This window comes from Mustela erminea, chromosome 17 (assembly GCF_009829155.1).
Source record: "Mustela erminea isolate mMusErm1 chromosome 17, mMusErm1.Pri, whole genome shotgun sequence".
Classification (NCBI taxonomy): domain Eukaryota; kingdom Metazoa; phylum Chordata; class Mammalia; order Carnivora; family Mustelidae; genus Mustela; species Mustela erminea.
This window is the reverse complement of record NC_045630.1, coordinates 67,606,114-67,863,897: the sequence shown is the minus strand read 5'-3', so window position 1 is coordinate 67,863,897 and position 257,784 is coordinate 67,606,114. Positions and strand designations below refer to the sequence as shown.

Genomic DNA, 257,784 nt, shown 5'->3' with positions numbered 1-257,784 from the left:
GCACCATAATCTAGAGACAAGGTGTCAATCTCTGCATCTAGGGCTGGCTTTCCCTTCAAACCAGCTTTTCTAGCACAAAGCAGAGGGCTTAGCCCATGGATGTGCTCTTCTCCTGTCCTGTCCTGGTTTATGCCCATCTTTGGAAGCTGAGTGGAAAAAGTTCCCTGTGGTAATGAAATCAAGTCATTCTTAGGACCAGTATATGATGGACAATGGTTTAGCAGTAAGACCCCCAGTTTTCCCAGCCCCCAAGCCTCTCCCACCTAGTTATTAAGCACCACTGTGTTTCAAGAGCTATCCAGCACTAGACTCTGGGAATACTCAACTATATCCACTGACAATGCTCCTGCTGCTCCCCCCAAGGTAGTTTTCCTTCCACAACTACACATTTTCACTTCTCTGTAATATTCAGGTCACTCTGCATAAAGATTGGTTCATTACAGACCTCTCTGTTTAGTCCTGTTTTTCTTCACCTACTTATTATTGTTTTCAGGAGAGAGTTCGGAGCAGCCTGAGTGCTAGGGGAATATGAGGGGTGCAGGGAACACACCCATGAATGGAGGAGTTGGCGCTCCATGGGACATGGTCCCATGGCTGTGTCAGCGTGTGGAGGCAGCTGTGAGAGAGGAAAGTACATGACACTTTGGGAACACAGTGGAGGAAATAGTTACTTCTACTTGGGGTTAATCAGGGACTTTACAGAAGTGATGACATTTGAGCGGGAAGTGAAGGGTGAGTGGCCTGGGGATTTGGAGAAGGAAAAGCTTGGCTCTGAGGATGGAGATCAATAAAATGGCGTCATCCATCTCAGAGATGAAGGCTGGTCTGGAAGGGCTGGTCTCAGCCTGCTTGGTGGTCAGGTGTCAGGGATACCAGTGTCTTAAAGTACACATACCTAGTAGTGCAATTGCTGGGTCATTGCAATGGTAGCTCTATTTTTAACATCTTGAGGAACCACTGTTTTCAAGGGTTACTGTGCTAGCTTGCATTCCCACCGACAGGGTAAGAGGGGTTCCCTTTCTCCACATCCTCACTATCATTTGTTGTTTTCTGTCTTGTTAATTTTAGCCATTCTAACAGGTGTAAGGTGGTATCTCATTGTAGTTTTGATTTGTATTTCCCTGATGGCTAATGATTTGAACACTTTTTCATGTGTCCATTAGCCATTTGTATGTCTTCTTTGGAGAAGTGTCTGTTCATGTCTTCTGTTCATTTTTTGACGGGGGTTATTTGTTTTTTGGGTGTTGAGTTTGAGAAGTTCTTTATAGTTCTTTGATATCAGCCCTTTATCTGAAGTGTCATTTGTAAATATCTTTTCCCATTCTATGGGTTGCCTCTTTGTTTTGTTGACTATTTCCTTTGTTGTGCAGAAGATTTTTATCTTGATGAAGTCCCAAAAGTTCAGTTTCACTTTTGTTTCCCTTGTTTAGGGACGTGTCTTGAAAGAAGTTGCTCTGGTGGATGTTGAAGAGGTTAGTGCCTATGTTCTCCTCTGGGATGTTGATGGATTCCTTATTACATTGAGGTCTTTCATCCATTTTGAGTTTATCTTTGTGTATGGTGTAAGGGAATGATCCAGTATCATTCTTCTATATGTGGTTGTTTAATTTTCCCAGCACCACTTATTGAAGAGACTTGTCTTTTTTCCATCGGATATTTTTTCCTGATTTGTCAAAGATTAGTTGACCAAAGAGTTGAGGGTCCATTTCTGGAGTCTTTATTCTGTTCCATTGGTCTATGTGTCTGTTTTTGTGCCAATACCATGCTGTCTTGGTGATCATAGCTTTGTAATATAACTTGAAGTCATATCTGTATCCAAGGATACAGATGTAGTGAAAAAAAAAGGGGGGGGGGACACACACCTCAATGTTCATAGCAGCAATGTCTACAATAGCCAAAGTGTGGAAGGAGCTGAGATGCCCTTCAGCAGATAAATGGATAAAGAAGATGTGGTCCATGCAGACAATGGAATATTACTGAACCATCAGAAAGGATGAATAGCCACCATTTCCATTGACATGGATGGAACTGGAGGGGATTATGTGAAGTGACATAAGTCAAGCAAAGAAAGTCAATTTTCATATAGTTTCACTCATATGTGGGACATAAGCAATAACACAGAGGACCATAGGGGAAGGGAGGGAAATCTGAAGGGGGAGAAATCAGAGAGTTAGACAGACCATGAGGGACTATGGGCCCTGGGAAACAAACTGAGGGTTTCAGAGGGGAGGAGGGTGGGGGGGAGCAACAGGGCGATGGGTATTAAGGATGGCATGATGTTTTGAGGTGTTATGGTGAACACTGGGTGTTTTACCTAATTAATGAATCATTGAACACTACATCAGAAACCAATGATGTACTGTATGGTGGCTAACTTTAACTAACTAACTAAATACATAAATAAAGGTACACATAGTAAAGGGTCTATTACAAATAGGTTTTAAAGACTAATTCCTTACACCTTCACTCTCCGTATTCTGAAATGATGCAGTAACAGACTCAGAATGCAGAAGAGACTCAAAACACCAGCTTTCCTGTTGATGGGTCTTGGTTAGATTGTGACTAGGATCCCAGATCCTGTGCATTTACGTTCAGCTACAGAAGTCAGACTCACCCTACTGAGTTTGCACTTGGAGGAGAAAGGACTCCCTGTGGCCCTTGGCCCACCAAGCAGCAGGGAGATCCAGCCTCCAGGTTCAGATTTATGTCTCCCACCCCTGGGAAAACGATGAAAGAAAAGGAAGAAAAAATAAAGACAAAAGCTTTCTCACCAATATGATATTTTACCACCAAAGTCAGGAGTGTGAAGCTCGGAAGGGAGAGAGCATTACCCCAAAGGCATAGGGAGCCACAGCGGGATGTGACCACAGGGAGCTCGAGTTCCGACTGCAGCTTCAAGGGGAGCTTGAGGTCTGGCCCCAGGGAGGCTGGAGAAGAAACCATGTCCGGAGGAGCCAGTGAGGACTGTTGGGGTTGGGGTGAGGGCTGTCAGACCTAGTTAATGGTAGAATCCATAAGAAGACTTTGCTCTTTGGATATGAACATGAGGGTAATTAGTGGTTTCAGGTCATTCTCAGATTTCTAGAAGAGAAAAATGTGACAGAATACAGGTAAATGACAGCAACCACAGGTGGCAAGTAGGGGACTGGATGTCACGGGCACAGTGTCTGGGGGTGTCATGGGGGATACAGTCTACTGGGGAGCCAGAGAGGCAAGATTGGACAGGGGTCTCTGAAGAGTGGTGTAAGGTGAAACTATCATGGAGAAGAAGGGGACATAGGTAAGGGCGATCAGTGTGACTGTTTTCAGCAGGGGGCTGGAAACCCACCTGTGTGAGGGGCACCATAAACCTGGCCATGATGCCCGCTCCAGCTCCAGTCACAGGGTCGGGATGAGATGTGGGCCTCACAGATCTGGATTTGGAGGCTCTTAAGGAAAGCTGGGTGGTGATCAAGCTAGGGTGCAGGCCTGGAAAGCAAACTAAGGGGCCTGTGAGACACGAGGAGGCCAGGAAATGGGCTGAGGAAAAGTGAGAAGAGAAATGAGCCACGGGAAAAGGGATGTCACGAAGGAAGGACAGAGATGGGAAAGTTTGGGAGATTTGGAGATTAAGGTTTTAGAGGAGAAGCACTTCTGGACAGCAACAAGGCCCAGGTCAGGGGACTGGGAGGAAGCACAGGTGAGAGTTTCAGGAGGGGGAGTTTGGGGGATTGAGAAAAGGCTATCAGTAAGAGGCTTGTCCAGACAGGGAGATGGGTTGGGGTGTGAGGAGTGGGGAAGCCCAAGGCTGTGTGAGAGTGGATCGTTGTCTGGAGGACGGTGATCCATGACGTACATCAGAGCACAGAAGATGCTCTCTGGGGAACTCTGTTGAGGGATGAGCTACCTGTTTCGCTGTTTTAGTGCCAAGGTGAAGCCCGTCCATAAGTAATGAGTATGCCAATTATGAGTGATCTCCTTGAGAGCAGGAAACTACCTGCATTGTCCCCCCCTCATATTTCCAGAGCTTGGCAGGCAATAAATGATTGTTGACTCTGTGAATGAGTGAATGACTACTGGCAGCCAGAGAACATCACTGAGTCTTTAGAACCATGAGAAACATCATGTCTTTCCCACTATGCCCACATTGCCTTGTATGGCCTAGGGGATAAAGGTCATGGGGTCTCCAGGAGGAAAAACTGACAGGAAATAAGTAATTTGTCCATGTGGGATTTGCATAATCAAAGGAAAATCTGAAACTCTAACTGGATACCAAGTCTACAGGAGTCTACCACCATAATGATGGCTACGTTATTTCTCCAGGAGACTCATTGCAGTCACTCTTTGGGAGACAAGGCTTTAATGTGCACCTATCTTACATAGGTCTGGCACTGGGACAGGGGGGGCAGAGCCCACAGGGAGAGTCACTGGGGTGTACTTTCTGGGTGGAGAAAGCAAGAACTAGTATTCTGAGGTGGTTGCCAGAATGACTAGGTTGCTCTTGGGTTGGTTTTCCAAAAGTAATTGATCTAGGACACAGGTTTCTGGTGGGTTTGGCCACTCCTCCGTGTATAACTGTCAACACCTGTTAACTAGTGCTGCTGATCTCCTTCTGCTCTTCTCGTATGTTTCTCTGCCCCCCTCCCCCTATAGTGTCCAGGACTGAGAAGGAACTCAAAACGAGGAATACATCTGAGACTTGGGGTTGAGGGGGTGTAAGCACAGTCTTCAGTCATTTAGAGTAAAATCGTTCTGTGAGATTCCTGAAGAGATAAGAAGAACTATATGTGGAAAGTATAGGAAAATATTTGTTTGCAATTCATCATGGAAAAAAATCTAAAGACAGAATAGATCATCCCAGAGAACATGAGCTGTCCACAATCATAGGTATTTAGTCACATGGCCTATCAATATTAATGTTTGTTGATCATTACTAATGATTTTTTTTTTTTTGTCCCCAAGTCTCAGGACTACAAAAACATTCTCATCAGTGTCAGGAAAAAGTTCCTAAAAACTTCTTTGAAAACAAACAACAACCTGTGAGTCTGGGGGCCAGTGTGCGTGCTGAGGGGCGGGCAGGACACCGGCGCTGTAGCCCCCCCACAGGAGAACAGAGAAGCCATAGAGTCCTCTCATTCTTCAGGCACCTGAAATGAGGAATCCCAGAGAGAGGAGGACAGGGGGTGGTGGTCAGAAGACTGTGGCCCACAGAGAGGAAACCTTGTAAACCTAGATGCCACCCGCCTCCCCTGTATCCTGCCTGGCTGTCCATGTCCTGCTGGCAAGACAACAGCCCCAGGCTGTCCTGATGTCTCTGGTGTGCTCTGCCTAGAATGTGGGCCCATGCTCTTCTCCACTTGCCCAGAACCATCCTTACAAAGAGGCATCACAGTGCAGAGGCTCAGAACATGTGCTTGGGGGGCACGTGGACCTCAGTATGCTGTTAGCGCTTCAGATCTTCCTTTGATCATGCAAACCCCACATGGACAGAATACTTACTTCCCACCAGTTTTTCCTCCTGGAGACCCCATGGCCCCTATCCCCCAGCCTGTACAAGGTAATGTGGATGTAACAGGCAAGAGACAGTACTCCTGAGTGTGCTAATGTACCTGGTCAATAACTCTGCGACCTCCGGCAAGATACTTTGGCCCTTTGCAAGTAGCTTTCTTTTCTTTCTTTTTTTTTTTTTTTTTAAAGATTTTATTATTTATTTGACAGACAGAGATCACAAGTAGGCAGAGAGGCAGGCAAGAGAGAAGGGGAAGCAGGCTCCCTGCGGAGCAGAGAGCCTGATGCGGTGCTCGATTCCAGGACTCTAGGATCATGACCTGAGCCGAAGGCAGAGGCTTTAACCCACTGAGCCACCCAGGCGCCCCTGCAAGTAGCTTTCTTGATAAGGATTTAGACCTTCTTTTATTTATTTATTTATTTATTTATTTATTTATTTGCTAGAGTGATTCATTTTCGTTTCTGCCTTTTATTGAATAAATATTTAATTTAATCTTGCTTAATCCACTTTCGAGTTCCTCTTTTAAATGGGAAATTAAAAATGACAGCAAAGCAAGTAGTTTATGGGGTTACACCTCAGAGAAACACCCATCAGGGAAGGCCAGTTTGCCTCCTAGTGCTAAGAAGCCCTCATTAGCTCCTCTGACCCAAAGCTCATATCTTGAACATCCCTGATCCTAAACCTAGTTCCTGTGAAAGATGGACATTCCCATGTTAAAAAGCCCTTATTCTGGTAATGTAAGAATAAATATTGCAACACAGGGCCAGGAGAAGAGGGTAGGAAGATCAGTCTGATGGCCCAGCCTTGGACTGGGAAGTGTCCCAGGGGTTACCATCCTGCCTCACCCCAGAGGACATAATCTTATTGGCGAAATGAGCAGTCTGGAACAAGTGACACGCACAGTCTGCTGTGCTTCCTACTCAATTGTGGGAATGCTGTACTGTAAAATTCCAATTCTTCCTCACCCAGAAGGTGACAATCTTCATTAATTTGTGTAACCAAGAGGAACTATTTCTGTTCTGTCCAGCCCAGATGTCTCTTCTCCAGAGTCTCTGGATCCTCTTCTGAGTGTCCACACCATCCAATTCCATGGGATCTGGGTGGGGTGTCTGTTTCCCTTATTTTCTTGTTCTTTATTATTTTCTGGAGCACATCACCCATTCCCCAAAACAGTGGGAATGGAATGTGGAAATGACAATAATCTGAGGGTAGGCTGAGGGCGCACAGAAGGAGAAAGCAGACCAGGAGGAACAGACTGTGGACATTCTCTGTCACTGCTCTCTCAATGCCCTTGAAGCTGGTAACAAACTTTTAATCAAAAATCTTATTAAGTTAACTAGAAACATTCACTGATTATGTCCTGTGTATAGGCATGTCTGAGACTCTAAAAGGAGGAGGACAGGAGTCAGTGATGGGTTCAAGACAATTATTTACATAAAGACATAAATGCCGTATTAAAAGACAGTATACCTTGAATGCTACTGTGTAAGAGTAATATTTCTAGAATAACATTTTAAATTCATAGCTCTAGCATATTCTTGTAACTATTAGAGTATTTGTCCTTTCCCTTTGGTTAAGTAATTAATTAATATTTTGACTAAGAACTCTTTATAATCATTAATAATCACTAAAATAATATAAATTATAATTCATAATAGATTAATTAATATTTTAAACAGTTAATTTAATACTAACTCTTGATACCTAAAAATATCAGTAAGTGTGGATAATAAGGAAGTTGGCTAAAAACTCTCACTGTATAAATGGAGAAAATTCTACATAGATGTATATTAATGCAGGTACAGAGTGATACATAGGCACAGACACATACACATATCTTATACCTGTAAAGGTAGAACCAAGAATCACCTCATGTGAGACTGAGAAGAAACACAATAGGAAGAATTAAAATGTTTAACTGGAACTTACTTGATTTTATTTTTTGTTGTATGAGAGTACTGTAAATCCTCTAACTTCTTTCATAGCTCCCCTACAAAATCATTAGTAGTGCCTCTTTTGCTCATAAATCTGATTTTTCATAGGGTCACATTATAGGCAGAGGCCCTAAGGCTTGGATACATGAATGCTAGACCATCTGTTCAGGACATGTTCAAAGACTGAAACCAGTGGACTGGAGTTTGTAATCAACTGTGAAGGTGCTGCAGGCCAGCTTGACTTAAAATCCTTTTTGAGCATCACCAAGATGGCAACATAGGAGGCTCCTGAATTTCCCTCCTCCCATGGACACAGCAAGTATACAACTCTATGTGGATGGATTCCCTCTGAGAGAAATTCAGAAACATCAGTGGCTCCCACACATTATGCAATTCAGAAAATACCCACACTAATATGGATAGAAGAAGCTGAGACACAGTCACCACAAACCCCTCCCGTGGCACAGCACCCACATTCAAGGGGGAACCTCCAACTTCCAGCTTCTCCCTGAGGAGGAAAGGGTTTGGACTAGACATCTAGCACTTCAAATGTTATGGCTTCCACCCAAGGGGTGTGCATCCAAATCAATGAGCTCTGAGAGCCAACAGGGCCATAATTCACAAGACCCACAGGACCATAGTAAACAAAGAAGCAGTTGCTAATTTGGTACACTAGCACGTTCTGCAGCTGTCTCCTCCCACCACCGGTTCTGTGCAGGAGCCTCCTGCCTCCCCAATAAACAAAATCCAGGACCAGACAGCTTTAGAGGTGGACTCTACTAGACATTTAAGGAAGAGTTAATACCTATTCTTCTCAAACTATTTCAAAAAATAGAAGAAGGAAAGCTTTCAAATATATTCAATGAAGCCAGCATTACTCTGATACCAAAACCAGACAAAGACACTACCAAGAAAAGAAAAGTACAGGTAAATATTCCTGATGAACATAGATACCAAAGTCCTTAAAGAAAAAAATAAGCAAAACAAATTCAACAATACATTAAAAGGATCATTCACCACCATCAAGCGGAATTTATTCCAGGAATACAAGGATGGCTCAATATCAGCAAACCCAACAAGAGGATACACCACATTAATAAAATGAAGGATAAAAACCATATGATCATCTCAATAGATGCAGAAAAGCATTTGACAAAATTCAGCATCTGCTCACAAAGCTATCAACATCATAAAAACTATCAACAAAGTGGGTTTAAAAGGAATATACCTCAACACAATAAAGGCCATTTATGATAAACCCTTAGCTTACATCATCCTTAATGGTAAAAAAAATGAAAAATTTTCCTCTAAAATCAGGAACAAAACAAGGATGTCCACGCTCACCACTTTTATTCAACATAGTTCTGGAAATCCCACAGTCTTATAGAGCAATTAGGCAAGAAAAAGAAAAAAGAAGTCATCCAAATTGGAAAGGAAGAAGTAAAACTGTCACACTATTTGGAGATGTTATAATTCCATATATAGAGAAACTTAAATACGCCAGCAAAGGGGCACCTGGGTAGCTCAGTGTTTTAAGCCTCTGCCTTCAGCTCAGGTCATGGTCTCAGGGTCCTGGGATCGAGACCCGCATCAGGCTCTCTGCTCGGTGGGGAGCCTGCTTCCCCCTCTCTCTCTGCCTGCCTCTCTGCCTACTTGTGACCTCTCTCTCTCTGTCAAATAAATAAATAATCTTTAAAAAAAAATACGCCAGCAAAAAAACAAAAACAAACAACAACAACAACAAAAGCATATAACAACAAAACTATAACTGAATACAGTAAAGTTGCAAGTTATAAAATTAATATACAGAAATCTGCTGTTTCCATACACTAATAACAAAGTAGAAAATTTAAGAAAACATTTAAGAAAATGTTTTTCTTAAATTTTTCTTAAATTTTTCTTAAATTTAAGAAATTTTAAGAAAATTTAAGAAAATATTTCCATTTACAACTGCACCAAAAACAAAACAACAAAACACCCTAGGAATAAATTTTACTAAGAAGGTGAAAGACTTAGACTCTGAACATGATAAGACACTGAAGAAAGAAACTGAAGAAGATATGAACAAATGAAAAGACAAGAACAAACAAAGCAATCGGTAGATTGAATGCGATCCTTATCAAAATACCAATAGTACTTTTCACAGAACAGCAATGAAGAATCCTAAAATCTGTATGGAACCACAAAAGAGCCTAAAGAGCCAAAGCAATCTTGAAAAAGAAAAGCAAAACCGGAGGTATCACAATTCCAGATTTCAAGTAGTATTACAAAGCTGTAGTAATCAAAACAGTATTGTACCGGCACAAAAATAAACACGTAGATCAATGGAACAGAGCAGAGCCCAAGAATAAGCACATGCATGTATAGTCAGTTAATTTTCATCAAAGGTGCCAAGAATACACAACAGGGAAAAAACAGTCTCTTAAATGGTGTTGGGAAAACTGGACAGCCAAAGGCAAAAGCATGAAGCAGGATGCCGGTCCTACACTCTACAAGAGTAAACTCAAAGTGGATGAAAGATTCGAATGCAAGACCTGAAGTCACAGAACTCCTAGAAGAAAACATACTGGGTAAGCTCCTTGATATTGATGGCTTCTCACCTCTGATCTGTGTCAGAAGTAAATATTCTCCAGCTAACTCTACTTTCACCCAGGTTTGGGTTTCCCTGACCTCGCCGCCCACCCCTCTCCCTCATCTAGATAACTTCTTATCGACAGCCTCTTCTTAATCCCATTCACTCCCAGCTTTGGAAACTCCCACCTACAACTGTGTTCTCACTGAATTCCCTAGAGCAGATATTGAGTATCATAAGTCATGACATTACTGAATTCCAATGGATTAGATCTCTGCTTTCTCTCATTACTGAATTCCAATGGATTAGATCTCTGCTTTCTCTCAATACCCATTCTGGCAATGTGGCACTTGCAAAAAATATAGAAATTCAGAAGACTTGAACAGTAACACAAACCTTATTGACCATCTCTGGAGTTGGTGACCAGAGTGGATAAGATGTGATGGATATTGCAACACAGAGCACATGTAAAACTTTCCTTGAAATTCCACCTTAGAGATCACTCTTGAAAATTTATCGTAGCATCTTCTTACCCAAACTCGTTCAGTTGTTTCACCGATCTTCAGTTTTCTGATTTCACGGTAGACTTCTTATCCCAATTTCCTAATTCTCTTTGTCCCTCCTCTTACCTTCCAGAGCTCTCTTCTGTATCTTACCTTTGGATGCTTCCAAATCCCCTTTCTTCATTAGAAAAAACTTAGAAGCTCCGACTTCAGTTCCAGAAGCTGGTGTGTAAGATATGCTGATTACAGGAACGCATGGGTGGCTCATTTGGCTAAGCATCCAACACTTGATCTCAGCTCAGGTTTTGATCTCACGGTCATTAGTTCAAACCCTGTGGTGGACTTTACCCTGGGCACACAGCCAACATTTTTTTTTCCTTTAAAAATTTTTAAAAAAAATTTTTATTAACATATAATGTATTATTAGCCTCAGGAGTACAGGTCTGTGAATCACCAGGTTTACACACTTCACAGCACTCATCATAGCACATACCTTGCCCAGTGTCCATAACCCCACCACACTCTCCCTACCATCCTCCTCCTGGCCACCCTCAGTTTGTTTTGTGAGATTAAGAGCCTCTTATGGTTTGTTGGAGCCAACATTTAAAAAAGGAAAAAGATCTTTGGGGCGCCTGGGTGGCTCAGTGGGTTAAGCCTCTGCCTTTAGCTCAGGTCATGATCTCAGGATCCTGGATCGAGCCCCGCATCGGGCTCTCTGCTCAGCAGGGAGCCTGTTCCCCACCCCCACCCCCGGCCTGCCTCTCTGCCTACTTGTGATCTCTGTCTCTCTCAAATAAATAAATAAATAATCTTAAAAAAAAAAAAAACATAAAAAAGGAAAAAGATCTTTAAAAATAAAAGATATGCTAGGGGGGTGGGGTTATGGACATTGGGGAGGGTATGTGCTATGGTGAGTGCTGTGAAGTGTGTAAACCTGGAGATTCACAGACCTGTACCCCTGGGGATAAAAATATATTATATGTTTATAAAAAATAAAAAATTAAAAAAATAAAATAAAAGCTATGCTGATAACAATCAATGCTATACAAATATCTATGCCTGCTGTCCTCTTGCTACCTAGCACTATGAAGAGGTTTTGGAATACAAATAATTAAAGCCTACCTACTGGCAATGACACATGATGGCGACCTGATGAGGAAAGGGTCATAGGCTCAAGCCAGGCTTGAAAAATTTATCAAGATGTGATTTGCATCTGGGGACAGCGAGTAGCAAGACAAACATATTTATAGGGTGTGGATAGAAGTCTTTACTGTCATGGAGACTACAAAACAGAGATCAACTCAGTTTTCAGTTTTGAAGAAAATAACCCTAGATGTCTGTCACCTCAGGTGTTTGACATACATAATCAGTCCCCCATGCCATAAAGCCTAGGTGGTCGGCAGGTGTGGCAAAGGCAGGTGTGTCCACCAAAGAGTCTATCCCCTGCTTGTCTAGTAACAGTAGGGGGCAGTGATGTAACAGATGAACACCAGTTTCCTTCCGGCTCCTTTGCAGGTAGGAGTGGCCATGTGGTTGCATTCCAGGTGATAGTGTGTAGACAGAAGCTGTTTAGAATAACCCTCAACAGGGATGAGGCTAACCCAACATGGAAGCCTTGCTGTTCTTTGTCCTACTTCCCATAGGAATATTGTGGCTGCAATCTTGAGGAGACAGCCTTTAGGATGGAAACCATGTGCTAAGAAAAACAGAAAAGAAAGCTGGGAAGAGCCCAGGACAATGAAAAGGACAAAAGTGTCAAATTCAGTAGGAGGAAGAGAACACCGTGGGTGAAAGGTGAAACCTGAAGTGGAAGGGACCCTGCGTGACTGATCGGACTTTGTGACCCTCTTTGTGAAGATTCCATTTTTGTAGGAATAGACGTTTTTCAAGTGAAGTGAAAACAAATTGCTAACACTGTAAAGCCACCATCATTCAGGTTTCCATAACTAGCAATTAATCAAATTCCTAATATTTAGCAACTTCAAATTACATCAAAATGCTAAAATTGTTTTTTCATGAATCAGGGGATTTAGCTCAGTTAAAAAAAAAAAAGAAGTAAGAATTGATATGGCAAAATAAAGAAAATGCATATTTTTAATATTTCTCTACTATGTTGAGAAATCATTGTATATTTGGTATTTTGAATATTTGTAATTTTAAGATAATTTGGATATTTAAGTCCCTAGTAAATTAACCACGAGAGTGCCACTTTTAAAATGTGTAATCAGTAATTGATATAGAATTGTGTGAGGTGTTTTGAGGAAAAAAAGTCAATATTTATTTGAGCTCTAGTATGTGTTTGGCACATAATTCTCTAAAATTTTTTCTAATTAAGAAAGAAGAATTTTCATTATATTCTAAGGAAAGAACTCCAAATATTTTAAATTACTGGCATTTTTTTCTTGAAAACAACACCTTTTCCTAATATTCCATGGGTTAAATCTGATAATCTTGAAGTGATGCCTCATACTGTGTTGTTTCTCTCCTCATTATAGTCCTCAATTTCCTTCCATTTAATAATGTACACAAGCTCTCATTTTTCTGTCTGATAATATAAAAATAGAATCCATAGGATCACCTAATTCAATTCAGAGCATAAAGAGTATCTCTGCATTTATAAGCGTGGCCAGTGATGTGCAATCAGCAGCCCCGTTACCAGACACATGAAACACCAGGCAGCGGGGACTCTAGAGAACCAAGTGTCCTAAATAAGTGCGTCAGAGTTCTAAACCTTTGACAGGAAACTTCTTTTGAGTAAACACAGGGCAAGCATTATAAGCGGCAGCATGGGATCCTGCCAGCCCATCTTGATGATACTCTGTATACTTCCCAAACTATTCATTTAGAGAAATGATAATGCCCCATCTTTTTTCTTGGGTGATCGATTAAATCAACCAGACCACTTAATGATGGAGGAGGAATTTGCCCCATAGGATGGTGGCTTTAAGTTGAAAGTTGTAAGAGAATGGTACTGTTTGTAAACACTGCAGAGAGCATAATAGGCATCATATTTCTAAGTGTAATTTATTTGATTTGTGATTACTTAAGTACATGAAAAAATTTATTAGTCAGACAGTTTACTGGGACTTACATATATAAGCACAGTTGGAAGTGTGTAGAAAATTTAATTAGGCTCTAATCCTCCCTTTAAAAATATATGATAAACTTTCATTAGCAAAAACTTGTCTTGTTTTTTGCTTTTTTAGTTTTTGTTGATGTTGTTACCAAATACATTAACAGTATTTAACCACAAGTATCTGCAAGGTCTTTTATGTGTCCTCAATCCGCCTTCAAATACACTCCAAAACTCACGTTGGATCATACTGATCTAATATAATCTTCTTGGATTATATTGATCCATACAACTGAGCAGCACAAACAAGGGATTTCCCACAGAGGGCAAGGATGAGGCAGAGACTGAATACTTAACACTTTAGCTTTAGTCTCTGCCAAGTTTTTACTCAGGGAAATTATTGTGATCATTTATCAAGGTTTAAAACATTTAATTCTCTCAGGGTCCCTTCAACTTCAAAGCTCATCCTTGTCCTTGGTGTTACCTTGATCTGACTGGTTACTCATGGATGCTCTCTGCCACTCTTCAGGTTGGTATTCTCTGGTTGAGCCCAATTGTTGGCCAAAATTTGGTCTAGGGGCCCTTATATTTGGGAGTTTGTAACAGTCCTGATGGGAAATACATTAAGAGGACTAGCTGGCTGCTGTGTTGTGGGTGTCTGACTCTGCTTGCCTCTTGAAGAGTGAGGAAGAGGGTCAGTCTTCCAATCCTGGTGCCACCAGATGTCGCTTTTCTCTGATCTTTGCTAGGGTCCCCTTCCCTTCCCACATCCTGGGAACTCCCTCTTTGTTACCAAGTATGTGACACTCATGGGGGACTTTGTGGGCATCAAGTAGAACTTGCAGAGCCTCACTTAATCCCTAATATATCTTTACCTCCCAGGTTGCTCAACCTGGAAGGTTGGGGAAGCAGGGAGGGATCTTACAATAGCTCAGGTTCTATCTCTACCATCTCCCCACCATGAATTTCTTTTGTTGCTGGCAGCTCATGGCCTGGAACTGTGGTTTGAAACTTGTTTGATGGTGCACACAAGGGCCACACAGTCCCCCAGGAGGCCCTGTTTTACATGACAGGACGAGTGAAAGGCTACCCAAAACATTTCTCTTTCTAGGAAAGACTCTAATTAGAAAATTGTATTTTGTGGGGGAGTAGGCAAGATGGCTGAAGAGTAGGCGGTCTCATTTCATCTGGTCCCTCTAATTTAGCTAGGTAACTGTTAAACCATTCTGAACACCCATGAATTCAGCATGAGATATAAGAAAAGGAAATATCTGAAACTCTACAAGTAGAAAAGCAACCCCTTTCTGCAAGATAGGAGACACAGAAGTGAATCTGACAGGAGATGTCAGAAGATAAACAGAGGGGAGAGGTAACCTCCATAAGCTAGCTACTGGAAAGTGATATATCCCTGGAGGGCAAATCTTAACCCTTAGAAATCTGCTCCAGTGAGAAACATCCCTGCCTGAAAGGGGCTGAGGGGGATGAAATGCACAGAATTCTGGATGGGTCAGTGTGGTCTCAGGATCCCAGGAATCACAGAAATGATGGGGATGCCTGAACGGGTAGAGGTTCCAAGCAGTGGAACAGGGAAACTAGTTTACAGTCAATGAGCACAGGAGGGGCTCTCAGCTCAGTTAGCCATAAACGATGAGCTGGGCTGGATTAGGTGACTGCTCACTGCCTGGGCACCTTGCAACATCTGGAATGCAGGGACAATCCACCATTACCCATGACCCAGCAATAGCTCTTAGGGGAGTGACCTGTAAAAGACACTCCTGAGTGACATGCAGCAATCCCCCTTAAGAAGCAGAGCGGGTACAGACACCATATTTCTCATGATTCATTTATCTTTCAGTCTAAAATTTTTCATTTCTTTTTTTTCTTTTTACCCCTTCCAACTAGTTTCTTATTTTAACAGCTCTTTGTTTTTGAGTTGCTTTTTAACTTTTATTTTTTACATCTACATTTATAGATATATGCTTCATCTTTGGCATTTTTTAATCTACCCAGTTTTATTTTTATATATACATAAGTTATGCTTTCTTTGCAATTTTGGGATTTACTGTCTTCTAACACAGAGACCAAAATACACTCAAGAACAAGTGGATCACCCTGTTTTCTCCACCTTGTCAGATATATTCTCTTCTCCCCCCTCCCTTTTTGCTTTATTTTGTTTCCATTTACTTTTCCATTTTGGTATCTGACTGCTTCAGATTTGTCTAGTGTGTATTTTGCTTGGGTCATGCTTGATATTTTTGATTCTGCTCATTTGCTCACCCTTTATTCTCTGGGCGATGAGATGACTAGAAGGAGGAATTCACAACAAAAGAAAGAACCAGAATTAATGTTCCCTGCTACAGATCTAATCAATATGGATATAAGTAAGATGTTGGAGATGGAATTCAGGATAACAATTATAAAGTTAATAGAAGGGCTTGAAAAAGCAAAGAAGACACTAGAGAATTTCTTAGGGCAGAAATGAGGTCTAATCAGGCAAAAAAAAATGTTATAACTGAGGCAGTCTAAATTAGATGTTCTAATAGGATGAATGAGGAAGTAGAGGGAGTAAGTGATCTAGTAGACACACTGATGGAAAGGAAGGAAGTTGAGGAAAAGAGAGAAAAACAACTAATAGCCTATGAAGAGAGGCTTCCTGAAATTAACGATGCCGTGAAATATGCCAATGTCAGAATTATTTGGGTGCCTGAGGGTGAAGAGAGAGAGAGAGAGAAGGCCAGAAAGTATATTTGAGCAAATAATAGCTGAAAACTTCCCTTATCTGAGGAAGGAAACAAGCATTCATGTCCAAGAGCTAGAGCAGAACCTTCCCAAAATTAATAAAAATAATTTAACAACCTGTTATATAATAAGGAAGCTTGAAAATTTTTGAGAAAAAGAGAGAATCCTTGGAGCAACTTGACACAAAAGCCTCCTTCCCTACAGTGGAAGGAACATCGGACAAACATCAGACTTATCGATAGAGAACTGTCATGCCAGAAAGGGCTGGCATGATATATTCAGGGTACTAAATGAGATGAACACGCAGCCAAGAATGCTTTATACAGCAAGGCTGTCATTTAGAATGGAAGGAGAGACAAAGAGCTTCCAGGACAATGGAAACTGAAACAATATGTGACCACCAAGCCAGCCCTGCAAGAAATATTAAGGGAGATCTTGTAAGTAAAGAGAGAGACCAAGAATAACATGGACCAGAAAGAAAGAGAGACAATCTACAGAAACAGGGACTTTACAGGCAACACAATGGCACTAAATACATATCTTTAAATATTTACTTGGAATGTGAATGGACTAAATGTTCCAATCAAAAGACACAAGCTATCAGATTGGATAAAAAAGCAACACCCATCCATATGCTATCTATAGGAGACTCATTTTAGACCCAAAGACACTTCCAGAGTGAAAGTCAAGGGCTGGAAAACAATTTACCACACTCATGTGCCTCAAAAGAAAGCTGGGGCAACAATCTTCTTATTAGACAAATTAGATTTTAAACCAAAGACTGTAGTAAGAGATGAAGAGGGACACAATATCATACTAAAGGGGTCTATCCAACAAGATGATCTAAGCATTGTAAATATTTATGCCCCTAGTATGGGAGCAGCCAATTATATAAACCAATTAATAACTAAAGTGAAGAAAGACATTGATAACAATACACTAATAGTAGGGGATCACAATGCCCCACTCGCAGGAATAGACAGATTATCTAAGCAGAAGATCAACAAAAAAATGGGGCTTTGAATAACACACTGGATAAAATGGACTTCACAGATACGTACACAACATTCCATCTTAAATCAACAGAATATTCATCTTTCTCGACTGCACATGGAAGTTTCTCCAGAATAGATCACATACTGAGTCACAAATCAGGTTTCAACAGAGACCGAAAGACTGGGATTTTTCCCTGCACACTTTCAGACTGCCATGCTGTGAAACTTGAACTCAATTACAAGAGGAAATTTGAAAGTAACCCAGTTAGAAGTTAAGCATATCCTACTAAAGAATGAATGGGTTAACCAGGAAATAGAACAAGAATTCTAAGAATTCATGGAAACTAAAACACATCTGTTCAAACCCTTTGGGATACAGCAAAAATGGTCCTAAGAGGGAAGCACATTGCAAAGCTTCCTTCAAAAAATTAGAAAAATCTCAAATACACAAGATAACCTTACACCTAAAGGAGCTGGAGAAAGAACAGCAAATGAAGCCTAGACCAAGCAGGAGAAGAGAAATAAGAAAGATTAGAAAGGAAAAAAATGAAATTGAATCCAGAAGAACAGTAGAACAGATCAATGAAACTAGCTGGCACTTCAAAAGAATTATTAAGATCAATAAACCTCTGGTTAGACTTATTCAAATGAAAAGAGAAAAGACCCAAATTAATAAAATCATGAATGAAAGAGGAGACATCATGATCAATACCAAGAACTACATACAATTTTAGTAACATACTATGAGCAAATATATGTCAAGAAATTGTGCAATCTGGGAGAAATGGATGCATTCCTGGAAATTCATAAACTATCAAAACTGAAACTGGAAAAAAATAGAAAATCTGAACAGACCAATAACCAGTGAGGAAATTAAATCAGTAATCAAAAGCCTCTCAAAAAGCAAGGGTCCAAGACCTGATTGCTTTCCAGGGGTAATCTACCAAACATTTAAAGAAGAAATAATACCTACTACTAAAGTAATAGTACCTACTACTACTACCTACAACTAAATCTACTGAACTCTTTCAAAAAATAAAAATTGAAAGAAAACTTCCAAACCCATTCTATGAGAACAGCATTACCTTGATCCCCAAAGCAGGCAAAGTCCCCTCAAAAAGGATAATTACAGACCAACACCTCTGATGAACATGGATGCCAAAATATTCATCAAGACACTAGCCAATAGGATCCAACACTACTATAGAAGGATTATTCACCAAGACCAGATGGGATTTATTCTGGGGATGGAAGGGTGTGGTTCAACATTCGCACATCAATCAATGTGATAGATTACGTCAATAAAAGAAAAGACTAGAATCCTATAATGCTCTCCACTGAAGCAGAAAAAGCATTTGACAAAATATTACATCCTTTCTTGATTAAAACTCTTCTAAGTGTAGAGATAGAGGGAACATATCTCAGTATCATAAAAGCCAGCTATGAAAATCCCACAGTGAATATCATTCTCAAAGGGAATAAGCTGAGAGGTTTTCCCCTAAGGTCAGAACGCAATAGGGATCCTACTCTCACCACTATCATTCAACCAGTACTAGAAGTCCTACTCTCAGCAATCAGACAACAAAAAGAAATAAAGGACATTCAAATTGGAAAAGAAGAGGTCAAGCACTCACTCTTCTCAGATGACATGATTCTTTACGTGGAAAACCCAAAAGACTCCACCCCAAAATACAGCAGCAGCTCAGCAACATGGTAGGATACAAAATCAATGCACAGAAATTGGTTGCATTTCCATATACTAAACATGAGACTGAAGAAGGAGAAATTAAGAACTCATCCCATTTATAATTGCACCAAAAACCATAAGATACCTAAGAATAAACCTCACCAAAGAGGTAAAGTATCTGTACTCTAAAACTATAGAACACTCATGAAAGAAATTAAGGAAGACACAAAGAGATGGAAAAATATTCTGTGCTCATGGATTGGAAGAATAAACATTGTTATAATGTCTATGCTACCCAGTGCAATCTATACCTTCAATGCTATCCCAATCAAAATACCAATGGCGTTTTTCAAGAGCTGGAACAAATAATCCTAAAATTTATATGCAAAAAGACACTGTATAGCCAGAGGAATGTTAAAAAAGAAAACCAAAGCTGGTGGCATCACAATACCTGACTTCAAACTGTATTACAAAGCTGTTGTCATCAAGACAGTATGCTACTGGCACAAGAACAGAAACATAGATCAATGGAACAGACTAGAGAGTCCAGAAATGGACCCTCAAATCCATTGTCAACGAATCTTCAACAAAGCAGGAAAGAACAACTAACAGAAAAAAAAGACCATCTCTTCAATAAATGCTGCTGGGAAAATCAGACAGCCACATGCAGAAGAATAAAACTGGACCCATTCTCTTACACCACACACAAAAATAAACTAAAAATGGATGAAAGACCTAAATGTGAGACAAGAAATCCTAGAGAGAACACAGGCAGCAACCTCTTCAACCCAGTCACAGTAACATCTTGCTAGACATGTTTCCGAAGTCAAGGGAAAGAAAAGCAAAAATGAACTTTGGGAACTTCATCAAGATAAACAGCTTCTGCACAGCAAAGGAAACCGTCAACAGAATCAAAAGACAACCTACTGAATGGGAGAAGATATTTGAAAATGGCATTTCAGATAAAGGGTTGGTATACAAGATCTACAAAGCATGTGCCAACTCAACACCCTAAAAATAAATAATCCAGTCAAGAAATGGGCAGAAGATATGAAGAGACATTTCTCAGGGAAGACATACAAATGTCTACAAACACAGGTAAAAATGCTCTACATCACTTGCCATCAGGGAAATACAAATCAAAAGCACAATGAGATACCAACTCACGCCATTTAGAATGGCTAAAATTAATAAGACAGGAAGCAACAAATGTTGGTGAGGATGTGGAGAAAGAAAACTCCTCTTGCCCTGTGGGTGGGAATGCAAGCTGGTAGAGTCACCTCGAAAACAGAATGGAGGTTCCTTCAGAAGTTAAAAATAGAGCTACCCTATGGCCCAGCAATTGCACTACTGGGTATTTACAGACAGAGTGGAATGAAGGGGTACTTGCACCCCATGTTCATAGCAACAATGTCCAAAATACCAACCTGGGGAAGGAGCTGAGATGTCCTTCAACAGATGAATGAATAAAGAAGAAGTGGTCCATATATACGAATGAATATTCCTCCGCCATCAGAAAGGATGAATACCTACCATTTTCATCGACATGGATGGAACTGGAGGGGATTATGCTAAGTGAAATACGTCAAGCAGAGGATGACAAGTATCAGATGGTTTCACTCCTATGTGGAATATAAGAAACAGTGCAGACGACCATAGGGGAAGAGATGGAAAACTGAATGGGAAGAGATCAGAGAGGGAGACAGCCATGAGGGACCCTTGACCCTGGGGAACAAGCTGAAGGTTGCAGGGGGGAGTGGGGGAGATGGGTTAACCGGGTGATGGGCATTAAGGAGGGCACATGACGTGATGAGCCCTGGTTGTTATGCTTCACTGATAAGTTGTTGAATACTACATCTGAAACTGATGGTATACTGTGTGCTGGCTCACTGAATTTAAATTTTTAAAAAAGGAAATTCTTATTTCTTTGGAAGCTGAGTCAAAAAGCCAAGTCTGACCTTTGGAAGAGCCACTTTAGACTTCATATGAATCAACTCACTTAACATCATAGCTCTGGTTCCCCATCTGATACACCCAGGGGTCAAAACTGTTATTTCCCCATTGAGCATTATTAATATCACAGTGTTCTCTGCAATATCCTTCTTTTTTTAAATCTTACCCTCATTTTATCGGTATACTGAAGTAGTATCTTCCAGTTTTATAGAATGTCATGCTGATATAACTCAAAAGATAAGATTAAATACAACTTAGCTTTGTCTTTATTTTTTCAATTTAATTTAACTTTTTCAGTGAATATCCTTGCCAATTTGAGTGGGTATTTCGAAGATCATTATAACTTGAAAAGGATATATTCCTTTTTTGTTTTTACCACAGGCCAGAGACTATGCAGTCATGGTGAAGGTTATCATTTTCCTAACTATATGTAAAAAGAAGTTGCATCCAAAATACAAAGCCAAATTTTCTCAATATTTCATTTTGACAAACTTTTCCCATAAAATTGCACTCAGCATAGCATCTGTTACTTCTAAAACTTGACCAGATATGTCTCCCAATGCTGGTTCCCCTGGCTCTCCTCTCTCTTCATCTCTTCTGTCTCTAACCTTCTCTTTGTTTTTGTTCAGAGAATTTTCTTCCATAGATACCTCTGCGCCTTCTCTCTATAAATCAGTCCCTCTGCTCTGGGCTTCTCCATTCCGATCTCTCTGTCAGTGCTGGATGCTGAGCAGAGCAGGCTGTGAATTACTTAGGCAGAGGAACAAGAGGGAGGCATGTATATTTATATTTCAGTATTTTCTTAGGCAATGCAGTTACATTAGCAAAAATACACATAAAGGATACATTGCCATAATAGTAGGTCTTTTGGAAACAAGTATATTGCTAGTAGCGTTGAAAAATGGTAGTTTCTCAGAAAAATAATTTCACACTATGTGGAAAGATCTGTTCAAAGTCTTTGTGGTTCAGTAATCCCATTTTAGAAATATTCCCCCCAAGAGAAAAGTAAATGTCAAAATACACAAAGCTGTTTGAAGCAGTGCTCGGATAAGTGAGGTAACAGAGGATGTCATAAATACCCAATCTGATTCCAGTCAAAATCATGATCAAAGCTGCGTGTAGAGAAGGCAGTTCCAGGATTTGAACAATAAAGTGCTCACTCTGGGAAATGCAGGCACACAAGATTCAACTGATGAGAGAAGGAAGCGGCCCCAGACCAATTCATCCCAACAAGAGTTGCCATTCAAAAGAATTATTTGTGGATTCGCTTTGATAAGGCTTGGTAGCTCCCAATGCCCAAGGAGCAGCCTAGAGCATCACCAGGTGACAGTGAGTGAGCTGTCACCTTGGAAACTCTAACAAGATGGTAAGTGAAGAACCAGGATTGACTCTCTCAATATTTTAAAATATTAAATATTTTATCCATTTATTTTGAGAGAGAGCGAGAGAGAGAGAGCGAGCACACAAGCAGGGAGCCCCATGTGGGCCTAAGTCCCAGGATGCTGAGATCATGATGTGAGTCGAAGGAAGACACTTAATCAACTGAACCACCAGGCACCCAAACCAGGAGTGACTCTCAATGGTTCTCCACCATTTTCCTCTGTAAAACTTTTAAAGGGGATCATATGCACCAGTTGGCACAGAAGGTCACAAGATCTAGAAAAGCTTTTCTCAATTACTTGGATGCACAAAGGTTGGTAGTAGGTGGAGGGTGAAAAGAAAGACAGAGTAAATTATTCTCCTTGAGCTTCTGAGACCTGTGCCAGCAGAGACTTCCCCTTTCTCCCCAGATTCTGTACAAAGCTGTTGATACACACTGTCAGGTCTTTCGCACACCTTGCTTCGTCCTAGAGAATCCCTGCCCTGCACTAGGACCAGCAGTTAGGGATGCACGTGTGTGTGCCACTGACACAATCTGCAGAGAGGATGCTGGTACAAGACAAATGTAGAAAGAAAGTGAACTTCTAGTCAATGCTTCCTGAAGTACTTCCTGTCATGTTATTTTGGTGACAATATGGTATGAATCGGAAGGGATCTGAAGGCTCAAGTGGGGCTGCTGCAGCAGGAAATGGCAGTCCAGGGTTTCCAGCAACCACAGGCACCACACCCACCCACCAAGGGCCTAGGGGATCAGTACCTCATCTGGACCAGTAGCCACAGTGTAGCAGGACATGGGAGTGTCTGTTTTGGGAGACACGGTCAAGATCTACTGCAGTTGGAGTGACTTAGCTTGAGCCCTTCCCTCTGTCTGTGTCCCACTAATACTGCAGTGGTTGGATGAGACCCAGTAGAGCAGGTGGGAAGAGTAGAGAAATGCTCCATCCCTCCTCGCTCTCAGGAACCCCGGGTGGTCTGACAGTTCATTGCTCTTGAGAATTAACTGAGATTTATGTGTTCAGTTATGATACTAATAAAGCTGAGTTACTAATTCTAAAACACACACAGATGGCGGTTAGTATATACCAACGCTGATGTTTGGGGAAAGTCCTGGACGCTCCCTGAGCTGAGCTCTTCCCTCCCCAGTGATAATTGTAACTGCTTTCCTATGCCCACCTTACAGGAGTTTTGCGGACCCAACACTTTCAGTGATGTGAATGATGCTTTTGTACATGTGAAGTGCTGGATACATGCTGCGTTTTTCATGAGTGAGACAACCATCCCCTCAGAAGGGATTTCCAGCCTGAAGGTACAATCCACAACTGTAACTGAATAATAAGGAGAACAACTGTGTAATATTTTTTAAAAGATTTTATTAATTTATTCAACAGACAGAGGTCACAAGTAGGCAAAGAGGCAGGCAGAGAGACAGGAGGAAGCAGGGTCCCCACGAAGCAGAGAGCCCAATGCAGGACTTGATCTCAGGATCCTGGAATCATGACCTGAGCTGAAGGCAGAGGCTTTACCCCACTGAGCCTCCCAGGTGCCCCAATTGTGTAGTATTTTTGATAATCATTCTTCCATATTGCTTATTGCTTATTGTTATATTACTCAGAAGGACTTCAACCACACTTGTGGACCACCCACTCCCTGGATGGGGTGCTGAGCTGGGAGAGGGGAGGCCACATTCCCTAACAGAGCCAAGGGGCATGCTGTAGTGTTCTTCTCCTTTGAAAGAGTGGTTCTCTTCCTAAGATAAAACTTGTTTTCAACGTCTAGATTAATTGACACAGGTCAATAGTAGGTATTTTTAAAGATTTATTTACTTATTTACTAGAGAGAGTGAGCGCATGCAAATGGGGGAGGGGCTGAGACAGAGAAAGAAAGAGAACCTCAGGCAGACTCCCCACTGAGTTGGAGCCCGACATGGGACTCCATCCCAGGACCCAGAGATCATGACCTTGACCAAACAGAGTTGGCGCTCAACTGACTGAGCCACCGAGGAGCCCCAATATTGGTTTTTAAATAGTAATTTCTTTATAAACATGTAGTATGATCCTACTGTAACACTATTTGTAATCTCTCTTTTTAAAAGATTTTATTTATATATTTGAGAGAGAGAGAGCAAGTGCATGGGTGGGGGGAGGGGCAGAGCAAGAGGGACAAGCAGACTCTGCTGGGCAAGGATCCTGATCCCTGGACTCCAAGATCATGCCTTGAGCTGTGGTCAGACACTTGACCTACTGAGCCACCCAGATGGTCCTAGAATCTCTTTTTGTTTACTTAGCTACACAGCATGTATCTCTCTGTATATAAAAAATTATGTATCAATTTCAGATGGAACTACACATTATTCTACTTTGTGAATATGCAATAAGTAATTTAACCACTCCCCTAAAATGGAGTGACTTGTTTTCAGCATAATTAATACACCAGTAATGAACTTTCTCTTACAGTCACCACCTTAGCTTGATCTACTTCGCATATTTTGATTCGTGGTTGAATGAAGGACTTAGAGGTAGTTTAGATGTATTAAGCGAGGAACTCTTACAGAGCCTGAATTTAGCATCAAACATTTAGTCAGTATTTGTCCATGATGGGGAAGCAGTGCTAATGGCCTGTGGTTTCTGTCCCTGAACGACAGCCTAAAAGGAAGTTTGGTGACCCTGAACGACAGCCTAAAAGGAAGTTTGGTGACCCTGAGCCAAGAGCAAGCCTGGGTTAATGACCACTAGGACCACCTCCCATTCTAGTAAAGAGGGAAGAAGTAGAGGGGCCACAGTGCCCCCAGCTTCCCCCATCACACAACCTGTCGTAGCTCAGGATTATCCTTCTATTTTCTCAGAAATGCAGAAGTTGGGTGCTAGTTCTGGACCCAGCCATTTGCTTCCTGTGGGGAGAGAAAAGGAACTGATTTCTCCAGTGCTTCTGGACATCTGGGGATTTAGTCCGATGCCCTCTGCATGTGCCATACTGTCTTCTGCTGCCCCTTTCTATGAACTGTCCTCTCTTCTCTCGAGGCACAGACCCTCCCCCTAACCCCCTGCATGGGAAGGAAAACAGGCATCCTGTGAGGGACCATCTGAAGCAGCACGGAGTTTGACAGATATTGTTGGGTCATCCCTTTCCAAGCCAGTGCAGTAAGAGATATGACTCATTCTTTCCACTAACACTTACTGACCTTGTCCCTGGAGCAGGCACCATTGGACATGGGTAATGTCATGGTAAACACAAGGTAAAGCCTTTGACCTCATGGAGTTTACATTCTGGTGGGGGAAAAACAAGACAAATAAAATACATGGTGTTTCATATATTGATAAATGCTGTTTTACAAAGAAGGTGAAGGAGATGAGGAAAGAGCTGCTTTGTTGGGTGAGCTGGCAAGGCAAGGCCTCAGTGATTGGGTGGCATGGGATCAGATGAAGGGATGAACCATGCTGCTGGCTGGGGGTGGGGGGGGTAATCAAAGCAGAAGGAATAGCCAGTGCAAAGGCCCTGAGGCAGGGGAGTGCTGAGCATTTCCTAGGAATGCAAAGAAAGCTATGGTGATTGATTGGCAGCATGAGGGGAAGCAATGGGAGACAAAGACAGAAAGTGTATCTGGGAGCCAGACGCCATAGCCAGAATCTTATAGCCATCATGAGCACCCAGACTTTTACTTTAACGGGACATGGAAAGTCACTTGGGCCAGTTTTGAGGATTTCATTCATGCTCAGCTGACTGTGTGTCAGTTCAGAGCAGGATAAGGAACGTCCTTGTACTGCGGTTCTAATAAGCCCTTTGACAGTATGAATCAAGAGCCTTGAAAGGGTTAAAGCCAACTATTAGTAACAAAATAGAATAAAAGATGCCATTTGTAAACAGAAAAAAAAAAAGTGAGGTTGAGGTACCTCACTTATTCACCTCACAATAAGCCAAGTAAAACATTGCACAACTTAGACATTTTCAAACTCTAATGAATGAGATAACTGAAGACTTCAATAACACTGCAATGCGAACCCTGTTCTCAGACTCTGAGTACTGTAAATGTTTACATATTTATTGTTCATGAATGCTATTTATGTAATTATTTGTTAATTATTTATGTCTATAAGTTTGATATAGTTTTTGCTAAAATGCAAAATTCTGTTTTTGGTCTTTTTAACCAGATAAGCTCATTTTATTTATTTTTTAAAAAATTTTTTAATTAGTCAGAGAGAGAGGGAGAGTGAGCACAAGCAGACAGAGTGGCAGGCAGAGGCGGAGGGCGAAGCAGGCTCCCTGCTGAGCAAGGAGCCCAATGTGGGACTCCATCCCAGGACGCTGGGATCATGACCTGAGCCAAAGGCAGCCACTTAACCAACTGAGCCACCTAGGCGTCCCAAGATAAGCTCATTTTAAAGCTCACATGAGGAAATGAGCCTAGGGTAATAAGGACGATAGAGAAATTTTGAAAGAACACTAGAGGGTACAAGCTCCATGGTATCTGAAATTGTATTTTAAAACCATGAGAATCACAAAGCTGAGGGAAAAAATGAAATCCATGGAAATCAATCCACAATACGAGTTGGAGACTCCAGCACCCCACTCTGAGCAACTGATAGAGCAAAGGCGGATATGGAACCACTGGACACACCATCGAGCACCGGGACGAAGTGACGTTCCCAGGTCCCTCCACCCAACAGCAGCCTGTGCCATCTTTCCGAGTGTGCACGGAACATTCCCCATGACAGACTATTTCCAGACTCTTTCCTGGATGATGAATCAAAACTTAACAAGAATAAAATAGCTGAAGTCACACAGAACATGTTTTCCAATCATAATGTAATAAAACTAGAAATGAATTTTCAGAGAAGAAACAATAAAATCTATACATTCAAAGCAATTCTTATCAAGATACCATCAACTTTTTTTCACAGAGCTGGAGCAAACAATCCTAAAATTTCTATGGAACCAGAAAGGAATTGAATCACTAGGGGAACGTTGAAAAAGAAAACCAAAGCTGGTGGCATCACAATACCTGACTTCAAGCTATATTGCAAAGCTGTTGTCATCAAGACAGTATGGTACTGGCACAAGAACAGACACATAGATCAATGGAACAGACTAGAGAGCCCAGAAATGGACCCTCAACTCTATTGTCAACTAATCTTCAACAAAGCAGGAAAGAACAACCAATGGAAAAAAAAGACCATCTCTTCAATAAATGGTGCTGGGAAAATCAGACAGCCACATGCAGAAGAATAAAACTGGACCATTCTCTTACACCATATTCAAAGAGAAACTCAGAATGGTTGAAAAATTAAATGTGAGACAGGAATCCATCAAAATCTAGAGGAGAACACAGGCGGCAACGTCTTCATCCTTGCTGCAGAAACTTCTTGCTAGACACGTCTCTAAAAACAAGGGAAACAAAACCAAAAATAATCTATTGGGACTTCATCAAGATAAACAGCTTCTTCACAGCAAAGGAAACAGTCAACTGAACCAAAAGACATCCTACTGAATGGGAGAAGATATTTGAAAGTGGCATTTCAGATAAAGGGCTGGTATCCAAGATCTACAAAGCATGTGCCAACTCAACACCCTAAAAATAAATAATCCAGTCAAGAAATGGGCAGAAGACATGAAGAGACATTTCTCAGGGAAGACATACAAATGGCCAACAAACACAGGTAAAGATGCTCCACATCACTTGCCATCAGGGAAATACAAATCAAAAGCCCAATGAGATACCACCTCATGCCATATAGAATGGCTAAAATTAACAAGACAGGAAGCAACAAATATTGGTGAGGATGTGGAGAAAGGGAACCCCTCTTGCCCTGTGGGTGGGAATGCAAGCTGGTAGAGTCACCTCGAAAATAGTATAGAGGTTCCTTCAGAAGTTAAAAAGAGCTACACTATGGCCCAGCAATTGCACTACTGGGTATTTACCCCAAAGATACAGGGGTACTTGCACCCCGTGCTCATGCAACAATGTCCACAATAGCCAACCTGGGGAAGGAGCTGAGATGTCCTTCAACAGATGGATGGATAGAGAGGGTGTGGTCCATATATACAAAGGCATATTCCTCCGCCATCAGAAAGGATGAATACCCACCATTTTCATCGACACGGATGGAACTGGAGGGGATTATGCTAAGTGAAATACGTCAAGCAGAGGATGACAAGTGTCAGATGGTTTCACTCCTATGTGGAATATAAGGAATAGGACAGAAGACCGTAGGGAAAGGGAGAGAAAACTGAATGGGAAGAAACCAGAGAGGGAGACAAACCATGAGGAACTCTTGACTCCAGGAAACAAACTAAGGTTGCAGACGGAGTGGTGGGTGCAGGGGTGAGCGACTGGGTGATGGGCACTAAGGAGGGCAGGTGATGTGATGAGCACGCGGTGTTACGTGCAACTAGTGAATCACTGAACCTTATACCAAAAACTAATGCTGTACTGTATGTTGGCTAATTGAATTTAAATTAGAAAATGAATAAACTAGAAAAAAAAAAGCAAAATATATTTCAAACAAGTGGAAATCAAGACCCAACCTCATAAAGAGCATCTATGGGAACTCGAGAGGTCCCACCATACTTAACAGTGAGGTACCAAGTATTTCTTCCCTAAGATTAAGAACAAAACAAAGATAATCTGTTCTCAGCACTCTCGTTCAATAAGACAGGATGTTATAACCACTACAATAGGACAAGAGCAATAAAAAGGCACACGAATGAGGGGGAAGAAATAAAACTGCCTGTATCTGTAGGTGGCATGATTGTCTATACAAGAACCCCCTAAGAATCCACCAAAAACAAACAAAGAAAAAACCCTTCCTAGAAATAAAACGTGAGCTCTATCCAGTCGAGGGATTCAAGACTGACACACAAAAATCAACCGTATTTCTGCATACTGACAGCAAACAAGTGGAAATAAAAATAAGGCACATGCTATTTATAATACCCTCAAAGAGAAGTGAAAGGCTTAGATATTAATCCAACAAAATTAGGTGCACCATCTGCATGCTAAAAATTACAAGACGCAAAGGAAAGGAATCCAAGAAGACCCACGTACTTGGAGAGACATATTGTGTTTGTGGATTCGGAGACTCAGTAGTACACATTCCATTCCTCCTACACTGATCTGTAAGTTTAACAAAATTGCTATCAGAATCTCAGCAAGCTTTCCGTAGACATAAACAAGCTTACCCTAAACGTACGTGCAGAGGGAAAGTCTGTAGAATAGGCAAAACAGTTTTGGAAAAGAATAGAGCGGCCACGATCTTTCTCCCCAGTGTTAGGAGTTACTGAGTAGCTACAGTAAGCAAGACTGCGCAGTGTTGTCAGAGGAACAGACACAAAGACCAGCGGAACAGAATAAAGAACGCAGACAGAGAACCACACAAATATATCCAGTTAACATCTGATAAAGGGGCAAAAACCAGCTAATAGGGAAAAGTAGCGTTTTTGAAACAAATGGCATTGGCACATTGGGTATTTATAGGCAAAACCAAAACCAAAAGAGAACTCCCAACCCACGTCACCTGCCTCATACAGAAATTACTGGAGACGGACCATGGACTTAAATATAAAAGGTATAGCTATAAACCTTCTACAAAAGAAGGACAAACTCTTCAGGGCCTCCTCCTAAGCAAGGATGTATTAGATTAAAGACTAAAAAAACATTCATGAGAAGGAAAATGGATAAATCAGACCTCATAAAAAGTTAAAACATTTGCTTTGCAGAGACCCCTGTTAGGTAAGATGGCCCCATAAGACTGAAGGGTAACAGTTTGGCTTCCCCAGTTTGGCTATGGTGGACATTGCTGCTGTGAACACAGGGGTGCAAGTGCCCCTGCATCCTCCTAACATCCAAGCTATGGGTTGGGAGAACATATTTTCAAACCACATAGCCAACAATTTACTGGTACCTAGGCCCTGTTTTTTAAAGACATCAAAGCTAAGCATTAGAAAAACTGAAGACCTGATGTAAGACAGAAGACATCCAACAGAGAGGACACACACAGGGCAAGGGAGCCCAGGACCAGAGCACAACACCAGCTACTGGAGAAAAACCGACAAAACCAGTGAGCTGTCCCAACACACCAGCCAGAATGGCCACAAGCGAAGTCCAAGTCTGGCACTCCGTGCTGCTGCTGACGTGGAGGGCGAGGTCCCTTGGACACACCCAGGGACGAGAAACAGCAGGTCCACGTCAGAGAATAACTCAGCAGATTTAAAAAGTGTATATTAAAAATTGACTTACCGTACAACCCGGCACTTACACTCGTGGGCAGAGAAATGAAGACTTACTTTTTAACAGAAACTTGTACATAAATGCTTACAGCAGCTTTATTCATAATAACCCAAACTTGAAAACTACCCAAACGTCCTTCCACAATTGAGTGGTTCAGGAAAGTGTGCTGCATTCTATGATTAAAAAAAAAGGGACAGACGATTGATGCAGGCAAAAACTTGGAGGATCCCCAAGGAGTTGGGCCGAACAAAAAAATGCCAGCCCCAAAAGGGTATGCGCCTTGTAATTCCATTTGTATAACACCTTGTTCAATGGCATAGTCGTACAGGTAGAGACCAGGTGAATGGCAGCTTAGGACTGGGGAGGCGTGTGGAGGGCTGGACAGTGTAGTGGGGACAGCTAAGTACCTTCGTTGTTGCAATAATTACAGGAAGTCGCACACGTGATTAAATTGCACTTTAAATTGCACAGCCACACACAGGGACACATACCCACAGTAAATCAAATAAATGCATGACAGCTCGTAAACTCTGAAGAAGTTCTAGGACCGCACCAGTCCCAGTGTCCTGAGTTCGGCAAGTCCCACAGTAACGGAAGACGTTAGTGTTGTTGGAGACCGATGGTAAAGACAGTATAGAGGATCCTCAACATCCTAGAAATAGAACCAGTCTTGGGAATATATCCAAAGGAAATGAAAACACAGACTGGAAAGGATGTCCACGCCCCGAGTTTACTGCAGCATCGGTCACAGTAGCCAAGACACGGAAGCAGCATGGGTGCACATGGCTTTCTGCGTGGATGAAGACGGCTGTGTGCATACAGACCGTAGTGCTCAGCCATAAAGAACACAGGACAAGCAAAGAGAACAATAAAACAAGGAAATCTTGCTATTTTGGACCCCATGGACGGACATGGAGAGCATGATATTAAGCAAAGTAAGTCAGACAGAGAAAGAGCGATACTGTATGATCTCACAGAATCTGTGCTTGGAATCCGAGAGAACCCAACTCGCACAGACTCCTCGACTCTTCGCCCTGGTCAGAGCGTGCCCTCTGGGTGTTGCCCGCCACCTTTTACTTTGACAGTCTCTGGACAGGCCTCTAAGCGCACCAGAGTGGAGGCGAGGGTCGGGGAGGCCGTGGTGCTCCATCCCCTGAGACCTCAGAATCCGGCCACGGAAGGGAGTGTGCTCAGATTCATGACAAGGAAGGTGGAAATGGTAGGAGCCCCGTTTTCAACGCCACAGCTTTCTGGAACTCCGCCACCACCTTTGCCCGTGGCCTGCGGGTCCTGGGGCAGAGATGCTCCCGTGTGCCGTCTGAGTTGACCTTGTGTCTTGTTGTGCCGGGGCCTGAATTGGCAGGGCCCTGGGGACTTCCTCACACAGATGTGGGCTGGGTTTCCAACCACCAGCTGGTTCCCAGGCAGCAGCCCCTTGCTGACAGGAACCCCTTTTCCTCCTCGGGAGCAGGTGATGGCGGTGGACATCAGCTTCAATCCTTCAGCTCCGCCTTCACATCTCTACTCTTGCAATGGGGGCTTCAAGATCCCACATCCCAAAATGGCCTCCTTTTCTTGGTCAATACCCACCTGACACACCACTTCTGGAATCTGACCAGAGCTTTTGTGCTTGTCCGTAGCCCTTCCTGATCATCTCAGTCCTGGAGAGACAGGAACTCCTGTGGCATCAGAACTTTGAGGGTTTAAGATATTATTATAAATGGGACCCTCTCACAGTCCCCGACCATACCCTGGCTCTCCCCACACTCACTTTAGACTAATGGCCAGACCCAGAATATAGCCAGGAGATGATGCTCCTCGTGGCCATCATCTACTGGCCAAATGTACCACAGACTCCAGGCTGACCCTTCACAGGCTGTGCTGGATCTTGAAACACGAACATCACCCCCCAAAGAAAAAGGAGAAAAGAGGATTTTGAAAATATTTCTATGTCAGCATCAGTCACCTGGGTTAGTAGAAGGCAGGAGAACATTGTCGGGACGACACATCAGACAGGAAGTCTGCCACCCAGAGACTTTCCCTGCCCAAGTTCCCAAGAGCCCAAGAGGGGGGTTATTTCCTATTTAACTGGATCTGCTCCAGAGTCCCTCTGCTGCAGCGGGCATGACGGACCTCCAGATAAGGCCACTGTCAAGGCAAGGTACCCATTGCCTCCGTGACTCCTCCTATTCTTCTGGTAATCTCCTCCACCTGGGACATGGAGGTGAGAGGGTAGAAGTTCACGAAATTTCTGGAAGGGCTGCAAGATTTAAAGTTTGAGAAGTCCCACCTGTGCTAATCTCAGAACCTCCATCCCCTAGTGTGGACAGCTTCATGGGTTCCCCTTCTCTTAGTTCTTGTGAGCCTCCGGGTAAGATGGCTCCCTAAGACAGAAGCCTATCAGATGCCTGCCTCAATGACCGTTGTCTGTCCAGCCCCTTTTGCCAAACGCTACAGGGATGAGCTCTCCCAGGTCTGCAGATTGTAGCTGTTCTGAGGACACCTTAGTCCCTACCCCTGCCATCTGCTCATTCTCCTGGGTCTGGGTGAGATTTTGCTCACCCGACCTGGAAAGCCCTAAACTCAGAGGGACCAGATATTTACAGGAAAAAAAGGATAAATGTGGAGCTGAAGAACATTGCAAGAATGCCTTTTCTCCAGGAAGTCCCCCTTTCCCCACTGGGTGTCTTCTCCCGAAGGGAGGGATGGATGCCGCAGACAAGGGGAACCTGCTCTGAAATTGTAAGACGGCCTCTGCTCTCTGGTCTGGAGGACCAACTGGGAAGAGCACCGCAGACTCTCTCACAGCTCAAACTGCAGCGGAATCAATGAGGAGACGGGCTAGCTCTCATCAAAAAACTGCTCAAAAAAAAGCAAATTGTCTCCATTAGAAGCTTTTATTTATTTTCTTTTATTAAAAGCTTTTAAAAGAAAGTTCTATTTTCAGGATTCTGTCCTTTGAAAATATGTAATTGTCCATCTTTATGCTGCCGAGCCTTTGTGATGCCCAGCGGTGGACTCGTGGCTCTTGTCTGATGTTCCTGGATTATTTCTGCAAATTTTGAATCTCCCGATTTATCTGAAAAGCCCTTCTCCCTTTGTGTGTTTGTGTGTCTGGGGGACATAAAGTGACTATACACTGTAGCAAGATCCCAAGGAGCATGTAATAACAACCAGCCGTCCAACTTGCTACCCATCTCTTGCTTAGCTGTCACCACTTGCTGTTAAATCCTTGGTTCATGGTTGGAAGGTTCCAGGGACCTCATTTCTTCCCTGCCTCTGATTCTGCCGTTCTCCCTGCCCCGTCTTTGTCACACAGTCTTGTTCCTTCTCCGACATTGCTTTGACTTAACCACTTTCTTCTCTTTTTCTTGCTGATTAGAGGTTTTCCCAGAACATGAACGTGCCCACACTTCGAGAGGGTGAAGCATCAGAAAGGTTGTAAAATAGCATGCATATGAATGCGTGTGGTGTGACCTTTTGGTGGCCTCCATTCTCCCACACAGTCAAGGAGGCAGGCCCGGAGTCTGGTCCCTCAGATGCTGATGCTGCCCCTCCAGCTTCCCACTCCCCAGAGACTCCAGATATAGATCAGCAGAGAGATAAGCTCTGGGTCTCTCCAAGTCCTGTGTGCGCTCCGTGTTCTCAGAGCAGACTGACTTAGGGAAAAGATGTCATGAAGGTCTACAGCTGCATTAAAAAGCTACCTTTGGAAATTGCTAGCAAGGAGGTCTTCGTTTGTCTTGTTTATTATTTTTTTTCAGTATTGTTCCCTGGTGTTGCTGACTGGAGATGATGCAGATGTTCTGTGTGTTCTAAGTATCTTCTTAATCTTATCCCACTGATGGCCTTGGGTGGAAATGGGCAGATTCCAATATGGAGAGAGAGGATTTTTGCTGGAAGGAGCTTCTAATGCTGGTGTAACCTTTTCTCCCCCACTGAGGACTCTGCTAGTCCCTCACGCACACCCCAGATGCATCTCCGCCCTCTCTGCTGCTCTGTGCCCTGGGGGCATGACCCCTGCAGCTGGCATCAGCCCACCTCTTAGGCTTCTGCGCAGGCCCCAGACACAGGAAGATCGAGGTCAGGCCTTTCTACCTCCTTCATGTCCCGTCTCTGGCAATAGCCGTGTCCCTTCCTGTCACAGACCCACCTGCAACCCCGTGGCCTCATCTCACTGGGCTTTTCCAGTGGTTCCTCCTGGTGCCTAATCCTGGCTTCACAGCCCATGGGGAGAGACTGTGCTCCAGGACTGAGTGGCCCCTCAGCCGCCCGTCACTGTCCTTGGGATAGCGCCTCGCCTCCAGGCACATGCTGCTGTGGCCAGTGCTTCTGGTCCTCGGTGAGTGGGGTGCCGGAGCAGGGCTGGGGTGCGGCTGCGGCAGAACCACCGGTGCCCGGGCATCGCAGAGCCTGCTCCTGAGCACCTGTGTCTCCGGGCGGATGAGTGGGGAAGGGCCCACCTTCTAGCTGAGCACCAGGAGGTACCACGCAGGCCAGTACTGGGCAGAGCAGGTTCCCAGGAGGACAAAGGACTCTGCATCTCTTTTGCAAAGACTCATGCCCTTCGCTCTGTTTAAAACATTCATTTCGGTGTTGATCTCTTGGAAAATTGGAACAGTTCTTAACAGGACATCAGAGGAATGTTCTGTTAGGGTAAACTCTATTTGCAGCCCGCTGAAATCCTGCTCTGTCCCAGCCCCACGCCCACACCAGCCGCCACGTCTGGGGCTGATGCCTTTCTTTCCTCGACTTACCCTGTGGAGTGGCTTCGAGTCCCGCCAGCTGTAGATCAGCCCGTGGCTCCTGCTGCTACGCCCAACCTTTGCGCACGGGCACAAAGGCAGAGCGGGGCCTGACCCTTGCGCACGGGCACAACGGCAGAGCCGGGTCAAGAATAGGCAAGGACGGGAAACAGCACACACGGGAGGTGAGCGGACGCCTCGTTTCCTCCCGGGCTCTGCCTGGCCTCTGTGTCGCCAGCAGACGGACGATCTGTTTCCAGCGCGAGTCAGTCTTCACCGGAGAAGTTGTAAGAGGGGCAGAGACGGCATGGAGCTTCTGTGCAATAACCGCTCGGGGAGGACATCTGCGAAGTGTTTGGGTCTTGAGCCGTCGGTTCCAGGGGAGGCTGTTTGTGAGTGAGGGAAGGAAGGAGACAGACCAGGCGGAAGGAAAACCAGTAGACGAGCGTGGGGAGGAGATGCGGGGCAGAGGGAAGAAGGCACGGGTGGGAAGGGGGCAGAGAGGCCGGGTGGGGAGGGGGTGGAGGGTTTAGAAAGCGTGCAGGCCCTGACCGGCGGTGAGGTCTGCCTCTTCCCTTGCAGCGGCTCTGCACGCCCAGTCTGCTGAGTCACCCTCTCTCTGCTCTCTCCAGTCTCTGGGAGGCCCACTCTGTAGGCCAGGCAGGGGCCGCAAGTCTGGCCTCTCGGCTGGGACGGTGGGGACGGGGGCCAGGACTGGGGTGGGGCGAGTGGGGGCTGGACTCCACTGGGCAGGAGCAGTCCGGTGTCCCTAGTCTCTGCGCTGCTATCTGCCTGCCGAATGGGCTACACCCTGGACCCCGTCAAGGCAATGGATTCCTTTCTCCTTGCTGTTGAGCCCTAGGACCCGAAGAAAGGTGCCCGGGAAGGGCAAGCGAACCGTTCGCAGTTACTGTTGAGTAAACATTCTGCACATGTCCTGGGCCCGGCCCCCAGCAGCACCAGAGGCCCCGGTGGGAGACACACTGACCACAGAGGGGCAACTGGACGCTAGGGAGAGGCTGTGCCTGACACAGGGCCGTCCCCTGAATGTCCCCTCGGACTGCAAACGAACCACGCCTAACGTGTCTTCTATTATTAGACAAAGTTACACTTTCCCTGTAACTCCTCCTTGGAAGACGTGTTCACCCTCCTGCACGGTGGGGAGGTGGAGGGCATCCGTACATACCCGATGATTGTGTATTCGATGATACAAACTGTATCGCGTCTGCGGTGATTTGAAGCAAGAGTGTTCTCTGGCTCCGCCTCGTAGGACCCGGGGAGGTGCGTGCGTGGGGACTGTGCCTGGTTCTGGGGAGCGTCTGTCAGTCACACGTCGAAGTCCAGGCTCCGCTCCCAAGTGTCTCGCAGCCGGATCCCGCTTCCAGACCCCGGAAGCTCCAGAGCCCCCTCTCACCCAGCCTCTAGCTCTGTCATTACCAGCAGCTCCGTCACCCGTGTCCTTCTTCCTCAAACGCTCCTTAATCAAACTGGTTTCATCTCTGTCATCATCACTGAAAACCGTGCCCAAGCTCCATGTGGAGGAAGAAAACTTTGGGCCTCCAGGAGGGCTTAAGACGTGTCTCTTTTTGTCAGTGCTTCTGACCCACCGCCTCGCCCGCCTCCTGGTCCCGCGGTGAGACTCTCAAGCGGCCGAGCGGTCTCTGAGCTTCTTAAGAGCAAAAATTCTGCGCCTGCGCCCTCAACGTGTCAGACAGACAGGGATCCCTGGAGGGAAATACTGCGAGTGTTGCAACGCATGTGCAAGAACAGAAAATGCAAAAGATGAGAAAATGTCTCATAGAATGTGGGAGTCCCCTCTCTTTACGGGTCCCACTTGTCCCACTTTGGAGATTGGACCCAGGGCCCCCGCGAGGGTGGTCTGACTTCTGAGGCAGCTCCCTGAGGCCAGGACGCCGTCCCTCTCCCGTAAACTCACAGCCACAGGGCAGAGCCCGCAGACAAAACACACACTCCCGGCCTCCTTTCTTTCTCCGTGCAATTCCTCCATGTCCAGCCCTGCTCCTCTTTCCACCGACGGGGGACGCACAGGCCAAGGTCAGCCCTGGGATTAGACTTTTTATCAGAATGGCAAACGTGTCTGCAAGCCAGCCCTAGGAGTACGGTTCTAAATTGGTACTTGAACAAATACAAATTGATTTATAAGTATATAAATTGAATTTCTAGCTCAGTGGTCGGCTGAAATATTTCCCTCTAAAGCCCGCGGCGGCAGGGCTGGCCCTTTCCTCTGCACAGACTTCCAGCTCCGACGTCCAGCCCGTCCCCCTATGGGTTTCCTGCCCTTGCTGGGGCAGAGGCAAACACCAAGCCACCCTGAGCTCTGGGGACCGCTGTCCTCCAAGGGGAGGCACGGACCTGAGCAAGCAGAGAAGCCCACCCCTTCTTACAGGGGCCGTCCAGCAAAGGATTCTCAGAAGCCTCTGGAAAAGGCATTCGGGATGGGCTCATTCCAGAGACTGACACGCCAGCCCCGGGGCTAGTGTCCCGACGGCTGGACTGTTTCATCAGGGAGAAGACAAGAGGAAGGTCTTTGAATTGTACCCACTGGGCTGAGCCTCCGAGGAAGGAGAGACGCAGAGGAAGCTGATCCTGACTGTCACAGGGACAGGAGGTCACCTTGAGTGGATACAGAGATCTAACTACTGTTTAAAAATCAGTATTTGGTCCAGAAATGGGATTGAAACTTTTTAAATAGACATGACACTCACAGGATCATGGGAGACGCACGATGTCGGGAAGGGCTCCAGGGGATCTGGGCTGTGTGTGCGTGTATGTGCGTGTGCGTGTGTGTGCGTGTGTGTGCGCGTGTGTGTGTGTGCGTGTGCGTGCGTGTGTGTGCATGTGTGTGCGTGTGTGTGCGTCACCCTTCCCCCACACGAGCGGGAGTCGGGCCTGCGGCCAGGGCCAGGGGTGCGGCTGGCCCTGCCGGCGTCTGGCGTCTTTTGCAGACCAGCTGAGCACTGACCTGCCCCACGATGTCTACGAAGGAGACGAGGTCGTGGTGCGGTGCTCTGGGGTGAGCGGCAGCATGACAGGGGAGGTGATGTACTACAAGGATGAGTCTCTGCCGGCCACTCACTACCACGCCTCAGGCTACACCACCCCAAACGCGAGCCCCAGTGACAGCGGCTCCTAGTCCCGTGAGGTCCGCCAGCTGGTCTTCTACAGATTGACGACGGAGAGGACGAGGTCTGTATGGCTCACGGTCCGCGGTGAGGCTTCGCTGTTCTAGGGCCTATGAGGTGGGAACCAGGGTGTGGGGCAGGGGACATTACCCAGGGAGGGGACGGCGGTGGTGGCTGTGTGACCTTGAGTCCGTGTCTGTGTGTCCTGTTCGGTGGGGCTGAGGAGACAGGGCACTTCCCGCAGGACCCGCAGCCTCCGCGACAGCTGCTCTGTCCCGTCTCTCCCTCCAGAGCTGTTTCCGGCTCCCACGCTGACCGTCAGGCCCTCGCAGCCCACCGAGGGGAGCTCAGTGACCCTGTCCTGTGACACCCAGCTTCCCCGGGACAGGTCGGGGACGCAGCTTCGCGCCTCCTTCTTCAGGGATGAACACACCCTGAGATCGCACGGAAACGCATCGGAGTTTCGGATCTCGGCCATATGGAGGGAGGGCCGGGATTCTACTGGTGTGAGGTGGCCACGGCGTCCCACAGCGTCTTGAAGCTGAGTCCTCGGTCCCACGGGCTTGTGCCGAGTGAGCCCAGGGGCGGGCTGCCGGCGGGGTCCTGGGTCACACGGAGAGGAGCAGGGCTCCCTGGAGACGCCAGCTGTGCCTCCCCTGTCCCTGCGGGCGTGGTGGGTACAGGGTCTCAGGGACTGCCCTGGACTCTGCTGTCAGTGGCCACGGGGGCCCGGTCTCCCTGGCCCTGCTCTCCTGGTCTGCAAAGCGACCATCGTAAGCTCTCCTGGAGCACCTTGTGTTACGCTCCGAGGTAAATAATGGTGGCGTCTGTCTGTAGGGAGCTGCCCCAGCCGCGAACACCCTGCCCTGGGAGAGCCCGGGGTGGGGGGCAACAGCAGCAATGGCAGGAAGAGCCCCCAGCCCCGAAAAGCACTCCCGAATGCCAGGCCTGATGGGCTGCTGGGCTCGGTTCCAGGAATCCCAGGACAGGGAGGACTTGCAGGAGGTGTTCCAAGCGCAGGCCTTGCTCCGAGCAGGTCTGGGGGCCCCGCGGAGCCCTGGGGAATCTATAATGTGGTTCATCAGTGTCCCCATGACACACACCCGGGGACTGAAAGCCCAGAGCAGCCACGTGACCTGCCCGGGGTCACCCAGCTGGAACAGGAACGCAGGCACACCGCGCCAGCGTCCGCCCCTGCCCCACGCCGTGTGGGGGACAGCAGTGCTGCCGACGGCTGCCGGGTGCCGGACCCTGAGACAGCCGCAGGATGGGCCTCTCCCTTCATCACCAGCAGAGCTCTGTCAGGCTGGGACGGGGCTCCACACTCCTTCTTGGAGGAAACGTGGGGTCGGACAGCTGCACTGACCCGCTGAGATCACGTGGTGAGTAAGCGGCAGAGCCAGCCCGTGCTCCTCCTGCCGTGCCCTTTCCTGATGTCCCCCTCTCCCGCTGTCCCCCTGTCCCGCTGTCCCCCTGTCCCGCTGTCCTGCCGTCTCCCTGTCCCTCTGTCTCCCTGTGCCACTGTCCTGTGGTCCCCCTCTCCCGCCGTCCCAGTGCCTTGGGAATGAGGGAGAAGCAAGGTCACTATGGCCTGTCATTATCAAGGGCTGGTGAGTGTGAAGGAAGAGTGGGGCCACAGTTTAGGGTGTGGGGTCTCAGGTGTCCTGCTGCAGGGGCCGCAGCGTGAACCCTCCTCACCAAACACTCTTCTGCTTACACTTGGCTTCCAGCAGTGCCACCGCCTGGGTGCCCAGCAGGGGACGTTACCTCCACCCCAGGCCCTCACCTGCCCTCACCTGTCCTCTCGTGATCACGCAGGTGTCCCAGTGTCTGCCGTGCTCCTGGAGACCCTGCCCCAGGGAACGCGGGGCCCGCAGGGGACAGGAGCCCTGCACGCACACAGCCCGCGGAAAGTGGGAGGTTCAACTCGCCTCTTCAGTACTCAGGAAACTGTGGAAAAACCGTGAACAAACAGACTCAGGGATCCAAACCTTTAGCAGGCTTATGTCACTCGGTCTCTGTAATGATGCTCTATTCACTGACGAGGAAATGGGCTTTAGATCCGGTAACTTTCCCATGTCACTTGGCCACTGGGCGCCCAGGGGGATCTGGAGGCCAGGGTCAGGAAGCAGAGCGGTGGTCACGGGATGTGTCCCCTCTAACGCATCACTGTGGAGACGTGCATGGCGGCGGTCCTGCTCTGGGAAGTCATCGGGTTCCTGCCGAGTCCTTCTTAGTCACCGGGTCCTCGTGGGCAGAAGTGACCCGACTGTCTGGTTTCGGCGTTCGGGAGAGGTTAGCCACAGAGGCGTGATTTCAGAAGCTCTGCATGGTCACCGTGCTCTCTGGCAGTTTTGTTTTCAACTGTTTTGCGTTGGACTCACCTACTGCTGGAGACGGGTCTAAAACCAGCAGCAGGGACTTCCCGAGCCTGGGAGATCTTGACCCCAGTGTCAGATGTGCTTTCCTACAAGTCTTTCCCAATTTTCTACCCTTCGTTAAAATAATCTGGATGGTTTCACCCCACGAGATGGGCGCTTTGTCTAGATCTTCAAAATCATCACATGCTGTCGGCCAGACTGCCTCCAGGTTCGTGAGATCGCGTCCCCTTACTTCTGATACGTTTGCACTACTTCCTTCCTGATGGGACCGGCCCACGAGGGTCTATGTAATGGCTCTTTTTCAAGACTCGGGGGCACTTTTGTGACTCAGCTCTATTGGGTTCTGGTTTTCTGGTTCCTTCAGGTCTGGTTCATCTTCTCCCCCACCTTCCGCATACCCCCCTCCTGGGGGCTTTAGGCTTATTTCATGTTGCTCCTTTGCTAAGTTCTCAAGGAAATAATTATTTACTCCCCTTTATTTGCATGTCGTAAATGCATCTAAAACATATGTTTCTTCCGAGTACTTCTTTCATCACCCCTTACAAGTGTTGATGTCTAACATTTTCACTTAATTTCTAAAGTATGTGGAATACGGGTTTTCATTTCTCTTATAACTCGGGACTTACAACAACGAATAGATTTCATTTTTATCCTTTAGTTCATTAATTTCTCAATAGATTTCTTCTTTGTCCTCGTGGTTAAACTTGATTGAACAACAGGGGTTGCACGACATTTACTTTGGGGAACTAAGAATGTCTTCACAGCTTAACACACAGTTGTCATTTTTGTGGATGTTATATACAGAATTTGACTTTATTTTATGTATTTATGTATTTATTTATTTGAGAGAGAGAGCAAGGAGGGGGAGGCACAGAGGGAGAGAGTGAACCCTCAGGCAGATCCCCACTGAGCACAGCGTCCGGCCCGGGGTTCGATCCCATCACTCCAAGACCACGACCTGAGCCGAAACCAAGAGTCAGATGCTTACCCGACCGAACCACCCGGGCGTTTCTCTATGCGGAATTTGAGAAGAACATGAATGTTCTGTCTGGGATATACAAAGTTCGCTGCTTATTTTTCTACTGGATGAAGCCTGTTATGACGTCCGTCCTCACGGCGCCTTACATACGCTGTCTTTTCAGTCTGTGAGTCTCTGAGAATCTCGTTCACACGGTACCTGTAATTCCCCAGGTTTACTGATCCTGCAGGGCCTCCGCTGTGAGTCTGGTAACCGGCCGTGTCAGATGGGCACTTGGGTTGCAAAGGATAGAGACGCTATACAGACGGGCTTGGGCCAGAAAAACCACGAGGGCCGCAGGCAAGAGAGTGGGGACCGGATGCGGCCCAGTGCGGGGCTGGCTCCTACGGCCCCCGCCTTTGCCTCCCCTCTTCCGGTCCTGTCTCTCCATCGTTTTTGTCCTCAGAGGGGGCTGCTCCCTGACAGCGCTGGGTTCCATGCTTCCTCTCTGCAAACCCTCCAGAGAAGGCCTCCTTACAGGCCGCTCCAGTTTGGAAAAACAAGCAAAGACATGGGCAGAATGTGGGTTAACCTTGTGGCCGGTTCGTCCTCCGCCGCAGAAGGAGCGGGCTTGGGGTGGGTGAGGACCCCCGCGGGGCGTGAAGCTGCTCTCAGAAGAACTGGGGCAGCTCAGCCACCGGAGTACTGGCGTCCCCAGGCTCCCTCTGTAGGGAAGACCTAGTTCTAGCCTTCTCTCTGTTTTTCCAAGACCTTTCTGAGCTCTGGAGAATCAAACACAAACCCCTGTGTCCTACCTTCCGTGATCTTCAGAATGCTCAGAATGCTCTTCCCAGGGGTCTGTAGGCGGGGGCTGCCCTTGGAAGATGCACCCCCACGTCAGCAAGCCCCCCCCAACCCGCACCAAACAGCCTCTCCCGTTTGCCTCCTGCATTTCTGATGTGCTCCAGCCCCGCGTTTGCAGAGCCTCCGCCCAGAATCCGCTTGGCAAATGGCGCCCACCGCTGCGGAGGGTGGGTGGAGGGGAACGGGCGGCGGCTGGGGGCACCGTGTGTGACGGCGGCTGGGACATGCGGATGTGGCCGTGCTGTGCCGGGAGCTGGGCTGCGGAGCGGCCATCACACCCCCGCAGGCGCGCTGTGTTGGCGGGCGAGGACCCGCCCGTGCTCATGCAGGCGGCCCTGAGCGCGGGCGGGAGGCGGCCGTGGCTGAGTGTGAGCAGGTGGAGACCTTCCACTGCGACCACAGCGGGGCCGCGGGGGCCTCGTGTGAAGGTGCGTGAGAGCCGGGCCTGGGCTGGGAACGGGCCATCCGGCCCTGAGACCCTCCTCTCCACTGTCCGCGCCAGCTCCGGCCACCCCACGGTCCGCCGCAGCCGCCCCTCCTTCCCGGCCCCTCACCCGCTCTCCGTGGGATCGTGGTCAGGCCGTAGGGGAGGCTAGTCCGGGTCACATGGGCTCTCCCGTGCGTTCCGTTGTTAGCCCGGATCTGCCGTCTGGAGACCGAACTCGGATGCTTCATGGCTGTGAGTCGGGGCGCCGTACTGGGACAGGGTCATGAGGGTCTGACACTTGCGATCACTCAGAATGTCAGCGTGTGAGAGACTTCAGCCCGGCCACACGGCCCATACTGCTCTGTGATCCCGTCGCGGGTTCGGAGGCCTCTCCCCAAACAACTCTGCTCCTCAGAATCAGTCCCGGAGTCGGAGGCCTGCCGGCTGGGGCTGAGCCGGGTGCTGTTTCCGACCCGGGATTCCAATGGGACACGGGCCTGGGGAGGCCGGAGGGGAGTCGGAAAGACTCTGGGGCCATCGAGGAAACCAGGCCACAATCCGTCAAGGACAGAGCTCCCTGAGGTTAAAGAAAGCTGGGTGCTGAGCCCAAAACCTCCACAGAGCTTGTGACTAGGTGGAGGCTGGAGGACCACTCGCCCAGTCCCAGCCCCCACTCTGCTGGAGCAGCCCAACCCCTCGTCCGGGAGTCGGGGAGCAGGGAGCCCTGTGGGGGGAAGTCTCAGGAGCAGTGACTGAGGCCCAGCGCCAGGAGCGTGGGAAGGCCTGTGGCTCATTCAGGGACATGGCGTCAGCACTGGGCATGGGAGGGATCCAGGATTTGGGGTCAGCTGTGTGGGGCTTCAGGCATGCCCCACCCCCACTCACCAGCCATACCCGTAGCAAACTTCTCTGACACTTGCTATCGCTCAGCATTAGGACCAGCATTAGGACCATCAAACTCTCACCCCTCGTGCAGACCGTCTTGCCGGAAGGAGTCCCGGGCATGTCCAGACGGCGTATTTGGGACGGTCTTTCCTGGAGGGGGTTCTGGGGCTCGGGCTGGCCTTCTTCCTTCCCCTGGGCCTCACTTCTCGGGGGAGACCCCCTGACCTGCCTGGACAACCTCTCCTCAGATCACCCCCTCCTTACCACCTTTTTACTTTTCTCTGCAGCATTCTTGCCTCATTTATTCTTGAAGACTGGCAGGTTTTTTCCCTTTGGGCCTCAGCGCTGGATGACCCAAACCCTGCACCAGTGGCCCCCAAGGCCACTCAGCAAGACTCCAAAGCACCACCTACACTAGGGACTCCACCCGACCTGCATTCGAGGCGGAACCAAACTTGGTGACACCCTGGCCCAGACGCCAGGTTTTCCAGCATCCTCCCAAAGATCTTTGGGAATCACAGTCTCCTTGGAGAGACGTGGCGGCTCCCGAGGACAGAACAACAAGGAATGAATGGAGACGGGCCCTACCTCTGCTAGAAATGTGGGACTTTTCTTTCTATTCTTTTTTTTTTTTTATCTTTTTTTTTTTTTTTAAAGATTGATTTATTTTAGAGAGAAAGAAAGAGCAAGTGGGGAAAGGGATGCAGTAAAGGGAGAGAATCTCAAGCAGATTCCGTGCTGACCAAGGAGCCCGATGCGGGGCTCACTCTCACGACCCTGAGATCATGACTTGAGAGTCAGACACAACCGACTGGGCCAACCAGGCACCCCATCCTTTCCATTCTAAGCATCCTGGGAAGGAACTAGCTTTTAAAAGTTTTCTTCTTGAAACACTTTCTCAAGTTACAAATATAAAACACATTGACCGAAAAAGAAAAGAAAAATCAGCAGGATTCTAATATTTGGAAGCAACTGCTGTTAATATGCTGATTCTTCTAAAGCATTTTTATGAATATATGAATATATTTGAGTGACGTACACTTCTGAGTTTACTGTACTGTAAACTACACATCACGATACTGCTTATTAAATTGAACATTGCCGTGTTAACAGACATTTTATACACGTGCGTGTGTGTGTGTGTGCACAGGTTTTAAACTAAGACGGCCCTCTCACAAAGGACAATCCCGATTCAAAAATACCCTTTGTTCTGCTGTGGACCTCGATCAGGGTTGGGTCTGGGTGTACAGAGTGAAGGTAGGAAGAAACCACATGCTCCAGGTGGGGACCGGCCCTCCCTGTCCCTCAACTTTGCTAATGTCCGAGTCTCAACACATATTTGAGTGGCTGCTTGTTTTTAGAAATGAGTAACTGAGTTTTGAATCTGGGTGGATATGTGGAGAATATTGGGCGTAAAATATATATATTCCAGACTAGATGTCTATGTTGGTAAGTAATTTACTGAGCCCATAATATGGGCTGGATTCGGCGTGTTATTTCCTTATATTGTTAGGAAAGCCTCAGAGGATATATTGGTATTTTAACTGTGGTTGCATTAGGTTTGTGTTGAAATAGTTAAGTTACCTTTAGGAGGATTTGGCATTTTTACAGAGTAATCTTCCAGCCAAAGGCCAAGCTCTGTCACATCATTGTTTAGATCTATCCGTAGAGTCAAAAAAATTTTTTTAATCCTTTAAGTTCTACCTATTTCTTGTCAATTTTATTTTTTGATTTTTTAAACTACTGGGCCCATTATCTAGAATTTTTATCCTATCATATTTGAGAGAGGTTTGTTTTATTTTTTAAAAAATACATTTATTTATTTTAGAGAGAGAGAGAGAGCACGAGCAGTAGGAGGGGCACAGAGAGAGGGACAGACAGAATCTCAAGCAAATTTCTGGCTGAATGCAGAGCCGAACGCGGGGCTCGATGCCACAGCCCTGAGACCGTGAACTGAGTTGAAATCAAGAGTCAGACGTTTAACAGATGGAGCCCCCTCGATACCCCCCAGATGTGTATTTTAATATGCCGTGAATTACTGGGTTTTACCAGCTGGTTGTGGACCCGACTCGCACAGAATTCTCTTGTCATCGCCCACCCTGCCATTTACTCTTCTCGGGTCTCCGGGTGTGCCGTCCTGTCGGCAGAGGGGACACCCTGCTTTTTTCTGCTTACGCTGGGCGCACGTCTCCCTCTGTCCCCGGAAGCACTGTCCAGAACAACATTAAGTACCGTGAGGGTACGAGGCGCCCTTGCTTTGTTCCCAAATGTTACCACTGTGCTGTGTGAGTTTCACCATCAGCCGTGGGGCTGGATTTAATTTAGGATATACACACTTACAACATCAAGAAATTACCTTCTGCCCGAAATTAGTAAAAATTTTATTTACTGTTTAATCCGAAGTAGATGTTGAATTTTTAAACTATCTTTCTGTTACTCTTTAACTTAATATGATGAATTACTTTAGCAGACGCTCTAATAATGATCCGTTCTCACAACTCTCCTTGCCCGTGGTGTGTCTTAATTCCCTGCCGAAATCCACGTGATGGCTTCCTATGGGGGATTTTGCATAGGTATTCGTAATGAGGGTTGGGTCGTAGCTTTAGATTCTTTCCGTGGAAAGCTTTCCTGGCAATGCTGTGCCGGTTTCTTGCTCTGTGTTTCGATGACTGTTACTGGCTGGTCTGCAACATCAGTTTTATTTTCTTCTTTGACCTCAAAGCTGAATTAAAGCAGGGTTTTTAAGGGAAAAAAAAAGTACATCATGAAAGGATTGTCCCCCTTATTTTGTGATTTGTAAAATAAATAGTATTCATGATTTTTAAAGTGTCCTTTGGGACCTCAGACATGATCAGGTTTTATGGATCATCTACAAGGACTGAACAGAGAGTGGGTTCTCTGTCCCCAAGATCGAGAGTTCGGCATGCTCTCCTTGGGGTCTCCCTCCTCATCCCACCATTTGGGTCTCGCGCATCCTTAGCGCTGGTCGGCCGTGGACCTGCAAGGTCTCCCTGCACCGGTCTGTTTCCACGCCCTGCGGTCCGCAGGTCAGCGCGTGGACGCCGTGGTCTGTGGCTCCAGCGGTCCATGCTCAGAGCTTCCCGGTCATGGCAGGCTCTTCCCTGGCCCTCAGGCTCCTGCCTCCACGAGCCTCTGTAATTCTTCCACTTCTGACTTTCCAAGCGACTTCCCTCTGTGCAAGTCCCTGGCATGTGATGTTCAGAATTCAGGGCTGAGCTTTGGTTTTGCACCAAATACAAAATTCTCTCTTTTTTACATGGCTTGTTTATTCTATATTACATTTTCTCTTCCTAAAGCTTCTTTCCTTTTTTGTTGTGTTTTATTTTCCTCGCTCTTCACTGGGCAGCTCAGGGGCAGAGTTCATCCCCTATGGCTCACTCCCAGTGTCGGCCACACCGACTTTCTCCAGTTTTCTTTGTTTATAGTCTGGATCTCTAGTTTCTATCCCCCCCCACCCATGCCTCAACATCCAGATATTCTGATGTGTTTGGGGAGTTCCCTTCTTTTAAATGTATGATTTTCTGTGAACCTAGATTTTTTTATTTATAAGGACCGGCGCTGTTTTTCACTGGGTGCTCTCTTTTGGTCTATCCATGTGGCTGTGTGTACCTCTCGTCTGCTGCTCCTAACTTCTGCACATTGGCTCCCCACCGTCTCCTTCTCTGGTCCCCCAGACGTGGACACCTACCTTACCCCCAACTTGTCGCGACTTCAGACTCTGACAACCTCCAACAAACCCCTCTTTCCTGTCCTGCCTTGGACCATGGGAGAATTTCTCTGGATACATACCCAGGAGTGGACCTCAAGCAATAAAGAAAGCTAGGTGGTCCTCCGAATCGTGACGGCTGCCAACAGTGTAAGCACGTTCCCTAGCCCGACATTCCAGGCAAAACTTGGTGTTACTTAGTGTTTCATTTTGCCAACTCAATGGACCTAAAGAGAGATCTCTCAGTGTTCTTCTTCCATTTTTCTTGCTCCGTAATTATCAGTAACTAAGTATTTTGGGGGCTTCCTCTTCTATGAAATAACCATTTACCCGTTTCCTTAATGTTATTTTTGTCTTTTTCTAGCTGATATCCACGAGTTACTGCTTTCCTTAAATAAGTCCTTTGCTTGTTCCATACTTTGCGAATGTTACCTTCCATTCTGTTGCCGTGGGCTTTGTCCAAATGGTCTTTCACTGAGCAGGATTTTTTGTTTTCATGCAAATTCATTAGTTTTTTCATCTTTTTTTTTTAAGATTTTTATTTATTTATTGGACAGACAGAGATCACAAGTAGGCAGAGAGGCAGGCAGAGAGAGAAGAGGAAGCAGGATCCCCACTGAGCAGAGAGCCTGATGTGGGGCTCAAACCCAAGACTCTGGGATCATGACCTGAGTTGAAGGCAGAGGCTTAACCCACTGAGCCACCCGGGTGCCCCTGTTTTTTCACCTTTTAATTTGTGTTTGTGTAAGAAGCCCTTCCCAACCCCAAAGTCACGACGAAAATCTCCTAGAGTATCTTCCCTTGATTTTATAGTCTTTTGTTTTTCATGGATCAGGTCTACGAGAGTCCAACTTTACATTTGATATTAAGTATAGATCTGACTTTTTTCCCTCTGGAGAGTAGGCCCAACATTATGTGCTAAAGAGGTCATCCATCCCCATTATCTGGTGGGGTCAACTTTCAGTTTCCATACGTACATGGGGCCTGCTTAGGATCTCTCTGTTTCGTTCCTTGTTTTGCTTGATTTTACACATACATTACACCACCTTCATTGCTCTGGCAATATCTGATGACATAAGACCCCTCCTTGTTTTTCTTTGTTAAATTATCTTTGTGTCCAAAAATGTTTACCAAAGTCTTTTATAGATTTTTATTATTCTATAAAAATGATAGAGTAGGTATATTAAATTGCTCAAATTGTCCAATGGGATTTTTATGGGGATTTCACTGAATTTATGAATTAATTGGAGAGAGGCAGAGAGAGGCAAGGGTGGCGAGCCCTCCCACATCCCCAGTCGTCTTAGGTGTCTGGCCTGTTTGGTAGATAGAGCAGCTCAACTTACCCTTTGTACCTGCCATGGTAGCTTTCAACCTGGCACATGATTCTGGCACACGATCCTTTGCTCCTCTTGGGGGAGGCCACCAGAAACATCTGCAGGGGTTGCTCACTGTCCTACCTCAGATCCAAACCAACAGGACACGTGGTCACCTTCTCTGTTCCATAGGGCATCATACTGGCCCACAGAGGCCCATCAGCTGGCCACAGAGGCTACAAGGAGTGGTCCCCAACACCATGCGGAGAACAGCTGGGAGCCATAGTTCACAAAACAGGAGGACTACAGGAGAAAGACAGATGGGATAGACTAGGGCAGAAAGGAGACAGTGTCATGGAGATGCATTTGGGCTTGAGATAAGTATGGAAACATGAGAAGAAAGAGGGATTGAAGATCCTCAGGGGTGTCCTTCACATGAGGGTTAGTATCCTACAGTATCCTCCCCACCATGTCTACCCAGTGAGGCCCAAGCACATGCCCAATGATGCCCACCACAGTTGCCCACACTCACCCTCCTGGGGAAATTGGAGTTTCTGAAATGAGTTCTGGTATCTGGAGGCCACATGTTCCTAAGCAGGGAGGCAAGGTTCTGCCCCTTGCACAGAAATGTGCTCAAAATTGACTCTCCTTTTGTGCAGCGGATGCTGGGATGAGCCACCCAACTCCTGTGTCAGAATGCAGGATTGATCTCCCCCGTGGCTGAGGTTTCCACCTGCAGAGTGCTCAGTCATCAGCCCTCTTTGGAACGTGCCTTGACCGTGTCATTCAGGATCACTGTCCTTTTCCACAGCAGTGCGTCCAAAGGCTGGAGAACATGGGGCATGAGAGCAAGGCTCCTTCACACGACTCAAGGCCACTCTGAGAGATTGTCCCAGCCTCAGGTTGTCTCTGGGATTGGCTGAGATCTTCACAGAGATGCTTCCAAGCTGACCATCTGCTCCTCCCTCTGCACGAGCTTGTTCCCTTCCCATGATGATTCTCGATGCTGAGACCACTCCCTAATAAATTTCCTACATGCTACTTTCCATGTGAGGGACTGCTGCACTGGAGACCCAACCTGGGACATCTTGTACTCAATCTGTGATCCCCATGTGATCTCTGTGTCCTCCCCCCATAACCATTCTCTAAGGTCCCCTCCCCAGAGCAGGGGAAAGTTGGCTGTGGTCTCAGGAAATGACACATGTTCCTTGTTCAGAGCAGCAGACAGAAGTTCTGGGAAGGAGCACCCCATATTTCTAGAGGGTGAACCATTGATCCCTGTTAAGAGGGAGAATGATGTGGTGCATCCAACCGCCCTAATTTTAGTGGGTGGGTACATAACACCATGAGAAGTCCGCTTCCATTTGTTCATCTCAACCAGTAATTCCCAAACCAGGGTCAGCGTCCCCAGAGGGACATAAGATCATTTCAGTGAGAACCCGGAGACTGGTCCTATGGATCTCAGTTAGCTACTTGTTGTGGTGGGCTTGTGAAAGGATCGCTCCTTGGTGCTACTGCTGTTGGATATGGTGACAGCAAGGAAGGTACTGAAGGCACCGGGAAGACTGCAGTGTGGAAGCTATGGACATCCAGAACTCAGGATGATTGTATAGAAGAATGGTGTCTGAAGTTCTTCCCAACAAGCCTAGGGGTGATCCTTCTGGGTGCAAAATCAGGACTGTGGGATGTTGTATATTAAGAGCCGACTGCTGACCTAGCCTATCCCTCTTAGGCAGGTAGAGAGATGGACAGTGTATTTATAGAAGCAGCAGGGACCTCCTCTGATGGCTCCTTTGTCTCTGTCATGGCCAAGGTCACATTCTGTCATAACCCTCAGGGCTTCTGACATCCAGAATGACACAGGGGACATAGTAGAGCCCCACCACAAGGCCTAAAGAGGGTCTCGCACAATCCTGTATGACAAGCACGTCACTCTGTGGAGTGTGGCAGCATCTCATGGGGGAGCATCCTTCAACCTCTCTCTGACCACAGAGCACTCCCCTGGTTGACTTTCGGGGAGTGGCAGTGTGGAGGTGATGGGTTTTCTGTGAGCGGGCAGAAAGCAGAAAGAATGAGCAACATCTCTCCCCGCCTGGCCCTCTGGAAACAACTGCGTGGTGCTCAGGTGGTTAAGGTGCTCAATTCCTTACGGACTCGATTCTTCTGTCCTGCAGGGAGGCTTGGTCCAATGAGCAGCACTTTCTGGCCCATCTGTAGAGGAGGCACAACAAATTCTTATGGAGTTGGGAGTGGGGCGGGACATCTGCAGCCCGTCTTGGGCCCCTGATGGGGTACATTCTCTGCAGCGAAGAAAGCCAAGATTCTCCAGTCCATCCCAGCACCTGCTGTGGGACACTGATACCCACGCTGAGCCCAGTCCTGGGGTAGGACACTTACAATGTTGGGCAATCTCTGCTGACCTGGGCACAACTGAGGAACGCCAGGAATGGATGTGGGCTGTGGGAAAGATCAGGACAGAGAGGGAGCTCAGAGAGGGAGCTCAGAAAGCCAAGAGGTTATTAAGAGTCTGGGAAAAGTAAACTGGAAGTCAATGTGGTTTAGCCTCATGTAGGTGGGAGCCCCACCTAAACAGATAGACTGACAGCCTAGCCCTGTGTTGGTCAGCCTGCGGAAAGCCTTAAAACCTGAACAACAGTTCTCACCTGCCCCTCTGCCCCTTCCTTCCCTGCATCTTCCAAGCAGAGCTGCCATTAGAGTTAGAAGTGTTTGTGACTCTGGAAGGCCTGGGTTTGGCAGTGAGGCAGAGACAATGAAGGGGACAGAGCCCCAGGACTTTTGTCCCAGCTCTGGAAGGGGCAGAAGCGCAATATACCCCGTAGGACAGCCGTTCCAACCAGTGGGCCAGCGCTCCTCCAGCTGGAGCTTCTCTCTAAAGGGCAGCGTATCATGGTGAGAACTTGCCTGCCTGTCAGGGGTGGGGTGGAGCGTTCCAGCCCCGCACCTCTGCCATGGCTCAAACCCCCTCTCTGACTAAGCAACACTCCTGTTTGCAGCAGAAGAGGGCCCTGTGCACCAGTTCACGGTCTCCAGAAATTCGGCGCTACTGGGTCCCGTGAAAGCGCAGATCCCCGGATGCCCCCACCCCATTCCTGCGCTGGCCGTTGCAGCCTATAACCAGGGAGGGGGTAGATTCCGGCCGACGCCTGGTGTGTCGACTGTCTAGTTGAGCGATCCATCCACAAAGGCTGTGGCCACTATTCAGCCCAACACTGACACCGTCTGGATAAAAACAGGAACAAACCATAGTTGCCCGAGGGCTGAGCTCAGAGCGGGTCTGGCTGGTGATCACTCGTGAGTGCTGGCCTCGAGCCCTTGGCCCAGACAGTTGGGCTGTTCTAGAGAGATGAGCCCCATGGCTTGGACAATGGGAAGATGAAGGGAGATTAATCCTGAGTGGACCCTTATGGGATCAGGATGTGTGGGGGACATTTGAGTTTGCCTGCAAGGGCTTCAGGTGGCCCTGCTGTCTTCCATGTCTGGTTCATAAGCCGCAGGCACCCCAAGCAATCAGGAAGGTGATGCCCTAGCTTCGGGATGAGCCCTAGCAACTGACCGTTTAGTAGACACAGCAGACTGGATGCCCAGGAAGTGGTCACCCTGGTCCCCAGGTGGGTGACTTATATCCAAAGACGCCACCTGCCCTTGAAAGAGGAAGACCTGGTTAATGTGGTAAGAGCATGTTCTGTGTGTGCTAAACATCACCCAAAGCCACTGTCAGAGGGGTCTGGGGCCACTCACCGGAGTTCCCAACCTGTGAAGGACTGGCAGATTGATTACGGCAGCTGCCTCCCTCTGCATGGGTGTTCTAGATATGCCTCGGTTTGTGAGGACAACACTTCTGGCCTCGCCAAGCTTCGCCGTCTCCACGTCTCCATGTCTCCATCATCATCAGGAGATTAGAGAAGCTGAGCATCACGTATGGATGTCCTTGTCAAGTAGACAGTGATGAGGGTGTATTTCCAAGGTCATGATGTGCAAGCTGGGCAAACGAACTTGACTTTGAATGGAGGACCATCTCACCTATAAACCAGAAGCAGCAGCAAGGCTAATGGAAAGGAAGAATGAAACATTAATGCAGGAGCTTAAATTAGCAATAGGTAAAACCACCTTGGCAGGAGGGACTACAGTGCTGTCCAGGCTTTAATACATTTGAATGATCAGCCAGAAGGACCGATCCTCCCCCCATGCCAGACCCATGCCAGGACACCCAACAGCATGAAGGTGTTGAAGTCACAGGATACAGCTGTTGCCCCCACTGCCACCATGCATCAGAGTGCCAAGCTGGTGAGAGCACCAAGCCCCATCTCACCTGGGAACGGAGTCCTCTGCTGGAATTTGCCAGCAGACATCCTACTGGGATGGGCGAGCTTCTGCCCACTCCTGGGCAAGGGAGAGTCATCCAGGCTCCCTGGGATCCCATTGCCTTGTCATAAGCCGGACCGTTGAAATGGACCCTACCTAGAACGGAGCATGAGTACGCTGAAGAGAGGAGCAGGTGGGGGTCCTGGTCTGCCACATCCACGCCCCAGTCCTCCTCATGCTTGACAGTGCTACCTCCTCCAGCCAACATGCAGGGTATATACAACCAGCTCAACTTCCTACAACAGCCAACTTCCCTTTCCTCAAGGCCACTTTTGGGGGAGTGTTCTGTTTACTAGTGATTCGATCATTTGTCCACCATCTTTGTTCCCTCCATTGACCTGGAGGACACTGTAGCCCACACAGAAGCCCTTCCTAAATTTGCCCAGCAAGCCTTAAATGATAACCAATAAACTCTGTCCTTACTGAACACTGAGATGACTCTAAGGAGAAAGGCTGCTTTCCAAGTAAGATATCCTTAGACAATATTGCTGCCTTGCAGGGAGGCCCCTGGGCCATTATCTAAGCAGAATGTTGTGTGCTTATACCTGATGAGTGAGCTAATGTTTCAGCTTTATTGAGAGGCATGAAGACACACATGAACACCCTGAGTGACCCAACCCCCAGCCTAGGGGACACGACAAATCAATAATTCAGATCCTGGCGCTCTTGGTGGAGAAAGTTGCCCTGATTTTGGCCATTATTGTCTTAATCAGTGTTTTCTCTTGCATATGCCTGTGCTGTTCCTAAGGCATCTGTCCCCGCTGTATCCAGGGAACCACCAAAGGAATCACCCCCAGGCCAGTGAAACCCCTTGCTGATGCCTCAGGGCCCCTTACAGAAGGAGAGGCAGCGTGAGATTAAGAGCCCTGGCCATGGACCATCACGGAGCCACCAGAAGGGATGAATGCCTACCACTTACAGCCACGTGGATGAACCGGAGGGGACTGAGCTGACGGACATCAGTCAGTCAAAGAAAGGCAATTATCGTATGATCTCACTCACACATGCAACTTAAGAAACAGAGCAGAGGATCCCGGGGGAAAGGAGGAAAAACTGGGTGGGAAGAAATGAAAGGGAGACAACCATGAGAGACTCTGGACTCTGGGAAACAAATTATCGGTGAGCACTGGGGGTTCTAGGCAACGGATGAATCATTGCACCACATCTGATCTGAAACTAAGGAATGTACTATCTGTTGGCTAACTAAATTTGAATTTTAATAAATAAAATAAAATAAAGCATAATAAAATGAAATAAGCACTGGTCACGAGGGGTAGAGCGTTGGGGAATGCCATCACACAGGTATGGTGCCGGTTGACCCCCGGGCAGGACCAGGTGATCGAGGCCCCCCATCCCCTCCTCTGTCCCAGGAATGTGGGTTCTGCTTGCCTTCCCTGCTCCCAGAGGCTGCCCCGAGGACACAGGCTTGGGAGAGTGACTTGGCTCTGAGAGCACCTGTGGGTGTATGTGACCGACCCCGCCAGGGCCTCTATATAAACTTCCAAGATGCTGCCAGGCAGGTGCAGGGATCCCCTCATCTTCCTGCTGCCCAGGACAAGCCTCACAAGGAGGTCTTCTTTGCTTATTAAACCTCTCACTGGCGCCGGCGACCCCTTCTCTCTGCTGTTCCTGCAACACTGAGCAAGCCCTCCCTGCCCCGACCCTGTCAGCAGGGGGCACTCCGTCCCTACAGGCTCCCGCGGCTACGTGGAGTGCAGATCAAGTTCAAGGCGGAGCCCCGTGAGCACAGAGGCCTGAGCAGGGAGCACCTTACCCTGCGTCTCCTCCGGCTCAGGCACCCCCTTGGCCACCGGCCGCCTCCTCCTCCTTCTCCCACTACCGGGTCTGTGTCAAACGCACCCCCACATAGATCGCATCACCTGGTGTTGAGTGTCATTGTCCCCGGAGACAATGGCCTGCTTGTCAGAGGGGCGACCAGGGTCTCCGGTGAATGAGGCTCGCGTGCAGCTCCAGAACCAGCATCGTAGGCTGCCGGGGAGGGCAGGTCTCCTGGCCTCCTGTGTGCTGGCCAGGGGTCCTGTGACAGCCATGAGGGGCGCTGCCAAGCGTCCCTTTAGGAGACACCCCGGCCAGGGGGCGGTCAGTGAGCGGCCTCCCACTGCAGTACCTCCAGGACCCCTTGTTGACGGAACCTGTGCCCCCTCCCAGGGCAGCTGCAGCCAGTGAGCACGGCAGGAGCACTGCTGATCCTGGACGGGCACCACGGAGCCGTGGCCTCAGGACACCTGAAGACGTTGCCTTTCTGCGTCTCTGGTTCTTGCACCCAGTGAGAGTGTCGGCCACCCGGGCTGACAGGAGAGCTGGGCTGTGACCGCCTGGAGAAGGGGCCGTTACTATTCACGCTATTGTGTAAAGCAACGGGGAATTTTATCCCCTAGAATTCCCAAAGGTGCCCATGGAGCTCTGCCTCCCAGGACACAAGGTCATGAGCCTGCAGGGGTGTGTGTGAGAGACGGGCCAGGGGGACCCAGTCAGGAGAGGCCTAAAAGGGCAGAGAAGAGCAGAGGCGAGCCCCGCAGACGCAGGCGGAAAGCGAGGGCTGTGGAGCAGAGAGAGAAGGAAGGAAGGAGTCACGGACCCAGTGCCCGGCAAGGGAGGCCCAGAGGAGGCCGCCCCGGAGGGACACGTGCCCCCGGCTGGCATCTGAGACGCGTCAGCTGCGTTGTTGTAGCAGCCTCCTGTTTCTTGAGGTGGGACTTGGCCCAGAGTAACATTCAGTCACATTTTGGGTGGCTCCCTCCGCCCTTGTGCCCCGAGGGCTCCCTGAGAACCGTGGGTCCCACCGTCACACCAGGTGCGCTCAGCTGCGGAGACCTACCTCGGTGACCAGTGTCCTGCGGAAGTCTGGTCTGTGAGGCGCGATCACGTCCGTCCGACTATCACGCGCTCAGCTGCGTCTCGGCTGCCATGGCACGAGGGCGGGTCACGCGCGTCAGGGTAAACAGACAGGTAGGGGGCCCCTGCTATGGGCCCGGCCCTGGGTGCTCAGTGTCACGCGCCTCGTTTTGGCTTCGGATCAGTGGACTGTGGCCTGGGCTCCGAGTCCACCAGGTGCCACTCAAGCAGGATGCTGCTAAAAGGGAAAGTTAACAGAGTCCAGATCTTTCACGGGTCGTCTCCAGCCCTGGTTCCAGCCTTCTGTCTGCCTCTGGCTGAATGAGGTTTCTGAAAAAGTGTTCTAAGGGAGAGGGTCTGCTGTTGGGATGCCTTGTTTACTTAAAACCAACGAGTTCGTACATCAGAACATAAGACGGCTGTTCAGTGCAGAATTGTCTATAACAGGGAAGAGCCCGAAACAGTGAAATGTCCACGAGGGGCCTCGTTAAATACTTCGCCACACACTGATACAGTCACTTAAACAATTCCTCCTAAATATCTGTGCTGCTTGGGATAAAGGGGTTTATGCCACGGCAGGATAAGGAATGCAGGCACATTCAGGTTCCCCAACCTTTCTTAAGACTCAGCAGCAATAAAGAAATGCAAATCTTAAAAAGGAAGAAGCAGCAGCACTGTTGCTATACTAAGCAGTTCTAAAAACCCTGGTTTCAGACCCGCTTGCTCACGTAAGAGAACAAAAAGAGAAATGTGTGAGGAAATATAAGATACATTTAAACAACAACAAAAAAGTTAGATCTGTGCGTAATGATGAAGAAATATGCCCACGATATAATGTTTGGCCTGGTAAGGAAAGCAAATGGTAGCACAATATGTCTGGAACAATCCCATTTGCTTAATTAAATGATAGATGTCGTCTTTAGGCTTCAGCTTGAGCCCCAGAACTGAGAACAGTAGGTGGTGAAGATCCTACATTCTAAGACGAGGTGCCAACTCAGTTTGCAGAACTGAGGAGAAGATGGCAAAACCTGTCCTGCAGCCCCCACCTGCCCAGGTATAGCCACACCTGTCCTGCAGCACACACCTGCCCAGCTATAGCTACACCTGTCCTGCAGCGCACACCTGCCCAGCTGTAGCCACACCTGTCCTGCAGCGCACACCTGCCCAGCTGTAGCCACACCTGTTCTGCAGCACACACCTGCCCAGCTGTAGCCACACCTGTCTTGCAGCGCACACCTGCCCAGCTGTAGCCACACCTGTCCTGCAGCGCACACCTGCCCAGCTGTGGCCACACCCGCCCTGGGTCCATACCTGCCCAGCTCTAGCCACACCTGCCCTGCAGCCCAGACCTGCCCAACCACAGCCTAGAAAGGAACAGACCAGCTCCTGACGGGGAGTTTCAGGTTACTCACAGGAGTAGGGTCCTGTCATGTTTCTCTTTCCGCCATTAGAAGCCAACAAATGAAAGACCCAAGAGGATAAACTCACAAAGATTGGGGCTTCCCCCAGGACATGCAGCCTGGCTACTCGCCCCCTTGCTGAGTACTGGCCGAACGCGGCCCCCCGCAGGCTTGCCTGAGTGCATGCAGCTTAAGCACGCCAGTTCCCCAGGACTGTGACTGCTCCGAGCCGGCTGGGGCTGGATGAGGGCGGGTGGGGGATCCAGGAGAGGGGTTGGCAGTGGGCAGGCCCATCTCTGCCCCTCAGTGGGGGTGACCGTGTTTCCTCCGGTTTCCTAGCAGCTCAGTGGACACTCCGGAGAGTCACCCTACTGCGACCAGTTTGACAAGATCCACCCAAGAAGGCTGCCCGCCAGAGCCAAGGGGCTGCACCGGTCCCTGGAGGGGCAGGAGTGGAGTGAGGGACCCTGGAAACCAGCCAGCAGGGAACTGCACAGTGACAGCCGCCCTGTGACAGCCCCCTCCAAGGACGTATCGGTCAGCCTCAGCCAGAGACAACTGCAAAGCCACCACAGAGTGAGAAGAACTTCACTCCTCTTCCTGTGTCCGCAGAAGCGGGGGCGGAGGGAGAAAGAGCCCCCTCGCCCACCACTGGCTTCTGAGCCACAGGCCAGTGCTCTACGTGGGGTGAGAGGAGCTTTGAACTGGATGTGACATTTAAGTTGAAGCTAAATGGACAAGAGCATGTTTTTATTGTCTGGAAGTGACCAGAAAGCTACTGTGTCTGCCCAAGGCAGTCCTCAGGGGCCAGGTCAGAGCAGAGGTGGGAAGAAGACGAGGCGGTGTCTTGCTTCAAGGCCAATCTGTTTCTAAGCCCTACATATATGCGGCAGCTGCCCCTCTCTGCGCACAGGAGTGTTCCGGAGGGACAGGCCGGCACAGTGGCTGCCTCTGCAGCCGGAGGCACAAAGGGAGAAAGGCCCATTTTCACGCATCTTAAGTCATTCAAAGTTTTCCTAACAGCCTCGCGCTACTCTCTAATTTAAAGAATTAATTTTCTAAAAATACAGACACGTTAACCAACACGTCTAGCTCAGAATCCCGTAGCCTCCCCACCAGTGAGCAAGTCTCAGGAGACGGGTGTGTTCCGGGGCGCGCTGGTGGGCCACCGACTGCGGGAGAAGAGGACGTTCTGAGCAGCGCTTGCCAGCTTCCGGGGTGCACATACTGCAGCCACAGCGGATTCCAAACTATCAGTAGTTTAACCAGTGGCTCGCCAAGTTCCTGGCTATTCAGCGAGCAGCTGCGTCCGGCCCCAGCACACCAGAGTGTGGCATGGGAGGCGGTCGCCGGCGGCCTTTCCTGGCAGCTCACCCCCAGGCTCCGTGACCCACCAGCTGTGGGCAAGCGTCGTCCACCCAGGAGTTACAAGGGGTCACCAGTTCAAGAGCAAAATGTTGGGGCACTCCAGCAGGCCAGCCTCCGGACCCCAACAAGCCGCTTGTTTGAGCCAAGTGGAAGATTCTAGGAGGCTTGGGAGGGCACCTGCAGGCAGAGGCTGTGTCAGGAGAGACAGAGGAGCTCTGCGACCCTCAGCAGGGACCTTTGTGGCTACAGAGCTCCCCCAAGCAAGGATGGGGGGAAGTCGGGCAGTGAGGGCTCCGAGCACCCCACGTTAGCACGCCGCGGTCTGGCCGTCGGGTTGTGATGGCAGCAGGAATGTCGACCCGGCCTGCCACTGAATGAGTGTCTGGCCGGGCTCGGAGCTCACCATGCCCTCCACCACCGTGCACAAAGCGCCCTCTTACTCCTCACCGCTGTAAGAGACAAGGACTCTTATTCCCACTTTGCAGGAGGGGAAGCCGACACTTGGGTTAAATGGCTTCCCCGAGGCCCTCAAGCTGCCTACCCTGCTGGTCCCGCTGAGATGCCACCTGCTGCTGATCCTGGAGGAAAGCTGGGTTTCTCTGAGCCTAAGCCTAAGCCTAAGCCTAAGCCTCTTCTGCACTAAGCCTCAGAGCACAGTGAGGCCGAGTCCCCGGACGGCGAAACAGGGTCCACAAGCAGGTGTAGAAATCTGACATGAAGTGTCTGGATCTGGTAGCCGACTCCCTGTCCCCACTCAGGAAAGACTGCCCACCTGGCTGCACCTGCTTCCTGGGCAGAGCAGAGCAGAGCAAAGGCACTTTCTGTCTCTGCTGGGTGCCCTTTGGATACATCCTTCCATCCGTCCAGCCTTCAGTCCATCACTTTTAAAAATAGAGAATTAAAGAACGCAAGACCTGCATGTTGATAGACCCATTTCTCTATCGGTGCAGATACCGAGAGCCTGGGGAAATGAGTCCATGCCTAACGGAGCAGGCGTTCTGCAGGTCGGTGTCACTGCACCGGGCAGAGCTCGGAAGGACGTCGACGACGCAGCCGTCCCTACGAACAGGGGAGTTTGTTAGAGGCCAGGAACAGGAGACGGATCGGCGGAGGAACAAGCCGCCCCACAGGTTTCCAGCGTGCCTGCAGTGTGCAGCACGGCACGAGGTCCGGGGAGAGCGCCCCGGAGCCTGCTGTCACAAGGGTGGGGCCACAGGACTCGGGCCACCCTGGGTTGGAGCCGCAGCTCTCCCGTCACATGGTCCTGGTGGGCCCTCTCTGAGCCTCTAGTTCCTTGTCTTGAAGGCTTCTGTTGTCACAGGAGGGGGTCAAATGACTGAGTTCTGCATCCTGAAATCAAAAGTGATGCCTTCGAGGGGTTTCCTGGAAAATCTGCTTTCCCGATAAAAATAACAGAAGCCAGGTGGGTGGATGACGGGGCCGGTCCCCCTACTCAGAGGTGCCCTCCGCTCCTAGATGGAATTGCTAAGACCCGAGCAAGGAAGAGGTTGGCCCAGGCCCAGCCTGGACCACAGCCAGACCCCTGACTCTAAGTTCAGGGCTCTCTACACATGTGGCAAACCCACAGAGATGTGCCGTCCTTCCCCGGAAACAAAATAACCCAAATTACCTCCCCCCGGGGGACAGCGTGTGGCTGCCGGGGGCCTGCGTCCGTCTGGTGGGTAAGACGGAGCTCGCGAGGGTACTGAGGCATTCAGGGGCATGGGGCAGGGATGGGCCAAGCTGGAGGGGCGAGCCTGCTGGCGGCTTCTGGGAGGGGCTGGGGCACCGCACAGCCTTCCGTCGTCGGGTCTGGGCTTCTGGCGCCGAGCAGCCGCTGAACTGGTGGGAACACAAGCCAGCAGTCCAGCCGTCACAGGAGGTGAGGGCGGGACGCAGCTCACGTGCCACGGCGTCGGGTTCAGCACTTACGGAGCGTCGACCCAGGGCTAAGGTTTCACGTGGTGCTTCACTTTCAAAACAGCCCCGCGCGCTGGGTGTGATTGCATTTTCCTCACTTTACAGAGGAAGGACCCCTGAAGGGGCACGGCCTGGTCAGGGCAGGCTCCAGGCCACGGAGCTCAGCCCGGGCTCTCCTGCGGGTCGGCTTTCCAGCAGCCCCTCCCACCGCCCGGCCGCGGCCCTCCTGCTCTCAGGTTTCTTCTGGCTCCCTCGCAGCCTCCTGCTTCTCTTCCCTGGGGTCTGGGTGGCTCAGGAGAGCATCAGCCAGATGGAATGCGTCCCTCTTATACACACAAGGTGACCTCCCAGAAAGAGGCTCGAGCTGGGGTTTCCTGGAGAAAAGTGGGTCCCCTTCTAAGCACCAACACTAACACACTGTTTGCCGAGCGGGTCCGAGCTCTCAGATACCCTTGAACGACACCCACACTGATAGGCGGTTGCGTCTGGTCCATCCACTCTAGCTTGTGGGTTGACAAGCTCTCTGACCTCAGTTCCCTTGTGTGTCGGATAGGGGCAGGATTGCTTCCCCCACAGGTGGCCGTGGGAGGGGGCGCCCACCAGAAAGCAGCCCACAGGCCTGTCCTCACTGCCTCTCTGCGCCTTCCCGCAGGCTTCCCAGACGCACCTGCCCCCCTCGCCTTCCCGGGACGCAGGGGGAGGACTCCAGGGCTCCCGGTGGAGTTCTGCACAACTTGGGATCCGTCACCTTTCCCCACATGCTGTCAGTTTTCCCCTCAGACCGGGGAGGACGCGTTTCCATGTCTGCCTCTATCCTTTGTGGCCTTTATCCTTTGTGGCCAAGGACCCGTCCTACCAGCTGCGTGCCTGCAGGGGGCAGGGACAGCCACGGAGTTAGGAGGGGGAGGGGGTGAGATGCAGGAGTCAGAGAGACACAGAGCCGTGAATTCCAGTGACGAAGATGAGTGAGCTCTGGACGTCTGCCGTACAACACGGGACCTACAGTTGACTGAGTGCTTAGTGCCAAGCGTTCTTCCCCAACAGAAACAAAAAGCAGGAGGGAAACAAGGCCCTTGGCGGTGGGTTCGCCTGGCCGCTCCAGCCGGCAGGTGGCAGAGCTGCACCACGGAGTCCCCGAGAGCCTCTGAGGCCACCACCAAGGCCGCGGCTTTGGGAAAGAGGGACGGGCGGCAGGGAGTATGGGGCAGGTGTGACCGGAACTCAGGAGGGAGAGTCACCAGGGAGACTGCTGGGGCAGGGCCTGGGCTCCAGGACGGGGCAGTGGGACCCAGTCCTAGTTCAGGGCCTCACCCTGAGGGGACTTTGGGCCGGCCATCTCACCGGCGCGTCTGTGGGAGGACGCTGGGAGGATCCAGACGGCGGCGGCGGCCACACAACAGGGCACGGACCGGGCGGCTTTGGCGGTTCCGGGCACGCAAGTCCACGGTCAGGGTGCCTGTTGTGGTGGACGGCTGGCGAGAGCTCGCTCCTTGCGGGTCCTCACCTGTGTGGTGCAGGGGTGATAGGGGCGGGAGGGGGAGCTCGGCTGTCTCCTCCTTTCTTAAAAGGACACCAGTCCTGTCCAATGAGGACCTCACCCTTATGAATCATTCAACCTAAAGTACTTCCTCAAAGGCCCTGTCTCCAAACACAGCGACGTTGGGGGTTAGGGTTCCAGCATATGGACTTTGGGGGTGCAGCTTGGTCCGTAGCAGAAGCTAACAAGAGTGCATTCTGAGAGGGAGGTGGTGGGAATTGCTTAAAAGGGAGTCTAATAACAGGGCACATGCCTGTCCACTCCTGGGCCAGAGGCCTGTTTAAAATTCAAGTTCCTTGAGGCCCAGAGTGGTTTCGGGGAAGAAAGGGAGCCCCATGTTTAGGAATGCTGGTGCGTCTGTCCGTGCTCCCCTCCCCCACCTGGGCAGGGGGCTCCTTCCCCGGGAAGGTGAGCCCCTCAACACCCCAGGCCTTCTTCCCGAACATCCCAGCAAGATGATCCGAGACTGGGCTCTAGGCAGGACCTGCGGTGGGCAAAAGCCAACAGGCAGAAAGTGGGAGGGGGCACGTGTTCTCGCTTCTCTTCCCGCTGGAGGTCCGTACCGAGGAGGGACTGCTGCACGCAAGCCTTCTTCGCTGCCCGTCTGGGCAGGAACCGGAACTGACACGAAGAAGGAGGAGAGCTGAAGACAGCCTCAAGCACAGAAAGCAGACCTACCCCTCAAGGCTGGGACAGGGGGACCCACCCTGGGAATCCCAGCATCTCCCCGGAAGGCTCCAGATGGGGTAGGTGTGGCTGCAGAAGGGGCTTCAGTAAGAGCTGACGGCTCGACTCAAGCTCTCGGACCCTCCACTTGCTTCCCTTTCAGTGAATCTGCCCAGACACACGTCTCCATCCCCGTGTGAGCCGCCGTGTCCACTTACGGAGCCGCTCAGAAGCCCAAAGCAGCTCACAGACGCAGCCACATGCTTCCGCTGTCTCTGGGGGCTAGGCAAGGCACGCAGTTGGAAGGACAGCCGTGGGGGACACGAGGACGTCAACATCACGACCGCCTCTGTTCGCATCCTCATATTGATCTTTGGCATCAATGGCCCACACTTTAGCTCTCTGGGAGGTAGGCTCGGAGCGAGCTACAGTGGGGGCCACGTTCAGTTAGGCTGGGTCCTGGCCCCCAGGAGACACCTCACCGAGCGGGGGACACAGACTAATCAGCAGCACGTATAACATACTCAGTGTGTGCCTGCCGCTTGGTAGGTTTTCAAGGGGGCAAACAGGGCTCAGGTACTCTGGGAGGGCTTCCTGCAGGAGATGGGCTTTGAGTTGAAAACTGAGTACAAAGTAGCAGTTAGAAGAGTACAGATGGGCAATGCAAGCAGAAGGTAGGACCTTGCAGGCAGGAGCCCGTGAGCAAATGCATGAAGGAGGGACAAGTCATGCCTCCTTGGGGCCCAGCAGCTGTGCTGACCAAGACCAGGAAGCATGGGAGGGTCTTGAATGTCTGGCGGGGTGAGTGGAAAGCGCCTGAAGCTGGGCTCTGTCTCCACTTTGGAGCTAAGACCTACCATTTTTTGACTTGTCTCTGCACACCTACTTTCCCTCTGCACACTGTCCCTGCAAAGGTTAGACCAGGGACTGGCATCCTTCTGTACCCAATGTCAACCTGATTCAGAGCAAAGTTCCTTCTTGCTGGGGCCTGAGCACCTGCCTGCTGCACCAGAAGGTATGGCCTGGATCTGTGAGGACCCTCAGCCCCCCCCTCCCCTGGCCTTCACGTCCCGGCTCCCCGGCTGTGCACTCATGTGAGATCATAAGTCACAGGGCCATAAACCACTCCGGAGTGTGTAATAAGTGAATTATTTACCAATGACCCTAGCTAAATGTTCAGAGGGATAAATGATAAAGCCGCAGATCTGTCAAAAAGTTCCCATAAATAAGTAATTCTGTGCCGCCTTAATGGGCTTTGTAAATTACTCATTCATGCCGGCGCTGGATCACTCTCGGGGCAACCCCCCCCACCTGCTGATCTACTGCTGGCGTCTGGAGAGTGCGGGGCAAGCCCTGCCGGCCAGCCGGGTCGACCCCCCAGGGGCCGGGTTCTTGGAATGGCTCACCCTCCCCTGCCGTGTCACCTCCCAAGAATGGAGGTCAGAGGTGGACAGGCTTTCTTGGTCACCTGGAGGTGTGTCCTGTGAGGTAACTGCGGGGCCCAGGGTCTTCTCCTGCAGGTGAACAGGCTCTTAGCACCTCCTGTGCCTCGGGCTCTGTGCTAAATGCTGGGAAGCCAGAGGTCAGACGCGCACCCCTGGGAGCTCAGTCCGATGACAGAGACAAGCGTGGACACACAGTGTGATCAGTGTCTCTCTGGAGTACCGAGTGGGGGGAGCTCTAGTCAGCGAAGAAACTGGGGAACATGCCCAGCACGGGGCTTCTGAGTCTCCACTGTGCAGGGGTGGGGGGCTGGCTCCCCCCAGCTGAGGCAGGCTGAGCTGTGCGGCTGGGAAGACAGCCCCACAAAGGCTGACTGCAGGTCGCCCGAGGCACGGCCCTACCCCGGGGGACGCAGGCTGACGGTGCAGCTTCACCTGGACGCTGCCGGCGTCAAGTGCATCCCGGCTCCCAGAGCTGCCGGCCGGAGTGACACATGCACTCCCCCTTCACTGGCCGGAGCAGGTCCTCCAGCGACGCTCCAGCTCAGCAGAGACGGGGAGAGAGAGAGAGAGGTACGGACAGCCCTGATGCTGACCCCAGGAGCAGACTCTGGCTCTGACCTCACCGGCCGTGCAGCCCGGAGAGGGCCCCTCACCTTTCTTATCCTCCCGCTTCTTAAACCGTAGAATGGGGGCATCCTAACAACGATGGCTTCTTGGAGGGGTCAGTGGGATCATCCGCGTCCTGCACTCAGTGCCTGGCACGCGGCAGGTGCCCGGTGGCTTGGTTGGCTGTCGTCCCTAGTTTCCGGCAGCAGTAGCAGCAGCAGACGGGGGACAGTGAGGAGAGGGTCACGCCCACGAACACAGGCACAGGCACACATGCATGCGGACCGTGCTCGGTGAGTGTGCTCCGGTGACAGCACCCCCCCAGTACCCACTGACCCCCGCGCAGACACCAGCCTTAGCCGGCAGCAGGCAGGGACGGGGGGTAAAGCCCCTGTCCTCCATTGTCCGCACACACACTGAGTGTCTACCTGGTCCGGTCACACTCCCACTCTCGGCCTCGGGCACTGCCACACAGCAGAGCCAGAGTAACTGAACCATCCAAGGACAGCGCTAGGGACCGGGATGCCCGCACTCAGGGCTGGGATGCCCGCGCTCCCCTTCAGGCCCAGGTCGTTGAATGTCCTCTCCGACTGCCACCACGCCAGCCTGGAGCAACCTGGGCCGTCTCCTGCACAGGTCCTGTGCGGCTCAGGCCTAGACCACCCATGGCTAGGGACGAAGAGGAGGCGCGTCAGACAGGACCCGGGCTTCCTCTGCCTTCCCGGAGGCCAGAGACATCTGTTTCTGGAGCTCTCGCGTCAGCACAAAATGTGTCCCAGGGAGCGGGAGCAGGAAAATTATGTAAATTGGCTTGTCTTTGGGGAATGTTTCAAGCCGGCTCTTAGAGGCCCAAACCCATCACTGGCAGGAGGGCCCTGAACGGTCGGTGACCGCCGAGGCTCCCTGCCTCCCCGGCCGGGTTCCTGGGGACCATGGGGTATAAGGAGCAGACTGAGGTTTACATGATCCTGGGCCCGACTCAGGCCACGTGTCCTGGCCCCGCCTGTCCTCCACCCGAGCGATGCCTTCTGTTCCGTTCCGAAAGACAAGACGTGATCTTCTGCCTTTCCAGACCAAACCAGCTCACACGTCTTCACAGCTCTGCTGTGGTCAGCCCACAGTCACACGTCCTGCCAAGTCTGGCGGTCGCACCTGGGCGGTGCCGTTCTAGAACAGGAATGCTGAGCTCCCTGGGATTCCCAAGCACAAGAAGGTGTTTCAGGTTCCCACGACTTGACGCATGTCCTTGCTTCTATCGGAAATGCCAGTTCTGGGGCGCCTGGGGGACTCAGGTGGTGAAGCATCTGCCTTCGTCGGGTCATGGTCTTGGTCATGGTCAGGTCATGATTTTGGGATCCTGGGATCCAGCCCTGCGTCGGGCTCCATCCTGGGATAGAGGGGGTGTTCTCCCTGTCCCGCTGCCTCCCCACTTGTGTTCACTGTCTCTCAGTCTCTCCCAAATAAGTAAACAACATCCTTAAAAAAAAAAAAAAAAAAAAAAAAAAAGGAAGAAAGAAAGAGAGAGAGAGAAAGAAAGGAAGAAAGAAAGAAAGAAAGAAAGAAAGAAAGAAAGAATGAACGAACACCATTCCCTTCTTTCTTCCCCACTGGTCTTTCCAGACCTGGTTTAAGACACGTTTTCAAAGTGTTTTTCACCCTGAGTTAGGTTAGCGTGTTTAAATTGTCTCACTGAGGGGCTGTGGCACCCGGTCCCCATCTCTATGTTCGTACTTCTGCTTGGGTGTCTGTCGCCCCTCCAGGATTTACAGCAACTTAAAGACAGGCCGCACCATCTGGCTGTATTTGTCCAACCCGCGAGAGAGGAGGACGCGCTTCGCCTCAGCTGTCCGTCTTTACAGCATAGCTTCTGCATCCCTGCTTTTTTGAAATTTATTTAGTTTTTAAAGATTTTTTTTTCTTAATTTAGTTATTTGACAGAGAGAGAGACAGCAAGAGAGAGAACACAAGCAGGGAGAGCGGGAGAGGGAGACGCACTTTACCCGCTGAGCAGGGAGCCCGATGCGGGGCTCCATCCCAGGACCCTGGGATCAGGACCTGAGCCGAAGGGAGACACGTAACGACAGAGTCGCCCAGGTGCCCCGTGCGTCGCTGATTTTAATGTCAGTCCTCACCCACATTCTCAGGCCGCTCGCCCCACTTCTGGCCTCTGTCCCCATCACTCCGCCAAGGTCACCTGTGACCTCCTCGTGAGGTTCTCCCCTCGTGCAGCCTTGGACATGCGGACCCCCTCTCCCCCCACCGCCCAGACTCTCTCCCCTTGGCGCCCGGGACGCCGCCTCCCCGGGTTTCTCTCCACTGTCCTTCGAGCCTCCTCTGCGGGTCCCCCGCCCTCCAAACCCCGCCGTGCCCCAGCTCTGGTCCTCGCGTCTCCTTTCTGACCCACACTCATGAGCGTCTCAGGTGACCTCATCCAGTCTCGTGGCTTTAAATACCATCTATATGCTAATGACTCCCCAAGTTACATCTCCTGCTCAGAATAGTCTCTCCTGAATTCCAGATTCCATCCTCCAAATCCTTAGGGCGCTCCCCTCGGTGTCCGGCACGCACCGCAAGCGGAGCGTCCTGTCGAAGCCCAAGCTCCTGACCTTCCCTGCGGCCCCCACCCGGGTGCACCCAGGCCTGCTCCTTCTGCCTCTGTCCGTGACAGCGCCTCCAGCCACAGCCGGGCCTGTTTCTGCGGCCTCTGTCACCCTCACACCCAACCCGGCAACCGCACCCAGCTGTCCCGCCTTCAGAACAAGTCTGGGGTCTGCGTCTCCCCAGCTCGCGCGCACCCTGCTCTGCCTCCCCAAATCACTCTTACCTGATTGCGCGGCGGCCTCCCCACTAGCCTCCCGGGGCTGCCTGTTCCTCACGGCAGCCAAATGCTCCTGTTCCAACTGTCAGGCCGTATCATTATCATTCCTCAGCTCAAAAACCTCCACTGGTAACACATCGTGTTGGTACTAAAAGCTCCGAGCCTTCGCAGTGATTCCCGAGGCCCAGGGGCCTGACCTCTGCCTCCTACGCTCTCCTGCTTGCTGCTCAAACGCTTTGGACGCGTTCCCACCTTCCAGCCTCTGCACATGCTGGGCCCTCTGTAGAGCGCTGTCCCCGGATCTCGGCTCGTCTGACGCCCTCCCCTCCTTCAGGTCTGTATTAAACCTCACCTCCTCAGGGGCGCATCTTTCCCCGGCAAATCCCCCCGCCCCCCAGACACACACATTTCCTGCTCCCCCTTTCCACTTTCTCTCTTTAGGACGTATCCTTACCTAATGCACCAAGTATTGATTTACTCATAATATCGCTTATTTCCGCTCCATAAAGGTAGGTTCTTCTTGTCTGTGTCTGTCCCTGCTGTTTCTCTAACGCCTGGTACAACACTGAGCACACAGTAGGCGCTCCCTAAATACTGGTTGAATGAATGAATGACTGTGACCCGGGCTCGGACCCTCGACCCTCGGAAGCACTTGCTGACATGAGCCCCGCAGGGGTGTTTCCTTGTTGGCAGCAAGGGCGGCAGATCTTCCCAGCATCAGACTCCGCTCCATTCACATGTAAATACAGGAACCTCCCGGAGCCAAAGGGAAGGAGAAATGACTTCTGTGTTCTCCCCTATATGCGCACTGCAGAGCCCGGATCCATCCATCAGAGCAGAGAGCAGCCCTGGGCCGGAATGTCGTTCACTTACAAATACAAGAAACAATGGGGAAACCAGCTACTTGATGAGCAAAGTTCTGGAAAATGCTCTCTTCAGGAGGAGAGAGGAGGTTTCTTGCTCACCTGGGAGGAAATTTCTGGTTTATTGTGTTTCTCTCCAAAGTTATGGCTTTCCAATCCTGCCGGATGCCAGCAAGGGAGCACTGCCTTTCAGAGTGGGGCTTCCAATTCTGAAAAATTAATTTTAAATAGACACATTACATCTCCCTGCAGGGCACTTTGCAGGAAAGTGCTACTTAGACTCCACTTGGCTGCCAGGTCTGCCTGGGCTGGGGCGCCGCTGGTCGGTGGCTCCGTGTCCCACAAGCCGGTCTCCCCGGGCCCGGCCTGGATCGCGGCTCCCCTCCCTCCCGGGGTCTCCACACAAGGCCTGGTCTTCTCCAGCTCCTCAACAGTCAGGTACGTTGCACGCGTGGGTGTCGAATGTCTGCTTTTCACCTTGCCTCGAGCTAGGTACTGGGAGAGGGGAGGAGGTCAGAGCAAGTGCCCCATCCTTTCAGTCCCTGGAATCGGAGAAGGCACATTACAGAATCCCTCAAGGTCCACATCTTCAGGAGCCCACATTTCCTGAGTGCAGCCCTGAGCCCGCACCGTGTGCAAGTAAGCAGACGACACATACACACGTATTCAACGGGTTGGAGAGTCAGGAAAGGCGTTGGACACAGGCGAGCTGAGAGGCGCTTACTGTGGCCGTGATAACACACCGTTGGGCTCAGGGCCATCGCTGCCTCTTCTGAACACTCGGGCTCCTCACCTGCAGAATGGCGTAAGGACCTCTCCCGCCTGCTTGACGGGCTGTTGTCGGTACGGATGCATGTGGCATCTTTTACATTCCTGTTACTTCTGCTTCATCTCTTGCTCATAGACACAATCACCGTTCTGGGAAGGGAAAGGCCAGGATGAGCACTCCTGGAAGGCTTCCTGGAGGAGACAGGCCTCACCTGGAGCTAGAAATATTGGGATTTTCTCCTAACTTTTCACATCTGCAGTCGGACCTCTCACCGTCAGGGCCAGTCTGCTGATCAATGTCCTCGTTATGGTACAGGTCTCTCCCCTGATTCTCGCCTTCAAACACCACCAGTGGCCTTGGTGGGACAGCCTGTGGCCTCTCAGTCCTGCCAAGGGTCTGCTCGGACCAGCCTGCATTCTGGCGGTGCCGATGTCTGGAGGTTCCGCGCGCTCACACGTCTGGGTGTGCACCCGCTCTCCTCTGCAGGTGACGCACGGCAAGTACTCCCCCCACCCCCCCATCTCACTCTGGTCCACCTACGAGATGGGGGTCAAGAACCACCTCCTCGAGGACGTCTTCCCTCAGCCCCGGGCCGAGTTTCCTGCTCCTCCTCCGTTGCCTCACTGTGCCCTATGCTGACCTCTAGCTCTGGTGTCACACTTCCCGTGCGCATTGCGATTGCCTGCCCGGCTCTCCCTCTGGTCTGCAAACTTCTGAGGTCCCGGAAAGCACTGTCTCTCTCTGCGCCCCAGTGCACGCAGAAGTCTCTCAAAGTATACCTGCTAAATGCAAACGCACGTGGGGAAGAGGGCAGACTCGGGGGAAGGACTGAGAAGGCGTTCCGGGCCGCATAGCCACGGGAGCCGGGATACGGTGGTGGGGTCGCGGTGGGGGGGCAGTGAGAATGCCGGTGGGTCCCGAGTCCCTGCCGGGACCTGACGAGGAGGTGGCATGGGGGCCTAGAGGGCCCGTGGCGGGGAGACGGCCTGGCGGACCTGATCCCACAGGGGTCAGTGGGAGAGGGCTGGCCAGGTAGTGGCACTCGGACACACTTATTCTGGGGACCAGGGGGCCTGGCCGGGGTCCAGAGAAGAGGCTCAGCAGGTGCTGAACTGGGTAAGAGTCAGTCAGGCAGTCGCGAGGGCAGGTCAGATGCAAACTCGGTAAGAGGATTTTCCAGATGTAATTAAGGTCCCAAGGCGGCTGGTTTTGAGTTCATCAAAAGGAGATTGTTCTTGGCGCCTGGGTGGCTCAGTGGGTTAAGCCGCTGCCTTCGGCTCAGGTCATGATCTCGGGGTCCTGGGATCGAGTCCCGCATCGGGCTCTCTGCTCAGCAGGGAGCCTGCTTCCCTCTCTCTCTCTCTGCCTGCCTCTCTGCCTGCTTGTGATCTCTGTCTGTCAAATGAATAAATAAAATCTTAAAAAAAAAAAAAAAAAAAAGGAGATTGTTCTGAGTGAGACCCTCACTCAGATGAAGGCACCAGGAGGGGGGCCGGAGCCTTCGAAGAAGGAGAGACTAAAGGAGCATGGAATCTCGGGGTGGCCTCGAAGCCAACGCGCTTGCTGGGAATGTTCTGGAGAGCTGCTTCCGGGAGCGAGGGCCTCAGCCACCACGGCAAGGAACGGAGCAGAGAGCCCCAGCCTGCACGCCGCAGCCCCACAGACCCCCAGCCCGGGCTCCGGAGCCCCACTGCTGCTGGCTGACCGCCTACCCCCACGACCATAGCCAGCGGCGTCCTGCCTTCCTTTCTGCCCAAGCTTCTGACCCGCATGCTGTGAGCGGGTGAGCCTGGGTTGTGGAACTCTGCGTCGGGCACTCTGTCACACAGCCACAGATAATGAATACAGAGCCGGGAAGAACGGATCACGGGGGGTGGGTAATTACAGCCCCTCTCTCGGGGAGTCCCTCCTGGGAGAGGCCTCGAACCAGCAGAACAGCCTCACATGTCTAGTGTGGCCTCCTGTGGGTCCCTCCGGGCAGAAGCCTTCTCGGAGCAGAGCCACTCCCAGCTCCCAGTGGGTGGAAACCCTCCCGGGCTGGAGACCGCAGCTCCTGCCAGCTGTCCGTCCTGGCTGCCTGCCCTCTGCCTCCTCTTGCCTAGGTGTGGGGGCAGCCCAGGGCTCCTCTCGGGGGAGGGGCCAAATAAACCTTGTTGTAGCCACGTCAAGTCGTCATGTCGTCAAGTCATGACCCACCACACAGCCGCTGAAGCAAGAGGAGGAGCCTCCTGACTGCTGTGACAGGACACCTCCTAGGTACACAGGTAAGTGAGCAAAGTGGGAAAACCATGCATGCTCCTTTTGCATAAGAAAGGAGGAGTTCGAACCCTTGCAGCTGTGCGGGCTTGCAGAAGCTGGGGAGGTACAGCAGAAGCTAATTCATCACCCCTCATAAGGGCTGGGGCAAGGGAGGGCAGCGGTATGAAGGTGCTGAGCCAGAAGCGTGCAACAGATGGCCCCCAGCCACAGAGAAAGAAGCCGGAGGCCAGAAGGGGTTAGTGGACCAAGAGGGTGACATCCTGTGTGCAGGTGACATTTGCTAGGGGACTGGGGTCTGTGTGACGGCGACTTGAGAGGTCCTGAGTATGGGGGCACGGAACATGAGGGAGATGTTAATGTGCTTGCGCAGCCGAGTTTGGAGAGGTCACAGTGTCCGGTCTAGGGCAGCCCTGTTACCTGCGGGATGCGGGACAGACTGGTCTCCTGGGGAAGGTGTTATGGGCTGGACCAGGTCCCCCAAATTCATACATGGGAGTCCCAACCCCAGTACCTCAGAGTCTGACTGCGTATGGAAATAGGGCCCTTAAAGACGTAATTAAGTCAGGGTCCCATCATTCGGGTGGGTCTGAATGGATAGGACTGGTGGTCTCTAAGAGGACGTCAGGACCCAGGCTGGGAGACGTCAGGAGGAGGAGAAGGCTGGTGGCCAGCCGAGGAGTGCGGCCTCAGAAGAAACCCATCTTGCTGGCGCTTGGCTCTGGGACTTACAGACTCTGGGACTGTGCGAAACGCTAGGACCACTGGTCTGGGGAACTCGGCTATGGCCGCCCTGGCCAATCAGCACAGGCTACTGGGGGACAAGGAGGTTCAGCGTTGCGAAGAAGGGGTGAGCACAGGAGGGAAGGCGGGCAAGGTGGGGAAGGGGTGGCGTGGGGGGAGTCCCGGCGCTGGGGGATCCTCGCAGGAAAGGAAGCGGGAGGGCACCGGGGAGGGCCGGGGGAGCCCGTGGCGAAGGGACGACGGCCTGGGCTGGAGGCAGCGAGTCTTTCCTCTCTCCGGGATTCCCATTTCCCCTGGGCCTGCCTTCCCCAGAGCCCTTCTCTCAATGTCCCTCTGTTCCGTGGGCCGTCTCAGCCCCTCCCCACCATCTGACGGCCCATTGTGTCCACAGGGCTGCTGGGGCACTCCGAGGGGAGTTTCTCCCGCTCCCCTCCACCCGGGGAGGGGACAGCAGGCCTTGGAAGGGGTGGTGGGTGGGCAGCAGGCCCAGGACGGGGTGTAGGCCAGGTGGGGGGAGCAGCCTGGGAAGGGGACACAGGTTGGGGGGGGCGATGAGGGGCTGGGCAGATGGGAATTGGGAAGTCCCTAGGCCCCAGGAGACATCTCCTGCCCTCCCCCCCCCCCCACCACCCCAGCCCCGCAGCAGCTGGCCCGTTGCCCTGCCCGCCACAGGCCTTTGTGGCTTCAGTTTATTTTCCAGTTAATGAAACGGAGGGAGGCGTAGTCACCTCTGCTGCCCCTGGTGATGCTGTGCTGCCAGAGGCTTCTTGTCCAGAGGCCGCAGCCTGAGCCCCAGGTCACATCTGCCAATCGTGGCCCACCTGTGCACGTGAGGGGCCTGGTGGCCGCTGGTTGGGGGTGGGGAGGCAAACGAAAACCTAATGTTGCCCTTGCCCTTTGCCGACTGTGTGTCCCCCAGCAAGTCGTCCAGCTTCTCTGAGTGTAAGAGGAGCTCGGGCGTCTGGGGACCCCGCTCCCCTCCAGAGCAGGAAGGCGGGGGCGACAGGACTTAGAGCAGGACAGAAAGGAAACAAGTCTCTGGGTTGTGTCCAGACTTGGCGGCCTCCCCGCTGAGCAACAGTGGGCAGATTACCTAACGTCCTGGGGGACTTTTCTCCTTCATCTGTAAAATGGAGGAAACGAGATGTTATTAGAGGGGTGAATGAGATAAATTACAGCAAAGCCTTGGAATAAAGTAGGCACAGAGCAAACTCCAGGAAAATGCTACCATCACCGTCACCATCACCACTGTCACCACCACCATCACCACCACCACCACCATTATTCATCATTTTCTTAATAAAATACTGATTCTGTAGACAGAGTGAATCCATTTTTGTGGGACCTGAAGCCTACATTGTTTGGTGGACTGGGGAAGAAACCCCCTTAAAGAAAAGGAATACAAGGGGTGCCTGGGTGGCTCAGAGGGTTGGGCCTCTGCCTTCGGCTCGGGTCATGATCCCAGGGTCCTTGGATCAAGCCCCGCATCGGGCTCTCTGTTCAGCAGGGAGCCTGCTTCCCCCTCTCTCTCTGCCTCTCTGCCTACTTGTGATCTCTCTCCCTCTGTCAAAAAAATAAGTAAAATCTTTAAAAAAAAAAAAAGAGAAAAGGAATACAAAATTATAAATGCAAAAGTAGATACAGAAGTGAAATTGTACTTTAAAAATGAGAAAAGGAATCATAACAAGTTATGCCTTTTTAAAAGTTGGCAAATTAAAAAATCATTAAAAACCCGGAAAAATAACATAATCATTTTTAGTAACTGTCGGAGATACCATGTCGTATTTTTTCTCCTTTTTTGGCTGCATACCCTTTGGTTCTTCATAATGATTTAAGAATTTTTTTTTTATCAAAAGAGCAGGATAGTTCAGTTTTCCTCCAGTGTGGCTGATCAAAATATATTTAAAGACTGATAGTCTTTAAAAATGTCTTTTAACTTTAAAAGTGCTGTACAGATAATACCGTATGTAATCTTGGGATTGTTGTCGAATCCAAAAAAGAGAATCAGACACTGTTTTTTGTAACTGAGCTGTAAGATTTCAGGACAGTCTGAGTTCTCTCATGTTGTCACCAGTCTTAAACACTGGCTGTGAAGGACAGCAGTGGCTATTAGCCAGATCGCCCCTGGCCTGGCGGCCCTATTGTGAGTGTTACGTTCTTTGTCAAATCATCAAGAAATGTAAAACTTTACCCACTATAATCATACAGGTTATGCTTCATCGTTAATTGGATTATCAGAAATCTAACTCTTCCACTTAAATAGTGTCTCCTCGAGAATCATCTGCATTTTGCATTACAATTCACCTCTTCACATCGAAGGTGGGAAGCATTTTCCAGCGGTGTGTAATTCCCATGTGGCAGTGTCAGACACATCCCAGGCAGAACTTCCATGTCCACACAGCATCTGTGAGAAACAAACCCACCGCTTACAGCGTTACACGTTTGCTGAGTAGAAGTGTTTTCCATGGACCAGCTTCTCATACCATACACTTCAGGCACTGCTTCCAGATCCACGTGCTAGGGGACAAGCTCTTGCCACCACGGCCGCCTGGGTCTCCGCGTCCACATGCCCTGATGCTGCGCCAGTCAGCGTGGTGGCCTTGGAGCACTCTTGAAAGCTATCCCTGCTCTAATCACACAGGCAAGGGACAGGGAGCCACATCACATAAACCTTTAATCCAACCTAAGTGGACTCTCAATTCAATTTCCACTTAGCAGACCCCCCACCAAAATGCCCGTGGCTTTTCCACCCCCTCCACGAAGGAAGGTGGGCAGGAGGGGAAGTCCTAGCGCAAAGAGACAGCAGACATCATCGCTCGTGGCTGTGGTGCTCACTCTTGCCTCTTCTATGCGGAGCCACACAAGCACACCGGCAGAGGCCGCCCGGAGCCTTAGAGGGCCCTGAGCAAGCCAACCCAGTGAACTTGATGGTAAGTCTACCTCCAGCTGTGGACTCTTGGCTAGGGGTTATTTTAGGGGTTCTAGAAGCTCTGTCTATTGGACTTCCATGGCATGCTTCCTATCAAGCATAAAGCTGCCCATAATTACAGTGCTCCTTTGGATAAAGCCCTACCTTTTTTGGAAAATACGCCTGGGGCTGGGGGGTGGGCGTGGGGGGGGGATATAGAGTCCTTCATGTTTTAGTATAAACTCATTTACCAGGGGAGGTTTAGAGCGAAGGGAGAGTTCTCGGGATTGTGATAAAGACTCGAGACAGAGACCAGATCAGGGAAGGCAAATTTCTTCAGTTCACACGTGGCGTGGGGATGAATGTGCTTGATTCTGCCGTCAGTTCTGGGGATGCCAGTGGCCCGCGGGAGAAGGTGGAGTGGGGGAGAGAGCCGACAGCATCCTGGCATCATTTTTAGTCAATTTTCAAACCTGAGCAATAATAGAAGAGATACAAAGTGTTAACAGTGTTCACAGCGATTTTTCAACAGAATCACTTTGCTCGGCAGGTGTTCTAGATCCCACCCAGGGCAGCAAGCCCCGTGCTGGCGACCGGCCGCAGACGCACTGGGAAGACGCACGGTCTTTCTGCTTGGCTCCAACGTGCTGCTCCCACCATGACCTGCCCCCGCCCCACTTCCCCCTGGGGCACTTCTGTCTGCGGGCGACCGTGACTCCGGTCCCAGCCCAGCTGAGTGGCATCGCCTACACCTACCTCACCCACCTGGGGTGATTTCTAGCTCTCACCTGCCCTGAGGTGAGCATTCAGTGGTTTGGTGCAAACAGGGAGCCTCTCAGGTCAACTCCGCTTCTCCTTCCATTGAGGGGTGGTGGCGCGGTCACCGGAGAAGATCCGGAGCAGAGGAGGGGAGAAGGGAGAAGAGAGTCAGTGTCCTGAGGGCGTGCGTGCTGGGTGACAGTTCCTCTCCGTGTCTCCACGGGCTCTGAGACCCGCGAGGGCTCGATCTGGGGCTGCTGCTTTCACCGTGGCGACCTTTGACAACCCAGCACCTCAGCGAGCCCGTCTGGAAGCACCTGTGGACAGGGAAGAGGTGGCAGGGGGTGTGCGGGGTCTTTTAGGAAAGAATGCCCGTCCTGGGGTGTCCGATAGAAACCAGGCTGCAGAGCACACAGCCCCGGGGCTCCTGGAACAGAGGAAGCTCAGCGGGGTCTGCCATGCTGGTGAATCCTGCGGTCACCTTTCCTTCTGTGTGCCTTCGGGCAGGCCCCCGAACCTCTCTCTGCCTCAGTTCCTGTGCCCAGAAGTGGAGGAGGTGACGCCCTCCGTGTCGCTGTGAGGATTGAACAGAATGCTGGGACGGCTTCTAGCACAGCACTGGACCCACCGTAGACGCTCGGCGGGGACCAGGCTTACAAAGGGGACAGATACTTGACTGAAGAAACGTTCTCTGAGCTTCTCCCCATGCTAGGTCCTGAGCAGAACCCGAGGGAGGGGCTCAGACGTGCAGAAGGTGCTCCTAGTGTGCGGGGGAGATGAGACGTACCCATGTGCCTGCCTGGGGGAGTGAGCAGGGGGCCCCAGGGAGCAGAGGGTGGGAAGCCAGCGGCAGCGGCACTGGAAGGAGAGGAGCAAGGGACACGTCATCCTGGGGCAGGAAAGGTCATCCTGGGTCAGGTCCGTGAAAGGGCTGCCTCTGAGTTGGGCTTTGGAGGAGACGTTCTGGCTGGAGATTTATGGCAGAAAATTACGCCCCGTGTTGGGAGACAGGAGCAAGGGCACCAGGGTGGAAACCAGATGCTTTTGGGGAAAGTGCAGAATTGGAATTAGGGGCCACGCGGCGTAGGAATAAGGCTGGAAACCAATACCGCGGCCCTGGCTGCAAGGGACGTCGAAGCCAGAGAGGCCCGGCTTTGCACGTCTCTGGTCCCGGCTACGCGTTTGTGTTTCACTAGGAAATGGGGACCACTGACGGGTTTTGGACGCTCCTTTTCAGAGCGAAGCTCCGTTCTCCAGAGCTTCTCCTGCTCGTCCCCCCAGAGCAGGGCCCCCGCCAAGCTGTTTCGTGAGAAGGAGGAGGAACGGGGCCACAGAGCAGCCCGAGAACAAGGGAGGGCGGGCGGGCCCGGGAAGTCCTAGTGAGTTACACCGTTATAAATACACTTTAGGGCCCTGTGACTGGGCCATAAATCGCCACACTGTGCTCAGGTGATGTCACCCGACGCTCGGCTGTATTTATAGCTTCGCTGGCCGTTCCTGGGTTTTTTTTTTTTTCTTTTTTTTTTGCACATCCGCGGTAATATGTGTCTCCCCACCGCACACTCACACTGAACAAGAGGAGATAAACTTTCCTGCCAGTTCTGCTCTTCTTGCAGCGCCCTGGAGGGGTGATCTCCTACAACTCACCACATGCCCAACCTCCTCGCCTGCTCCCATGGTCGGCCCTGGGGCTCCTGACGCTGTGAAATGGAAGGTTTGCACAACTCAGAAAAGGGACGTCTCTCTCTTTTCCTCAGTCCTGGGAGCCGACTCCACGGGAGGCACTGCGATCGCCACCGCGGACGCGACCAGCACCGTCTTGGCCCGCACGGGACGGCTTCGCAGTCAGCAGGGGACAGACACTGAACCCCTAATCCCACATGTGATTGACGTCCCCGGTTGAAATCAGGGTGCTGGAGGGCCATAACAAGGTGACCTCCCCTGCTGGATGAATTAGAGAGGCTTGCCTGGAGAAGGGACATGCAGTGGGAGGTCTGAAGGAGCAGGAGGCTTGGCCTAGTGGACAAGATACAAGATGGGGTTAGGCCTGGTGGAAATCAGCGCTGTGGACAAGGCCATCGCAGAGAAGCTGCAACCGAGACCTGTGGCTAGTTCCGGGCGCCGGAGAAGCAGGGAAGCTGCGATGCGGAGCGAGCTGGAAGGTAAGGGCGGAGACGGTTGGCAAGAAGCAAGGGCTGGGAGGCAAGGCAGCTCTGTCCCGGAGCCCAGGGAAAATTCTGGGTCTGATCCTAAGGGCCGTGGGAACCATTGGGGAGGCTCAGGTAGAGGAGTCAAGTGGTCGGATTTGAGCTTGAGAAAGAGCATGGGGGCTGCAGAGGGTCGATCTGTGGGGGCGGGGTGGGGTGGAGCAGACCCTGCGGGCCACAGTGGGGGTGACCGTGCATGTGGCAAGAAGCGATCCCGCCTTCCAGGAACTGGGGACCGAGGTGGGGATGGTGAGGAGGGAGGAGCGGTCAGGTGCAGACCAGCAGCTCCTGGGTTTAAAGGGACGGAGGCTGCTGCCCTTCTCACCACACTGCGGCGGGACTGACCCACAAGAAGCTGTATGTATTTCATGTGCCCATCTTGGAGAGGTTAGAGACGGCGTGCACACAGAAAACCATCCCCAGAGTCTATGCCAGAAACAGATGTGTCCCCTCCAACAGTCTCCTCCAACCTCCTTTATTTCTTATTATTTTCCTTTGTGATGAGGACACGTAACGTAACATGCAGTCTTAGCAAGTGTGTACGTGTGCAATACCGCCCTATTACCTCCCGGCGCGGTGCCGCTGGGCCGGCATCTCTGGGCCCCACCGCTCCTGCATATCTCCAACCTTTTACCTCTTGACCACTGCTTCCCCGCCCCCCTCCCCAGCCCCCTGGCAGCCCACTCCCCCTCCCTGGTCACAGGCCCGGGAAGGAGGGCCCAAGAAGGAGTGGCCAGCTTGTTGTTTGTTCTTTTTCATGGGCAATGTGACTTTTTTCTCTGGATTTGCCTTCCCCAGGTTTCTTCCCAAAGCCTAGACCCTGCTTTATGTGGGGAGACTTAGGGACGGAGCCGGAGGAGCGAGACGGTCAGGGAAAAGAGCCGCGGGGGGGCCTGCCGTGCTCTAAAGGGGCGGACGCGATGGCAGAGGCTCAGAGCTGGCTGTGTCTTGGAGGCTGGAACTGAGGCACCGGAGGGACATTAAATCAACATTCTCCATCTGTCCATTTCGGAAATGCCACCAAAGCCGGCAGCCAGACCCTGCCTGGCAGGCACAGCTGGGCCTGGTCCCGGGCCCGGACGAAGCTGGGGAGCCAGAGGGAACGTGCTCAGACAGGGAGCTTTTGCAGAGCCCACCGTACGCCCGAGGGAAGGCCTCCGTGGGCGTCTGCAGGGAAGAGCCCCCAACTCCCTGCTGCAGGCCACCAGGGCAGGGGAAGCAGATGTGGCCGGAAACAGAGGTCTAGAGAAGAAAACTTGAGACTGTGGCAGGAGATGCCAATTCTCAACACTCAACTCCAGGAAACTCCAGGCTTCTGTTCTGCCCTCATAAAAACACGGGCGTTTCTCTCTCTCTGCACCTCCCAATTCAGCTCTCGGTAACTGTCTGTCTTTCCCCCCGGACTGGCTTCCGGAGAGCAAGAGGGTGAGCCTCCCTCCTCTTTGCATTCCAAAGGCTTCGCCTGTGCCTGGCCAGAGTCAGCTTGCAGCACGTGTCTGCGAGGTGGGCAGAGGCACGAATGGCTGAAGGAGCTCCTCGGGACCCGAACCCTCAGCCAGGGCTGCTCTGACATTGGTAAGGGTCTTGCTTTAAGTTCATGGCCCTTCCTGTTCCATTCCTGTGGACTCGATTCACCTTTACCTTTCAACCTACATTAGTGACCTTAATGCAGCCTCTGGGCCTAATGCTCGCTGCTGATGCGATCGGCTCCCTGGCTCCCGTGCAAACATTAGCTGCCACTTGTGTGCCCTTCCTGTACAAACAGATCTGACGATGGGCTTTAGGTCTTCAAAGGAGCCCTGGGGAATGCTGAAGTTCTGGCAGCTGTGGGATTGGGAGTAGGACCCAAGGAAGCCAAAGCCAAGGACCAAAGGGAGATGAGGAGCCCCCCTTACTCCTGGGGATCCCCCACTTCTGCTCCCTTACTTCCCATTTTCGGATACCGACAGGAGACCAGAACTACACGCAGGAGATCAGAGCTGGCTGGACCACAGGGGTTCTGCTGACAAAGCATCTGGGATGGTTCTGGGGTGCAGAGGTGGGAGTTAGCCAGATACACGGGCGGACCCTGGCCTAAGAGGCAAGAGTCTTGGGTGCTGGTCCCTGCCCCACTGGAACTTACTCTGCGGCCTTGAAGGAGCATCTCACCAACTCAGAGGGCAGCTGGGCTCCCCCTGGTCTGAGGCCCTTCTGGTTCTGAGGCCGGAGGTTGGTGCCATGGGCTTACTTTACGGTTTCTGGTTTTTTTCCTAATGAGTCTGTTCCCTGGTCTCCCTTCCTCGCGCCCATGCCACACCCCCACCCTCTTCTCTTTCTCTGAGCTTGGCTGGGCTGCTCATTTGAAGGCGGGGGTCTTCTGACCCCTGTGAACTCAGACCACGAAATCCTCATGACATCAAAGACGAGATAACGGGTCCATTTAGAGCAAACTGTCTCTGCATGTTGCAGCTGGATTCTGAGGCTGAACGGGGTAGGGAATGGGGCAGGCAATGGGGCTGGCACACAGGAAACACACCGCGGGAGCCTGTCTCCACCAAGTCCATTCTTCCTAAGCCCTGCCGGGAAGCAGCTCCCCCCCGACCCCCGCCGCCCCGCCCTGTCCAAACCTCCCCCTAAATACTGTGGTTGCTGCTTCTCAGTAGGCATCGCTCCAGGGGTCTGGCCTCTAGTCCTTCCCCTTCACTGGCAGCGCCGGCTCCCTCAGGCATCCACTGACACCCCAGCCCCATCGAGAGCCTGCCTTGTCCAGCTCTTCCAAGGGACCCCTGAGGCCGCTCTTCTGCCCCCTCTGGCTCCCCTCATGGTACAGATCTGAGTCTCTCCCCATGGCCGGTGAAGCCATCCCCTGGCTCTGCTCTCATTCCTGTATGTCCCCCAAAGCTGGGTGTCTAAGGAGACTGAGAACCAGAGAAAATGGGCTGATGTAGCAGCAGGAAAGCCCCAGGCCTGATATCTGGAAGGGTTTCTGCAGCCCCTGGGGTGGGCAGACAGGACAGGGGGAAGGAACAAGGAGGAGCTGGGAGCAGGACAGCACCGCTCACGCTCGGGGCTACCCTTCCCGCGGCAGGGTGCAGACAGGGTGACTTCTGCTCCGGGGAGTCCAGGTTTCCTCCGCGGGCAGGCCCGTCTTCCGAGCTGAAAATCAGGATCTTGGCCTTTCTCTGCGCGTCTCTGGGAAGCAGCAGGAACACAGTCCTCCGCCCCCTCTGGGGGAAAGAGGACAATTTATAGAATTGTTCTGCTGTTCTTAGCCCTCATTGAGACAAAGAATTCATTTCTGTCTCTCAGGGTGACTTCTCCCGCCGATGGCCATAAATTGCCTTCCTGCTCACTCTCTGACCTCTTGATCTTTCTGCTTTTGTGCTCAAAAAATTATTAATATTTCTCTTAACTCCATATATAACCTTTGGCTGCTTCTCTCCCTTTTCTGGGTGAAAGTGTCCTCGGGGATTACTCCCCCCCCCCCGCCTCCAGGCGCACATACTTCTGTCTGGGCAAGGCCCTCTGCCTGTGGACGGAGACCAAGCCGCCAGGAGGAAGGTTCGAATGTCCCTGCTTCGGGAGCTCCTACAGAGAAAATAATCACAGCTAGCATTTCCTGCTCACTCTGTGCCTAGCACTAAGAGCGGGACGGAAGCGACCCACTTAAGCGTCACACCTCCCCACACAGCAAGTGCTCCTGTCCCTGTTTTCAGATGAAGGAACCAAGGACAGGGAGGTCAGGTAAATAAGCTGCGGAGGTCCCACAGGAAGTAAAGGACAGAACCTGGATGAGGGTCCATGTGCTTGGTTCTCAGCCTCTCTGCTGCCCCTCTGATGGGAGAGGGGCTCCCCAGCTTGCCCTCTGGAAGTTGCAGACCGAAGGGGGCATGAACAGCACTTGCCTCCAAGCAGCCCCAAGTTTGATAGGGGAGGCAGATATTCTGTCCTGGGGAAGTATGTCTGGTCTGACGGAAAAGACACAGGCTTTGCCTTTAGGAGCATCCCTCTGATACGGGGGATGCAGCCCCAGGAAGCCTCCAGTTTGATGAGAGTTCTGTGATTAGACTCTACCAGACTCCGTTAATGTAATTAGAATTGTGAATGCCCGTGCAGGAGAGAGGAGAATTGAGCAAAGTTAGGGGCGCTGCAGGAGGGGAGGTGTCGCAGGACTGGCTCTCAGCAGCACTGCTGGGGGGGCAGGTACACTCAGGCTTGCGGGGGGCGATGCCTGGGGAGTTCAGTGGTTCTCAGCCCTGGCTGCCCATTAGGATTGCCTGGGGAGATGTTTAAAAATACCAGTGCTTGGGGCTTCACCCTAGAACAAGCAGTCTTTGGAAGCGAGGCCAAGGCACCGGTGTTTTGAAAAAGTTTCTCAGGAGATTATGATCTGCAGCTGGTGTCGAGGACCACTGGCCGGAGTTGGGGTCTTCAGCTCTGGAATCAGGGATGTCGAGGCACTCATGTGGAGGGGATTCTGGAGAAGTGTGTTTGCTACGGATGAATGGAGCTGGTAAGGACTTGAGATGAAAGAAAAGTGGGAAGCAAGTTAAGGGCTGGGTGAGACAGATGGGGTGACTGCTTCAGCTGTTGAGGCACTGGAGAAATTGGGTTCCTCTGCTGCTAGCGCTTCGAGGTAATAACGAGATAACTTTTGATAACCGAGTCCCCCTAACACGAAGAATCACCATCAAACCTGAACTGAAGCTGGAGGAAGGTGGGTAAGAAGCTCTAAGCTTAGAATATTCTCTTCTCTCACTTCTGGGTTTTTTTCTTCTTAACATTCTCCTAAATAACCACCACCATGGGCCTCTCTTCCATGCACCTTTGAGCAGAGTAAGAAGGAGAAAAGGCAGTCTCACTGATACACCAAGAACATCTCTACCGCAGGGCCTTTGCACTGGCTGTTGCCACCTACCTGCTTTTTTTTCCCCCTTCAGGTACCTGAATCCCTCATCAGTTCCTTCAGGTCCCTGCTCAAATGGTGCTTTGGCAGAGCCCTTTTCCCTTATTACTCTGGTCTCTCACAGCATCTACTGCAGCGTGGTATACTTTATATACGTTTGTATAGAGAGAGGCAGTAAGAACTCCTCTCCCTCCCCTCCAGAATGGAACAGGAGGAAAGAAGGACTTATCCTCTTTAAACATTTTTTTTTTCATTGTTGTATCTCCAAGGCCTAGAATTGCGAGTGCAGCACAAGCAGACACTAAAGAAATATCTGTGGAATGCATGATTAATGAGCGCGCAAATGAAAAGCCCTTATGTGTCCGTGCTGCGTGCGGCTGGTGTGCGGCGGTGCGAACGTGTTTGTGATTACATTCCTCCTTCTCGGGCTGCCTCGGGCTCTCGCCTCTTAAGCCGCGCGCTTGCCTGTGCACACGTGTGTTCGCACGTGTGAAGGACCCCCGGGTCTGTGCACCGCATGCTTCTGAACAGCAGCTCGTGTGCGTCTCAGCCCGCGTACCTGCGTCCTCTGGCTGCGCGCAGGGTCTGGACCATCCGCCGCCCCCCCGCCCCCGCCCCGTGCCAGATTCCGCGGAGGAACAGCCTCTCACCGGCAGGGGGCACCAGAGAGCCGCGCGCCCGACCGCGAGGCCCCGACCGCGAGAATCCCCGGCGGGGAGTGTTAGGGACCCCGGAGACCGAGGAGCGGGCGGCAGTAGAGACCTCTCTAGACCAGCGGAGTCCTGCGAAGTTGTGCAAGTCTGTGATTTCTCCTCCGCTCATCCCCCGGGACTCCAGGCACCCCCAGCGACAGCGTGAGCAGACGCATCTGGTCCGCGTGGGGAGGGGGCCCGGCGGCCCAGCTGGGCTCTTAGGAAGGGGCAGACCCCGGCCATGCCCTCGCTGCACTCGCCGGGAACTCCCTCCCGTCCCAGTGCCCGCACCTCTCAACCCCACAGGATCTCAAACTCCTCCGCGCCTAGAGATCCTCCGGTGGCCGCCCTCCCCCTGGCCCTGCCCAGCGGCGGAGTTGGCTACTTTCTCCTCCTGGACGGTACCACCCAGGATGAACAAAGGCAGGAGGCCAGGGCTCCCCTTCCCGGCGGGCTGAGGGCTGCGACAGCTGGCCTGGCCCCACTGTGTGGCCCGGGCAGGGGCTCCAGGCGGCTCGGAGAAGCCTCTGGCAGTGCCCAGCTCCGGATTCTGTAGGTGGGGAGAGTCCCGCATCGCATCCCCGCCCCAGCGTTCAGTCATCCACCGAGAATTCCCAATTTCGGGAATCTAGGGGTTAGATTCTGGGTGTGGGATTAACAAGAAAAAAAAGAAAAAAGAAAAACAGGGATTTTGTGCTTTTTGACTCCAAGACCCACCACCTGCCCACCGCGCCCCCCAGCCCCCGCCCCCCACCCCCGCCAACACACACAGGAGCTCTCCCGCTGCCTCCCCATCCCCGCCATGCCCCGGCCCAGGGGCAGGTCCTCGCCCCGCCGCCCCCACAACCCGCCGCCCCCTCGGCAGCGCGGGCCCCCAAGCTGCGTGTGACGGGCGGGGCGCGTGGCCGCTCTTTGGTCCCCCCGGGTCCCGCGCCGCGGGCATCTCAGTCCGGCGAGGGGTGTGCGTGCGCGCCGGGGGCCCGAGGGCCGAGGGAGGGCTGGGGGAGGAGACGTCAGGAGGGGCGGGGAGGGAGGGAGGGGAGGGGAGGGCCCGGAGGAGCGGAGAGCGGAAGAGCCCCGGAGAGCGCGAGCTGGGCGAGCGGCAGCACCGGGCGGGAGAGGGCCGGGCCGGGGCGAGGGCGGGACCGCGGGGGCCGGGGCGGCCCGGAGGGCGGGGGCCGCGGCTGGGGGCCGAGAGCGCAGGAGAGCGCAGGGCAGGGAAGTGAGTTTGTGCGCGCGGGGGTGCGCGCGTGCGAGTGTGTGTGCGCGTGTGCACGCGCGTGTGCAGGGCCGGGGGCGGGCTCCGGCCCCGCTCCCTCCTCCCGCCCGCGCCCCGCGCTCCGTCGCCAACTCGGGGCCCCGGCGCGGCGGGCGGCGGGCAGCATGCTGAGCCTCCTCGTCTGGATCCTCACTCTCTCGGACACTTTCTCCCAAGGTAAGCCCGGCCGCCTGCCCTCGCCGCCCCTCCGGGCAGGCAGCCCGCACCCCGGGCGCGGGCCCGACTTTCCCGCGGATGCGCCCAAGTTGTCCCCGGCCGCGAGCGCGGGGGTCGGGCCGTCGCGGGACCCGAACGCGCCCACGGCGCCCCCCGGAGCCTCGGGCAGCCCCTCCGCTGCTGCCCGCTGAGGCCTGGAGTCCGCACGCCCGGGTCCTGCGGGAGGGGGGACGCGAGGGTGGTGAGGGCCGCGAGGACGGCGGGATTTCGGGTTCGGGGTGGGAGGTGCGCGGAACGCTGGGGACCCGGTCCCGAAGATCCCGCGGAGGGAATCCCAGCTGCAGCCCAGGCCCTGCGGGGGGCGGGGGGCGCTCCCTCCCGCCTGGGCCGCCCCCTCTGGAAACCCGGAGGGCGGCCTGGGGGCCTCTGGCGGGACCGCTGCTCGCGGAGGCGCAGGCTGGGGAGTGGACTTCCACAGGCAGCTTCGGGCCGGCTGGATATTCGGGGGGGCACTTGGAGGGGGGGTTCACCTCCCGCTTGGGGGCGGGAAAGTGTGGATGTCCGGGCGTATTTGGAACTGGCAGGGGAGAAGCTGGGAGATGAGGGAGCGGTTGAGAGAGATGAGGACGTTAGTGTCTCCTGAGGCTGGGGGTTGGGGGTGGGGAGCTGGGGAGACCGAGGGCCCCGGCTTCAGCCAGCGCCGGGCTCCGTGGGTGTGCATTCTGGTCTCCTGGGTCTCCCTCGAGGGAAGAGTTAATCCTGCCGAGCTAGCCACCCCCTTCCAAAAATGGAGCTGACACACAAACACCAAAAAACAGTCATAGACACGGAGACAGACGACTCACCTACTGAGACAGATATACCCACAAGCATCCCCAAACGGAGACAGACACATACACACAAAGGCACTGACACCCCCAGGAACACAGACTCCTCCCCCGCGTCGGCTTGCACGTTCATGCACCCAAACACATCAAAACTCACCCAGACACAGGGCATGGATGCAGGCGGGCATTTACAAGGACGTGAGACACACACACACACACACACACACACACACACACAGTGAAACCCTTCTACGGAGACCAACCCTCCAGCAAACAAAGAAACTTGAGCAGACGTTCATATAGGCAGACACCTATGGAGGTGGACAGACTGCATCATGGAGGAAGTGGTCCCCTTTCCTGTGGAGGGGAATCTGGTGGAGGGAAGGCTGCTTGGGTAGAACACCCTCAGACCTTGCCCTGTTCTTAATTCCCTTCCCTTCCGGGGCTGAGGAGTGTGTGTGTGTGTGTGTGTGTGTGTGTGTGTGTTTAGGGGTGGGGTGTTGTGTTGGACCCCTCCTCTCCTTACCAGGCCCCTCCCCAGCTCTCAAGGCAAAGCCTGGTTGAGTTGGTGGGGGGCTGGTCTTGATCTTTCTTTCCTGGAAAGGCACCCAAGCCCCTAACACAAGCTTAAGATCTGGGAAGGGTGTGCATCCCGTGTGAGTGGGGTGGGAGGCGGTGCTGGGGAAGGAGGCCTGGCCCTGGGGTTGGCAGGCCAAGCAGCAGCTTGGCAGAAAGTTGGGAAGAGGACGCAAGTTCTGACTTTGTTCGCTTGGCTGTTGGGGGGGAGGGGGGGGCGCTGGGTCATTATCAGCGTGTGTTGGGGGCAAGCTTAGGTCTGTCCCTTTCCTGGAGCCCTGGCATGTCAGCAGTATGGAACAAAATGAGCTTCAAGGAACAAAAGCTGCAGTTAGCAAACAGGAGAGACATGCGGATTGAATCTGGAGCAGAACCGGTCAGAATGAGAGGCCTGTGCTGTGTGCCGTCCTCCCTTTGGGAAGGGGGAGGGTCGGTCAGCCCGGCTTCCGCCTCGCGGCCTCCCAAGGGGCCGAGAGCAAGACCAGAGACCCGAAGGAGTGTGCAAAGTATTTGGGTGGGGGAGGGGTGCCAAAGGAAAGGAAGGGGGGAAGGTGGACGGGGAGGGGAGGAAAGAGGAAGTCCCTGCCAAGGTTCCTGGGAGGGACTGGGGAGCCGGCAGGGACGGAGGGAGCAGGGACCTAGGGAGGCTGGGGGACTCACGGGGTGGGTGACCGCTCCTTGGCCTCCATCCTTAGAAAGAGAGAGCTTCAGGTCGGACTGGGGTCGTGGGAGAGGAAAAGGGGGAGGGGGTGTGGCGGGGGGGGGCTGTTGGTGGGGAGAAGGGGAGAAGGTGGCAGAAGGCAGTCAAATTGAGGGGGGCAGAGCGAAGGGGGGAAGAGAGATTCAGCCCAGGCAGAGAAATAAAAATCGCGTTTTAAAGAATTTCAATGGGCTTCATCAATCTTCATTTTTCACTAAATAATTTTCTGTATCTTATCTAAATGAAAACCATTATCCTTCCCCCCGTTTCCATCATGCGCCGGCTCCTCAGACTGATTGCGCCGAAAATTGAAATATTTATTCATTTTCTGGGAGATTTTCTCTCTCCCCAGTCTCTGGGAGGAGAAATTGAAAAAGAAAGATTATAGCTAATCAGAGCAATGTGGGATGACAGGCTGGCTCAGGGCGGGAGCTGCCTCTGGGGGATGGAGCGGGGGCAGGGGAAAATCTGTCCCTCCTGCCCCCAGAGGTCCCCAGCTACCCCTGCCACGGCTTAGCTGGGGTGAGGAGCCCAAGGAAGAGTCAAGAACCTCCTAAATTCCCAGGAACTCGGCTGCCTGAGTACAGCTCCGTCCTGGCTGAGAGCAGCAGTGTGGAAGGACCAGTAGTGGGGGACCAGCTCTCTCCTCCCCTTTGCACACGGGCTGCAGATGCCCCCCACCCCAGCCCGTGCCTGCCCAGCCTAGAGCAGGCCTGGAGGCTAGGGAAGAGGCTGGGAGACATGGCAGAGATCAGGAGGGCAGGTCGCCCTCTGACCTTGACTGGGCTCCAGCTTCCCCTCAGAGCTGAAGGGAGCCCGAGCTCGCTGCTCCGTGGGCATTTCTCTCAGGCCCCAGAGGATCTCGGATCCCAAGGAGGAGGCCTGGAGACCTTTGCTCCTAGCTTAGGCTGGTTATCAGGCTGCGGGCCTGGAGGTGTCTGGCTCTGCCTTGGGTTCTCCGGTGAGGCGGGGACCAGGAAGCCAGCACCGTCTGGCTCTCACCCTTCGCCTTGAGAGCCCAGAGCCCTGACCTCTGACGGAAGCTCCTCTGGCCTCAGTACCGTTGGGGACCAGGTCTTCGTTTCTCCTCCGCCCCCTCAGTCTCTGACACCAGCACGACGCGCTCGCTGAGTGCCCTTGACTCTGATCAATTGATTGGTTTGATGCAAGCGCTAGAGTGTGGGAAAGGCCCCAGGCTAGTCCATCCCTGGTGACATCCCCTCGGTCACTTGGTAGACGTGTCATGTCAGCTTGAGCGAGGCAGGCGCCTTCTCTGGGCCTCACTCTGCTTGCCCGGACAGCGAGGATAGAAATCATACCTCCCAGGGTTGCGATGGCCCTGAAATGTGCTGTGTGCCGAGTGCATGGACCGGTGTCCGGCACGGGACGGGGGCCCGGCCGTGCTTGCCCTCAGGATCTGGGGCTGCCCGTGGAGGGCGGCAGGCCGCGGTCTGCGTCCTCCTGCTGCTGCTTCGTCCTCGCCCTCCGGCTGCTCCGTGTCTCGTCCTGGCCTTCAGCGCCTCCTCGGGGACCTCTCCTGGAGAGCACGGGGTCTTGGCAGACCCAGGAGGGAAACCGAGCAGCCCCTGTGGGCTGGAGAGCTCAGGAGCTCTGGGGCCGGGAGGAAAGCAGAGCGGAAGAGGCTGGGGTTCCGGGGAGAAGGACGCGGGCTCTTATGGGCAGTGAGGAGGGGACACTGGCCTGAGGCGGCTGCCTTCCTGAGGCTGGAAATAACACAGATCCTTTATGGAGCCCGAGTGCTAACTACTTCTTATCGCATTAGCTAGTCTAATCTGTGCGACGGGCCCCGAGATCAGCTCTGTAATTGTCCCCTTTCATGGATGAGGAATTGCGTTTTAGACAGGTTAAATATCTCGCTGGGAGGTGTGGAAACCAGCGGACCTCAAAGGCTGCCTCCCCTTACCCCACGCCCCCACCTGCCCTGTCCAGGGACCCCACATGCCCCCAGGGACTGATGCCGGACTGGGACAGATCTTTCCTGGTCCAGAGTGGGATGGGGACTAGGGAGAAAAGGGAGTGAGCAGCATCCCATAAAGGTAAACTCGTTCACATTTTTTTTTTAAAGATTTTATTTATTTATTCGACAGACAGAGATCATAAGTAGGCAGAGAAGCAGGCAGAGAGAGAGAGGAGGAAGCAGGCTCCCTGCTGAACAGAGAGCCCGATGCGGGGCTCCATCCCAGGACCCTGAGATCATGACCTGAGCCAAAGGCAGAGGCTCAACCCACTGAGCTACCCAGGCGCCCCTCATTCACATGTTCAAAACAATCTTTTATTCCACAACTCTGTCTTTCTACATTTTTTTTTTTTTAGCATTGGATGGTTTTTCTTGGATGGTGCTCCATGCTCCGAAGTGGCTTTTCTTTAAAGGACTGCGCTTGGCAAATAGGAACGGTTGGAACCCTGTGTTTGTGTCTAATATTGAACACGGACTTACGGGTCCCTGAACCGCACATTTGGGAACTGCACGCAAGGTTGACTTCGGGAGCAGCCAGAGCAGACAGAGGCAAGACTTGAGCACCTGGCGGTGGGTCACTTCCAAGCCAGGCCCTTCCCGGCAGACAGAGAGGCTGGGGGCTCGGGCAGCCTGTTCCAGAGATGCTCTGCCTGGTCAAGCGTGGGCGAGGAGTGCTCGCAGGAGGTGGATTCCACACCCAAACAGCAGATTGCTTTATATTGAATTCCTACTGCGTGCTTCCCGCATTCCTACTGTGTGCTTTTCATACCATCCCCTATCCCTTTTAATGGCCTTGTGAAGTAAATCCTTCCTCCTCATTTTATAGATAAGGAATCCAAAGCTGAGTTTAATTGACTTGCTCAAGGCCATACCTGGGGTGTTAGATCCCAGATTAAAACTCGCTTCGTGTCGCCGCACAGCCTACCCTCTGCCAGGCACCTCCAGGATGGGCGCGCGCACGGGTGTCCGGCCCCCCGAGGAGCTGAGGCAGCCTTGGAGGGGAGAAGCGGCCTCCCTGTCCTGCCCACAGTGGCAGGCGGGCTGCTCCTGTTCCCCGGGCTGCACCCTCTCCCTGCCTCACTTGTTTTACTCAGAGCAGGTGGGAGCTTCTTGCCCCGTCTATGAGCAGAAGCAGGTTTGTGATGCGTCAACCCCGCTTCTTCCTACCCTGTAGAGTCTCTGTCTGTGTATTTGTGTGGGGCCTTGCAGTTTCAGCCTGCCGACCTGTTCCATCTCATCTAAGAGAGGCAGACGGCCGCCTACGGTACAGCCAGGGCAGTGCCCGTTTCTCCATTGAGGAGATGAGCCAAGGGGCCGTAAGCGCTGAAATGACCTGTGAAGGGTAGCGGCAGGGCTGGACGGAAGGGCTGGGGGCCAATTCCTTAATCTCCAATTTCTGGGGGTCTTTGGTGCCCGGGTGGGGAACTCCCTCCCCCTGCATCGGGAGCCGAGAGAGCCACGCCCCTTCCTGACCTGCCAGCCCCGGCGTGGTTTCTTCCCAGTACCTTCAGCTGGTCTTACTGGGCAATCTGTTGGAGGAGGCTCTGGTCTGGAAGGGCCTGGGGGCATGGGGCTGGGTGGTCCGCAGGGGAGGGGAAGACCCAGCCATGTCTTTGGTCCTGAAACATGAGGCCGGGGCAAGGCAGGAAAGAAAATGGGCTCACTTCAAGCGACGGACACGGTTGTTCATGTGTGTGGAGGCCCCCCTGGGTGGGTTGTGTGTATTAGTGACTAACTTAGTATGGACAGCCGTCCCGGACAGGCCCTCGCGGTGTGGTTGCAAGGCCCAAAGAAGAGAAACAGCTTGTCAGCAAGGAAGCAGCCAGTCCGTGCCAGAGGCAGGGCTGGCACACGGTTGGGGTGGGGGCTGGAGGTGACTCTCCGAAGAAGGCCCCCTGGGCCAGCCCCTCACCTCTTCTGCTGCCGCACGGAAGTGTGTGGACGCAGGCCCCGCACTCCAAGTGTGCGTCTGCCCACACATGTGCATGCTGTCCCCACCGACACGTACGCACACTCACCTCGCCTGCCCTCACGCGCATGGTCCCAGACCCACGTCTCCCCTGGCACGTCCGTTCGGCAAAGCTTGGGTGTGCCGTGCTGCCACGGGTCTGGGTGGCTGGCCACGTCCGGCCAGGGCGCCGTCCTGAGTCTCCAGAGGCACCGCTGCTCGTCTGGTCCCGCGTATCGCCCGTGAGAGACGCACACACTGCTGGCAAGGTTAAGGGAGTCAGAACCTGGTGGCTCCCGGGTTCTGACTCCGGGACAGAGTCTGCGGCCCGGGGCGCTCCCTGCTGCAGTCCGAGCCCTTACAGCTGCCTGCCCAGCTCCCAGATCCTGCACCCCGATTCGGTCCCCGGCGCACCCAGGAGGAAGGCTGCTCTGGCTCCGGGACCTCAGGGACATCACGTTTTGTTTCTTCTCTCCCTCCATCGGCTCCTGAAGCTCCCAGTCCCTCCCTCCATGTTTGATTTCTCCAGCAACTTTTATTAACCTCTGGAGTCTCTGGGGGCTGATGCCTCATTCCTTTCTGCCCTTCCTGAGCCCATTTAACAAAATTGGGATCCTATTGAAATAAATGGGCCTTGCAGCCAACCACCCTCCTCAGAATGAAGGGTCTTAAATCCAGGGGTGGAAATCTCTAGCACTCCCTAGAAAATTCCCCTACCTAGTGCTGGGCTCTCCCCGAAGGCAGCACAGCCTGGATTTTGAGACAGAGGAGGGACAGCAGAAGCCCACTGTCAGGTGCTCTGTGCCTGCAGGGCTGGTTCCCCTCTCCCCCCGCCCCCCAACCCAAGTGAGGCTCGTAGCTCCTTCTGAACCGGGCTGTGGGATGCTGTTCTCTGCCCCCATCTCCTCCTGAAGCCGTGTGAGGAGCGAGCGCACGCCCCGGAAGGCGTGTGGGAGGAGCGGGCACTCTGGCCCTGCGTCCTGTGCCTCCTCCTGTGGGCCAGACATCTCTGTTGCAGACCAGCAGAACCCTCTCCCTGCCCTGCGGGGTCTCACTCAGGATTTAAGTGTCAGTCACTTAGCTTCAGGAGGCCTCCTTCCTCAGGGAAAATGGAAAATGGAGAGAATTAACTTTTTTTTTTTTTTTTTCCAAATCGGCAAATATGTATTACTCTATCCAACACATCCTGGTAGGTGTTGTGCAAAAATGTTTTTAGAAATGACACGCCACTGGGGTCCGTCCCCTCCAGGAAGCTAAGATGTGCGCGCGGCAGGATTCCCCGAACCGCCGGGCAGGACGCTGCCGTGCCGCGACTGCGGCGTTCAGCACAGAGCTGGAGCGACCTGCCAGGGGACTTGGCGTGGGCCGAAGAGGCCAGGAAGGGCTTCGGGGAGGAAGTGGGTCTGAGGATGGACAGGACGTGCGTGTGGCAGGAAGACGGACAGCCTGACCCGACCCGCGGGACTTCCGGAGCCGAGGTGTGGCTGCCCGACGCAGGGGTCCACGGAGCCTGGCTGCAGGGGGAGAGTGTGTGTGGGGACACGGGCAAGGGGACCCAGAGCCGACCGGGACCAGACCTGGAAGGGCTTGGGAAGCCAGCCCAGCGCCTGTCCTGTCGGAAGTGTGGCCCCAGGGCCTTCTGTTGTTTGAGTCTGATCCCTACTTGACTCCTCACCGAATTGTGCTCTTCTCTTACCCTCTTCGTGGGCAGGGGCGGCCACGGAGATTTGCAGCCCTTCAGTTAAACAACAAGGTGAGGTAGACAGATAGTCAGGGTTTGACAGAGCAAAAAACCCAAGAGAGATACCAGTTCTCCCTGACCTGTGAGCTGGGTTGGGGATCCCCTGAGATGATGAACAGAGTCCTCAGGTTTAACACAAAGGTGTGTGGGGGCCGAGCGCCGTGGAGGGATCCCAGAGCAGAGCAGTGTCAGGGCCTGATCCTAGGCGCCTTGTGCTGTTCTCCGGGAGCCTGGGTGGGGGCTTCCCAGAGTCTAGGGGGACCCTCTGATTGCATCTGAGGGCCAGTCTGGACTTAATCCCTGTGGGGTGACTTCAGGGCTGTGCTAGCCATCGATACATGTGTGGGGGGGGGGGGCTCGAAAGCTCCCTTTCGCCAATGGAAACCTTTGAAGAAGGCTCCTGCCAGTGGGGTGGGAGCCTGTGTCCCCCTGAGCAGGTGTTCTTGTTTGAAGGGCTGGGCTGGGTCTGGCTCTCTTCTAGGCACCGGGGATGGGAAGGTAAGTGAAGTGTGGTGGCGGTCCCTGGGGCTCACATTCCCAGTCCCTGGACAAACACGGACAGTCCTACAGGATCAAGGTTGTGAGGGAGGAATGTGAAACATGCGGAGGTCTAACAGTGGCCGCCTGGGAGGCCCGGAGCCCGGCTGGGGGAGGGGACATCCGCAGATGTGCGGCTCAGGGGCTGCGGCCGGAGCCCTGGGAAGCAGGGCTGTGCTGGTGAAGACAGTCGGCTCTGGACAATCCCCGACTGTGCCCCCTGCTCCGGACGGAAGGAGCCCAGGAATCGGAAGGAGTGAGCCGAGGTCCCTCCCAAGGATCATGATTTCCAGGAACAAAGGCTGTTTCTCTAAAGCCCACTTGCCCCAAATCTCCTCACCCCCTGGTCCGGCAGCCTCCTCCCCTCCCCCACCCAACGGAGCTCATCTCTAAATTAACTTTGTCCTTGTAATCAGCTTAGCCGAGTTTTCCTCCCTCCGTCCCCGTCCCCAGTTCTCCGAGGAACAGCCTGGGGCCCTGCTCGCTCCATTACCCAGCATTGTCAAGCCAGGAGGAGCTTTGAACGGCTTCTTCCCAGTCGATTCGCTTAACCGGGAGGTTATTACGAGGAAAGGAGCTGAGATGGGCAGATGGGGGCAGAGAGGGGGACCTCAGAGGGGACGAAGGCATTTTCAGAGGAGCAGAAACCCAGGGGTGGACAGGCTGGCGGGTGGAGAGCCTGATAGAAGCCCGTCGGTACCCTCATTCTCCAGAAGGACTTTCCTCAGGACTCCTGGGTTTTAATCCCAAGCCCCAAGCCATTGGCCTGCCTCTCTGTGCCTGCGACCCAGCCTCCCAGGACTCTGCCAGCTGCCCACACTAGGACGGGGTGTCCCCTGCCCCCCCCCCCCCCCCCCGCTCTCCCAGCACACGCTTGTGGCCTGGGCTGCTGCCCCTGCTGCTGTCAGCTGCTCTGGGCGACGCGGATCCTGCCCTCGTGTGCCTATCACCCCGCACACATCTGGGAGGTCGCCTCTCGCCAGGCAGTGGGTGAAGTGGGAATGCAAACTCATTTTAATGTCAGTTTGAGCCAAATATAATTAGAAAGGAAAATCTGACTTTGCAAAAAAAAAACAACTAATGCATTGCGAAGCCAAGTTGAAATGACTTCAGGATTATCTGCACCACTGCCGCTCTCCATTTATGCAGAAAATGGAGCGCGGGGGCCGCAGCGCCTGTACCTACGGGATTTAGTGTGTGCATGGAGCTTGGTCTTACTCCAGGGCCAGGTCACGGAGACTGGGCCCTGGCAACACAACCCTGGAATTGGGTGACCCCTGGAGGGCCCTGGGGCTTCCTTACCAGCAGGTCTGTGGGACTAAACCGCCTGGCGGGAGCCTCAGTTTTCTGGTCCGTGAAATGGGGGCAGTAGTAGCTACCTAAGTGGGAGGGAGTGTGTATCAAGGATCCGAATCCAGAACACAGTAGATAGTCAATAAGTCATAGTTAGCATTAATATGGCCTAGTGCCTGCTTCTCGCAGTTCCCAGTCTGGCGGATGTGCGGGGGAGCAAAGAAGTCCTCGTCCAAAGGACTTCTTTGACAAGAGTCTGGGTTCGCTGCCAAGGGAGGTGAACCGCGTTGCCAGTAATTCCTGAGGCTGTGGTCTCCAGGGCACAGTGTGGAGGGAGCTCTGAGGCGGCTGCGGAGCCTAGCGGAGAACACCCTGGTTCGGGTCCGTGACCTCCGTTTCCGCATCTGCGGAGTGGAGCCGGACCTCTTGTAGGCCTGGAAAAGCACCCTCAGCCCAGGGTGCAGGAAGTGTGACCGCCTTAACCCCTGTCTCTCTGGACGCTTTCACCTCCATGCGCCATGGCAACACTTCTCAGATTCTGCGTGCTTCCGAGACACCCGGGGGTCTGGAGGAAGTGTGGATTCTGAGTGAGAACGTCTGGGGCAGGTGAGATGCTGCCTTGGCACTGGACTCCCGGCTGCCGCTGGTGCCGCTGGGTCCAGGACCACACTTGCACGTGTTAGAGCATCCTTCCCCTGGGGAGACAGGCCTTCCGCGTTCTAGCGAGAGGCCCCAGAAAATAGAACCCACGTGACCGAAGTCACTTGTCGGCTTGCTCAGTTGTATAACGGAGCCTGGGCGGGTCCCTGATCCCAAAGCTTTCTCGATGTACTTGTTGTGGGGCAGGAGAGGGGCAGTGTCTGCCGGTGCTCCCTGCGTCGTGGAGACTGACCCGCCGGGGCCCCGTTCTGCGCTTCGCCAGGCCCCAGCCCTCCCGCCTCACCGCCCGGTCTTCACCAGCACGGCAGCTGCCAGGTGCAGAATTGGAAAGCAACCAGCCAGGGGCGCCTGGGTGGCTCAGTGGGTGAAGCCTCTGCCTTCGGCTCAGGTCATGGTCTCAGGGTCCTGGAATCCAGCCCCGCATCGGGCTCTCTGCTCAGCAGGGAGCCTGCTTCCTCCTCTCTGTCTGCCCCTCTGCCGGCTTGCGATCTCTCTCTGTCAAATAAATAAATAAAATCTTGAAAAGAAAAGAAAAGCAACCAGCCAGGGCATTGGTGGGGACCCCTCCCTGCTTGAGCCAGTGGGTCATTCCCACTCTGTTTTGTTTGTTTGTTTGTTTATGAAAAAAGCTGTTATCCAGCTCTAGGTTGGTGGAGTTTTGGGGAAGATGGTTTGACAGAGATCTAACGGGGAACTTGACCCTGTTGGCTTTGGCTTGAATATTGGGTTGTGAGCAAATGGTGTGATTTGGGAAGCAAGATGGGTCATGGGCTACCCGTGAGGCATGGTCTAGGAGGCAGTGAGGACATCTCTGGGCAGGTCAGTTTCTCAGGAGACCCGGTGGTTGTTGGGCCAACACGGCAAGCTGACATGCTCTTGGCCGCATGTCAGGATGCGTGTGCAGGGCTCCGGCTGTGTGCAGAAGGGTCTGTGGGCTGGAGAAGGGGGAACGTCTGCCCTCACAGTTCTGCTGAGGCCTTGGGTGACGCTCAGGCCTTCTTTCTAGGGAACCCCAGCCAGCAGGGGTAGCAGGGGTTCCCCCCGTTTCTCATTCACCCTCCACTCCCCCGGAGGACGCCACACACTGAGGGCACGGGCACACCGCAGACCACCCACGTGAATCTGGGGGTTTCGGGGTAAATGGAGAAGGAGGTGGGGCTACCCTTCTGGAGTGAGGACCGGGAATGAAAATGGGGGGTGGGTAGGGGGGTAAAGAGACTCTCGGGATGCCGCTCTTCAGGCCGGGCTAACTTGACTTCACCAGGACCTCCGTGTCCTTTCGGGAGGAGAAGGGACATCCACTCCGCTCACTATCTCATGGCAAGGAAGCCTCACAAGTGGGAAGTCCCTCTTCGTGTCTGACCTGACCCTTCCTGCTCCCGCGTGGAAGGTGTCTCATTAGGGGCTGCAGCTGAGTCACGTCCAGGGCTCTCCGTGTGGGGGTCAGTTGTGTCTTCCCCAGGACGTTCATCTTCTCGCTTGGAGTCAGAGCTCCTGGGGGAGAGAGAAGCCAGCCCAGGGAGGCCATCGGCGAGACCACCTCTAAGGCCCCACGTGAGTCAGAGCAGGTTGTCTCTTTAGGGCTCAGATTGGCTTTCCAGCAAAGCACCAAGGCTGGTCTCCCAGTGACCCCATTCAGGGCCAGAGCCCCGTGCCCTGACCTGTCCGGGGTCCCCCTCCCAGAAGCTCAGAGCAGCAGGGGGCTGGAGGGCTCTGGTGTCCTTCCCACAGGCTCTGCCTGCGGCCGGGGGGCCCCTCTCTCCCCCTCCACGGGGGCCAGGCTGAGGATGGCCCGAACGGCGGCTGGGCATGGGTGTGGAGGGAGGGGTGGAGGAGATGGCCAAGGGAGGCCGGCCCCCCAGGCAGCACCTGTTCCAGCTTCAGAGCATGAATACTTTCCTCTCGGCATCACACGGGGTGTCCCCAGTCTGGCCTTGCCCGTGTGGATCCTGAGGGACCTCCGTGCGGGCAGAGAAGGAGGGATCTCGGATCAGCAGGGGTTGAACCCCATCGTGCACGTGCACGGGAGGAGACAGAGAGAGATGGGGTGCTGGAGGGACCATGAGGGAGGCTCCCTGGACGGGCAGCGGGGAGGGACGGGGAGACAGGACCCTGTGGGAAGGAAGCCAGGGACACGGGCCCGTGCGTGGCAGCGGGGCTGGAGGGGCTCGGAGCTGCGGAGTCGCCTTGTCAGGTGTGAACCCTGAGGCGCTCGCACCAGTGGCTGACAGGCTCCCGCAGCACAGGCACCGGCGCCTCAGGAGGGGCGGGGGGCACGGCGGGTCCATGCCCTGCACGACGGACGGCGCGCGTGTGCTCCCGCTGGGAGGAGCCACCCGGGGCCGGGAGCCGGGCTCTCAGGACGTGGTGCTGGGGGTAGCCGCCCTCTTCCAAGCTAGCCCTCCCCGAAGGTCTGCCCGCGGCCTGGCACGGGACGCTGTGCGCGGCCGGCCTGGGGCAGCCGGCCCTGGCTCCTCCCGGCCCCCGGCCCGTGCCGTGCTCCCGGCCCCTTCCTCCCGCGGTCCTTGCCTGTCTGCAGGTCTGTCCCTCGGCGGGAGTGACGTGTGCCCTGCTCCTGAAGCATTTGGTGCTTGATAATTTGTGGATTATAGCTAACTCTCGATAAAGATTCCCTAATTGCTGGGCTCACCTCAGGTTCTATCATCAAAGCGAAGCCGCGAGGCCCCCTCTCGCCCTCCTTTCCTTTTTATTATCTCTTAATTAATCACTCTGGCTTTCACACTTAGCAGATAATTACAGTCTCCTGGGCACGCAGCTCATTTTCATAACCTCCTGCTCCAAGCCGGCAGCACAGGGGTGGGGGGAAGGGGAGAGAGATGCTGAGGAAGGGGGGCAGCGGGGTGGGGGGGGATCTGGGGCAGCCGCGGGCACCACCTGGAGCCGTGGGAGCCGGGCTCTGGGCCCTGAGGAGGCGCTGGCCGGGTGGGGAGGCCGCGGGGCTCCCTGGGGAAGGCCTGCCTGCTCCCCGCCGCCTGCCTGCTCCCCGCCGCCTGCCTTCCCGAGCTGTGCGTGGCTGGGGCCATCGGCCCGCCCGGGAGCAGACAGACAGACAGGTTGCTGGGCAGAAAGCTAGGTGAGGAGCGGGAGGTGATCACAAGTGCAGTCCCTCCCGCCTGTGCTGGGACGAGGGGCTGGCGGGCTGGGAACCTGTTACTGTGATGGGCAAGAGCAGGCCAGGGCCACCAGCGAGGCGGGACCCGGGGCTGGGCCCGCACGTTTATGTTTCAGGGAGCATAGGATGTGCACCGGGGGGCTTAGCTCCGTCCCATGGGAATGACCAGACAAGGATGAGCATAAGGCCCAAGCTGTTCACACCTGCCAGGTGCCCTTCCTCTGCAGGGGGACGGTGGGGGCTGAGGGAGGCCGCCCGGCCTCAGTCCTGGCATCACCGCAGGCCTTAGCCTTTCCCTGGGCTCCGTCCCAGCGAGAGGCAGAGGGGAGCCGTGTCCAGAGGGTGGGTTCGTGGGGCTCAGACACTGAGGAGTTGGCAAGGGCGGCACACGGGGCTGGGCTGGGCTGCAGCACATAGGGTGTCCGGCTGGGCCTCCTGCTGGCCCCGCGGGCAGTGATGGAGCAGGGGAGCACCCCTTTTGCCCTCTCCATGTTCCTGACCCGGGCACAATGTGCTTGGTCTTCAGGATGAAGTAAATTGGATCGTCTCCCTTTTGTGTGTGTGTGTGTGTGTGTGTGTGTGTGTGTGTGTGTGACTAGCTAGGTGTGAGACCTTGGGGTTGTCATGTAAACTGTCTGAGCCGCTGCTTCTCTGGGTAGTGGGAACCTTAAAGAGCTCGCAGGCAGTCTAAGCGAGATGGCGTCGCTGGCCTGGGACAGGAGCTCGGAAGTGCCGGCCTTTCTGTCACTGTGGCTAGGAATGTCATCACCACAGCGGAGAGCACTTAGCCTGTGCCCAGGGAAGCTGCAGGAGACACCGTGTCATGTTTAGGAAGCTGGTGATAGGGGAGGGTCCTTGCCTTCACCAGCTGCCCTCGGCTCCTTCTGGGGTGTGCGCGAAGCCTGACAGCCCAGGCCACTCTGGCCCTGGACGGGTTTTCTGTCTACGTATCAACCGTGTGTTGGGGCGGGGGCTGCTTCACCTTGGGGTCCAGCCCCAGGCAGGGCTGGTCCTCCCCTTGGGGACCTCCGGGCCTCAGAGAGTCCGCGGCCCGCAGCAGAGCCCGTGGGCTCCAGGGTTACGCGTGGCTTGTCTCCCGTGGCTCCAACTTCCGACCCGGCCTTGGGCTTCTGGGGCACCACAATGGGAACATCTGTATCAAAGAGGAACGAGCACTGGCTTCCGAGTCCAGCTGTGGATGTTTGCCCTGTTTGTGACCTAGTGACCGGGGCCCGTTTCCTTATCGTAAAATGAGAAGGTTGATCTCCAGGATTCTTTCTGGCTTCATGGTTTTCCAAGTCCTGGCCGACCTGTGGGAGTTGACCGTCAGAGCTATTTCTTCTTGAGGGAGGCGGGCCCAGGGTCTCCGATCTGGTTGGCAGAGGTACTGGGTTCAGAGGGCCAGAGCTGGGGTACCCCGGGACGGCAGGGTGGAGCTGGGCAGAGGGGCAGGAAGCACGTATTTCCCACATTGTGGGACGCGGTTTGGACTTGGGGCGAGAAAACGGGTGTGCCCCCCCCCACGCCCATGCACAGTGTCCACTGTCCTGGGGATGGTCCAGCTGCTCTGGGAGGGTGAGGGGCCCCTGGACTGGGGCTGGGGTTCTCCTGGGCTCCTGGGCCCACGGAAGAGTTAGTTTCTCCCTGAAGGAACATGCTCGGGCTTCGCCCTCAACTTCGGCTTGGGTCTATGAAAAGATTTTGCAGAGTCTTGTGGGAACATAAACATTTGACAGATTTCTTTCCCTGAAAGCTATTTCTTCTCTTTTCTTTTTCTGGGAACTTTCGCCCGCGAGATCAAGGCCTCTCCGCCCTCCCTCCTCCCTCCCTTCTGCCCGACTCACCCCTCCTCACCCCCCCAGTGAAAACAGACTGGTCTGGTGGGCACTGGGAACCCTCCCTGCAAACCGGCCGGAGGGAGGGAGTGAAGCAATCAGCTCTCCCAGGAGGAGGCATTGTAAGGAGGGGGGAGAGAGAGGGAAAATAAGCGAAAAGTGAATTCCAGACATTTAAAATTCTTTTGGTTTTAATCATCTCAGAGCCCTACCGGAGCCGGGCTGTGGGGGGAGGGAGAAATGAAAACCAGGACCCGGACTGGGAGCCAGAGCACTGCACGGCAGCCCCCCGGCCTGGGCTTCTCCCTTCCCCGAGTCCCGGCCCCCGGCCCGCACCGACGCCCCCGCATTCCAGGCTTCGCCGCCCCGACTCCGCCGGGGCCCTCCTGACTCACCTCCCCTTTATCTCATTTCTCAGACTCCACTTAAAGCACTGACCTTTCAGTTTTCCACCGGATTGCAAGTTCCCCAAGGCCCTGGATTATGTTTTGTTAAAAACAAAACAAAAATAACAAATAACAAACCCCAACCTCTTTCATACGTCGTGCCTGGGCCTCCTCTGTGGTGAGGGTCAGGGCCCCCGGAGAAGCTTCTGGGCCTGTTTTCCTCCTCTGGGAACCGATTTGAGGAGACGGGCTGAGCCCGAGAGAGGCTCCAGAGGCCTGGGGAGGCCTAGAGCGCCGCCCCGTGCCGGCCCCGTGCTCCGCTCCGTGCTGGCTGCAGGAGCCCCGGGCCGAGTCAGGGTCTGCCCGTGAGAGGCCTGGGTCGTGGCTCTGGCTTGCCCCCTCCTCCACGGGGGCTGCTTGGCAGGAACAGCAGCAGGGGAAGCCCCTGGACCCTGGGGTGTTGGAGGGGTGCCAAGTTCTTCCTTTTCCCTGGCCGGGAGACCGGGTGGGTCCTAAGGGCAGGGAGATGTGGGGTCCAAGTGAACCTGGGAGGAGGCGGAGGCGGCGAAGGACGTTCTCTGAGCCATGCCCTCAGCCCCGTCCTCCTAGTCTGGGTCTCTCCGGGGCTCAGCCTCTTTCTTCTTTCTGAGCATCCCCAGCCCAGGCCCCCAATTCTGACTTCTCTATATTTTTCTTTTTATTTTAAGCAAGCTCCGCGCCCGTTGTAGGGCTTGAACTCATGACCCTGGAGGTCAAGCGTTGCACATACCCCAGACCGGCTGGCCAGCCAGGTGCCCGAGTTCTCTAGTTCTTCATGCATGGGGACGCAGCTCTTGCCAGGCTTCTGACCACTAGCTGTTTCTCCATCTGTCCCTCCAATTTTGACCCTTGGGTGTTGGGACATTTTTTCCGTATGGGTCCCCACCCCTGTCCCCGGTGAGATGGCAAACAGTGAGAGCCGAGGGTACGTCGGAGCTGATCTCAGACGGGGGCCGGGTGTCCTGGGTTTCTAGCGTCACTCTTCATGGGCCTGTCCTGTGGCTGTTCGGGGTTTATTTGGCTGTAAGGGAGCGGGTGTGATGGTGTCTGAGAGCCCCCGCGGGCTCCTCAGCATCTGGGGTTCAGACAGCTCTGTCCGAGCCCAGGACCTGCTGCCTCCCACCAGCTCAACCCTGTCGGGTCACTGCATCTCTAGACGAGTGCCTCTGCCTTGTGGGGAAGGGGGTGGGACCGACCGCCTCCTGGCCCGTGTGGACGCTTGGCAAGGTATCTGGGACGCGTTCAGCCCACAGTGTTTGTGAGCTCTTGTTGTTAAATCGAATCCTAACATTCTGGATCTGTAGTCAGGAGACCTCATTCAGATTCCAGCGTCCTGTCCTTCCTGACTTTCCGTGTGACCTCGCACAAGTCCATTTCCCTAATGGTAGCCCTGAGCTCATAAAGCCTGTCGGCCCCTCTTGCTTGGAGTTGTGAGTTTAAGTTAATGCAAAGTCCTTGGAGACCAGGACCTCCACTGTCTTGGAGAGATGTCTCCGAGACGATTAGGTGTCCCCCTGAGCCATGGCCATCCTGTCTCTCCAGGACTGGGGCTGGGGAAGGGGCAGCAGGAGATGGGAGAGTCACCCCAACAGCCTACTAGCAGGGAGCGGAGGGAGCTCCTGGCTTGGAAACACCGAGTCTGCTGCTCTAGGAGGCTGCAAGGCCTCACACGGCTCCGCCTCGGCGGCTTAGGTGGGAGGGAAAGCGACCCCTGCCCTGAGCAGACACGGCAGCCCGATTCCTGCCCCCCACTGCCCCCAACCTGGCCCCCAGCACACACCTCTCTCTCCACTTGCCCCCACTGCACAGACCAGGAGGTCCTCGCTGGGATGATGAGAGCAGGAGCCCACTGCTCACAGAGGCTCCCCAGAGGGGCCGTGTCCTCCAGCCTTGGCCTGCCAGCGCCCCCTCGGGGGCCTGCCCCTTCCATCCTGACTGCCTGGGTAGGAGCGGCAGCCTGGAGCCCCCAGGTCTGGGGAGAGCTGAGAGAGGAGGCCGGTGGAAGGAGGAAATGGGAGAAGACAGAAGTCGGGATGATGAGGAAGCAGCCGGTGGAGGGCGCAGGCGGAGGGGAAGGTGAAGGGGCGGGCGGGGCGCGCGAAACCTCATCCATCCCAGAGAGGAGGGGGAGGGAAGAGAGAGAGAAACCTCAACTTTTATTTAAAATCAGAGAGCAGTTGTACGCCTGGAGTCGTTGCCATGGCAACCGCAAAGAAAAGGAGACAGAGGCCCTGGCGAAGCCGTGAAAACCCAACAGGGGTAAATGTTTAAAGCCAGGAACAAAAACCATTCAGAGATAATTAAGTAACAGGCTGCAGGTTCCAGACTCCTGCCCATTGTCAGGGGATGGCCGAGACTCCAGCCCCAGCCGGGTTCTCCTCACTCGCCCAGGGGCTCGGCCTCGGAGCCTCAGCCGGAGCTCCAGCCCTCCCGCCGGCTCCCTCCCTCTGCTGGGGGACCGCCCTGCGCACCAGGGCAGCCCCCCGGACAGTGGCTGGGCAGGCTTTGTCCCCTGCACTGGGAGGAAAGGGCACTCAGCAAGAAGGACTGGTCAGATCCGTGGAAGGACTTCTGGACCCCGAATGCCTCGATGGGTCTGAGGTGTGGACATTCTTCCCTGGGGCCATCTCCAGCGTGAAGGGTGCAGAGGTCATCGGCAGGCTAACCTCTGAGCTGACCGCCGCCCTCCAGGTCCGAGATGCTCGGGTCCCCAGGTTCTGCCTCCAGGGCCTGGGTACTGTCTCGCTGGGCGCTTTGCTGGGGCCCCTTACCTGGCTGCCCCGCAGGGGCCCTCATTCAGGACGCCATCTTCCTGAGCCTTCGGGCGTCCCGGAGCTAAGCTGATATTTGGGGGTTCCGTGAACTCTGTTGAAATTTCTTTTAAATGCCAAAGTACTTTTGTATTTTTTAAGGGAGCTTTGCTCTGTTACCTCACTCTGGCCCCAGATATCACAGTAACTGGCTGGCCCCGGCCCCCTGCGCCCCTCCCACCGGGCAAGTCTCGAGTTCCACCTTCCCTCCGTTCTGATGCTTCCCAAGAAACGGTGACTCTCCGAGCAGGTGGCCTTCTTTTCTTCCTCGCCTCAAGAAGCAGCTCTGAACTGAGAACCCGAAGAGCCCTTTCTCCTCTGTGCCGCGACGCCACCTCCCCCACCCCCGCTGCTGTCATGGCCCACATGCAGTCCACACCTCCAGACACTGTAAATTTTATCCTCACGCGGAGCCAGGCCCTGCGAGAGTGGCCAGCCGAGACTGACCAGACCTGGCCCCTCCAAGACTTTCACTGAGCTGAGCCACCAGCCCACCTAGCATGTGCTAAGCAGCCCTCGAAGCCTGTGTTTGTGGTGGGGACGTTGCCCGGGATGTGGCTCGGCACCTCCCCGTGTCCTCTCCTCAGAATCCGTGGAGAAAGTTCTATGGCGCTACTTACCCTAAGCCGTCGGTTGGTTTTCATTTTACTGCCGCTGTACCTGGTGTCACTGGTTTTGAACGTGTCCTCTTTGCACTGGCTGCTCGGAAGCTCAGGGCTAGCCTTCCGGTTTGTCTCTGGTGGGCTTTCCAGAGCTCCTGGGGAGCATCCCGTATACGAACTTGATCTCCATCTCGCTTTCCCTCCTTGCCCATTCACCCCCACTCACCCGATGCCGACTTTCTTCTCAAAATTTATGGTTTATATCATTGACTGAATGGCGATGTATGTTGCCCCAAATCTTTTATGGAACAAATGAGTCAATTGAGTTAAGACAAATAAAACACACCACACAGTGCCCGGCAAGCAGTAGGGGAGCAGCTCTATAACGTGAGCCACATACATAAACTGTTAGTGATCTTCCTTTCGAGGTGCTGTCAAGATGACCCAGGACTGTGGGGAGCTATTGGAGCCCCCGGGTTAAATCTGTGAGTGTTGTTCGCTCTAGTGGATGCAGTGAGGGGGAAGGCTTACCGTGGGTCCCACCCAGCCACCGCTTTAAATTTTGTTTTTTTTTAACATTGGAATGCTTGATGGTGATGGTCATGATGGTAATAATCAGATTTGCCTCGCTCATTAGTGCTGACTCGAACTGCTGCGTACGTGAGGTCTAATTCCCGGCTCGCACCAAGACTGACAACCGAAACGTTCTGGGCGGCAGAGGGAAGCAGCCTGCCTGGGATTAAGATTTTTCCATGGATAATCTCTAAAGTGAGAAACCGATGGGCTGGTAATTGAGAGCTGATCGCCTTTCTTGGGATTGGTTGTGTCTAGCCGGACCGGGCAGGGTCTGGGCCCAGGGAAGGCAGCAGAGGAAGATGAGAAGTGGTCGCGGGATGTGAGCTCTGTTTGTGAGCCCTGTGCAAGCGCGTCCTGTTTGTGAGCCCTGTGCAAGCGCGTCGGCGGAGACGGGCCCGAGCTCCGTGTCCCTTGTCTGTTCCGTCCCAGCCAACCTTTCATTTGGTCCTGGAGGAGAGTAAAATCAGCACCGGGAACCCATGGCAGCCTGTTTTGTTCAACCCTGCATTTATTGAGCACTTGCTGAACGTGAGGCACTGTTAGGAGCTGTGCCTGTGTGGAGAGGAGGGCTCTTTTGGCTGCCTCAGCATGGGTTTCCATTTCTTTCTCTTCTCTTTAAGTGGGAGACACCGTTCAGTAGATACGCAGCCCCGCCGATGGGCGCCTGAGTGCCCCTGGTGACGGGTGTCCCTAGTCCTCCTGGTGACAGGTGCCGAGTGCTCCCAGTGACGGGTTTCCCGGTGCTCCCCCGATGGTCGTCCTGAGTGCCCTGTCACATGTCCCCTCCCCCCTTCCTGCTTCTACCTTTCTCCCAAACCCTCTCCTCTCTTTTCCTCAAGGTCTTTCTCTTGTTTTCCATTAAAGTAAATTTTTGAGAAAGAAAATAGCTCCATATTGTTTTTTTTCTGTCTTTTATCCTTCAGGTTTTTTTTTTTTTTTTCTTTTTAAAATTCTTCCCCAATTACTTACAAGGGGAAAAAAAAAAGAGAAAGCAGCCTTTCCAATCCCTCAGTTCTTTTACTCAAAAGACAAAGGATCCTTCAGAATTGGGGTGGGGGCAGGATTCCAGTTAAAAATCTTCATCAGGGTCAGAAACCTGACAGAAAAGCTTTGTTTGAAGGGAATGTGGTGGGGGGGGAGGGGACTGGCAAGTAGCAACTCTCAACCTCAAAAGGCAAATATCTTGAGGAGAGCCGGGGTAGCGCACATTCCCCTGGAAGTACTGAGATGGCTTTGATGGCCTTTTCCACCACAGTCTTCTCCTTCTGAGGCTTGTGGAGTACGCGGAGATTGGGGAGGTGCCGCAGGTCCTGTATGAACTTCGTCCTGGGTCAGCATTACCAAGAGTCAGAGTCAGGAAGATTGCAAAGGAGGCCCAGGCCTCAACACCTTGAGCCAGGGAGAGATGCGCCCTCGGGCCTGGCCTCCCTGCTTTCCGAGAGTGGGCACAAGAGGCGCGGTGGGAGGGCCGTGGCAGGCCAAGGATCTAGCGTGGCTGCTGGAAGCCTAGGCCAGGCCTGTGGGCCGTGGAGGCCCTGCTGCTGCAGAGCCGGGACGGGGGGAGGGAGGGGTGCCCTCCTGGGAACAGAGCGTGTTACGTGCACTGAGATGGGAAGTGTGGAAACCGGGTAACAACTGGGTCATAACTTCCCTGTGACTTTGAGCAGAAAAGATCCAGAAACATCCACTGATCTGAGGAAGCATGAAAACCCAGGAGGGCATGGGCGTCCATGAAGGGGAGTCTAGAACGGGGAAGAAAACAGAGAACTAGAGGCCTGGACCAGAAGGAGTACTGGAATTGAGGGGGAAGTGAAGAGAGGCCGGGAGTCCACCGCTCACCGGTGCAGGAGTCCCAGGAGGCCGGCCAGCGCCAGAACTATCTGTGGCAAGTGTTTAAATCCCAGGCTGCCTGTGTCCTGGCACCTGGTGTCCAGCCTTCGACCCATGTGCAATGGGGGACTAGGAGCGGATTTTAATATTCGCCCGAACAAAATGTAATTAGGAAGAGAAATCTGCTTCTGCTGTTTTGGCTGCTGCAGAAAGAAGTTACATAAGGGTTCATTCAAAGGACTTGGGAGCATCTTTTCCCATTCTGGTCCTTATGTCTCTGGCTTGCACCAAAAAATAGGAGCCCAGATCTTCCCCCCACTGTGATCTGGAAGTCCCAGCCACAGACATGCTGCTGGGGGCAGGTCAGACTCTCAGGCTGCAGAGAGCGGGGCCTGGGACAAGGGCACAGATCAAGTCAGTGCATAATGAAGAACGTGTAAGCATAGGAGAAAAGAGAAAGAGAGGGAGAGAGAGAGAGACTGGGCAGGGGTGGGGGTAGCGGGGAGAAACAGGCTGGAGTAGAGAGGAAGAAAGAGCTGAGGTGCCCTGTGGTAGTGGCTCCAGGGCTGGAAGAAAGGAAAAGAAAGCAAAAAAAGGAAAAAAGAGAGAAAGAATGAACTATCCCGAGACGGATGCCGATGAGGAAGGAGCCACCTGGTGTGTGTCCAGCACTATTACTGGATCCCAGAGGGCGGAGGAAAGGGTGTGGCGCATTTTGGCAGAGACTCCCGGTGGCTGACCAGGGGGTGAGGGCAGGGTGGCTGGGGGGCAGCCTTCAGTGTGGACTGCTGGGGCCCCAGACACGCCCCAGGCCGCCGGGTGGAGGCAGGAGTGGAAACTCCAGGCCTAATTGCCGGGTCTCTCTCAGCTCTTCCAGGGAGCACGGGGCAGGAAATTCCTCGGATTCCAGGCCTGTAGGATCATTGCCCAGTGTAACCGCAGAGCAGAGCAGAGCGAGGCAAAGAGGCAGAGAGGGCTGCCTCCTCTCCGTCTTCCTTCCCTGCAGCTGGAAAGCAGGAGCGCGGGAGAAGGGCCGAAAGGGAGGCCCCAAGGCTCTCAGCCCCTGTGAAGAAAGGCCCTCTCTGGGTGTCCTGGAGAAGGTGGCTGGCCCTCGGTGGGCTGAGTCTGGGCTCGGAGATGGGCAGCCTGGGCCGGGGCAGGGATTTCCCCGGAGCTGTGTTAGGCTCCCAGGAATGACCCGTGGGGGGACCCGAGCAAGAGCCTGAGCCGTGGCTGAGCGCGGGGTGCGTGGGAAGGGGTCCTGGGGTTTGCCGTGTGTTTCCTTTTGTTCTAAGGGGGACATGGGGCAGGCCTCCCCGCAGAGAGCCTGGCCCCACCCAGTGGGGGTGCAGTGTCCCCTCACTGTCCCCTGCACCGGCCCTGCCTGTTCTCACCTCCATGCTCCCTTCGGTCAGAGCGCACGGGGTCCCCAGTGAGCCCTTTCCCCATCCTTCCTCCTCGGAAACCTGCATTTGCCTTGAGTGTATCTCAGTGCGTCTCTCTCACGGTTGTGCCCTCTGGGCCCCCACAAAAATGATTCTTTCCTTCCGGCTCCCCAAGGAAACAGCCTAAAACTCAATGGGGCCCCTACGTTCTGTCCTGATCACAGTGGCTTGTTTACCGGGACCTCTCGGGCGGGACTGGACATCCCCGTGGAGGGGGACCGGGTCTCTCTTCCCTCTGCTCCCAGCACCGCACGTGGCCCAAGGCCTGCCACACAGTGAGTCCACACCAGCGTGCACACACCACACACACAGTGCTCACACACGTGTGCACACTTGCACACGCACGTACACGCACAGACCACACACACTCACGCAGACACCATGCACTCACACACGTGTGCGCACTCACATGTCCTCACCCGCACAGGTCACATACTCACGCCCGTCCTCACCTGCACACACGCACACACCGCATGCACACGCACGTGCACACGGACACGCAGTGCTTGTAAAACCCGCCGTCCCAGCGAGCTCAGGGCGGTTCCTGCCCTCGGCCCGCCCTGGTGAGGAGGTTTAGCTCCGAGGCGGGTCCCTCTCCGAGCTCCCCACTTCTCGCACTATCACTTAGTATCTGCTCAGAGAATGCAGACAGCGTTTTAATATTATCTTCAGTAGGACATAATTAGGTGCTGCTAAAAATTCATTTTCATGCTTCCTAAAGCCTGAAGAAATGACTTCTGCTTTATCTACACTACTGCTTTTCCTCAGAGGGACAGAGGGGGCCGAGGCCGGTGTGTTTTCCCCATAACTGAGGACGGGGCCTCCCTAAAGGGCAGTTGGGTGTCCTGGGCTGGAGGAGGAAGCCTGTGGGATTCTTTCTGCTCAGACGCTGAGTGCCCGGGTTGTGCTCAGAGCACCGGCGGGGGCGGGGGGTCCGCCCTCTGCAGATACCTAAAAATGGCCCAGATGGGCTGGCCTCCAGGAAACGTCGCCACCAAAACCCCAAAATGCTGAGTCTGAGTTTCATTCTGGGACTGTTAAACTTTCTTGGGATCACATTTCAGAATCTCTTCACTTCTTCCTCAGACCTGGGTGTCCCCTCCTGTGGCCCTCCTGTGGCCACAGCTCTCTTCGGGGAGACCAGGGCAGGTCTCTTCCCGAACTTCAGGGCAGGTGCTGCCCCAGTGACAGAATCTGGCCGGCCCCACGAGGGCCCGGCGCTTCCTGGGTTTGGCTCGTTCCGTCAGCTGGGAGAAGCATCGGGGTGCGCAAGGCGTTGCCCTCGCCTGGGTGTCCTTCCTGACTCAGTGAGCTTGTGGCTTGGAACAGGTCGCTTAGCCTCTCTGGCCTCGGTCTCCCCTAGCATGAGGAAGGGGTGGGTAAAAGCAGAGGCTCGTTTTCGCTGTGGCTTTTTGTATTTCTATGTAAGATTACCCTGTTTTCTTCTCTTACCTGCGGGACGGAGAGGGAAGCCTCTGAGGCTGTGGGCCTGGCGGCTGTGGCGGGCTTGAGGAAAGGGGTTGTCCCTGGTCCCTTCTGTTCCCTTGCAGGGTTTCAGGGGTGAATTACGCCTGTACTGACTAGGGTATGGCTCTAAGCCGCCGCGGGTAAATGCAGTGCAGCCGAGGCCCGAAGCTGGACCGGCCAGGAAATGAAGCGGGGTGTGGTTCCCGATGACTCCGGTTTGGCCCGATTTCCGTGAGGTGCGGGTCTGGAGCAGGGCTCGGAAGGAGGGGACAAGGTGGGCGGGTGATGAGGGGAAGAAAGAGAGCTCCCCTGGCGTGCGGGTGGGTGCAGCAGAGGGGAGGGGCGCCGCGGGGTGCTCTGTGCACTGGGCTCCCGGTGGGCAGCTGCTGTGGGTTCTTGACGAGGAGCGGCCCCAGGATGCAGTTTGGGGGCTGTGTGCGGACTTCTGGGCATTTGCAGGTGACGCAGGCACGGAGCAGGCAGGAGGCTGGGGGGTTCCTCATCAGCCAGATGAGACCGTAGCGCGTGGACATGGCAATATCCAGAGGGAAGGGGGTCTCGGCAGTGCCTCCTCTCGGCCATCTAACTTGTGCTAAACACTCCCCGTGTTCTGGGGCAGGAAGGGTCTGTCCCGCGGGTCCTGCCCTGTGCCTCATGGCTGATTCCTGACTCCCAGACCCGCCAAGGACCACCCACGTTGCTGGACCTCAGTTTCCCTGTTAAATTTGCGCCTGGCGCCTGAGGGGCTCCCCTGGGGATCGAGGGATTTTTCATGCACCCCAGGAGCTCTACTCCAGAGGTGCTGCCCAGCCCGCCACCCGCCCCACCCCTGCCACGGTCAGAAGTCAGGACTTGCCCCAGATCCTCCGCCAACCTCCCAAATCCTGGCCCCGGGGACTTAACCCCCGCGCGGGCGCCGATTCCACCACAGCCGCAGCAGGAGGACGGGATCAGGCTCCGGTGTCCACGCAAGCGCCGCTCAGCGGGCCCGTCCCTCGCCTGTGCACATCCGGACTCCTGTGTGCGGGCAGCAGCAGGGCCTCGCGGGAGTCCGCGGACCTGTCCAGCTCGCTTCCTGCTCTGTGGACTCTCACCTGCGTGGACCCTGTGCAGGTGCGAGCGAGGATTTGGTCCAGGAGGGCCTGGGGTCCTCAGCTGCCTTCCACAGTTCTCCGTGGAGCCCGTGGGGCTCCTGCTCAGTTCTCTCCACGGGCTTGGCCCAAAGCCATGAAGCCGACTGAGGCTGGCAGTCCCCAGCCTGGGAGCCTGTGCCTTGCCCTCTCCACAGTGGAAAGGGCAAGAAGTTCAAGTCGTGCCCTGGGGAGGGGGGCGGTGCATGGTGGGGCATGGTGGGAGGGCTGAAGCGGGGAGGGGGGCAGTTCTGCTGTGAAGCCCTCCGCTACCGAAGACCCCGTGGCCTTCTAAGCAAAGTAAGGGCCCTGCGGCTTTAGGCAGGCGACAGAGTGGTCTCAGTGCCGTTCGGTGCATGGGTCTGGTTCGGTAACCTTTTATGGACTGCCAGCCGCTGCTGGTGCTGAGGCCGGGGACGCGGGAGCGGTACCGACTTCTAGCAGTGCACAGTTAAGTACATTTTTACTGCAGAACAGCACCCGTGTCAGACATAGGAAGAGAGTGACTACAGGGAAAGGTATTTGGGGATCCAGACTGAGCGGCATAGTTCTGGAAATCCCCCACCATCAGGTTGGACCTTCAGTTTTCCCCTTGCCTTGAGGGAAGGCGTGTAGGGGAGGAGTTCAGGGTTCGCAGCAGCTTCTCCCAGGGCCGCCCTGCGGACTCGGTTCGCGGCAGCTTCTCCCAGGGCCGCCCTGCGGACTCCGTTCGCACCGGACCATGCCCTGGACTGCCCTGGCTCTCAGTGCCCTCACACTAACCGTAAACAGTTTCTCTTCATCTTTAAGATAGAATCAATCCAGGAAGGTTTCCTGGAGGAAGTGCAATGTCCGTGTTGGGAGACCTGAAGTTCCGGTGCTGGGAAAGGCATCCGTGCGGTGTGGAGCATCATCTTGGAGAAATAGGGGCAGGGGTGAGTGGCAGGGGTGGGTAAACAGAGACAAAGGGTCTTGAACGGATCACCATGAGCACACAGTGTAGGGACTCGTAGAGCTGGAGGATGAGTCTGGGCGGCCTCTGGACCCAGTGGTAGAAGACAGCACCAAAAGGCATCATGGTTTGTAGCGTGGACCTGGACACCGACCTGGCGGAGGGAATCGGGGGTTTTCTGTCAGGCAGGTGATCACCCTGACCTCAGAGCTGAAGGCCGCTGGCCGCCAGCTGCATTTTAGAAGGGGAGGGTAGCGTGGCAGAATTCCTCAAAGGCTGGAGCTGCTTGCCTGAAGTTAAGGAAGCCAGACCTTAAGGCCCTGCCTTGGATTTCCTCCACGGTGGGCAGCCCAGGTGTGGCTGGCGGAGGGCCTGCCCCCAGGTCCCACCCCTGCCGTGTGGGGAAGGCATCCTTGTCCCTGGCCCCGACCCCGCAGGCTCTTCCGGCCCTGGGTTTCCTAGCAGAGACTCCCTGTGGTCGAGAGCTGCACGTGGCACGAGGAGAGGAAGACACCGCCGCCCCCATGTCCCCCGTTCTCTCCTCCCAGCCAGAGGGGACTGACCACACACAAGTTCCTCAGAGGACACAGGTCTTCTCCTGGGCGGAGGCACCAGCTGGGAGGGGGAGGAGGAGGAGGAGAACCAGGGAAGGGGACAGGTAGGAGAAGGGGAGAGGGACGTTTGGGGTCGGCCAAGATCGGGGAGCTGGAGGGTCGGGAGAGCAGAAGGAAGAGCCCGCAGCAGGTGAGACGAGGGGTGAGGGCTCTGGGGCTCGTGACAGCCGCTGGGAGGGGCAAGGGGGACGGGGCCCAAAGGAGGAGGTCAGGAAACAGGGGGAGGCATGGGGAGACCTCAGGAAGCTGTGGGGGGCTCCATGGGTTAAAGCCTCTGCCTTCGGCTCGGGTCGCGATGCCAGGGTCCTGGGACCGAGCCCCGCATCGGGCTCTCTGCTCCGCGGGGAGCCTGCTTCCCCCTCTCGGCCTGCTTGTGGTCTCTGTCTGTCAAATAAATAAATAAAATCTGAAAAAAAAAAAAAGGGGGGGGAAGCTGATCTCGGGGGTGCGGGCAAGGAAGGGAAGGGCGGGGACCGGACTGTGGCACGGGGCGGAGGGGGGCGTGGCCCGGACCGGCCAGAGAAGCAAACGGGGAGCAAGGTGAGATGGGGAAAGGGACCGGAGGGGACAGGAGGGGACCGGAGGGGACAGGAGGGGACAGGAGGGGACCAGAGGGGACAGGAGGGGACAGGAGGGGACCGTAGGGGACAGGAGGGGACCCGAGGGGACAGGAGGGGACAGGAGGGGACCCGAGGGGACCCGAGGGGACCGGAGGGGACCCGAGGGGACAGGAGGGGACAGGAGGGGACAGGAGGGGACCGCAGAGGCAGCAGGGACCCCGGGGTTCTGCGGCCCTCTCCCCCACCTCCCTGGGAGCCGCTCATTATGCCTCCATCCTCCTGGGCAGAAGGAGGTCAGGAGGTCTGAAGAAATGCCCTCAGCCAGCAGAACGCAGGGGAGGGGAGGGGGGGTGGGAGGGTGGAGCCAGCAGGGGCGGGAAAGTGCTGAGCCGACAGGATAGCAAATGGGGACCGGCCCAGGCTGGCAGGCCTCCGGTGCACTGGTGGCGGGCACACGGCCAGACCGGGGCGCGGGACCTGAATGCGCGCACCTACTCCGCTTGGCCCCCTGGCCCTGCTGGCCTCTTAGGGAAGCCAAGAGCCTTGTGAGGAAGAGGCAGGAGAGGCAGGAGCTGCCAGCCGGGGTTTCTTCTCCGCAGCACCTCCCTGGGGCCTTGCCCCGTGCCCAGGTCACTGACTGCTAGTGACGCTTTGCCTCCGCATCTCAGTCACAGGAGGCACATCCGGGGCAGGCCCAGCAGCTCCCTGTTCCCATCCTGCAGGGTGACTTGGTGGTTGAGTTTAGTACACGCAGGCCCCGGACTGACTGGTCCACATGACCCCGCGGCCTCTAGGAGCCCTGGAGGACAGGGGGTGGACAGGAGAGCACCGGTGTCCTGCGAGCACTTGATAACGCAGCCCGGACTGCCACAGATGGGGACAGTGTGTGGAGAGACATCCAAGGAAGGGAGACCCTGGGGAGGTGGACGGAAGCCACACCTACTCGGTTCTGAGCCCAGCTTATGAGGGAGGTCCCGGGCGAGTTCCCGAGCTTCAGCGGTGCACCAGGCCCTGTCCTAAGTGACCTTCATGCCTTTACGTGTGGCATGTCACTGGCCTTCCCACCGGCATTGTGGTGGGAGGTGTGTATCTCTCCCATCCGACAGAAGAGAAAGCCGAGGCCCAGAGAGGTTGAGCTGCTTGTCCGGAGTCTCTCAGCTCAGCCTGGACAGAGCTGCTGAGGCTGGAGTCCGGTAGTCCGGCCTGGAGGTCCTACTGCGACAACCTTGCTCCAGGGCCTCTCTGGGAAGTGGGGATGATGTCACTGGGCACAGGCCGCGGGGAGGTGTGGGTCCAGCAAAAGCACTGGGCACATGGTAGGTTCTGGTGTTTGTGTCATCGCAGAGCAAGGCCGGAGATGCTGAGCTGCCGCGGCGTGGCAGAGGCAGGAAGCTCTGAGCATGGACAGATGACCTTGATCAGGGTGCCCAGGGGGCTTGACCGCCAGGGAGAGCTAGCAGGAGTTCATAGGGCAGGGGCATCTCAGGGAAAGAATGATAATCCAGAGACCAGCACTGTGACCTCCCCACTTTGCCCCTGTGACCTCCCCCCTTTACCCCCATGACCTGCCCATATGATCTGCCCACTGCACCCCATGACCTGCCCACTGCACCCCGTGACCTGCCCACGGCACCCCCATGACCTCCCAGCGGCCCCCCCCCGATACTTGGGCCTCGGAGGGGTTGGCTCTGTTGTCGTGTTTATCTCTTCCTCCCCCTTTCTCTGGAACGGCGGATCTACAGCTCTTCTCCATTCCCCGGGCACATCTCGGTCCCTTCTCTGGGTTTCACTGCAGTCCTGTGAAGTGGCTGTTGTCCCCGTCGTCCAGGTGGTCAGACTGGCCCTGAGAGAGGGCTGTCCTGCTCTGGAGCCGGCTCCAGCCGGGGAGAGCCGGATGCGCGTCCGCGCTTCCCCGGCACCGCAGTAGCCTGCCTTCCCCTGCGCGGCACTGCCTGGTAAACATTACCCGGAGGGCTCGCTGCGCTTCAAGGTGGGATAATGGACCTGTATCTTTGCGGTCATCTGCGGAAACCTTTGTTGAGCACAGGATCGTGTCTGGCTCTGTGTGGGTGTGGTGTGCGAGGTCCGCCTGGCTGTCCCTGCCCTCTGGGGGTTGCCAACTCCGCCGCGCAAGGACTCTGAGGAGCCTGGACGGGGCTCTAACATGAGGGTCCTAACTTGAGCCGGCGGCCAGAGTGTTGACAAGACCGCGTGAGGTGAGGAAGAGCCGTTTGGGGCTGGGACTAAAGGAGCAGCCGGGGCCTGGCCCGCTCGGCGGAGCTCCCCGGCGCCCGACCACGCGGGTGTGTTTCCAGCAGCCATCCTGATTCCTGCCCATCTTGCTGTCATGAAGCCCGTGTGTGTGTCCATGCGAGTGCCCAGCGCCCGCGGGGTGGGTGCCGAGGCAGGCGGCGAGGGGGTCCTATATTCAGGTGACGAGGGGGGGACTCGCTGTCCTCCCACACGCGCCCAGTTTCTGTCCTAACGCGGAGCTTTTATGAGCGCATGTAAGGTCGGGGCGAGGGCACCAAACAGCAGCTCTGACTTCGGGGAGAAAAGGGTTTTCATCCTCGACCTCACGTTGAGTCTCAGTGGTGACACCGGGCCACTGCCCTGAGCCCGTGGAGCCCTGCACGCTTGTGTGCCGTGGGGAGGGTTCTCTCTACCTCGCTGGGCCGTGCAGACAGCCCAGCGAGACTGTGCACAAAGTACTCCGTAACCTGATGATGTCATGTGTTTTTGTTATATTTTTAATTTTATATTTTTAGTATGTAGTATGCGTGGCACAAAATTTAAAAAATGCAGAAGGGTAAATAGTGAAGCCTCCCTCCCGGTTTTGTCCCCCAGCTGCATCTTGGGCCTCCCGGAAGTGCTGCGTGGGGGGGTGGGACCGCGCCCAGCATCCCTGCTTCTCTGGAATGGACGCTGAAACCCAGAGACTTTGAGCGGCTTACCTGAGGTCGTCCTGATGGAAGCCCGCCTTGCAGTCCCCACTCCGCTGCACGGCGTGGTCAGAGGAGGACCCCGCGTTGCTGTGTCCTGTGATGTGGGGGCCATAATCTCTCGCAAATCTCGCAAGGGCGACCGATCTCCCCCACCACACCAAGTCGTCCAGACCCACACACAGGATTTCCAGTGGCTTCTTTACTGCGAGACACCTAAACCATCTCAGGGCCTTCTCTATGTCCTCGATGGGGCTTTAACCCTGAGGGGCCTCTCTAGAGAGCCATGGCCTGCTCCCCGGGAAGCCCAGGCTTCTGGAATCAGAACACCTGGGTGTCTCTACTGGAGACCATGTCTCAGCTTCGTGACCTTAGACAAGACCCTCCATTCCTCTGGGCTTCCTTGTCCATTACATGGGGTTCACACTCTCTGTCCCCACACAGTTGTGAATTAATGTTCATAAAGTCATTTTGCAAACTGTTAAGTCACAAACAAATCCAAGATCTGAGTACTCCCTCCAAAGCCTGGAGGAAGTGAAGAAACCCAGAAAGTAGGTTCGTACTTGGCGTCTCCTCCCATGGCCGGGAGAGCGCCTGCCCCGCGGGTGGAGGCTGTGGGGCCGCGTGACCCTGTCGGATGCGACACCCAGAACCGAGGCCCCGGGGATAGGTGTGAGGACCGACTCACGCAGCACCACGCGTCCCCTGGTCAAGTCCCAGCTCCGTCCGCTTGTCCCGGTCCAGAGTGAGTGGTGGCTCCGTTATGAGGACGTGTCTCATTAGAAGAACTGGGCGACGCAGCCAGTGAGCCGCCTGGTGCCGTCGGCGGGAGGCTGCCTGGGAAAGCGGCCCCTCCCCTCCCCCGCTCATTAATGATTATGGGAGGTTTTATTCCCCCCAACAAAAGTGTTAATTAGACATCGTTCTGAACAGGGATATTACACAAATGAATTAAACTCAAACCAATCAACAAGCCAGCTCTGCGCTTCGGGTCCCTGAGCGAGCAGGGAATGAAGGCGGTAATGGGAAGCCGGCGGTAGGATGTCTTCCCTAATATGGAAAAATAAGCAGGAAGGTTCCCTTCCGTCCCGCACCGGTTCTGTGAAGGCACACACCTCTGTCCTTCTGCCGCCTCCGCCTTCCCACTCCTTTCTCTCTATCCCTCTCTGCACCCCGTGTGCACACATGCGTGCACACTCACGCACGTGTGCATTCACGCCTGTGCACACACACGTACGTGCACACAGCCGCACACGCAAGCACACACGCGCGCACACACAGATCTGGAGTCTGCTGCTGCCCCGTTGTTTGGGCCTTAGGCTGGGACAGGGTGCAGGTGGAGAGGCCGCCCCGGTCGGGAGACTTCAGTTCCCATCGCCCTCCCCTGTCCACTCACCGCCTGTCACCGTGGGTGAGCGCCCCCATCTCTGACCAGAAGACAGAGTATGTTACACCTAAGCATCTGGGGGGTGTGCACTGGGTACTCAGTGATACCTGCTGCGTCTGTCCCAATGGCTAGGCGACCCCGGGAAGCACTGTATGGCCGGGCTGCGAGGTCCTGGTGCGGGTCACCCTCCAGGGGCAGGGTCGGGGGTCAGGCAGGCAGAGTCCCAGCTGAGGCCTCCGGCTTGAGATGGGAGAAGACAGTGCGGCCTGCAGTCTATTGAGCACGGGCGGATGAGAGCAAGACGGCAGAGTAGCTGTGAGGTCCTCGGCTATGGCGGGACCTGAGGCCGGGGGGCTGGGAGACCCGAGTGGCTGTGCTCGTGCACCTGGCGGTGCGCTGAGGGTGGGAGCAGGCTGGGGCAGGTCTGCAGGACCCCCAAAAGCAGGACCAACTCCCCAGCACCCACGGCCCAGCACAGGGTTAGCGCGCCTGAGTGGGTGTATGGTTGGACCTGTTGGGATCGGCTGCCTGGGAGATGGGCCGCACCCTGTGGCCTCTGAGGCTGGCAGGCGTCAGGGGCTAGAAGACTTTCCCGAGCAACCGGATGCAGGGGTGCATTATGGAGGTGGACGTCTGTTCAAAGCCTCCCGGTCTGTGTGAGGGGAGTGGATCTCTGGCTGTCCCTTTCTCAAGCCCCAGACAGTTCCCCCACCAAGCACCCCTCCACTAGGTGCCCATGTCTCTACCAACCATCCCCAGCCAGGGGCGGGGCCTCCCTGTCCCCTTCTGGGAGGACCCCTGCCCTGCCCCCGTGGCTCCCCGTGCAGGAACCAAGCCCAGGTTCCGAGAGCCACCACCTGCCCTCACCCACGACACCTCAGGGGTCTGTAGGTGGGCCTGTGGAGTGAGTCACTGCGCACAGCGTCTTCTCCCCTCGCTCTGCTCGTCCCCACCGGGAAGCTGTCAGAGCCCCGTCTGGAAGCTGCCGCAGGGCCAGCCCACACTCTCCTGTCCGGCCCTTGGCAGGGTCCACGGGGCACCGCGGAGCCAACGCTCGGAAGACAGAACCTCGTCCTTCCCCCTCTCTGGTCTTGGGTGCCTCCGTTTCCCATAGCTTCCTCTCTGCCAGTCTCCATCCCGGTACGTGCCTCCCAGGCAGCCGATCCTGCCGGTCCCGCCGCACACCCGCTCGGAAGCTCCCTGAGCTTCAGCCTCCCAGCGCCGAGGGGTTACAGTCCTAACCTTGAGGCAAATATGACGATGATTTGTGAACGATGAAGCCGTTCGTCAGATGTCGGGGGGACTGGTTCTCGCTGATTCCTTTAGTCCCCCACGAGGGCGGGAGGGGAGGAGGAGCCACAGGGAGGCGGCTGGTATGGACGGACCCTCGGGTCACGTGGGGCCGCCCAGCGGCTCCTGCAGGTCACAGGTCATGCATCTGTTTCTCATCCCGCTACGTGCAGACGGAAGGAACCGAGGCAGGCTGGGGGAGGGAGCACCGAGGTTCTCTCAGCTGTGTGTGCGCGTGCGTGTGTGTGTGTCTGTGCGCGTGCCCGTGTGTGTGTGTGTGTGTGCGTGTGTGCGCGTGCGTGTGTGTGTCTGTGCGCGTGCCCGTGCGTGTGTGTGCGTGTGTGCGCGTGCGTGTGTGTGTCTGTGCGCGCACGCCACCGTTTTGTGTTCCTTGCACCCTTTCCTTCCACCTCTCAGGGTGGGAGCCCATCTCGGCCTCCAGGGTGTGCCGCAGACCTGGTGGGACCCGTGCTCCCTGCCTCCTGGCGAGTCGCTGCTCTGCTGCCCTCCGGGCCCCTTGTAAAGGATCAGTTACTCACCGTCCATCGGTTTCATTTTTCTTTTGGAAGGAAAGATGTTTCGAGCGGCGCCCCGGGGATGGGGTCCCGGGCAGGGAGTGTCACAGAGAAGGGGGTCCAGATGCTGTGTACTGGGCTCACGGTTACACGTGGGGCCCGCGGAGGAGGGGCGCTGGCATCGGGACGGGGACAGGAGGCCCTTCACGCTAGGAGGGCAACTCCAGGAGATGGAGGGGCTCCGAGGCAGGGAATGAGCGCGTCGTGAGTCCTGCCCTGCACTAGTCACTCTCAGCCTGGCTGATCTCACTGCTGACCCATTTTACAGAATTCCCGCGGAGACCTGTTAAATGAAAATTACTAATCCTATTTTCCGGAGGAGCTGACAGTGGAGGTGGGTTCAAACCCACACCTGTCTGACCCCGAAGTCCCGGTCACGGGGCCTCGGGCAGCACACTGACAAGGGGGGCCAGCCGTGTCCCCCCGCACGGAGCCAGAGCCGCGGTCTCTACTCCGGGGGCAACCGGGACAGGGATTTGGGAAGAACACGCCTTTGCCTCTGGGGAAGACTTCGCCACCCAAAGCCCAGAGGTCTGGAGCCCCACGGAGTCCCACGGAGCCCCACGGAGCCCCACGGAGCCATGAGTTTCAGGGGTGGACTGATGCGCAAACAGTCTCCTGTTGTCGCCGTCCTGTGACCGCAGAGACCCAGGTGCAGACGGAGCCTTCCCGAAGCCCAGCAGTCAAAGCCAAGAGGTCCTGGGATGGCCAGAGGTGCTCTGGTCCGCTGGCTTTCTCACGGGAGGGAAGCTGTGGGGACACCGGGAGCCGGGGTGTCGGTGGCCAGGACGGCAGGGCAGACGGCGCCCCCTGGAGCGTGGAGCTGGAATGGGGGGTTCAGAAGGTACGTTGGTCCTTTCATGCATGAATGAATCCCTGGTCCAGACGAACTTTCTGTTGGGCTCGTTGGGATGAGCACCAGGTGAGGGCAAGGCATGGCCTGTGCCTCCACGGGCGGCGTTGGAGTGGCAGGGGCCGGCAGAGAGGGCCCCGGGAGCCACCCCGCGTAGGATGGCACACGCGTCACGCCCGGGCCGCAGGCCTTGTGCTGGCCTGTGTCCGTCCCCCGTGGCCGCCATCACACAGCACCACAGTCCTGGCGGCTTGGAAAACAAAGTCACCTCCTCAGGGCTCGGGAGGCTGCAAGTCCAAGGTCAAGGGGTCGCAGGGCTGGAGTGTCCACCGGCTGCAGAGGGCCGCCCCCTCCCCGGGTCCCCACGGGGTCTGACACCCCCTCTTCCCATGGGCCCCGTCAGATCGGTCAGTGCCCTCCCCCATGGCCTCATTTATCTGAATCACTTCCCTAAAGGCCCCGGGTGCAGTCCCATTCTGGGACGCAGGTGTTACGGGCTTCAGGCGGATTCTGGGGGACAGCAGCCCCAGCGAAGGGCAGAGAACAAGAGTGCTGGAGGAGGCCCAGGCCTTGCTGCAGGTGCGTTCCCAGAGCGGCGCTGGGGCTGGTTCTCCCCGGGGCAGTGCAGCCCAGGCAGGGGCCAAACCTGGTGCCACCTGGGTCTGCCGCGGGGGCTGAGGTCCTCCACGCCCAGTGAGGCGGCCGGGCTGGGGGATGGCTTTGTATATCCCGGCCTCGGCTTGAAGCCGGGGAGCCGGCCGGCCACCGAGGGGCTGTGGGATCAGACCTGTGAGCGTGGTCAGGCAGGAAGGGGATGCTGGGGGGAGGGCTCTGAGGGCCAGCAGGCTGGGTGGGCACCTCTCCGAGCCCCAGCAGGTCTGCAGTGAACCTCTCCGAGCTGCGCACTCCTGTGGGGTTGGGGCTGCGTTCCGTCCCAGCTCTGCCCCTGGGAGCTGGCTTTCCTATGACAGAAGACCCAGAAGACGCCATGTCATCCGGGGGCCACTGAGGCCAGGGGACCCACTGAGGCCAACGTCCCGCCATGGCCATGATGCCCGCCGAGGCCAAGGTCCCAGAGGCCAGGGGACCTGCTGAAGTCTGGGGGCCTGGGGGCCTGCTGACACCATAGCAGCAACAAGTTCAGGTTTGGGGTCCTCCACCCCTGGGTTCCATCAAGTCCCTGTGTTGTAGGACCTTAGCCATGTTACATCCCCGCTGAGCTCTGCTTCTCCACTTATCGAAGGGCATATCCCCTTCTCTGGGGTCGTGAGCAATAACGGCCCCGGTGTCTACGAGCGGTTAGCAGAGTGCCCAGGACGCTCAAGTGTTCAGTCATGCGCGTTGGCCATCCAGCCCCTGTTTGCAGCCCCTCTTCCAGGAAGCACTCTCTGACTAAGCTCGCAGGACCCCCATGCGCTGAACCTGGGCTCCTGGCCTCTTCCTGGATTCCCAGGTAGCTTTGGCTTGTTTTCCCGAGTGCCCTAGAAACCCGGTCTCCAGAGCAAGGGCCTGCTCCTGGCCTCCCCACATCTGGCCCCGGGGCCAGAGCGGATCCCGCCCGCAGGGCCCACGGCGCACCCGGCTGCCCCTCATCCCGCTTCCTCACCAGGAAACCGTCCGGGCTCCGTGTCAGCTACACACCGGGCGGGGTCAGCGTGACAGCTGCTCAGACGCTCTGGTGAAGTCGTGGCCTGGCTCTGCGCCCGCAAACCCCCAGGAGGCTCTCTTCAGGCTGCCGCCCATCTGCCCATCTGCCTGGCCGGTGGGGGGCATCCCTCTCTTCCTGGGCAGGTGATGGTGCCCAAGGACGCTCTCTGCAGAGGCCGTGTGTAAGCTGAGTCTCGTGCCTCCATCCACATGGTCGTGAACTCGGCAACATGTCTGCTTCGGTGCCCCGTGCCAGGCACTGTTCTAGGCCCTGCTGATCGTGGTGGGGAGAGGGAGGAGGCCGCCCTGCCCTGGGTGGCGGGGCTCGCTGGCAGGGCTGGCAGCCGGCGGAGGACAATATAGAGGCCAAGCAGGAGTAAGGGCTGCGATGCTGGAAATAAACAGCGTCTTCCAGTCCTCCTACAGCTTCCTCTCCCTCGTTGGAGGCATGCGTCCTGCTGTGCAGTAGGAGAAACCGTCCTCAGCCCTCAGAGGTCCTGCAGAGTGAAGACTGAACAAACACACGTGGCGCCCAGGGTCTGGGGAGGAGGGCACGTCCATGGCCCTGGAGGAAACGGGACAGGCCCACTAGGCAGAAGTCCCCCTGGGGTGCGGTGGCGTTGGCTGCTCTAACTTCGGAATGAGAACAGTGGTACGCAGTAGGTCCTCAGGAAGTCCCGACGGCTCCAGAGGATCCGGAGGGGGTGAACGGGTGTGGACGGGGCGGAGGGGCAGAGCTCCAGGGTCTGTAAAGCTTCTCGAGGGCCGGAGGGCCTGGCTTCATGAGGCAGCAAAGCTGCAGCCCAGGACGGTCCAAATAAATGAAATCTTGAAAGGAAGGCCTGGAGGGCCGTGTGCTGGGCCTGCTGGACCAGGGACTACTAGACTGGGACTTCTGATCACGAGAGAGGTGGGACAAGGTGGCCTTCACTGTCCCCTCCCGGACTGAGGCTCTGCTGCTCCTCTCCCCCGGCCCAGCCTGCCCGGCCTTGCATCACGAATGCCTGGACGTTGCTGACGGCGTCTGTGTCTTGCAATAGGATTGTCGTGGAGAAGGGGCCTCCCCGGCTGCCCAGCGTTAGGAGGGAAAATCACTTGGAAATAGGCTTCCCTTTCCTGGCCCTGCAGCTCTGCCCTGTTTTATTTTTCTGTATCAACTCGCCAACAGTAACGTTGCTGGGCACCCCTCGTTCCCACCAGCTGGCCAGTGGAGGAAACAATTAGTGGCATTGGGAGATGCCGACCGGAGGAGGGCCGTGAGGGCTGGGGGGTGGCGTGGGGCAGGAGGAGGCCGGGTGGCTGGGGTGACCCGGGCCAGGACGAGCACACACTCACACCGCTGGCCCGTGTCCCGCACCGGCTCATGGGGCGGGTCTTCCTCCAACCGTGTGGATTGCCCTTGAACACGGGGCTCGGGATGGGCTGGGCCTGAGCATTTCCCCCTTGACTCCCCGCCCCTTGAGTCTGCTAACGGGCCTGTGATGTGAACCCTGTCTGTCCGAGGACGGGTTTTCTATTTCCAGGCCCTTCTCTGCGAGTGGCCCGCGGTTGCCACCTGCGGGGGACGGCTGGTCTCAGAGGGGGGTCCCGGGAGGCAAGGGAGGTGTCTGTCTCGTTCTTCGTAGGGAGCCGCGCTTGTCACCTGTGGGCGTTGTTGTTATGTTTTTTGGTTTGTTTTGATGTGTTTGGTGCTTTGTTTTTTGGCAACCATGCTGTCTCCTCGAGGGCCGTTTTCCTGCGTGTGGAGCAGAGCTCTGAGGAGAGAAGACAGCCAGGGCACCAGGGGCCCTCCCGCCCGGAGCGTGAAGCCGGGGGTCCCAGGAGGGTGCCCTCCGGACCGCTCCGCACCGCGGCTCCTGCGGGAGTGGTGTCACCCCGGCGCGGCTGTCCGCCCCCTCGTGTTTGTTCCACGAACTGTCTTTATCAGGAGCTGGACCTCCTGTGAGCCCAAGGGACAGACGGGTGCAAGCTGCAAGGCACAGCAGGGAGGCCCCCTGAGAGAGGAAGACGCAGTGAGGCAGAGGGCCAGGTCCAGGGACTTTGGGGTCACACAGACGCGGTTCAAATCCTGACTCCCGCTCTTACTAGTTTTGGGACCACCTTGACCCCTGGTTAGTGGAATGGAAACGTGTGTCTTCTAACTCTGTAGTGAGGAGGAGTTCAACTAGAGAGTGCGTGGTCAGCACCCGACCAACAGGAGTCCCTCCTCCCCTCGTCTGGGAGAATGTAACAGGAGCGGCTGTCTGTCTGGAGGGCTTCACAGCGGAGGCGGTGAGCGCGGACCAGGTGGGGACGGACGGACGCTCACTCCAGCACGTGGCCTTTCCAGCAGGCCTTCCCTTAGCCCAGTCCTCCTAAGCAGAAGGCCCGGCCTGTTCAGAGGACGGACGAGGGCTCCCCCGTGCTGGGGGTGGGTGGTAGGCGGCAAGCGGGGTGGGCGGGAACCTGGTCATGAAGGGCCTTGGGGCTCCAGCTGAAGATTTTGAAGTTTACTGTAAACAGCAAGGACATAATGGATTTTTTTTTAAAGATTTTATTTATTTGAGAGAGAGAGAGCGAGCAGGGGAGGGAGCAGGGGAGAGGTAGAGGGAGAAGCAGACCCCTGCTGAGCGGGGAGCCCAACACGGGACCCCATCCCACAACCCTGGGATCACCATCCGAGCCGAAGTCAGACACTCAGCGGCCTGAGCCACCCGGGCGACCCCATGATGGAGGTTTTGAAGCAGTAAGTGATGGAATCGATTTTGTGTTTTGGGATAATAACTTGGGGAGCAGCACGGAAGCCAGGAAGTAGGTGGGGGGGTGGACAGCACGGGGCGGAACGGAACGACCGGCCGTCAGTCATTCAACAAACGTTTATGGAGAGCTCCTCTGTGCCGGACCGTCTGCCAGGGTGAGTCAGGGAGGGTCCCTGAGGGAGAACACAGCGGGGGCGGCCCACGCTCTGGAGAGACGCATGGCTTGAGGGAGCCCAAGGAGGACAGTGGGCGAAAGGCTGCGGGCAGGGCTGTCCTGCGTCCGCACAGAGGGCCTTCGCTCAGTGACAATACAGCAGCACAGCCGGTGGTCCTGGTGTTGAAACTGTTCCGCAGCGAGAAGACAGGTTAGAGCCAGGGAGCTCCGGGAAGTACCTCAGAGTTGGAGCTGACAGTCCATTTGGGGTAAAGACTGGGGGAAGGAGGGATCCGGCTCCGAGGACACCCCTCAGGAAGGTGCTGGGCTTGCAGGGCAGGCATGACGGTCGGCCGAGGATCTGGCTGGGGGACGCTGCTGCCAGGTGGGACAGGGTCTGGGCTCTCCCCTCCGCGGTCTGCAGTCGGCCCGGGGCCGTACCAGCCGGTATTTACAGGTCGGTGCTCCCTGAGTGCCAGGCCCTGCCCTGGCTTGACCCGTGCACACAGCCTCGTCAGACCCTCACCTCCACCGGGGGTCAGGTCTGTGCGCTCACGCTTCCCGACGGGCTGTGCGTGGGCTCTTTGGCGTGCGTGTCCTGTCAGGGACTGGCATTCGTCCTGGTGGGCCGCCACGCGCCCACCTTGGGCAGGGGGCAGTGGGGAGGCTGGAACTGCGTGCTGAGCGGTCCTGCAGAGCCTCAGGGGGAGAGGGTGCATGGATGGCCCCTAACAAACAAGCACGAGGCACACGCAGGACGCCAGCCGGTGCCTGTCCTCTCCCTGGGGAGGATGGCACAGGGGTCCAGGCAACCCCGTCGCGCTCCTGTTTCCCTCCAGCCTGGGCTGGGCCCCTCTGCACTCCCTGCCCCCACCCCGCGGCCTCGCCCCCAGCCGGGATCAGATATGGCCTTTGTCTTTCTGCCTGGCTGCTCCCTTTCAGGGGATAAAGGCCTCCGTGTCTGGGAACACTGACAGTTCAGGGGACCCAAGGGGGCAACTTTGGGAAGTCGGACGGGGCTCCCGCCATTTCTCTCCGGCTGCCGCCACTTTCCTCCGCCACCTTCCTGGAGCCCGGGCGCCTCAACACAGTGAAGTTCCAGGGGCCACAGAGGAGGCTTCTGTCCTCCTGGGGAGAGGAGGGGACGAGTAGAATGAGGGCCTCCTGGAGACACACGGACGAGGCTGGGGAGGGTGCTGTGAGCCTCAGGACCCACGGGGGGCCTCCTGGCCTGCTTCCCCGAGCTCCCACCAGGACCAGCCGTGGAGCGCCCGCGGGTGTGGGAGCCCCTGGCAGCCCGTGCCTGTGGGCTGCTGGCGATTCTGTGTCAGCACCGTGGACGCCTCCCCGGGGCGGGAGGGAGCCGTCCTCAGTAGCTTCAGGTGAAGGGAGCCCCGTGTGGAGGACAGCAGGCTCGGGCAGATCTCTGCCGCTCTCCTACCTGCGGCCACTTGCACAGCCTGCAGGGTGGCTGAGCCCCGGCTGGCCTGTCCCCGTCCGGTCTCGGCAGGTGCATCGCGTGGAGGAAGAGACGGGGCGCAGAGGGCTGGCTCGCTGGGGCACGCCTAGTTGCCGTGGGGGCAGTGCGGCTCCGAGGTCGGGGGCCTGCTCTTTGACGCCGGAAGACCTAGACTTCAGCTCTGCTTTCCCGCCACAGCGCAGTGGACGGCAGGCCTTCTGACGTGAGGTGAACGGTGTGCTTTCTCTCTCACCCGCCACCTTGCCGTCCGTGAAGCGAGGCTGGTGATAGGCCTTGTGAGGGAGCGTGCGGAGGGCTCGGTGGCACAGTCCACATCTGACACTCACGCAGTGGGCCGGTGTGAATGGGACGTCGTCCTGGCATAGGCACCGGGCCCCCTGCTGGGAGCACACGAGTGGGCGCGACGGACGGGACCCAAGGTGGCGTGGCGGGAGGTGAAGCCCACTGTGTGCCTCCCATGCCCCATGGAGACCCTCTGTGGGTGGGGCGGCCCGCTGCACTGTCCTGGAAGGCCGTGCCCGGCAGCATCCATCCTCGGGAGACACCCGCTGTCATGGGAAGCGGACCAAGTGGGCTTCCCTAGACGAGGGCGGCGGTAAAGCTTCTAGAAATCACAACACTCGTTCTTACGTGTTCCATGTTTTTGAAGTGCCAGGCCCTCTCTCCGTGCCGAGCGTACAGCAACCAGCAGAATGGGATGGGTTTGAGTGCGGCCCTTTCTACCTTGTGGATCTTGGAAGGCTCATATCAGGGAAGGAGACCAGGAGTAAATTAGGAAGTAAGGCATAAGGTAGGCTGGAGATTGGTATGTGTCGGAGGAATAATAAATCCAGAGAAAGGGACCGTGGAACGTCAGGGGGCGTGGCCTGATCTGAAGTGGGCGGTCCCAGAAGAACCCCCCCAGAAGGCGGTAGAGCCGGGTCTGAATCAGGAGAGGAGGGAGTGGGTGCAGACAGCGGAGGTGTTCCAGGCCGAAAGAACAGCATATGCAAAGGTCCTGAGATCCGAGGGTTTCTGCTGCGTTTGAGGAAAATTGAGTGCGGATGTAATGGAGTGAGCAGGGAACAGTGGTAGGAGCAGGTGTGTGTGTGCGTGTGCACATGGCGCGTGTGTGTGTAATCACGAGGGCCCACGTGCACTGCTCTGGGGTCCTGAGTTGGTGCACAATCCGCAGGCGGAGGGCATGGCCCCAAATGAGTGTGCGAGACCCCAGGCACCGCACTTCTGACCACGGCCACCCTCAGGTTCCCTGAGCAGCTCACAGAGCCTCACTGGGAAGGAGACAAGTCGGGACCAAGCAGAGGACAGGAGCCCCACATCCGCTCCCTGGGGAGTCAGGCCGTCTCCCTCCGGGTACATGGAGGAGGCCACCAACCAGGAGGCCCCCCTCAGCATCCAGTGTTTATTAGAGTGTTGTGAGTGGCTCGCCGGCCTGTGGTGGAACCCCCCAAGCCCTCCTCCTGCCCCTGAGGCCAGCAGGTTGGGCTGGTACCTGTGGCCCTGAGCCGCAGCCCCCCAGCCCCATGGCTCGTCTACCTGTAGGACCAGCCCCCGTCCAAAGTCACTTTCTTAGCACAAACCCAGCTGTGGTCCAGCAGCCCACAGACACTCTTCTCATTGGAGAAGTCCCCAGGGTTTACAGCCTCTGTCCCGGGAGCCCAGGAAGAGGATCGGACAAGTTACTGTGGGACAAGAACCTTGAAGGAATCAGGAGGACTTGTGTTTTCGCTGAACGCGACGGGCAGTGCGGGATAGGTTCTGAGCGGACAAGTGTGATATCATTTCTGTTTCGACAGGGTCACTCGGGCCGCTGTGTTAGGACTAGAGGTTGCTGAGAGGACCGGGTTCAGGGGACGAAGATCATGAGTTCCATTTTGGAGAGAAGTGTGAGATGCCCATCGGACACCCGGGGCAGCTGGGAGCGAAGCCGACTGGCGGCTCTGGCCAGAGCTTGAGGGAGAGGTTTGAGCCGGCCGGGGGAGGTGTGCTGCGGGGAGACGGCAGGGGCAGGGCAGGGGTGGGCAGCCAGCGGGGGGCTGGGGTGAGGTCGAGGTGGGCAGCCAGCGGGGGGCTGGGGTGAGGTCGAGGTGGGCAGCCAGCGGGGGGCTGGGATGAGGTCGAGGTGGGCAGCCAGCGGGGGGCTGGGATGGGGTCGAGGTGGGCAGCCAGCGGGGGGCTGGGGTGAGGTCGAGGTGGGCAGCCAGCGGGGGGCTGGGATGGGGTCGAGGGAGGAGGACCGGGAGAGCGCCCGACCCGCGAGCCCAGGGAGCAGCCGTCCGCTGTAGCCAACGGTGCTGACCCATGGAGCGAGGTGGGGACGGAGGCAAGGGATGAGGTTGGATGTGGCCCCCGAGGTCCTCGGTGACACTGAGCAGGGAAGCCGGGCGCGACTCTCTGGGAGAGTGGGAGGGACCCCAGAGGCAGCTGTTCTCCGAGGGTTTGCTGTGACCAGAGCGGAGAGACGGGGCGGGGGCTGGGCCCACGGAGAGGTGGCTGCGGGGCCTCGGCGCCTGTGGAGAGTCCCTGGGCTGTGTGGTCCTGAGAAGAGGAGCCTGCGGGCCGCGCCCCAGCTCTGCTTGAGGGCCGGGAGCTCTGTCGGGAGAAGCAGATTCATTCCATGTGACTCCAGAGAGGGGACCCGGGGCCGGTGGTTCGAAGCCGCAGAGGGGAGGCAGCCGTGCAGACAGGGGTGACAGTGAGAGGGGCCAGCACCTGCTTGTTTACTCACTGAAGAGAGCTCTGCCGTGTCCCCGCCGTGTGCTGGCCGAGTGCCTGCCGTGTGCCCGCCGTGTGCCGGCCGAGTGCCCGCCGAGGGCCAGCCGTGTGCCTACCGTGTGCCCGCCGTGTGCCGGCCACGTGTGTGATGCCAACCTGGGCAGCCGGCTCCAGCCCCACGGAACACGCGGCCTCTCCGGCTGGCAGCGGGAGCGCGACAGGGCCGGGGTCGCCTGGGGAGGTCAGGCTGTTTTCTGGGTGGCTGAGCCAGGTAGACACCCCCGTGATAAAACCCAGGGCAGAGATGGGGGCACTTTGTCCTTGACCACATGACCTCACGATCGCTCTGTTGCACAGTGGGTTGACTGAGGCCCAGAGCAGGAGGCCTGGCTGGAGGTCACCTACCGGGGCAGAGGCGGGGCCGGGGCCGTGACCACGCTCAGAGTCCCCAGCGCACACCCCCCCAGGGCTGCCCCATGCTCGGCCACGCCGGTGAGAACCCGCTCTCACCCACACACCCACGTGCTCTGGGGCCGGGGTTTGGGTCTGCGATGGAATGATCCGTCACCCGTGGCCCCTCCCCAGTGTGGCTCCCCACGGCCTGACCCGGTCTTTCCCTCGACCCTGCTTCGGGTCTGTTACTGCCAGGAGCGCTCGGAGCCTGAGGGAGCCTTAGCACCGCACGTCCTCGGGCTTCTGGCACCAGCCCCCCCCGGTCTGCGGGCTCCCTGGTGCTCACGACACCTGTGGGGACCCCGGATCAGAAAGTGTGAGACGCGCACACTGAGTAGGAAAGCAGAAGGATGGGGGACAAGGAACCATCAGAATGACAAGGAAGACGTGCTGAGGCTCACACTCTGTGAGGAAACACTGATGTCATCCCCGTTTTACCGAGGTTCAGAGATGGAGAGCACACGGCCCCGGGCTGCACAGGTGGCCACCGAGTCAGCCGGGTCAGCCCCCGGACTCCTGCCTGTCCCGAGAGGGAATGGGGAGGGAACCGACTAGGAAAGGCTCCCGCTCGGCGTGGCCTTTCCGAGCCTCTGGTGTGCTGAGCCTCGAGGGAAGAAATAGACGGAGCTGCTGCCCCCAGTGAACGCCCAGAGGCCCAGAGGCAGACTCGCCGAGCTTCAAAGCGGGGAGGCATCTCGGGGCTGTCGTCCAAATTGGGACACAGAGAGCGCAGAGAAACGCCTACGAAGGGAAAGGGAACACTCACCTTTGCTCGCAGACAAAAATAACATAAAACGCGCAAGTCAGCAGTTCAGTGCGGGCCCTTAGCAACGTGGCCACGCACCTGTCACAGCTAATACGCATGTGGGGTGGCGCCCCTGGCTGGAGGCACGGTCCTCGCCCCGCGGCTGGGGGGGAAGGGCAGGGGAAGGAAATCGCGGGACATGGACCCAGGGCACTGGCTGCCTTGAGAAGCAACGAGCAGACCAGCTGGGGAGCGGGGCTCCCTCTTGGGAGAGAAGTGTCCGGTAAGGCCGAGATGCTACGGGGTGTGGCCCCAACGCCGGAAAAGCTTCCTGGAAGAGGGGGCATTTGGGGTATGCTGGAGAGGAAGACTTGGTTAGCAAAGGAGGAGACAGAATGAATAAAAATATGTTTGCCAGGGGAGGTGGAAAACAAAGAACAAGTTAACTTTGGGTTCAATTCCGGTCCACAGCTTGAGTCTCCTGTGAGCTGGAGATGCGTCCGAGTGTAAGGACGGATTACAGCCGCCGTCCTCAGGGCTTGTAGTCACAGGGCTGGGAGTTCAGGCGGGGCCTTGGCTCAGGAGGAGGACGGGGAGCTGGAGAGGGCAAGGTGGAGGGCCGAGGCCAGAGTTTCTGGAGGACCATGCCAGAGCGGCAGTGAGGCCGGCCAGTACCTCAGCTAATTTGAGCTTCCTTTGAAGTCACTGGGGAGCCATTGGTGGTGGTGGTGATAGTAGATTTGTGTCTTAGGAAGATCATTCAGGCCACTGTGTGGCGAATGCATTTCAGCGGTGCGAGCTGGAGGCAGGGAACTGATCAGGGGTTGTTGCCATAGGCCAGGGGAGCCAAGATGGGGTTTCAGCCGGGGGAGGGGGTGTTGGGGGCAGGGATGGCCGTGATGACCGAGCCGCTTCAGAGGGGTCTCTGGCACGAGTTAAGCAAGGAGGGGTTTGTGGTGAGCGCTTGCCTGGACTGTGGGTGGAGACGTGGCAGGGCCAGTGGGCAGAAGGACCAGGACACCAGGGGGAAGGTGCTCGGGCCACAGCAGCCACGGTCTGCCTGTGACCATGGACTGAGCTGGTCCACGTGCTGGGGAGCACTCTCTGCAGCCCTGGATGGAGGCCCTTGGCCGTTGTCCACAGGAGGGGTCGGGGGGAGGGAGGGCTGGGTGGGGGGGAGTGCAGAGGTGTGCCACGTAGCTGGAGACAGCGTCCAGAACACACGTCTGGGAGTTCCTGGCTCCCAGGGGCTCGGATCCCTGGGCAGCAGCTCAGCCCCGTGTGCTGTGGCCTCCTGGCGGGAGTAGAGGATGAATCCCAAGGCCCTCGGTCCCTGGTTCTGCAGGGCCTGGGGGTATCAGAGAAAGGGCTCGGAGGCCACCAGAAGCAGGACGGTATTACTGACGACAGCAGGAGTCACTTAACCGTGAGAGACCACTCCACTCGCAAGAGTCCAGGCGTCCAGTGCTCACAGGACTCTCGTGGCGGCCGGCGGGATGGAGTCGGTCCCTGAGCTGTGCTCCTGGTGTCCTGGTGTCCGGCTCTGTGGCTTCGGAGGATCTGCCTCACCTCTCTGGGCCTCAGGCTCCCCGTCTGTGAAACAAGAGGGTTGGGTGACGTCATCTGTGGTCTTCTCCAGCCGTAACTTTCCAGGACGTGAGGCAGCGGTCGGACAGCGGCCGTCCAGTTCGCCCACCCCACTCTCGCTGTCGTCTCTTTTCCAAGCTTTCCCTTCTCGGATTCCTGACAACGTGACAGCAGGAAGCCCGGCCGGGTCGGGGCAAGGGGCCCACGGGCAGTCCGCTCGCGCTCACACGCTGAGCCTGTGCTCATGCTGTTCCCTCTGCCTGGAAGGGCGGCCCTCCTGAAGCAGGGGACACGCCCAGCCCGGTCCCTGGCGCCGGTCCCCAGCTCCTGACACCCGCAGTCACGGAGGATAAGCCGTCCTGATTAAAGGTCACCCAACAAACGGCCTACAGGTGCAGCGCCGTCGTCCGCGGAGTGATGGCTGCGGCTTACTCTGAAGCACCGGCTGGGCGGCTCGCTTCATGCCCGCACCTGAACGCGGCCAACAGCCACCCCGGGGCCCCAAGGGCACCAGCATGGGAGCAGGGCCCTCCCCTCTGAGGGCCACAGCCTAAGTCAGGCTCCTGTCTTGCTTACTCTTCCCCCGATATGGGTAACAGATCCCCCCTTCAGGGGCCGGTGGCCCAGGGGATGAGATGCTCCTTGGGATGACCTTGGGTGATTGCCAGGCTGCCCCAACCCCGCCCCCTTCCAGGAGTCTGGACTTTTCCCACCGCCCAGTGACCCCGGCTGAAGACCGTCCCCACGGATCCCACGTCCTCCGGGCAGTTCGTACTCTCCATCCTGCATCCCTGCGATTTCTCTCCAGGAGCTGCAGCTCCCCACGGTGCCGGCCCCTGGCTGCTGGCGGGGCCGTCCGCCTCCTGCTCCATCATCCCCTCCGGCTGCGACAGGATGGAGCCCGTCCCGTGACTGGGTAGGGCAGCACGGACCCGGCCCAGCCTGCTTGTGTCTTCTGTCTCTCATCAGAACCACATGCCGATGCCGCCGTCCCCCAGACATCCTGCCTCGGAGCCCTTGCTCGCGTTTACGGTCTTCCCGGGGGAAACAGGCCAGCCCCGCGGTGAGGCTCCCGTCCTCTGACCCTGGGACGCCTCCCACTCTGCAAACCCCAGTCCCAGGGCTCTGGCCTCCCTGGGAGGCCTTCCCTCACCTCGCCCCAGGTGAAATGGACTCTTTTTCTCTCTGTGCACCCACGGCGTCCCTTCCATATGTCATCACCGGGCCTGTAAGCCCGTGAGGCATTACCCGTGGCAGTCGTGCTCCCATGTACGTTCTCTGGGGAGCAGGAGGCGGTGGGATCCCACTGCGGACCCCCAGCCGCCAGCACGGTGGCTGAGGCCCGGGAGGGTAGGTGCAGAGGGGTGAATGCAGGACCTGCCACAACCTGACCCCAGTCCACCTGCCCCGTCTTGGGTCCCATAAGCCGTAAAAATGTGGTACCTTGTAATTGCCGTGCACATGTTGTTTGCAAGTACAATGCAGGGGATTATCACTTTAATCCTGACAACCTACCCTTGCACAAGTCCCCCGAGCTCCCGCCCTCCCAGACTCTTCCCCACACACACCACACACTGCCCTGCCTTTGTCCCCAGTGTTCTCTCTGCCCGGAATCGCTTCACCTCCGTATCTGCTGGGGGGGGAGGGTTGTTGTGCCCCTTACATAGTCTCTGCCCAGAGGCCTCTCTTCCCACCATCAGGATTAATCATGTCTCTCCTGAACACCAAAGCCCATGCCTGGCCCGAGCCTTATCTCTAACTAAAGCTATTTATTAGAGACGCCCCAGGAGCTCGGCTGCTCCGTATTAATCCCCTTATCTCCGCGGAACTCAGTAGAAACTCTGGCACACAGTAGGTCCCCAAGACTTGTTGCTGCTTCGTGTGGAACAGAACTGAACTGAATTGTTTAGCGTTCAAGGTTCTCTCTGGCTTGGCTGGAACCAGAGGCAGAAAGTTGTTTGTGGTGAGAATGGGTCGGATCCTGGGGGCCTCAGCACGACGGGAATCCTCCTGCATAAGTTACGAGATTTCTTGCCAACCAGTTGCCTGTGGATGTTGGTGGAGGCACCATTATTGCTATTACTGAGTGTTTTAGTATCGCAGAAGCATGCTGAGCGCAGAGTGGCGGGCCCGTGGCACACGACGTTTTCTGCCAATGGCTCTCAGGGCCCCCCACCGGTCCTTGGAAGGCCCCACCCTCTCGAGAGGGGGCGGTGCCAAATCCGTGTCCCCTCCGGGCCATGCACTTAGCGGATGAGGCTGGGGGCGCAGGGAGGGAGGAAGGGGCAGAGCTGGAGTCGAACCCCGTTCTGGTTTCCAGCCCAGGTGGTTTTTGCTGCCGTCTCTAGGAACGTCTGTCCCGTGCCAAGCTGTGAGCGCTGCTGGTCATCCAGCCTCCTCCGTTCTGTCCGATTCAGCAGATGTGTCTTGTACCGAGTACCTCCTGCGAGGACCCGTGTGGGGCGGCTGGGCCTAGACAGGGGGGAGGACCAGGTTCCTGACCCGCTCGCCGCCCACACTGTGGGTGGGGGTGGGTGTGATGGGGCCCACGGGGGCCTCCCCTTAGCAGAGGGCGTCTGCGCGCGGGTCAGAGGGGCTCTCCTGCTGCCCCCACCCCCTCCTGCCGCCCCTGCCCTGGGTTTCCCCTGAGAAGACAGTGCTGGAAGGTGGGGCTGGTACTTGCCACTGGGCCGGCAGGTGGGAAGGGGCTGCCCAGTCCACAGTCGGGAAGGTGGGAGCCGGAGAGGGCCCGGGCTTGGGAAGGGGAGGGAGGCTTCCCCACCTCCTTCTGGAAGAGCAGAGCTCACATCCTGTGTTTTGGCGGGCCTAACAGAGCTGGGGTTTCAAGAGACGGGGCAGGGAGCCCGGGGCCCTGAGGCTGGTGTCTGCGGAGAAACCGAGGAGGAGGAGGAGGCCAATCCGCAGCCTCAGCGCTCCCCCCTCCCCCCGCAGAAGTCCCCCCCCCCCCGCCCTGCAGAAGCCCCCTCCCCACCCAGACGTGGCCACCCCTCCCTGTGCGCGGGCTGCCCAAGCACCGGCTCGGGAACGCCAGCCCGCTGTTCATTTGTGGGCCTTGCAAATACTTTATTGGCATCTCGTGGTGTTGAAAGTCATGTAATTATGAGCAGAATTTATATGTCGCCAGGGCTGCTGGGCGCCCTCCCCGCGTCTCCTTCCAGGCACGGCAAATATTGAAGGCTGGCCTAGAAAAGAATCAAACCCACCCGCCTTCCTATCTATGCACCCTGTAGATAAGGTTTTAATTGAAAATTGGTTCGTCTGTTCCCTCTGCCTAATTACAAGCTGCCCACATTGGCCCCGCAGCGCCCGGACGGGAGCCCAGCGCCTGCAGGCGGGAGCGGGATGGGTCGCGGGAGGACCCGGCCAGGACAGGCAGCCTCCGTCCCCCACATCCACCCCTGGGCCCTTCTTGTTTCTTACCCAAGAGTCGGGCCTGTCCTTGGCGGGCAGGGCCGTCCCTTCCAACCCTCCTTCCCCCTGGTACCGTGGCTGGCGTCCTGCAGTGGGGGCAGGGCCCAGCTCCCTGGCCTGCTTCCTCTTCCCTGTGCCCCGAGGCGCACCCCTCCCAGCCCAGCTGGGCAGAGCCAGTCCCTGCCAGTCCACGCCATTCCCTCGTGTGCCCGGACCACTGGTAGGCCTCTCAGCCCCTACCCACCCTGGACCACACAGTCTGCTCCTCCCCAAGCGGACCTGGACCCTCCTTTCCTGGGAAGCCCCCGCCGTCGTGACCTTCTGGATCTCCTGCCCTTGTGTCCATCCTGGGGACTTGTCTCCTCCGTCAGGCTGGAGCCTCCTCCACCCTCGAATTCCTCCTCACCAAGCAGGATGGGGCAGGACGGGTGGCCTGGAGCTAAGGGGCCCGGTGGGGGGCTCAGCCTGCCCTCTGCCAGGGTCTCCCAGAAGGTGGGAGAGGGAGGGTCCGCTTGCCTGCCTGGTCGGGCCAGCTCCGGGGGGCAGGGGAGTGCGGGCGCCCCCGGGTGCCCCCGGCCTCCACCGTCTCAGCTCCGGTCACGTGTCTCTGCTGTCACACGCGGCTCTAACAATAACTCCCGGCCTGGGAGCAGGAGCAAAGAGCCCCTTCCCAGCTCCAGCGGGCGGCTGTGAAATATGATTTCTGAAGTGTTAATAATGCATCGCGTTTGGATGGCACTTTACATCTTGCCGAGCGGCTGGCGGGGCCGGGGGGCTGGCTGCCGGCTTCGCTGCAGGACTTCTCAGGAGCACGGGTCTGCTCCCTGATACCTCAGTTTCTCTTTCTGAACCAGGAAGGAAGCCTTTGGACTTGGCCTCCCGCCAGGGCCTGGAGGTGCCTCCCCTGCCCCCAGCCCCCGCCCCCACCCCCGCGACTCTCCTGTGTCATTCTTCTCCCGGAAGGCCCCCAACACTCCTGCTGTCACTCACAAGACCTCGCCACGCGCCTGGTGTCGGCAGAGCTGCCACTGACTTGGGGGGCTCTGGGTTTTGGCTGGGGTAGGGGCCTGCGTCCCAGCCGCACCCTCCCTCCGTGTCTACGTGCAGGGTGTGGGCAGGCTGCCAGGGCTTCTGGGGGAGCCCAGCTAGCTCACCTCTCTGGACCTGGAGGGTTCGCCCTGCCTTGTCTTTGGTGGTCTGCTCGGAGCCCCTGGGCCTGCAAGGTCCCTGACCTCCCAAGAACCGGAGCTTCCAGCCCCTCCACCCCAGCCTCTGTGGCTTTCACAGATGTGCAGGAAAGGACCCTCATCTCTTCACTGCTTCCCAGGGCTTTGCACAGACCTAGAATATTCCCTTCTCTCCTTGTCCTTGAGCTCTTTCCCAGCTATTGCTCCAAACGCTTGGAAAATCTCTCCATCTCCCAGCCCACATCCACAGTCACCGCTTCCAGGAAGCCTGCCAAGAATGATCAGAGGGAAAGGCAGGACGTGTCCTGTTACGACGGGTCGCCCCACGTTCTGCTGCCGTTCCCGGCCCTGGCCTGCTGGAGAGTTGGGTACTGCCCTCTCTGCGGCACCGGCCCCGGGAAAGGTCGCGGGAATTCTCACTCCGTAAAACTGTGTTCGTTTTGAGATCTGGATTTCTAGGTCCCAGAGGCCCCGCTCTGCCAGCACTGTGTTTGCCACAGTTTGGACCTTGGTGTCCTTGTGTGCAAACGAGGCCATTGGAAAGGTGGTCAGCAGGGGCTTTACCCTTTGACGACACTCCTACTTCCAACAACCCCCTGGTAAGTTATTAGGGAAACAGAAGAAGCCCTTTGATAAGCACATCGTTGCCTTCGAGCGAGTGGCGGGCTGTGTTTCTGGGGGCGGAGGGCTTGCCCGTGCTCTGTGACTCCTCCGCCCGACTCCTGCCCTGGGCGCGGCTGTGGCCTGGGGGTCTGGCCCCGAGTGGAAGCGCCGCGAGGGCCGGGGCCGGGGAGCCCGCGGACGCTTGCCCGCCCTCCGCCGTCCTGACTCCTCTCCCTTCTCGCTTGCTGGGAAGACGATTCCTCACAAAGTTTTCCCAGTGGGTTGCCCTGCGCGGCTGTTCAGCTGACACTATGGCTGACGAGTTATTAAAAATCCTTCATTATTATTCCGTGCTGTCTCTCTCCCTCCTCCCTCCCTGCCCTGCCCCAGGCTTGCGAGGCCTGTGGCTGTCACTGAGAAATGCCCCGAGGCCCCCAGCCAGGGGGAGGCCGCCTCTTCCACTCCCCCCTCCAAGGGCGTCCCCCGCAGAAGTGGCAGCTGGCCGGGGGGGGGGGGGGTGTCCCACCCAGGCCCAGGGACTCGTGCTGCTGGGTTCCTGACCCCACTCTGGCAGGACTCGGGGGGCTGCTGTGGGTGTGTGGGTGCACAGGTTCTCTCAAGACCTGGTTGGAGCAGCGTCTTGCTTCCAGAGACACCTCAGAGGCGTGCCCGCTGCAGATGATGTCTGGGACCCGACGCTTCATCCCGTGGAGAAGGAGTGACAGGGCAACTCCATCCTCCCGCTGCCTGAGCCGGGGCTCCAGGGCCAGCTCGTCCATCACCCCTGCCAGTAACCAGATTTGGCTGCTACAAGAACAGAACAGAACCCTCAGCTCCTGTCCCAGCCTTGGCCCTGGGGTCCCGGGAGGAGCACGGAGGGGCAGGGCCTGGGGGGAGGCCCCGCTCCTGAGTCAGGGGGCCAACGGCGGGGTTTCTGGGCCACTCAGACCCTCCGGCGCACCCTCTCCACTGCAGTGCCTCCACTGGGCACCCCAGGAAGGGCCACTAGGCCCTGTGTCTGGGCCAGACACGCAGGGTCAGCAACGCATGGGAAGCCGTTCAGACTGCGTCCTGACCGCAGTCCATTCATGATCCATGGACTCCTGTCTGCGAAGTCACCTCTCAAGGTCAAACTCACTCTTCCTGGGGACTTGGCATCCGGGGTCTTGGCATCCGGGTCCTCTCGTCCTGTGTCTAAGCCTTGTTCAGCCCGTCTTCCGAGGCCAGAGAGCTCTGGGCAGCCGGCTTCCAGACAAGCATAAGCATCCATAGTTAGCCTGAGGATTCAGGTGCCCACGTTCCCACCGTGTCTCGGCCCCCGGTTGAGCTGACCCCGTCGTTTGCCCGAATGCATCGTCCCCTGACCAGGGGTGTGTGGCAGAAGCAAACCGAGGTCAGACGGTTCATGAAGCTGCACGAGGGTCGGCGGCCCTCGGGATTGAGGTGGGCGCCGGCTGGAGCCGGGGCTTGAAGCTGAGCCCTGCTCAGTGCGGCACGGGGATCGCAGGGGGTCAGGCCTGAGCGGGTGACCGTTAAGGGCTACTGTTGCGTTTGGCTTGTGCCCTCACGGAGTCAATAACCCCCTGCTGACGACTTCACTTCTGCTGGGCGGGCGCCGAGGGAGCCTGAGCCGTCGGCCTTCTAGAAGCTGGGGTTCTAGCTGGAGCTTGGGGTTGAGTGGCTGCTGGGACTAGATTCTGGTTGGGACCAGTGTGGGCGTTGAGGTGTGCTGCGGTCATGTGTGGGGCTGGTGTGGGAACCCACACAGCCCGGCGCGGGCTCCTTCCTCCTGGGCTCTGCTCCTGGCCTCTCCCCGCCGTAGCTCACCCCGGCTCCCGAGGCCCCCCGGACGGACTGGAATCCGTTCAATGACCGCGAACATCTGCTGACCCTCCCGGTGTCCTGCCTTCCCTGCATTCCTGACTCCCGCTCCCTGCTCTCCCCCAGCTCAGTTCTGGAGCCCCTGACCCCTACCCCGCCTTCTCCGGCCCCCGGTCCCGGTCACTACGGGTGAGCCAGGAGCCCCACCCCTTCCTCTGCTCCAGCTGCCCACCTGCCCCGGGCTCTGTCCCGTCTTCTGGGCTCGGAATCTCTCTGACCCCCGTGGAGCTGTCAGGGTTCCGAGCCCCTTCCTCTTTGTTCCATTTTCCCGGGTCGCAACGCTGCCTCTCCTCCTCCCCCTCCTCGGCTACCCGAGTCTGCTCCCTCCCCCACTGTTCCTTGAGAAATTCTTTTCACCGCCCCTCATCAGTCCTGTGGGGCATATGCCTTCGGGGACACCGGCCCCTCCCAGCTGCCCAGCCAGGAGCCAGTAGTTTTGGAAAAGTCGTTTCCTTGGCGGACGAGGTATCAGGGACTGCTGGCGTGGGGCACTGAGTAGGGACAGGCCTCCCCCCACTGATTCGGTCCGTGGCAGGGCAGGGACCCCTCCCCAACTCAGGTCATCCTCCCCCCCCCCCCACTAGCCTCATGCCAAGAGCCTTGGGAAGAAACGTCTAGAATCACCGAAACACAAGCCAGACTCTGCTCCCACCACCACCTTCCACGTCACAGAACCTGCACACAGACCCGCTGAGGGCCGGCTTTCTGGGGGCCTCTCTGTTCCCCGACTGTCCTCCTGCCCTACCCCCCCCATCTTTCCTTCACTCTCGGAGCCCTCCTCCCCGGAGAACCTCCTCCCACCCACCCCGTCCATCCTGAGGGGGACGGTGAGCTTGATTGGCTCTGATATCCAGGGGAGGCCTAAGCTGCTTGTTGGCATGCACGGCGCCCTGTCCCCCTCACTGGGAGATAATCGAGGGGGAATATTGGCTCATCCGGGAAACGAGGTGCTAAATTTGTTGTGAGATTGGTGTCACAAGCAATCAAAGGGAACTTCTCCCCGGCGAGGGCTGGGCAGCAGAGTGAGGGATCGTCATGTTACTGCAGAGAGCAGGGGCCGTGGAGGCAGAGGAAGGAAAGAACCCCCCCACCCCACATTGCCCTGGACGGGGGCGACACAGGGAGACCGAAAAGGGAAAGAGGGAATCAGGAGCCGAGAGCGTGGGAAGGAGGAGGCAGGCTGCTTTCTCCAACACCCCTACGCCTGCATGCCTCACCCTTACCTCACGCCGCAGACCCCACCAACCTCCTTTCCGTGGTCCTCGGTGAAGCTTTATGAGTAGCTCTGTCGGGACATGCTCTTGGCTTCTTCCTTAGAGTCGGGGCGGTCCTGAGGCAGACACAGAACGCGGACCGAAGAGACAAGTGAGCAAGGAGTTGAGAAGGGCTCACGTGGGAAGATGAGGAGGACCCAGACCAGAGCGGCTGGTTTGGCTGGGGTGGGATGGAGAAGGCCACACTTCCTTTACTCGCCTCCGGGAGGACTGCCTGGAGGAGGGGACGTGAAGGGTACTAGGCGATGGTAGGATGACTGGCATGTACACGGGTTGCTCCCCCTTTCTGTTAAGCACTTGCCTCCTTCAGAGCGGCTCTGGCTTCTGCAGTCAGTGTGCACAGCCAGACGGTCCCTGTCGTGGCCTCCCAGTTGGCCACCACCACTGCGTTCCCCACCAATGTCCTGTGAACTTCCGGCGGGCTTAGAGGACTGGCTTGGGTCTGCGCTTCTGCTGTCTGTGGCCATTTGTGTCCCAGCTGAGAAGCAGACTGACGCAGGAAGGACAGGAGCCATCGGGAGCAGACAGACCCCAGAGTTTGCCGCCCACTGACAGCCGCCATATTGGGAGCCCGCGCCCCCAGCCATTAATTACAGAGCCTGAGCCTCTGGACTCCCTCGGCTCCTGCAGCAAATTAACATTCCGTGCCCCTTGCACGTGGTGGATGAACCACGTTAGATCGATTCAGCCGCCAGTTGGAGCTGCTTTACTTTACGCAGGATTGATCCAGGTGACCCCAGCTTGGGGCTCCAGAAGCAACTTTGCGGGAAATCTTTTTAATGGAGATTAATTGGAAAAGCCTAGAATGTCCTAGTCATGGTGGCTGCATATCAACTCTGGTGTAAGACACACAGAAGCGAGCTCATGGGACACGTGGACACACGCAAGGACCCACGTGCCCCCCCAGCGCACATGCACATGTGCACACGCCCGCCCACGCCCCCCAGACAGCCGCCTCACGCCCCCTGACCCACCTGACGGGGCTGATACCCTGCAGCCCTCGGACCCGCTGCCACCATGCCTGCTTCTGTCCTTCTGTCTAGACCTCTCTTCTGTCTATGTCCAGTCACTCTCTACAATGAAGTTTCTGGAGGAGAGAGACATGCCCAGAAGGAGACACTGTTTAATTTTTAAAGCGATACGACCTTAGTTCTGATTTCTTTCGGTGCCTGAATTCCAGCCACTTCCAACTGCTCACTGGTCTTTTATGTCTCCCTGTCTTGGCTCCCGCTGCTCCCTTTGTCTGGAGTGCCCTCCCCCGGCTCCCTGGCTGTTGAAACCCTTCTCGTCGTCAGGGCTCAATGCACTTGTAGGCAGTAAGTGTGCATTTATTGGATAGCCACTGTGTGCCAAGCGAGGCGTCCGATGTCCAACCTGTATGAGTGGAGGAGGCCAGAGCTCATGAAGGCCAACACGGTGTGGGTCTCATCCCAAGGGAAGGCGGGTGTGGACGTCAGACACGTGGAAAAGACAGTGTTTGCCCTGCTCTACGGTGCTTCCCTCCTGCCTCTCCTCTGTTCCGGAACTCAACAGGCTGCGTTGCCTGGATGGCTGGATGCGTCTCCTGGCCTGTGCGCGGGGGGGCAGGACCAGCCCAGAGCCCAGGACAGGGCTCGCTCTGCAGTAGACACTAAGGACACATTTATGGAATGAATGGGTAAATATTGAATTGAATTGCATTGACTTTGGGCTTCGTTGCTTTATCCACTAATTGTTGGTTAAGATCATCAAACAACAAGCAGTTTTGGAGCACCTACTCTGTGCGAAGCCGTTTTGTACTCGTCTCTTTGGAAGGGATGTGCATGTAAGATTATATCTGTTGTCTGAGAGTTGACAACCTAGTCTTGTCGAAAAGGAACCAGAATAAAATACAGTATTGCCGCAGACTAGGCTATGGGTCTAAATCAACACGACGGCGTGTCCAGCACCCACCGCTGACTTGTTGAGTTTCACGATTAATTGCCCTGGGACAGAAGTTTTTCTTCCTAGACCCTTTCAGGGACCTGTTCTTGTCCCTGTCCCCATGCTTTGTGCAGAATTTCTTCCTCTAAACTTCGGTACTGCAAACCATTTCAGTCTACCTTGATCGAACCGTTACAAATTGATCATTTGATAGGTGTGCGTCGAAGAGGGGATGTGTGAGCGTGTGACTAGAATCCTAAAGCGCCAGGACTGGAAAGAGACCTTACACACGACCCAGAGCACCTCTGGAACGTGGCTGTCAGGCGATCTCCCTCCCTTGTCTGAACACCTCCAGACGGGGGAGTACACGGCCGTGTGCTGGCGCCAAGCTCTGCGGATACAAACCTCTCTTGGGAGCCGCAGTCCCTCAACTTGGGCGTGGGGGCTGTTAACAAAGGCCTGGGGCGGGGTCCTGGGAGACCCCTGTGTCTGCCGAGGCAGCCTTTCTCAGAGACGCTGGTGGGGAGCCAGGGCTGGGTTGGGGGTGTCCGTCCACACCCCGTGCCTTCCTCCTGGCTACTGGAGCCAGACAGTCCCTCGGGGGCTGCTGGAGGCATGTGCGAGGTCATCCCTGAGGAGCCCAGCTCTGGCCAGAGATAAACTCTAACACCGGGATCTGCTGGGCTCGTTCTTTTTTAATTTTGAAGGGAGGGGGTGTGAGGGGGGCAGGGGTCAATAAAGTTCGTTCCACTTAGAACTGGACAGGTGTCCTGACCAAAGAGCCCCTCCCTGGTGACAGAAGAGTGAGGGTCCCTCCGGCTCTCCATGTCCGGGTGATGGGGGAATGCCCGCCCTTGCCCCTGCCCGCCCCTGTCTTCTGGGCTTCTGAGTGGATGCTGTTGAGTCTGGACACCTTTCCTGAAAGCCCAGGAGACGTCTCTGGAGGGGGTCTGGGGAGCAGCCTGTGTGTCTTCCTGGGATGTGAGCCTGCCGGGGGCTCTGGGGGTCCCACTCCGGCTCCCCGCAGACTGTACTCGGAAGGAGCCACGTTCATAAGAGGGCAACAGAACGTTCCAGTCAGCAGAGAAGTAGAGATTGTTCTTGTCTGTGGGGAGGCCCTGTGGCCGCGTGCCGGAGGGCCCCGGGCAGGGAATGGGGCTGGACCCCAGGACAGGCAGCGTGGTGGGAGGTGAGGCCTGGCGCATGTGGGGTGAGGCCTGGTGCACCAGCCCTCCCCCAGAGAAGGTGCCCGAGGAGGCCTGAGGAGGGAGACGGTGCTTCAGTCACTGGGACCGTCTGCTCTGTGGGGAGAGACCAGGCCTGGCCCTCAGCCGCCCCGGAGACACCTCATTCTCTCGCCCTCCACCTCCTTGGCGAATCCCTTCAGAAACCCCTTCCTTTTCTCAAGGATTTCCCTCTTTTCCTTTGACCTGATTGCTGAAGGCCTCCAGACAAGGCCGGAGGATGGGCTCAGACCCTGCCCTCGCCGACCGGCCGGCCACCTATGTCTCAGGGCTGCTTCTCCGGCCCCTCACCCCCGGCTCCGGCCGTCTTCCTGCCGTCTTTCCTGTAACTTGCCTCTCGCTGCCCCTTTCCCTCCCTTGGCTTAGGGAAGGAGGGTTTCCAGGGAAGGGCTGGGCGCCCCCTCCTGCTCCGCCATCCGCCCACGCGGGATGAGCAGGGTCTGGGCGGCGGCAGGCCAGCCTCGGTAGCTGGGAGCCTGGCTCACGAGCCACCGGGGACTGGGAACGGGTCCACCCGAGCACCTGTCTTAGCTGACCCTCCGTGTCTTCAAATGAAGGTGTGGCGTTGGTGATCAAGGCCCTGTCCTACTCTGACCTCCAGACTCTCTTTCGGATGTGATTTTCTCGTTTCCTTTTCCGGTCTCGTTCCCTTCTGTGTCGTGCCCCGGCGGCATCTGAGCTCCTTCCTTCCCGCCCCTTGAAACAGCCCTTCCCCGCTTCCTGCCTCCAGCTGCCACGTCACCTGCCTTGCTCTCGCTCTCTGTCTGTGGCTGTCCTCCGCTCCCGTCCTCTGTCGCGGTCCGTGTCTCTGCTCCTTTCCTCCCACCGCATGGGCCTGGGGACTGCGGGGGGGGGGGGGGGGGGCAGCAGCAGGTGCAAGACGGGGTCGGGGGCGGGGCGGGGCCGGGGCCGGGGCCCACTTGCTCTGCTGCCCTGCCCCCAGTGCCTGGTGCTTGGCTCCGTGTCCTCGGGTCTGGCTCTGAGACTGTCCAGGCCTGATGTCCTCCTCCTGCCCTCTGTCTGTGTGCCTTCCCCTTATCCTCTGTCTCCTATCAGAGCTAAGTCCTCGCCAGCCACCTGCCTCCTCTCCCGCACTGCCCGTCCCTTTCCCACTGAAGCCAGATTGGAATTCGGTTTTTCAGCAGAACCGTCCTCCCCCGCCCCGCCGCCCCCCTTCCTGCTCCCGCTGTCATACCTGCTCTAGCCAACCCCACTTGGGCTCTCCGTGCCCTTGTCCTTCCCGTAAAACATTCTCAGGGGCCCCTGCCAGGGCACATTTGCATAGAGTTGTCAGATCAGGTCTGGCCCAGGTGTCACCGGGCTGGCAGGACGGAGGGGGCTGGAGGTCCAAATGGGAGTGGGGGAGGGGCGTGTTTCCAGCTGCACCTGCCAGTCTTTGTTAGTCCGGGAGCTCCAAGTCCTTGGGAGTGGGCCTGGGCTGGCAGGTCGCTTCCAAGACCAGGACGCCTGCCCGCCCTTCCCCCTCCCTTCCCCCACGGCAAACCCCACGGAGGGGAGCTCAGCAACGCTGACGGGGAACGCCTGGCAAGGGAGGCAAAGTGTGTCCTTCCTTCCCTCTGCTGGGTCACCATCTGGGTCTTCTGAGCCGCTGTCCTGGTGTCACAAACCCACAGACCTCCCTCCACACCTGCTGGGGGAAGTGAGGGTGGGCGAGGTCTGGCTGAGGCCCCAGGAGGGCCCGCGATGCCGGAGAATCCTCGAACGTCAGAACCAGAAGGCCCTGAGGAGCCCAGTGCTCAGCAACCTCGCTTCACAGTTAAAGGAAACCGAGACCAGAGACGTGACGTGACCGCCCCACAGTCACACAGCCAGATGGGGGCAGAGGCAGGACCAGATGAGCCCACATCTCTTGACTCCCGGCCCAGAGTGGCTGTCCCTCCCCGGCAGGTGGTGCCGGGCCGGTTCCCCTGCCTCTTTCGGATTTCTGTTCCTGCTTCTCCGTGACTAAGCCAGTGGCCCAGGCCAGTAAGCTCAGGCTCCCCGTCTCTGGGAGTACCGGCCAGGCCCCGGGGCCCGTCTCCGCAGCCAGCCTCTGCGGTCTGCTCAGATGCAAGGAAACCGGGCCAGATTGTGGCCACTTGTAAAATCCCATCTGGTCCCTGGAAAGATTCCCCTTCGGCCGTCCCCACCATACCCCAGCCTTGGAGCTGGGCGTCCGGCTGGCTCGGCCAGGCAGGCTGGGAGGGGGCGGGGGTGGGGAGAGACAAACCATTTCTGCCTGTGGTTTGGCATCCAGGTGGGAAGGTGGGGAAAGTTGGTGGGTCGGTCGTCAGGACAGGGGCTCCTGCTGCCCAGGGCGACGTTTTAGCTTCACGTGGTGAAATGACTCCTGGCCGGCGGCAGGGCTGGGTGGTGATAGGCAGAAGGTTCACCAACTTGCCTGGGGCTTCATCCGATCTCCGGGCCACCTGGTGTCTACTCACACCTGAGTTCCCTGCGGGGGCGCTTCCTGACCCCTGGTTCCTCGCCTGTCAGAGCTTCTCGAAAGCCACACCACGTTTTGACATTGTCTGACTCTGGGCTGGACTCCGAATGCCCCAGGTCAGCAGAGCCCAGCCCCCACGCCCGTCAGCGCCCGCGCCCGCGGGGAACTTCTGGTCCCAGGGTCCCGAGGTCTCGCCTGTGTGCATCCGTGTGTCCCTGTGTGCTGCCTGGCCCTCGGTCTTTCTCCCCGTGCCCTTGCGCTGCCCGCCCCAGCCGGCGCCCCTCCTGCCCCCCCCGCCCCCTTCTCCCGTCTTCTCTTCTATCGAAAGTGCAAATCTCCCTTTCTCCTCTCTGTCCCTCTGCCGGCCCAGCCTGGAGAATCGCAATCCTCTTTCCTCGGGGAGATGAGAGAAGCCAGCGGGAAGGGCTCTCCCGGGCTGTTGTATTTTTCATAGACCAGGAAGGGAATGGCTGGGCTGGGGGAGAACGTCCGGGGAGGGAGGGATGAAGGGGCGGCGAAGATGTGAGAGCGGGGAGGGGCCGTGCGGCAGGAGGAGGGTGCAGTGTGGGGAGATTCAGTTCCATCTGAAAGCTGTCGGTGCGAATCAAAGGCTTTCCTTTGAACCAGCAGCGATCTGGAGTGCAGAGCGTGGGGACCGCTCCGCCCGGGGGGCTCATTACTGCGCGGTTGATAAATCCGGGGAGACGAGGCCTGGCCTCCACCAACCCCTCTCCTGCAGCCTGGCTTCCTCAGCTTCCTCCCGCACTCGGCCCCGGTCCCTCTCTGGTTCCTGGCTGGCCTGGCGGGCAGGGCTCTGGGAATGTGACCACCAGGGCACGGGGTGCCAGGACGTGAGCGCCGAAGCGTGAACTCGAATGCGGTTGTGCAAGAGCGGGTATGCACACGTGCGTGCACCCGGGGACGTGGGTGCTCACGTGTTATGGTACGTGCGTGCCCACAAGACGTGTGTGGGGTGTGTCTGAGAATCTGTGAGCATCTCCATCCTCTAGGACAGAGCTGGAGATCACTTCTTGGTCAGAATCGAAGGTGCGACTAGACCTCTGTCCTCACCAGGCCCAGCAGGACCAAGAGAGGACCCTGGAGGCAGGCAGCCTCTCCTGGCCTCACTCTTGGGAGCAGAGCTGGAAGGCCGTGTCCCCAGGGAGATGTGGGCTGAGGAGGGGAGGAGGACAGGTTCTCCGGGGAGAGGGGGCGGCATCGAGGGGGGCTGCCAAGGCACCAGGGGTCCAGTCAGCACAGTGGCCGGTCTGGGCCAGGAGGTCCTGGGGGTGGTGAGAGCCGGGAAGGCAGCAGGAGCCGGGCTGGTGTGGTGGCCTCCCGAGAGCCAGGTGTCCCGGCCCCTTGCTTTGCTTACTGGCCACACGACTCACCAGCTGTGTGGCTGGAGGGAACTTGCTTTTCTCTGAGCCTCAGATCCTTACTGGGGAGGCTAGTGGCAGTGCCTCACAGGCTGTGGCGTGCACCGGGCGGCACTGGGCCCAGGGACTGGCTGGGTCAGCAGGGGTGTTTGTTATAACTCCCGAAGGTGGACACTGGGTCTTAGCGTTCGCGGTTTCTCCAATCACTGAGACCTCTCCAGATGCCACTGGCATTGTCTCGGCCTTGGGAGCCACTGTCCCTCCGCGTCAGGACGCTCGGGTCAAGCTCCTCCTGCGGTCGGTGGCAGCCTGCGGATCAGCTCCCTCGTGGCCTCGGGGTCCTGGCCACCCCCCAGAGGCCAGCAGGATGAAGTTGGAAGTGGGAGTCTCTGAGTGGGGACCCGAAGTAGTGGGCAGGGGCCTGAGCCCGGTGCCTCCAAGGAAGGCTTCTTGGATGCTCCCGGGGCGTGGCTCGGTGGCCCGGCTGCCGAGAAGCCCCGAGTCCGTTCCCATCTCCGCCGCTAAATAACATCTCTGTCTTAAGCGCCTGGGGCTTCGTTTCCCATTTGTGTGGAATGGACATAGCAGCCGCCCCGAGCAGGGACTGAGATGCTGGGAGTGAGGTCTGTAGCGCACCTGCCTGGTGCTGGCACGTAGCGGGCGTCGCATAATTGGGAGTTATCATTACTAAGGGGCGCTGCTCGGATTGAGGGGACAAGAAAGGTAAATCAAAGCGTCTCTGTTCTGCAGGGGCTCCCAGCAGAGTGGGAGAGACAGAATCGCACACATGAGTAACTTTTAATCCAAGGCAGGCTGGGAGAAGGGCTCTAACCAGGAGCCCAAACAATGCGGGAAGAATGGGGGAGGGAGCTGTGACCCTTCTGGCCCAGGAGCTTTGAGTTGGGGTGGGGGCAGGGCAGGGTGGAGCTGGCAGTGATGGGGGAAGGGGTGTGGGGAAGGTGGGAATGGGGGTTTCTGCAGCTTTGACCCCTCCTCAGCTTGTGTGAAAAGCACAGAGCCCCCATGATGCTCCCATGATGCTCCCGCCCAGCACACTCCTCATTTCTCCCCAGGGCCCCTCTGTGCTGCCCTTGCAGCACATTTCTCCCCACCCTGTTGGCTGAGCCTCCTGGGAGCTTCCCGTCCCGTGGGCCCCTGGGGGAGGGGAACACCAGGAGTCTGAGACCCCAGCCTCACTGTGCACGTCTAAAGGAGAGAAGTGCACCGAATGTAGGGGTGCCTGTCCCGTGGCCAGGCTGGCTCCCATGCCCCTGCTCGCCACCTCTCTCCCTCCATTTTAAGGACCTGAGCCTTCCTGCTGCTCTGCCTTGGCCTGTGACATTCAGGGTCTTCTTGTCACCGGGTCTCGCCTGCTGCCTTTCCCCCCGGATCACTGCCTTGGGCCTGTTTGTCCTCTCCCGGCCTCCTTCTCACCAAGATCTGCCTTCACTGGTGCTTCTCCCCAGTCCCAGGACTGTCCCTGGCTCTCTCCAGCCTCTGTGTGGGTGTCTGGCTTTGCCCCACCAGCCTCCCGTGGGTCTGTGTGGCTCGGTGCCTGTGGCCACGTGTCCTTCCCCACCTGTCTTCGTGATGGCTGCTAAGGCTTCCCCACGCCTGTGAAGACGGGGCGGCCACGGATCACAGCCCGTGGGAACTCATTCCAGAGCCCATCCGCAGATTCGTGTGGGGTGGGGGGTGGGCAGGCCAGGGCTGCCAGTCGGGGCGAGCAGCGTGGGCGAGGCAGGACTGTGGTCGTGGGCTGCCTGCGCTCAGGCCCACCCGAGTCCCCCCCTGCTGCCTTGAGCCATGCTCCTGTGTTTCTGTTTGCTGCCGGCTTTATTTCCTGCGAGCCGGGTGCCGGCCCTGGGCGGGACTGCCGTCTGGCCCCCACCTGCAGTGCGGGCTCTGCTCAGGCACAGATGGTGGAGGCCCAAGGCCCCAGGGCCTTGGGGGCGTGTGTGTGTGTGCGTGTGTGTGTGTGTGTGCGTGTGTGTCCTTGCTAGGCCACCAGGATGGGCTCTTGGTGCCTCTGTGACATGCAGGGACATCACTCCCTACCTCCTTCTTTGTCGTCAGGCCACCAGGACGCGTCCGCCCTTGCCGTGGTGCCCTGTCCAGTGTCTCCCCTCACTGCTCACTTCCTAGGCTTTTCCTCAGCAGTCCCGTCATTGCAGTAGAACTGTGGGTCCTGCCTCCCCCTCCGGTCCCAGCTCGGCTCCACACTCCCTCCACCAGGGAGCCTCTCAGGACTGTCTGTGCACCCCTGCCCCCAGCGCTGTACCCAGCTCCCTGCAGGGAGAAGCCCAGCCTGTCCCTCTATGTCCCTGCCCTGCCCGTGCCTCCGCTGCAGCCTGGGAGCGTGACTACCCCTCTGCCTCCTGTCCCTCACTGGGGGGCGGTGGGGGCGTGGGTCACATAGCAGGGTCGCTCGCTGCTTCAGAGCACCCGTGGGCCTGCCAGCCGGGCCTGTGCTGGGTGAGGAGCCAGAGCTCTGAGGGACCCAACCTGGACTTGGAGTCCCCTGGGCTCATGGCAGGGATGGGCAGTGCCGTGGGGGAACGTATGATCGCAGAGGTAAGAAATGAGTAAAAGGGGCTCTCAGGGCACGTGGGAAGTCAAGGAAGACCTCCCAGAGGAAGTAACTCTTTGAATCCCAAGGGAATGGGGGCAGCAGATCACCCTCCCCAACCCTGGAACGGGCTGTGCAAGGCCTTGGAAGGGTGACAGGAGCCTGGGGTGTGCAGAGGAGAGGGCAGCGTGGGGCCTTCCCCTCCCCAGAGCCAACCCGCAGCGCGGGGCCTGTCTCGGCACCGTCTTGACTGTGGGGGCTGTTTGGGGGCAAACTCACTTGTGAGTTTTGCAGGGTCAGGATCCAGGGTCTTTGCCGCTGAGGACAGTCCCCAGGACCTCTTGGTGTGCCCTCCTCTCTGGATACTTCACAGTCTTTGCTTCCACCCCTGTCTCCCGACTAAACTGTCTTCTCTCTCATGTCCTTGCGGGGGTTTTCAGGGGCGCCTAACTCTGTAGCCACCCGGGATAGATACGGGGCATGGCTACCAGTGAGTGGGCACAGGCAAGGGTTTGTCGCAGGACCGTCCTACCCCCCCATCGCATTAACCTTCAGGGAGCCCTGGAGGTAGGGCTCAGAGAGGGACTTGGCCAAGGTCATGGTCAGGAAAAGGCAGAGGCATTATGCAAACTGAAGTCTGTCTCCTACACCTGAGCTCCTAAAAGGCCCCCTGCAGTCCTTGTCCACACTCCTGGCGGTGCAGGTGAGCAAGGCCCGGGGTGTTGGGGGGTGGGTGAGTGACACGCCCCAGCCATAGCGCTCCCCCCTCGGGCCGCTCCCTGTCCCTGGTCTCTGACTCTGACCACAAGGGCACCCCCTCCATCCTGCCTGCTTGTGCCCTGTGGACACAGAGCAGCAACTCAGTGTTCGCTGGAGACGTCGCCGGGAGACCAGGGTGTCTGGGCCGTGCAGCAAAGCCGTGAACAAAGTCTCATCTCTGAGCCGGGGACAGCCGGCCAGCCCACTCCCAAGCCCTTGACTTGGGTTCTGGGGCCGTGGGAAGGAGAAACGTGCGGGGACCTTGCAGCATGGAGCTGCACTAGAGAATGCGCAAGGATATGAATAAATTTGAATAATAATGAGGGCAATGCCTGAATTAATAATGCTGCCTGCTCACCTGACCCGCCCCTCCCCCAGGATCTCAGCACCTGCCCCGGAATCCCTGGGGATGTGGGCCAGCCTTATCCTTGGCCTCTTCAGGAGCCACGGAAGGATGTCCGGTTGGCCCCGAGTCAGCAGCCCGTGGAGTGTGGGGAGGGACCCTCTTGCTAACTTCCCGGCCCCTGCAGACCCAAGGAACTGGATTTGTGCGCTTCGCCGAGAGTAAAGAGGCTGCCTCGTTGTATTAAATCATACGCTGGCCATCATTCCCGGCCCTGCCCCCTCTCTCGGTCCCCTTTGTGTGCAGCAGACAATGTGGATGTCAGGGGATTCCAGGGGGATTCAGAGGGAGGAGATGTGGGCCTTGGCTGTGGAGGACAGGTTCCTCTTCTGGTAGATGGAGAGGACCAACACGCTCGCCTGCCCGCTACGTTCTACCTCGCAGTGAAAAACGTGGGCATAGGCTCTTAGAGTCTGGAACAGGAAATGCATGGATAGAGCTGTGACAGCAGGGCTGGGAGATGGGACAAGCTGTTTGTCCAAGGAGCTAAGGGATCAATCCAGGAGGGCTTCCTGGAAGAAGGGAATGTGGGGCCAATTTGGAAAGATGGGGGGGTATGGAGCTGGAGGAGGAAACAGAAGGGAGGGGATAAGACCTGGGTCCTGTGGCTGGTGGCTTAGAGGGAGGTCACAGGAGGGGGAGCGACAAGTTCCCTCTGCCTACACACTGGAGTGATGGAGGTTCAGAGAAATTGTGGAAAGGTTTGGATTTGGGGATTGTGGTCTCCGCAGAGCCTCGGGAGCTGGGGAGGGAAACATGAGAGCAGAGTCCCCTGAGCTGGGGCAAAGCTGGCTTTGGTCGCAGCAGTGTGACAGATTGGGGACGAAGCTCGGAAGCGCCAGACCTCTCCCTTTGCTGTCTCCCCTCTTCCCACAGCCTGCCCCAGCAGCAGACCAGCTCCGGCTCGCAGGGGGTGGGAGCCCAGGGGGGAGGAGCTGCCACAATCCAATTCCCTGCTCCATTTAGGCCCCACAATTAAAGGCAATTACTCTGCAGCTCTCTAATCAAACGCTCCGGGCCGGGCTGCCAGCCGGGCAGCCATGTGTGGCTCCACAGCCGCGGGGTGGGGGTGCGGGGGATGGAACAAAGTCACACGCGCGCCTGGCTCCCACCGCGCGGGCGGCACAGTGCGGTCCGTGTGTCCGCGTGTTCGCACGCGTGCCCTGGAGCTCGGGGGCAAGGGGCCGACGCGCGGGGCGGGGTGGGAGTGCCAAGAAGTGGGCTCAGAGGTTTGCTGTGGACGCTCCGACCCCAGGACGCCGGTGTTCACCCTTGTGCGATGCCCGCCCGGAGAGTCTGCCCTTGTGCGCCCGCTGGGTGCGCCGTCTCCGAAGCACACGTGTGCTGCCCGTGATGGCTCACAGGACACATGTGGGCAGGGGTACTGTGCCCTAGCCCCGCTCTGGGATTGCAGGGGTGGTGCAGGGCCAGCGGCTCTGGTCCTGGGTGCAGCACCTGGGAACAGGGCTGGGGGTGAGGCGGCAGGTGGCGGGGCAGGACCAGGACCTGGAGGGCCGAGGCTCAGGTTCGACTCCGCACTCTGCCCCTCACTCCCCCTCACCTGTCCCCACGCCAGTCCTCAGTGTCCTGTCTGTGGCACGGGAGGAGGGGACTAGCCTCATCTCAAACCGTCCATAACACTGCGCTGCTGAGCGCCCCCTCCCTGAAACCCGTCCCTCGGGGGCAGGGTGGGGGTGAGGAGGAGGAATCCTGGGCCAGCATAGGGCATTGTGGCGGGAAGGGGCTGGGCTGGAGTGGGGCAGGGACAGGAGGGCAGGGATGGGGCCCAGGGAGGGTGGCCCCTCGTGGAGCCCTTCCCCCCGCACGTCCTTACTCTGTGCCGGCTTGGCTTTGCCAGGGACCCAGACCCGCTTCAGCCAGGAGCCGGCTGACCAGACGGTGGTGGCAGGACAGCGGGCCGTGCTCCCCTGTGTGCTGCTCAACTACTCCGGCATCGTGCAATGGACCAAGGACGGGCTGGCGCTGGGCATGGGCCAGGGCCTCAAAGGTGAGTGGGTGGCCCACCGGCCCGGCACTCGGACATCCTGTCTTTGTGCCCCTCCCCATCATGGGCCCCACAGGGGCCGTGGCCCTTACCTCTCCGAGCTCCAGCCTCTCCTGCCCCATCTCTGTGAGGCCAGCTTTGCCCTCCCCTCCTAAGCTCTGCCTCCCCTGCTCTCCCAACCCTGAAGCTCTGCGTTTCCTCTGGCTGCCGACTGGCTCAAGAAAGGCAACAGGAACCGGAGAGACCGAGGGGAAACGAGAGGCCTTTACGTAAGAGAGCTTGAGACAGACAGACAGACAGACAGACACTGGGAGAGGTGCTCCAGGCAGGAAGAGGCGAGGCCAGAGGGCAGGAGACCACAGAGCGTCCTGTGGAGAGAGCGCAGGGACCCTCTGTCCCTCCTGCCAGGCTGGCTTTGCTCCCGACTCCCTCCTGCCCCTGCCCAGGCCACGTCTGCTCTGAGGCCAAAAACCCCAGGGTAGCGTCAGCCTGGGCGCCGATGTCCGTGTTTGTGTGAGAAGCCTTTATCGGGTGCTGGGCAGCCTGTGCCCAAGCTGCGAGGCGATTCAGGGAGACAGAATGAACCAATGACCTCTATTCCAGAGCAAGGAAGGGCAGTTTGGGGAAGGCCTCCTGGCCGCGGTGGAGGAGGATGTCCCCTGGGCTCTGGGGCTGCCTCTGCGGCTGGTGAGCTGGGCGACCTTAGGAAAGTCGCGGCACCTCTCTGGGTCTCGGTTTACCACCGTGCAAAACAGCCGTAGAACTCAGGATCCGGCGCGGCATTCGTGAGTTCTGAGCCAAATGAGAGACCGCCGGGAAGCGGCGTCAGGCCGGAAGCCCAGGAAGGGCTGCACATTCTTACTCTTTTTGTTGTCCAGAGGTTGAGATTATTTGCTGAGGGGTCTGCATATTAGCACAGGTGAGGGGAGTCTGTCCGTGCAGAGGCGGGAGACGGGCTAGTGGCTCTATCGACGACAGAAAGAAAGAGAACCCGGGAGAGATCAGTGGATAAGGAGTGAGAGGGACCGATAAGCCCTGGACAGCAGGAGATGGTGCGAGTGAGCCGGTGGGGAGCCCGGGAGAGAGGGCACGCGAGGGCACGCGAGCCTGCGGGGGGGGCAGAGCGGAAGGGGCCAGCGGCTCCCAGGCCCACCTGCCGCAGCCGCAGCAGCCGTGGCTCCTCCAGGGCCTGTGTGGGTCAGGCCTCCTTCAGGGGCGGGACCCTGCCGCGTCCATCCCCGGCATGGCCAGTGCGGGCATGGCCTTGGCCTGCCTCGGCCCCCCCGCCCCCCGGCCCCAGGGGGCCCCGTCTGTGCTGCATGCGCTCCAGCGCCCACACGCCCTCCCCGTCTGTGCTGCGAGGCCCTGTATTTCCAGCGCCCACACGCCCTCCCCGTCTGCCCTTCCCTCAGCTTTTTTCCTGCTCCTCTCCTGTTCTTACAAGGGACGCTGGTCTGGAAACAGCTCCAGAAATTCCGCTCTTCTGCCCCTTCTGTGTCCCCCATTGCTCCTGCTCCAAGGCCCCCAGCCTGTCCGTAGGAGGCTGTGACATGGGAATGTGACACCTGGGGCTCTGTGGACGGGGTCCCAGGCCAGGGTGGCAGGAGGAGTGCAGCCGTGGGGAGAGAGGGGCCCCTGGTAGGCCGGGTCCCAGGCTGGGGCAGGGCTCACCTCATCCGCCCTTGTGTCCCTGCAGCCTGGCCACGGTATCGGGTCGTGGGCTCCGCGGATGCCGGGCAGTACAACCTGGAGATCACGGACGCCGAGCTGTCTGACGACGCCTCCTACGAGTGCCAGGCCACAGAGGCCGCCCTGCGCTCGCGGCGGGCCAAGCTCACCGTGCTCAGTAAAGCTCTGCCCTCCTCCCGCTCTTTCCCTCCTACCCCCGTGTCCCCTCCCTTCTTCCTGGCCGCTTGTCTGTCCCCACTGCCCTCCCGCATCTTTCTCTAAACTTTGTGCAAAGCCAAGTCCAGCAGAAGAGGGTAAAGCGGGCTGTGGGCCCCCACGGTGGGACCGAGGGCGCGTGAGGCCTGGCATCCTCTGTGCCCAGTGGGTTGGGCTCTATCGGTTGCACACAGGGCTCCCCCAGGGCAGAAGAGTTGGGGTGGAGATGCACCTGCTCCTGGCCCAGGCTTGTCGGTGAAGAGCTTCTCCCGCCCTCCCCACGGCTGCCTCCAGCCCACAGCTGCCCCAGGGCTCCCTTTCGTCCTCACTCAGCCCGCACTCCCCTTCACCACTCTTCCTCCCTGGCCACTGAGAGTCCCCTGGAGGCCCTTCTGGGAGCCGGGGAGCAAGACCAGAAGGAATGAGCTGGAGGGTTGAGAACTGGGGTGGTGGGCTGCGTCCTGCTGGAGCAGAGCAGAGGTCCCTCTGTGAGAGCCCCCCCGCCCCGGGGCCATTTGCATAGTGCGGGGACTGGCCCCTGCAGGAGACAGGCTGGGACACCCCCTCTGGCTCCCTCCAGCCTGGTGCTCTCCCTCTGCCTCTGCTGGGCTTCCTCTGCCCGGGACCTACCTCTTCCCTTTTGTCCTCCGTGCTGGCCCGTTCCCTTCTGCTGCCTTCGTGTGCTCTGTTGGGCTCCCTCTGTTCCATCTCATTGCCTGAAACCTGCAACGTGGGAGAAGCCCCTGGAAGGGCTGGGGGAGAGCAGGACTGAGGCCGCGAGCTCGGACACAGGAAGGTTTTACCCGGCGGGAGAGTGGGGGTGAGGGGGGCGCAGGAAGTCGTCCTTGTGTCTGGAAGGGCTGACCTGGGAGCTGGAGGTCAGGAGCCCTGGCCCATTCTGGCACTGGGACCCCGAGGGGTCACGAACCCTGGGTCTCAGTTTGCTCATCGGTAAGGCAGCATGGTGACATCAGCCTTCTCTTAGCCGCTCTGCCCAGGCAGCTGTGAACCACTGGGGCTTGGGCAGGGAGGTGTCAGGGCAGCAAGGACTCTAGCCTGGGGGGAGGGGGCTCGCACTTCCTCGCTCGTGAGCAAGGTGCAAGCCTGAGGTCAGGGCGAGAGGCGGGTGGCCGGCGGGGATGGGCATGGGGCACCGCGGGGGTGACAGCACCTCCCATCCCTCCTGGGTGTGTGTGAGCCCGCGCCAGCCCAGGCCATCAGAGGGAACCCCGAGATTCTCGGCAGCCCGTCTGTCTTCTTTCCCCTCCCTAACGGCCTCTGCTGTGGATCCTGGAGGTCCTCCTTCTCACCCAGGGGACTCCCACCCCAACAAGGAGCCCCTGGTCCCCCCTCCCCTCTCCTGCCCCAGACCCCCAGAGACAGAGCAGCAAAGATGAGAAAAAGCCAGCTAAGCCCCTAGGTATGGCAGGAGTGGGGCTTATAATGGCATCCAGTGGCTTGTTTTGTTCAAGAAAGGCTTCTGGAAGAGGAATATAAATGAGGACCCAGACGAAGAGTGCCTTGTTGAAGAGCTTGCAAGCCACTGAGGGAGAGCCGCGGCGGGGACGCTGGGTGGCTCATTTGGAGGGCATGGTCTGTGGGCAGTGTGTGGAACTTCCCAGCCTATCTGGGGGGCTTGGGGGGCCTGGGGGGCAGGGACAGTCCCCAAGAAGAAAAAGAGTGAGAGGTTCGTGCTCGCTCTGCTCTCTCAGACCCCTGCCACCGGCAGCCGTGTGCAGGCTAAGAAGACAGGCCTCGTCTCGCACGCTCCCTGCTCACCCGGTTCTGTACGCCGGTGCTCACGGTACCAGTCCCGGAGACTGAGCAGAGTGGACAGTGGCCTGCGTCCAGTGCCCGGCAGACCCGCCCCATCTGCAGCCACAGCCCTTGTCTGCGCGCCCCGCTCCAGTCTGCCTTCTTCGTGCAGCAGCAGCCTTTCCTTCTCCCTGCGGCAGGGCTGAGCAGCGGCCTCCCTCTCCCCTGCAGACACGGCGCCCACATGCAGGCCTGCAGCCTCCCCCTCCCACCCCCTGCCCCGTGGGGACGGCGGCGGCAGGGCTCCAGGTTCCCAGGGTCGGTGGGCTGGCCCCCACCAGCCGTGCCCCTTAACTCCCTCTCCTGCCTCAGGGCACATTCCGTAACCTCTCCGAGCCTCAGGGGCCTCGTCTGGCATTTGGGGTCCATGGTATTTACCACGAAAGGATTAATGAAGTATGCTTTGCGGAGAGTGGCAGGCGCGGTCACATGCGTGTGGGCCCTTTGGTCGGCTTCCCACGAGCGGTGGAAACACTGGATCGCGTCACAGCTCACCGGCTGCACGTCTGGGATCTCCAGTCGACGACGCCGCTGGGGAAGAGTCGTCTACGTTATTTTTAAAACTTTACAAACGAGGAAACTGAGGCCACAGACCTACATACAGATTTGCCACAAATTAGGAAAATGTGTTTGTAAACAAGCAGCCGCACGGACACGCCCTCTGACAGCAGAGCAGACAATTCTCCTTTGCCCCAGAAACGGAGAGAAAGACGGGTCAGCGACAGATGGATGGTCTTGCCCGAAGGAGGGGAAAGGGCCAGCGTTCCAGGGAGGGGGAGCCGAAGGGAGGCGGCGCCTTCCGTCTGACCCAGGGCGTACTGACCCCGCAGATGGACAGGATCTCTGCCCATCCAGGATGTCCTTCCTGGGTGAGACCGCAGGTGTGACCTCGGAGGGGCCCACGCAGACGAGGAGACCCCGAGTGGGGGCTCTATATCCACGCGTCTCCTTCGCACCCCACTTCCACATGTGCACAGGGGAACAGGGCAGAGCCCCAAGCAAAGAGGAGGCGGCGGGGCCTCGGCTGATCTGTTGGCCCGGAGCCGGGGGCACTGCTGGCTCTCGTCCGAGCAGCAGCGGGAACGCAGCACACGGTCACCCAGGCCTGCACACCGCAGTCCGTACCCAGCACCCCTGCTGACCTTCACGAGGGCCCCCGGGTTAGGCAGTGCCGCATCCCTGCTGAAGAGGGACTCTCCCCTGAAGGCCTCACCCAAGATCACACGACAGGTGACCAGCCGTACACAGGGGTGTAACATCAGGGCAGTCTGCTCGGAAACTCTGCTCCTCTGTGTGTGTGAGTTGAGCGGAAAATAAACAGTGCAGGTGGTGCCTTTCTAGCAGAAACTGTAGCACAGGACCGGCCTTTCCTACAGCCCGGGGCAGCCCTGCCCGCCGTGAGGCTCTGTGGGCCTCCAGCACCTGCTCTCAACAGTTTCCTCACCGAGCCCTCCCTGGGTCTTCCCAGCAGAAGGCAAACCAAGCCCTTTCCCACTGCTGGCCTGATGACAACAGGGCCACCAGAAGGACGGTCACCGAAATCCCAAAACCCCGCCTTTGCCGCTTCAGTCCCTTAATTACTCATACAGCTGCGCTCCCCGTGGACCTGCTGTCAGCCGAGCTCGGCTAAACCTCGGGCTTTCAGAGAAAGAAGCAGCCCTGCCTTCAAGGAACGTGTCATCTCACCGTCTGAGCTTTTTGGAGCCTGTGGGGATAGGACAAGAAGAGGCCTATTTCTTGGCGTCAGAAATCGGACCCATTCAATCCCTCAAGCAGTTAGCAGGAGCTGATGGTGGCCGCCTCTAGGCCTGGAGTTGGTAGAAAACCAGGGAGCAGGGGACAAGAGCTTTGGTTGGGAAGGGGGCCCGAACAGTCATCCTAAGTGACCCCAATATGAGGTCGGTTGGGAGCTCAGAGCCCCTGCCTGGAGCCACCGCTGGGCCGGCTGTGGCAGGAGGGCCCGTGCAGCAGGCTGCGGGAGGGACAGCAGAGGTGAGGACGCGAGAAGGTGCGGGGCTGCCTGGGGGAACCCTGAGCGGCAGGCCGAGACGCTAGTGAGCACCCCCATGGCCCTTCATAGGCCTCCGAAGTGTCTGGGCAAGGAGGGGGCACCGTCTTAGCTGCGTGGGAGAAAATAACCTGCCAGTGGTGATGGATGTGTCTGCCGGGGGACTGGAGGCAGGGAGTCTGTTCGGGAGGTGGCTGTGATAGACCGGCTCACCGGGCTGGCCCAGGGTGAGGCCTCCCCCCCGTGCGGCCCCCGGAGTGTGAGCTGCACCCCGGTCCTGGAGAGCCTAGCTCTTCCCCAGTTTGCGGATGAGTACCCCTCATCCACCAGACGGGCTGGGAAGGAACCTGCTGGGGTCGGGGGCTGCGCTGGTGGCAACAGGTGTACAGATTGCAAGTTCAGGCAGCAGCGGCCGTCCACGGAGCAGACGTGCAGCGGGAGGGACGCCGGCAGGGTCAGGGGATTAGTCGCACCCTGACTGATGGCTCTAATCACCCCGCAGTCCCCCCAGAGGACACCAGGATCGATGGCGGCCCTGTGATTCTGCTGCAAGCTGGCACCCCCCACAATCTCACATGCCGAGCCTTCAACGCCAAGCCGGCCGCCACCATCATCTGGTTCCGGGATGGGACACAGCAAGAGGGCGCTGTGGCCAGCACGGTGAGACCCTGCTGCTCCCCCAGACCCCTCAGCCCCATCCCAGGTGGGCCTGACCCAGACTCGGGGGGCACAGATGTGACGGGGGAGCTCGTACGTCATCTGGTAAAACCCTTATTGTGTAGCTGGGATCCAGAGGAAAGGAGGGGGCGCCCACGTTCATGGTGCGCTGGTGCGTTCAGTGGCTAGCAGAAATGAAGAATAATGCTAATGCCAGATACACTGATTAAACACCTACTGTGTGCAGGGCACAGTGTATGCTGAGCTCCTAATGGACAGTCCCTCTGGATCCTCAAGGGAGTTTCATAAGGCTGGTGTTCTGTCCAACTCACCAAAGAGGGACACCAAAGGTCAGAGAGGCTGATGCCTGCCCGGGGTCACAGGGCTGGTGTGCAGCGGAGCTGGGGTCTGCACGTGGCTCAGGCTGCACTCCACTGAGCCCCTCGGCCTTCTTCCTTCAGCCTCTGGTTGGCACGACTGAGTGAGCAGGCTGTGGCAGAGTCACCAGGGGATGTTCTGGGTGGCGCTGGCTGGAGTGAACATCCACCTCTCCAGTGTGAGGTGCTTCTGCCAGCTGCGGGCAAACACACAGGTGTGCCCAGCCCTTTGCTGGGTGCCGTGGGAGACCCACTCACCTGTGTGCCTCGGAGAGCAGCCCCAGGCAGAACTGGGTTAGCCCTGCCCTTGACAGGCTGGGTGACCTTGGACAGCTCCCTGCTCTCTGGCCTTGGTTTCCCCATTTGACTCAGGACACTCCGGCTTCAGTGGTGCTTAACCTTTTAGCACAAGATATCTGTAATTCTTCTCCTGTAGGGCTTCATATTTTGAAATGTTCTGGCAACCAAACGAGCTGATTTGTTAACAGCCATTTGTCGTTCACGTCCCTTCTCTGGTTTTCTAAAGACGCAGGTCCCGGGCGAGCAGCCGGGGGAAGGGGGAGCCTGCGCCCTGCACGGCGCCAGCCCTGCTCTGCCCAGCAGAGGCCTGCGTGTTGCTGCCGGAGAGCAGTGGTGTGGTTTGCCTTACACAAAACAGCTCACAGGTTCTGGTGACCACGTTTGGGGGCCTCAGGGCCTCAGTGGCCCTCGCTGAGCCGGGGAGACAGCCCGTGGGCCTTCCCGCTCTCCAGGGGCCTGCAGTCTGGCAGGAGAACCCCAGCACCCAGCTCACGCACAGCCCCCCGGGTGAAGCTGCTGTGCCCAGAGCAGGACAGACCGAGCTGGAGGGTCTTGGGGACGGGAGGGTCGCAGAGATGGTGCAGAAGAGGAGGGACTTGGGCCGCCCTGAGTCCCCGGAATGAGGCTCCGAACCACGGGGAACGGCAGGCCATGCAGCGTGGGCTCCGGCAGAAACGGCGCGGCACTTAGCAGCCGTGGCCCGACACGGGTCCGTCAGTCGTGTGCTCGGCCCTCGTGTGTCATGCTCACGAGCGCGAACTGTGGGTCCTAGAGGGCAGATGGGAACTCACTGCATTTTCTGTTCAGTTTTTCCATACACTTAAAACGTCTCTAAAAAATAAAGTCTTTATTTTATTAGAGTCTATTTATTTTAAGAGGCTGGGGCTGGGGCAGGGGTGGGGAGGGCGGCAGCTCCGGTTAAAGTCCTCTTGCCCCCCTAGCGCAAGCCCGTCTCTGCGGGGTCATCCTGGTCGCGGTGTGGGGGGTGCAGCCTGACCCGGTCTCCCGCTGTCCCACCCCAGGAGCTGCTGCAGGACGGGAAGAGAGAGACCACTGTCAGCCAGCTGCTCATCAACCCCACAGACCTGGACATCGGGCGCGTCTTCACCTGCCGCAGCGTGAACGAGGCCACGCCCACCGGCAAGGAGACGTCCATCGAGCTCGACGTGCACCGTGAGCGGGGGTCCTGCCGCGGCGCCGGGGGGAGGACTGGGCTAAGGGAGAGAGTGTGGGGCGACCTCGGAGAAGCCCCGAATGCCGATCCTGCAGGGGCGGGGGGCGTGGGGGAGGCACGGGCTGGGAGTCAGGCAGCTCTTGGGTCAGACCCAGCATGAGACTTGGGCTGTGACTTCACCTCTCTGAGCCTCAGCTCCCAACTCTGTGTAGGTGAGGAAGATAAAACGCAGGCCTACAGGGTCTTCTCTGAAATCCCAAACTAAATCCAGTTTGCTGGCAAAACATGGACTAAGGTTCTCCACAGTCTCTTACTTAACCCGTATCTCACTATGAGGTGTTGCCCAGACCCCGCTGGGGGTCTTACGTAACAAATGGTCTGTGCACACCAGCACCTTTCTAAAATGGGGAAAACTCCAAATTCTGAAATACATCTAATCCCCTGGGGCTCAGAGAAGGGACTGGGGACCCGTTGCCGGCTGTTGGGGCTGGGGGAGCACTTGGACAGGACAGTGTCAGAGCAGCCAGCATGGAGCCTACTGCCGTTGGGGGGGGGGTACAGCCCCTCCACCCAGAAAAGGGAGGGAATGGGCAGGGGCCGGAGATGCCCCACCTGCACCCCGCCAGGCTGCCCTGACTCCTCGCAGCCAATGTGCACTTTACATCCGCTAAGTGTCCCTTAGGCGGCAGCCTGGGTCCCGGCCCCCTAGCCGGCCCCCTAGCCCGGCCCCCTGGAGGCTCCCTGGGGTAAAGGTGAGGAAGATGCCTTCTTACTGGCCCTGGTTCTCTCTTCACTGCAATTCCCAGATCTCTGCACAGGGAGAGGGCTGGGTGTGTGGGTTAGGAAGAGAAAGACACTTGAGGGACAGAAAAGACCTTTCGTGTCCCCCGCCTTGCAGACCCTCCCACGGTGACCCTGTCTATTGAGCCGCAGACGGTACAGGAGGGGGAGCGCGTCGTCTTCACCTGCCAGGCCACAGCCAACCCCGAGATTCTGGGCTACAGGTGCAAGGGGTGGGGGCTGGGGTCAGCCTGGGCCTGGCGTGGGGGCTGCCGGGGGCATCGCGCCCCGGCTGTGGGTGACAGTCGTCCAGGGCCTGATCCCCGCCGCGACGCCTCCACCCCAGGTGGGCCAAGGGCGGCTTCTTGATTGAAGACGCGCACGAGAGTCGCTATGAGACGAACGTCGACTATTCCTTCTTCACGGAGCCCGTGTCCTGTGAAGTCCGCAACAAAGTGGGGGGCACCAACGTCAGCACCTTAGTCAACGTCCACTGTGAGTGCTGCCCGGGCGGGGCCCCGAAGGCCCAGGGGTAGGGGCGGGGCTCCGTGAAGCTCAGGACAGGCGACAGGCCGGGAGGGTGGCAGGGCGGCGGAAGGAAGAGCAGGTTGGCCGGCGCTGAGCCCCGACGAGACCGAGGCCCTAGCCAGGGCTCTTCTCCACGCAGTTGCCCCCCGGATCGTAGTTGACCCCAAGCCCACGACCGCAGACATTGGCTCTGACGTGACCCTCACCTGCGTCTGGGTGGGGAACCCCCCCCTCACCCTCACCTGGACCAAAAAGGACTCAAACATGGTAAGACGCTGGCGGCCCGTCTCGAGCGCCGGGAGGAAGGAGTCGGTCCCAGGTGGGAGAGCGGGGGTGGGGCGGGGCAGGTGCACCGTGGCTTTTCCGGTCGGAGCCACGGTGTGTCTAGGGTCTTGGGATTTGAAGGAGGAGGCCAGTGCTTGGGATCAAACCCCCTTCTTGCCGTGGAACAGCGGGCGACTCAGTGCCTGTGGGAGGGACACGGGGACGTAGGTGTGTGTGGAGGGAGGGGTTTCTGCAGCTCTTAGACCCCGGCATGAGATAGTTTGGGCTGGAATTGCAGGAAGAGGGATGTCAGGGTGAGACTCCCTGTCTGGCTTGGCAGGGAAAGTTCTAGAACAGACCGAGAGGCTGCGTTCTCTGAAGTCACCGCAGCTCCGGCTGCCCTCGCCGGCCTCTGCCCCTCGCAGCCCACTCTAGTGGAGACCCAGGGCCCCAGTGAGGCCCTTTTTACAGTCAGGGGATGCAGCCTTTGCCCTTCCGGGAATTCACTTGTGGCCCTTCCTGCTTTCTTCCCAATGCCTCCGATGCGGGGCCCCGCTTGGACCCAGGGGCCCAGGCCTCCTGGCTCCCCACCCGAGGCTGCTCTCTCTGCCCAGGTCCTGAGTAACAGCAACCAGTTGCTGCTGAAGTCAGTGACCCAGGCCGATGCGGGCACGTACACCTGCCGGGCCATCGTGCCTCGGATCGGCGTGGCCGAGAGGGAGGTGCCCCTCTACGTGAACGGTGAGCGGCCTGCGGGGCTGGGCCTGGGCGGGCAGGTGCTGCCGCGTCCCGCCGGCCCTGACTGCGTCTTCTTGCTCACAGGGCCCCCCATTATCTCCAGCGAAGCGGTGCAGTATGCTGTCAGGGGCGACGGGGGCAAGGTGGAGTGTTTCATCGGGAGCACGCCACCCCCGGACCGCATCGTGAGTGCCGCCTGCGTCCCGGCCAGTGCCCCGGGGGCTGCGTCCCTCTGCCCCCATCCCTGCTCACAGGACAGCCCCTCCTCCCTCACCTGTCACATGGCCCTGAGCCAATTACTTAGTGTTTCAAACCTCCGTTTTGTCATCCACAAAATGGGGTCGGTGTCCCCGCCTGGTCGGGTGGCTGTGGGGCGGCCGTTGCGACAGGTGCGAGAGGCCGGGGTTGCTCTGTCTGCCTCATCTCCTTCCCTCTCCCAGCTTCCCTGCCCCCACCCCCCGGCCTCCACCCTGCCCCTGGGCTCCCTGGCCCTCTGCCCCCTTCTGTCTTCCTCCTCCGACGCGCCCCCCTGCCCCTCCTTTCTCCTCGTCCCCACACCATGCGCCATTAATTCCTCCCGTGACCATTAACCGTCAAACCCCTCATCACATTTAATGACCATTTGGCTAACTCCAGGGCTGCCCAGGGACACTTCATTACCACGGCCGCCTGGGCAGCGGGCGGCTCGGCTCCCGGGGGGCTTCCCGTGCAGAGCTAGGAGGATTGATCCCTGGAAAGGAGCCAGTGCTCAGCCACTCCCCCTCCCTCGGGCTCCACTCAGGGAGGGGACATGAAGGGGGTGTCCCGGCTGGGAGGTCAGGGATGAGAAGGATGGGGATACCCCTTTTCTGTGCGGGATCTTCCCTGTTTTAAGAGTCTGGGGGTGGGTCTCCAGAACCTCCCAGGTGGGTTCAGGTGGGGATGCCTGCGGGTTGGCTAGAGGTGAGGCTAAAGTCTGAGTCATGAGTAGGACAAACCTTGGGCATACAACTCCAGGCTGGTCCTCTGCTTTCACAGATGAGGACCGGGAGGCCCAGAGGGGGGAGGGAGGCCACACAGGGGCTCAAGGGACAGCCAGGCTCAGGGCCCAGGGTTGACCCCCCATCCGGGACATCAGGGGCTACCAAACGCTGGTTCACCAGCCCAACCACATCTACATCGGTGGGATTCTTATAAAAATAGAGAATCTTGGCGCTCTCCCCTGGAGATGCACATTTAAGACTTAAGCTCCAAGAATCTGCGTTTTAAAGAATGTCCCTCGGCATACCGGCACGTTCCTACCTCCATCACGCTGGGAGCCGCTGTTTCCCTTAGACTGGAGATCCCATGCCAAGGTTTGGGGCAAGAGGGTGACTTGGGTTTGTTGCAGGGTGAGTGCTGGGCTGGGCTGAGGGACGCACGGGGCGCGTGGGACAGGAACGCCTGGAGTGTGGGCCAGGTGTTTCCGGCACCAGCCCTTCCTTACGCGCCCGCGCCTCCCCTGCCCGCTCTGTGCGCCCAGGCCTGGGCCTGGAAGGAGAACTTCCTGGAGGCGGGCACCCTGGAGCGCTACACGGTGGAGAGGACCGACGCGGGCAGCGGCGTGCTGTCCACGCTCACCATCAACAACGTCATGGAGGCAGACTTTCAGACGCACTACAACTGCACCGCCTGGAACAGCTTCGGGCCCGGCACGGCCATCATCCAGCTGGAGGAACGAGGTGACCGTGGCCGGGGTGCGCGCCGCCGGGGGCTCTGCCCCTCCTCTCTCCCCGGCGGTCCTCGTGGGGAGACGACCCTCTCGGGGGCCTGCCCTCCAGAGCCTGCGCTTGTGCTCAGCTGGGGAAACCCACCCCCTTTTCCCAAAGTGCACTAGCGGCCCCTCTGGATCTGCCGCGCGCCCGGGGCTGCAGGGACGGCTGCGCACAAGACGCCGCCCCGGCCCTAGAGGGGCTGTTGGGTCAGAACAGAGTGGGGAAGCGAAGGACTTCAGGTGGGGAAAAATCAGATGCTTCGTGGACGGGTGACCTCCCTGGGTTGGCATGAGGGTGCAGAGAGGAGGCACATGGTGGGCGCCCGCAGCTAGTGGTTCCCGCCTCTTCGAGAATCCTTCCTCTGCTAGGAAGCACGCGCTTCCTCCCGTAAGACCGTGCATGTGGAAGGAGGCGCTGCCTTTGACTTTGCTGGACGCTCTGAGGAGGGAGAGACAAGTGGGGGCTCCCGTCCGGGGTGTCTTAGCTGAGAGCGCCAGCGAGGGGAGGTGGGGAAGAGCGAAGTGGAGGGAGTACGGCAGGACCCAGCAAGGAGGGTGAGGACGTCCCGCAGATCCGGTCCATCCAGGACTGCCAGGAAGGGAGAGTTCGCTGGAGGAGGTTCCCTGCGTCCTGCTTAGCTCTGGGGAGCAGGGCAGCCAAGGAGAACTGTCGGAGCCCTGGGAAGGCAGGTGCCGGGGCCGCCCTGGCCAGGGTGAGGAGGTGGCGTGGTGGAGAGATGCGGGGGACACGGGTGGCGGGTCTGAGTTTGTGGAGACGGCTGAGCTCAGAGCATCCCAGCCCAGGAAGCCAAGGCCAAGCCTCGCAGGCAGGTGGGCTGCAGAGGGGTGGACGGACACCCAGGGCCAGAGTCATGCTGTGTCACAGCTGAGGGAGGGGACATGGCCATGCTCCCAACTCGGATTAAGCTGAGGCTCAGGCCTAACCCCAGACCCAATGGACACCTTCCTCTCCAACTCCCCCTGACTTGAGGCAAATGCCGTTCCCATGCATGGGTGCCGGCGGGGCCCTGGTGCCGGCCTTCGGGTCCGCGTGAGCCGCCGGCCTCACCCAGCCTTCCCTTCTCTCTGAAGAGGTGCTGCCCGTGGGCATCATCGCCGGGGCCACCATCGGCGCGGGCGCGCTGCTCACCTTCTTCTTCATCGCCTTGGTGTTCTTCCTCTACCGACGCCGCAAAGGCAGTGAGTCCGGGCCTCCCACCCGCACGCGGCTCCCCCCTCCCCTGCCCGAGCACACAAGCCCCGCGGCGCCCCCAGCCCCCAGGGCTGGCCGGCAGAGGCTAGCAGCGTGCATCCACCTGCCCTTCCCTGTGCAGGTCGCAAGGACGTGACCCTTAGGAAGCTGGACATCAAGGTGGAGACTGTGAACCGGGAGCCACTCACGATGCATTCAGACCGGGAGGAGGACACCGCCAGCGTGTCCACGGCGACTCGGGTCATGAAGGCCATCTACTCGGTGAGGGTCCCCTCCTCCTGGCCCGCCCCCCGCTCTGCTAACCACCGACCACCATCTGTCCACCCTCTGGTGATGGGCTCTGATCCTGCCACACCCACACCCCCCCCATACACACTCCCACGTGCTCACATGTGCACACACGGGCGCACACATGCTCGTGCACATACGCACACACGGGCACGCACACGTCCTCCCCAGGCTAATTTCCGTGCCGCAAAGGACAGGCAAGTGGGACCTTCCGTCGGCTGGAGCTTGGCCTGGTCCTTCCCACACAGTCAGACTTGGAAACCCCTAGAAGTTTTCTGATCCAACTGCCGCATAGCTCAGAGGGGGAGGAGGAGACCGATCCGGGGAGGGGCTGTGACACACCCAAGGTCACACTGTGTGTCAGCCATAAAACTGCTGCCAGGTCGGATCTCCGACCTCTTCCCATGCCCCGCGCCCCAGAGCCTCTCCCGGGCTGGGCGCACACTCAGAACCTGAGTGTGCCCGGGGCCCCAGACCCCTCGGGCGGCCCTGGGCTTGGGGCGGGGCCGGCGTGGGATGAGAACCGCCGGGCCCTGACGCCCACCCTGCGGCTCCGCAGTCTTTCAAGGACGACGTGGACCTGAAGCAGGACCTGCGCTGCGAGGCCCTGGACACGCGGGAGGAGTACGAGATGAAGGTGCGCGCGGGGTGGGCGCGGGCGGGCTGGGAAGAGGGGCGCGGGCTCCCCGCGGGCCCCGGCAGGTGCAGCCGGCCGCGCCCCCACCGCGCCCCTCGCCCCTCGTCCCCAGGACCCCACCAACGGCTACTACAACGTGCGCGCCCACGAGGACCGGCCGGCGTCGCGGGCCGTGCTCTACGCCGACTACCGCGCCCCCGGGCCCGCGCGCTTCGACGGGCGCCCGGCCTCCCGCCTCTCGCACTCGAGCGGCTACGCGCAGCTCAGCTCCTACAGCCGCGCCCCCGCGTCCGACTTCGGCCCCGAGCCCGCCGGCCCCGGGCCGGCCGCCCCAGCCGGCGCCGACTCGGCCAGCACGCTGTCCTACGAGAACTACGACAAGTTCAACCCGCACCCCTTCCCCGCGGCGGCGGGCTACCCCACCTACCGGCTGGGCTACCCGCAGGCGCCGCCGTCGGGCCTGGAGCGGACCCCGTTCGAGGCGTACGACCCGATCGGCAAGTACGCCACGGCCACCCGCTTCTCCTACACCTCGCAGCACTCGGACTACGGGCAGCGGTTCCAGCAGCGCATGCAGACTCACGTGTAGGCCCGGGGCCGGCCGGGCGCCTCTGCGGGGCAGAGGACGAGGCTGTCACAGCCGTTCCCTGATATTCAGGGGCGTTGCGCGTCGCTCCCGGCCCGGCCCAGCCTTCGTCCTCCTCCGCCGGCGCGGCAGGTGGGGAGCAGGTCTCCCGGAAACACCCCGTCCCGAGGATGGTGCTCTGTGCATGCCCCAGCCTCCTGGGCCTGCCCTTCCCTCTTCTTCGGGAGGACGTGTCTCTTCTGACCTGGGCTCTCTCCTGGCCCGAGCAGGCGGACAGGGAAGCGAAGGTTGTGGAGAGCGGAGGGGACACTTTTTAGCATTCCCATTCTGCCCCACCCCTCTGGTCTCCCCTAAGTGGGCAGGGGTGTGTGACGATGAGCAGGCGTTGGCCTAGGGGGACACGCAGTGGGGCGATGGGGGGGGGCTCAGGCGCAGATATGCGGAGACGCCTTTGCCCGCCCCCCCCCTAATTCCTACCCGGGCAGCATCTCTCCTTCCGGGACTGCAGAAGGGACCTCGGATTGATTTTAGCGGTCCACCGAGCAGCCCTGGCGCTGAGTTCAGATCCAGCCCTCATTCAGCTGGGATCAGAGGGCCAGCTGTCCTGGCTGCTCATTGTGGACACCTGTGGGCAGAGGACCCAGCTTCTCTGTCCTCTGTGCAGGGCCAGCAGGTTAGATGGGTCCCCATGGAGAAGAGAAGGTGGGGGAGCCCTGCCCTGACACACCAGCAGGAAGGCTGTGCGCTACAAAGCAGTTTCCAGAACCCCGTCTAGCGGAGCCCCTTCCTTCCCCAGCTGGTCCCGCATCCTGGCTTTCACTCTTGAGCCCGTCTGGGGCGAGTGGTGAGAGGGTGGGAAGCCTCAGGCTATTTTTCAAAGACAGCAAAAAACAATGAAAACCTCACTTGGGGAGGAAAAGACAAAAGCTGTAGGGAATCCCCCACCCAAAGTCCCAATGGGGAGGGAAGGGGGCACCTGCTCACCAGATTCCTAGCACCGTCCATTACTCGGAATTTCCAAGCACTTTGAATCCATTTTTAAACATTCAGGTGGTAAGACCTGTCCCCCACGGGCTTTGACAGGCTTAGGGAGGGTGCCTCGCTCTCAGACTGCTTGTCCTGCCCTGCAGTGGGTCGGGGAGGCCCCCTTCCGGGGGCATGGGAGATAGTCTCTGCAGACAGGTTTTTTGTTAAGTGTCTTTTTTTTCTTGGACCAATCAGATTCCTTCCACTTTCAGTGCCTTGAGTGTCCAGCTTTGGTTGACCGGCTCTGTGGGAGGGGGCCGCGGGGGACTGGGATCCCGAGCCCCAGACACGCCTCTAAGTGTTGCCGACTTTCGGGGACGGCGGGTGGGGGGCCTAGAGAGGAAGGAAGGTGGCCCGGGAGGACACTGCAGGCACTCCTGCCCATGCTGTCCCCACACACACATTCCACATGGCCATTCTCAGCCGCCACCTCTGACCAAAGAGAACTGTGAGCCCGCCCCCTTCTCCCGGCAGGCGGGGTCTCTGGGGCGATCCCCGGAATGCGCTTTGCCCTCTCTCCTGGTCACCACTCATTAGTCGTGTTTGCTTTAATGAGTTACATGCTCATCAGCCACGGGCCATCACCACCCCTGCGGATGGCTCTGTGGGGTGACATTCCTCCCCATCTTTGCTGGTAAGGTCCAGCGAATGCCCAGGAAGCAGGCAGCTCTGTTGCAGCCAGGCAGGCTGCCTCTACATCCCCTTCTGCGGCATCAAGGGCAAATCCTGGGTGTCTCTTGGGGGTGGGGGGACATCACCCAGGTTCCAGCTGCATTCTACCCCTACCCCTGGGAGCTGACCCCTCCGTACTGAGTCCTTTATGTGAGCCCCGGGAGAAGGTCTGCTAAGGATGCAGGTTCCCATGCAGATGAATTCACGCATATTTTGATTCTCTTCACAGAAACGGAAGCCATGGGTAATCGAACGGTTAAAGTCTAAAGATGGCGATGGCTTTTTAAACAAGAGTATTCCAAAAAATATTCATTTGTATTTGGGGTTTGGCCACATTCTGTTTCCTTTTGTTTGGCTTTGTTTTCGTGCGGGGCCCACTCTGTGGAGATGATGAAGAGGAGGGCCCGAGGTCACCAGCCGGCTCAGCTGACGCTACGGGGACCATTAGTTTTCAGAAGCCTGTGAACACAGCTTACTTTTCTGCTCTCTGCTCTTGGACGCCGTAACCGGCCGCTCCTGGGTATGGAGCGTGCCCAGGGCAAGGCACAGAGAGACACCAGCGCCCCAGGCCCTCTCTGCCCTCTGCAATTTGCACACCGCTCGTCTGATCACCCCCAGAACTGGAGCCTGCCTGTCGGGCCAGACGGAATTGCTTTTCCTGGGAGGGGAAGGCGCCCTTGAACACAGGAGAGCTTTGCCGTTGGAGGCGGGGCCCCTCCAGCAAGGTGCCCGAGTGCGTGGTGTGGTCGTCTCGGTGACCCCGAGCACCTTTGATACACTCATCTTAGTGGGAAGAGTGAGGCACGAGGGGGTCAGGAGATCAGGAGCCTCATCCTGAAGCTGCCATTGGCTGAGTGACCTGGGCCTAACCTCTTCATGTTTGCCACCCCCGATGTTCTGGCCTTATAACAGGGGGAGGGCTGCACAGCCCTAGAATGATTCTGCTCTTGCTGTATTCATTCGGTGAGGCGGCGGCCCGGCCAGCCCTGGGGAGGAGCTGGGCGCGGAACGTGAGCAGGGACGGGGAGGAGTGGTGGAAGGTTCTCTCTTGAGGAAAGCTTGCGCTGGGGAGGAGTGGTGGAAGGTTCTCTCTTGAGGAAAGCTTGCGCTGTGGGCCTCTTGTCACAGGTGTTGCAAGCGGGTTTCCCGCAGGGTGTGCTGGATGCGGAACGGCGACGGCGCTCACCCTCGGCCTCCGTGAGATGGCTGTGGGCTTGTCCTCTGACCAGTGGGAGTAGTCGCTTTCGACGGGAGCCCTCTCGGAATTCTGCGGGGTTGGCAAAGGCGTCTGTGGCCCGGGCGGGGCGTGGGGAGTCCTCCAGGGTGCCCTGGTTCCGGGCGGCTTCGAGCAGGGGGCCGGGGGGAGTCGGGGCAGCCACCTTCCGCCCTGTCCTCTCGCCGAGGAGGCGAACCTGCCGGCCAGGGTGTCTCGAGCCAGGTAGTGAGCGTGAGCAAGGCTGACCCTTCTGTGAGGCCGCTGGTAGAGGGAACAGGGGAGAGCAGGTGACTCTGGTGATTGCGGGTGAGCTCCTGCGGGCTCAGACTGCGTCCTGATTCCTGCATCCCTCGAAGCCCAGCCCCAGAGTCCTTGTGGGGTCCAGGAAGGGGGGCCACCAGGGACGGCGGCGGTGCTCCCCAGAACGCCATGCCCGCGGTGGACAGGGTCAGCTTGACCCCCCACCTGCAAGCCCATCGCTCTGAGGGCGGGCCCTGCCCCGGAGCCCCTTTTCCTCCCACGCTCTGTGGGGCACCACAGGCTCTGGGCTCCTTAGAATGGAACCGAATGGTCCCTCAGCCCACCTGACCCGTGCAGGCAGCAGTGCTGGGCCATTCAGGTCGGAAGAAAAGCCCATCAAAGTCAAGACCCCGCTTGGACTGAAACGGCTCAGTCGCGGCCTCACTTGGCTGGGTGGACCCTTCCGTCCACAGGGCTGCTCTCCTGGGCCGCCACGACCTCGGAAACCCAGGCTTCCCTACCACTCCAGTGCTGGGCATCCCTGGCGGGTCGCTGCCCTGTGCCTCGTGTTAGGGAGTCACCCGGAAGGCGTTCGTGAAGCCCCTGCCTCTGGCAGGACCAGTGAAGAGGTGGTCAGCAGACACTCCACAGCCCGAGGGATGTGATTTGGAAAGGCATCTGTTTTTGTGAAGAGGCTAGGAAACTAGTATTTAAATACCCCCCTCCTTGGTCCCTGCCTTCCCCGCCCCCCAGTATCTGCCTCTCCTGGAGGCCAGCCTCCATCCGCCTGGCCTCCTCCTGCCTCCAGGCGGCCGGGGAGAGTCCGGAACCGGGGCGCTGGGGGAGGTTCCCGTTTCCTTGCGTCACTGTGAGGGAGCTCCAGGCCCCGTCCCTGGAGAAGGCTGCGCAGAAGTCACAGGCCATATGGGTGGCTCTGGTACGAGCTGCCCTTACAAATAATAACAGGAATAATAATAATAATAATAATCGTAGAACCATCCCGCTCCCGCCGGCCTCCTGTCCCGCCCCTGGCTGTTCTTGGGCCACAACCACGGGCCTTTTCGAGGGTTGGCAGGCCGCAGGGCCTTCTACTTGTTTCTGGAGACCAGATGCTGCCCCGGGAACATCCCCCAGCTCCCGGCCCGGTGGTCACGCTCTCCGCCCCGACCACCCTTGGGGTCACAGCCTCCACTCTGGGCTGCGGTTGAGTTTTCTGCTCCCAAACCCCAATAATAAATGGGTCCATGATGACAATTAAGAGAAAAAAATATTATTTTTGTTAGAACAACCGTCGTAGGTTTTTAGCAATGTGTGTCTGTGTGTCCTCACGCCTTTTCCTATTCTGCCTGTTTTCATTTTCCTTTTTTTTAAATATTATGTACTATATTTTTAGTCTCAAACACACTATATATTATATATATTTAATTTTTTTATATATATAAATATAAATGTTTTAAAAAGTACCATGTTTTGTGTTATTGAAGGCATGAGTAGTTCTTGCTTAAAAGATTGCCTGATATGGGGTGAAATGGTCACATTTGGGGAAGACAATTGGACTTTGGGGCAGACATTGCAGAGAGCATCTGTGTGGTCCTTCGGGCAGTTACTTATATCTGTGGCTGTCCTGGGCCCTGAGGGACAGAAGCTGGCACCTGGGAGAGGACAGACAAACAGCGGGAGGGCCCGCCACGGGAACACGCACCCGGAACTCTGGGGCCAAAACCGATGATGGGGCAGGTCAGGGGGCGACTGAACCTGGGGTCCAGATCCCGAAGGAACTGGGAGAGGGTGGGAGCCAGATGGGTTCCATTTATTAAGAGGTAGAGGTTTGGGTCAACAGCAGATTTCCCAAGCCCGTGGCCTTCTGGCTCTGAGGGAGGAGAGGGGAGCCCGGGCCGCGGAGGCCCGCTCGGGCCATCCCGCTGAGAACCTGGGAGGCCTGGGGTCTAGTGGCCTCTGCAGGGATTTCTCTTTGGTCATGTCCTAGGACTGTTTGAGGATCACCGGGGGTGGGGAGGGGAGGGCTGTTTTCAGATCCTGTGTTTTGAAAGCTATAAATCATCAGAGAGATACAAGGTTTTCTTGTTTGCATCACCTATGTGACCACCGAGCAAACGGAAGCTGGTCCACGGGAGCCTTTCTGTGTGCAAGGGACACAGGACACAGCCAGAGACAGAGGTAGGGATGGGGGAGCTGAAAACACTTGAGAGGTAATGCTACCCGTTTCCGAGACGGTGGGAGGTCCCAGTCAGAGGCCCCACCGCCAGAGAGGCTGGAGCCCTGCGAGCCGTGGGGAGACGCCGTGTCCAGGACCCGAGCCCGTCGGTGGCTGGAGGCAAGTCCCTCCTGGGTGGGCATGGGAGACCCAGGTTCGGGTGGGGCAGGGGGCTGGAGCCAGGTAAGCTGAACTGTGGCAGGTAAAACCTGGCCTGATGGGTGGGGGCAGAAGCAAACGGAGCAGAGTAAGCAGAAAAGCAGAGGAGAAGCAGCAAACTCGGAGACGCAGGTGAGTCCGCCGGGCAGAGCCGTGAGCGGCGGCTGCTTGCTGTGGGCTGGGTCCGCACACCCGCCTCCTCTGTGCATCCTCAGAGCCCAGCATGGGCCGGCAGGGTCCTGGGGACAAGCCTGTGAGCTGTAGAGGGCTCCACTCTGCTCCTGACACAAGAAAGGCCACGGGAGCTTGTCCCACGTGCGAGGCCTCTGCCTGTGACGGGGGACCCCAGCCACTCCCTGAAGTCACCCCAGCTTGAGCACAAGTGGTAATCGCCAAGCTCTGCCGAGCTTGGAAAGCTGCCCCCTCCTTGTGAAGTCCTCTGCCTTGGTGAGCTCTGGCCCGAGGCACAAACAGCCTCCTGTCTGCCCTTCCTCACCCGTATGTCAAGTTCAGGGTCCCCACTGATCTACGACAAGACATCTTCCCAGAGGACGGGCTCACTCAGCTCTCCCTGTGACTCCCCCAGTGTTCTTGCTGTTAGATGGAGTGCTGCCCTGGGGACGTACCCTGCTCCCCCTGCCTCTGCGCTGAGGCCCCTGGTCTCCTTGTCTGCCTGGAATGCGCCAGCCTGCCCTTTATCCTCCTCACTTCCAGATCGTACTCATCTTGGGGACCCAGCCCAAAGGCCCTCATCCTGGAAGCCTTGCCGGACTCATTACTGATTCCCCTTCGCTCCGTCTGGGAGGTCCTGGGACAGGTGGGCTGTATGGGGCTGACTCACTCGCAGCTGTCTGCTCCGATGGCAGGGTTATGTGTGGGACACGTTCGCACTGTCCTCTTAAAGTAAAGCTGCTCGAACACAGGGACCGTGTATGCTCTATTTCAGTACCCTCAGCGGCCGAAAGAGGGCCTGGCATTCTGTGGCTCCGTGTGGGCTGGAGGGACGTGGATGGGGAGCAGGAGGGGAAAGCCAGCAGCCCTGTGCTCACAGGCACCGAGTGGGGACAGCACCTCGAGGACGCAGTGTCTCATGAAGCAGGACAGCGTGGGGACTCCACGCAGGGGCGCTCACATGAGTTTGCCCAAGGCTGGACGTTGCCAACAGCCACGGACATGGAGTCTCCCCGAGCCCCCGACTGCTGGAGGAGGTCAGCCCGACTCATTCGGGCCAGTGCGCTACAAACAGAAGTGACATGTCACTTCCAGACCAAAGCACTTAATTGCTAGTGTGAGACCCTCCGGCTCTTCCTCTGCCTGTCTGGCAACAAGAGCTCATTTATTCCAGATGGTGCGGCTTCTTGATGGTGGGTCCCTCTCCGCCTGGGTCCCTGGGTGACTCCCCGAGGCCATGATGAACGTGGAGTTTACGGGGGACATGTGTCTTTGTTGTGTTAAGATCAGGAAAGTGTGGAGATGCTTGTTAGTGAGACACGACATGGCCCATCCTGATTAATGCAGACCTTCTCTGCTTCCTCCTGCCTGACCTCAGGTCCCTACATCCTGCTCTTCTGCTCGGTGACACGCACAGACAACGGCTCCCATCCACCACAAAGTGCCTAGCAGCGTTCCCAGCACATGACTATTCAGCAAACGGTAGCTTTGGTTAGCCTGGAGAGAGGGGAGCAGTGGGCAGCTGCCCCAGGAGATGTCTGTGCCCCTTTCCTTAGGGACATCGTGAGCGGTCACCAGTGGCCCCCCAGCAGTGCCGCCCCCGTCCCCCTGCAGGCCAGCACACTTTCTGAGCTCCTTTTCTTTGCAAAATGTTGTGAGCAGTCAGTGTGGCGAGATGCACAACACCCTCTGCACCTCGATTGCCTTGGTCCTGACACAGCGGGGTCCCATCCCCACCCCACCCCCGCTCAGGAACATCCAGCCACACACCTTGCTGCCACCAACGTCCCTCAGCTCCCCCCCCCCCAACGCGTGTTGGATACTGTCTCTCGCAGTGTCCTGATGGCAGGGAACGTGCCTGGCAGAGCCCGTCCGGCCGGCCCCGGGGTTCTGAAACCAAAAGATCAGCTGTTTGCAAAGCCGGACCCCGGGGAGGAAAGGATCACTTTCCTCAGTCTTCCATTCCCTTACTCACTGTCATCAGCCGCGCACAGGCAGCCTCCCGGGGAGAGCAGAGCCATCAGCTCCCACAACTGAACGGGCAGCTTTGTCTTTTTGTTCCTCTCCACATAATGCTGCTCTCCTGGTGGTCGCTCTGTAAACACATCCTGCATTCATTTGCAAACTGAGGAATATTTCGTATTTGGAGGCTCAGATAAATGCTCCAGCTTCCCAAAAGAGACACCGCTTGGGACTTCTTCTTTTCAGGCAGCATCGAGCCCACACTCCTGGTCCGGGACCCCAGCCGCGCGACTCCGGGAGGTGGTCAACACTTTGTCCTTCTCAGAACCTTCTCTGAAGCATGTGGCCCCATGGGTCACACACTCAGGAGTCGAGGGTACCTCTGGGGCACCTGGTTCCACTAGGGACCTGAAGCAGGAGCCCCTGCTTGGTCTCAGAGAAAGGCTCTGCATCAAGACCATTGAGCCTGGAAAACGGGTTGACTTTTTACAGAGTCTGGCCTTGGGGACCCGAACGCTGAGACCTCCCTCTGGCTTCTCCAGACACGGGCTCTGAGCCTTTGGGAAAGATCATTTGACCCTTCCAGGCCTCGGTTTGCTTATTGGTTAAGAAGTCATTCCGTCATTCATGCCAAAAACATTTATTGAACATTTACCACGTGTCTGGTATTACTCCAGACCCTGGGGGTGCTGTGGGGCAACGGGGTGCCTGCCCTCACAGGACAGGGATGGACAGCGGCAGGTGGAGGGGAGGCAGGGACGCCGGGAGGAGGGACGTGGCCAATGAGAGAAGAGGAAGGGTAAGCTTGGGGAAAGAATACGCTAGGCAGAGGGAACAGCATTTGCAAAGACCCTGGAACAGAAAGGAGATTTGGGGGTTCAAGACCCAGCCAGGAGCCTGCTGTGGGCGTCCTGAGAGTGGCAGCATATCCTGTTGGAAAGGCGGCTGGGACAGATCTTGGGAGGACTCGCAGGCCATGAAACAGGACTTGGGGAATTATTCCGAGATGGGAAAATGTAGTAAGTCAAGCCATATGAAACGACTGTTTTTCTAGGTCAGGAATGGTTGAACATCAGCATTTTATACGGTTCAGCCTAATAGATGTAAACGTGCAGTATTGCTAATTTATTATCACCACTATAGAAAACAGGGTTTTCTATTATTTTGGCAGGATTAATTGGAAGTCGTTTCTTCTTTCTGTGCAGCGTCAACGCGCCTCTCTGCAGTTTACACGGTGGCTACAGTCCAGCCTTCAGGGCGCCGCTGTCTGGGGGCCCAGCCCCCTTCCCCACCGGCCCGTTTGATATGGAGCCGTAGCTGTTGCCATGACGTCATGTCTCTTCCCGAGACACCTCTTCCCGGAGTTCAACATTTCTGATTCTGCAAACCTCTCTCTTGCGACAGGGTTCCCCAGTCCCCTCCTCTCCCACGCCCTGCCCGCAGAGTGAGTTCTGAACAATCGTAGGAAGGCAGTGTTTCCCGTTGCACCCCACTAATCAAGGAGGGTCCCCCCAGCCCCGCCAGGGTTCTCTGGTTCCTTCACTTGCTCACTTTCAGTGAATATGCTGTCTTCTGGCTCTTCCCCAGGAGGGAAGGGGGCCGCTTCCCCTCCCCAGCGCCCTGAGAGCCGCTGCCCACTGCAGCAGGAGGACGTTCCAGATTCTCAGACAGAAACCCCGGGGGACACGGAGTAAGAGGGCTGCCGCAGCTGAGCCCAGCACCACAGCCTCGGTTCTCTGGGCTGTCCAGAGACCTGGAGTGCTCTGGGCTGTGGGTCTCTGTGGAACACTTTAATAGGGTGCTGGCATCACACGGTCCCAGACCCGGCTGCCAGGATCCCATCTGTGCTCCCTGCTCTGAGCTTCAGGAATCAAGGATTCTAGAGCAACCTCCGCCGCCTAGTCATGCAACCTTGGACAAGTTACCGAACTTCCCGAGTCTCCGTTTTCTTTTCCTCCCCCCACCTTCCTGCCTGCCTTCCAAGATTTTATTTATTTATTTGAGAGAAAGAAAGAGCGAGCAGAGGAGAAGAGGCAGAGAGAGAGGAGGAAGCAGGCTCCCTGCTGAGCAGAGAGCCCAGATGTGGGGCTCCATCCCAGGACCCTGAGATCGTGACCTGAGACAAAGGCAGAGGCTTCACCCACTGAGCCACCCAGGCGCCCTGAAACTCAGTGTTCTTATCCCTGAAGGGGGGATAACGACCCCCTTCCTTCGCTGAAGGGAGAGCTAGCACAGTATTAAATGAGCATGTGTCCCAAGTCCCACCGCCGCCTCCACCGCCCTTCCTCGCCCAGAGGCCCCTCAGGGCGGCCCAACCCCTGCAGTGGCTAAGCGGTTTCCCTGCTTCCCTACTTTGTGCCCCAGAAACTGTCCTCCGCAGCACCCGTTCTCTGAGGAGTTGTTACCGCCTGAAAAAGCCCCCGATCTTCATTCTACCACCAAGGCCAGAAATCTGGACTCCCACCAAAATCACACAACCGAAGGAAGCCTCTCGAAGTGTAAATGACCCCCCGTCACTCCCTTGCTTCGGACCTCACGGCTTCACGACGTGCAGGATACAGTCCACACTCCTCGGGTCCCCCGGGCCCCACCTTGGCCGCCCGTCTACCTCTTGCCAGCCTTCGTCACTTCCCATGACTGACCTCCTTGCTCTCAGGGATGTCCTGTCTCCGAGTGAAATGCTGGACCCCTTCCTTCAGAGACACCTCCGAGAGTCTGGGGATGCTTCAGGAGGGGAAGAAGTTACTGTATATTGAGTAAAATGCCAGGCATCTCATACGTGTGATTGTGTGCAGCGTTCAGAGGAATGGGCCCCTGGAGCCACACCTTTAAGGGGACACCTGTCCTCCACGCAACACCCGGCGGAGGCCCAGCGACGCGCCTCGCACACGAGCCCCGGAAGCTCTGGCCTCAGAGCCCCTGGGGCTCCAGCTCCCCTTCTAATAACCTAAAGGCTATTAACAGTCTCTTCAGTTATTAAAACCATTTTTTTGATGCCTGTCCCTTTGGTCCTGGCTCCATGCCATGAAAAGTAGCTGGCATCCCAGATGCCCCTTTGAGAGGGCGGCCCTTCCCCAGGCTAGAGAAAGAGGCTGAGACCTCATTGCTCAGGTACGCCCCGTTCTCACGGGAGGACATGGACCCCGGCCCCGGGGCACAGGTGCCTCCCAGATTTAAAATCTTGCAGGGGAAAGAACCTGAAGGCGTGTGTAGAAACACTGGCATTCTGGAGGACGGTGGAGAAAAGTCTCGTGCTTGAGCTCAGGCCCAGGGGCTGCTTGCAGGGTCTGAGTCCGGGACCTGAGGTCTGCCAGCAGTGCTGACGTGCCCCAAGGACACCTTCACCTCTTTCATCTGTGAGAAATGAATATCGGGGCTCCTGGGGGCTCCGTCGGTGAAGCGTCTGCCTTCGGCTCAGGTCGTGATCTCAGGGTCCTGGGATCGAGCCCCGTGTCTGGCTCCCAGCCCTTCCTCACCCTCCCGGATCCGCCACCCGGACCTGCTGACTCTGCCCTCCCCGCACACGCTCCAGCCGGCTTCTCCTCTCCCTTCCAAGACTCTGCACAGGTTTTTGGCTTTCTCCACTCCTGCCTGTCTGAGCGGGACAGCCTCCGACGCAATCTTCCCGTCTCCAGCCTGACCCCGTCTAAACCGTACTTGACCATTATGCGGGAATAATCCTTCCAAAATGCAAATCTGATGCGATACGTTCATCCCTGAAGTCATTCCACAGCTCCCCGTCGAGGTCGGGACAAAATTAAGCCCTTTAACAACTGGGTGAAGGGCCTCCCTGACCTGACCCCGCTCTGTCCAGTCTCACGGCTTCCCGAGTCCCTTTCCGGGGTTTAAGGATGTCACCTGTGAGTCTGCTCTCGGTTTCTGGGGATGAGGCACGCCCCATTTCTTGCCTCCTTGGAACAGGTGGTCCTCTCCTCAAAACAGTGTCCCTCTCCCTTTATCTTTCCCTCGCTGACTCCTCCTCGCCGTAAAGTCCCGTTACTGGGCTTGGCCTCCTCCCTGAAGAGGTTCTCCCCGCCTGCTGCGTCTAATGACGGGCTCTGCGCAGGTGATCCTTCCCTGTGCTCAGGGTCCCAGGCACTCTCGTGGCCATTGTCTTATCGCGAGAAAAGCTTGGGGCTCCCTGCTTTTCTCTTTCTGTGCACGTGGCGTGCTGGCTGCTGTCTCTCTTTCTCTTTCTCTTTCTCTGTCAGGAGACTGGAAGCCCATTGCGGGCAGGGACTGGGCTCGGTACACCCTCCTCTCCCCCATCAGGGTCGTCTTCCTGCACAGCGTCTGAGGGTGGCCAGCCTCCCTCCCAAGGGAGAGCACCTGAGCGTAGCCCCTCCCCCCAGGTAGCCCCTCGGCCCCGGGAGAGCAGGAGAGGTGGGAAGTCGGCCGTGAGTGGAGGGAAGGACATGTGACGGACTAGCGACCCAGGCATCCGGTTTCATTGTTTAAACACTCAGCCCTTCAGCCCGGGACTCTATGCCAAGTCTCTGGAGGTGTGGAGACACGTACACGACGGTTTCTGTCCTTTGGGGATGTGCCATCCAAGAGCAGAGACGTACCTGTCTGCAAACCCTCGGACCTGCGGGGTGGTCTCGAGACCCTCGGACTCTGAACACAGAGCTGCTTTAGCAGGGAGAGAAAGCCGTTCCTCGTAACTGTTGAGGGTTCAAAGCGAGGACAAGGTAACCTCTGAGCAGGGACGGGCAGGATGAGAGAGGCTCTGCCCACTTTCTCCTGGGGAAGGAAGGCTTTGCTTTGCAGGCAGGTTCCCAGCGCTTGCTGTGGTGTTCCTGGAATAAGCTGCAGTCACCCAGCTTCTGGTGGGGGGGCCTGGGTGTGGGGACGGGGACACGCCGCCCGGTCTCCTGGGCTGGCAGAAGTGCCCCCGCCCCCGCCCCCGCAGGCACCCAGGCTCTGGCAGGGGCTCCAGGCTCCTGGCTGCGGCCTCCTCTCCACGCCTGGTTTATTATGCACGAGGCAGGCAATTTGCCTCCCGCCCCGGGGACCCATCTCGGAGACAAGAAGGTAGTTTGTTCTCTGTAATGGCCTGTGCTGGAGTGTGGCGGCAGGCAGGGCGGGCGTGAGGGCTGGGGCTGCACGGAGGGGGCCGGGGCCTCTGTGGCCTTCACTCTTCCTCTCCTGCGGCTTCCTTTCCCCCACCGCGCTCTGTCCTCCTGCCCCTCGTTCCTGAGCCTACTGGCTTCTCCCACGACGCTCCTTTCAGTGCTGGGTCGGGGTGGGGTGGGAGGGCTGGAGGGCGGGCAGCCACCATCCCTCACTGCGGGGGCGCAGCCTCGGGACTCTGGCTCACTCCTTCCCACCCTACCCTAGGCCATCTCTGTCCCTTCTTCTCCCTCCTGATCCGTTTCTTCGCCGACCCTAACCTCCATCCCGAAGCCCGTGGGAAGATACCCCCGGGATCCTGCCCTCATTTCCAGGTGGGCACCTGCCGCAGCGGAGGGCTTGCCCACAGCCCTCTCACTCACCAGAGGCGCATCCCTGGTGAAGTCCAGACCCTGCCGGGCGGGGGTCTCCTGGGGTGAGCGCCTTGGGGTGAGGACTGTGGCTGGGCGGGGGGAGTTTCTGCACACAGTCAGGGGGAATCCGACAGGCAGGCGTCTGTCCCTGCGGTCCCCATGCACATGCATCCCCAGGGGTCCCCCCTGCCCTGCCCTGTGCCAACGGCTGTGGCACGTGCGTCCAGGTGTCTGTCCGCACAGCCCGGCCCAGTGTGAGGGTAGCAGTGCGGGCTGAGGCTGCTTCTGTTCCGGGAAGTCAGCTGTGTGCTCGGGTTGCCTGTCCTCCCCGCTGGAGCCTTCCTTCTCCCCGCTGTCAAGTAACGGGGCTCCCCTGGGTGGACTCAGAGGTCCTACACGCGTTACCATGTGTGGGTAGGCGCGATCCCAAAATGCCCCCGGCAGAGGCGTGTCCTCTGTGCTCATGGATCCGGGGAGGCTCCCCATGCAAGGTGGCCGGTGAGTCGCAGAACGGAACAAGGAGTGGCCAGGGAGAGCAGGAGGCGGCGCGAGGGATCCGGGTCCTGTGCTCAACAGCAGCAGGCAGATGGGGGCTGGGGACAAATGTAACTGCCGGCAGGCGTGCGGGGGTGGGGCGGTGAAGGGTCGGGGGTCCTGAAATCCTCAGGCAATGTCCTTGGGGAGCGAGGGATGCAGGAGAGGAGCCCAAAGGGCCCAGTAGGGGGGCAAGGAGAGCCAGAGAAGTGCCTGGGCCAGGACCTGACCTGGGACCGTGGCCTGGGGCCCCCAAGGATATGAGCTGCCAGTGTGTTGTGGGGACCTGGACCTGCCTGCATCTCCTCTGAGCCTCTGACATTGGAGAGCCCTGTCTCCTGAGGTTTGCGGAAATTCCCAATGACATAGGGCCACCTCCTCCCAAGAATGCGTGAGCCCACGGTCAAGGCAGCCCCGCTTCTTCTTGGGATGGGAAGGGGGCTCCTCATGGACACGCTGGAGCCCCTGCAGTCTTTGTGGGGCGTGTGTGCCCGGAGAGGTCTGTATCATGGTGGGGACACGCAGGGGCCAGGGTACGAGGGTGGGCACCGGGGTTGGTGCTGAGGCCCAGGGGGTCTTAGGTGCACCTGCCAGGGCCCAGCCACTGCTCCGGAAAAGAGGTAGGAGCCAAGGGAAGGCAGGAAACCCGGCGGAGGTGAGTGATACCCGCAGAGCCAGCCAGGCGGGAGGCGGCAGGAGGATGAATGGGCCTGACAAGGAGGAGGAACCTTTCCTCAGCTCCAGATCTCAGGAAAGAGAACAAAGGAGCAGGCCAAAGGCAGAGGCAGAGAGGAGGGTGAGCAGAAGCCAGCCATGGGGGAAGGAGGGCGGAAGGGGAGGGCAGGTTGGACAATGACGGAGCCCACGGAGATGGCTCTGAGAAGCAGAGGCCAGTGGCCCGAGTGCAGGTGGGGACCTGCTTGGTGCCCCTGTGAGACCAGCCCGGGGAGGGCAGCTGACACCGCCCACCGCAGGTGTTTTCACGGTGGCTCTGAGGGGAGCCGCTCCTCTCCCTGGGTCCGAGGACGCGGAGGGAAGAACCTGCTGGAGGCTGAGGTGCACCACACAGCCGCTGTGAGAGGGGCCAGGAAGGGCTCGGCCCAGGACAGAGCTGTGGACCCCAGAAACCCCTCACCACAGCTCCCCGGACCCCTCGGTGGAGGCGGGGATGCCCTCTGCCTGGGTGGGGCCGCAGCACCTTCCTGTCGGGCTCTCTGAGGATACGGGCCAGGCCAGGTCATGTCTGGGGTCAGACACGCCAGGGGCCCGGGAAGACCCTCTGGGGAGCGTGGTCCTTCCCCACCGTACTGATGAGGGCATCAAGCTCTCCTCCGGCTCCAGGAGGATGTAAAACTGAGACTGGACCATCCCTCAGCCGGAACAGTCGGTTTCTCTCTTAAAAAAAAAAAAAAAAAAAGAAAAAAGAAACTAGCTTAATATGTTTATTGGTTTGATTTATTGTTATTAGCTTCCATGCTGGTCAACATAAAATAATTATAAATTCAAGATTACAGTGAAAACCACTACCATTTTAATTTAAAAAAACAGTGTAGGAGGTTCATAGCCTATATATACTGCCTCCCATATTTCTCCTGGGAACATTACAAAAATCCTGTCACGCAATAGAAAAGGTTTTAATCGGAAAGAGAAGGAAAGAGGCAAAGAGGTATGAGGCGGAGGCATGGGGTAGAGCCTGGGAGAAGCCCCAGAAGGGACTGGGATTCCCACCAGCTCCCGGAGCCGGGCCATGCACCGTCGGGTTCCTCCAGGCTCAGGGGTGCAGCAGAGAACCTCGAGTCTGGCCCCCACAGCCCGGGGTTGTGGGGGGACTGGCTTCTGGCCTCCCACAGAGCCACCAGGTTGGGGCCTGCGTGGGAGAGGCTGTCCCTGTCTGTCACCCCGGAGGAGGGCCGCTCCCGGGTCCAAGAGCTTGGCTGTGCAGTCAGGTCCCTTTGTATCCTCTCCCACCCCCAGGCTTGTAGGTGAGGAAGGGGCCACCAGCCAGGCCTCCCCTCCTGAGCTCTCTGCCTGCACCCCTCCCAGCACACACAGCGGGAGAGGGTAAGGCAGACATTTATCTTGGCGTAATTATCTGTCAGGTACAGCGGGGAGGCCCCAGCCGCCCCCCACCACGCAGGAAAATGAATCCCGCACGCACAGACACGGGGCTGCGCTCTTGCCCTCCGTCCCAGGCGCTCAGCCAGGCCACCCTGGACAGCCCACCTGCCTGGATCCGCCAGACGTCCCCGCCGGACCTCTACTGCCTCCTTCCAGCCTGAGCTCCTGGTTGCTGGTGGGGGGAGGCGTTAGGACTCGCTTCCCTGCATGGATGGCAACGTAACCCCAGAGGCTGGGCGCGGGGTGCATGTCTGCCACAGCGAGGAGGGCCACTTTCCAGGATCCAGCCAGAAGGTCTAGGACCCTGGGAGGCCCTGCACATGTGTGCTTTCCCCAGTCCCCATGAGACAGCCCATTGAATCGGCGTTTCTGCTCACTGTAGAGAGGAGGGCACAGCTGGTTGTGTCCCGCCAGAGCCCAGCTCTGCACGTCCTGAGACCGGGCTCTGTGGGGAGGACGAGAAGCCCCAGAGGGGCAGGGGGTGGACACTTCTTGGGTGAGCTTTGGTGCCTCCTTCTTTAAAGTGCGCATGGTCTGCTCCTCTCCAAATCCTCATGGGGGTGTAATGAGAAAGCAAGTCTTGAGACGTGTAGGAGCTCAAGAAGACGTGTCTCCCCCTTCGGCCTCCCCGCCGCGTCCCTCTGTGCACAGGGGGCTTAGAGCCAGAGCCTTCTGGCAGTCCACTGAAGTCTACGGATTCCTTCACACTGTTGGGAAGCAAGACTGTCCCATCCCCTTCAAGGACCTTCTAGCCAGACTCAGAGTCCAACTGACATGGGACAGATTAACGGGAGAAAATCAAATTTAATAGCATGTATATGAGGAATCCACACAGACACGGAAATTCCAAAAACCGTGGGGAAAAATGAGGTATCTACGTCATCCCAGACTAAGGAGAAGGCGGCAGGGGTCTGGGACCTCCGAGGGAAGGAGGGTAGTTCACAGGGCAGTGCGGGGAAGAGCAGATGTTCGGTCATTAGAGGTCTGCCCTGCCGTGCAGAACAGTCACTCAGATAAAATTCATTTCTGCTAGTAACCCTTATTCTGGGAAAGACCCCCAGTTCAGATTCTTCTGTGTAGTTAAGGGAAGGGTGAAACTTTCTCTTGACCCCGCAGGGTCACAGTTGCAGCGCAGAACAGTCCATCCGCCAAAGCGGCCCATCTCGGGGCAGCCTGCCCTTGCCTCCCGCATCATAATGTTGCCAAATGCGTGAACTGAGATATGTGGGCTTGCAAAGGAACCCAATTCTACTGACAAACCACTCCTGAAAGAATCAAAACAAACAAACGCACGACCCAGTAATCAACCACCCTCTTCAACGACACATTCAACGACCAGATCTGGCAGCGGATCTCATAACTGCCGTAATCTGCGAGACGGGAGGAGGAGAAGGAAGTTTCCGGAGGCTGCGGCCGCAGGTGGATTACGGATGCACCTGGGTGTCTACCAGTGACAGGACCCCAGGTACTGTTGGCAGTACGGGGCTTGCGGTGGAGAAATCCTGGATGCGTTCAGAGCTGGTGAAAATACGTCCCATCACCCAAGTCCCCGGACCACCGCCCCCAAAACCTACCCAGGCATCTCGGGTTAAGAGGAGATGCAATTGGCTGAAAACATCTGTGTGCATTATGAAGAGCAATTTAGGGAGAGATGGAGACACAGAGGGTCTGCCCACGAGGGCCTTCTGGAACATACGGGCGTCCTTCTGAGCACGGCAGCCAAGGACCATGGTGGCTGAACAAGCCACCTGAGCACCGGAAGGGCGACAGAAGCAGGGCTCCGGCTCCTGGTGCCCCTGGCCCTGCTCCAGGCGGTCTCACCTCGTTGGGCCCCCACCCCGCCCTCCGCCCTCCTCCCCTGCGGAGAACTCGGCCCTCTCTGTCCGGCCGCCCCCCCACCCCGTCCCTCCACACTGCACGTGCGCGCATCTGCTTTACCTGCACGGCTCTGTGTGGCTCCACGTGGCTCGTGGGTGCACACGGCTCTGCTCGCGAGGGCTTGGGCTTGACGGCCGGCGGGCACTGGGCTCAGAGGCGTGGGGGCGGCTCCTTCAAGTTGGAGAGAGAGGGTGGCTTGCTGTCAAGCGGGATGTGGAAAAGCCACTGCACTTACAAGGGGGGAGGAAGTGGGGGCCAGAAGCCGCTGGCTCTCCATGCGCAGGCTGGCTAACGGGAGTGGAGGTGGAGGGGCTCCCTCACCCCCGCTTCGGGACCCCACAGAGGGGCCCCAGGGTCTGCATGCACCCCTGACTCGCTGTGGGGCCTGGAGCGCTCCTTCCCTGCGTCAAGCCTCTTTCCTGCACCAAGAATGAGCTCCTTCCCCTCTGTTCTCAGGGGTCATCTATAAGTACGAAGGTGGGGTACAGCTGTTCGTTCTTTTTAACAGGAAAATACAGGTTTTCCCGGGTCATGTGTGTGTGGCTGTCCTCGGCAGCCGTCTTGTTCTGACGGAGCTCTTATTCTAGGAGACCCGCAGAGTCCACGGAACCTGCCCCTCCTCCGTGGCTCACCTCTCAGACCCAAGCCAGCAGGCGCCGCCGTCTTCTGCAGAGCCTGCAGAAGCTCCCTCTCCCGTATGAAGGGGTTGACCTAATTGGCATTTCCTCACAGAGATGTTTAATTCTTAAAGGGCCCACAGCACCTCGGACTTGACAAATATCCTTCGAATCTCCCTACTTGACGTCTCGGAATCCTCTGAAACGGGCACAGATAAGGAAACTAAGGCTCATTCACACAGAGCGTCAGTGATCGCGTGGACGCAGGAACCTTCTGACTCTTCCTGGGACTCACTTCCGTCTCAGTGAAGACAGGCTCACGAAGGGCGCAGTGATGCAAAGGGCCTGGGGAGGTAAGACAACAGCGGAGTCCTTCTCACTTGAAGGACAACTGGTCTCTGGAACTCCCTGGCGGTGTTTTCCTTATCCTTGGTTGATCATCCTGCTGCTAAGTCGGCCGCCTGTACTTCCTTAGGCTGGGAAATGTCACAGCTCCTAAAGCAGGCTTTGGGGGAAACTGAAGCGACTTCTTGTTCCAGAGAAGCCCCACGAGCTCGTTCTGTGTCCTGGGCCCCCTCCGCGGTCCTCCTCGAGGGGATGCTGCCCTCAGGTGGTGAGCGTGTGACTGGCAGGTGCGCACACCGTCTGGGCTCTCACGGGTCCCAGCAGGCGGTCTGGTAGGATTGTCATTCATGCACCGTGACCTTGCCTGAGGGTTCCGCCCCAGGCACAGACGGGATGTTGTGCCTGTGGCCTCGGCTTCCAGCCGCTCACCATCTTCCCAGCCCACGAGGCTACATCCCCAGACCTCAGCCAGCCTCGGGCAGCCCTGAGGGGATGCTGGGCGGAGTGCTGGTTCAAGAAACCCAACACCTGTCCTCGCCCGGAGCAGACACTCTACACTTGACCTGAGGGGTCACGCCATCCCATGAGGTAAGTGCGATGTCCGTTTTGCCGATAAGGAAACAGAGGCAGAGTTTAAATCTGCGGTTCTTAGACTTCGCGGTCGTGATCCCTGTCCACTCGAAAAAATTATGAAACTCCCGGGAGGAGATTTCGTTTCCCGGGTTGTATGTACCCATATCTGCCGTATTACAAAGTAACAACAAACTTCAAAAAGCACTAATTCATTTAAAAATAACATTACTAAACTTATTACATGTTAACATGAAAAACGTTTTGAGAGAAGAACAGTATCGCTTTTGTAAATCTCTGTAACACTGGGTGCGTTGGGCAAACCACTGCGCCCCGGAGAGACGGGGAGGAAGAAGGGTAGGAAGAAAGGAGACCAGGGGCACCGGGCTGGCTCCGTTGGACGAGCACGAGACTCTCCATCTCAGGGTCTTGAGTTCTAGCCTTGTGTCAGGTATAGTGCTTACTTAAAAAAACAAAAATATAAAAATATAAAGAGGCAAATAACATCGTAATGTTTGTATGGAAGTAATTTTCAACCTTGTGGAGGTCCTGAAAGGGTCTTGGGGGACCCCCAGGCACCCCGGATGGAACTCAGAGAGTCACTGGCTTAACTGATGTGCATGTGGCTGCCCAGCCCGTTTGAGGTTGTGGAGCTGGGAGGCACCCGGGCTTGCCTCAGTGGCCCCTGCCCCACATCCCGGCCCCCCACCCACCCCTCGGGGCATCAGGGGCTCCTCTGTAAGATGAGGGTGGACTTTTCCACGGCGCAGAGCCCTCTGGCTCTGAGCCTCCCTCACCCAGCTTGGGGCAGCTCCTGGGCCGGCCACGAGGCTGGAACAGTGACCCTCCTTCTCTTGGGAAGAGAGCTCGGGGTTCTATACTTTTTCTAGGAAAGAGGAGCCTCTGCCCACCCCCACCCGTGCTGTCACCAGGTTCAGCCGTGGACTCAGCCTCCCGTCCCCAGGACAGGGGGGTGGCGGGGCTGGGGACCAGGCTGCAGTCGGCGGTCCCAGACCCTGTGAAGCTGGGAATCCCCCCCTCCCCGCTCACACACTGCTGAGCAGAGCCTCCCCAGAAGGGCATTTCAGGTGGAAGGAGCGGGATCCGTGACGTCATGGAAGAGGGAAGGCCCGGGAACGGAAGAGTCAGTGTCCAGTGGGCATTTCGAGGACCCTCTCCTAGCCCCTTCCTGCTCCTGTCACTGCACCGCAGCTGCCCTGTCGTCCCCTTGTGGACCCTCTTCCCTGGCTCCTAGGGGTCCAGCGTGGAAACCCTCGTCTGGCATTCAAGACCTTTAACACCGCTGGTGCTCTCTCTCGACCTGACTGCCCAGAGTCCCTCCATGTATCATGCAGCTCCTACTTGTCCCTTGTCATGCATGTCACGTGCTTCCTTCTGCTTCTAAGACCTGTCTGGTACCCTAACATGTCACCTGCTTCAGGAAGCCCTCCCTAATTGATGCAGCCCACAGGGGTCTCTCAGGCTTCAGAATGCCTAGAGCAACCCATTAGCACCCATCCTTGGCCTTTCTCAGAAATCAGCCTGGATGGTTACTGTCGCGAGGGTGGTCCTCAGCCACATGGGGACTGGCAGCTCCTTGGAGGAGGAAGCAGCATCCTAGACCCTTTCATGGCTGTCCTCTGAACTCTTTATGGGGTTTGTGGTATCTGTAGGTTTGGTCCCTGCAGGCACAGGGCCTGGGGCAGCAGACAGACCGCTCTGCAGGTGGAAGAGGCCGAGGAGGACACAGTTGCCCCCATCACAAGAGACCACACATTGTCATGCTGGTGACATTTCAGAGCAGGAGCGTCTGATAGGGAAAGAAGGGCTGCCTCCAGGCCCGGTGTCTTACTCCCGGATGGGTGCACGGAGGGGGCGGTAATCCGGCCCTGCTGTGAGACTTTGGGCAGGAGCAACCTCTCTGAGCTCAGCGCTTCACCCTCTGGTCTGTATGCGGGGCAGAGTCCTGTCCTCGGCGTACTTAGGCAGAACAGATACACCGTATGCTAAGAGCCAGCATATAACTGATCCTTGTTATACAGCATGTTTTAAAAAGGATGAAATCGCCAGCCAGGAGATCTTGAGGAAAAGAGATTCCCGCTGTGGTGGAGAACATGGTCGCAGTCCCTTAGGGTCTCTGCTGCTCTGAGTGGGGAAGGGAGGGTCCCTGGGCCCAGTGTGGCCCGAGGACTGGGTTTGCTGGCCCTTTGCTGCCATCGGGTGGCCGTAAGCTTGCCATGCAGCCCAGCTGGTTTGTCGGTAAAACAGATTTGGGGAACATGAAGAGTGGGGAGGAGGGTGACTTAGGGCCCCAGAAAGTGGCCTGTCACTCACGCACATGGGTTTTGACCAAAGGAACCTCGGAGGGCTCAGAGGCCTGCCCTCCGGGGTTTTGTGAATTCCACTCCCACCTCTGACGCAGCTCTCCTTCTTCAGTATTCTCGTGCCTGCCGTCTCTCTGCTCTCTCTACGCCTGCCTGCCTGTACCTGTGCCGTGCGGACCGTCCGCCTGTCCCGCAGCCTCAGCCTGCCCGCGTTCTCCAGCTCGGGCCAGGTTCTTCCAAACCTGCCTCTGTACCTGCCCCCATAACGCCCACTTCTTTTCCAGAGCACTCTCTCAGTTTACACTTAACCTACGTGACCCCTTCGTGGGCATCCATCTCTCACTGTGCTGTACAGGCTCCAGAAGAGAGAAGACAGGGCCCCGTCCTCTTGTAGCCCCGGCACCCAGGACCGAACCTGATTGGTGGCAAGAGCTCAGTAAACATCCGATGGATGAACTCAGGCGCCTGCAGGATAGGAGAGGAAGATCTGCTGGTGTTGGGGTGCTGAGGACTGTGCTGCCGACTCTGAGCTTCTTCTCCGCGAGCAACGTGTGGAAAACATGCACACTCGAGGCAACACCCCACCCCGTCCTCTCCCTCCCAAGCTGACATGTCGGATGGAGAAGGGGTGTGTCACCAGATGGAGAGGCAGGCCAGCTGGCCTTGGAGAAAGGGGCCCATGCTGCCAAGGAGAGAGGGGTACATCTTCCTTGGCCATGAAGCTTTCAGTCCCATTGCTGGCCAGCTGTGATGGGTCTCCGCTGGAGTTGATCAACCACGAGACAAACGCTACACCCCCATCAGCCACTGGAGGAGGCAGGTGGGAACGCTCCCTGACCAGGAGGGGCTCCCCGTGGGTCTCACAGCAATTCTGGCCTCTCCTCAGCACCGAATGACCAAACTCCTCAACTTCTGCAGCTGCAGTCGAAGTCTATGGGTGCCCATGGTTGAGATGCAGAATACACAGCCCAGATTCCAAGGAGACTCAACATGGTCCCAACTAACACAGTCCCATGATTCTAAGCAAAATGCAAAGCTTTTGAGGAAGGAGCTCTTGGCTTGCGACTGCCTGGGGTCAAGCGCCTGTGGACGGAGACAAGGGGACACATGATGGGGTGCTTCTAGGAGGAAGGGTTAACAGTGGGGTTGGACATAGACGTGTTCCTCCAAAAAATTACTCTTTCCCAGCAAACCGTCAAATGCTCCTTAGGGTAACCCAAGCCTGAGTGAGACTACGGATTCTCAAAATACTGCCTCTTTAATTTGGATTTGACTTGGAAAGGGAATTCATTCCAACCTCAGAAAAGATATTTTGAAATGAAATCATTATTTTAGAATAGGATATTTTTAAAGTTTGCCGACTCACAAAATTGGAGGATGGGAGATAGGAGAGAAAAGTATTTGATGCTTCAGATCACTTTTTGAGAGGCAATACTTTTTTTATTTGCAGAATTAGGTGAAAAGGAGGGAGCATTTTACCTAGAACTTGGGGGTAGGTGAGCTGTCCTATGTCAAGGATCTTCTGGAACTGAACTGCTGGTATAGCATCATTTTGTGTCGGAGATGCTGTGAGCTCCCAGTGATTTCTACATCCCAGAGTCAACACATGCCCAATTCAGAAACGAAAACTTGGGCTTTGTAATCAATTTTTCATCCTCCACGTGTTTGTTTCTTTCCTCTGTTAATGCAGAAATCAACAGCCATTTATAGTTTCAGTCGAGAAGATCCACAGAGAGAAGACGTGCAACCCCGGCCTCGGGGACCAGCCAGAGAACAGCAAGATGAGCGTGAATTATAGCTGAAGTGGAGGAGGGAGGAAGGAAGGCAGGGGGTGCTCCGGCATGGGGCGGAGGGACCTGGGGGGGCAGAGCAGCTCTTCTTCCTCAGTCTCTGGCTCGGAGAAGGCTCCCGGACGGCCCTGCCTCCTGAGTCTCCAGGTCTTCCCCTCAATGGAGTCCTCGCCAGGGGCTGTCCATGTTCATGCCAGCAGAGTTTCCTCCTTTCTTGGGTCTGGCCCTCTGAACGTGTTGCCTTTGTCCTTGGTTACTTTCCAGACCAGGATGAGTAGAGTGGCGAGCGTCATCAGGAGTGCCAAGAAGAAGAGAACCTTCACCAGGTAAGCAGGATCAGATGTGGTGGTGGTGAGCGTGCCCTTGTCCCATAGGAAGGTTGGGAGTTGTGAGGAAGACATGGGCTTCTTGAAGACAGCTGGGCTATGTGGTCTGTGCAGACTGCCCCAGTGGCTACACACCAAGAGAACCAGGCGGCTCTCTGTTATGTCCTCGAACTGGGTGTGGAGCTACGGTCGTACATCTATTCAACCCTGTTGCTCACATGGCACCATTTTCCTTGAATGTCAACTGAGTGGGCAAGGAAGTTTGCTCAGCGATGTTGAACAACTGCTTCCAGTACAAATACAGTGCTCAGATGATGGCTTGATTGGTAAGACTTCCAGGTGCGGGGTGGGGCGTCTGAGGCTTTGTGATGTCACTTGAGGGTGAGCCTAGGGTCTGGACTGAAGGTTCTAGTCCAGAGATCTCCATCCTCTGAGCCCCACTTCCCTTCATGTCCGGCCTCTAGATTGGAAAGGGCTTCCCAGTTGCTTGCGAAGATGCCCCTTCAATCCCTTTTTACCATGACCTGTTCATTCTGAAATAATTGGGGGCATATGGGAAGTTGCAGAGATAACAGAAAACCCATGTATCCCAATGGATAATCGTGTGTACCTATAGCACAAAATCAAAACCAGTGAACAGACATTGGAACAAACATGCGCGTGTAGTTCTATGGTCTTTCATCATACACACAGGTTCCTGTAGCCACCACTGAAATCACGACACAGAATTACTCTGTCAATAGAAAGACTAATGGTGTCCACATCCTACCAGTTGGAGACGTTGCAGAAAACCCACCTTCATCAAGCTCCTCTACCCTCCTCCTCTTGCAGTACAATTTTATTAAATATTTCTTCTATATATGTTGAAGTTGACCTCCAGCCATGTTATGCTCTTTGCTTCAACAGACATGATTTACAGAACACAAGAGGAGAAGGAAGGTCTGTTGCGTTGACCCCACTTACTGTTGTTCAGCTTATTACGTCTTTGAGCTCACAGATTCTTTTCCTCTGTCCCCAGTGTTTTACTTTGGTAATTCTATTTTGCAGTTCTAAAATTTCCATTTGGTTCTCCTCTGTATCATCAATTTCCTCACTGAGATTTTCTACTTTTTATTTGTTTCAAGTGTATTCATAATTGCTTGTTGAAGCATTTTTATGATTCTTTAATATCCTTTTCGGGTAATTCGAACATCTGCCCATCTTGGTGTTAGCATCTTTTTTTTTTTTTTTTTTAATTTGAGATTTTCCTGGTTCTTGGTGTGATGGATGATTCTGATTGTATGCTGGGCATCTAGGTGTTATGGAACTCTGGATCTTATTTAAATCTTCTATTTTAGCAGGATTCCTCTGACATCATGCCCGTTGTGGGGAAGGGTCACCTCACTAAGGCCGGGCAGTGGTGAAGGTCTGGGTTCTCTGCTTAGCCTCCTTTATGAACCCAGGGTTAGAGAGGTAAAGCCTCCCTGCTGGGTGGAGACGGTATCTCAGACCCCCAAGGTGGCCTCCTCTGACACTTTGGCAAAGACAGGGAAGTCCACTTTGCTATGTCTGGATGGGGAGCTCATTGTCTCTGGGCAGGAATGGAAGTCCTGGATCCCCACTCTGTCTTCTCTGATACTACCCTAGCCTGGGGTGGAGCATGGGGAAGGGTATTTCATTCCAGCTGGGCAAGGGTGGGGCCCTGGGATTCCCCTTGGGCTTTGCTTAGAGGTGGGGGTGGGGCCACAAGGTTTTCCATGGTGTTTGGCTAGAGTAACTATTGGCAACTATTGTCTAAAAGTTTTAGGTCTTGTTGGGTTGCCTTCCCCCTGGTTTTTTGGCTACAGAAAGACAAGCAGGCTTTTCCCAAGACTTTATTTTGTTTGTGCCCATGGGCATTCCTGGGTCGTTCCTCCAACACCCAATCTAGCACGTAGGAGTCAAAAAGCAAACTCAGGGAACTCATTGCCACGTCCATCCTCAGGTTCCAAGGTCCCAGTCAGTCTGTCTTCCCCTTCCCACCTTCCGGAAACTTCTTGCGTTGTTTTCCGATAAAACATCCAGGGTTTGTGCTTCACGGGAGGAACTGGAAGAACTGAATGCACTCCTGACGCATTTCCTCCCTCAGGGCCTCAGAACACCTTGACGCCCCATCAGGATTCAGACAGGTGAGGGCAGTGAGAGCCATACGAGCGTGGCTTGAGGACTCAGGGTGGAGCCCAGGCTTCGCTCTCCAGGGCTTGTGACCTCGGTCAGGTCATGTCTCTGAGCCTCCATCTACTCTTCAGGGATGCGATGATAGTGGTAAGGCAAGATTATAGGTTTCCATGGGACTGAAACAAGCTTATAAATGCCTAATAACCTTCCAAGCCGTGCAACTGTATACAAATGCTACAATGTTACAGTTAAAAGGTTCTTTTAAACAAGAGCTAGGGTGAATGGGGGGGAAGGGAAGAGGGACAAGGCAGGGCAGGTTGGTTCTGCCCAGGCACTGTGAACTTTCAAAGTGTTGTGAATGGATCCCCAGCCCCGGGAGATCTCCAGCTCCAGCTCTGCCAGCTCCAGCTCTGCCAGATCCAGATCTGCCAGCTCCAGCTCCCTGGAACGTGCGGATGTTACCTAATGCACAGAAGACGTGACTGTGCTGAGCGTCTCGAGAGGAGGCACTCTGCAGAGGTTATAGTAGTGGGTCCCAAGCACCACATGTGCTCTTGTAAGAAAGAGGAGGAAGGAGTTGTGGGAGAGACAGACACACAGACGAGAAGGAGAAGGGAAGACAGAGCGAAAGAGGCAGCCACAGGCCAAGGAACTCTCCCTGCCGAGTGTCTGGAGGGACCACAGCCCCTGATTTCAGGCATCTGGCCTCCAGGACCGGGACAAAATAAAGTTGTGTTGTTTTCAGTCACCACACTCGTGGTCGCTTACTACAGCAGCCTCTGGAAACGGATACAGGAACCCTGCAGACCATATGTCCACGTCCTTCACCTACCGGAGGAGCTAACTGAGGCACGAGAAAGGGGAGTGACCAAGGGCACACACCCACTGGGCCAACAAGGGAAGGCCTGGGACCCTGCCTCTCCTCCACTAGTCCACCCACTAAAGCACACCATCTCTGTTGTGTTGTTATTTTTTAGACATCCTCAATGAAGTATGACTCACTACAAGTCACCCACTTAGTGCAGAGCTCAATGTTTTTATGTACATTCACAGGACTGTCCAAGTGTCATCGCAGTCCAATACGAGGATATCTTCATCCCCCGCAAAAGAAGGCCCTGCCCGTCAGTACTCTAGTCTGTCTTTTCTGCCTCCTTGTTTCAGAGGCACTGGGCTCATCTCCACTCCTCAGCCAGACTGGGCTGCGCCGTCTGTTACTTCTCATTTCCCAGTCTGTGGCTTCACTCAGGGTGGTGGTTTAACCGGCTGCCCCGTACCCCTGTTAGACGGGTCCTGAGAGGTTCCGGTGGAGCGCTGGGCCTGCCGGTTTCCCTCACCCCCCTGGTTGGGAGCTGAGCTGCAGGAAATGGCCAAGCCACTCACCACTCCCTGAACCGACCATCAGAGATGTGCAGATCAAATGGCCCTTCAGTCCCCGAGTTGTGGTGAAGGGCCCCCAGCATCCCCGGGGGAAACGCTACTGACGCGCAGCACACTGGGATTCCCACTGGCTGGGTCAGCATCTCTGAATGGCCCGGGATGCCCGAGGAGAGAACAAGACCTCGGACGTGGTACTGAGGGACACTTTTTCCGCACTCCTGGGGTCTTCTGTCTTGGAGCAGAAACCCTGTTCCCAATACTCGTAGGCTCTTGGCATCCCGGCTTTCACTCCCTCTCCCCGGTGAGAGAGCATCCACCGGGTCCGCTCCTTCCCGTGACTTTTATGGAAGCTCACCCCATAAAGGAGAGGCCCGTGGTTCTCCACCGACCAACAGGATGGGGTGGTGAGTCAGTCTGATCCCGGTCTTCCCATGAGGAAGCCCACTGTGGCTGCACATGGAGCGTTATCTGCTACAGAGGAGACTTCCACCTGCCTCCATCTCTGTGGTGTCTGCAGGAGCCGGGGCGTCCATCATCTCCTGCCCTTGGGCATTCACGACGCCGGTTCTCAGGCCTGTGGACTTGGACTGAATGACAGCAGTAGCTCTCCTGGGTCTCCCACTGCAGAGGGCAGATCGGGAAACGTTACTGCCTACTTGATCGAGGGAGGCAGTTCCCACAATCCACGCACACACACACACACACACACACACACGCACGCACACACACCCCTACACGTTCTCCTTCTCCGGCAAAGCCTGACGACCCCTGAGCCTTCTCACCTCCCAGCTTCCGGCCTGTCCCAAGCCCTGCTGACCGAGAGCCTTCAGGTTTTTGTCACTGTTGTTGTTGTGTATGTGTGGAGCACTTTAAACTTCTGAAAGGGAAGAGAGCAAAGAACGTTCTCGGAGCCTCCATGAAGACACATCCTTAGTGTTTCCACATCGTTTTATTGAAAGCGGTAACTCAGAGACGGCAGCAGCAACCCCTTAGCGCCTCTGTCTCTCCTTACCCCGGCTGCGGGGTGAAGGGCTGCACCTGCTCAGTCCTCTCGGGCACCTGAGGCTCAAGAGCGTGAGTCTTTGCTCTGAGTCACGCAGGAATCAGTTCAGAACCAGACATTTAACTTGAGAGAAACAAAAAATCCAACTTGGGGCTCTTCTTACTCCAGTGCTCTTTGTACTGTGGTTCTGTTCTTACATCTCTCGGAAGCCCAGATGGTCCTTAATGTACCTGGTAACAGCGCACGCTCACCCGCGGGCTGCTGATGGCCTCTGCTCGCCCCTGGCTCCCTCGGTCCGGCCAGCACTCCCTTGACTCCCAAGTGCCACCTCTTGTGTCCACCTGCAGCAGTCCCTTCCTGCTCCTCCAGCTCTCTGCCCTTGACCCAGCGGACACGGGCCTTCCCGCAGGAAGCCTTCATGGCTAGAAGCTGCTCTGTCCTCATCACCTAAACCCACAGTCCCCCTTGCCCCCCGGCCTGCTAAGTTTGCACATTTGTCCTTCCACCAATTCATTTACTTATTCATCCCAAACACGTATCGAATGCGGATTTGCAGAAGAGGCCGAGCCAGGAGCTCTGGGCTGGGGCTGGGGGAAACAGTAATAAATCAGAAGGGAGATCTGGGGAAGCTGGCATGTCGCACACGACCATCATGCCAGGCTGAAGCCATGATGATGCCATCCACGGTCCTTCTCCAGTGTGGGCACACCCTTCTGGCCCGAGGGTTCTTGCTTTCTCCCTCTGAGTCTCTCACGCTCATTCGTAATGTCTCCGACGGCTCTTTCTCGGCACAGCACAGGAATATTCGTATTACCATTCGTGGTAATATTGCTGGGCACCTACTATGCACCCGGCAGATACTGTATGTAGTCGGCTGTGTGACGGTCACCCGACTTTATGTCCCATCCTGGTCCCCCGAACATGTGGCTGTGTTACTTTCTACAGTGAAAGGACTTTACAGATACGATTGAGTTGAAGGTTTTGAAACGAGGGCATTGTCCCAGATTATCTGAGTGGACTGGCTGTAATGACAGGAGACCTTTTAAGAGTTAGACAGAGAGATGATGTGACAACAGAAGCCGAGAGACAGAGAGAGGGAGAGGGGGGGAGTGGGAGGAGTGGAAGGTGCTGCGTTGCTGGCTTTGGAGACAGAGGAAGGGGCCATGGGCCGGAGAGTCCAGGCTGCGTCTGGAAGCTAGAAAAGACAAACAGATTCTTGCCTAGAACCTCCCCAAAGGATGCAGTCCTTCCAGCACTGTTTAAGACCTATGATCTCCAGGGCCGTAAGAGAAGAAATTCATTTATTTTCAAGTCACCACGTTTGTGGCAGTGTGTCGTAGTCACGGGAAACAAATACACTGAGCCAAGTCTCTCTTACCTTAAAAAAAAAAAAAAAACAACCAGGGACACCTGGATGGCTCAGTGGTTTAAGCCTCTGCCTTCGGCTCAGGTCATGATCTCAGGGTCCTGGGATCAAACCCCACATCCAGCCCCACATTGGGCTCTCTGTGTGGCAGGGGGCCTGCTTCTCCCTCTCTCTCTGCCTTCCTTTCTGCCTATCTGTGATCTCTCTCTATCAAATAAATAAATAAAATCTTAAAAAAAAAAACAAAAAAAAACAAAAAAAAAACAACCACCAGAAAACCCTCCCCGGATGCTGTGTTCTCTCTCCTTCCATCAGAGCCAGTTGAGCGATAAGAGCCGTCTTTGTCTGTTTCCCTGCACCCCTGCTCCTAAACCCACACTGATCCCCTGCCCAAGCCCACCCCCCAGCCCGTGTTCTCCAGAGCCAACAACCGTCTCTTCCTCCCAAGTGTACGAGCCTCTCCCCAGTTATCTGGGCGCGTCAGGACTGCCCAGCCCCTTTGCTGAGCTGCTCTGTGCCCCGCAGCTGTGGAAGCAGCACCCCTGCACACTGCTCCTCCCTCAGTGCCCCTCCTTCCCCCCTCATCCACTGCCCTTTTGCATGCTGCATGGTCCCTCCGGCCCAGCTCCAGGCTTTGATTTCTGGAGTCTCCTCTGCTTGTCCCATCCATTCTCCTGTGTCAGCCTGCATGTCTGTGGTCCTGTGCCTGCGTCCAGATGACACCCCCTACCCCAGGCTCTAAGGTCTCACTGCATGGTCCTGTCCTGCTCACCCCTGCAGGGCACCATGAGCACCACAAGCCGTCCCCTCCACCCATCCTAGGTCTTCCTTTCCCGTCTGCCTCTCCCCGGTCCTCACTCCAAAGTAAGAAGCCCAGCAGTCTAGCCGCCTGCACGTCCTCCCTGACTCCTGTCCTCACTCAGTTTCGATACCCCCTCAACCCCACTTCTGAAGGGCCCTCCATACCCACCCCTCCTCCTGACCCTCCTGTTTCCTCCTCCGTTGAAGCGTTCATCTCCCGGTCCTGGCTCCTCCTGCACGGCCGGCCGGTTGGCCCTCATGCCCTCTCCAGCAGCCTTATTCCAGGATCATCCCCCTCCTCGAGTTAGCAGAGTATTAGCCATACAAGGCAGACCACTTTCCTCCTCAAAATCTGTCATTTGCATTCCTGTTACCTTGAGATAAAGTCCAAGTGCCCCACGTGGTGTATAAACTGCATTCACGTCCTGCTGAGCCTACCTGCCTCGATTAGTCTCCTGTCCCCTTCCCCACGCATCTCGTCCTCTTTCTCCAAAGAGCATTTCACCAGCCTCCAGAGCCAGGTGGCCAAGGGGCGAACGGCTGCTGCTGGCACTCACACTCCTGGTTTGAGGCCTGGCTTCAGCACTTACTGTGCAAACTGTGATTGTGTTCAAGTAGTTTCTTGACTTCCCTGCCTCGGTAAAATGGGGTTCATCACAGTGCTGATCCCAAAGAGTTGTAAGAATCAAATAAAGCAATACTTGCCCCGTTCCCAGGGAGGCCTCCAGCAGGCTCGGCGCTCAGCAACGCGATCTGCTTCTGCCACCGCCTGGCCCCTGCACTTCTGCCTGCCGCTCTGCGTCTCTCCCCTCTGCTTCTCTGTGCACTCAGCTCCTGCTTTAAGGCTACAGTTATTTTCCCTGGGACCCGGACCTGCACCTGCAAGCCATACATGCATAGCCCCATCAGAGTACTTGGTGCTCAGTGACTTGAGAGCAGGAACTGTCTTTGCTGTAGGTTCCCTGAAAACTAGCATGTAAATAATGCTCATACACGTTTGTTGAGTGAACAGCAGAATGTGATGCTCTGGGTAAGCTCAAGTTTTAGTTAACCCAGAAACTTGGCTCTTCAGACAAAACTGCCGCCCCCCGTTGTAGAGGAGAGAACAGACAATTCAGGGCCAGAGATATGGGAAGGTCTTTTGTCTGGAACTGCCTCCTGGGAACAATATTCAACTTTATCCTAAGGCTCCGAAAGCCAAGCAGCACTTTTCTGTTAGCCTGTGGGACAAACCTGTCCTTTCTGCTCTATCGTGGGGGTGTAGAGAGGGAGAGGACAGAGGAAGGAGGCTGTGGCTCCCGAGAACTCTACCTGGTGTCTCGGCATAGGCATATGTGCTCCAGGAAGCTGTCCAACCGTCATCCTGTCCTCACCGGCGTGAAGGGCCCCAGCCAGACCCGCATCACAGCTCCCTCACAACTTCCAGGTCAGTTAACAGTGGCTCGTTGGACAAAGGAAGGAAGGATGTCACATCCAGAGGCTGTGGTGGAGGACAGGAGATGCTGGGGCTTCCCTTCCACTGCAGTCACATAGTGGGAAGGAGATCCTCTGGTGCAGAAGGATCTATGAGTTTCCTGAAAGTCACGTGAACAGTATGGAAATCAGCAGGGCCTGAGCCGTCTTGCTGGTTCTCCTCCCAAGAAAACCCGTAGCCCGGGGAGCCTTGTTCACCACCAAAGGAGAGCCTGAGGGCTTGCGGAAGCAGTTAAGCTGCAGCGGATTCCCCTTCTGGGATGACGCAGTGGAGAGAGCCTCCACAAAACTCACCCATGTGCTCATAAGAGCTGGCATTTGGGCACCTTTCCAGTGGAAGGTGTCCATGACCAGTCAGCCTTACCCTGAGAGGCAGAGAACCAACAGATGATTGTAATTACGTGCCCAGTCAGGTAAAGGAACCCCTGTCCATCCTCCCTAATGAGTCCTCCAGCTCCCAACGCAACAACTTGTTTAAATTAGTGAGAGTTCTACTGAAGGACCGAATGCACCAGTTCTCCAAACCAAGCCCTACAGGAAGCCTGGCTGGAGCTCGGGGTGGGATGAGATTGGAGCTTTAAAGCGGATTCACTCGACTGGACTTCTGATAGCCAAGGGAGCAGAAAGCTATAGAATGTCTGAGCCAGAGTGTGGTGGAAGGCTCTGGAAGAAACCCCGTCAGGACGGCGCTCCGCAGAGCTCGGGATGCTCATTAAATTGCTTCTATAGGAAAGAAGCCCTTGGGGAAGAGAGAGCCTGGTGCGTTAAAGGGACTGCCAATGTGTGAAGATGATTGGAACACAGAGTGGGACAGCTCTGCTGTAGGAGGCGGCGGGCCATTATTCTGGGGTAAGGGGGAGCCATGGCATGTTTTAATGACCATATTTGCATTTTAGAGGGATTCCCACCGGGCTGGGGTGGGGGCCAGACCCAGGGAAATCACTTAAGCAAGAGACCACGATGATCTGTGAGCGGCGGCAGGGATGGAAGAGCGGCCAGAAGGGAAGGGACGCGGCAGAGAATCATCAGGACGTGCAGCGGAGGGACGGCCCGAGCAGCCCGTCTTCTCCCTCCCGGCCGCCCCTTCCAGCTGCCCCGCCTGCGGTCGCTGCTCCCGGGGCCGGCGCTGCACCTGCTCGCTCTTCGGGCTTCTCCGGCACTGGGCCCAGGGGCCCGGCGGCTCCGGGCGGCCCGCCTGGGTGCACAGCACCGACCACCGGCCCAGGGCGGCTGTAGGTGACCGGCAACCCCACGGCCGGTCGGCTACACAGGGCAGATTGCAAACCCTGCTTTAGGGCTTAAAAAAAAATAACATCTCATTGCTGCATCCTGAAGTGAAACATGAGTGGGGGAGAAGGAAGACTGCATTTCCCCAAACACAATCTTTAGACTGGCTCTGGGAAAAATCAGAGCGGGGCGGCCTTTACGGACGGGCGGCCAAGGGAAGACACGGAACTGCGCATGTGCCACAGATCCCAGGCCCGCCCGGGGAAGACGGGAAAGTGCGCATGTGCGTCAGGTCCGAGGCCCGCCACGGAGTATAGGGAAAGTGCGCATGTGCTCAGTTTCTAGGCCCCCCACAGAGAAGGTAGAAAGTGCGCATGTGCCTCACGTCCGAGGCCCTCCACAGGGAAGATAGAAAGTGCGCATGTGCAACAGGTCCTAGCACCACCCGCCCCGCCAGGAGAAGAATGGCGCATGTGAGCCAGTGCGCATGTGCTGCAATCCAAGGCCCGCCCCAAGAGGTGGGGAAGTGCACGTGTGCTACTGTTCCAAGCCCCGCCCCGGATGAAGAGCGGACGGATGTCAAATGAGGGGCGTGGTACAGGCCCTTCGCTCAAGTAACCCGCGTTTCGTTAGTGAAACCCAAGCTACCAAAGATCCCATATTTGGACCTAGGACCTAGGCCTTTCGTTTCTTGTCCAGTACCGCACTTTTGGAATCCCCGAGGGAGAAGCTGAACGGGTCACGTGACAGAAAGAGCCCGCCCTTCCGGTGGTGTTTCTGGGGCAAGGAGTTTGAAGAAGCCCATTGGCTGACGGGGGCGGAAGAGGTTGGGTCGCTCTTCCTGTGCGTGGGGCATGTTGGGTGTTGTAGTTCAAGGGAGGGCTGCGGGGTTTCGGAGATGGGTCTCTGCTGCGGCGCGGCGGAGCTTTCCGCACGGGAGAGCCTGGCGGGGCGGCGCGGCCTGGCTGCGGCGTCGTCCCGCCGTTTGTGTGCCGGTGGCGTTTCTTGTTTGCCTGCGGGGCCTGCGCTTCGTCCCGCTCCGGGCTTCCGTCTGCCGAAGCGCGTGTCCCTGCAGACCTCGGTGCCCCCCGGCTGGCTGCGCGCCCGGTCCCGGGTCCTCCGCGTCCTCGCTCGGGGCAGAGCGCGTCTCTCCGTGACCGGGCAGACCTGGAGGGCAGACCGGGGGCGACGGGAGACGCGGGAGGACCCGCCGGGCGAGGCCGGGGGACGTCGGGGGCCGCGGCGAGGGCGCGGGCGCGGGAGGAGGCGCCTCTCCTGCTCCTCCGCGGCCGGTGGCGCGGGCTGTGCGCGGGGCCGGAGCGCCTGCCGGGGAGCGCGGGCCGGAGCGGGCGGGCTGGCGGCGGGCGGCCCCGCGGCCTCCGAGCGTCCTGCGCGTCCCCGGCTCGCTCCGCGGGGTCCGTTCTCCTCGCACCGCCCTCGGCTCCGCGCGCTTCCCCCGCGCTCCGGCCTGTCCTCCGCGCTCCGGCTCGCGCCGGCTCGGCCCTCGGACGCCGAAGGTGCTGCCGGGCGGCCGCGCTCGCAGGGACACGCGGTGCGCCACGTCGGGCCTCGCTCCTGTGCGAGAGGCGCCCGCGATCCTCCCCGGCCGGTCGCGGACTCGCTGCAGCGCCCGGTGCTCCGGCGTCCCGGGCCGCCCGCGGAGCTGCTGTCCGCGCCGTGCGGGGAGGCTCGGAGCTCGGGGACGCGGGGGGACGCGTCCGCGTGCGGTGACCAGTACGGCCAGTACGTTGGTGACCAGCACGTTTCTGGTTTTTAAAGCCTGCCTCAGTGGATCGAGTCAGCTGGGCCGGAAGAACGGCCCTTTCGGAAGATTTCTTTTTCTTTTCTTTTTCTTTTTGAACCGTTGGTCAGTCTTGTTTCCATCCTACTCTAAGTGGTCTTCCTGGAGGCCGTGTGGTGGGGGCCGGGGCGTGGGTTCCCACAGTAAACACTCTCACAACTGCAATTCTTCACTTTAGGAATGCTTCGCATGCCTGTGGGCGGTATTTGCTTTCCTTGCTCCGGACACGACGAAGGGAAACTTCACCCAAAATGGTGTTAAAGTGATTCCTCTCCAAGCCCCTACTTGATCTGGCCCCCGCTTCACGCTCACATCTCCCTCCTGCTCTCCTCGTGTGGCCCCTCCGCTCTGGCTACCCTGACTTCATCGCTCGTGTGTGAACGTGTGGAGCTCCCCTCCCTGGAACAAATTTTTTTTTTTTTTTCCCCCAGGTGTCTGTTGGGGACTTTACCCAGATACTCATCTCAGAGAGGCGCTCTCCAACAGCCTTACCTAAAAGGGCGCCCTTACCACGCTATCCCTAGATCTTTCCCAATTTCCCTCTAGTATTGTTAGTACTTGAAAACACACACACACTCGTCCCCCCCCACTGGTTACACACACACACACACACACACACACACACACACAGGTTCCTTGTTTATTGCCTGCTTCCCAAGTAGGAAACAAGCATCGTGAGAGTATGTTCCTAGTGTTTGCCCTTCCTGCAGAGGGGCTGGTCCACAATGAAGCTGGAGGCCCACATCTTCCAAGAAGCTGTGTGACCGCTGTCCTCTCCGGCCCACGGGGGACGAGTTTCCTCCCGTGTCCACCACTGCTGTACTTTCACACCTCTCTAACCTGTTACATCGTGGGTCCTTTGAGGGTGGTCACATGAAGGGCCGTCTTCATGGCATTTCAAGTCACAGGCCTCAGAGTCCATCAGGCCCAGGGTTCAATTCCAACTCAGGCACTTGGAGGCTGTATGTCACCTGACTCAGAGCTTGTCTCTTGAGTAATTTTACTATCTTTGTATCCTTGGTTTCTGGCACCATGTTCAGTGCTGGCGGTTTTATTTTCTCTGGAATGTTCCCACGTTCTCTGCCCTTCTGCTATTCATGCAGGTCCTAACAGGCTGATGTGAGGGAGTGACGGGTGAAGGTGTCTGTGTCAGGGAGAGGATGGGGGTAGGAGTAGTGTGTGTGTCCCCCCACCCCACCCCCCAGTGCTGCCATTGACTGTTACATGTGCCCAGTGTGTATCTCATTAGGGTCAGTTGGCAGCAGTGGGGTTAAGTGTCAGCCACGTGGGGCAGAATCAGATGACAGATTAAACTCAAATATTTGTACTTGCATTTGTACATTTCCAGCATAGAACCCACAAGGACAACCAAATTTGGGTGTAATGTCTGACATTGCTGCCTTAAATCAAGGGTGGATTTATTTTGATTCGCAGTCTGTACTGTAACTCAGTCATGACTTTTGTCTCAAATGAAACCATGGAAATAGGTTTCAGAAGTTCAAAAGGGGTCATTTGAAGTCCAGTTAGATCTGCTTCAGAGAATGAGTTAATCATATCTCACACTAAAGTCTCACTTCAGCCTCACATTCAGAAAAACACTTGGTTCTACTTTTTAAAATATTTTTTATTTATTTTAGAGGAGAGAGTGCGAGTGCCTGAGTAGGGGGAGGGGCAGGGAAAGAATCTCGAGCAGTTCCCCTCTGAGCCCCATGCAGGGCTCGATCCCACCGCCGTGAGAGATCACAACCTGAGCTGAAGCCAAGACTGTGCTTAAGGACGGAACCACCCATGCGCCCTGCTTCCTGCAGAACCATCAAAGAAGATATTGAAGAGAGAAAGCACTTTATTCTGCGGTCGAGCGGGGATAACTGCACACGCTCTGCAGACACCTGCTAGTCTACCAGGGAAAGCGGCGGGCTCTAGGAGGCAGTTCTGTTTGAGCTGAGGAAGCTGGTCAGCCACGGCCATGCCTCTGACGGCATCTGCTCCCCACGTCGCCTCTCTGCTGTTTTCCCCCAGCCTCTGTGGTGTGGTCCCGTTACTCTGTCACTCTCGGGGTTAAGCTGTCCCTCCTGTGTCCTTGTGGCTCAGTGTCTCACATGGGTGCTTATGGTGTCACGGCCTCCACTGGCCTTGACCGCCGGCTCCTTCCCGCCACCTCTGAACCGTTCCTTTGCCCTTCCGTCTCAGCCACAAATGAACGTAGATGAGACAGTAGCCGACAAGAAAGGGCATGTATCCATGATGCCTTTCACCTTCACATCCACTTGCCGTGTCTTCTTTACCCGCGGAAGCCTTTCCTGAGCCTCCAGTCTATGCTCCTGGTGTCGTCAGTGCTCAATAAACGCTTGTTGAGGGAAGAGCTGAGGGAGCATGAAGACCACCTCTGCTAAGTCCTGGGAAGCCTTTTTGCTTCCTTTTCCCCGTCGTTCTGTAGCAGCAGGATCTGTGAAAAGTGCCTGTGTTTTTCTTCTAGTCTTAGTTTCCTTCTTTTAAAGTAAATGTTAGGACTCTGTAGCTCTTGAGTCAGTATGACTTGAAGATAGAATTTCCCTGGTAGAATTTCCCTGGTAGAATCGTTTCTTGCTGGTTGCATTGAAATGCAAGCAGCTTTCCTGGCAACGATCAGCGTTGAGTCATGGCCTTGCGAAGAAGTGAGGTTTGAGAGGAGGCCCCTATCTCCAGTTTGGGGGCCGTGTTCTCACGTGACCCTATTTAATACTGGGAAGTCTAACGGCTTCCCACACATCCCAGAGCTGGAGTTCAGAGTCCCCATTCGGGGTTCCGGAAGGACCGTTGTTGTGCCCTCTACTCGTTCTCTGTCCTGGCTGTATTGACTGTGGCGTGTCTCCCCAGAGATGTAGGCGTCCCAGAGACTGTCCCTCGTCCACCTGCCTGATTCCTTGCAAAACTGTGTTCTCTGCCACGGCCTCTGTTGTTGTCAGTGTTTCTCTACCCTTCTCACACCATGTCGAAAAGACTGCTCTGGTGGGGCACCTGCCTTCAGCTCGAGTCAGGTCCCAGGTCCTAGGATCGAGCCCCACACCGGGCTCCCTGCTCAGTGGGGAGCCGGCTTCTCCCTCCCCGCCTTCCCCTGCTTGGACTCTTTCTAGCTCTCTCTCCTAATAATGGGTAAAATCTTTAAGAAAATAAAATAAAAGACTGCTCTGGGATTCAGGAGCTGGGATTTAAATTCTTCTCACAAAACAGTTTTCCTGGAGGCATTTCGCTTTCACTTGAAAAATGAAAGGATCGGATTAGCGGGATACTGAAATCAGTCTAGCCCGCTCTGTCAGCGCGAGTCGGGCTCGCCGCTGTCCTCGTGCTGGGGCTTCCCTGGGGCTGCACGCCGTGTCTTCCCAGGTGACTCGTCAACCCGACTGGAGACCCTAGCTGCTGGGAAGAGAAACGGCGGAGGAAGGGGAAGCAGGGAGGGAAGAACAGTTTACTTACAAGGAGAGACGCTACTTCTTGAACTCTGTTTGGAAGAGGTCCTACAATGGATTCATTTATCCTCTTTTAGGCCTGAGGGTTCCCGCTAGGCCCCTGGGCCACATGTGCATTTGAAATGCACAGAAGAACCCCGAGAAGGTGCAAGGGCATGATTAGGACTGCAAGGAGCAAGTCTTGTCAGGGAGGAGTCAGGCGTGTGTTTGGAGAAGCTGTAGGTGAGGAGAGTGCCTGTTGTGAGCTAGGCCTTCCTCCTCTTCCTGATCACGGTGACTGGTAGTGGGGAATTTTAGGACAGGGCTGAAGTCACCAGGACCTCGGAGGCCCATGTCACCTGGTCCTGAACCGAGGGAGCGTTCCCGGATTCAGTGAGGTAACCTCTTCAGACGGTGGTGCTGACCTTCCCATGTGAGGCACATTGACCACGAGTGAAACAGCAGCATGTCCTGACTCACTGCTTCAAGTGACAGAGGAGATGAGAGAACCAGGGTCTTTCTTACAATTCCTGTGCACTCTCTCGGCTAAGGAGTGGAGTGGGAATGCAGGGCAGTGGAGTGATTGGCGTTTCTGGTACCTCCCCTTGATCCTACCCCAGTGGGATGCTGTTGGGAAGGGCTTCTGGGATATGGACGTGGAGGAGGTGCCTGCTGAGTGGGGACGGCTTGTGCTCCTGTCTCCTGCCCCTCGGCCTGACATCCTGGCCTCTGAAGACTCAGACACACTCGGTGCTGACACACGCACTAGCAGCTTGACTGCAAGGAGAGATCTCAAGGCAAGGGAGGCACATTCGGGGCAGAGTAGGAGACCATGTTGGTCCTCAGGTGTCTTTGGGGATACTGCTGCTTTTCCTCAAATGTCCCTTGAGAGATCTCAAGGCAAGGGAGGAACATTCGGGGCAGAGTAGGAGACCATGTTGGTCCTCAGGTGTCTTTGGGGATACTGCTGCTTTTCCTCAAATGTCCCATGTCTTTGGTCTGGTCATGTATGTGTCTGGGGTGGAGTGGCTGGTGCTTCAGGAGAAGGAACACATGTTCTGAGCTCTGCAACCTCATCTGGTCCTGCTGGAGGCCGACCTAACCAGGAAACCCTCCTCTGTTTATTCATTATCTGTTGCTTCTTGCTCAAAGCTTCTGGGTCACCTCCTCCTCTTGCCACCAGGAGGTCTCTGCAGATGGACCTCTGAAGAAGCTTCTGGAGAATCAGCCAGCATCTTGTTTATGTTCTTGGGGTTAGCAGAACTCACAGAAAACTCATCCTTTCTCTTTATAGGCTCAGGAAAGAGACTTTGCTTCCTGTGCTTTATCAGGCTTGGCTATTTGATTATAAATTGAAGTTTTCCCCCCTCCCGTTGATTATGAAAGCAACATTTGTATATTGTACGCATTTCAGAAACTCATAAAACTGAAACAAAAGTCCCCCATTTACATCCTTATTCAGAGAAAGCCCCGGGAACATTGTGGATATTTCTCTTCTGGTAGCTTTATCTGCACATGTATAAAAAGTTCAAATACACAACGATCTTTAATATATTTTTAATTATAAGCAAAAAAGTTAAAGCTATGGCGGAGGACCAAAGTGTCTGTAGAGTCAGCAAATTAGTAGCATCTTTTGTGAGTATTTTTTTCTGTCCCTGGATTCTTAGAGAACAGCAGGGGGAACGGTGAACAGCGCGAGGCTGCCGGCACTGCGGGGCCACGCGGGACTCCGGGGGAGCCCGGGCACGTGGAATGTTGGTGCCTGTCCGCAGCACTGTGGCCCTGGTGTGGTTTTCTGGACCCGGCGCTGCGTGGCATAGGGCTGGGCCGGCCGTTCCTGTGCATCAGACACGGGATGGGCAGCAGCACGCACGGAAGCCAGGGAGACTCGGTGAGTCAGGCCTGGTGGGTGAGCGTGGCTGGCCACAGCAGGACTCACCGCGCGTGCCTGAGTTAGAATGGGCCTAAAAGAGCCATGTCTGCTAAAAATAGAATGGAAGCCACATATGTAAATGAAAAGTGCCTGGTAGTCATGTCAGAAAAGGTAAACAAAAAACAAAACAACGGATACACTTTATTTTAGTATATTCAGCCCAATACACCCCAAATATGGACGTTTCAGCACGTGACCAGTACTTTTAAAATTATTCATCATGTTTTCTCATCTGTGAATCTGGGTAACAACCTTACCAGGCTGTTGTGAGAACCAAAAGAGAAAAATGAGCATCCAGAGTTCGTGGGGTCCTGGACAAGTACCTGTTCGGCAGACCCTAGGGGTGAACGGCTTACACCACAGAAGGCAGCCTCACTTCCTTAAGCTCCTTTCCCTCACTGGTTTGAACTTCGGTTGACCTGTCATGCCCCACGACTGGTCGAGGCTGTAGGTGGAACAGAAACCACCCCAAAGGGTCAGGCCCAATCTCTGCCAGAGCAGCCACAATGTCAACCCCATTTTGTTTAAATAACTTCCACTATTGCTGGGCAGAGCTTGGCAGGCATACGGCCATCTGGGATGAGGGCCAGAGCAGAAGGGAGCCCGGAGACAGAGCAGGGAGAAGAGGGAGGAGGAAGTAGGACAGAGGAGGAAACGGGGATCCCGGGTGGTCAGGAAGGAGGGGAGGGGAAAGACGGGGCAGGGCGGGGGACAAGAAGACTGAGAGATCCCTGAGATCCGAGATCCGCGAGATCCGAGATCCCTGAGATCCGAGATCCGCAAGATCCGAGATCCCTGAGATCCGAGATCCCTGAGATCCGAGATCCGCGAGAGCCCTTAGACAGAACCCCTGGCAAGTGCAGCTATGTGTTTGTTACAAAAGGTTTATTCTTCAAAGGCGTTTGGTTTGTGAAGTGTGCGTCATGGAGTTGTAGACCCAGTTCCTCTCCTGGAAGTCAGAGTTGTAGACTGCGAGAAGGCAGCGGTTACAACATGTTTCCTCCATCTTTTGGTGAACCTGTGAACTGTGTTCTATTTCATTGCTTAGGTTGGTTCCTGGAGCCACAGACCATAAAAGGAGAGTGCACAAGATTAGACTTTGTCACGAAACTGAAGAATCGTAGAATCAAAGACCTTATTCCACACAGTAATTTCTTTCCCAGCATATTTGGCAAATGGTCCCCCAGGTCCAGTCTGGGCCCCTCATGGGCAGAGCTCACACACACACACAATCAGACCATCTTTGGTTGAATAACGCTGGGGGCTATGAAGTTGTCTCACTCTTGTGTTGCGCTACACTTTGTCTTCTGGTGACTTTCACACGTAGGGCCCAATGCCACCTGGCAAGGCCACTGGGAAGTGAATGAATGCCTGTTTCTGAAGGTCAGACCTCAGACCCTGGCTAGTCCGGCTAGTCCCTTAAATTGTTATTCATTCTGATGATTTCAGACCTTTCCCCATTTTGAATGACTCCTTCGGGGCAGGACATCCTTGCAAATGCTCTTCTATAATCCAGCTGCCCAGAACAATATCAAACCCTGTAGTGAACAATTTCCAAAACACAGTAAGGTAACAAGGACTGCCTTCCCACCCCAACACGGAGTTTAAAGACTTACAGATTTAACCCGAAGATGATAACCCAGTGAGGCTCAAACCTGCCTCAAAGGAAAAGAAACACGGACTCTGTGACAGTCAGGGTGAGTGACAGTGGTAGTTCATGTGAGTTTAAGTCCTGCTTGCACCTGGCTGCTGGGGGCTGAGGCGTTGCAGGGTCTGTGCAAGGACAGGAGACTTGGCCTTGGTATCGTGGGAGGTAGAACTTGCAAAAGAGGTCACCTTCATAAAAAGGTGGATCCTCTAACAAGTGTAAAGTCTATGACAAAAAGCCAAGAAAGCCCTGCTGCAAGCCTTAGAAAGCTATGAGAAAGCTTGCTAAGGATTTGGGTAAAATGAAAAAAAAATGCATATATATGTGTGTCTGTATGTATATACACACACACAGAGAAGAGAAATTACCCCCAGGCCTGTGATCTGTACTGGCTAAAGGCCTTGCCATTTGTCGTCTGCCTAGACTATGAGACACACACTGAGGAGTGACGTAAGAGCTCATCCGGGGCCACTGGCATTCCAAAGAAGTTGTCAGAAGCAAATGCAAAACGGTTCTCCATAAATTTCCCCCAAGGTCTAGGTCAGATGGGACTGTCACAGGGAAACAATTATAAAATATCAATGAAACTTTGTACGATGAGGAGGACATAAGACATATACGGGTTACTTGTCAGCAGACACAATAAGAAAATTCACATCCCAAAATTGCAGATAGCAAAATAAGGTAAAAGACATAATAATAAATCAAGTATGCCAAAAATGTTAAAAGAGGTAAGAAAAGGGATGTGTGTGGAGAAACCCTCATGAAAAGAACAGCATGCTAAAAACAGGAGGATTTTCTAAAAAATCAAATAAATCTTTCAGGACTTAGCAACTAGTCTCCAGTATGAGCACATCAACAGAAAAGTTAACAGCTCAACAGAGATCATGGAGTTAGTGAAGCAGAAGGTGGCTCCCCAGAAAGGACCCAGATGTGCGTGAAGAGAGAAACAAGGAAGGAAAGAAAAACCAGAGCTGAAGAGAAGGGGGAGAGTCAGGAAGGCCAGCCTGTAAAGGCTGTGGGGAGGCACCTCTGGAAAAGATAATAAAGGAGAGTATTAGAAACTAAAGAAATAGATGAAAGTGTCACTTAAAGAAGCACAAGTACTCCCAAGCTGATGGCCCCAAACCGTTTTCAGTGTGGGCTCCTTGCAGACACCACTGCCGTGCACACATGTCGGTGCATGTGTGTCAGAGGGCATGTGTGTTGGTGAGCACAGGAGCGCAGGCTCACAGGGGCGGGTGTGCACGATGCCCATAAGGTCACGATTCACTGTGCCTTTGCAGACCTGATGTGGGGCTCTTTGAACTTAATTTGTGGTTTTGTGACCTTGCTGTATGACTGTAGCACACGGAGCCCAACTCTTTGCCCGGGGAGCATGTCCGGAGAACATGCGTGAGGTGCCCACTTCCCCCCGCCTCCCACTGTCTCCTTGGTGCTGGTCATTGCGGTGTCACCTCGATGAACACTGAGCAGTGGAATCACGCACTTCTGCGCTAATTTCCTCTTCCATTCTCCCTGACCACCTTCTCTGCCTCTGTGTCTCTTGGGCTCACACCTGTATTCACGTTCCCGAGTTAGGTTTGACGCTCCCAGGAGAGCAGGATTCTTGAGTATCTTCGGGCTGAAGTTCCCACACTCCCTCACCCTCACCTACTTCCCCAGACTTCGTCCCCACCACACCTCCCCAGCACATTCAGGGGTCCCCCGGGGGTAATACGAGGAAGGTGCAAAGTACAGTGCAAAGAACACGATATTTGGGAAGAAGACACCTGAGCTGTGATCCTAGAGTCAATATTTATGAGCCGATGAAAGGTAGTGAAAATCTCTTTTGTGAAAATCATTTTTCCCAGCAATAAAATGTGCATTAATACCACCTATCTTCATTTTTTGGAAAAATACTTGAGTACCTAAACTGTCCCAGGGAAGACTCTAGGTGCTGAAGACAGCAGAGAACAAAACCAATAAGAGACCTTTTGGGGTCTTTACCAGGATTCAGTAAGATACTGCTGCAAAGGGCTTAGAATGCTTGCAGGCTTAGAAAATGTGCTCAGCTATATTTTTGCATAATATATACTGAGTATCTACAATGTTGCAGTCAGTATTGTAGCCCCTGAAGATACAGTATTGATCAACACCAGGGGCAAGAGGTGGGAGCATGAACAAGCAAAATAAATGAGTCCTTTAATTTCAGAAAGCCCTGCGCTTGCCCCATTCAGGAGCAATCAGTCAGTGCAAACAGAAGCACCTGGAGATCGGTGGGGAAGTTTTATTTCAGAAACTTAAGCCAAGGCAGCCACTTGAACAGTCATGCCAGGTGTGGAGGGACAGCTGAGGAAAGCAGCCCGCTGCGCTGCGATGTGGCCCAGGGTGCACAGGAAACCCGCCTGAAGCCTGCAGGTTTACCAGCCCTGCTTGGGGACATCTCTTCCTCCCCTAGGAATCGGGTTCTGGTAAAGCCCTCAGATCCTGTCTTCTGATAATGACTCCATAACTAGTCTTCTTTGTGGCTATTGTTAGCCAAATCATCTGTAATTCTCTGATTCTACTCCAAACTTACTCCGATCTTAGACATTTCTACTCTTCTCCAGCTGTGATGTCCTAGGGTTACACACCCCCAAGGTGGGAGGAAACCGCTGGAGTCCTGTCACTGCTGCACCTCCTAGTAGGGGTGGCCCCTCAGAAGGCGGTCCTGAGGAAAAGGAGTTCTGCACCGGGCTTAGCCGATGACGATTGGAGTGCTGGCGCACGTCCACTTTGGTCGGTCTGCTTATGACCCATTCCAGGTAATGACCCCGCTGGCAGTTGTGATGGGGAGGGAGCAAAATAGGCTATGTGGAAGCACTTTGGGAATCCAAAATGTTCTAGAAGTGAGGGCAGGTTGATCCAGGGGCATGTATGGCAGCCAGCTCCTGGCACTGGGGGAGCGCTCTGACCCCTTCTCCCAGGGACACCTGTGCCCTGCTTTAAAAAGTGACCTCACCATGTGGGACCTAGCCTTGCTCCTGGCATCCTTTGACTCAGTGAGTCTCCCCCTGAAGGAAGTGGCTAAAGTTGTCATGGCTAAAAGCATCTGATTCCACCGACCTTTGGAAAATTCATTGGTGTATCTCCATAACCCCAACATCTGAAGGTTATACTCCCTGGCTTTTGTTTCTGATTAGAAACAAACAAACAACAACAACAACAACAACAACAAAACCAGTTCTTGTTTTTAGTCTGAAAGGATGTTATCAGAAAATTTCAGGATGCCGATCAACTAAACAGAACTTTCCAAGTTTTACAGGACGTGGGACACTTGGAGAACGCCGGTGAGGCCCTGGCTGTGACTGAGCTGTGATTCCTACACTCTTGTTCTTTTGACTTCTGCCCCCCAGTCCCCTCCCACCTAGGCCTCCAGCGATTTCGTATCTTAATTTAATCATTAACCACTTACTGGTAGCAAAAAAAATTTTTCTGTGTGATCTCCAAGTGTTTTGGGGCCACGCTGAGCACACAGAGGAGGACCAGATGTAACCTCTTCTCCTCAAGGACTCTCCCAGTACTCTGGCGGGGACTGGGGAGGGCTGGCAGCGACAGAGCTCGCCTGGCCCTGTATTTACCAACCGATGTGTGCGGGGGCGTGGGTCGGGGGTGACGAAGCTGGCAGCACGGGAGGAGTCCCGTTAGGGCTGACCTGTCTGCCTTTGTTCATGCAGGGGGATCTGGGAAGTCCCCCTGAGAAAATGACGTTTGAACAGAGATCTGGGTAGGGATAACTAGACTTCAGAAGGGGGTGAGGGGAGGAGAGAGTCTAGAGCTTTCCAAGCAGAGGGAACTTTGTGCAAAGATGTCCGGCAAGAAGAAGCTTTGCATGTTGGAGGAACTGAAACCCTGGTGGTGGGGCTAAGGCACAGAGCAGGGGAGACTAGGGTGGGGAGGGACACAGAAGGGGGACCAAGGTCAGGTCAGGCCAGGCATCAGCCTGTAGGCCCGTCAACCTCCGTCCAGGTTCTGACCTGCCGAAGAGGGGCACTGGCCGTTCTGAGCCGCCGTCTGGATGTTCGTCCTCAGTGTGAGCCCTGGGGCCGCCCGTCCGGGTGCACACCACAGTGTGGTCTAGTTTCCCTGAGCAGAAGCTCAGGTCTGGAGAGTGAGTGGGGAGCTGCAGGAGACAGGGAGCTCGCACAGAGGCAGCGGGGCTGAGCCGGGTGAGTGGGAGGTGTACCAGGAGATGCAGGAGGAGAATGAGGGGCTGGGGACACCGAGGGGGGTGAAGGTCAAAGGTTAGAGGTCAGGGTGCCTGTGGGGTCAGGGGGATCAGAGATTCCAGGAAGATGGGGGCGGGAAGGTCAGAGGTTGGAGGGGGAAGTGGGGGCGGGGATCAGACTTTTGTGGGGGGAGGAAGTGGGGGGGGATAAGAGGTTGAAGGGGGATGTGGAGGGGGAGCTCAGAGATGCTGGGGTAGAATGGGGCGGGGGGATCGGAGCTTGCACAGGGGAGGATGGGGGTTCAGACTTCTGAGGGGCGGGGGTGGGAGCGCGGGGGTGCGAGGGTAAGAGGTCGGAGAGGGAGCACAGGGCAGGAGAGCAGAGGTGGGAGGGGGACCATGGGGCGGGGATCCGACTTGAGGGGTGGGGCAGGGAGGATGGGGCGGGGGTATCAGGTTGGGGGGGAGCATAGGGAGGGTTCAGGAAGGACTGAGACAGTTTTGGGGCGAGGGGGATCAGAGATGCGAGAGGAGGGGGCAGACGGAGGTGGGAGGGTCAGGGGCCAGGGGCGGGGCGACCAGAGGTCCACAGGCTGGCAGACAGGCGGGACCTTTCCGAGTCCGACCCTGGCGCCCTCAGGTGGCCTCAGTCCCCGCCGCTCCGGGGGCTCCCCCAGGTTCCGGGAAGTCCTGGGGATCCGTGGGGCGGCGCGCGCCGGGGGCGCCGGAGACCGACGGTCCCGGCGCCTTCCGCGGGACGCAGCCGGCGCCCCCGCGCGCAGGGAGCGGCCCCCGGTCCGGAGCCCGTGTGGCTCGTGGCTGCTGTTGCTTTGGTCGCTGCCGCTGGCCTCGGGCGAGCTGTGCGCCCCGCTGGCGCGCGGCCGGCTGCAGTGCCTGCAGGTGTCGGTGTTCGCCAACCGCAGCTGGGCGCGCACCGACGGCCTGGGGCGGCTCGGGGAGCTGCAGGCCTACAGCTGGGCCGACGGCTCGGACGCCATCCGCTTCCTCAGGCCCTGGGCGCGGAGCGGGTTCAGCGAGCCGCAGTGGGAGCGGCTGCAGCAGATACTTCGGGTGTACCGCCGGAGCTTCACCAGGGACGTGCGAGAATTCGTCAAGATGCTGCGGCTGGACTGTGAGCCGGGGGTGGGACCCGGGGCCGGCGGGCGCTCTGCCTCCCCTTCCGAGACGCCCAGCTCGCGCGCGCGTCTCCGGATCCCCGCTTCTGCCCGGGGCGCTCCCCACCCCTGACCCCGCGCACTGCCCCCGTTCCTCCTGCCGCTGGCCCCCCCACTCCTTTCCCGGGACTCGGCGTCCCCAGGAGAGCGCTGACACGCATTTTTCCTCCTCGGCCCCTTCTAATCCGCTCGGCCCTTCTTTGGTCTTTGGCTTGTCCCCTTCTCAGATCCCTTTGAGATGCAGGTGTCTGCCGGCTGCGAGCTGTGCCCCGGCAACACCTCGGAAAGCTTCTTCCACACGGCATTTCAAGGAAAAGAGATCATGAGTTTCCAAGGAACTCATTGGGTGCCAGCCCGCGATGCCCCCTCTTGGGCAGGCAGGGCCACCAAAGAGCTCAATCAGGACCAGGGGACCAGAAAGACCCTGCAGTGGTTATTAAACGACACCTGCCCGCAGTTCCTCAGAGGCCTCCTGGAGGCAGGGAAGTCGGAGCTGGAGAAGCAAGGTGAGCCCGCCTCTCTCACCCCTGCCCTCCACTCCTGCGCTCTGGCTGGTTCTCCCCGTTAGACTTCACAGCCCTTGGATCATCCTGGGGCCAGAACTGCTGAGGAAGGCATGGGCGAGGACTGAGGGTCATCCCACAGACATTAACTGAGCACCGACTGGGTTCCATGAACTGAATTAAATAAACACTGGGTCAAACAGGGTCTCTGCTGAGGGGAGGATGGGAACGCAGAGGCTCAGCTACAGGCATGTTTGAAACCCTTACAGAACACAGGGCGCTCCAGGGGCCAAGCAGATGCACTCACGGGAGCCTGGGATGGGGCGGGCGTCAGGGAAGGCTTTCCTGCAGAGGCCAACGCGAATGGACAGTCACGGGCTCCACCTCCAGAGGGGGAGATGTGGGCTGCAGAGTTCCGGCCTTGACACCCCCCACTTCCTTATCGGACACAGTGAAGCCGGAGGCCTGGCTGTCCGCCGGCCGCCCTCCCGGTCCCGGCCGTCTGCTGCTGGTGTGTCACGTCTCCGGCTTCCACCCGAAGCCCGTGTGGGTGATGTGGATGCGGGGTGAGCAGGAGCAGCAGGGCACCCGGCGAGGCGACGTCCTGCCCCACGCGGACGGGACGTGGTATCTCCGAGTGACCCTGGACGTGGCGGCCCGGGAGGCGGCCGGTCTGTCCTGCCGCGTGAGACACAGCAGTCTGGGAGGCCAGGACATCGTCCTCCACTGGGGTGAGAAAGAGCTGGGGCCTGTCTGGCCATGGCGGACGTGGTCCTCAAGCATAGAGGGAGGCACTGGCCATGGGGTGGGTTTGGACACACACAGGATAGAAAAGTTTCCAAAATGACCCCTCCCCCCCCAACCCAAGAGGGTTAGAAGAGGGAGTTTCAGATCCTGGAAGGAGGGGATGAAGTCTGAACTCAGGCTGAGATAAACGACCCATATATGAGAAAAAATAAACCCAACAGTTCACAGGTCTGGAAGCTGCTGGTAAATAAATAGTCCCCAGAGAGGTCACCATGGATTGTGGAAAGGCTGAGGCTGGGGGCCGGGGGAGCAAGGCAGTTGCCGGGTCCTAAGTGCTTCTTGACTGCCCAGCATGGCGTCCTCTTGTCCCCGGCTCCTCTGGGACAGGCGCCATCCTCCTCCTTTTACTGTCGAAGACGTGGAGACGGAGCGAGGTCAGGCTCAGCGCTCTCGGTCTCATGGGTGGTGGAGAGGGGAGGAGCTGGGTCCAGGCTCAGGTCCCCGTGGCTACCTGGTTGTCCTTCCTGTGCTAAACCACTGTGTGCGGAAGTGAAGGGGCCCCGGCCCCCAAGCCCTGAGACAAGAGGGGGCCTCGAGACCGCCGAGGAATGGGAGTGGACACTCCACCTGCGGGAGGCAGTGAGAGGCACCCGTGGCACCCTCCCATAGGCTTAGACCATGGCTGGGACTAGGGAGGGTCCTGGGCTGACAGCCCGTGTTCTGCACGCAGAGGGGAGCCTCTCCTCCACGTGGCTCATCCCGGTGGCCGTCCTGGGGTCCCTCCTGATGAGTGGATGCGTTGGATGCTTAGTCGTCTGGTGCAGGAAGCGTGGGTAGGTCTCCCCGCCCCAACCACTCCTACCGTCAGCCTCTCCCCGTTTCCTCATCCCTCCAGCCGCTCGCCCTTTTCCCTTAACATTCTCTCCCTTCCTATACTCTCGCAGCTCCTATCAAGGCATCCTGTGACTGTGGTCGCTGCATCTGTCTGTCTGGGACTCAGGACCCCAGCTGCCCAGGAGGTCAGCTCAGCAGCTGAGGTTGCAAGGAGAGGTGCCTTGAAGCAGCAGAGAACACAGGGCAGCTCTCATCACATCCTTTAAACATTTTATCTAAGACGGCTGAGGTTCTTTTTCTGTATACTGCAAGTTTATAAACTCCTATGGTTCTGTAAAAATAGACATGCAAATGTCCGGGGACAGGCAGATACAGGCTGGGGTGTGATGTCGTGTGTGGTCACCGTGTGGGTGGTGTGATCTGCCGTGAGCTGGGAAGTGCCTGCCCCTGGAGAAGCAGGTCCAGCTGTTGCCAACAGTCAAGGAAGAGCGACCAACAAAATGAGTGAGTTTCTGAAAATAAGACCCTGGCTGGGCTGCAGTCTACATTTTTCGAAAGAAGCAGAATGTCTGGATTTTCGTGTGAGCGTGCCTGATACAGAAGTATGCACTGAAGCTTTTACGGAATGTTTGGGATACCCCAGATACATCCATCTCTGTTTCTTGATGGCCATGTGGGGGCTTCTTGGATAAAAGTTGGGACTGAATGACAAATTGGTAGTTTTAGGGCAGGGTTTCTTCTGTGAATTTGGATTTATAAAGGGGGACATTTTCTTCTTTAAAAGAAAGTCAACTTGTAAGGAACAGATGTTTCTTAAGATTTTATTTGGTGTAACTGATTTATAAGGAGAAATCATAACGTATGTCTATTAGATAGGACAAAAGTTACTCTGGGTAGGGGTGTTTCAAGTGACCAGTTGCTTTTTTCACATCGGAGGAGGACAGTCATAAGGTGTCTCGGCAAACAGGCTTCCCCACTTACAGGTCTTAAGTGGGACAATGCTCGAAAGGGGTGAAGCCACTTGGGCAGGTGTGGGCTGCACAGATCAACACCAGCCGTCTGCCCTGTTCCTAGTTAAGGATCCTTGAACATCTGGAAAACATGGGACTAAACCTTCAGAGAGTCTTTGCTTAAGAAAATTAAGATTTGGCCTCACTGGTTGAGCCTCGGGTGTGGGTGAAGATCTTGCCAGTTCCTGAACCGGTGGTTCCCAACTGTGAAGTCCTGACCAGCAGCCTCAGCACCACTGGGAACTGGCACATAGTCTGGACCCCGTCTCAGACCTCCCAAATGAGAAATGGGAGTGAGGCCCTGTGTGACCTGTCTGGTGTTTCAGGCGCTGTGCTTTGGGTCATGCGGGGCTACAGATTCCTCCGAATGGTAAGTGAAAGTAACGGCCTGGGTTTTTCAGGGAAGGCTTTCTGGAAGGGACATCTGACCCAGGACTTGGACAGGTGGTGAGGAAACCAGTGCACTGGGTCTGGACATCAGAGTTCTGGCCTCGGAGTCCGTGTCCTCCTGCATCAAGTGGAACCAGGAAGCAGATCCTCAGTCTGGCCAGAACAGGCTGCTGCCCTGGTCTTGGACGGCCCCCAGGCCCGGGAACTGGGAGAGATGCCTTTCCATTGTTCCTCAGCCGCTCCTCGGACGGCTTTTGTCAGTGCAGCCTGCGCGGGCAGAGACGATGCTCTCACAGAGGGTAGGGAGCACACGTGTGCTGTGTGTGGTTGTCTGTAGTGCCTTCAAACCGTGGGCCTCTTACTGTCTTTGGTGTCTCCCCACCTCACCCCCCAAGCCATGCTGTTCAGCTTAGCTTCCTCCAGCAGCATCCGGGCTCTGAAGCCGACCCGACAGGCTGGTTCCTAGGGCAAGAGTGGTAAACACCCTTCTGAAATCGTTTTGGAAATGCTTCAGCATGGACTTGCAGAAACTCTGGGTCTTTTTAAAGAAATTGATTTATTTTGGAAATAAAGTCCTGTCTCTGGGAAAATCTGTCTTGTCTTCAAATTCTCAGCCCAGAACATCTCAGGAAGCCCTGAGAATTCATTTTAGACTGTTGACACTCTCTTCGTCCATATCTCTTCGTTATTTAGGGCCAGGCTGCTTGTCCCTGCGCTCCAGATTTGTCCTTCTGTGCTCGGTGACAGGTGACAGTGGGTGGAATTTCTCTGATCACTTCTTTAAAGTTAGCATAGCTTTAAGCTTTTTCGGTTGAGGGCCCTAGAGAGACACTGCGGGAGGAAGGGGCTCTGCTGCAGTTTCCAGCTACCGCATGACCGTGGCTGGGGATGGCAGATCTGCAGAGTGGGCACAGAGGCACCCGGTGCACTGTGGTCCCAGCCATGTGCCCAGAGCTCACGGACCCTGGTGACCTTGGAGCTTCAGCCTGGCCATAGTCTTCCCATGCCCCGTTGATAGGGACACTGGCACCTCCTGCTCCTGCTGGTGCCCCTTCCCTCGGCCAGACCCTCACGTGGCCTGTGCTCGGTCCACCTGGCGCCTGGAGGTTTCCCCTGAGTGCAGTCCCCGGGCTGAGGTCTGCAGAATTGCTCCCAGCTCATCCAGTGACTGCAGGCCAGCGCTGGCCTGGACGAGCCCGTGAACGTCTCTGCTACACCTTCTCCGATGAGGTGTGCACCACAGCCTTGGGGAAGGGTTACCTTTCCAGGCATGGTCCTCCTTGTATATTCTCCCCCAGCCCTGGAGTTTTATAGAATTTTGTTTTATCTTCATTATTATCTCATCATAGTTCACAAATTCTACTCAACCTCTTCTGCTTAGCTTATTGTTTGTTTTCTGCTTCCTAATAGGACCCAGGTAGATGCACGTGGGTGCGTCTGTGACCCTCCAGAAGCACTGGTGAGTTTTACGGGGCTGTGACTCAGATTTACTTGTGTTCTCCAGTCTGTGGCATCGGGTCGATGCCCTTTGCCGTGAGCTGTAGCTTTTCCTCCCAGAACTTTGACTCGATGTTCTTTGCCAGACCATCCTCAGAAGTTTAGGGTGTAACTGAGAGGGGCTCTCAATAAGCCAGGGCAGGTGTAACCTGGGACAGACGCTCTGGTGACTGTTTGCTGTTTGTGCTGAGCTGGGGCTCAGTCCTGACTGCTGTGCCCCTGCTCCTGGGCCGGGCCTGTGTTCCGAGACCAGGCATATCTTTCCACACCACTGTCACTTCCCTGGCTCTCTCGTCCCCTCGGTCTTCCCTTGGCTTCTGGGCTCAGTGTGGCTCCTGCTCAGTGATGCGGCATGAAGAGGCTTTACCCTCTTCATCTTCTTTTTCTGAACTCAGGCTGGGTTTTCCCACGGCTTGTATTTTCCTTTTGCCGATTCTTTTGAACCATCCCTAGAGGGGCTCTTCCACATTTTTGTGCCCTGGCTTTTCACCCTGCATCGAGCTATATTTCCTATTTTCTTGTGAAAGTCGGGATTACCCGAAACAATTTCCACATCTTCCTCCTTCCTGGCTCACAGGGTGAGTGATTTTCCGCTCATCCCTTCTGCAGGGAGATGTCTGTCTTTGCTAAGCCAGAACCTTCCATCAGGGCTTTGCTTGGCACAGCCCTGGGGCTCACGCCGGTGTCTTGCCACCCACAGTTTCTCCACGTTTAGCACACCACTGTTCACAGACAGCCGGTGACGTTTACAATACAAACACAAAATTTTTGCCTGTGGGCAAAAGCTCCTCTTTTTGAGAAATCTTGAAGTTCTGCATCTGGATAATATTTAACATTTTAACATATATCTGAATTCCTTTCCTTGATACTTTGTTTTTCATTCTTATCCATGTAAGATATGCGTGCATTTCTGTGTGCCTCGGGGGAAGAATGTGGCAGAACAGAAAACAGAATCTCTAGCTTATGTTTCCGAATGTTCGGTGATGGCAGACAGAACAGGATGTCAAGCCTAAACAGAACATCCTCACGAAACAAGAAGATCTTCCTACGCCAGAGCACAGTGTTTCTCTGAGGCAGAGAGGTGTGTAGGGGCTTTGGAAAAGTCCTCTTGTCTTGGGCCTGAAAGCCAACTGCAGACGACACCTGTCCCCTCACGCTCGGCAGTATTCCCAGGGAGGCAGCAGCTCCCAGCAGGGTGGCACTCCCGGGCAGCGGAGCAGGGAAAGCCAAACAAAACTTCATGCTCATGTTTGTGGCACAGAAATGTCAGAGTGCGCAGGGTCTGTGAGGCTGCACAGGAAGCGAGGTGAATATCTGAGCAGTGACCTGTGTGGTTCAGTGGACGCGCACCAGCGGCTGTTTGGATTAGAGTCAGGACTCCAGGGACTGGGGCAGAAACCGAGGAAAGCTATGGTTACACCTCCCTGACCACAGAGTAGAGCGATGCTCAGACTTTGAAGTTAGAGGTTAACCAATAGAAACTGAAGAAAGTGCTATTTCTTGCCCACTGAATTTATAGTCTAAGATTTACACCTGTTACCCGCGGGTTGCTGCGTCCTGCATAAATGATAGCCCTTAGCACTGGATCCGGTGCATGTGGAGACAGGAGACGCGCTGGGACTGTGCTGGAAAATGTACTGCGATGCTTCGTTGGCAAGTGGACACACGGTGACGTCGGGTAGAAGAAACAGAGGGTCAAAGTAGCCTTGTTAGAACTTCCAGAAGTTAGATCAACTTCTGTGGGTTCCAGAAATAACAGCTCGAAATGGAGGGAAGTGGGAAATTACATCTGTGTCTCGGTTTCTAGATTTCAACAGCAGTGACTACATCAGCCCTAGCCTAACAGCTCCATGACAGTCCTGGCCTGGGGAGCTCCATCTTAGAAATATAAGCCTGACTCCCAGGAAACACGTTTTGCAAGGTACGAAGGTGCACGTTCTGTGCTGCATTTCAGACTTCAGAGTCCTGGTGCTTCCAAAAGAGAGAGAGGAAGTGTAGTTGGTTTCTCGCCATGTGATCAAAGAGCGCCCAACACAGAGAATGTGCTGGAGGTCCAGGCCTTGCCCGGTGAGCCGTCCTAAGCCTTGACAGTTGAGATGTCTTACTGGCTTGGTGGCCTTTGGAAAAGTCCTCTTGTCTTGGGCCTGAAAGCCAACTGCCAAGGCAGAGGGACCCTTGTGTCCCCTACAGATGTGACAAAAAGAACTAAACTTAGCTCTTTCCACAGGTGATAAGGCCACATACCTGGAAAACCCAAGCAACCGTATTTGATAAAGCAAATAACAACTTGAATTTGAACAGGGATTTTTGTCATGTGGACAAGGTAAGTGTAGGAAAATCAAAGCTATTCTCTCTATTAACAACAATCAATTAGAATTGAAAATGTGAATAAATAGTCCATTCAAAAAAAGTGGCAGAAATATGAAATTCTTAGGAAGGAATTTCACAAGAATGGTACACACACCAAATGAAGAAAAGCAGAGTCTTCCGAAGGGCAAAAGATGTGTTCTGAATTAATGGAAATATATGGCCTATTCTTGGTTTGGAATAGTTCATATAATCAAATATCAACCACTAAGATGTGTAAATTAAATGAAATTATAAGTATTAAAATGGCCAAAAATGTGAAAAAAAAATAATGGTGTAGGTATGGGACCTGCCATACTGAATATTAAAACCTAGAGGCACCGTCCCCAAAATTCTATGGGACAGGGCAGTGGGGATGGCACAGGGAGGGACAAGACCGACAGCGACCGGACAAAGTTGCAGAGAGTAGCAGAGAAGTCCTAGAGATTCTCATGTACGGGAGAGGGAATACAGAGCCACCCAACTTGCTGAGAGACCAGATTTTAATGATCCCAACCCCTAGAAAACAATCATTATGTGACGAGAGAGAGGCGGTATTTACTGCTACGCAATCCTGTTACAATGTAGAAATGTATCAGATTCACAGGTTGTATACCTTACATGTACACAGTGTTATGTGCTAGACATAGGGCGATGGACATAAAATAAATTAAAAGCTAAGAAGAAAGTCGTGTGGTAATAGAACTGAAGGTAAGGGATAGAGTGATTTCATATCACTGCAGAAGAATAACCGATGAAGGGCCGGCTCTCCGTCCAGGAAGAAAATACTGGAAATCTACCTGACAGCATTAATAAATTCCAGATATATTAAGGACTGAAGTTTCAGAGATTTTTATTATTTTTATTTTTATTTATTTATTTATTTTACCAAAATAGGAACTCGGAAACTATAAAATAAAATAATACATGTTAAAAAACTTAAATTTTGTATGGCAATAGATAACATCATCGACCCTAGATTGGGGAAAATTACAGATAGCTCGAGCTGGTATTAATGATGAGAAACATCTCTTCGTCATTTGTAAGAACAAGCTCAGTGCTCAGAGAGTAACGGCAAAGACTGAACAGGAAACTCAAAAGAGCAAATCCAAGTTGGCTAAGAACCTAGGAAAGATAATCATCGTCCTTAGTAATCATGGAAATGCAAATTACAGCAACAGGAGACACCGTTCTTACCGGGTGGGCAACAAAAAGGGAGAGAAATACAGGATTTTTTCCAAACAGACTTGGGGAAAGCGACTGGACAGACTCTCTTTGCATGAAAAACGGACAGACCTCTCAACCCAGACATTCTCCTCTTGAGATTGTATTTTGGGGAAATAAAGGCACGAGAATGTGAGACCGTGCCTGCGAGGCTGTGGTCCTTCACGTAAGGATGTAGGAGAGCCTGGATTTCACAAGGACGAAAACCTGTGAACAAACATCGGCTAGGCCTCGCTCTAGTTGCTTGAGGCAGGAACAGCCCAAATAGCAGAACAACGCGGCAGAAACAGACTACAGGTTCATTCCTCTCACTGGACGGACACCCGGAGGAAGGCGTTCACAAGCGGATCCGTGAAGGGAACAGGGACCCGCGCTCCTTCCTGCTCCCCGCTGCTGCTCACGGTCAGGCTCCTGCGTGAAACGCCGCCGTTTTACCCACCAGGAGAGCGTTGGGGGCAGGATCTGGGAAGGAGACACCCCCCTTCTTTGCACCTTACGGTGACTTCTCAGGAGAAGGACACAGCCAGCAGAGCTTTTCTCCGTATGTATTCCCCCGTGGGACAGGTGCGTTTTGCTGGTGATAACGTGCCCGCTCCTTGTCAGGTGATTTGGGGAGGCACCTGCCGTCTCTGCAGCACAGACCAGAGCAGGGGACCGCCACCGACGGAAGTGATGAGGTCTGTGACAGCTGGAGGGGCCACAGCAGCTTTACGAAGTTTTCAGAATCCACAACCGACTTATTTCTCTTAAATTTATCTTTCCTTGATTCACAAGGATGGTGATTAACACATAAGTGTGGTTTAAGAGAACCCTTAAAAGCTAGAACATGAAATGATCAATATTGTGTTTTTGTGCATTTGTCAGATTTTCCTTCCCTAAAGGGAGCCTAAAGTATTGTCATACTGACGGTCGAGGGCATCCTAGTATGATGAAATATGAAAATAATTAAAATTAACCTGGGAAAGGCTGAAGCAACACAATGACAACAGGTGGTCCATGACTCCGGTGTCATACTTGCCGGAGATGGTGCACAATCTTCACTCTTGGTCGTCACCCCCAAACAAGAGCGACACGAGAGCCCTAAATGTGGGCTTCCGGGGCTACGTGGGAAACGCTGTGATCCTTTCAAGGCTGGCTTTGGGTGTTAGGCAGGAGGAGGGGTGGACGTTCGTCAGCATGAATTGTGACCCTGGCTTGTCACCTTTCATCTAACCATGTTTCTTGGGGTAACAGGTGGCAGGGCTCTGCCCGAGGCCCCAGGGCCTGCTGCACATTGTCTCCTGCCTGCCACTCTGCCCCGGAAGTGTATCCTCCTGGGGCTGCTGAGCTCTCGGCATATTGTCAGCCCAGGGACGCTGCCTGACCCCCTACTCATCCCGCCCCCGGCTGTGCTCAGAGACTCCTCAAGTCCTGGGCTGAGGTGCCTGACTCAGCCTCCATGTGTTCCCTCTCCCAGACACAGGCTGACCTGTTCTGCCCAACGTCCAATGTCTGTGCCGTACGCACTGTCCATGGCTCTACCTGGGTCAGGCCCGGGGTAAGAGGGCTCTGCTTTTCTGTCTTGCGGGGAGAGGAGGTCCTTTCATGTGATCTTTGGAAGGCAGAAAGTGTGTGAACTTTTTCCTACTATGGGTTTCCTCACTCGAGTCGTGGTCCATAAGGTCCTCGGCGCCCGTCTCTACTTCCCATCCTCCCCACCTCGGTGTGTTCAGAGACAGTGGCATGGTTAGCAGCGGTTGCAGAAACTTGCTGACCCGGCGTCCTACTCGCTGGGCTAAACCACTGTGGTGTGGTCTTGAATTTGATAGATGAATGGTCCTTTCCTCTCCCAGTCGCCACTCTGACCCAGGTGTGAAATGCCCAATGGAGTGACCATGTTTTTTGTTTTCTGTATTTTATGGTTTTTTTTTTTTTTTTTTTAGCTACATAATAAACATTTATTGGACAAAATTATTAGCAAACAGCAGAAAAACAGTTCATACTGTTTGGTATACTCAATAAAATTCCAATTTTGTGTTTCTTTAGATGCATCGACCTCTGCATAAAAGGTTCTCTCTCAAGTAGATGCAATACCCTGGATGCATAATTGTTACCTTGTACTTGGCAATTGGCAACTAAAATCTTCCAAAATCAGTCCTGGATTTCATTCTAAAGTCATTCTAAAAGAGAGAAGGTATAGAGTTCACCAGATCTATGCCCTATTTCTAAGGGAGGTGAATATCCTCAAAATATTTAGGCAATTCACATGTATCAAATGTCACCAATTTCAACAAGAGCCCCTTTCTAACATCCATTACATAAAGGAGTATCTGTTATGTAATAGGAATAGCTTCCGAAGGGCTTTTAGTAGCTGCTTTGGAAGTGTGACCTTTCTGATTAAACACCAGCTGATCACTCCTAGAATGTAAATTATTACTAACACTGTTAGATAAATAAAAGAATGCAAGCTCCATGAAGGCAAAAAATTTTTGTCTTTTTTCCTCACTACTACACCTGGCCCAGAGTAAGTGCTCAAATATTTGTTGAAATGACTTTGCTGAAGTATTTAAGGTACAGACATTATTTAAAAAACAAACAAAAAGCCTCATATTTTGGCAAGCATTCTTTATAAAACCACAAGAATAAAAAATGGGTTTCAAACACAGTCCTGTTTTAGGGAAGTTCAAGAACTTGAAGGAAGGGGACATCCAGGTAAGAGGACATGCACAGTTGGATAGTATGCTTTCTCTGGGACTTTATCAATCTGGTAACTGTTAACTGAGGCCCACTTAATTTAAAAATTAAACTGTTACTTACAGCCAGTACACTGTGGGCCTGCATTTTCTGTACAGCTCTAACTCCTTTTTTTCACCCTTGTTTTTAAGTAATTTATTTTTAAATACTTCATCTTAATATTTTACCACATTTTTGCATCATACTAAACCCGGGTTAACACTTAAACTGTTAAAGGCAAGACATTACCATATTTCTTAATGAATACCCTAAACCTTTATGTATAAATACTTTAATATTCAGCCCCTATAAAGCCATCAGATGTTTGAAAAGCTTTTAAACATGAATCAGAGTAATTTTAAGAACTTAGCTATGAATGGGTGAGATCATTACCCACTTACTATAGTCCCCAAAAGGAGTAACAAGAGTATGTAAAATAAAAAAAAAGTTCCTCCGAGTTTGAAATTCTGTTGCACAACCCTGTCTTCTTTGTTCAAGAAGTTTGCAGTCATTTTCAGAATCCACTCCAGGAGTCAACTTCTTAATCTAGACATCAGGCAAGCCATTCATGGTAAAAGATAGACGAAGATAAACAGCACTACATCGAAGAGGATGAAGAGCCAGAGATCCAACCAGTAGGAATGCTTTGGAAACCGGTCGGCCCGGGATTGAGATCGCACTTCGTGGTTCTGCTGCTGCCTCCCAGCTTCATCCAAGCCTCGCCGCTCCCGAGGACCGTCCCGACCATCTTCCGCAGCTGCGCCCGCCTCCATCTCGCACCAGGAACCTTTTATGGTGTTTTGAAGTCTTGAGGACCTAGCTGGCCAGGACAGACTGTCCCTCTAGGGCTGGCTGATTCCTAACTAGCACATGACTCCCTAGGAGCACACCTTTCACAGGCAAACCAGCCAACCCACATCCCGTGTCCGCAGCCACCTTCCTCCTCTAACTCAAACACCAAGCTAAGATCTCCCCCTCCTCCAATGACCCAGGGCACCAACGGGACACCTTCCTGCTTGTTCACAGCCCACTGAAATTATTCGGACTGCCTTACCCTGAGTCGCCGACCCGCCTGCCGACCCGCCTGCCTTGCCTTTGCTGTGGAAACCCGCAGGAGAGGCTTCCACCCTGCTTCTCCTCAGCCTGCCTCCAGTCTGAAGTGTGCCGTCTTCCACGTGGCCCCTTCTCCTGGGATTTGTACGTAATAAAACTCTTCCTTCAAAGGCAGGAGGTCTGTGTCGTCACGTCCATGGCTGACTGCTGGAAAGCCTGGCACAAGTTACGGCCTCTGGGAGTCACGTGGGCCGCTCTCAGCCCGCACTCTCACCTCTTCTCTCCGACAACTGACAACGCCCTCTTGCCTGTGTTCCGTCTCCCACCGCACGAGACGCCCAGGCTGCTTTCTCTTCCTTACGGACTGTTCTGCAGATTCACACGGCAGGCCCTGTAAGAAGAATTTTCATAGTGATATTAAAAGTCATGGGTGAAGGGAACTGAGTCTTGCTGTAGGGTGGGTGGGGGGACATACAAGAGCTCCTTGGCGGAATGCCTGCCTCATCGGGGAACCGTAAGGCCAGGCTTCATTGCCTGGGTTCGTCTACAAACACTAAGTCTCTACCTTGAAGTCTTTTTTTTGTTTGTTTGTTTGTTTTGTTTAAATCTATTTTAGAGAGAGACAGAGAGAGTGAGAACACGAGCAGGGGGAGGGTCAGAAGGAGGAGAAGCAGGCTCCCCGCTGAGCAGAGAGCCCAATGAGGGGCTCGATCCCAGGACCCTGGGACCATGACCTGAGCCGAAGGCAGAGGCTTAACCCACTGAGCCACCCAGGCGCTCCCCAACCCTGAAGTCCTTTAAAGGGCTTTTCAGGATGATCCGAGTTTGGGTTGGGTCACCTGAGGGGGCAAACCCCACAAATCCTGAAGGTATTTGTTGTTCTAGAATCTGTCATTAATTCCGTGGATATTCAGGCTGAGGAGATACTCAGAAATTTTGGAGACATACACACTGCTGTAATATTCTTTTACGGATCGAAGAAGTTCTGATCATTGCCACTGGCAGCCAGAATGGCCCTGGGCCACCTTGGGACTCAGCACACACCTGAGAAGGGCGAGCCCGAGTCCAGATCACAGACTGCACGCTCTCCAGCCACCAACTGCCCAGCTGCTCCCTCTGGTGGCCACACGGCCCACGGCCGCGCCACCGCCCACACCCTCATCCCAGCTCCGTGGCTCCCTCTCGCCTTAGTGGCTGGGGCGGTGGGTCTTGGGCGAGGTGGCACAGCCGCAGGAGGGGCTGCCGCAGAGTTCCTTCCAGGCTGTGGCGCCGGAGGTTGCAGAACGGGGCTGGGGTTGGTGGTCATTTCCTGTTGAGAGACAGATAGTAAATGCTCTGGGCTTTGCGGCCACCGTGTCCCGGTGACAACGGCTCCGCTCTGCGGACGGGGCACAGAAGCTGGAGCACGTAATGACCAAGTGTCTGTGCCGACAAAACTTGATTTATGGATGCGGAAATGTGAACCTCGTGTGACCTCCATGTGTCATGCACTGTTGCGCTTTTGATTTTTTTCAACCATCTGAAGATGTAAAAAAACCACTTAAAAGTACACTGGACATTTAAGGGGACTCGAGAACTATTTGCTGTTTTAGGTACGATCCTGATATTGTAATACGCGCCGCAGTGCTTGTCGATAAAAGGGTAGCACCCCTGGAATTTGTAGGGGTGTGGAGGTGTGCGAGGACAGTGCAGATACGGGTGGGGCTGTCGCTGTGCAGGGGGGTGTGGGGGCGTGAGGGGGGGTGTGGTTATGCAGGGTGTGGGTGTGGAGGGAGTGTGGGAAGAGTTGTGGGTACGGAGGCTGTGCAGGGGGGTGTGGGTATGCGTGGGGTAGGCGGGGGCGGATGGGTGTGGGGGCAGATACGGGTGCGGTGTGAGGGGTGAAGAGAGGTGTGAGGGCTGGTGTAGAGGGGCGGGGGTGCGGGGGTGCCTGTCGGAGAGCGTGTCGGGGGACGACCAGGCCCACGGCCCACGGGGGATGAGCCACTTAGCTCCGTCACAGTACTGTGCCTTCCTTTGCCTCTTCCATGTTTAAATTCTGCACAATAAAGCCTAAACGATAGGGAGACGCAAGATTTTGCTGATTAACCCAGCCTTTGCGAGCCGCCATCTCCCAGGAGCACCATTTAACCCAAGAAAGGCTGAAGGCTGTGAGGCCCGGGAGCAGTCCCCTGCAGGCCCGCTGGGGTCCCCCTCCCCGTCTGGTCCGGACACCTGCCCTTCCACACCTCAGGCTGGCCAAGGAACCCGTAGGAGCGTGGCTGCGGACACTGCTGGCCAAGGGGCCGTCCGGAGAGACCTGCAGGCCCCGTGTGGACCCCGCTCTGGAATCAGCTGTGTGTTTGGCCGCTGCGGCTTTCCAGGGCGCGACCATGTAAACCGCGAAGGGAATAAAGAACGGTCCCGCCACACCTGCTCTGGCAGAAGGCCCTCGCGAGTCACAGCGGCTCTGGGCTGTGGTGGAAGGATGGTGGCTGTGGCCAGGGACCCCCTTGGGGTGCGAGCCTTTCGCATGTGTCCTGATGTGGAATTCAGACTGGATCAGAATTTGTATTTGCCTAATTTTGCCAGGAACCGAAACTCCATCAAATCAACAGATTTACAATTTTTCCAGAACAGCGTTGAAAAGATAAGTCATGCTTCATGAAAATGATTGACGGGTAAAAAGACTCTATTCAGGACCACTGCTAATGATTGAAGACGAGGACTGTTTTAAAGAATTTAACTAAGACGGCGGATCTGAACGTCTTCATGTCTACTGTTCAGTTTCCTTTCTCTCTCCGTGTCTGTGACGCCCCGTGTGAGACCGTGAAGCCGCGCCCGGCCCGCACGTCCCTTCGTGGCTCGCCCGGAGCTGTGCTTCACAGCGCCCACGACGGCAGACGCTCCAAGTCCCACGTGTGGCAGCTCCCGTTCACCGCTCTGCGGTGCCTTACTGTTCTCCTACTAAGGATCTCTTCGTTTACGGGTCGGGCGTGAGACACCGAGGGTCGAGCTCATCAGACTCCTCGGCTCAGGGAATGTCAGTGTAGGACAAGGACAAGGGCAAGGACACTTTCTTCTGCTTAAGCATTTACTGCATTTGTTCTTATCAGCCACTTACATGCCCAATTTCATACACACACAACCACTTTCCTATTGGGTAACTTCTAATTTCTGTGTATGTCCTCTTGCAGATAGTTTTGTGTGCACGCATTTTACATTGTCATAAACGGTGTTTGATAGCGACATTGCTCTGACCCTTCCCATGGTTTCCCCCAAACGCTGCCTGAAGACTCATCCTACTGAGTGTGTACATCTAGCCCATCCATAGTCGCCGTGTGAAGGGGCGGGTCTGGCACACAGCGGCTGTCACTCACCTCGGGGGACCCAAGTCACCTCTGATGCCGCACCGTGAAGACCCATGTTTGTTCCGTTATGGGCATGACACTATAAGCCCTTTACCAAGGTTACAATCTTTAGGGTACCGAAACGTTTTCTCAACAAAGGTCTCAAGTATTTTAATAAGGAGTAAGTGGGCACAGCCATGGACTCCCCAGGGCACAGTGGTTGGCAACTAGGATTCCCGCTGATGGACACACAGTACAAGGAGCACCAGGGAGCTCCCACCGCCTGCTGATCTGGAATAGGCTGCCTCAGGGGGCTCAATTTCTTACTTTTTACCTACACTCTCCTGTTGTGTATAGAGAGGTCTTGGGGATGAGCCGTGCTGGCCGGTGGAAGTGCCACACACAGGGCAAGTGGGCAGAAGCTCCATTCCTCCCATCCATATGGCCTTTCCTGCTGCCACAGCTGGCATGGTCCTGAGGACAATGGGGGAGACAGGCTGTCCCCCTCAGGAGCAATTCATTATGTAGGTAAAGGAAGGTAAGCGCTCCCTGACCAAAAACTCAAAAAAAGTTGAACAATAGGGGTCCTGACCCCAGAGGACAATGTACTACAGTGACCCCGTATGTAGCAGGATACAGCAGCAGAGACCATGTCCCTGGCTCAGGTACGGTCATCGTCTGTCAGGGCACTTGTGCCGTCTTACCGAGAATTTGGGGTGGGTGGGCGTTTCCACAAACCACTGAAAGCAAAGACGTCACGGATGCTGCCATCTGGGTCTTCTTTTCCCCGAGGACGCTGCATACCTCGGTGGAGTCAGGTGTTCAGATTGGCGTGTCTGCTCAGCCCCACTAAGAACACACGATCATTCATGGGTCCTTCCAGCGTGGAGAGCAGCGACTGGAAAACACGGGATGAGAACAGACGCCCTCCGGCAGAGCCACGGCGTGCCAGCAAACCAGGAGACAGAAGGGGAGGTGTCCCACACCTACATGACGGGCCATCGACAGGCTCCTTCATTTCAGACCCAAAGTCAAAATAGTTCAAGCAAATGGAGATTCCGTGTGGCAGAAGGGACAGGAAGCTGTGTGGCTTTCTCTTCTTTGGATGCCTCCTCACGCCTCCTCACGCTGTGTGCTGTGTCGACCACTACAAAGTCATTGTAACTTCAAGAGGAAAGCCTCAGCAGCTTCTTTGCAGCGAGTAATTCCAGGCTCCTGCGGGGTTAATCTGTGACTCCCTGGTGAGGACTGAGCTCCAGAGCTCCGAGCACCTGTTCCAGACTTAGTTCTCCCTCCTTGTAGTGAACTTCCTGCAGAGCCATCAGGGTTCCCATGCCCTGCTCTGCTTCTGCATCTCTGGGCTGGACCCCTGATGCCCTTGGCTCCCCACTGTTCCATTGCCTGCCCTTCTGACATCAGTGGTTTACTTCTCTGGGTCTCCTCTGTGTCCCAGAGCGGAAGCGCAGCCGCTGCCCCTTCCTCCTTCTCTGCAACAACTCCTGGCCCTACTCCTACTGGTTTTACATCTGTTACACATTTTGTATGTTTGCTTTTGAAGAAGCCAACTTAGAGAGACCCTAGATTTTGTGGGTCACAGTCTCCAAGAGTATGTCCCGTCTGCGTTCTATGTGCACAATAGGATCTCCTCGGTTCGTGACACAAAAAGGGAATCCTAGATCCCGTACCGAGTTTTAAATGTAACTGCCTTCTTTTCTTCTTTCCGTTTTTTCACCAGGCAGGAGATAAGTACCATAAGAACCTCATGTTAGAAAAAATAAAATAAAGAGAAACTGTAGTTTTCTTTGCAATTTGGCTAGAATTTAAACACAATAAGCCATTTCCTGGCTGAGCTATGAAAGGATGTAGATCTTTGTTTCCACTGTAACACCACAATGTTTAGGGAGTATAAACATTGTACTTATCGATGAAGCCACTGAAGAGACGTGGAGGCACGAAAATCCCCAACGCACAGATGTTCAGAGAGAGGCACTCTTTACACATGACCGTGGAGGCAGCTCTGGAGAAGAAAGCCTGCCGACGTTCCGAGAGACACGCCAGCCATGGTGGGGGTGGGGGCGGCTGGGGCACTGGGGTCTGAGAGACTCTCAAATTCAGCGATAATTTACTTGAGCTAACAGTTCTCGCTGGCTTCCCTCCTGTAGTGCTGAGGAAAGGGCAGTGTGGGTGAGTCCGTAAGTAGAAAGACTCTAGTCTCATGTACTCTTGTGATTTTTAGAAACAGAGGACGTTACCATTGACTCAAAAGGTGAAACACGTCCAACTCCCACCGGGCTCTGGGATCAAAAAATTGAGGAGACCAACGAAGTCCGACTTGGCTCTGGGAGGAAGGCTGAGAGGCGAGGTCAATTTTAAAAACATGCCTAGGCAGACCTAATTTCATACCTGGGACATTCTGGATACTAACTTCCTCACTTGAGCAGCCGTGCGTTGGACAGAGGCTGCACACTCCTAGAAATAAAAACAAAGCAAAAGAGCTGACTATTTAAGCCCCCCCCCCCATTATCTGTGGGCAATGCCCAGCACGTCATAAAACACTGTGAAGTATGTGAGGAAATGGGACACATTAAAAAAAAAAAAATCGAAAGAAAGGGATCCACTGATAACCCTGATGTTGAAACTAGCAGAAAAGGAACTTAAAACTAATATTATCAATATAACGCTATTATATTGCAGCATTTGGCTGGCTCTGTACCTCAAGTAGAGATCACTGCTCCTCTCAGAGTGGTTGACTCTGTGTGACTTTCTCCCTCTGGGTTCCAGGAATGACTCCCTCTGTTTGGCTAATAGGCCCTGAGCTGGGGACGGCTCTGTGGCTCCTAGCTCTGGGTTATGTTGCTTGAGGTTCCCCTACACTGTGTAAATAGTCCTTTTATAAATGAAACCTCTTTCCATTAAAAAAATACATATATGTATCTAGAAATTTACAAGTCAAGATTAAAAAAATGGGTGAACATATGGGCAAACATATAGAATATGTGAAAAATTTATTTTTTAAAGGTTTTATTTATTTATTTGATAGAGACATCACAAGTAGGCAGAGCGGCAGGCAGAGGGAGAGGGGGAAGCAGGCTCCTGACTGAGCAGAGAGCCCAATATGGGACTGGATCCGAGGACCCTGGAATCATGACCTGAGCTGAAGGCAGATGCTCAACAGCTGAGCCACCCAGGCACCCTCATATGAAGACTTTACAAATGCATAGAATGTGTTCTGAGAAAAGCATAATGGATGATCTCAGTAACAGGATAAACACTGTGGAAGAAGGAGTCAGTGATCTGGAAGAAAGGGCCATAGAAAATACCTGAAATAAAACATTGGGGGAAAAGCTAAAATAACTGAACGGTACCTCTGACTAGTGTTATAATAACTAGATAGGGGCAGAAAAACTATTTTTAGAAATAATGGCCAAATATTTCTCAAAGTTGATGAAAGTTCCAGAACCCATATCAATGTATGTCATAATCAAAATGCTGAAAACCAAAGAGAAAGAGAGAATCCTAAAAACAGCCATGAAGAAAGACACTACGCACAAGACAAAGGTAAGAATGGCATTGCCTTCCTGCTAGAAACATAAGCTAGAGGACAATGGAATAGTATCTTCCCAGGGTTAAGGAAAACGCAAACAAAACTATCAACTTAAAGTTTTATAGAATGCTAGATATAATCAGCAAAACTATCCTTCAAATTTAAAGGTCAAGTAAAGATATGTCCTGATAAATGAGAGCTGAGGGGATTTGTTGACAGTAGACTTACTAAGAAATGCTACGGTGAGTCTTTTGGGATAAAGAGAAATGATACCAGCTTTAAACTTGGATATACAAGAGGAATTAGAAAGATCTGGGAATAGTAAATAAGAGGAATATTTAGTAATGATAAAATGATCAATTCAGAGGGATGCCTGAGGACTCAGTCAATTAAGTCTCTGCCTTCTGCTCAGGTCATGATCTCAGGGTCTTGGTGTAGAGCCTGATGTTGGGCTCTCTGCTCAGCGGGGAGTCTGCTTCTACTGCTCCTGCGTACTAGTGCTCACTCTCATATTTCTCTCTCTCTCTCTCTCAAGTATATAAATAAAATCTTAAAAAAATAAAATCTTAAAAAAGGGATTAGTTCATAAAGAAAGCATAAAAATCATAAATGTCAATGCATCTAATAACAGAATTTCACGACTCCTGATAGAAAGATTGGCAGAATCAAAGGGAGAAATACACAAATAGAAATCATGATTGGAGAGTTTAGCACACCTGTTCTCAGCAATTAATAGAATAAATGAACAAAAATCAATAAGGACGTAGAAGACTCAAGCAACAGGATAACAATATGACTAATATACACCCACTGAACGTTGCAGCTTATGAATTCTGGATATATATAAAAATTTCCACTGTGCATGAACAAGTATCACTGTAGACCATTGTGGGCCATAAAGTAGTCTCAGTAAATATCAGAGAATTGAAATCACTCTCTGTATTCTCTGATCAAAATGGAATTGAATTTGAATTCAATAATAACAAGACATTTAAAATACACAAATATTTGAAAATTAAGCAGCACAATTTCAAATATTTATTGGTTAATGAAGGATTTGAAAGGGGAATTAGAAAATAGATTTAACTGAGGGGTAATGAAGACATAGCATATCAAAGTATGTGAGATTCATCAGAAGAGGTACAGAACAAAGAGGAACCACAGAGTTTAAAAGCTTGTATTAAACGTGGTGAGAAAAATTTAAAATCAGTGATCTATGTTTTCCCTTGAGAGGCAAGAGCAGAAAGAGCAAAGTAAACCCGACAGAGATGGAAAATAATAAGATCAAGAGGAAGTCAGTCAAGGAGAAAACAATACAATCAATGAAGCCCCCTGTTTGGTTTTGAAAGGATTAATTGAATTCATAGAAGTTTACCAACATGAACAAGGGAAGAGGAAAAAACAAAACAAAATGAACAACCAGTATTAAGAAGAAAAGAAAGGATATTACCACAGACTTTATTACTAAAGGAATATGATGGGAATTCGGAAAACTTCATGCCAACACATTGGAAAACGTAGATTAAAAACAAAAAGGCTCCTGAGACATGCAGTTCCCTGTAACAAAAAGGAAGAGGGAGGACATCTGACTAGCTCCGTATTAGTGATTCGTTAGGAATAGAATGAACTTTAAATAGCAAAAGTAGTTCACTTAAATTTTGGAGATTTAAGGAGAATGCCTCCCCAAAGCTGGAGAAATTAGGACTTTCATTACAGATGTGACATAGAGATCTCACTGGAGGCTGACGGTGGCTGTGGGAAAGAATGGGGGATGCAGCCCACAGTCAGATAAAGTCCCGCACCTGCAGCAGAGCCTTCCCGCAGAGCTCCCCACGTCGATGGAAGTCGCTTACAAGGTACCAGGTTGCACCCACCTGCTCTTCTTAAAGTGGTGGTTAAGATCAGGGTCCCCACTGATGAACAGATGTCACAGCAGGTGACGGGTCACACCCGCTGACAGGCACTGGGCACATCAGGCTCTGGGTTTTTAATTCAGAACGAGCGAGTCTGAGCCGCACAGAATTCGGGCGGTTTCCGCAGACATCATGCCAGCATGGGAACTCGGGGCTTGTGGATGTCTGTATTCCCCGGGCGTCCCTGGGGGCACGTTACTGAACACACTGGTGTCTTGAATTTTCCCTATGAAAAACTGGGTGATTTTCTGTATAGATTATGTTTTGCTTGTTTGCTCATAAAACCCTGTGCCCTGCCTCACCCCTCCTCAGCCCAGCTGCTGAGAACCTGCTGCAGCTGCCCTGCTTATCTCCTGCATTTTGGCGCCAAGGTGTTTTCTCAGCATGTGGTTGGGGCCCCCGAGTGAAGCGGGTTATGACTTGTGGGTGCTCGGAACTGCAAGCATGGGGGAAGTAACAGCCCACGGGGCGATCCTGGACTGTTGGGAGGGGGTCTGGCTCTGTGCTGCCCTCACATTCCTCAAGGGCACCATTGAGGATCAGGGCTTCTGGTGACCACTGTGAAAACATGCCGTTGTACTGGCTTTCTCGCAGTTCCCGGTCTCTCTTCCCAGCGTCCCACAGCAACGGCCTGGTGTCATGTCTTAACCTATGAACGCCCCAGGTCAGTGCGCTTTTGATTCTCTCTCCTTCCCTGTTGTGAAGGAACCTACGCGTGACCCAGTGCCCTGCTGAGGAATATTCTCAGCACCTGGTAGTCTCCCTTGTGGTCCTTTTATTTTTTATTTATATTTTTAAAGGTTTTTAAAATTTGTTTATTTGACAGAGAGAGAGAGAGAGAGAGATCACAAGTAGGCAGAGAGGCAGGCAGAGAGAGAGGAGGAAGCAGGCTCCCCGCTGAGCAGAGAGCCCGATGCGGGGCTTGATCCCAGGACCCTGAGATCATGACCTGAGCTGAAGGCAGAGGCTTAACCCACTGAGTCAGCCAGGTGCCGGTTCATGGTCCTTTTAAAGACAGCAGATTTCCCCTCTCCATCAGCACAGAGCAGTTTTGATTCTGTCCTTGGCTTCCCGTCACTAGACTCACGTGGTGTGCCCTACTCTGTCTGTCTCCCCCCCAGCAGGCTGACTTCTCCCAGGCTTGTCCATGTCATGCCATGGAGTGGTGGCTGGGTAAACATACCACCATCTACCCATTCTGCTGGGCACGGACATTTGAATTGTTTCCTGACTTTACCTATTTTGAATCGTGCTGCTTTGAACGTTTTTGTAAATGTCTCGTTGCGAACATGACCACTCATTTCTCTCGGGACTGTGTGTGGAAATGCAATGGCCGGCTCACAGGTCACACGTGGTTTTTGCATTTGGTGGATGCTGGCAAACAGGTTTTCACAGTGGTCCACCTTCTGCCTTCCCCACATCCTCCTCTATCTTAGGTACTAACCCTTTGAATTGTAGCCATTCTGATGGGGACATAGTGTTTCCACCGGTTGTTTTAGTTCCTGTTTGGTGACTAACGGTATGTACCTTTCTCTCATAGGCCCATTAGCCGTTTGGATACTGTCTTTAGTGAAGTACCAGTTTAGGTTTTTAGCTCTACGTGTTGAGGGGAGGGGTCAGTCTTTTTCTTGTTGATTGGAAGTTCTTTATCATTTCTGTATACGAATCCTTGGTTGGACATAAGATTGTGAATATTTCCTGCCAGGCTCTGGTTTACTTTCCAGTTTTATAAAGTCATATTTGGGTGAGGAGGATTTCTTTTTAACAGGACAAAGTTTGTGGATGCTTTTCTTTATGACTATAGTTATCTAATCCTGTGAATTAGTCACTCTAGTCCTGAGGTCACGAGATAATCTCCTGACTCTGTAATTCTCAAATTTAAGTGGAATCTCCTGGAAGGCATTTTAAAGCACAGATTGTTGGCACATACCTTTAGAGTTTCAAATTCCTTAGATTGGGAAAGAGGTCCAAGAATTAGCATTTCTTACAATTCCAGATGATGCTGTTTCTGCTGGTCTGGGGATCACCTTTGAAAACCACTGTAGTATTTTACCTTTGAGAAACTCAATTATTTTACCTTTTACATTTAGATCTATAATATACCTGGAACTGACTTTTGTGCCTGGTGTGAAATACAGGTAAGATTTTTATTTTTAGCAATGTTAGTCACTTCACTAAGGCCAGTGCTATATAGCACCAATTACATTGGGTCTGTATATACGGATCTGTTTCTGAGCTCTTGTCCCATTCCTGTGTTTTGTAAGTCTGTTATGCAATGAAATCTGCTGAAGTAATCTTAATTATTTAGAGTTATAAGAAATCTTAATACAAAAGTAGCTCTTCCTTTTTCCTCTTTTCAAGTGAATCTAGTGGAAGAAGGGGAAAATGTGTTTCTTTTTCAATTTGATAAAGAAAAACCAGAATAATTTATACATCTTAGAACATAGATGTTGATTTAAACATAAACACCAGAGCTGTAACTATTAATAAGAAGACAAAACAGAGTCACAGGCTTTGGGAAAGCGGACATTATTTTCACAAGCCAGAGCAATAGTCTCTGAGGTCTAGAAATCAATAATACCCTTGTTAAACACACACATACATGCACATGTGCACACACACATGTGCACACATGTATGTATGTACACACACACACACACACACACACACACACTGGATGGGGTGCCCGGCTGGCTCACTGGGTTCAGTGATGAAGTCTTGGTTTTGGCTCAAGCTGTGATCTTGTGGTCACGGGCTTGCGTGCCACATCAGGCTCTGCACTGAGCATGGGGTCTGCTCTGGAGTCTCTCTCTCTCGCCTTCCTGCTCTTTCTCTCTCTTAAATAAATAAATAGAATCTTAAAAAAAAAAAAAAAACAAATCCACATTTGAAAGTGAAGAAGATTTTGAAAAGTGAGCTGAGCTGTATCTCTTGGGAATTCATATCTTGAAGCCTTAGCACTCAAGAGTAGGGCCCTCGAAGAGTCATTAAAATGAGGCCTGAGGGTGGGCCCTAGTCTACTCTAAATGGTGTTCTTAAAGAAGAGGAAATTTGGACATTGACACATGGGGTGTGCAGAGAAAATGTGATGCAAGGACACAGGGCTAAGGTGACCATCTGTCTACAAGCCAAGGAGAGGCCATAGGAGGAACCAAACCTGCTGACCCCTTGGTCCCAGACTTCCGGTCTTTGGAACTGTTAGAAATATGTGTTTGAATATTATACTTAAGTGAAACAATAGAATGAAATAAAATACATATTATAATTAAAACAAACAAACAAGAAAATACATGATTGAGCCCCCCTGTCTAGGGTATTTTGTCATGGTAACCCGAGCAGACTCATACAATGTTTTCTTCTAGGTAAATAGGCATTAAGCAAGATAGCAAAGTAAGCAAACATAGAACAATCCTTGCAGGATAGTAAGTAAACACTTAGGCAGCATTTTCAGAACTTGCTAGGAAAAATTCACGTCTTCTTCGGGTCGTTTTTGTAGAGGATGCTCTTAAGGACGACTGTGAGGAAACACACGGCAGAGAGTACCCTCACCGACTTTCTATCTGGTAACAAGGGTCCTGGCAAAGTAAGTCAGAAAAAAAAATCAATATTAAATGCAATCAGTACAACTCTATTTGTTACTTCCTCTACCCATTGAGTTTTTAATTACAGTGGTAAGAGTTTTTATTTCTAGAAGGTTATTTTGCTATTAAAAATATGGTATTTTTGGATAATGTCTGTTTCTTTTCTGGTGTTATTTCTTTTTATATCTTTGAGCTTTTAAAATATAATTTCTGCTATGTGTGATTTCTTGTGGGATCTAATCTATTATTTATTTGCCAACTTGACTTCGTGATGCATTATATCTCTCTGCATTCTCTAATTTAGGAGTGTGGCCTCATACAAGGAAAGGCTTTATGCGTGGGGAACCCTTTGTACCTGGTGTTGAGGGTGGCTCTCTTGAGGTTAACATAGCATGAAAATTTCACCAAGTGACACAGGTGTGTTCCAAACTTGGAATCGCCTATTACTTTAATTTGTCAGATTGTGTACTCCAGTGTTACACAAGTGAAAAATTTGTGAACTCCAGGGTAACCCTTGTGATTAGTAATTCTTAGAATGAGGAACAAGCAAATAAGGAAGCCAGCATTCAGGGAATACACAGATGGACCAGCTTCCTCTTCTGTACAGTTGGGTGGTTTTCTTCTGATTCCTCCTGTCACTGAGAGGAGACAGCAGAAGGCTCGATGCCAACCTTCATCCATTCGCCTGGTCTCAGGCGTTGTGTCCTGATCTGAACAGAGCAGCAAGAACAACCCCCCTGAGAGATACACATGGTTACTGGTATGCTCACACGCCCTGTTTGCCATGTCACCTTTCCATTTCTTTCTTTTTTAAAAAAATTTTTTAAAATTTATTTTCAGCATAACAGTATTCATTGTTTTTGCACCACACCCAGTGCTCCATGCAATCCGTGCCCTCTCCAATACCCACCACCTGGTTCCCCCAACCTCCCACCCCCGACCCCTTCAAAACCCTCAGATTGTTTTTCAGAGTCCATAGTCTCTCATGGTTCACCTCCCCTTCCAATTTCCCTCAACTCCCTTCTCCTCTCCATCTCCCTTGTCCCCCATGATATTTGTTATGCTCCACACATAAGTGAAACCATATGATAATTGACTCTCTCTGCCTGACATATTTCACTCAGCATAATCTCTTCCAGTCCTGTCCATGTGGCTACAAAGGTCGGGTATTCATCCTTTCTGATGGAGGCATAATACTCCATAGTGTATATGGACCACATCTTCCTTATCCATTCATCCGTTGAAGGGCATCTTGCTTCTTTCCACAGTTTGGTGACCGTGGCCATTGCTGCTATAAACATTGGGGTACAGATGGCCCTTATTTTCACTACATATGTATCTTTGGGGTAAATACCCAGTAGTGCAATTGCAGAGTCATAGGGAAGCTCTATTTTTAATTTCTTGAGGAATCTCCACACTGTTTTCCAAAGAGGCTGCACCAACTTGCATTCCCACCGACAGTGTAAGAGGGTTCCCCTTTCTCTACATCCTCTCCAACTTTTGGGACTTCCCATTTCTTTTGTGTTATTCTCTGGGTGTTTCCATTTTTTTTTTTTTTTTTCCCACTATGACCACAGATCTGGATTCAGAAAAAAACTAAAAGACTTTTTTTTTTTATTTTAATCTTGCATTTCTGGATGTTTGTTTTTTATGTCTTTTCAAGTTACGGAGCATGTCATCTTGCCAGAATAGAGTTCATATCTGTTCTGTATATTTGCACGCAGAATTCCAAAGGGCATGTGAGAAAACAGTGTTTCAGGTTTGAAAGTGAGTCTGGAAGGAAGGACTGAGATTAGATTGAATGGGCAGGAGGAGGAGGAAATGGGGGAGAGGTCCTGGGAGCTGAAGTGAAGGTTGTGTGGACCCCATGTGGCCACAGAGCAGAGTAGGGAGGAGCAGGACATGTGGGTGGGGGGACACAGGAACACAGGAAGGCGTGTGGAGTGTCAGAGCCCAGGGTACTGCGAGAAAACATTCACTTCTTTCAATCCTGTCATATTACAGATGAAGACATTGAGACCAGACACCAGTATGTTTTCTCCAACTCACTGCATCTAGTGCGTGTCCACCCAGGACTTTTCTTGATGCTTAGCCCAAAGCTCTTTTAGTACAAGAGATGTGGTGTGAGAGGTGAGAAGGGCCCAGAGTAGATGTGGGGAGAGCTGCTCGAGGCCAGACAACTGGGAGAGAAATGGGAGGCAGAGTGTGGGTGGAATGAGAAGCTCAGGAAAGGGAAACGGTTATTAGGGGCAGTGGATTTCTTCAGCAGGGAAGTTGAGGTCTCTGTTGGTGGGAAGGGCACATCAGTTGAGTGTGTGGGGCTGTGTGGGGAGGGGGATCACATCTGGGTCCTGAGGAGGGAGGAACTCAAGGACTATGATGGTGTTTGGGGGGCATCCAGCAAGGGCTTTTGGAGAAACAGGACTGTGCTCAAGGTCTGAGCACAAATGAGCCAAAAGGAGGGTCTCAAGGACATCTGGGGACATGGCCGATGCCCTGCTCTCTGAGGGGGGCTTGAATATCCTGCCAGATAGCCTCCATGCACCTCCTAGATTTCTCTTTGGGGGGCTCCTGTGTCAGTGTCAGTGACATGACAAACACTCCTTCACCCCCAAAAGTTTGCTCTCTCTCTTGAGAAGACCCTCTCCTATCTACTGCTTCAGAGCTTGTCCTCTGTCCACTATCAGCCAAGCATACACAGAAGTGGAGCTGGCTGGTGCTTGGGAGGAAGAAATTCCTCTGCCTTTCACGGTTCTTCTAGCTGGACTAAGAATCAAACTGACATGAGACAGATTAACAGCAGAAAATAAAATTCAATTGCATGTGTCCAGGGAATCCACACAGACATGGGATTCCAAAGACAGTGAGGCAACATGAAGCTCATGTGAGCTCAAGAGAGGCGCACAGGTCTGGACAGGAAGGGGAGGAAGACCATTAAGGGGAAGGTGAGGAGAGGGTCGAAAACAAAGATGTTTTATTATGCAGATAAGTTTTTTTAGGTAAAGAGGACTCTCTGTTGATAGCTCTCTTCCTGGTACAGTCTCCTTTCCAATGTAAATTAAGACAGTTGAGGGTGAGGCAAAGAGCTTTTTCTGAACCTGCTGGATTTTGATTTCTTTTAATTCACAACAATGTTCATGCTAAAGTGGTCCACGCTGGGGCAGCCTGCCTTTGACCTCGATGCTGAGAAAGTGGCAGATCCTCAGTAGAACCATGACTAATGCAACAGCTACTTCCTGCACCACTGATTGGAGTCATCCTGCCCACAGGAGCTGAGCCGAAGGATGAAGGGCTCCACTCCAGTTCAATTTCCAACCCTCTTCTGCTTCCTCTTCCTTCACCTCCTTCTTCTCTTCCTTCTGTTATCTGAAGTCTGCTTGCCTCTTGGTAGGTGTTGAGCCAAAAGACACAACCAAGCCAAAGAATAGGACAAGGAAGGGTTTTACTTGCAACAAGTAAGGTGAACACTGGGGATTTTCCCAAAGCAGTGTTTCCACAGACAACAAAATTGAACAAGTATGGGCAATGCATGCATTTGCAAGAAGGGACTCGTGCAATGAGGAATTCATCATTGAACTGGGGGAAAAGTCACCTCAAGATGACAGAGTTTGGGTCAGTCATGAGGTCAGCAGAAGTGGGCGTCACCTATAATCTGACCTCCATAGGTCCAACATCTGGGTGCTCCAACGGGCTTAGATACTGCAAAGATAACTCAAGAGTGTGTCAGGTTAGTCTTCATTTTTGAACCAGCCCTGCGAGTTTTACCACTGATTTATTGTGAAAGGATTAGACTCTCTCCTGGCCTGATAGTTGCTGTTCATACCTACTTCACAGAAGGGAGGTTTAAAGTGACTTTTCTTATGTCAGGAAAGCTATATTTTGCCTTTTTTTTTTTTTTTTTTCCTGGAGACCCCTAACTCCTCTTGCTTACACTCTGTCTTCTGGCTCCCTCCCTCTCTTGCATCTGTTATTTCCCTTAGTGTCTCTGATCATCTCCGGACACTTGGATCCCAGAATTGCACTCCTCATTTCATTATCACTCTTTATTCTTCCTCCTCAAACCTACCACCCCCTCCCACTATCCCCACACCAAACTTAAGGGTGTTAGCACTGGACATTTATAATTTTCGTGGTCCAGTGCAAAAGGCAATTGTGAGGTGTCATACTCAAAAAGCAGGGGAAAAAGTGCTCTTAAAGACTTTAAAATACAAAAACTTCTCCTTCCTTTGAAGTACTTACCATTCAACCTGTCATAGTGTTTCTTGTTGCTTTAGGTTTTGTTCATTTCATGTGCAAAATGTCACTCTCCCCTGGGTATAGGGACTCAGAGGGCAAGCGCAGACTCTCTTAGGTGCCAGGGGGACACCATTCACCTGCATTTATTTGCACGTATTTAATAATTTTTGAACAAACTGCAGACATCTCATTAAGATAAGACTCCGAGGCACATAGAATATATATTTTAGCATGGAAATGTTTCTGCCTGTTCTTTTGCTAAGTGCTGTGTAGGGGGTTCAGTCCTTCTAGTCCAGTTACCTGGGTTTTTGTTGGTGGTTCTGTCCACAGTCCTCACATTCTTTTCCCATTACCTTCTTTGTAGGGTGGGGTTGTTTGCCTGAGGACTTGCTTCCTATCAACTGTGAGTGTTACCTTTGGGATGTGCCTCAGGGTGATTTATCTTTATAGAGACCAATAGCAGACCATTCTAATATGGGTGACTTTGAAAAAAACAATATTTTTAGTTAAAAGCTATAAAAATGAGACAGATTCAAGAAAACGTCTTGACCTCCCCCTCCCCTGCCTGCCAACACCAGGAAGAGAGCTGAGATTCTTCTTTACCTAAGAAATTTATCTGCATAATAGAGCACCTTTCCCCGCCAAGACTGTCTTCTCACCTTCCCACTAATGGTCTTCCCTGCTTCGTATCCTCAGACCCCTACACCTCTCCTGAGCTCACATAAGCTTCATATTGCCTCAGTGTCTTTGGAATTTCACGTCTATGTGGATTTCCTGGACTTAAGCAATTGAATTTTATTTTCTTTTGTTAATCGATTTCATGTCAATCTGATGCTAGCCTAGTGAGAGGGACTGTGAAAGGCAGAGAAAATTTTTTCTCCTTGACATCTTCATCCTTTTGTCCCTCCATTAGCAGGAGCTGCTCTTTGTACCCTGCTGGCTAGCCTACTTTGGACAGAGCAGGACACTAGCTCTGTTCTGATCCAGGCTCATACTCAGCCTGAGACTTTGTTTTTCAGGTTAGGGATTGGGCCTTCTAAGGGTTCCCACCTTTCCCTCAGCAGATGGAGCTTCTTAGTCTGGGACAGGATGTGGTACTCTCCTTCCCCTACAGGCCCTTTCCCCCAGTGGCTGCATGGCCTCACTTGTGTGCTGAAGCAATTCCCTGACCCCTCCACACCTCATGAATGCTTCATTCTGCGTGGGAGACGATGGCCTTCCTGCCCTTCTCAGGTCCTCTCAGGCCTCAGGCTTGTACCCCAAGAAAGCAGTTCTCTGGTCCATATCTTGGATTCCAGCCTGTCAGGAGCCCCCAGAAATGTCAACGGGAAAAAGCCTAAAGAGACAGAGAACTTCCTGAGTCCATGACTCTCGAAGGCTCCAGGTGCTCACCTTCAGACATTTGTTAGTCATTTCAGTGGAATTTTTCTTTCTGGCTGTAGAAAATCTGGCGTCTGTCCCAAGTAAGTGAGGATTTGTATCTCTGTTTCCTTAGAGGAGACTGTCTTTTCCAAGATGTTAGGTTAAGTTGCTCTGATCCCTCAGCTCTGATGAAGTCAGATGGAGTCAAGAGATTTTGATTATCCAGCTTTTCATAAGATTAAATACAGCAGTGATCTCTTTCCAGTTTTCTAGATTCCAATCTTAACTTTCCAAAAAATATTATCTTTATAATGTTAGCCCGAGATTATTTGTTTACTTGTAAACCAAGAAACGACAAGACAAATAGTTCAAACACATTTATCCAGATGATATAAAGCACAAACAAATACTGAGGAACTTTTAGACACTTACAAACACCATGAAGGAGGAAGGTCAGCATGTCCAGCAGAGGCCAGCTCATGATAAGACAAGCAAGGAACTTTCAAGCAGGAACAGTAAGAAGAGAATCTGGATACATGATTCCAGAACACTCTATTAACTTCCGTTGCTACAAATTCTCATCATTTCTTACTACAAGTAATAGGAGATTCACAGCAGAACCCTCTATGTAAACATACCGATTATTAGCATCTGGCTTTATTCTAAACAAAACTGTATAAGATTCTCATTTTATCAAATAGGATTACAACTAATATATTGTGATGCTAAAAAAATTTTATGTTGAAGATTTCCATAATATTTAAGAATAGTTGAATCCAAGAGCTGAATTAATCGATCATTCAGAAATAATCTTTGAGCACTTACCACTTGCCAGGCCCTCTTTAAGATGTGGGGATCATGAGGAGGTAGAAACACCTGGGGCCAAACAGTGAGTCAAGATTCTGAGAGTGCAAACATCAGCAAGGGTCACCACTTTAGAAAATGTTGTTTCAAGCAGGCTTGTTTTTGTCTAGAGTGTGCATTTTACAATAAATCTCAGAACACCAAAATTAATAGTCTTGGTTTACATGCTTTTCTTCTCAAGTAGGGTAAAAGCTCCTTGAAGAAGGGATTGGACTGTCAACACTGTATTTTCATCAGAGTAGCACAGTGCTTAGATCCAGGCAGGTGTAAGTGACTGTTTGCTGAGTGAACGTATGTTAACACAAGGCAGCTGTTTCAATGTCCTGTGGTCTCTGTAATTGCTACTGGTTCTTCCCTAAGACAATGGTGGACTGGTAGTTGCAGGCAGTCAAGGGGAATCTGGACAAACAAATAGATTAACTGTTGAACAAAAAGTGGGCCCAAAATGGTGCCATGGGCCATGCCAAGTCCTTAAACCTTGCTTACTCCCTAACCTAAATGCAGTTCTAGCTCCCCCCAGAAATGTCCACCTGTCACTGAGGAATTCTCTGGTCAACACAAGGGAACTATTCTGTCACAGAGGCCCTCTCCAACCCCAAGGAGGAGGGGAGATCATCCTTATGATATCACCCCTGCTCTCCCAATTAAGGGAGGGTGACCTTCCCTGAAACACTCCTTTCTGTTCTTTGCCAACTTCCTTGCTATAAAACCTTCCCATTTGCACCACTCTTCAGAGCTCCCCTCTACTGGTTGGATGGGATGTTGCCCCATTCTTTAATCACTTAATGAAACCAATTAGATCCTCAAATCTACCTGGTTGATTTTGGTTTTTAACATAAACAATGCGAAGTCAGAGATGTGAATGAGTTAGGGTGGGGTGATATAGGGAAGGAAATACATGGGGTGTTGTCACAAGGGCATTAGGGACCCAATGGCAGCAGTTTCCAGGGCTGGGTGGTGGGAGCCATGTGATTTCATGGGTTACTGTCTGGATGAGAAGAAAATGTAGGAGAGGTAGGGTCATTTTCTATGCCACATAGGACTCATTCTATAGCAACTGAGTTACGGGACAGGGAGCAGGATGGAAGCTGGTGACAGGGAGAAGCTGGAAGCCAGAGAGGAGAATCAGACCAGGAGGGGAAGTGAGATTCTGAGTAGGTGTCCAGGGTTGAGGGAGAAACATATTTGCATTGTTTCAGAGACTCAGGGAAGGTTGTGTGTGGAGAGGAAGTCAGAAGAGAAGTGCTGTGTGTGGGGTAGGTTTGTTAAAACAACCGTCAAAGACCAACTTTCTAAGAGACAGAAAGAACATCTGCAAATACAGTGCTATTCTTACAACTTGTGTTGCTGGTGTTTCTCCTCCCAGGTGGTGACAGTGAAGATGGTAGAACTGTGGCCCTACACTGTGTGTGTGTGTGTGTGTGTGTGTATCTGTTTCTGTGATACGTATACTACATGTGTTTGTATGTATGTGTACTCATGTGCACATGTGTGTCTGTGGGTGTGTTTGTGTGGGAGTGTGTAAATGTGTGTATGCTGTATGTGTGTATTTGTGTAATCATATGTATGTGTACACTGGGGGAGTTGGTTCCCCAGCACATACCTGGGAATGAGAGCGTCTGCCTGGTTCCTTCCTGAGCATTCCCAACCCCAGGCCCGTGTGTCCTTCTGAAGGATGGGTATGAAGCTCTGGGCTGTGGGGCAGCACATGTCTCCGGAGACAACTATGGCTTCCCTGTCCCTCAGATTTTGGTTCCCCTCCCGGGCCCTATCTTCTCCATTCTCTCTCATGTGCTCCTCTTCCAATATCAAACTGTTCTCTTCCACAGATTTCCAGGAGCCGACCTCCTTCCAAATCATCCTGATCTCATCCTTTTACAACCATCCCTGGGCACAAAATTTGGGCTCAGCGTGGGTGGATGAGCTGCAGCTGGTGGGTGCCTGGGACAGCAAGACTGGAGCTTTCATCTATCCGCAGCCTTGGTCCAAGGGCAGCTTTAGCAGGGAGATGCTCAGAAAGGGAAAGGATACTCCATACAAACGCTATGAGATTTTTTCCAATAATGTAATCATGTCACTGAATGGCTGTTTGAATGTGAGTTCAGTGTCCTCCTGGGTGAGATGAGGGTGGTAGCTGTGTGTGTGTGTGTGTGTGTGTGTGTGTGTGTGTGTGTGTGTCTTCTTGAGCTTATTTTTCCTCTAGGAAAAAGAGGAGGCATCTGAAACTCATATCTCCAAATTATAACTGAATCACACTTGTGTGGGCAAGAGGTAGAAGCCAGACCCTTCAGAAGCTTCACATCTTCTGCTATTTCCCACTCCTCTCATTGACTACAACTTGTGCTATCCTGTCTCATAAACTTTCTCCTGTGACATCCCCCTCACTGGTCTCCAACCACACACCCACATGTGCTTCCTGACATGTTTGTAGTGGTTGAAATATTTGGTACTGTTAATGTTAGAAGTGTCTCACTTGGCTACACTCTTCAGAATTTCCCTGTTCTTGTTGACATCTCCAGGCCCCTAAATAGAAACAAGTTTTCATGTGAAGATTTATATTATATAATTATAGACACCTACTGGAGTGGACCTGCAGCTCCAAGTATTCTGAATAAAAAGAGGAAGTCAGGGTGCTTGCTGTTTGTGGGGCTTGGGGACAGCAACACTGTTGTCAGCACGGGGCTTGTTGGAAATACAGGGTCTTGACCTCAGCTGAGACCCAATGAATCACAACTTGCATTTTAGCAAAATCAGCAACAGATGCACATGTGCATAAATGTGATGTCTGAGAGGTAGCAGTGTAAATGCATCCCTGAGGAGAAAAGAGATGCTCCAGGAAAGAGAACAGGAGTGTTGTGGTCGGGAATGAATGAAGATCCAGCGGGGACCGTACATACAGTGATTCCTGGCATTTGTGGCTGCCCTATTACAGTCCGGAGGACTCAGAGTCAGTGACTGTTGAACCATTGCTCCTGGGGGAAATGTGGAGTTGTGTTTCTGGGGACCTCTGCTTACAATGCTTGCCAACTGATGACCACGTGGTCTGATTCCATGTGTGTTTCTGTTTAAAGACAGTGTCTCCTAAAATTTGTGTGGAATCAGAAAAGACCCTGAATTGCCAAGGAAGTGTTGAAAAAAAACCAACCGGGGGAATCATATTGTCTGATTTAAAGCTATATTATAAAGCTGTGATCACCAAGCAGCATGGGACTGGCACAAAAACAGACACATAGATCAATGGGAACATAATAGAGAACCCAGATATGGACTTCAACTCTATGGTCAACTAATCTTCCACATATCAGAAAAAAAAAATATCCAATGGAAAAAAGACAGTCTCTTCAATAAATGGTGCTGGGAAAATTGGACAGCTATATACAGAAAAGTGAAACTGGACAATTTTCTTACACCATTCCCAAAGATAAACTCAAAGTGGATGAAAGACCTCAATGTGAGATAGGAATCCATCAAAATCCAAGAGGAGAACATAGGCAGTAACCTCTTAAACATCGGCCACGGCAACTTCTTTCAAGACATGTCTCTAAAGGCAAGGGAACCAAAAGCAAAAATGAACTTTTGGGACTTCATCAAGATCAAAAGCTTCTGCACAGCAAAGGAAACAGTCAACAAAACAAAGAGGCAACCCACAGAATGGGAGAAGATATTTGCAAATGGCAGTACAGACAAAAGGTTGATATCCAGAATATATAAAAAACTCCTGAAACTCAACACACACAAAACAGATAATCATATCAAAAATGGGCAGAAGATATGAACAGACACTTCTCCAATGAAGACATACAAATGGCTATCAGACACATGAAAAAATGTTCATCACTAGCCATCAGGGAGATTCAAATTAAAACCACATTGAGATACCACCTGACACCAGTTAGAATGGCCAAAGTTAGCAAGAAAGGAAACAACATGTGTTGGAGGGGATGTGGAGAAAGGGGAACCCTCTTACACTGTTGGTAGGAATGCAAGTTGGTGCAGCCTCTTTGGAGAACAGTGTGGAGATTCCTCAAGAAATTAAAAATAGAGCTTCCCTATGACCCTGCCATTGCACTACTGAGTATTTACCCCAGAGATACAGATGTAGTTAAAAGAAGGGCCATCTGTACCCCAATGTTTATAGCAGCAATGGCCACAGTCGCCAAACTGTGGAAAGAACAAAGATGCCCTTCAATAGATGAATGGATAAGGAAGATGTGGTCCATATACACTATGGAGTATTATGCCTCCATCAGAAAGGATGAATACCCAACTTTTGTATCAACATGGACAGGACTGGAAGAGATGATGCTGAGTGAAATAAGTCAAGCAGAGAGAGTCAATTATCATATGGTTTCACTTATTTGTGGAGCATAACAAATAGCATAGAGGACAAGCTAGAGAGGGGAAGGGAGTTGGGGGAAATTGGAAGGGGGAGGTGAACCATGAGAGACTATGGACTATGTAATATAATAATTATAATTATAATTATATAATAATTATGTAGCTTGGGGCCCCACTCCTCAGTGCATCCTCAGGGAAAATCAGCCAAACCCTCTCTTGTCTTCATGATCTCTATCTGCACTCTGTGCTCATCCAGCCTGTGACTGAGTAGTTCTAACTCAAGTATAAAACCCCATTTGGAGTCTCCACATGCTGCAGGCTCCTATGGCTCACACCTGCACTGCTCCTTTGATTCTGCTGCTTGCTGGGACCCTGCTCAGAAAGTGGCCACTGGACTGTGTGGTAGGTTATGGTACATGGCAACCCCAAACTGAGAGCCCACTCTTAGGCTCACTGGTTGTAGCTGGCTTCTGTGCTCTGATGCCTGGAAACTCTGCTGCACTCTGCCACCCTGGTCTTCCTGTGACTTCAAGGATCCTGAGACCACACTGCCCCTCCTAGGATTCTGTCCCACTTGCCACCTGAACATCTTTCATACAGAGATGTCCCTCACTGGAGCAGACTTCTAAAAGTTCTGATTTTGTGCTCTGCTGCTGTATCACTTTCCAGTAGCTGGCTTAGAGAGGCTCCTTCCCCCTGTGGTTTATCTTCCCATGTATCACTTTGGATTCACTTCTCTGCACCTCCTACCTTGCAGAAAGTGGTCACTTTTCTATTAGCAGAGTTGCAGGTATTGGTTTTTTTTTTTTTTTAATATATATCTCTGGTTGCATTCTGAAGTGTTCAGAATGATTTGATAGCTATCTAGGTGAATTCCTGGGACCAGATGGAACTAAGTTCCCCTACTCCTCTGGCATCTTGGACTCCCTTGCATTGCTATACAGTAGTAATGAGGCAAAAGGAAGAGAAATTAAGCAAATCATGCCATTTATAATTACACCAAAATAATAATATACCTAGGAATATACTTAACCAATGAGGTGAAAGATGTTTATGTACAATTAAAACTATAAAATATTGATGAAAAAAATTGAAGGTGACACAAAGAAATGGAAAGATATTCCATGCTCATGACTAAAAGAGCAAATATTGTTAATATGTCCATCCCATCCAAAGAAATCCAGAGATTTAATGTAATGTCTATCAAAATACCAACAGTATTTTTCATAAAATGAGAGCAAGCAAGCCTAAAATTTCTATGGAACCACAAAAGACTCTGAATGACCAAAGCAATCTTGAAAAAGAAAAACAAAGCTGGAGATAGATTTCAAGTTATCTGTCACAGATCTTGTAATCATAGTACAGCACTGGCATGAAAACAGACACAAATACCAATGGAACATAGTAGAAAGCACAGAGATAAAAACACTACCTTATGGGCATTGAATCTTGGACAAAGAAGGCAAGATTATGCAATGGGAAGGAGAGTGTCTTCAACAAATTGTGTTAGGAATATTGGACAGCTATAAAGTTAAAGAATGAAACTGGACCACTTTCTTCCACAAAATACACTCAAAGTGGATTAAGAACCTAAATGTGAGACTTGAAATCATAAAAATCCTAGAAGAGAGCACAGGCAGTCAGGTCTCTGACATTGGTCCCAGCAACATTTTTCTACATGTGTCTCCTGAGGTGAGGGAAACAAAAGCAAAAATAGACTGTTGGGACTACATCACAATAAAAGCTTGTACACAGGAAGGGAACAGTCAGCGAAGCTGAAGGACAATCTACTTAATCTGAGTAGGTATTTGCTAATGACATCCAAGAAAGAGGTAGTATCCAATATATAAAGAACTTGTAAAAAAACAAAAGAACAACTTGTGCAACTCCACAACAAAAGAACAAAAAAAAATTCAATAAAACAGTAGGCAGAAGACATAAATAGGCATTTCTCTAAGAAAGTCATCCAGATGTCCAATACACTGTTCAAAAGATGCTTAACTTCTCTCATCATCAGGGAAATGCAAATGAGAACCACAGAGATATCACCCCACAGCTGTCATATTGGCTAAACCTAAAAAACACACAAGAATAAGTGGTGGGGAGGATGTGGGGAAAAAGAAACCCTGAAGCCCTCTTGGTGGGAATGCAAACTGGGGCAACCACTGTGGTACACAGTACGGAGGTGCCTCAAAACATTAAAAACAGGAATACCACCTGATCCAGTAACTGTACTACTGGATATTTACCCAAAGAATGTGAAAACACTAAACTGAAAAAAAAAAAAAAAGTGCATCCAAATGGTTACTGCAGCATTACTTACAATAGCCAAATTAGAGATGCTGCACACGCATCCATAGACAGATGAATAAAGAAAAAAGTATGCGGCATATACACACAGCAGAATGTTACTCAGCCATAAAAATGCGTGAAATGTTGCCATTTGAAACAATATGGATGGAGCTAGAGAATATGATGGGAAGTGAGCTAAGTCAGTAAAAAAAAAAAAAAAAAAAAAGGCAAGTACCACATGGTCTCACTTATCTGTAGGATATAAGAAACAAAAGAAAAAGTGACAAAGGGAAACACAGATTCATCCATAGAGAACACACTCCTGGCTCCCAGAGGGGAGGTGGGTGGAGAGACAGGAAAACAGGTGAAGGGGTTAGCATTGCACTTACACTGATGAGGACTGAGTACTATACAGACTCTCTGAATCACTATATTGTACATCACTGATTTAACCCTGACTTAACTAGAATTTAAAAAAGAACCAACTGAACAAAAAAGTAACTCAGCACACTGAAAGTTATAGTTCTCAGTTTACGTGTGTGTGTTTTTTCCTCCCAAGTAGACTGAAAGCTCCTTGAATAAAGTGACTGCACGGTGCACACCATATTTTCATGAGGGTGGCACAGTGCTTGGAGCCATGCAGGTGCTAAATGTTTGGTGAGTGAATATATATTAATGCAAACCAGATTGAGGGGGTCTTATTCCTCAGATGTTTCAACGTCCTGTGGTCCCTGGGATGGCTACTTGTTTTTTTTTTTTTTTTTCTTCCACATTTTATTTCTTTTCAGTGTTCCAAAATTCATTGTTTATGCACACTTGTTCTTTAAGAGTAAAGGTAGATCTACTTTTAATATCTTTTTTTTTTCTTTTTAGAAGGAGCATGTTATCCAATTCCTAATCATCTAAGCTTTTTTTTTTTTTTTTTTTTATTTCCAGCATAACAGGAGATGAACCATGAGAGACTATGGACTCTGAGGAACAAACAGGTTTTTGGAAGGGAGGAGGGTGGGAGGTTGGGAAAGCCTGGTGATGGGTATTAAGGAGGGCACATATTGCATGGAGCACTGGGTGTGGTGCATCAACAATGAATCTTGGAACACTGAAAAAAAAATTAAATTTATTTCAAAAAAAGATAAAAAAAAAAAAAGAGTAAAGGTAGACTGGTGGTTGCTGATACTGTTCACAGGCAATCATGGGGGAATCTGGAAAAGCAAAGAGAGCAAAGGTTAAAAGGAAACCCATGGGTCCAAAATGGCACTTTGTGCCAGGTCAAGTACCCAAACCTTGCTTAATCCCTAACCAAATTGCAGATGCAACCACCCCCAGAAATGCAAGTCTTCAACCATCAGTGAGGAAGCCTCTGGTCATTAGTGGTGAGGTATTCCGTCCTATGAGCCCTCTCCATCCCCCAAGGAAGGGAGGTCATCTGCATGGTAAGACCCCTGCTTTCCAAATTAGGGGAAGGTGACCTTCCCTGAAACACTCTTTTCTCTTCTTTTGCCAAACTCCTTCCTATGCAAACCTCCATTTGCACCACTCCTCAAAGCTTCCCTCTACCTTCCAGATAGGATGCTGCCTAGTTCTTGAATCATTTAATAAAGGCAACTACATATTCAAATTTACCTGGCTGATTTTGTTTTTTAACACAAGCAGTGAGAATGAGGTGGGCTGGGAGTGAGCTGGGGAAGGAAATACATGTGGGGTTTCACAAAAGCAGAAGGGACAGAGTGACAGCACGGTCCAGGGCTGGGTGCTGGGGAGTCATATGTTTTCATGGGTTATTGTCTGGATGAGAGGAAAGTCAGGGGAGAGGTGTAGTCACTTTTCCATGTCACACAGGACTGGTGCTGCAGCAACTGAATTAGGAGATGGGCAACAGGATGGAAGCTGGTGACAGGGAGAAGCTGGAAGCCAGAGAGGAGGGTCAGACCAGGAGGGGAAGTGAGTCTGAGTAGGTGTCCAGGGTTGAGGCAGGAGCACATTTCTATTTTAGCAGAGACTCAGGGAAGGCTGGTATATGGAGAAAGATGTCAGAACAGTAGTGTTGTGTGCGGGGTAGGTTTGTTAGAACAACTGTCAAAGACCGATTTTGTAAGAGACAGACAGAACATCTGCAAGTACAATGCTGTTCCTGCAACTTGTGCTGCTGGTGGTTCTCCTCCCAGATGGTGACAGTGAAGATGGTGAGAACTCTGACCTTATTCAGTGGGTGCACACGTGTGTGTTTCTGCCAATCTCTCTCTGTGTTTGTGTGCTTGTGTGAGTGTATGTATGTGTTTTATTATGTGTATGTGTGTACATGTGTCTGTGCATATATGTGTTTCCGCGTTTGTATACTTGTGTGTATATGTATCTGTGTCAGTTCTTTGTATACGTGTTTTTGTGTATATGAGCATCTGTGCACCTGTGGGGTGTGTGTGTGTGTGTGCATTTCCCTTTGAGTGTGTGCACTTGTGTAGTGAGTTCTCCAGCATATATTTGCGGAGTGAGCGTGTCAGTCTGATTTCTCCCTGAACATCCTGACCCCAGGGCCCCGTGCTCTTCTGAAGGATGGGTACCAAACTCTGGGCTATGGGTGGCACATGTCTCTGGAGACAACTATGTCTCCCTTGTTCTCTAGATTTTGGCTCCCCATTCTTCCACTTTCTTCACCATTCAGTCTCCTTTACAATGCCATCTTATTCCAGTCTATCTGTTCTTTTCCACAGACTTCCAGGAGCCGATCTGTATCCGAATCATCCTGACCACATCCTTTTACAACCACTCCTGGATGCAAAGTCAAGGCTCAGCTTGGCTGAATGAGTTGCAGACTCATGCCTGGAACAACAAGACTGGAGCTTTCATTTTCCTTCAGTGTTGGCCTAAGGGCAAATTTTGCAACAAGGAGCTGATGGAAGTAGATGAATTATTCTCATCATACTACACTGGATTTCCTCTAAAATTTCATGACCATGGCAGCCAATGGCAGCTTGAATGTGAGTTCACTTCCCTCAGAGATGTGATGTGATGGAGGTAGCTGGTGTGTGTGTGTGTGTGTGTGTGTTTGTGTGTTTCTTTGAGTTCTTTCCTTCTCTAGGAAAGATCCTCCACCATCTTCTGAAACTCCCATCTCCCTGTCATAAATCTGAAGCACACTCATCTAGGCAGGGGTAGAAGCCAGACCCCAATTCTTGTTAAACTTAACAACTTTTGCTATTTCTTACTCCTCATTGACCACAGTCTGTGCTCTCCTGTCTCCCACTAATGTCTTCTGTGACCACCCCCTTCTCTGGCTTCCAACCGGGCACCCTCTGCTCCCTCATTCTGTGACTGACAATTGCACTGTGCTTTTGTATCCCATTCAATCCTAGCAGCAAAATCTGACTATGCTTTCCCCCAGCCCCACTGCACTCCTTTGGCTCTAGACTGTTTTTATCCTCAGGTTCCCCACTGAGCCCTTCCTTACTCTCTCCCCACACCCTTCCTATCTCTCCTCCAACATTTGTTCCTTCCTCAATAATTCACCTCTTCCTCTCCCTCTATCCACCACCACTTCCCCTTTGTGTGAGCCCCCCATCAAACCAAACTTTGTTGCATTCCTTCCATTCCCCCGAGACTTTCCCTTTTGCTTCCTCCATTCCTGGTTTCCACTCATCTCATTTCTTCTCTTTCCCTCTGTACAACAACTCAGAGTCTTTCTTCCCCAGATCCCTTTCAGGTACAGCTGATAATAGGTTGTGAACTGCACTTTGGAGAAGCATCAGTAGGCTTCATGAGGATTGCTTATCAAGGATCAGAACTTGTGAGTTTCTGGAACATGACATGGTGGCCATCTCCAACAGGAGGAAGTAGGGCTCAACAGGTCTGCAGACTACTCAATCAGGACCATGAAGACAATGAATTAATGCATACGTTCATCATAGACTACTGTCCTCTTTACCTCTCAAGTCTTCTTGATGCAGGGAAGGCAGATCTCCAACGAAAAGGTCAGTCCCGCTCCATCCCTCTCTCCAAGTATTCTGCTTCTGCACTCACAAATTTGCACCATACACTCATTTTCAGGGTAAGAAGGAGTCAAGAAGGAGAGAGGATGATGGTGGCAGAATTCTACAGGTGGAAAAAATGTGTCTAAAGTGATGTGAAATTTACCCATTTAATCTGTGAATTCCTGTTCTGTCTCTGCAGTGAGGCCAGAGGCCTGGCTGTCCGCTGGCCCCAGTCCTGGTCCTGGTCATCTCTTGCTGGTGTGCCATGTCTCTGGCTTCTACCCAAAGCCTGTGTGGGTGATGTGGATGCGGGGTGAGCAGGAGCAACAGGGGACTCAGCGAGGTGATGTTCTGCCCCATGCTGATGGGACATGGTATCTTCAGGTGTCCTTGGATGTGAAAACCAGGGAAGCAGCTGATCTGTTGTGCCGGGTGAGACGCAGCAGTCTAGGAGGCCAGGACTTGGTCCTCTACTGGGGTAAGAAAGAACTTGGGTCTGGCTGCGAGAGGGTATGGGTGTTCCTCCAGCACAGCAAGGGAGCCACGTGAAAAATTAGGGAATCTAGGGACCCCAGAACAAAAAGGGCACAAAACCAGTAACCCATAAAATAGAAAAGGTGAAGGGGAGGGTCCTGAGGATGTGGGAGGGTGCATCTGGTTGGGTGAAAGACCATCCCTGAGAAGGGATGGGTGAAGAGAGAGGAAGAAGGGCAGGTGGTGAGGCAGAGGGTGACATATGGAAAGAGGAAGAGGGAGGTGCAGGTCAACATGGGATGGATGGGAAATGGTATCTTCTGTGGACCAAACCCACAGAGCAGTCACACACCACAGCCTTGGACTTCCTGGTGGTGATAATGCCCCTGGTGCTTCTGGCAGGTCTGACGTTGTGGCTCTGCAGGCACTGGTAAGTCTCTGGAGCCACCTTTCTGCTCTTTCCCAGGTGTCTCCCCACCTTTTATATTTTTATTTATTTATTTATTTATTTATTTATTTATTTATTTATTATATTTTAACATTTTATAATTTTTTATTTTTTATAAACATATATTTTTATCCCCAGGGGTTTTTATTTTTTATAAACATATAT

At 54.7% G+C, this 257,784-nt stretch overlaps 4 protein-coding genes and 6 long non-coding RNA genes across 23 annotated transcripts in view; 4 read left to right on the top strand and 6 right to left on the bottom strand.

Moving 5' to 3' along the window:
• Positions 1-38,157: 38,157 nt before the first annotated feature.
• LOC116576351 lies at positions 38,158-40,294 on the top strand. Its single transcript, XR_004280114.1, has 3 exons — positions 38,158-38,520; positions 38,725-39,815; positions 40,252-40,294. It is a non-coding gene; the product is annotated as an uncharacterized LOC116576351 (long non-coding RNA).
• Positions 40,295-48,356: 8,062 nt separating this feature from the next.
• On the bottom strand, positions 48,357-53,532 carry LOC116576426. The gene is made up of 4 exons (XR_004280150.1): positions 53,319-53,532; positions 52,748-53,054; positions 52,563-52,645; positions 48,357-51,445 (listed from the first exon to the last, which is right to left on the bottom strand). It is a non-coding gene; the product is annotated as an uncharacterized LOC116576426 (long non-coding RNA).
• A 21,430-nt stretch (positions 53,533-74,962) lies between these two features.
• On the bottom strand, positions 74,963-86,536 carry LOC116575855. Its single transcript, XR_004279978.1, has 4 exons — positions 86,490-86,536; positions 76,316-76,603; positions 75,779-76,000; positions 74,963-75,023 (listed from the first exon to the last, which is right to left on the bottom strand). It is a non-coding gene; the product is annotated as an uncharacterized LOC116575855 (long non-coding RNA).
• Positions 85,144-171,875, top strand: KIRREL1 (kirre like nephrin family adhesion molecule 1). 3 transcript variants are annotated; one of them, XM_032317443.1, is made up of 16 exons: positions 85,144-85,505; positions 152,627-152,776; positions 154,470-154,619; positions 158,983-159,140; positions 160,837-160,987; positions 161,887-161,992; positions 162,115-162,263; positions 162,436-162,563; positions 163,175-163,301; positions 163,383-163,483; positions 164,800-164,998; positions 166,123-166,230; positions 166,365-166,504; positions 167,091-167,168; positions 167,281-170,492; positions 170,537-171,875. In XM_032317443.1, exons 1-15 carry the CDS (start codon positions 85,454-85,456, stop codon positions 167,755-167,757), a joined length of 2,274 nt encoding a protein of 757 aa, XP_032173334.1. In that variant the 5' UTR covers positions 85,144-85,453; the 3' UTR covers positions 167,758-170,492; positions 170,537-171,875. The 3 variants fall into 3 exon arrangements, with proteins under 3 accessions (XP_032173334.1, XP_032173333.1, XP_032173335.1); XM_032317442.1 differs by having other exon boundaries at positions 163,127-163,301; XM_032317444.1 differs by lacking the exons at positions 85,144-85,505; positions 152,627-152,776; positions 154,470-154,619 and adding an exon at positions 158,202-158,289 and having other exon boundaries at positions 163,127-163,301.
• Positions 132,505-135,902, bottom strand: LOC116575853. Of its 2 annotated transcripts, none has more exons than XR_004279977.1 (3): positions 135,366-135,902; positions 134,773-134,892; positions 132,505-134,574 (listed from the first exon to the last, which is right to left on the bottom strand). It is a non-coding gene; the product is annotated as an uncharacterized LOC116575853 (long non-coding RNA). The 2 variants fall into 2 exon arrangements; XR_004279976.1 differs by having other exon boundaries at positions 135,401-135,902.
• A 10,624-nt stretch (positions 171,876-182,499) lies between the features above and the next one.
• Positions 182,500-195,613, bottom strand: LOC116575725. Its single transcript, XR_004279926.1, has 3 exons — positions 194,193-195,613; positions 192,594-192,595; positions 182,500-182,529 (listed from the first exon to the last, which is right to left on the bottom strand). It is a non-coding gene; the product is annotated as an uncharacterized LOC116575725 (long non-coding RNA).
• A 1,956-nt stretch (positions 195,614-197,569) lies between these two features.
• Positions 197,570-201,030, bottom strand: LOC116575724. Its single transcript, XR_004279925.1, has 3 exons — positions 200,692-201,030; positions 199,854-199,924; positions 197,570-199,660 (listed from the first exon to the last, which is right to left on the bottom strand). It is a non-coding gene; the product is annotated as an uncharacterized LOC116575724 (long non-coding RNA).
• Positions 199,921-219,031, top strand: LOC116575711 (antigen-presenting glycoprotein CD1d-like). Of its 9 annotated transcripts, XM_032317118.1 has the most exons (7): positions 199,921-200,408; positions 212,185-212,929; positions 214,793-214,914; positions 215,185-215,463; positions 215,730-216,191; positions 216,938-217,040; positions 217,152-217,754. In XM_032317118.1, exons 3-7 carry the CDS (start codon positions 214,899-214,901, stop codon positions 217,171-217,173), a joined length of 882 nt encoding a protein of 293 aa, XP_032173009.1. In that variant the 5' UTR covers positions 199,921-200,408; positions 212,185-212,929; positions 214,793-214,898; the 3' UTR covers positions 217,174-217,754. The 9 variants fall into 9 exon arrangements, with proteins under 9 accessions (XP_032173009.1, XP_032173010.1, XP_032173006.1 ...); XM_032317119.1 differs by lacking the exon at positions 199,921-200,408 and having other exon boundaries at positions 211,628-212,929; XM_032317114.1 differs by lacking the exons at positions 199,921-200,408; positions 212,185-212,929 and adding an exon at positions 213,012-213,341 and having other exon boundaries at positions 217,152-219,031.
• A 6,400-nt stretch (positions 219,032-225,431) lies between these two features.
• Positions 225,432-227,003, bottom strand: C17H4orf3 (chromosome 17 C4orf3 homolog). Its single transcript, XM_032317143.1, has one exon. The coding sequence runs from the start codon at positions 226,991-226,993 to the stop codon at positions 226,787-226,789; it is 207 nt and encodes a 68-aa protein (XP_032173034.1). The 5' UTR covers positions 226,994-227,003; the 3' UTR covers positions 225,432-226,786.
• A 27,687-nt stretch (positions 227,004-254,690) lies between these two features.
• Positions 254,691-257,784, top strand: part of LOC116575714 (T-cell surface glycoprotein CD1a-like) — a 3,813-nt gene continuing 719 nt past the window's right edge. The window contains exons 1-5 of one of the 3 annotated variants that reach the window (XM_032317127.1): positions 254,691-254,937; positions 255,441-255,707; positions 256,419-256,697; positions 256,897-257,175; positions 257,511-257,601. In XM_032317127.1, the coding sequence (XP_032173018.1) occupies positions 254,898-254,937; positions 255,441-255,707; positions 256,419-256,697; positions 256,897-257,175; positions 257,511-257,601 (956 nt within the window). In that variant the 5' untranslated portion in view covers positions 254,691-254,897. Of the gene's footprint in view, positions 254,938-255,250; positions 255,287-255,440; positions 255,708-256,418; positions 256,698-256,896; positions 257,176-257,510; positions 257,602-257,784 lie in introns of those variants that run through there. The other 2 variants (XM_032317129.1, XM_032317128.1) reach the window with 2 other exon arrangements.

What these genes read in the sequence shown, in the direction of transcription:
- KIRREL1 (XM_032317442.1), top strand. Translation starts at nt 85,454, where the DNA reads ATGCTGAGCCTCCTCGTCTGGATCCTCACTCTCTCGGACACTTTCTCC. An exon ending in CGCCACCCCCGGACCGCATC is followed by an intron (nt 163,484 to 164,799) that starts GTGAGTGCCGCC and finishes CTGTGCGCCCAG; the next exon opens with GCCTGGGCCTGGAAGGAGAA. An exon ending in CTACCGACGCCGCAAAGGCA is followed by an intron (nt 166,231 to 166,364) that starts GTGAGTCCGGGC and finishes TTCCCTGTGCAG; the next exon opens with GTCGCAAGGACGTGACCCTT.
- LOC116575711 (XM_032317114.1), top strand. Translation starts at nt 213,202, where the DNA reads ATGTGTGCGGGGGCGTGGGTCGGGGGTGACGAAGCTGGCAGCACGGGA. An exon ending in CAAGATGCTGCGGCTGGACT is followed by an intron (nt 214,915 to 215,184) that starts GTGAGCCGGGGG and finishes TCCCCTTCTCAG; the next exon opens with ATCCCTTTGAGATGCAGGTG. An exon ending in GGACATCGTCCTCCACTGGG is followed by an intron (nt 216,192 to 216,937) that starts GTGAGAAAGAGC and finishes TTCTGCACGCAG; the next exon opens with AGGGGAGCCTCTCCTCCACG.
- C17H4orf3 (XM_032317143.1), bottom strand. Translation starts at nt 226,993, where the DNA reads ATGGAGGCGGGCGCAGCTGCGGAAGATGGTCGGGACGGTCCTCGGGAG.